The sequence below is a fragment of the Gambusia affinis genome, linkage group LG19 (assembly GCF_019740435.1).
Source record: "Gambusia affinis linkage group LG19, SWU_Gaff_1.0, whole genome shotgun sequence".
In the NCBI taxonomy this organism is placed as follows: Eukaryota; Metazoa; Chordata; class Actinopteri; order Cyprinodontiformes; family Poeciliidae; genus Gambusia; species Gambusia affinis.
The window spans coordinates 8,387,280-8,601,859 of NC_057886.1; the positions used below are offsets into that span (position 1 = coordinate 8,387,280).

Below are 214,580 nucleotides of genomic sequence, written 5' to 3' on the forward strand. Positions count from 1 at the left end.
TAATGATCTTATTATTTCTAATTTCTAATTTTATTTATTTTCTGTGTGTTGTGCACCCAGAAAATTTCGCACTCCATGATTTGAGCAAGTTCCCAAGCAAAAATAAGAAACGGCAAAGATCTGTTTTTGTTCTGTTACATCATTGTTTTGTTTTTTTTTTTTTGTTTTTTTTTTACTCGTCGTTATTGCTTTCATTCAAGTTCCTTTTGAGCTCCTGTTTAAGGCTCACAGACATTGGCAAGGACATTCCCGCACACCTGCATTAGTCATCTTGCTTTGCCGCAGTAACAAGCATCATTTCTGATTTACTTTAGTCCTTCGAGGGTTCAAAATGAAATTAACACAGTGTGAGCCATGCAAAGACAAAAAGAAAGTTGCAATAAAAGCAGGCTTTAAAGTGGTTTTGTGGCACTTCACTCAACAGACGATGGTTTATTATGAGCTCGAAGAACTGCAGAAATCCACAGCTCAGGTGGGAATCTGCCGACTGAACACTCCAAAAATCAGGCTTTACTGGAAGAGAAGCAAAAACAAATCTCTTGCTGCAGCAAAACACGGTATAAATCATGTTTGCGGTTTGCCACAAGTCAAGCAGCCATACAGGCGTAGGAAATCTCTAATTGTTGTTTTTTTTTAGTGTGTGTTTTTTTTTTTTTAAACTTCATATACAGATTTGTTTGCAGTGAATATGACTGGGACGATGTGAGTTTACATAACCCATCCGTCTGTGCTCTAAAGGTTTACTTCAGAGTTTTGAAGAATCCAAGGGAGCAGAGAGACTCAGACCTCTTTATCTCAAGCTTCTCTGATTTCAGATGGGAGGTTCAGTCTCAGTGGGTCCTACATTAACCTGATTTGTTTAAATTATTTCAAATGTCCCATCAACAAAAGCACATTTGTGGGAAGTGAGAAGTTAACTAAATATCTAGATCTCTACTGCAGCCAGAATTAGTCAATCTCCCTGGCAAAACAACAACTAATCAGCAGCACTGCTGATTAATTAACAGGTTGTAAAATAACTGCGTATCACTTTTTAATAGAACCTTACTACAAAATGTGAATTGTCCTGAAAATACAGAAACCTGGATTTCAATAAAAAGATAATATGTCCATATGCATACGCACACTAAATTATTATAGATAAACGTTTAAGAAGTACTGAATCTGCACTCAACAGATGTTCAGGCAGGATAACATGGACGTCCTACAAAGATGATTCACTACACTAATAATAAATCAAATTGATTTCTAACTGAGTTGAAAAGACAATAGAGACAAATGTTCAACAGTCCTCCAGACCTTTAGAAAATCAATTCTCAGTTTGGGGTATAAAGGTCTTTCTGGTCTTTTCCCACTCTAAAGGAAGATCAGTAAAGCAGACTCAGCATGACATTATGGTTTTAGAATTTAGGCTGGAATTAGCCTAAATTAGCAATTTGGTTGCAGGGCTGGATTTTGAGAGAAGTGATGAGGAATATCAGGAAGGCTTTTCACAAATGCAAAAGTGCGCAAACATTTCTAAGAGAGCAAAAGAGTGGGTGAGAAACAAAGGAACAGAAACAAAGAGATGGGGAGATGGGAGCTTGGCAGTTTGATTTCCAATGACTTAATTATTGGAAACGCTTTGTTATTGCCACCTCTGAAAAACAGCCGACCTGATAAGCTGCAATATCATTATGTCTACTGTGCACATCTGCGTGCATGCTTGTGAGAGCACGCCGGCAGCAGGTGCACAAATTGAAATGCTTGATTTAGCTCCCTAAACTTGCAGCAACAAAGCGGTAACAATTTCATACAATGGCATCTAACTGTGTTCGTTTCAGTGCCTTTTATTTACTCCCAAATGGTTTTCAATTATCTTTCTTCTTCACTTGCGTAAATTCTGATGATTTTAACAACATACAGCAAACTGATGGGAGAGCATCTGGCAGAAAGACAAAGTGTTTAGGAGGAGTGAAAATTGAGAAATGCCGATATTGATACTGTTGTTATGCAGCATGATAATAAAGAAAAAGCACAAAACAATAGTCAAAAACCACCGATGAGTATCATGATGTACGTAGTTTTAATAAGTTTATCAATATAGAACATATGTTTTTAAAAGTTATTATATTTATTATGTAACTGAATTCAAAAGGGAATGTGTATGAATATGTATTTGTGATTTATTTGTGCTTCATGATCAGCCAGTAAGAATCTTAAATTCTGTTTCTTAGAAACAACAAGTACACAAAGTTGGGACAGATCTGACAGTTGCCCAGTCACAAAAAGGTCTCTAATGCAGAAGCTGACTGTAAAGAGTGAGTCAAGAATATTTAGTGAAAGGTTGAGTGGAAGGAAAAGCTTAAAAGTAGCTAGATATGAGAGGATTTCAAAGCGTGGAAATTCACAAAGTATGAGCTGTGCTTTGCATTGGTGCTTCAAGAACAAAAACAGTGACGTATTTTGGACATCCACTAGATTTTATTAAGTCGAAAGTCAGTGCAGCTGTCTACCAGCAAATGTCAGAGGAAGACAGCAGGTCAAGCAGTGGGGGAGCGTGAGAGGGATAAGATTTTATTTTCTCTAAAGGTTATACATTTATACTTAATGTTTGTTGGATGTGAGAGCTTGAAACTTAAGGCAAAGGCTTTGTTAAATCCAATTCCAATTCTCCAAGGCAACCCCAACCAAGTATTGTGTGCAAAATCTATAGAGCACATGGAGATACATTTCAGTGTGTCAACATTTCTTAAATTTTTGTTGTTGTTTGTCTATCATCGTATTCCCATTGTCTGAGAACCTGAATTTTGTGTCTTCATCAGCTTAAAACCAACATTATTGAAATGAACAGAAATCAGTGCTTGAAATATATCATCATGTGGTCAATGAATCTATCTATGTTTAAAGTTTGGATTCACAAAATCTAGTTAACTTTTTAATGATATCCTTATTTCTTATGCGTAATTATTAAAGTCAGGCAAATTTACATGCCTAGATGACTTGATGTCTGACATTGAGCATCATGCGTTTTTGGAACATCACCGCAATATGAACCAAATAGCTTCATTCAGGGGCAAAGCAAATGTGAGATAAACATCTAAGCAGGATGATATGTTAGTGCTCTGACAAGCTGCGTCGCATGTATTTGCATGCATTAGCGTGCGAGTGAATGCACAGTCTTTCAGTAGCTGTATGTGTAGCTTACACAGAATGGTGCCCATGCAGTGAGATCTGTCACATCAGCTCCATACCATACAGGATTGCACATCAGGATTCTGCCAGGTTCACACTGCTTACTATGTCATTAGTGATTACATCAAACATGCCCATGAGAAACAACATAACATGAAGGGAAAGTCTCTGGACATAAATGTAAGCAAAACTTAAGATCACACTCTTCTCTTTATTATTCAAGCAATTTCAAAAGTTAAGAAAGTAGTTAATATCACTGTGAGGAGGATAGTTTTGACAGTCAAATCTTTATCCTATTTTAGAGACAGACCTTTTTCTCTCTTTATTGCTTTATTTTGATGTTTTATTAAGGATGATATATCAGTTTACTTTATTGTAGAAATTCTGCATAGCACATTTCCCTTGGAGCAAAAGTGCCAATCTGGTGTAAAGTGCAAACCAGGAGACTAGCTCTACTGGTTGGATCTCCTGAGTTATTCACCTATATGACAACACGAAGTTAGTTAATGGGTTAAACAAAAAAACATGTAACAATTCTGAATTTATCAAAGAGAAGCAGCAGCAGCAATGAATAAAAACCAACACACACATGAATTATAAGGGCAGTTGGGTGCCTATGCTACAGTTGCTAAAGGAGCATTAAAGTTCTTCTTCTCCCACTGAATATTTTATGTGGAGATCAAACATTTTTTTAATCCAAACATCTTCATGCAGAAAAAAAAAAAGGCCTAGAATTCGAACACACTAAAAGACGCATCATTTGGAGAACTCACTTTAGTGCCTGCTCAGATCATTCTTTCCAGGTCAGTGTCTCCATCAGGCGCTGATGGAGCCTCGTCAGTGAGCATGTGCACTTGCATCCATAATGTGAAAAACCCACGTGGGGATATGTGTGCACAAGCATTGAGCTGTCGACACTTTTGTAAAAAACACAAAACAAAACAAAAACAAAATGTAAGTACTATTTGTTTGCCAAATTCTTTAGTATTTTCTTCTTCTTCAAAACTCTCCATTCAGTGCTTTTTTTCCCCTCATGCTTTCATGATTCATCTAAGCCCATCCATTCCTACCTCCAATTTTTTCATCACCAGGCATCAAGAACAATTTGTCATCTAAGTAACTGTAGCTGTTTAGCGGATGAGGCGAGAGGGGAAGAGAGGCAGGGAGGTAGAGAGCATTGACCTTCCTAAAGACAAAGGCCTTCTGCATCTTAAAGAGCAAGTGTTTTTTAAAGGCCAGAGCTTGCAGATGGTGCTTATACAAAAACCCATTATTATCTTCGACCTCACTGACAGCGCTGTCTCTGCTCATCACAAAGACAAATATATGCACCCAACTGCTAAAACTGAATCTAGCCAGCAGAGAAGCTTGTTTTTGTAGGAAATACACGGTCGCAGTTAGAAGCTTGCTTGCAGTCATCACTGGCGTTTATTTGGATTTTTTGAATGAACAAAACTTTTCAAATGTATTCATTTAAGTCTCTCCTTTAGTAATTGCAGATAAATCTCATGTGTTATGTAGCCATCAGCACGCTTCTGTTGCAATCCAGGCCTAACATTTTTTTCTCTTTTCCTATAGAAATAGTGAAGTGTATTTAAAGTATGTGGTTTTCTGGCACACACAGGGTTTTAAGTGACAGCTATACATTTTTAATAGGGTTCAGATCAGCTTGATATTATTAATAACCATTCCAAACTCAGCATTAGTTTCTACTATGAGAACAAACATCTTTCTACAATCTAAATATTGATTTGAGCTGAAGGTGAAGAATTTGTGGTTTATCCTCCTTCTTGTTTTTCTACACTCTTTTGGGGATGGAATGTTCCATTAAATGCAAAGCTGACCCTTATTTTCATGCTTTAAACATTATGCCTGAAAGTTGAAACAAATTCTAATGAAACAGTATTAAGGTGAAAAATTAAGGGTACTGCTCATCCAGTGGTAGCTATGTTCTTGCTACATGAGGCTATGCCCATTCTGACACCACCTACCAATCTGATTAATTATAGTATAATTATTACTGAGCAGCTGGCGCTGAAAGTAAAGTTGTTGTTTTTTTCCAATTTAGTGGGGGATATTTAGCCAAATTTAACCCTGTGGATTATCTGAATTCATTTGTTGTACAATCACAGAACAAATGAATATGACAATCTTTCTGTTCAAAAGTGTATGTAATTCTCTGAGCAGCCCTTAACATTTAACCTAACTCTATATCTTGGGTTTTTTATGTGTTAAAGCATTGGGCCCAATAATAATATTTTTTTATTGTGTAGGTTTACCAAGATTCTGTTGTACTTTGAAGAAACTGGTAACCTTTCCATTCAGGTGTTGTTAGTGTAAATAGCCTAAGCATGTAGCAGTACCTTGTTTGTATACTGATGCAGTCAGACGCACAAATATAAATGTCTAACGTTACTAATATTGTGCGAAACCTAAACCCTCTGACTTTCTTGAAGTTCTCCAGACTCATACTGAGTAAAATTATATTGATTGTAAAGAAAAACATACACATTTAAGTTTCCAAAGAAATCAAACATGATTAGTGAAGAAATTACAGAATTATTTTCACATGCTAACATTCATAGCCTCGTCGACTGCAGAATATCTGTAGCCTAATCCTGAACAGACTGTGGCACATCTGCTGCCCCATTAAATTTAAACAGCTCCCTTTCTAATGAACTTTCCAGAATGACTGTTATAGTGCAATGACAGACTGCTGCTAGTTATCTGAATGGACTGTGAAAAGTAAGGTAAAAATAATGGAACCGTACAGTTAACATTACTATAACTAATTAATTTTAATACATTTTGGAGCGTTATAGATGGCTGCGGCATTTCTGTATTTAAAGAAAGGCAACTGGGTCACATTACTACTGTAACTTGAAAAAACACAATTTACAACACCATTGTGTCAGTATTCCCAGCCTGTGTCTTTGTTACAAGCCAGGATGAATAAATGCTTTCATTCATCTGATGCTACTTTCTGAATGCTGCAGCTCAGATCAGGCAGGATATATAGTATTGTAAGCTTATGGATTGGAATTATACTCTCAAGTGTCCTTTTCAAAGCAGGGAACATAAGCTCTAATCTAATTTAAAATCTGTGTCAATACATTAAAACCAATCTTTGACAGAACTTGAGCTATGTCGCTAAGAGTCAAAGGCAAAAATCACAGATGCTCATTTAGCAAATATGGAAAGGACATATTTCCAGAACCAGCAACCCTCCCGACCCCATTAGGGACAAGAAAATGGATGGATGGATGGATGGATGGATGGATGGATGGATGGATGGATGGATGGATGGATGGATGGATGGATGGATGGATGGATGGATGGATGGATGGATGGATGGATGGACATATTCCCAGAAAACCTGCAGCTGCAATAAGAGAACAAAAGATTCATTTACAAAGCACTGACTCATTGGGGCAGTTTAAAAATGTATGCCTCACTTTCAGATTTATACTGGTGAAACAAATTGTAAATAATTAATTCATTTCCTCCCCCTACAAAAATTATGCAATACCTTGTGTTCAGTAAAAAGAAAGAACATTGTAGATGCAAATATAGCTGAATATATATATATATATATATATATATATATATATATATATATATATATATATATATATATATATATATATATATATATATATATATATATATATATATATACATATCGGTGAGACCAATTTGCCCCTCTGAATGGTTGCTATGGGAGATTCAAGGATTTCTCAAACATGAAAGAATCAAAGCAACATTCCAGGTATTTTATTTTATTTATATTTTTGATGAGGGAATAACACAACATGATTAATTTTACATAATACAGCCCCTTGAGTAGCCTTTTACATTCCTAATCTTCTATTGCATTTATGCTATAAACATCTAATGTAAATGGCAAGTTGAATGTACTTACAATGTCCTAAATGTCCACACCTAAGGCAGAGTTTTAGTGCAAAAGTTGAATGGTGGAGATGTGAGTTAATTGTATTTTACATCATCAGGTTGTTTGTTTTACAGATATAATGGGACCTTAATTGTAATGTGAAAAAATGTGGAAAGTGAAAAAGGATATTTACATGAAGGCGAGGCCTTCATGTAACTGAGAACTGCTGTAAAACAACTGCAGTTCTAAAAAAAAAATACAACATATCAACACAAAAGTTAAATCATTTAATATCAGCAAGCATATGTTTTCTGACATGCTGTAATGGAGTCAGTGTGGCTGGAAGATTTTTAGTAAGTTTTTTTTGGGAGCTCATGTAAGATGTACATTCGACACAGGAGAGCTTTACCGTACTATCTTAAATTTTTAGCACACTCTTACAAAACACCAACTTTAGATTTAAGTTTTCCCATAACCGCACTGGGTGTCAAAGATTTAGGTGTTTTGGAGAAAGAGAGACGGAGAGAGGGGAAAAAAAATATCTTGTCAGGTGCATGCAAGACTGAATATCCTGCATGCTGAACATTAGCAAAAAGTGTGAGCAAAGCGTTTTCAGGTTCCAGAGGAAATTTGTTTCTGATAAAAAATTCAGCACAGGAGCAAAGCATTGGCTAAGTGACAAGGAAAAGAAATCCAGCAGGAGCAAGTATCCCTCAAGTGTTACAAAAGACCTGCGTAAGCTCTTCCAGGGGCAGAGAGTGGGGAGGATGGGGAAGCTAAAGAGGAGAAGGCCAGGTGAAACAAGGTCAGTGCTCAACTTCCACTGAACCTTATGAGAGTTGATGATCTCCAAACCCCTCACCCACACACAGCACCCTCCCTGCATGAATGTTTGCCAGTGCATGTATGTTTCTTTCCTCCTGTTTGTTGGTATTAATCCTGACATCCTGAAGCTTCTGGCTATTTACTTACCATGTCCTCTTTTCTTTAGTTAAGGCAGATCACAGACACTCCTAACAGCCCCTCTCATGCATATCCAACATTAAACATATCTGTCCCGTGAGCGTGGTTCCGGGCAAAATATCACTGGAAACAAGCGCATTTCACATATAAACTGTGTTTACTGTGAACATGTGTAGCCTTCTGCTGTCTACCACATCCAGGTACATTGCTGTATATAAAATGTGACCATATCTGTTTGCTTATACTTTATTAGTCAATGCTGTACACATAATGAGAACTATGCTAATGAGGTGAATAACCTATGAATTTCCAAAATTAAAACAAAAGCTGATTTCCTGAGCGTTTTACAAATACATTTCAGGTTTCGTGCAAGGCTACCCAAATATGGCAAACGCCTAAACAGCATATTCAAAACTGTGACTCATTAATGATAAGACGAACTCTTAATTTGTTTTGACATTGTGACATTTTTATCTGCAGCTGTTTATTGAAGCATATGTAAAAGGAAGGGGAGCAGATTCAAAACAAGCAACCGTGCGACCATGAGTTTCCAATTAAGTTACTCTGATTTTAATTTTGATAGTTCTCCCTCAAAGTTCCAGTGTAGTAATTTAATTTCTTTGCACCTGAGTGGGTTTCAAGGCTGTCTTTTCAATCCACAAAAAAAAAAAAAAGTCATTCGACATGTGTTCTTGTTTTTATTTGTTGTTATGCCCATAAAACCTGTGGTGTGTAACAGTTCATTTTAATGGTTCTTGAAATTCAATTTATGAGAACTTTGGGCAATCACAGTTTTACACATTTTTCAAGAGTTAAAATGGCAAAATTACCCCCTGAAGTTGAAATGTTTCCAGAGCTGCTTGAGAAAGCTGCAGAAATAGTCACATTACGATACGACGGCATCTGTTTTACTTTTCTTACAGTGGAGGAACAATCATTATTTCTTTAAATTTCACCACAAAACAAAACTAAAAACACCAACAAATATTTAATGATAATAATTATAATAATATTATATCCAGCAATAATCGTAATCTTCAAATTTTGATCACAAACAATGGCCAGTCACACTCCTTTTAGCTTTTCTGTTGAAGAACAGATTTGATGGTTCTGGCCTTTGTGTTCTCTTTGGCCTACAGCGGTCCATTTCCTGGCGTTGAATCATAAGTACTGATTTCACCTCAGGCAACTGAGCCCAGCAGTGCGTTAGATGTTGTTTTGGGTTCTTATGTGATCTCCTAACCCAGCAGTCGATTCACCCACTGCTGGGAAGATTCACAGCTGTTCTGTGTTTACTTCATGAGGTTTGTGTTTCACTTGAGTCCTAAAAAGGCTTTCTGAAAAGTTCCCAGATTCACAAATGTCTTGCATTTCTTTCGAGTTCTCAGAAAGATTTCAAGTTGGAAATCAGGGGCAAGTTATCTGGTTGTAATTAACCCAAGTTGTGGATGGTGAAATGAAATTCAGCAATGACAAAACGAAATGTGTGCCATAAAAGGTGATTCCTCCTTATATGAAAGCAGTAGTGTTGCTTTTTGAGATTGGACCAATAAATATAGACCTTCTTTTTAAACTTTTTCAGGTAAAAATGAAGAAGATGAGGAAAAAAGAATTAATAAAGGGATAGTTATTAACACAAATTCTGTATTTAATTTCTATTTAAATCAATTATGGCTAAAATGCACAGTGATGTTTGTGTCTAATATGTAAGGCCTAAAGTTTTTTTTTTTTTTTTTTTTTTTTATGCTTTAAAATTCCCTTCCCTTCACTTCTACCAGAGTGTCTTTTCATGAGAAGGTTGATGCTTTCAAATTGGTAGCAGTGAACTGAAACTTAAAAAAAAAAAGTGGTCAGATTTTAGGTTATCACTAGGGCCCAAGAAACATCTTAAAGCTTGCACTGCTGAAAACGTTTACTTCTCAGTTGCAATGACAACAAGAGAAGTACTTGGTCGGACTGTCCCAGCTGATAAGAGCCGTCAACTCTAAGTACTCTGCTTCTTTTCTTCAATGCATTGCTCCCATATGGAGGTGCAGAGGGGACTTTTCTTTGTCTGAATGCCTTCATCGGAGTGGGAGGACAGGGACAGAAAAAGGATGAGCTAAAGTGGAACAGTCCAGCAGAGGAAGCTGAGCGTTCATAAAAGAGGGTCCCAAGTGACTCCACTTACTCAGTCGGTCAAAAAAAATCCTTCAGCAGACCTTGAATATCATACTTTTTGAGTATAAGAGGAGACAATTTGCAACACAAACTCATTCATTTCTTCATAATTCTTTTTTTTTTTTTTAGCTTTCTGAAGGAGTGTTAGCAGCATATCTCACTTCCCATAGGACAAAAGGTGGAGTCCAACCTGGACTGTCACGTGCAAATTATAAGTCCATGTCAGAATCACTTATAGACGAGCATGTTTTTTCGAGTGTGGAAGTTCACTGCAGCAAACCAAGACAGGCTCACGGAAAACGTGTAAACTTCACATGAAAGAATTGCACAACAACAATGTGAACAACAGAGAAATGTGACAAATTAACAGTGTCAGCAGCTGCACAATACCGTTTGTAGGCTCATGGCAAAAATAAAAAAAGAAAAGAGGTAAGAAACTTTGTTATTAGGTGTCATTAAGCAAAATATGTTCCAGTAAACAGCATTTGATGACAGGAAGACTAACCATCCATCTCCACATTGTTTAATTAATGAAGACATTTAGTGCAAAATAACAACCATCTCACAAAGGGACTTTTGGCACATTTCTACTTCATTCTTGCATAACTTCTTTGCTGTAAATTGGCATAACATCCAATTTTCTTTAGGAAATGAACATTTGTAGAGTTAGAATATTTTTTGTTTATTACCATGGATTGATCCTAAATTCTGAAATGAAAGTAAAACATTAGTCTACGAATTTCGTGCTAACCGAATAACTGACAAAACATTGTTGGATTTGAGTTGAAGGCAAGCCTATAACCTTACATTTTTCTTGTAAAAGACAAACAATATATATACACACACGCCCACACGCGTGTGTGTATATATGAGACATAGATCATCATCATCCGAGGTTAATATCACTTTAAGGCAGGCCTGACTTCAGGCAGTGTGGCGGTGTTATATAACACGGCTGGCCAAGCTCTGCTAAGCATTTTTATCTGGGCCAGCAACAGCTTCGTGAGGAGGGCTGTGTTTGTTTGTGTGTTTTGGAGAAACAGCAGAACAAAATTAAAAACAAACTACACAAAATAAAAATTAAAAGTTGTACTGATGGAAAAGGAATAGGTTAGAAAAAAAATGATACTCAGAGACAAAAAAAAACTCACAACCAAGCCAAAAGATTTGGCCAAATGTAAGCAGAGTATGGTGTTGCTCTGTGATGGACCTGTTTTCTTTTGAGGAACATTTGGTTATGAAATGAAGCAGCTGGAGGTGATGTCATTTAAAATTTAACATAGTGTTGGTGTATTTTACATATATCTTAAAAACATATGAGACGAGTTATACATTTGTATACATGTACTCAATTAAAATTTTCATTTAAATTCATTGACCAAATGTAATTTTAACACAGAAATCCAAAATTGCAACACCTTCTAATCCATGTGACAGTGGAGCCCATTTCTCTTAAAAATCTAATAAAAATATGTGTGTCCGCGCAAACTACACCCACATGAATGCCTTCTAAAGAAAAAAATTAATTGTTTTGTTTAAAAAAATAAATAAATAAAAAAACTAAATCAACATATTTACAAAACACGTCTGAAAGTTTGGTGCATGGGGGAAAGAATAGTTTTGATAAAAGAAACAAATGTGATTTTACCAACAAATTGCTGTGTTCCTGTTTGACATTAAAGAGAAATTAAACAGAGTAGAAGGTGTACAGGTTATAAAAAAGTGAGTGGAATTAAGTGTTTCTGTTTGTGTTCATGTAAGCCAGCAGCCAAGACATCTGAGTGGCTGTCCTAGATACCCAAATAAGTCTCATCACATAATTCTAAGCTACAATCGTCTAAGTTAGCTGGGAAGAAAATCACATGCACTGTTTCCTTTAGCCTCTTCGTCTGCCGCTCAGATCATGTCTAACCTTTGGATCACTGGTTGTACTTGGACAGAAAGAGCTGAGCTATGAAATCAATCCGTCACAAGCACACACTTCTGTACACACAAAAATAAATTCCCACAAATTCAGATTGAATAAACTCAAAAATCCTAAAATAAACTTGTAATTTTCATTATATCTCCTTTATTGTTTGTGCTTTCTATTTTTTTTGTTTGGTTTTTTTTGTACAAATTACAGGCTGTTAAGGCAGACTGATCCACAGCAGGGCTTCCTAAGCTGTATTTGAAAGCTGTGCCTCTCCAAGGGGGAACATTTTACAGACGAGCTCATGCACCCACATCTATAGCCATTCAACACCTTCGTCTCCCCGTGGTATTCTGCAATCAAGCGTTGTATCTTTAATCAAACTAGAGTGCCCGCGCAGATTTGCACCTGTGTTTTGCCCATTCATATTACATCCACTCTGTTGCAGCAACTAGAAATTAAATGAGGAAGCTTTGGCAATAAATAATTACCCCTTGTTTGTGATTACTCTGCGAGACAATTACCCTCCGGAACTAGCATGGTTGTTTATTGTTTTCCAAGGGGCCAATGTGATTGTATAGGACCACAAGAGTATACATTATAACTGGATAATTCATGCAAGAACACCTGCCTTTGCTTAACCCAATTTAAAATTTCAGCTCTAGAAATCGCATGATTAGAATGCCCAGTAGGACTTCATCTGTTTATCGATGCAAAGCTAAGATCATAATCTTGCTATGAGGAATTACAGTTTCAGTGAGAAATTTGCCTTCACTCGTCATTGCATGAATGCCATTCATTTTTAGCTTTAATTATCTGTTTTATGAATGTTAAAGGTTTGAACATATGCAGGGCTTTTTGTTATCACGCTTCTATTCAAAGAGCTTGTATGCAACAGTTTTACGTTTTACACTCTGTTCGGCATCTTGTAAAAGGGACACTTGTGAACTCACAATCTCCGTATTACCAAGCAATTATTCTTTCCACTGATTTACACTAAAAGATCCAAAACTGTGCATTCAAGGTCAAATACTGACATAGTCTGCCATAGAGTAAGCTTGGGGCAATTCCAAATGCTTAATGGAAGCCTGTGCTTTCATTCCAAAACCAGTTGTGATCTGTATCTTGGGATAATTTTGTTGTCTCCATTCCTATTATCCAGCTGTTCATGCTGGGCAAAAATGAAGAACTTACAAACAAACTTTCAACAAAATGTACGTCCATTTTTCTTTTTAAGATGACATATTTCTTTTCTTTTTTTCCGTATATCCCGCTGCAGCAGCAAAGCTTGAACGTGTCGCTCCAGGAGCCTGGACTTTCTTTTTGCTCTGTAACCTCCAGGTAAAAGGCAAGGAAATAACTTATTTTATTGTGATCTGGAATGTTGTGGAACTTTCCTGGAACGTGTTTGGGATTTCCCCAGAGGAGCTCAAATCGTGATTCGAAAATAAAAAGGTTGTTTGACTTGAAAAGGGCTGTTCATAATTGATCCCCATGCAACCTGACAGGGCTAGCTCAGTTTTGCAAGGAAAAATGGCATAAAACTGCAGAAAGCCAGAGGGAGATCTATCCACTGTGTACCATTACATCTCGCTGAATTGAAGCGGTTGAATATTTATGTAATCATGCGTTTGGTTAAACATATTTGTCATTATTTTATTGTAGAAATCAGTTTTGTGCCTTTACATGTAAGGATTTACTTTTGGAATTTTATTTGTGGAAAAAAAAGCTACATTTTGTTAATCATGATTGATTTGCAAAATCAGTGAGAGAGTAAAAAGCTGGTCTGTCATTTTCTTGGTGTCCATGGAGTCAGTCATTCTACCTGGTAAGTGTGACTTCCAGAGTTTCTTTCCGCAAAACAATAAAAAAACAACCACATTTATTTAGTTAACAAACAGATAAGTCTGATTTGACAACAAATTTAAAAAATGAGTCTTCATAACTGGAATTTAACGATGTAAGAAAATAAAAGCCATTGAAATCACGAGTGAAACAGAAAGCCACCAAAAGAAGCCTGCTCGTGTGCATATTTCCTGGCCCACCCCTGAGCTCTCAGCTCAGATTGGCTCCAACTCCCCAGCAATTAATTACCTGCCGGCATGTTTGAGACACCTGCAATGATTTATGGGGCCCTTTATTGAGATTCACAACACTGAAAGGTCAATTTCAGGACACAAAAGCACAAAAATCTGTGCTCCAGCAACGTAAACAAATGAGTCGAAGGCATCCCTGCACCCAGACATGATAAGAGAGGAACTCTAATTTAATGTGCATTAGGCACAGCTGCAGCTTAGCCTCTTAAAGTTTGTTGTTTAAGTCTATATACACACACAGATGCTTGCCTAGATTGGACGGTTGCTGCATGTTTTGTTGTTTTGCCCACAGGCTCTTTTTTTCATCCCTTCCTGAAAAGAGGGAGGGGAAAAAACCCCCAACAATGTTTCTTCAATGTTTTTATGTTGAGTGGAACTTCACTCTATGTACTTTTTTCTGTGTGAAAGATTCTACCTACCAGAGAATGGGCAAAAGTGTTCCAGTGATTTTAAAAAGCCTGCTCTCTCTCAAGCTTCTAAAAGTTTAGCCGTCTGGCTGAGATTCTTACCCACAGAAAACTGGAGCAGGCATCACCGCTTTGCTTTGTAGCTCAAGGACACAAAAAAAGCAGGACACGTGGCTGTAGGTGGGAACAGATGCTACTGGGGGACACAGTTGTTCGTGTCAGTGAGGACAGGCTTCCTCAGGCTAATATCACACTGCCAAAGTGTCCTGAGAGAGAATGGTTCATATGCAAAAAAAAGAAAAAAAAAAAAAAAGATTCATATGACAATCTCTGATATCATTTGGATGACAACGTAACAGCTTGCATATCAGTTTGACAATGAAATCTGTTACTTACCCAAGTGAGATTAGAACTACTGTGTTTAGCGAAACACGTACTCAAGTTTCCCATCCCTGTGTTCGTTCCGGTCTACATTCTGTAAATGATATTGTGCTTTAGCAATTGTTTTATAATTATAGAGGAATCAAAAAATACAATAAGTTTCACAGGAGGTCATGAAAGTCTTATTCTAACAAGAAGGCATAAAAGTCAGTGTATGACAAAGATTGAGGCATTAAGGTGAAATAAAACCTATCAACATACCGTCCATCCACTGCATTTCAGTCCACTGTCCCGGGGCGCCTACACTACGTTGTACTTTTGTTCTGCTCATAAACTGCACATCAAAAACACACATTCCCTCTTAAAACCTTTTACAATTACTGAACATGACATTTAGATTATAATGCATTTGGAATTGGGCTTTTACGCCCCATCTGCCTCCCCGGGATACTCAGGAAGAAGCCAGTTTCCAAATGAGTAATTTCTTTGGTCATGTGTTTTTTTTTTGTTGTTGTTGTTTTTTAGTAGTAAAGGAAAGAAAACAATGTTTATACATGTTTGATTTAAAGACGGGAAAGTGCCGTTTATTGCGGCCACATAAAATCTGAGCATTAAGTCATAATTAAATTTTGTAAATCTATAATCCATGTCTTCAAATCTGTGAGGAAAATAAGATGAAGAATGTTATAAGGCCTGTTGTTGAATACTTAAATCAAGAGTTCTGTTTTAATAAGATGTGTAACATCCTATTCAATAAAAAAGTGTTTATCAATAAACTTTGAAAATAAATCTACAGCTCAGATGTGCTTTGAAAGCTATAAAAGCCACAAACCAGAAGGATTTTGGGGCCTCATTTGCATATTAGCAATTCATTTTGGGATTATTTTTGCACCATTTTCTCACTGAAACCGGACTGCAGTCGTTGCCAACTGACAAAGCGCATTTGCAATTACTTTGCGGTATCTCATTTTAATACACTTAATTCGCCTTTATTTCCCTCTTTCTTACAGGCTGTGGGAATGATTGAGGCCACTCGATCTAATCATGAGCACAACGATGTGACAAATTTTGAAAAGACGATTAAAAAAAAAAGTCATTTTCTGTGGGCGTAGTCGGTTGCCTCCCAACAAAAAGGTCTACAGTTTAAATGTCAGAAAGTCATGTTCTTCATAATGTGTGTCACAACTCATAAACATATAATTTCATTATATAATTACAGACTGCCAACAGAAGGACGGCTGTGCATTAATGGGCATCCATCGATACAGCATGTACCTTACCTCTTACCTTGCAACAGCTCTGTCTCCTGAAAGCTTAAAAATGTTTTGCGGTTACTTTTTGATGTGAATTATATTAAGAATATGTTTCAATATTCAGAATTAAATGCCAACTGCACATTGAAAAATACAGCTAAAGAGTAAAGGTAGGAAAAAACAGATATTTATGTAATATTTAATAGCAATGCAAGTGAATGATATTTTTGTTTAGGATTCTAAGTCTTTAGGATGTTGCTGCTTGACAGGCTGCGGTATGTTCAGCATTTCCGAGTGAAGTAAACAATAAAGATTTACTTGGAAGCCCTGACGTTTCGTCTTTCAACATACAGTTCAATGCCACCCAATAAATCAGAACTTGATAGTCACTGTCTGCTCACTTAATCTTTGCTTCTCACAAAAATATAACCTGCATGAGTTCACATGTGAAGGCACCCTATGGCCCCCTTGTGAGCAGGTGATGTATGAAGTATGAATCTCGTACTTCATCTCAAATGAAGTATGAAGTGCAATATTTCGTGATACAGTTTTTTTTTGTTCTCAGCCATTTTGGTGCATTTCTTAGAGCAGAATTGAATTTCTCTAACGTAGTTGTTCAATCTTGAAATCATCATATGATCAAAAAATGAATTTATATTTTTTGTGAATAAATTGCAAATGGTTTTGTATGAGAAATGCACCAAGAAAATCTGTAATAAACTAAAAATGCATTGTAAGATGTAAAAGTGTAAATAAGGCTATAATTTAGTCTTACTAGAGTGTTGCTGACATCAAAGTCCTGCGTTTTTTTTTGTAAGTCTTGTAAATAATAGGTTATAGAGCAGGTATTGAAGAAGATTGTACCCTTTCTTACATCTTCTAACTGTCAGTACTTAACATTGTTAGAATTTTGTTTGCATATGATGAAGAAAAATGTCTGTAAGGAGCCCTGCTGGACTCATAAAAAATATACTAAGAAAAAGGTTTGCTTGAAGCTGCTGCAGCCGATTGTCTAAATAAATTTAAATTGAAGGTGATTTTCTGGTATCCAAAAGGGAAAATAGAAAATGACAAAATAAATGAGTGCTCTTTTTTGTTTCTTCCATCTCTCTGCATGAAGAAAATGATCTGCCACAGTCCTTTTGTTTAGTCGACTGACAGGTAACACACACGCTTATTCCCTCTCTCACAAACTAACAAATGTGCGCTGCACCTCACAGTTTGTGCCACCTCTATGAAACCTGATGAATGACATCCCAATTTCAATTACTGCCCCTCTCTGTGCCTCTGGTTTGTGTAGCGTTGCCTCTTATGTCTTTCACCAACCTCTTAAACCAAATCTGCTGAGATATCTGCTCTGATCACAGAGTGGTCGTAATCACAAGAAAAGTATTAGAAAATATAAAAAGCCACTTATAAGTGAGCTTGTGGGGAATATATATGTGTGCAATGAGTATCTTGCCTGCAGACTGTAGAGGCAAAACAGAATTTATTCTAGAGAATCTGGCAAATGTTCCTAGTCAGGAGTCGAGGTGAATGCTACTCAGAACAGGGTTGAATTTCATTCATCTGAAGCAAATTTTTCTATCAGTCTGCTGCCAGATCAATGGCTAATGTTCTGGCTAATGAACACTAGCAGAACAGAAATGTGATCAAATTTAAAAATTTTAATTTTATTTCCTTTATGCATCCACTTTCAACCAAAGACTTAAGTCAGTGTCTTCTAGGTCCTAAGTAGATGGATGAATTTCTACACAAGTCAACTTCTAAAGGAACTGAACTGCTGCTTAGAAAGATCCACATAATGAAAACCAATTGTGTGACTGAGAAATGAGCAATGACGTAAATTGGTCGATTCAACAATGATGACATTCAAAATTCAGTTTAAATCATGCTGGTAAGATGTTTGAAATCACCAGCATGATAAAGTGGTTTACTTTTTCCTTTCTTGAGAACCTCTCTCTGTTTCTTCAAAGTAAGAGAGCAGTTCTTCAATGCTTCTACATACTCACCAAAATCCCTATTTAAAAAAAATCAAACACACAAACAAACAAAAAAACACAATTAGATCAAGATCAAAATGGAAGAAGAAATTAATGGGTATATATATATATATATATATATATATATATATATATATATATATATAGTTAATAGGACAGGAGAAGAGAACTGGATAGCATTTTATGTGTTATCCCATGTGAAAGTAGAAAGACAAAGAAAATGCATAATGTGAATTTCAGCATGGCTACATTATTAAGCAGCTAATCATGTGTTGCTAATGATAGACCTTGCTTGTTCCAGCTCTCACGAGCCAGCCTCTGCAAGTTGACAGGATTGGTTCCGGCTTGTTATGTATGAAGCGTGTTTTTAACCATCCTTTTTAAGGATTTCAGTTTCAAGGTGGATGTTCTCGGCAGCACATTACACTGTGTCATAAAGCTAAGCCAAAATGGAAAAGCAGAATGGAAACGCTAAAAACCTTCCTAATGATTTTGTAACAATCAAAACAGGGACCAGCAGCTGGGTGGTGCAAATACATAATTGGTTATTTGAATACATAAAATTCAGGAACATCTAAAAGAACATTTTTATTTGAAGTTTAATTATTTTGTCTCTCATTTCAGAGAGTGAAAGTCATATATTAACTAGCTACACAGTTAGACAATAGCCTTTTCATGATCCCATGCCACAATTTCCACATTAGAATGTAAATGTGAAGGTTTTAATTCACTTCTGATGATTACTAGTTGCAACTTTATCAAACTTTTTTTTCATCAATGTAAATACTTACATAAGAGGAACCATGTGCTAATGCAATACTGGAAAATATCTTAGCTTCAATAAATAAGATCAGTGTTGCAGATAGAGTTTTTTAAGAGACTTTTTTGCAGGTTTTCAAGTTTTGGTTCATAAAGTGCTGTACTCAATAGAGACAAATATACATTTAATGATTTCCCACAATTATGCCCATTTCACCAGGAATTAAATAATTACCACTACAACACTCTTTTGAGGCCTTAATCTTTTATGGCTAAATGAAGTGTTTAACCTCTCCAGGTTCTGAACTTAACATGGTTGTGCTAAAATGAAATCACTGTGCATTTCCTTGCATTTATGAATTCAAACTCAATAATGAAAAGGATAACTGACAAAAAACCATCTTGAAATATTGACTGCTTTCCAGATGTTCCTGGTTTGGGTTGTTTGGTTGAAAATAGGATGTAATTTTTTTGTTGTTTTTACAAGCATGATATACCACAGAAGTGTGATGCGCTTAATGAGTTGTCACTGATAGACTACATTAAAAACAACTGACGCATCGTCTCTAAATTAGGATGAAGCCTCTGTGTTAGGTTTTATATGGCTATATGACTCCAGGTAGATGACATTGATTGCGTCACAAAAAACAGGGAGAACAAAACAAAGCTCAGAGATGCAAAATCTACTAGCAGACAAGATAAATTGTGATTCAGATGTTACAGATCGACCAGGAATCATGAGTCTATATAAGTGGACTTTTATTGGAAACAAACAAAAGCACTGCTCAAAAAAACCTCAGATTTCCAAATTAATGCTTTCTTAGTAGAGATCTACGGTGCCTTGCAAAAAGTGTTCTTGCCCTTGAATTTTTTGAATATTAAAATCATTTAGTTTTCTGTCTTTTTATGGTATATACCAACAAAATAAAGCATAACTGTGATGTGGATTACAGATGGTTTGTATACTGCCTCCACTAGTCGGTAACTCATAGAACGACCTTTCAGTGCCAAAGATTTTCAATTGGATTTGGATCTGGATTTGACTAAACCATGGTTTGCTCTAAAACCGGGGGTGGCTGATTCCAGTTCTCAACATTAATTGTCCTGCTCATTTCAGATGTTTACCTAGATTAACATACCTGGATCAAATGACTGTCACTCATGTGGGACCATCCCTAAAAGGTGCAGAAATTAGCTCTCTAGTACAAAACTTGACCAGCCCTGACCGAAATCTTTCCAGTTAAGCTTCGACTGTCTCAGTATTGTGTTGGCTCTAGTAGGCTATGTTCCAGAATTGCTCTGTAGCTTGTGCAACCCATCTTTGATGAACTTTGACCAGTTTTTCTTTTCCCTGCTCAAAAAGCATTCCTCACTGCACCATGATGTTGCTAACCCCCATGTTCTGGGAGGTGGGTAATGATTTGAGTGAAGCTCCAGTTCTACATTTCTGCCACGAATAGAATTGTGCATGTCGGCTCAGAAAGGTTAATGGCATAATCTGAGGAGAGCACCTTCTTCCACATGTTTGCTGTATCCCCTTCATGACTTGTAGCAGGCTTTAAATAGCACTTTTGGTTTTCTTTTCATGACTCCACCATGAAGGTCGGACTTCTTGGTGGCAACCTGTCAACAGTTGGTTGCCCAGTCAACAGATTTCTCATCTGTTCTCTGGATCTCCGTAGCTACCATAGAGCTACTAGAAGAAAGTGTATACATCTAAAGCTTGGAATACTGTTTTATATATAACCCTGCTCAAAATTTCTCCAGAACCTCATCTCTGACCTGACTAGTATGATCCTTGGTCTTCATGATGCAGTCTGTTCTTTGCTATTCTTTAACAAACATCTAAGACCTTTGCAGAATAGCTGTGTTCTTATTTAAAGGTTAAAATAAAGCCAGGTGGATTTATTTTATAATTGTATTTAAAAGATGGTTGATTGGTTTGGATTCCATTCAAGGGTTTGCATGCAGAATTAAGCCATTTTAATTGTGTTATTTTCCTTTTACCTCTCAGTTATGCACTACTGTGTGTTGGTCTACCACAAAATCCTACAAAAATACATTTGAGCTCGTCTTTTGAATGTGAGAAAATGCTTTAAAGGGTTTGAGGATAGTTTTGCAAGATACTGTAAGACTCCTAATCACACGTTTAGTCTAAAAAAAATCAAGTGAGAAAAGAATCAAACACCTTCTCTCGTTTCCACCTAAATAGTCACTTAACTTAAGCTGAAGAAATTGTTTATACATAAAGCAAGGAAAACCTGTTGTCACAGGAGATCCCGACAAGACGGCAAGCCTTGTGAATGGTGAAATTTTATTCTAGTTGCTCTATAGAGAGAGAAAGAGAAAAGGAGAGATAGAAAGAGAGATAAACAGTGCCACTGTACAGAAGAGCTCTTGTGAAATCCACACAAAAAAATATTGTTTTTACTCTTTATAATTCTCCATGATGATGTATTTCAGTATGAATTTACAAGCGATTTTTACAAGTGTAATTTCTAAATATATTCAAAATAGTTCCTTAAAAGTCTTTGAGGAAGTATCAGTTTTTTCTCTCCTTTTTTATTTTATTTTATTTTTTTTTAGAAAAAAAAGCTCTATTCTTACAGCAAACAATAAAGAAACAGGTCTTATATCTTTGGAGGGATAGCAGACTCAAAGTTGAGGGTTGCTTTTTTTCTTCTTCTTCTTCTTCTTCAGAGTTGAAGTCCTGACACACATGAAGGAGACGTAAGAGAGAAGCAGAGCTGGTGATACAGTATTTCTCACCCGCCTTCAGAGAAAGAGCAAGGATGTCCCACCATCCCAAGCCAAGCCTGAACCCTCAACCTCCTGCCCCTCCCCCACCCATCAACCTGTTACATCACTGGACAAAACATGGCCTGATAACAACCAGTCCGCCAGTATGGGGGAGGGTTGCAGCGAGGGGTCAGTTCCTCGCCTTCTTCCTCAAAACAGCAGCATCTTCATTGTGTTAAACACAGATATATATATATATATATATATATATATTTCTTTTTTTTTTCTCTCAAATATGTATATACTCACATCTGGTTACAACGCATTAGTGATCATAACATCATAACCAAAATAAACAAACAGAATGAACAAAAAAGAGAAACGTAAAAACATAAACTTATTACATCTTGGGGTTGCATGCCATCACCTCATTAGTTATCATTAAATGTAATTAAAATACATTTTTTGTCATTTAAAAAAAGCAGGGTTGTCATCACAAGGGCGGGGGGTTTGGGTGTGTGTTCCAACATAAGACGGCATCAACTTACATGATGGTTCTGCAAAAGTTGAACAAACTGAACAAAATGTTATGAGTCCATGAAACAAAATGGTGCATTGCTGATATTTTCCATGTGCATATTGTTCACTTGACAGCTCACACAGGCAGCATGTGGAGATAAATATGATAATAACCATAATAAATATGCAGATAAATGCAAAAAAAGGGACAAAGGGGGGGTGGAGGGGGAAGTCAACATCAGGGATTCGCTGTTTGGGGAGCAAGGAGAGGTTCACTGTAGTATCTCAAAAACAGTGATAGGACAGAGGTTGTTAAAAATAGCAAAGATGGAGCTTCAGCTGAAACACAGTGGCTAATGCAGTCAAGTAGAGAGAGGAGGGACAATTCCATTATTCCATATGAGGATAGCTTTTCAGAATTCATACTGTGAAGGGTGCTCAGTTTAGCAAAACAAAAAAAAAAAAAAGTAGAGCTGAGAACATCTAAGCTCCCATCCCACCTTCCCTTTCTTCCCCTCCTCTTCCTCCTTTTCTCTCTCAGGTTGCATGAGCTCCAACACAGAGCTAAACTGGAAGACCTTGGACTGGTATAGTAAACAGGAGAAAAGTTTCATTCTGCGTTGTGGCCACCGTAAATTGTAGCATGTTTATGTTTTTTTTTTCTTTTTAAATAATATATTTTATATATTTTCTACAAAAACCTGTGTCACATTTTGTTCTGTTGCTACTGCTCCTCCAAAATGCACAGAATCATCCTGAGGTATTTTTATTTGATACAATTTGGCTTAGTGGATCCAATCAATTAAACAAATCAGTTAACAAAGGTGATTTCATGAGTTGTCTTTTTTCGAAAGTGTGCAATTTGTACAGCTTTATGCTACAAAAAGTTTGGCACGAGTGAACATGGAAATATATACACGTATGTCTCTGTATGCAAATATCAAAACATGTAAATAAACAATCAGATTAATCCCACCCCAGCTCAAAAAAAAAAATAATGTTTTGGTTATCATTTCAAGCTTGCCCAAGATCTGCCATGCACAGATTACACTAAATCCCAACAGATGGATATGTGCTGGATGAGTATAAAACAGTGGAGCCTCCTTGGATGCAGTAGCCCCAACCCACAACCCACCCAAACAATGGTGTAAAGGAAAACAAGGGATCCATTTATAAAAATTCTTCTTCCTCAAGAGATCTGGATTTCTCACAATGTGAGAACAATCTCCTTTAAGACTACAGTGTTTAAAGGGCAAATATAATCATATTTGTGAGCCATAAAATCTAGAATAGCCTATGAAATCTAAAGTATAATCATAAATTTAAAAGGACATTTTAATCACCAAAATGTCTTTTCAGTCGTGCCTCGGGTGGCATTTGTATACCACTAGTGCCTTTTGATGCATATTCAACACATAACATGGGAGTGACCTTCCCATGGTACAGCTGGTAGCACTGTTGCCTAGCAGGACCAGCATGTTCTCCTGGATACTCAGACCTTTTCCCACAGTCCAAAAACACAAATTCTAGGTTAACTAGTCTCTAAAATAAGCTCAGGTTTGGAAATGTGTGCATGCATTATGGTTTTTCTTGTATTGGCCTGTGATTGACTGGCTACCTGGTGTATCATGCTTCTTGCCCAATAATTGCTGACCCGCCCCTTGCAACCACGCAAGGACAAACAGATAAAGACAATGGATGGATATGGGAAGTACATTCCCACCATTTAGTGGTCTCAGCTATGCCCAGTAATGCTTAGTTTGGCTAATTTACAAAATTGACAGTACCTAATTGAGAATGTGTTTGACAGCAAAAAGAAGTACCATATGATAATGTATCAACAGGATAAACTGTGTCCAAAGAACAGCTGCTATCCATAAACTCCACTCTGGTTACTTATCAAAACATGTCAAATAGTGTGTTTGAACGCATTGGCAACACAGAATAATGACGGCGTGAGCATTTTCGCCATTAATTTCATGTTGTAAACATTTTTGCCTGAAGTTTATGAAACAATTAAAATCTCCATTCAAGGGAAGGCACACCCCAAACCTGAGACAAGCGAAGATATTTAAATGCTAGAGTTAGGAAATAAATCAGTCAAACCACAAAGGCAGCCGTAGCTCTTCTTAATGAGTATAAAGCTTTTTATGCAAGAACATGCTTTCTTTTACAGTGGTTTTTGCTTTTTTTCATCTGTACTCTGTTAAATCAATAAACACCCTTCCCCGTCTTGCTTTCATATTCAACTCGTTATATTTTTTGTTTTTTTTTTTTCTACCAGACTGAGCCAAATGAACGCGGGAGCATTTGACTGTAGTTCTAATCTAAAAGTATATCAGTATATTTACCTCCCTCTAATCCACCTACCTACACAACATTAGCGTCAAACGACATTTAAGGCTAAACTACAACTTGATAACTTCAAGAGTTTGAGTGGTCTAACAGACGGTATGTTTGGAGTAACTTCCTGACTTTTATCTTACTGTTGTGTATTGAAAACATTCATGGGAAACCATTGACTGTTTACATGGAGAAATCATCTGAACCCTGCCAGAGTATTATTATTTTTTTTTTATTAGATCTATTGCGACTCTCGACTTTTTTTTCTCCCTATGTTGAATTACAAGTAGAATGGATTTGCAAAGTACTTTTATACCCCCCCATTTGTTAGCTTTATGATCTAGTTCTCTCAGAAAATATTTTCCTGACTTCCTTCATAGTCAGGAAAAAAACTCAAACCAACATTTCAGCTGTAAACTTTGGTATCAATGCTTCCGAGTTCAGAATTCCAAACGTATCTTCATTACTCTTTAGCAACTTTTGACCAACATTTTGTCTTTCACAATATTTTTGCATATTGCTCTATTTGTCATGGAAATGAATGGAATTATCATGACATGCACGGCTGAAAACGGATAACAATGAATCCTTTTAAAAGTGATGATATATGCCCTTTAAATACTAATAGACTGTCAACTGAGCCAACGGAGAAAAAACTTGACTTCAATCTAAAAAAATAAATGTGAATTATTGTAGATCACACTATTTATGACATGTAAATGAAGGAAAGGAAGAAGGAAGGGATCATCAGAGCTTCTTCTTTTTTTTTTTCAGCTAAATACCCTGTTTTTCAGTGGCAGAGTTGTCAAAATACAAAATTATGCCTGTGCTCACCACAGAAGAGGTGATGGCGGACACAGATGCGATCTTTCCCCTCTTTGTCATATAATCTTTATTCTCTTCCACAATTATCTTAACAGGTTTATTATGTTTAAAGATCAGAGATCAAAGTTTGTGTTGTACTACATCCATCCAGCACCTCTAACTTTGCCCTTTTCAGAAACATGATAAATATGTGTCTGACTGAGTATTTGTGTGCATTTTATCGTGTCTTGAAGGGAAAAAAAATTAACACATGCAAAATAACCTACTACTCCTGATGATTTTTTTTTTCAGTAAGCTATGCCTTTTTTTTTCAAATGCAAATGTGGGAGAGAGTTTCTTTTTAAACTAATTGCTATTGTGCTACCAAATAAGCAAACACTAAAATTCTACATAGATTTTTAATTTTTATAGCTGACTAGAATAAAAAAGTAAGACTTTGCAATCATTTTATATGTGCAGTGCCAAGAATGAAATGCCCCTCTGCTGTTTGGAGTTTCCATTCTTGTCTTTTCTCTATACAAATCATTTTCTCAGTCTGCCTTCTTTCAGTTTGTAAACATTATCCCTACATTGTTCCTATTGTGTTGCTGACATGGTTTTTAAAAGTAGAAAACCACACTCTTAGTTTTCAACCCGTAACTGACAAAAACAACCAGTTGATTACCGGTACACTGATTTGCTCACTTTTTTATCCTCTTTGTGTTCTTCACTCTCAGGTGTACAGGTACATCTGTTAGCGCAACAAGTAGCAGACCATTGGACTAACTCACTATTCCACTTTCCCTTCCCAGAGTGCCTATAAGTCTAGTTCACCCATCTGGTTTCCCTGTCAGGCCCATTCTCGTAGTGAGCTTGTCAGTGAAGGTGGAAAAGAAAAATGGTAAGAAGGAGGTCATTATAAGCATTAACTCCTTTTCCACTGTTTCTTAATCCTCCTTAAAAAAATAAATAAATAAAAAATTCACTACCACCATCAACGCCTGCACATTACTGGCACATAATGCACTCTTCTTCTAATACCAAAGTAGGAATTCTTCGATAAAGAAACCTAATACACCAATCCCAGAAATTGCACTATTATGTTCTCTTCCTCCACTTTAAAACCGTACAGCAGAGTGCTGATCAAATATTTAACTGATTGGTACATGGGAGACAATGGGCAAATATGGTGATATCATCTGCAAAGAGAGTAAGAGCAATACAATTAGTCCCAAGTGGGCCAGAAGTTCTTTTTTGAGCACAATGTCAAAGAGAAGAAAAATGGTCAGGTGGCTATGGCATCCCTTAGTGGATAACATAGTTGATAAATTATAATACAAACCCAGAGAGGAGTTAGAGGGAGAGAAAACATTTCTTATATTAACTAAACATCTGACTCCAGACTGGGAATTTTCTTATACACCCGTCTATTGCTGAACTGGGCTGAGTTTAGGACACCCCTTGAGGCTGGGTATGCACTAGTCTTATTGGCTGAGTAAGGCATCACATGCTCTTTATTATACATGTCATTAGCTATCCGCCCATCCCTTGAGCAGTATGAAGAGGTGGATTTAACAGAAGAGCGAAGATTGTTCGCATCATTGCGTGTTTTGATGGGAGCTGCTCCTAGGGCCAATGAAGGAGAACCTACTGCCAGCTGTTTGTAAATGTCAGAGGAGCTACGCCCATGGACCAGTCTGCTGCTGGTATCATCCCTCAATGAGTGACTGAGGAAAGGGTTTTCCGAGCCATGAGTTGGGTACAGGGACTTGCTCCTCTTGCTTTCCTCAAGGTTATTGTTAAACAGCACTGATTTAGACCCGGTGCCAAAGAGTCTGCCAGAGTAAGGGCGCATCCCAAAGAGATTGGCATAGTGGGAGTCAGATGCTGAGTCCAAGAAGCGATCCTTCTCCTTGAGGCTGACGCTACGTGCTGGTCGGCCCTGGTCTACATCCTTGGGCTTTTCGAGCATGATGTTGTCAAAGGAGTGCTGACGACTTAGCCTCAAACGGTTTCTTTTCTGGACATGTGGCCCATCTGTCTGTGGCCAGTATAGACCAAACATTTCGTCTGGCTGCTGCTCCTCTTGGTGATGCATGGTGGGGCTAACCAAGGGATCACCAAAAAGCTGGTCCTCACTAATGTCATACAAATTGGCTGTGTGAAGGCATGCATCACATCGATTGTATGGAGATCGCGTCCCAGATGCTGTGGCAGATCCTGTAGAGACGTAAGGCCCTCCTTGTTGGTAGCTAGAGGGTACTTTGGACAGGCAGGATCGGCAGTGTGTCTGTTTGTACCGGTCAATGGATTCATGAGGGGACAGGGAGATATTTTTTTCTTTTAGGCTGTAGTGCTTAGAGTAAGCTGAGTCTGGCAGAAGATCTGAGTCCGTGTGATGCATAGGTGAGGAGTTCAGATGAATGATTGGCTGCTCACACTTTCTATAGTTATCACTGTGGTCAGAGTAAATTTCAGGGTAATCCAAATCATCTGTTCCAAGACCATGACTCTCCCGGTAGTGAACAGGATCTGAATGGAGGCTCATCTCCCTGTCTGAATCAATTGTGTAGATTTTCTCTCCTCCTCCTCCTCCTCTCCCACTTTGGTTGGTTCCACCGCTGACCTGCTTAGTTTTTAAGTAGGACAGCTCCACCTCACTGCAATCCCTAGGGTATTTTGACGTCATGGATCTTTTTTTTAAGTTGTCCTTGGGTTTCAGGTGCTTGTTGTTTTCTGGGTCCTTGTAGGTGGCTCCCCTGCTGGAACAGTCAGAGATGTCGGAGTGGGCTGTGTCTTCTGGGAGGTAGCGCTGTGTCTTCATGGATATTCGTGGATCTGGCATTAGCATGTCAGGCATTGGAGAAGGCCCCGGTGGCACAGAACGCAATGTGTCGGTTGACTTTTTCCACAAGGTTCGCTGAGACTTTGCATTTGTTTGGACTGTGTCAGCACTCACTGCTACCTCAACGGTATTTGGATTGGAATCATTCAGGGTCAGGGGATGCTGCCCGCCTTGAAAAATATAGTTGTTGAGGTGGTCTTTGTGGCGATTTGCAAGATAAGACTGAAGGTCACCGGTGTCCCCATAGATCATATCTTTGGGAGCGTAGCTTCTGTTGTCAGCATAAATGAAGTTGCCTTTCTCTGCCATCATGTCCATGATCATGGGACCAGCTGAGTGCATGAATTCTCGTTTAGGCGAGTTCATGCGGGAGCCACTGAGGTTAGACATATTGGTCATCTGTTTCGCAGACTTAATGAGCTTAAGCATTTTGTCCTGGGGGCTGAAGTCAAGGTCTGTCTTTTTCTTCATGTCAATGTGTACACCATGGATACAGCTCCAGATTCCCTGCATAATACACATTAATAAAGAAAAGATGAAGAAAATGAGCAAACAGAAAAGGGATAGGAGAAAATTAGGTTAACACACACACACACACATATATATATATATATATATATATATATATATATATATATATATATATATATATATATATATATATATATATTATACCAGTCCTTGCTGCTATATAGTTGGTTAGAATACCAATTGTACCAGTATTGCACACACTCAGATGTATCACAGTTTATAAAACCGGCAGCGGAACACTATTGCTCTATTAAATGCGACCATTTTTTGCTCTTCTTGAAAAAATAGGCAATTTGTCTATGTACATGGTTGATGGAAATAGGTTACATTGAAAATAAGACTAACCAAGAGATTTTCAAAGCATACCCTCATTTTGATCTTAAAAAATATTTTCTACCTGTGTTGTTTAGCTGGACATTCTAGATTTTACTACAAATTACATTTCTACTGCACAATGAAAAAAATAATACACTGTGTAATACACAAAACTGCAGGGGTGCCCAGATAGCCACATCACAAATAATTTGTTTTTCTCTTAGAAATATATTTATATTCCCATATCTCCAATGACTTAGTCCACAGATACTGTTGGAGTCCATTTTTGTAAGCCCAGCTTTTACAAAATGATGTTTCAGACTGAAAAAGAAAAAGAAAAAAGAATCTCTCTCATAGTCAATGAAGTAGGTTACCCTTCTTTATAGTGTATCGGCTGCATAATCTAGGAAGCCTGTTCAAAGGGGAAGGTGCAGTTAATATACATTTGAGACCAAAATTATTTATAGCTGTGGCAGATTCAGATTTAAGGTTATCTTGTAATTTTACCAGCATGATTCATCTGAATGTTTTGTTGCGACCTATTCAGTGTCCTGACTTAAATGTAAAAGAGAATATCTGGAGGGACAAAAATACATTTTCAAAATATCTGTGGGAACATGTAAAATGATGGGCATCAGTAACAAGATGGGTTTGATTTCTACTCTATATTTTACATAACTTTCTCAAAATGTATCATTAGTTGTTTTTGGTCAATTCTCGATTTAAAGTTATTAAAAAATTAATAGCTTAATTGGAAATTAATCTAAAATTCTGGGATCTATGTACCTCTGGTTAAAGACAGACTTAAACACTCTGGTCTTACTATAGCTAACCAACATGTCAGCTTCAATATACTGTCTCTGGACCAATGATACCTGGAATAGAAAGTTTGAGTAGTTATGACCCTATGAGTCAAAAGATTTTTGACTCATAGGGTCTTTGAAAGCTTCCAAACTATGTGACTGGTTAGTTTTTCAAATGGGGAGAATTGAACAGTTACTTTATTAGAAGGTTGTATCAGCGAATGAGTCACATAACACCAACTTGCTAAGAGATCACTGTTGATAGATGTGTCCAAGGGAATGCAAACAATCACCCAGCAGTTTACTGGCAGTTGTCACTGTTTTACTTAATATGTTATTTTGTGCCACCAAAACTGCCCATAATACAAAAAAAAAAAAAAAAAAAAAAACTCTCCATAAAGGTGCTGTAAAACATCCACAGTGATGCAATGCATGAGATTTGAAGGTGTAAATATGCTTTCTTTGTACATTTGTAAAGAATGTCTGCATAATACAAGCAACAAACTGACATTTAAATGTGAATTCTCATAAGTGGTAAGAAAAAGCGTCTCCCTTAAAAAGTTTTTCCATTTAAGGTTTTACCACCTCCTCACTACTTGCCGATGCTAATGTTTCCATACAGAGTAACACTGCTGCAAATAAAGTGCAAAGACACTGCAGTGCTTTTAGGCATGCACGTCCATGTCTTTTGTTCTCACACACAATGAGGAAAAATGCTGACCTTTCAGCAGAATGAGAGAGAATAAATTGATTAAGTGTGGGTTGCTGTGGTTTCATCCAAAAAACAGGCCGCAATTAGGGTCTATTTTTGTCGATAGTCAGGTCTGCCTCGTGATTCCCCCTCCCACCTCCATCCCCATCCTTGCATCTTATCCTATTTTGCGAAACCCTCCCTTCCCTCCTCTTTTAAAGTTAGTGCCTTAGTTTTGCACCAAGTATTTTGTCTGTGTGGAAAAAAATAACCAAACCAGGCCCGTTTGACCCTATATGTGCAACATTAGCCATTATTATGACTGAAGTAGTTCATTGTACCTTCTTCCTTGATCATTGACATATTACTACCTCCATATATTCACGTTTACAGAATGAACTCCCTGTTCCTGTGAACATTTGCCACATGCAATAACAGATCATGTTGATAGAATACTTACCCTGCTGATGGAGAAAAGAAGGCCTGGCCTGCCAGAACACACTCCGGTAAAACAGTATCTCAGCCTCCAGTAGAAGAGATGCTCCGAGACAAAGGTGATGAGGGAGAGTCCCATCGCTGTGGCCAGCATGTAGAAGACCCCCGCCATGTTGTCCACATCCAGCTGACTTGACATGACTTCGTTCTTTTCATTGTGACAGATTCCTGTCAGCCACTGGGCCTCCAGTTCTTCCATTTCACCTAAAAAACAAATGCAATGGAGTAAGACCATTCTATGGCCTCCAGGAATTTCCTAGATCGTTCAAACACCACAAGACTGAGGCAAATTTAAACAACCTTATTCCAGCACTATTGCACTCTTAGTATTTGATAAATAAGTTTTCCATTGCTATTTTCGCCACCATCTTACCACAAAAATACCAGCACTGGTATCACATATCTGCACAAGGATTTTTGCTTACAATCTGCAGGATTTCCCTACAGGCTTCTGCGCCTACATCATCAGTTTCAGCCTTCCTGTGGAGGAGCAAACAGCATCAGGACTTTAATCAGCTTATCAGCAACACAAGGGGACTTTCTGTACAGAGATCTAAGCATCACCAGGTTGGATAGTCCAGTGTAATACTTCAGAGCTCTCCACATATGTTTCGGTCACTATAGCCAGAAGGATTCAGGATACAAAATGCTAAATTTGATCACAGTAAACTGATAACCTTGAGGTCATGAAACAAGAAGTTTTTTTGTTTTGCTGCACTAAAATATTTATCTAATTGTGTTATAAAATCTTATTGTGCTGGTGTTTTGTTGGACTCTTCCACCAGCTCGCCCTCCTTATTTTCCACCATCATAACTGAGTACATTTATATAGTTTTTCTTAGGCAGCATCAGGAATACATTTACCATTTATACTAGAATATGAAGCATGCAACTTCTCTCATTTAAGCAACCAGACTACATGGGCAGTTTTTAGGTGCGTGCGCTAATTTCTTTGTGGAATCTTTATTTTATGATACGTTTAACCTATTCTGATCTCTGTGAAAATGGCTTCAGAATTGAGTGTTTTGAGTCGATGGGAAGTTTGAGGAAATGCGGATTTTTTCAACTATGAGCATGTGGTGGAAATTAAAAAAGATTATTTGATCATAAATGGATGTTCTCTGGATATTTACTGATCTTTATTTACAATAGTAAAAAAAAAAACAAGCAGCAGTTGCTGTTACATAATCCCTGTTTCAAATACTGAAAACATTTTTAGATAATCCATACATAGATATGACATCTATACATACATAGATATGATATCTATGTATGTATGAAAAAACAGTGTTATTTCTTAACACATTGTTTTACTAAGTAATTTTTGTCAAATTCAAAAACTGAACTTATCACATTTTTATTTGTCCAACATTATTCCATTTCATTAAAAGTTTTTTAAGCCTTTTTACACATTTTTGCGAACTTCCTCCACCTGTATTCAAAAGTTAATTACTTGATTTTTCTATGATTGCAAAAAGTAATAACTCAATGAAAAAAAAAAAAGAAAACCAGCTACTTATCTTAAATTTTGTTTCTTGTTCTGAGCATTTTGGCAAAGTTTTGCACCTTTTATCAAAGCAATCTTCTTTTAAAGAATAGCTTGAGTATCACCAATCCCAAGGCCTCCACACACCTGGTCCAATAGTCCAAACAAAGTGTTTCTTTAGAGTTAAAAAAAGAAAGTTAAAAAAGCGACAAAGACCTTATCTTTTCTCCTTTCTCACTCTGTGTACTATTTCTTCTGTCTCCCCTCCCACTCTGACTTCCTCTGTGACATTTGGCGCGTGGCTAATCCAATCTGTGTCATTCAGGGCCGGGTAACTAAGGCTGCTAGTGGGGAAAGACAAATATCATGGTGGTTCTCAGCTACATGTGTCTGAGTGCAGACCTACTAACACGTCATTACCCCTCAACTTCAACGGGAGATCTTTTATCGCTCTTAACATTTAACAACACACCAAAAGATCTAGCGAAGGGACACAGTTTCAGTCATATAACGCTCAGTAGTGAGATCAATCTTGATGTAATAAAAAGAACCTGGCAGGTACGTCTGGACTAAGACCGAAATTTAACCCAGACATTTTTGGCTCAGATGAAAAACAATTAACAAAACAGTTAAGAAAATCTTTATGAAATGAAAATTCTATTTTTTACAATGACGGCATGAAAAGTACATGTTTCATATATGCATACAGGAAAACTTGTCAATGATATGAAAAATTTATCATTTGTATTAATTTTAGCAAAGAGTATTCAGTATGTTCATTGTATTTCTCGGTGCTACAAATTACATGGGTTTAAAGATGACTGGACTGTTTATAAATACTAATGCCTATTACTTCATAGAGAAATAACTGTAAGCATGTTTACCTTTTATATAAGTGATGATTAAGTATTGTTACCCTTATGGAAGAGCATTAAAAGGTAAAGCTGCAGTGATAAGGAAATGTAGAGTACAGTACTGGTGGAAAGGGGGGAACAAAAATAAATCTCCATATAGTAGCAAACACAAACGTAACCAAAAGTTACCAAAATTATCAATATGAGAAGAACAACGTGAATCTATGTCTAGGAAATAAATTGTAAGACTGAATTCTCTTTTTTTTTCTTCCAAATGAGATTTGAATTGATATCCAAATGAGTAAAGGCACATTTCAGCAAAGGTTTCCTGGAAGTTTTTCTCTCCACGTCTTCACTTCCCAGATGCTTTGTTATCAACCTAGCTTGTTTTTTTGTGTGCGTCTCGACTAGGTGAGTTACATCCCCTGATGCTGCGCTGGTTCTCCTCCAGAATGAGTACCACTGCCATGGGATCTCAGTCCAGTACAACAGCACAGTCCAGAATGTGATTGAAAACTTTGATATCATAGTTTTTATGCCATCAAAACTTTGATATCATAGTTTTCGTGATATAAGAATGCAATTTTTTTTTTTTATTTCACATGTAACCATCATATAGTTTTTATATCATGAAACAGATATATTGTTTCTGAAACTGCTAGAAACATAATTCTAGCTGTTTCAATCTAGCTATGAAACAGCTAGATTGCTTCATAGCTGTCATGGTTTAAAAGCCAAGGTCTGCAACTCCAAACTGTCTGAAAATATGTAGATAGATTGGATGTTACATTAACTAAGTCAATCCTGACTGACAAAAATCCCCAGTTGGGTGTAAAGACATAATTTCTAACATGTGAACAGAGGAACTTCTCCTTCCACCAAACATTCCATTATTCTAGAGCTTTGAGAACAGCCGGCTTTCTTTGCAGTTACCCTTTGTGGCAATCTACTTTATCTTTATCAATAGAAATAACAGAAATAAATGATTCAGATCTCTGTGTATGTAATGGCTTTTTAAATAAAAACTACTTTCACTTTTTGAATTCAATTACTGACACAAAAAGTTTTCAGGGATAAATATAATTCACTTAGATGAACTTTCATATTTTGTCTGTATCATTATTGCTTTGAGAACAGGGTGTTCCTCAACATTACTGAGTGACATTTAACATGTTCATATTATAAACTCCTGACAATATGCAGGAGTATTACTTTATCTTCCTTTGTTCAGAATCTTGCTGAACAAATAGCAGGAGAACAAATTTGTTACAAGATCAGATAATTGCTTAAGAAGAGAGAAAACATGAAATGGCTGTTTTCTTTTTTAATTTAAGCTTTTGGATCCTTTCAAATAATTAATAATCTTCCTGTCTTTGGAACGTCGCGTGTTCTCCACCGGTATTGTGTTTATCTGATCAAGCAGCATCTGCCAAGATACAGAGTCCCCTTCATCGATCACAGACCTGGCCTCCCCTCCCTCTTCTTGTCCTTTTCTCGCCACGTTCTTTTCGTGCCCTATCTCTGACCGTCACACGCGCGCACTGTCACTTTCCTGATGGTGTCATCACTTTTTCACCCCGTCTGTTTACCCTCTTAATCTCTTTTCACCTTAACTCTATAATTTATCCCTTTTCTCCCACTCGCTCTCACTTTCTTTGTTGTTCACCTTTATCCTTACCTTTGTCACTGGCACAGACACACAACAAATGGAGAAACACTGAAATTATCAGTGTGACACAGACTTGAAGTAGTCTCAGTTAAAATCTGCAATGGATGGCTGCTTGAAAATTAAAAAGAGACAGTGTGACATTGATACAGAGAAGAAGCAAACTAGGCAAAACAGAAACAGTGGGACCTATTTTTGTTAAAATGATCTCTCGAGTGTAACAAATGCTCCGAAGCTCCGACAGGATTCACTTACAGGGTAAGCAACTGAAATGCACTCCAAGTTAGTGTTTGATAATATTCAAACCTACAAACCGCCTTTCTTATAAATTGTCAAATTGATCTTCATATAAAATTAATCCATATTTCATTTTAGTAGCATCGTCTCACATTACATTGAGTACATTTTTTCAGTGAGTGGGAGATCCTAATGTATTAGGGTCATTGCAGATACAGCAAAAGAAAAAACAATGTGAAGGAGGAATATGATTGCTACAAAAATACATTTTGAGATTTTTAGATCACATATTTTCAAGAAAAAAGTAAATCTCTGACAGAAAAATTTTTTAATTTTCCATTATTAAAGGCATAAACATTTGAACTGATATAGTCATATATCAATTGAAATGTATATCTTCTATTCCATATCATCCATGGTAAAGGAGAAAGAAAAGTGCTTCCAAAGTGCTTGCTTGAGGAAAACAAGATACTTTACAAGGAGTTTTTGGCACCACTGAAGAAATGTATTTAAGTCATAGGTTGGATATTTCTACATTTTGTAGTGTGAGATAATGTTACGACAAAATATTTTTGCTTTAATTTTTTTATACATCTTAGCCAGTGTTGAGGATGATGTACACAAACACACAAACATAAGATACATATTTTTGTATACTGAACATACAAAGATTTTGAGTGTTATTTAATTTTATTTTTTAGAAAGACAATGCGTCATTTTTCTCCTTGTTGTCTCAAAAATACTCTGCTAGTCATTTTTAAGCATGTGCAATTCAGGTAAAGCATATCGTTCGACTTAGTTTTTGTAATGTGAATAGTATTTATCCATTTGGAAATTAAGGAATGTTGTGTGCGTGGGTGTGTGTGTGTGTGTGTGTGAGAGAGAGTTTCTCACCATCTCCGATGATAGCCAAGATAGCCAGATCCACCTGTCGCTTCCAGAAGGAGCCTTTCTGCAGAGCAATGCCATAACCAGTGGTAGCAAATATGTACCTGAATACACAATCACATAACCACAGAAACCTACAAGTCAAAATATGTGATTTCTCCAGAGTGTCACCTTATTAAAAGATGTTTAAGGGACAAAGCAAAAATAATGGGACATAAATGTAAAATGAATAAAAGTTAAAGATAAACAGAACCTTAAACTAAATGCACATTAGTATAATGTACTTATATGAGCCCAAGCATTTCCACTTAAATCAGTAAGTACTAACAGTGGATTGAATTTAGGTAATAGACCAAAACAAATTTGTTCTTAATTGTGGAGTGAAAGTTAATGGATTAATTCTTTTACATTTCATAAAAAAAAGAAAAAAAATCTGTTTAATTTGTATGAAGGTTATATAAACAGGTGGGTTCTATTTACAAATCAGGGGATCTGTGAATTTGAACTGAGTCTTATTTTGCGGTATCAAGTTCAGAGGACTAAAAACAACTGAACCTCAGGCTGTCCTCGAGAGCTACAATCCTGCAGCTTCTAGAGACACCCTTTTAAAACACACCTGAATCAAATAGATGGCTCATCACCAGGCCTCTGAAGAGCTGAATGACATGCCGATGACTGAATTCAGGTGTGCTGGTGCAGGGATGCATCCAAAAGCTGCAGGACAGTAGCTCTGGAGGATGGCCTGAGGTTCACCCCTGATGTAGCTTGTGTAATCAGCATAGTGTGCAGTGTCAGTCTTTCCAGCAAATATAAATTAATATCAACAATAAATTGTACCAAATTGCAAATTTGAATAGATTGCTAATTTTGTTGTGTTGTTTTTGGAAATAGAAATATCCTGTGGATTTAACGTCTGATCAGGTATAGATTAGCGAAACCACAGTAAAAGGGAATCCCTTTCTATTCAAACAGATTTTAGACACGTTCCCAAAATGTCAGCTTCTTTTACCGTCACCGCATGACTCACAGTCCCAAAAATAAGCTGCACCGGATCCGCTGTGCCCGAGCTGGGCAAAGCCACAGAGCCTTTTCTCTACCAATGTTTTGGGTAAATGGCTATCTGTTACTTAAGAACTGTAGCTTTATTTACCCGCTGCCGATGGTCACAAGCTTACACCCTTCATCTCTCCCAGCCATGTAGTTCAACACTGCAGCGTCATAAATGAAGGCATCCAGTTTGCTGTATAGGGACAACAGAACAGAGAACAATGAAAGAAAAAAGATTTTGAAAAAGGAGGTCTTTCACATTTTTTTTTTTATAAAGAATGTGTGGCTGCCATCAGCAGCAATTTATACAGTTTGGGTTAATTTCATGATTCTAAGTTGGTGTAGATAAGTTAAAGTGATGTAGAATATTTATATTTATTATAAAGTGTGCAAATGGTTCCGAAGCGGAACCAATGTTTACTGTGTTGTTTCGTTCCGGTATATATTTAGTGACGTGCGGTACTCTGTGTAAGGCAGCATGCTTCTCTTTGTTGCTAGTTCATGGAGAGGTTTCGGTGAGGTACTAAGGCTCGTGTAGCTGGATTATAAGAAGACGTTACACAGAGTTTTGTATTAACCCTTTCAGGTAGAAGCAGCCAATGAGGTACGCATTTCGTATTTAATTTGTGTGTAATAGTTGTTTATTCTCTATGTAAATGTGTTTCTGTAAAAATTTATTTTGTGTTTGTACAGTTCTCACGGCATAGTTATTAAATGCCAGTAACAACGAAGAACGCCTTGTGTCCGTTTTCTGCTTGGAGGGAGTTACAGTGAGAACTCAGTCTGCTCGACATGAGGTGATGAGACGAGGAACTGTGCATTTCAGTCGCTGAGCAGTGGGGAGGATTCGTCGCACTCTAGCATCACACAGATAAGATTGTGCAACACCAGAAACTGAAGCAGCAAGCGCTTTCAAATTTTACATTGATGTTCCAACAAGTGATACATTTAAAATAAGTTAAATGTTAGGAAGTGGATCAACTTTGTATTAAGGAGACACTGCAAGTGTTAAATTTAATTAATCTGGTGCTCTACACGATTCTGTTTAAGTTCAAGGTTTTATCTAAGTTTTTTGTAAATCATTTTACATATTTCTGTCATTTAGATGCTAAAAGTGTTGGATAATTCAGTGCTTAGCTTTGAATTGGCTATTGTTAAGTCATTAGTTCTGTAAAGCTATAGCTATAAGTTACCAAGTAATAAGTAAACATTGCATAATGGAGCAAATGATTGACAATAAAACTAAGAAGGGGCGACTTATTTAAAGACAGTAATAGCGCAACTCTACAGCAGTCATCTGAAACGGAAGAGGAGCCAAGAAGAAGCCAAAGGACTAGAAAGCTTACTGAAAGGGCTCAAGAACTGCATGATACTAAATCAAAAAAATAGCAAGATCGTTTTGCCAATACTTACGATAAATGAAAAGTGACGGCAAAGCAAGCTAAAAGGATGATAAATGGAACTCCTTCTTTTGATGTTGTGGAGGAATTGATGAGTAAGATAAGTTGTGCATCTGCAGATGTGAAGCACAGTTATGAAGAACTGTGATGCGGTATCTGAAATAATCTTAAAAAATGCATCCACTTATCTTCCCAACAAGGAAGATCATGATGATCAGACAAAGGATGTTGTCTGGCCTGAGTCTGGCTCTGTGTTTTCATCTTCAGTCTCTAACACTACAAGTAAAGGTTCTCAAAGATTAAATTCTGCTAGCAGTTCAAGTATTAAGTCCCAACAGTCGAGCCTTTAGAAGACAGGAGGCTGCAGCAGAGCTAGCTGCTACACAGGCTGCTTTAAAGGTTCTGCAAGAAATGGAAAGTGAACAGCAAGAACTTGAAAACCTTGAAGAAGAAGATAGAAGGAGGATGGCATTACAAGAGGAAGAAAATGTGGCAAGAAAGAAAGCACTGGAAGAAAAACGCAGACAAATAGAACGTCTACAGACTGTTAAGAAGTTAAGTGCGGCAAAGGCACGGCTGCAAGTTTATGAACAAGAAGCAAGTTCAGATGAAGAAGTTGCAGAGTTACTTCATAACCAGGCAGTTGAACGACGTCGATCTTCTGGAGCTAAAAGAAGTTCCTATGAACATCCACCCCAAGCAGCCAGTGCCACAGCTCTTGCTGAAGCAATAGCAGAGTCTATTAATGTGAGTCGTCTCCCATTACCTGAACCTTCTGTTTTTACTGGAGACCCACTAAGATACAAGGACTGGAAGATGTCATTTCAAACACTAATAGGTAGGAAAAACATCCCAGTAAATGAAAGAGTTTATTACCTTCGTAAATACGTTGGTGGATCTGTAAGAAAGGCCATTGAAAGTTATTTCTTATTAGGAACCAATGCAGCTTATGATTCAGCATGGGTTATCCTGGAAGAAAGATTTGGAAGCTCCTTTGTGGTAGCTAAAGCTTTCAAAGATAAGCTTGCATCGTGGCCCAAAATAGGACCCAGAGACAGTGTTGAACTGAGGGATTTTTCAGACTTTCTTAGGGGTTGCGAGGCTGCAATGTCCCAAATTAAGTCTAGAAGTACTGAACACCTGTGATGAAAATCAAAAACTTCTCACAAAGCTTCCTGATTGGTTAGTTGCTAGTTGGAACAGAAAGGTGATTGAGATCGAAGAAATTTGCAATAATTTTCCTACATTCAGTCAGTTTGTGGAGTTCATCACAAGGGAAGAAAAATTGCTTGCAATCCAGTAACTTCTCTTCATGCCTTGAAATCTGGTGATGTTGAAAAAATAAAGACAACAAAGACACGAAATGTTGGGGGAAAGGTGTTTGTGAGCAACTCTGAAGAGAGTCCGGAACATAAAGGCTGCATCTTCTGTGAGAAACAAAATCATGGCATTCAGGAATGCTGGAAATTCAACGAAAACCCAGTTCAGGAACATCTTAAGTTTGTCCAAACAAAAAAAAATGTGTTTTGGATGTTTGCAACCAGGACACCACAATAAGAACTGCAAAAGAAGAAGTCTTTGTGAAACATGTAAAGGAAAACATCCAACGTGTCTGCACGAAGATCGTGAAAGAGCAAATAGGAAAGAGAAAAGCAATGATGAGCATGCGGAGAATGTAAAAATGTCTAAAAACACAAAATCAAAGGAAAAAGCAGAACACAATCATAATATTGAACTCTCAGATGAAGCTACATCAAACAGAGTAGTGCAAGGCATGGACAACATGTACTCTTCTACTGTTGTTCCTGTGTGGTTATCTACGTCAAGTAACCCAGAGAATGAAATTCTCGTTTATGCTCTACTTGATAACCAAAGCGATACGACTTTTATCATGCAAGATAAGGCAGATGTTCTGGAAACAAAAGGAGAACCTGTGCAGTTAAAACTCTCCACACTTTCATCCAGAAATACAATTATCCCAAGTCAGTGATTAGTTGGACTGCAGGTGAGAGGTTTTTATTAATCAAAGAAGATTTCTCTACCTGTAACCTATTCCAGAGAGTTCATTCCTGCTAATCTAAGTCACATACCAACCCCAAAAACTGCGAGAGCATGGCCACATCTAGAGCATCTTGCAGAGGAGATTGCTCCATTGATCGAGTGTGATGTAGGACTACTCATAGGTTACAACTGTCCACAGGCTTTGTTACCTAGAGAAGTGGTGCCGGGTAAAGATGGCGAACCATTTGCTCAAAAAACAGATCTTGGATGGAGCATAGTCGGTTGTGTTAGCCCATGTGTTGATTATGGTGATGCTATTGGAAGCAGCCATAAGATCATCATGAAGTCTGTGAAACCCCAGCCTCAGACATCTAAGAATCTCACAACTGAAGTGAAATACATTTGTAGGACTCAAGTTAAGGAGTTCATTTCTCCACCAGATGTGTTGAGGATGCTTGAGTCTGACTTCAGTGAGAGAAGAGTTGAAGATGCAAATTTATCTCAGGAAGATTTGCGGTTCCTATCCATAATGGAAGAAGGAGTCAAAATTAAAGCAGATGGTTATTGTGAAATACCACTTCCTTTCAAGAAGGATCGACCAAATCTCCCAGATAATAATGTGTGTGCAGTTCACAGACTCCGATGATTGAAAAGAAGATTTGAAAGAGATCAAAAATACCAAAATGACTACACAAACTTTATGAGTCAAATCATAGCAAATGGTGATGCAGAAAGAGTTCCAGAAGAAGAAATTGACAAAGGTTCTGTGTGGTACATTCCTCATCACGGAGTCTATCACCCACACAAGCCAGGAAAGATACGAGTCGTATTTGACTGCTCTGCAAAGTTTGAAGGTGTGTCATTAAATGATTACTTGCTCAGTGGGCCAGAATTAACAAACAGTCTGATTGGTGTTCTCTGCCGTTTTCGTAAAGGAAATGTTGGCATAATGTGCGACATTGAGCGCATGTTCCATCAATTTCATGTTAAAACAGAAGATCAAAACTACTTGAGATTTCTCTGGTGGGATGATGGAAACATTCAGGCTCAACCATCCATCTATTGTATGCGAGTTCATCTATTTGGAGCCGTATCATCGCCAGGCTGTGCAAATTTTGGGTTGAAACATGTTGCAGCCCAAGGTCAAGGTCAATACAGTGAAACAACCATTCAGTTCATTGAACGAAATTTTTACGTGGATGATGGACTGACAAGTGTTGCAACCAAAGAAGAAGCTATAAAGTTGGTAAAGGAAGCAAGACTGCTTTGTAGTTCTGGCAAGCTACGACTTCACAAGTTTGTCTCCAACAACCAAGAAGTACTTGCATCCATTCCAGAAAATGACTGTGCAGATTCAGTAAGAAATTGTGACATGACTCTTGGAGAGTCACACATAGAGAGAGCTCTGGGAATTAAATGGTGTGTTGTTTCGGACCAGTTCCATTTCAGAGTGATTGTGGATGAGCGCCCACTTTATAGAAGAGGTGTTTTATCAACAGTGGCATCCATCTATGACCCTCTTGGGTTTGTAGCACCATTTATTCTGGTTGGGAAGCAAATACTTCAAGAGATGTGTCGAGATAAGATTGGATGGGACGAGCCATTATCTGAAAATCTCCGATCACGATGGGAATTTTGGCTGTTGGACTTAAAGAATCTATCCGACATCAAAATTCAAAGGTGTTATCTCCCACAGGATTTCAAGGAAGTCGAAAGATATGAGTTGCATCATTTCTCAGATGCAAGTGTTAAAGGATACGGTGAATGTTCTTACTTGAGAGCAATCAGTATATCGAACCAAGTCTACTGCTCTTTAGTTATGGGTAAGGCCAGGGTGACCCCTACAAAGGTCACCACAGTACCCAGACTTGAGCTGTCAGCAGCTGTTATTGCTGTTCGAACAAGCAACCTGCTTAAAAAGGAGTTGGATGTTCAAGCCCAAGAATTCTTCTGGACTGATTCAAGGGTTGTTCTTGGATACAATAACAACGATGCTAGACGATTTCACATATTTGTGGCAAATCGTATTCAGCGCATACAAGTAGGTTCCAATCCGGATCAATGGAGATATGTGACCTCTGAAGATAACCCCGCGGATCATTCATCACGAGGTCTAACAGTTAAAGGACCGATCACTTCCAATTGGTTCACTGGTCCAGATTTTCTCTGGCATAACAAACTTCCTGCTAATAATGTTAAGGTGGGAGAGTTGGAAGCTGAAAATCCAGAACTACGAAAAACTTTTGTGCACAAGACACTAACGACAGAAGAGTCTCTGCTCAGTCGTTTCGTAAAGTTCTCAAACTGGACAAGACTAGTTAAGGCTATTGCACGACTCATACGATGTGTCAAAGAGGTCAAGGGTTCACTCTCCAGAACCAACAAAGTCACCAGTCTTGAGGAGAGGAAAGAGGCAGAGTTTTTCATCATAGCTACAGTCCAAAGGGAAGTATTTTCGGAAGAAATCCAATGCCTAAGCTCCAAAGGAGAGATAACAAAGAACAGTGCAAACAGGCTGCATAAACTGAATCCTTTCTTAGATGAAAAGGGTGTGCTAAGAGTAGGAGGTCGGCTGGAACGTTCTTCTTTACACACATACATTAAACATCCAGCAATCTTGCCAAGCAAAACCCATATATCACAGTTGCTCATTGACCACTTGTATCAAAGGGTTCATCACCAGGGTCGTGGGATGACCATGAACGAGCTCCGATCAAACGGCATCTGGATATTGGGATGCAGTCACACAGTGTCTTCTTACATTTACAAGTGTGTGAAATGTAGAAAGTTCAGAAGAAATACTGAAGTACAAAGAATGGCAGATTTACCGTGTGAAAGAGTGGAAGCATCACCTCCCTTTACCTATTGCAGAATGGATTGCTTCAGCCCATTTTACATTAAAGAGGGAAGAAAAGAACTTAAACGCTACGGTCTGCTATTCACATGCCTGTGCTCCCGTGCTGTGCACATAGAGCTACTTGATGACATGACATCTGACGCTTTTATTAATAGTCTTCGAACATTGATTGCCATACGTGGAAATGTTCGGCAGCTTTGGTCAGATCAAGGAACCAACTTTGTTGGAGCAAGATGAGAGTTCTTGGAATCTGTAAAGGAAATGGACCAAGAAAACCTAAAACAATTAGGTTGTGAATTTGTCATGAACCCAGCATCTGCTAGCCATATGGGTGGAGCCTGGGAAAGGCAGATTAGGACAATAAGAAGTGTATTGACATCCATTTTGGATCATTCATCCAAAAGACTTGACATTTCATCTTTACGTACATACCTTTATGAGGTTATGGCGATCATAAATAGTAGGCCCTTAACAACTCACCTGCTCAGTGATCCCACTTCTCCACAGCCTCTTACACCAAATCATATCCTGACCATGAAGTCTTCAGTGGTTTTACCACCACCTGGTGAGTTTGTGACAGAAGACCTATATCTTCGCAAAAGATGGCGTAAGGTACAATACTTGGCCAATGAATTTTGGACCAGATGGAAAGGGAATACTTGCTGAATCTTCAGCAAAGAAACAAATGGTACAAGACAGAGAAATGCCAAGATCAATGATATTGTGATTCTGATGGACAATAGTCTACCCAGAAATGAGTGGAGACTGGCCAAGGTCACTAAAGTGTTCCCTAGTGAAGATGGAGTCGTTAGGAAACTCGAATTGTTGATGAGTGATGCAACACTTGATGACCAAGGAAAAAGAGTTAACAAGCCAGTATATCTTGAGAGACCCATCCACAAAACAGTTACTTTAGTCGAAGCTGAGTAGCTCAGTACTGTGATCCATGACTTGTTGGATTACAGATATTTGTTGTTTTTCCTTTGTATTCAGGTTTAGTAGGAAATCATCTGTGATTTGGTGGGAGTGTGGCTGCCATCAGCAGCAATTTATACAGTTTGGGTTAATTTCATGATTCTAAGTTGGTGTAGATAAGTTAAAGTGATGTAGAATATTTATATTTATTATAAAGTGTGCAAATGGTTCCGAAGCGGAACCAATGTTTACTGTGTTGTTTCGTTCCGGTATATATTTAGTGACGCGCGGTACTCTGTGTAAGGCAGCATGCTTCTTTTTGTTGCTAGTTCATGGAGAGGTTTCGGTGAGGTATTAAGGCTCGTGTAGCTGGATTACAAGAAGACGTTACACAGAGTTTTGGATTAACCCTTTCAGGTAGAAGCGGCCAATGAGGTACGCATTTTGTATTTAATGTGTGTGTAATAGTTGTTTATTCTCTATGTGAATGTGTTTCTGTAAAAATGTATTTTGTGTTTGTACAGTTCTCACAGCATAGTTATTAAATGCCAGTAACAACGAAGAACGCCTTGTGTCCGTTTTCTGCTTGGAGGGAGTTACAGAATGAGTAAGAAGTGCACAGGAGGAGACAGAAGGCAAAGCACTGCCTTATTTTTCAAAGCGTGTGGGTTGCAGATCAATTGTGAAGTGTTAAATCATCTCCAATAGGCCTGCAATCCAAGCGTATCCAAACACAAAGGACACAGAGGGAATTGACGGTTCAATACGAAACGCTTCATTGATGATAGGCCCTTGGAGGCACATAGGCATTCTAAACAAACTTCAGACCCTCACAAACATTTACACTGTCCTGCCTTGGACCACAAAGAGACTAGTAAACAAGTTAAAGAGGAAAAAAAAAAGATCCAAGCCCCTGACTGACATTTCTAATGTAACTGATACTGTCACTGGCCACTGCTCTCTTGTTATCTTGGCGCACGCACAAACACCAGACTCAGACACTCAGAACCCCACTAATAGTCTGGTGACTGGCTGGCATTTTCTAGAATGTCAGACCCAGCCCTTTCAAAGACGCTCACAGCTGATAGGTTAGCTGTGTAATTAACTTAACCCACCACTGTCAACAAGGAATACGTGTGTCCCAACATGGAGAACAGAGACTGCACATCAGTAGGCTTGTATGACTACCTAAATTAGAGTGTGCACCACTGCCTTTCTAAAAGCATGTGCATCTCTTTTAGAAAATAGGAAGCTCAAACATTTATCACATCCTTACATTAGGGAGAAAGGGTCGCACTAGATTATGAAGTACTTCAATGAAACCTTTTAAATGTCAGGTTAAACGCTGCAAAAATTTCTCCTTAACTTCAAATGGATAGTTCAGACCTTTCAGAGTTAGATTCTAATAATTAATAATCAATGAATAACCTGCAAGAAGATCTTAGTTTTTGAGCTTGCAGTCAGAGCTAAGTCACAAAAAAAGTAGACGTTAGCGGCAAACAACAGCATCCTAAGCGAAACCAACAAGAGAGATTAACTGATGGAAAATTAAAGCCAAGTAAAAACGGAATAATACAGCCTTTTACCTGAAACGCTGCTGCTTTACTTTTGTAACAAATTGACTACTGATTTATATGCCAAAACCGTTGTATATTTGAATTAATGTTTATATGGGAAGGTTATTTTTTCATACTTGTATAGTATTCATAGTAAATACCTACATAAGTCAATTTAATGTATGATTACAAATGCAACCACTTAGAGATTTTCTTCTGTTTTAGGGTTTGTGTCACACTTCAATCTTTTAGAACCAGAATAAATACAAACTGTAGATTTTAAATGATTTACTTTAATAAGGGCAAAAGCTTTCCAAAGAAAACTGGCCCGGACAGCATGAAGTAGGGCAAAAGAGCTTAAAAAGCAATATATTATGACCCCATCTAAAGAAGTTCAGGAACAGATGAGAAATGGAGTCATTGACATCCATCAACTTGGAAAAAGTTACAAAGCCATTTCTAAAGGTCAGGGGAGTCTGGCAAATTATCCACAAATGGAGTAAACACAGAAGACTGGTGACTCCTTCCAGGACTGGCCAGTCCACTAAAAATACTTCAAGAGTGTTTTGAAACTCCATGCAGGAGTTTACAGAAGAACCCAGCACAATATCTTCACTTCAAGCCTCACTTGTCTCAGTAAAGGTCAGAGTTCATGATTGACGCGTTAGAAAGAGTCCAGCAGTGAAAATAATTGTTGACCAAACAAACCCAAAGGCCCTTCTCACATACGAAAGTAAACATTTTGTTCTTCCCTAAGATGTCAAGCAAAAAACTCTGTGCCCTGGCACGACAGAAGTGGAACCTTTCGGAAGAGTGCGTGTCTTGTTACATCTGGAGTAAAACTAACACAGAACGACATAAAAAGATTGACAAGTCGAACAAGATGGTGGTAGTGTGATGGTCTTGGGTTGGTTTGCTTTTCAGGACCTGGACAACTTGTTATAATTGATGGAACCATGAATTCGGCTCCCTACAAGAGAAACATGAAAGAAAATACACAGCCATTAATTAGTTCATGACCTTGGACTCAAGCACACACTGCACGAAAAGCAATTGCAGCAGGTCAACGATCTGAAGAGCATGAGCAAATCCAATGTCTGGATGGAGAAAAAGAAACAAACTGAAGACTTTTAAATCTGTAAGTTCAAATCTGCGAGTGGTCAAACACTTCTTCATATTAGTGTAAATAATCATCTAATACCAAAGTGAAGTGGGTTAAGGTTTCACACTAAAGCACAATTTAGCCATTTCACTATGGCAAATGTCTGCTCTACTTGTGAACCTGAGCTAGCCACTATCTGAAACACTAATGCATTTTCCCAAAAAAAAAAAAAGAACTGAAAATGCTAAGAGAATTAAGTACTGCCTATAACGTCTTAAAAGAGCCATGATAATCAAATTCCTAACTGTCACTTTAAGTCCAAGTCTAGTTTTAAAAGTACTGAAGGATAGAGGAATTCCTAGAGATGACTAATCCAATTTCAAGAATCAGACCATTTAAAAGACTGACACTGGAGTCTTTCATTGAGCTCAGTTTCCAGCAGCTGTTGATGATGCACTAAGATTGCAAAACTTACACACGTTTCACAGTTTCCTGTGAAAAAACATAGGAGATGACTAACCTTCTATGGTAATATTTTTTTCTCAGTGTGTTATGACTTATGTCATGTGACCAGCTCTGCACACTGTGTCTTGACAGCCACTGATAAATGGGGGCAGATCTGTTCACAAAACAGCTGAAACACAAGCCAATTAATTTTATAGAATTCGAAAGAAAAGTATAAAGCAAAAAAAACAATTTTTCAGGGTTTGCTATGTTTCTGGTCTTTTTCGGTGAAAAAATAATATTTTAACTTTATTATGTCCAAGAAATTAAAACAGTAACGAATCGATTGGAGATTTTGTTAGATTTTATTTAATTTTTTCTCAAAAATAAGTGCCAGGCAATGCCTTGACAGATGGCTTATTCAATCACATGTGCATGCCAAACTAAAAGACCTGTACATTGAAGCAGGCTGCGTAGATCATTTTAAGTTCAAATATACTGCGGCTATACCCCTTAGCACTGAAGCAAACTGTTTACAAAAAACTATTAAAATTGTTGAACTATGCAGTAAATCAGAGGCCTTTGGAAAAAGATTAATGTTCTGCAGAATTTCCTCTTGGGAACAAAGGTTGGTCGATCTCCAAAAAGAAAAACAAAAGTATTGAACTAGGACTCTGTATAGACATATTTAATTGAGGAAGTTAAATTGTCAATTAGGCAGGCATGCAATTATCCACAATGTAGGTAAATCAGAAAAAAATACTTACTTGAACTTGCATTATGAGGTCAGTCTTATGGTTTGCACATCACCATCAGCACCCCTGTACTACAAACGTGCATCATTTTTTTGTGGCAGATATTGATTATTGAACCAAAAATATCAGAGTAATAATCCGGACCTATGTAAAAAGTAAATGGTAGGTCCTGTATCGCAATAGACAAGTGATCAATAGCAATAGAAATTGCATCCGATTGATTGTTCAATAATTTCACTGAAGAACAATCCAGAACTGCACGGCATTTTGGGGGATACAAGCAGAGCAAAGGCTTTGTTGCTGCTCAATTTTACTCAGCCAGTGAACCAAGGTTGAAGACATCAGCATCTCCCTCAAGGATAAGGTAGCAACAACCTGTTGAGTAACATGCGCAGCAGTTTCAGGTCTTGCCACTGTGCCTCATAACTGCTTACAGGGGTCCCCAAAGTGGGTCCTCGAGGGCCGGCGTCCTGCATGTTTTAGTTCTCTCCCTGGTGGTACCAACAACCTTTTCAGCATGTCAGTGTTCTTCTTAGGCCTTCTAATGAGCCATCATTTGATCCTGGTGCGTTAAACCAGGGAGAGAACTAAAACATGCAGGATGCCGGCCCTCGAGGACCCACCTTGGGGATCCCTGGAACAACAATGTGGAGTGAAATCTGTGGATAACAGAGGAAAGGTCATCCCACCAGTTTGGAAGTATTTCAGATGTTTCAAACAAACAAACAAACAAACAAAAACTAATCAATAATTATTGATATCTACTGATAGGAAATGCTTTTGTCAAGATACATTTTTCAGTCATATCATCCAGCCCTAGATCCTCATTTACATTGTGTTTTATTTATTTAAAGTAATCCTGCAGTGTTATTATACTCTGTAAACTTATTCTATGATTGAGTTGTGGAAATGCTCTTTCAGAGTTCCATCATGTACAGCTCTTTGACTCTTAAATCCAAAACCCCTTAAGGAATATTAGAAAGCGTACGCCTTCCTAATATTGTTTACAACTTTTGAAGTTATTAAACTTCAATTCAGATATAAAAAATTCCCAAATCAATGTCTTATGAAATTCTTGACATTTTTCCCCCCTCAAATCAAAATTAAAATGTAAATAATCTTACATTAGATTAGCAATTTAAACATCCTCAAGTTACTAAGTAAAACTAGAACAGATAATTACAGAGTGTGCATCAGATCAAGAAGGTGTATGAATACAATATTTGATGGTATTAAAAAGTCAAGAGTTAAAGCTTGGGTGTTATTCACATTTAGATTCAAATCAATTTGAACAGATTCTAGTCGTGTGACTCTAACAGATTTTATTTGTAAATCTTGTCAGCATTATGTATTATGAGACCTAATCCTGCTATCAAGCTTGCTGCAGTGTTGCTTATCCACTAATGCTGTCAAATAGAAATATTATCCAGAGTATAAATGAATGCACACAATATTCAGCTGGCTTGCTGTGCAGACATACATGACTAACATGAGAATATCTTTTTATTATCTACTGTCATTTCTGATGCATGGAACATAGATGCAATATCAAACTTCTAGATATATATTATAACTTCAAATATTAAAAACTAGCATTCCAGACATATATATATATATATATATATTTAGGTGCACACAATTATAGCTCACAGAAAATATCACACTTATGTTATAGTCTATTCTAGCTTTTCCATAGATCTAACCTCTGCTCCAGTTATGACCTGCATTAAATTTCCTGCCAATAACTGTGTAACTTACTTTATAGTAGGAAGCTATGCCGTATTTATTCAAGTCCCAATTTTCATACTCCGTGAAGGTTCAACTAGACTACAGTAAGTTAAAAAAAATTCAAAACGTGTAAACTTTGTACTCATTCTCATACAGGAAGCTAAGATGTATGAAATTCATTTCATAAATTCACACTGCCAGCCTTAATGCTCATTTCCAATTTTTAGATATTTTTTTTGCGTTGGCCATTCACATTTGCAAATATATGCGGCTTGCATGTGAGCTCTGTGTGAACTGCATACAACCTAAGCATGTGCAGTAGACAGCCATGTAACTGCGCACTTGTTTGGGGAAGTAAATGTGGATACTAAAGTGGATACTAGTGTTGCATTTTGTTGTCCCTTGTGTCTTTTCTTTATTTCCTCCAATGGGTATCTTACATCACCCACTTCACCCTTTTCCCCACACAGCAGTGTTGTTTGCTCTTCTCAAACCTTCTCAAAGTTATCCAACTCTTGAATTTGCCCTTGGTTAACGTGTGATAACCCCCATCACCTTTCATTTGTTCGCAGGAATACAGATACGCAGACAGCCACACAACATCAGTCCTACAAATGGAACCAATGCTAAAAATATCTCTGCTATTCTTTTTAATGAAGCCCAGTCTAAGAGGATCTGTCAAACACATACACAAGCCCACACATTTGAATAATAATACCCATATGTACAAAATATCAAAACTTCATATTAATCTAAATTTGAATTTGTGTAAACGGTGTTAAGAGTCACTTCCAAGATGGAAACAAAAGAAAACATGCATTTTTACCCTGATTTGAGGCTGACAAGTGCGTCCACAACACCAGTTTGATGGTACTTCACCATGTACTGGTGCATGTCTGGGTAGTTCTTCCTGATGTTCCTTTCCGTGGATCCATTCGGGACTGTCCCAAAGCGGAACGGAGGAGAGTACGCATATGGATTCTGAAACTGCGGTGGGACAAACAAACAAGAGTGGGATAGAATAATAAAAAAATACTGCTAAGCTTACACTATAAAATGGAGGAAAAAGAGGTGGAAAAAATTGTAACAGATCTTTTGTAAAGAAGGTAAGTTAAAACAGGCCCAACAGTTTTTTTTTCATATGCTGCCAATTTCCAAAAGTATCGCCTCAATGCATTAAAGCACAAAAGTAATAAAATCCAATCATACAGACGGATTCAGAGTCAATTACGTTTTTATTCTGATTTGTTCCTAGTCATTTTACTTTATCTCGAGCTACCATTTCCTGCAAGGTACAGTACGTCATTGTAAATGTCAAGAAATTCTAGAAGCCATTTTGCCACAACCTTCCCTTCATGTCAGAAACCTATGTGTATTATCCCTTTCAGCTTTTTTAATTTGGATATTGGAAGTTTCCTGCTGATGTGCTGGAAACTTCAGCAAACTGCTGAACTCTATTCAATTTGTAAAACAATGCTTTATAAATATTACAGAGTTCCAGAGTTCCAATTGCAATTTATTTAAATATTTGTAGCTGAGCAGGATTACTATCGCAACAACACATTATCAGTAGGGTAAAACTAATCTGTCTTACGACGGTCTAAACCCAGCTCACGTTCCCTCACGTTGACTAAACTAAAAAGCAGCATATCACACATTTTATTTGCATTTCATTTGTTCTAACACGGAATCTATAACTTACAGAGGCTAAGTTATAGCCTCTATAACTTAGTCTCTAAGTTATAGCCTCTAAGTTATAGAGGCTATAACTGAGAGCCTCGTCTGATCCTGATCGTCTGGATCAGGATCAAGAAAGTAATTTAAAATGTAAATATTATGGATGTGCATCTCAAGAAAAAAGTGCTTTTGCAGTTCACAGGTCACTATGTAAATTCTATTCTGAATACTTGACTCCATGCCTACAAATTTGCAAGATATGTACTATGATGCATCTTTATTTTTACCTTTGTCTAATTGTGTTTAATAATTAGGGATTTTCTTATCTAGACACCTTTTCATTTATTTTATGACATTAGACAACAAAATTCAGTTACCTAATTTACACTTTTATTTCATAAAAAAATAATTATATAGGATTTGATGTATCCAACAAATTACAAGATGGCCTGATGATATTTAAAGGGGAAACCAAGTCACCGCTCCACTGATACATTCCTGTATCTATTTCTGATACATTGAAATGTATCAGAAATGGATACATTTCTATTTTCCATTCATGCAAAATTTGTATCTGCAATTTCAGGGCTCAACCAAAGAAACAATAGTTCAGACTCTGTTGGGAAGGATCGCGTTTTGTTTTCGTCCAGTCATGCACACTGTTATTTTCATAACCTTAGATGTGCAACAGATGACACACTGGAGCCCTTTTAATTGTAAGATCTGGTTGTTGAAATATGTTGCATAAGCTTTAAGAACTGCTGACAGTAACTTATAAAGTCAAACTATCTTGTTCATTAGAAAAGTGCTTACTTTACACTCTTCCTCTCTCACTTCTCTTATTGAATGTAGAGCATCTGTGGTGTTTACAGAAAAGCCAACACTGTTCATGTTTATATCAGAAGTGGTCAAATGGTCTCCAACTGTGCAAGTGTACTACATTACAAATGGGTTTTGCTAAAGATAAAATGCAAATGAACTATTTTGAACTACTCAAACCAATTTCCCTTGGACATCTATCTCCATGCTAAGCACTTGTTATTATAACCCTCTTTTTTTTTCATGGCATGTGACTCTTCTGAGGTTGAGATGTAAGATCGGAAGAGGACAATATTTCAAAAGTATGATGAGACATTTTTAGCCCACTGGGGAAATTCAGATTGGCAAAGCACTTTGTCTGAATAGACAGTGGTCAGAACTGCATCTTGTATAAGAATCTTACTGCAAAGACCATGACAACATAGCAACAGAATAGTTAAGATCCATATCAGTGTTAGAGTTATTTATTCAAATATCTTTTGTACGAATGCTAGAGGCAGTCAAATAGTAATATATAAACAGACGCCACAGCATTCTATCAAACTAGTCCAGCCTAAGATTCCGCATATTGGCTCAGTACACTCCATGTAAATTATTGAAATAAGAAACTTACTAGCATGCAATAACGAAAATGCAAAGATTACAGTTTTTGCTGTGCATTTGTAGTCAAAAAGTGTCTGAAATAAATTATCTCATAGTAAATTTACAACAAATACAATACACAAACATTTGAACTCAAAACTTATAAATAAATCACAATGGGAATTAAAGGCTTTTGAGTGTTACTTAAATGGGGTGTTATTTAATGTAAATTCCAGACATATAGTACCATTGAGTAACTGTGTTACCTTCAGCTGTTATGAAAATACTGTACATATCAAACATCATTTAAAAGAAAATTGGGAGAAGGGGTTGCATTGGGCTGAAGAGCTCAGAAGACTCTTAGTTCCATCAGGTTTTTACTAATTGCTGCTGCCACTAGTCTGGAGGAGCTAAGTGGGGTGTGGGGTGCTCTGTGATTCAGAAGGTAGTCAGGGGACTGCAGCTCCAAAGAGGAGCTTTGTGGAAATAGATGGTGCATTGTATGAGCAAGCTGAGCTTTAATATTGCGTTAATGGGTCAATATTCAGTCTCTTTCAGTGCGGCTAGTCATTCTTCATTTTAGTCTGGCCCATTCATTCCTCCCTCATCTTTCTTGGTATGTTGCTTCCCACACAACCACATTATTCCGTTCTCTAACTAAACTGTCAGCCTGGCCCATATCTGTCCGCCTGTTTGTCATGTACCATCTTGTAAGTCTTGGCGTTTCATTAGTCCTCAGTTGCGCCCTTTCCCGTGCCAGTTGATGTACCCCTTATTCTCTATGTTCCTCCCTCCTTCTCTCTCAGAGTCTGCCTGGTGTCAAAGCTCGTGACATCACACTTTCCCTTGTAGCACCAAGTCATACATCTGAAACTATGTCCGTAGGAAATCTCTACCCTTTACACTTATTTTTTTATTTGTTTCACTACATCTTGTTCGACCTTTGCATCCTGCGTTTAAAATTTTCTTCCTCATAGCATGACCAAGTTTCTCTCTTTTTTTTCTTACCACAAAAATGTAATATGGATGTTTAGAAATAGCAAGTATCGCCACATAGGATGTAAATTTGATCATTTCATTTTATAATTTTAACTTTAAAAAATGGCAATTAAACAAACATTTTTATGATGTGACCCTTTTAAACTAGTTTGTATTCAGCTTTTTCAGGCTGACCTATTGCTTAACAACCCTAAGCAACCGACAACTACTTAGCTGGCGTCAAATTGGTATCAGGTGGAGCGGGAAATTGGACAGCTTTACAGCTATGTACATTTTGAAAGTTGAGTACCCTTTAGGATTTCACCATGTTGTCAGAATAATCTCTTGTCACCAGTCTTTCTTTCTCACTATTGACTATACTGGGCATGGGATATAATGGTTACAGTAGGAATGCAAGAAATCGGATGGTGATCTGCAGCAAACAAACCATCCTTCGACTTGGAAGTCATCCCCGCGTGAAGATTCCTACTTGTAGCATTTGTGAGATGTTTAAAAATAATGTAAATCTCATAGTTAAATCAGTGAGGAATGAACTGAGCAATGACTTCTCAGTTGATTAGTAATGCTAATTATGTGAAATGCTGATCTAAGACAATAGTCCAAGTAAAATTTTAGTCAATTAAATCCTTTTCCCTTTAAATATTAAATTTAACACAGGTGTCATTTTAAACAGTCTTTAATTGAACAAACAGAAAGAAAGAGGTAAAGTATTTTTTTTTTATCTGTCCTGTACAAGCCTGAATGTCATACATATTTCCTAGTATAGGAAGCATATTTGCAGCATGTTATATTCAACTATCCAGTCATTGGCTCAGCTTCTTACTGACATTCTAAATTATTGCAAAGCAACATTTACAAAGCCCTTTCTCATTTTTTTTGCCCTTACCTTGTTGTCTGACAGCCCAGTGACTTGGTCAACAAACTCCTCCTGAATCATGAAGGCAGCCAAGTTAGCAGTGTAGGAGGCCAGGAAGATGACAGCAAAGAAGGCCCACACCGACACTATGAACTTGCTGGTGGTTCCTTTAGGGTTTTGCACTGGCACAGAGTTGTTAAAGACCAGACCCCACAGCAGCCAAACGGCCTTGCCCATGGTAAAAGAAGGACCGTGGGGATCTGAGAGACACAACAAGAGGAAGGGACAGATGTTAAAGTAAATGTAAGTTGCACTACTAGACATTATATGAAACGTCAGTTTTTCAATGTTACTAACTTATTGATGAGGGCATAGAGGGTTCACTGCAAACATACGGTTCATCCTAGTGTTTTTGTACATATCTTAGTCAAAACCGGACACAGTTGTGGAAGTAGTAGTCATGGCGCTACATCTAACCAGGGACTTGCATAGATTTCTTAGGAAAGCACAAGAGACATGAGAAGTGCTACCCTTCTTCAAATTGTGGTTTGATCTCCTACATCTACGACAAGACACTATTTTATCCATTTCCTTCAAACAACAAAAACACTGCATTGTTTCATTATATATTTTAACATATTTCAAATAACAAACACAATGTATCTCAATCACAGCAAAGGGTGCTCTAAGATGCCAGTTTATTTTTTTTCTTAGGGCTCCAAATATATAACCTTTTCTGAGTGATACAATGAGCCTGGAGTGTAAGAAGGTCTCATATCCTGAGACATTGCATATTTAAATTGCATTGTATTTCTCGTCATTGTGATGATTTTTTTCTTTGCATTTAGTGCAATGTAATTGATATCAGTGTGATTATATATCTGCATAAAATAAGTCTAAGCTAAGGTAAAAACTTTAGGGTTGGTATAGTGTTTGTCTTCTTAAAGTATGTCTTATTTTTACAAAACTAAGCAATTTAGTTGTTGCCACTAGCACTCAAGATGCTTACACCACTCTTTAGCTATTTGTGGAGCACCACTTTTTGGTTCTCAGTAGAAAACTGAATGCAACATGATATGCAAACAAATTTGCATATCATGTTCAATACTTTGCATGTATTGTGGCTGTTGTTGTTGCTGTTGGGTGACAAAAAAGCAAAGAAAGTTCGAATCTCTCACCCTGTAATTTGAAAGCAATTTGACAAATGTAACAATGTAGCATTGTTTTGGCTCAAAGCTGAACTTTAAATTCCTAAATTTATTAGACTATTTAAAAACAAAAGTTGTAATTTTCTTTAAATAAAAATAATAATATCGAGGGCTTTTTTTCCCCCTAAAAAGTGCTTGAAATCAACCCCTCTGGTTTATCCCATTTGCTGGTTGTATCATTACACCTTAGAATACATAATTTTTGAACTGCAATCTTCTGAATCAGGTGTCTTAAATCAAAGAAACATCTAAATATGCAAAGCTGTGTGCCTTGAAGACCGGGGTTGGGAAACTGCTTCACAGCTGCATCAGGAGAGGATCTCCTCTTGCACATAGGAACAAGGCACACAGTATCAATCTGATAAGTTAATTTATTTTGTTAATAAACTCTTATATGTTGAAGTTCTCTGTGTTTACTCCATAGAACACTTTGGGGCTCCTCTGAAGCCATGATCGTCGCTATCAGACAGAAACCAATTCTTCTTTCGGAAAGACTTTTCTTGTCTTGATTTCTGGCTATGCTTTATAGCCAGAAACGTATCTGCTATTCATAAAACATGAGTCCTGGATTTAGGCCTTCATTGATTATTGTAAAACCCAAGCCTTATTGGGGTATTTATAAACAAGAACTGAGACTAGTATATTATTTTCTTGATAATCAAATGGTGTCCAACTCAGTAATTTTGATGTAAATTACTAGTTTTATGCATTATTGCCCTAAGCAGACATTTACAGTTATCTGTAGCCACAACTAAACTCTTATTGCTGCACACCATGCAATTTCATACACTTCCAAAACCTGTTATTTTGGAAGATTTTTTTTTGTGCAAAATCTAAAGCTACTGTGCTTTAATACTTAATGTACTATTAATACTTTAATAATGTTAGCAATTGCTTTGGACCATTAGAGTATTTCACTTACAGTGCCCTCTGGAAATTCAGCTAAAGGCAGTTGAGGATTGTAAATGTCACTTTAAAAATGCAGATTTCTCCAGATTTCCTGCATAGTTTAAGTACATTTTTATCATATTGAGTGACCCCCATTTCAACTTGCTTAGGGCGGTGTATGCAAAAATGCAAGTATATTAACAGACTGAAATCTCAAATACATAGTTTGTAAACACCAATCTTTCTAAAGCTTGATCTGTACCGATATAAATGTATAAATAAGAAGTTTATGTTGAGCTCACCTTTTCCTTGTGCCAGATTTCTGTTAAAGCCAAGAGGACTGATGTACTCAAACATGAAGACAGCCATTGCAGTCACCAGTAGGAGCATCACAAACATCATCACCCACACTGATGCACTGAATGGCTCTGTGAAAGACAACATTTAAGGTACAGATATTAATATTAACACTGGTTAAATCAAAATTTCTCACACATTTTCATTTAGCTTCTCCTCGGTCTGTTTTGCAGTGAACTGAAGGAATTAGATCAATTTTGTGCACATGGAGGAACCAAGAAAGTGGATTGCAAGTGGTGCCCTGTGCATTTAGAGCACTTACAGAAAACCTCATATACTTGCATTTGATTATGCGTGGCACAGAATAGTGTAGGAAGCCCTGGTGTCAGCACTCCTGTCCTCCCTCTGAGCTCACAACTCTGCTGCAAAGATTAAACTCTCCTTTTATGTATGGAAGAGGGGGGTAGGGAGGGACTGTTGGCATAGTGCAGAGCACTGAGTGGGGGTTGTGCAAAAAAAGTGTGTGTCTGCTGGCAAGCAGCCATTTAAGGGTTTTCCTGGTAAGCCCCCATAATAGCCACTTTCACAGCACTAACTGCGTGCAACATCCATGTCAGCGTGTGAACCTGGGTGTGAGTCTGTGCCTGTGTACAGCATACTGGTATTGGCCTGTGTGTTTCAGGTTGCAAGAGTTTTTGCTCAATTCCGTTTGCAAGTTGGTGGACTTTTGGAAATGTCTTGTGCGCAGGAACTTGCTGAGAAACTCCGCAGCAAACTGAGCCGATGCAGCGGGAGTTTTCATCGCCCTTTGGTTAACTTCTGAAGTGTTGTGAGAAAGGAATTGAGCTGATTCCTCCAGATCAAAGTATACACACTCACACTAAAACAATTGATAAAACTGACAGCAGTTACCGAGAAAAGCTGATGGCGAGACAGTTCCATTACTACGTGAGACCATGACGCTGATCCCAGTTTCTACGAACGGGACGGAGAAATCGATGACCTCAGAACGCTCCTCATTGATCGTCAGAGATCCGACGGCCATGACGGCTTTCTTATAGACCACCTTTTTGAGAAGTGGTGAAGAGGGAGGAGTGCAAAGATTGAGTAGGAATGGGGTAATGTGATTTTTTTTTTAAATATGGAAGAAAAATAGCAAGGAGCAGGGGATAAAGAACATTAAAGAGACATTATTTAAATTTGTTCACAATGAACTCAGTACTTTCCTCATTAAATGTTTCTTTATATACATCAGTGAACATTTAGACGCCCAAACTGTGAAACATGCAGTTTTATCCTTACATATCCAAAATGTCATTGAATAGATCATTTCTATCTGTAATTTGGTTGAAAAAGTCAAACTCACAGGATTCTTACACACAAAGTGATATGTTTTGTATGTTAGATTTTTTAGTTTGTTAAAATTTTCTATGGCGCTGTAAGTGGAGGCCAGGAAATAAATACAAATAGGTTTTATTCAGAATTTGCTAAGATTTCTTTATTTTTTGGAGCATGTAATATCAAATATTGTTTTCTTTTCTGATAGCATATACTTTTTGATGTGATCTTTTTTGCACAGAGACTTACCTCTCCCACCATCCCATTCCAGACATTGTTGATTTTCTTGCCATGCTTGCCATTGGTTACCAGGTACAAGTCATACGTAAATTTGACGTACTTGGCAATCTTCTTCAGAATGTCAATGCAGAAGCCTTTGCAGCACTTTTTGATATATGTTCCACCAGCCTCAGTTGTGTTGCTACAGAAACACAAAAATAAAGATCCCAATTAAAACTCAATTAAGCAATGCTTTGCTTGGTAACATATGCTAAAAAGAAGACATGCTTAGAGAGAATATTTAACTGAGAGAAAATGCTGATTGAGTCAACCATCTTTCCTTTCCCCAGTTAATCACACACTGATGGCTCTAATTCTGGTAACTTCATCAATTCTTTGCAAGTTATAAGTTTCGATGATTCTGCCTTGGAATGACAGAGAACATTAAAACCAAGTTCTTTCTCTCCTTCCCCCTCTGCGTCTCCCGTCAAGGAGGACTTGACGGCATTGCATCTGCAGCGTTTGCCATCTGTGTGTGTGAATCTGAGAGCAGAAGAGTTCAGAAACTTCTGACTCACACACACACACACGCCCGCAAACACCAACCCACGCCCACGCACAGAGTGCATTCATGTTCAAGAGTTCCCTTCAACTCTCAGCCACCTGGGAGTCTCATTTAACTTTAAAATGTGTGGTAATTAGAGGACACCGACCTCGTCCTTTGATTTAACATCCAAATTTGACAAAGAGTGAGAGAGAAAAAAAACAAAACAAAACAAAAAAACTTGCCGGCTGTGACTCTGCAGTTTTCATTCTGTTCTGTTTCACCAAAGTGCACCTGGGAGTTCACGGCCACTGCTCCAAAGTCTAAATGCCAACAATCACGGAAAATTGTATCAAAGTGGTTTTGCTTACTTTTTTCTGCTGCTTTGATTGAACAGTTGCCTCACTAAAACTGGACGTTTGGTAATCATGTTACCCGGGGCGCCGGGGGGGCTCTTTGCAAAATAGTTAAGATTGGTATTGAAAACAAGGATAGATACTTCATCAGAAAAGTATCTATAGGGTACTCTCTTTTATATTTTCATAGAAGCTACCATGACTCAGTGCTTCAGTGTTCAGCTCGTCCCTAAACAGAGAAGCTGCCAAAGCTATTTATGATGTAAGTTTGTATTGCGTAATTATGTTTTAATCTCTCTTTCCTTGAAAAAGCTCCTGATTAAGATTTTTTTGCTGAGTTCAACTGTGCACTCTTTGTTTTTCCTTAATCTCCTTTCTGTTCTACTAATTCCTAGACATCATGACTTTCCTGTTAAAATCAGTAGTGCACTTCCTGCATCACTACATCATTGATCTGGAAATTTTGTTGCAAAGTCAGTGACTTGATACAATGGGCTTCCTCAGATGTGTGTTTTTTTTTCAATTAGCATCAGAGGACCAATGAATGTAGCCTAGGACTTATACATTTGACTAAAATGTATGAACATAACTGGATCTAGCTCTGACCATATAATTGGATTGTATTGAAATTATATAGATTGGTTCTTTTGTATAAATTGTGACTATTTAGACCTATTTCTCATTTAAAGTGCCATGAAATAACATTGGTTTTAAATTGAATATAAATAAAATTGAACTGAGTAGATATGGAAATGCATGCAGTAATGAAATTCGGAATAACAAAGTGAAATCAAAGGTGATGTTAGTTTATTTTAAAACAGCTTCTCCCAGGCACAACCAAGAAGATAGAACAAGAAAAGAAGAAAACCTTTTATTTGAGAGATTTCGGACACATTCACAGATACTGTGGTTTAAGTAACTTATGAATTACTAATAAGAATAGCATTTTTATGCAGGGGAAGCACACGACTAAGGGAATAAAAGAAAACTACATTTGGTTCTGGCTTGTTCCGTTTCATACAAGAGAATGAACTTTTAAAGCAGCCTTCATGAACTCATTGTAGTTCAGGGAGTAAGAGCCTTTGATATAACAGAGGCTGTTTGTGAAGTTGTCAGGCCAACTTCACAAAGTAACACTATTGGGCTGGGAGGAGGCAAGGGGTCTCCAGAGAGGGCATTGAAGGCCTGCGTGTGATTGTGTGTTTCAGTTAGTATGGCTTTTTCTCAGGGAAAGCCTGGATGAGTGAATTTACATTTTTGCATGCATGGATACCCTTCAAACCCCAATCCAACTCTTCTGCTGCCACTCCCCATTTACTGCTCCTTTCATCCCTTCCATCTAGCCCTCTTTCTCCATCCAAATGGACACCACGGATGCTTGAGTGGGAATTGCTCTGTGGGAGGAAGGATCAGGGCTGAATGCACTGGTCTGTGAGTGGACATGTGGCAACAGGGAGCGCTTCTGAACTTGTGAATGTGTGTTTGTGTTTGTCCTTGGAGATGCTTTATCCTCCACCCTACTTCACAGTGATTCTGGATGATAATCTCTTTCAGCCTCTTCCCTTAGTCCCCCATTACTGTTTAATCATCTCTCTCACTCCGTGTAGCTCTGCATGTGTGGTCATGGTGGAAACCTGAGACACAAATGCAGTGTTTTGTGTTGATTTGTAAAATGTGGAATTTTAGACTTCTTTTAAATCCACCAAGAACACATTTCTTGAGCCATCTGAGAGAGACAGTTTATGTGGTTGACACCTTTTATAGAAATTTCTGGTCAGAACTGTATATGTAAGCAGAAAGTGAATGTCGCTACAACTAAAGGTCTGAAAGTCTTGCTTCATTTCATCAAATTTTTCTCCTTGGAGAAAAGACATATTAGCAAATTATCTAAATACCCGATTACAAGCGTTGGTCCAGCTTCAGCCAAGTCGTTTAGTGACATGGACTCACAATGTGTTTGCCTTGAAATCAGCTAAAAGCAAGAGTTTGTCTGGAGAAAATTTGTTAGAAAAGGAAGTAAACTGCTTAGTTCAGCAGTCGCCTCTATTTTCAGTGGGAGGAAAGAAGCTGCTGCATAGGTCGAATACTGCACCTCTGTCACTGCTCATGACAGGGGGAAAAGAGCAACACAGCAACAGACCTAACGTTGTTAGAAAATTAATCATGCACTTTCAACACCTTAAATTGTTTTGGCATTTTATGACTAAAATGTCTTGCAAAAGTCTGCATACCCTGTCATACAATTCATACAATATGTTGAGGTAAGGATACTGTTGTACTTTTATTGATACGCCACAACATTTCTGATCCATGTGAAAAAGTTTGATGCACAATCTGTGCCTAGGGTATTTACAACAAACCTAAACGACTTGTAGAAAAGGCAGCATCAGACTTACTCTTTGATATGCTTCCTGCAGGGCACAGAGTTCCTCATACAGGTACCAGTGAGTCTTTCAACATCCTCCACAATAACAAAGGGTTTCTCCTCCAAGGTGACAATGGACAGGTGGTTGTCGTCAAGCTCGGCATCGCCAAAGGAGTTGAACCGTGGCCACACTGGGTATTTAAGTGTCAGGCTGCGATTGTCAAGTTTGCCCATCTGTTGACAGGGGGAGGAAAATGCAGCATGAAAACAAACAGATCACATGCAAAAGCAGCCTCATCAGCAAATGTGCATTGAAGAAATGACTGAATTCAGTGAATTTACAAATCTAAGTTAGGTGTGCTTCCATTCCTGTGGCTGCTGTTTGGTGTGGATCTTTGAACCACTGGGCTCAATTGTAAGCAGCTACAGGCACGTGATTGCATAATCAAGCTGTCAAGGATAAATAGTATTGTGTCTAAGACTAGATGCTTAAATTCTTATAATTTTACCTTTTTTTTTAGATCATCCACTGATAACCCTAACCCTCAACATTTTATAGGTAACAGAAAATGTGTGCAAGAAGAGGCTAAATTTGAAGAAACAACAGAGAGATACCAAAATGACAGATGCACAGAGAGTAGGTGGAAAACATCACATTAGGGTTTTGCTATAACTGCAAATCTATTCTGTATGTCCAAAAAAGAAACAGGGGGAAGTGTTCCACTGCAGAAGCTGTGAGACTGGTTATATTTCAGAAAGTTTCCGGAGCTGTGATGTCACCGATTCCCCTATGGAAGACCTTTACCCATTCACATCTCTCTGTAAATACCTATGTGTGGGGGGCCTGCGAGTCTATGCCTTACTGTCAGATAGAGAAGGCAAAGAGGAAGAGAAAAACAGCAACAGACGCAATATTAGTATATTAATAATACAGTAGAGTAAAGAAAAGACAAAAAAATTCCCTCTATTGCAGAAATCTTGTCTCCATCTCCTCTTCCTCACTGTCCCCTGGCTTCATATACAGTAAGCCTGAATGCAGAGTCATCTCATAGTGTTTCTATTGTAGATTTGTTTAACCTCATCATAGGAATTTGCAGAGAAACCACACACTTTTTGTTATCACAACACACTTGTGGCATAATTCTTCTAATTAATAAAGGTAGAGCATTTTTTGATCAGTCTGTTGGTGTAGATACCACATTTAAACATACTTTTCACAGTTCTAAAATAGTTTAGATGTCAAGAAGTCTAGAATCTTAAGTCGTTCCTTCTTTATCCAATTTTAAATCTGTTCTGATGTCTGTCAGAGATCCCTATCCTATTGGAGACAAAACTGTCAAGATGTTGATTTGAGAATAAGCTGAAGAGTTTGAGGCTAGTTTTTCCATCTGCATTTTTCCATTCAATGTTTTCAATTCACTAATACCACTTGCAGTGAAATAGACCTACAAGATGATGCTACAACCACCATATATTTATTTAATATTCTTAAGTTTGAAAGCCTCACCTGGACACTTCCAAACAAATATTTTCTCATTGTAGCAAAGAAGTCCAACCTTTGCTTTATCTGATGAGAAGACCTTTCCTCCAGAAGACATTTTGTTTGTCTGTGTGACAAACTCTCATTTTTTCATGAATATTGGTGTAATAAGTCTATATTCTCTGGATGCTGAATATTGCCTGATTACTTTACCACATGCTGGAATGGTGGAGTTGTTTAGTTTGGATAGGTGCCTAATATGACAGTATTAGAGATGATTCACTTACATATTCAGGAACAGATACCTTTAAAGACAAAAATTAAAAAGCTTAGTCAACATTTCCTCAATGAAGTAAATTTGGGATTCATCTTTTTTGTAGTCCATTTGTTGAAAAAATTCTAGCCAACCTACCAGCTGTTGGTCGGCAATTATATCTCAAATTAGTAGTTGTGTTTTTTTCCCTTCTTTTTTCAAAGTACCCACTTGGCACTTTTACACACATGATTCACGGATCAGTTTTAATCTGGCCTCCCCTTTGACCCTGCAGTCATATAATGGTGCTTTTACCTATGAACACATAAACACTCACACGCTGCCGGTTCTGAGCCCACATGCTTGGCTAAGTCATTAACAGGCAAGCAGAGAGGAGGAAATGAAATTAGCATTTTAATTGTTTTGCTTTGAGTGGTTTTCTACCCTTTGACAGGGATTAGAGTCTCTTCTCCACTGTTAGCCTCCAAGACTGTCAACAGCTCACTCTGCTGTCAGCTGCAGCCCTAAGAGTGCGCGTGGGCGGGCGTGTGTGTGTGTGTAGAAAATTGTGTCAAAGAGAGAGAGAGAAGCAAGACAGTATGTCGAGGTGCGGTTCTCTGGTGTGTCACCTTCAGTCTCTGGAGATTGTCCGCTTTTGGCTATCTGTCTTAGCCCAGCTGTTTTGCATTTCACATGTGAGTGACTGCGTCTACAGACACACATGCTTGTGTCAGTAGGAAAAGGGACTAGTGATGAAGGAAATAGCAGGGAGGTTTAGGGTGAATAAGAAAGACAAAAGCACTGGCACGTCACTGTGCGTCACAACTACAATAATGATAATAAATGTGTGTCGTCATTTTTCACAACATTAAATTACATTACGCAGGTGCCTTACAAAAGTCTCAACTCACTGTGATTTATTTCTTGTTTGTTTATGCATAACTTAAGGCTTTTGGAATTATGTAAATGACTTTAGAAACTTGCCAAAAAGGCTAGATCAGCAAAACTGCAGAATAGGAAAGGAGGTCATCTACCAACCAGGTAGCAAAGAGACCAAATGTGACCCTGAACTAGATGCGCTGATTCAAAGTGGAAACACTAGCTGAATTAATCTGTGCCTCAAGAATGGCTCCAAAGAAATGCATCTCAGACTTCGAAAACTCAGGAAGAGTAATCCAACAATTTTGCAGCTAAGTTGCATCTACTTGTATAAACTAAACACCTCTTATGTTACCCAAGATCTTCCCCGTCACATTTGAAGGTTTGGATACAAAGGTTGTTTTTTATTGACAGTGACCAAAAGCTGCTTGTCTCTTTATCAGTAATTGATAAATTAGTCAAACTCAATACATTGATGCCAACTATAAAAATGCCGTTACTTCCTGTGCTTCACCTTAAATCATGCTTATTTAATACTGTGGTAAAATATGATCTATTATTGCTCATTGCCTATATAATAACTGGCTCACTGTAACATGTGCTGATGCCAATCAGGATGCTAATATGTTGCACATTGTTCATTTTATGAGTTCACTAACAATCCAATGGATAAGGACACATTTATCTGCAAGGTTGATTCTAATGCTACATATTATTTTTCATGAGGTGCAGATTAGAACAGCACTCAACTTCCTTTTGAACACAATTTAAAGGTATACTATGTGAAGAAGGGACAGATGAGCAGAACAGGGCTGCATCTGGATTGGACCAAGCTGGACTATAATACAGTAAAGTCCAGCAGTTCAGTTACACAATCAGCAAAAGAGATGAAGGAGACAGAAACTGCAATGCCTGCTCAGACCACCTCTCTCTAATCTGTCGCTTCTTTCGACGCCTTTTCCGCAGAATGTACATTATCAAGATTTCCATTAGTGAGTTCACCATTTTCTTCCAAAATTAACCCAGAACTGCCGTCAAGTGGCCAGATTGCTTTACAATCACGTCAACTTAATGAAAGTACTGAAAGCATCAAGGCAGCGACGCATGACAGTGTTAGAAACGGCCAAACTCGTTTTGTGAATAAATGAGTCTGAAGACTGAAATGAAGGTGAGAAAATGGTTTTCACAAGATGGTGTGAATTCCAGCCTGTATCGTGCACTATCAGGGAGATCATCAGGTGTATTCAGTGGTCATAATGTTGTGCCTGTTTGGTGCACTCATGAAGTACTCTCATGCACATTTATAACAAGTGTGATGGGCACAATTGAATAATCTTTGATCAGTTCAGTCAATAGTATAATCTAGTAACAAAGCGAGTCAAATATTCTTGGAAGACGCTTTGCAAAATGAGAGGATGATGAGGAAGAAGAAAGAACAAAGAAGCTGACTTCAGCATTCCCCCTCTCTGTCCTGCTGCTCTCATCATCCCTCCTGCCTTCCCCAGTGTCTTCTTCTCTCTAATTAAAGAAAGAAGGTTTATAAATTAATGCCCAGAAAGGAGGAGGGCTTGAGTTTATCGACCATCAGAGAGAGAGAGATAGAACGCTGAATCTGCTTGGACATAATACCACATATTACATGCACACAATGCTAAGACTGTTGCAAAAAATGTATGGATGTGATCTGACAGTCAGGGCAGTGGGAGGTTAAAGTGATAGGGCTGGAGGGATTACTGCATTGTAGGAAGCAAAGAGATTAAGAGCCATGATAGGTCGATTTTTTTCTGGACAATTTTATTCTAATCTTCAGTGCACTGTATTTTGATTTCAAGCTAAGTGTGACATTTGTATGAAAACAAAGAATAGATATGAATAAAGTATATTCTCTTCTATGTATCAATTCTAAAATATGTATTTTCGTCACTTCAGCTTTCAACAGTGCTGCATTTGACTGTCAAATGCTGTAATACACCAAAACCAGTCTAATCAAGGCAGAAAATATAAAATCAATCAAAACATAAACAAAAACTATGTTCAAGGCTCCTTCTCTATGCCAGTCTCACGGGGAGAGTTATCACTGTGGCAAGATGCATTATGGGAGCATGAGTTCCTAATAGCGTGGAGAAACCCATTCAGTCATAAAACAGTATCTGTCACTCCTGTCAGACAAAATTACGTCGGTAAAATGGATTCTGCTTCTCCCGCTCCAGCCCTTGCTTTGAGTGTTCCTCTGTGAACGCGTGCGCGGGGGACTGCATGTGTGCTGCGTCCGCCGGCTTGCGTCACGGTGCGCGTGAGAGCCAGCGTCTGTGAGTGCAAAACGAGGGCACAGAGAAAGAGGAAGAGTGAGAGAAGACTCTAATCACTGATTTATACTGTTTTTCCCTTTCAAGTGCAGTTCTTTTATTGAGATTCAAAGAACAGTGACGGCTGCATGTAAAAAAGCCTTCCTGTGATTATGTGTCGACCTGGAAATGTGGGTGTGTGCGCATGGGTTCCGTGTGTGTCTGTGCTCCATATTGTGATTCTTCAAGCACAAATCCCTTGTTGTCTGTAATAATTATTTTGTGAACTGGATGCAAACTCTGTGGCAGTTTCAGAAGCAATTTGCATTCTCCATCCACTGTGCTGGAACAAAAGTTGCTCTATAAGCTAAGTACAGTCTTCTCATTTAATTAGTAAAGTTATATACAAAACACAAACTTTTTTTGAAGGTGTGGTTATTATTTATAACATTTTTAGCCATAATAAAGCAACGTGCACTGTTTTCAATATGGAAATTTGTACATACATACTTTGTTTATGTACTGCATATAGACTGTCTGGTTAAAAAGGCAACTGCCAACAAAAAGAAAAACAAAAAACAGGTCCCACACTCTTTGGACCACCTTTAACTTTGACTATTCTCAATGGCGTTAAGGTAAGAACTCTGTGAAGGTTCGTCCATGTGGGAAAACGGTGTCTCATGGTCCCAGAAACACTCTTTCACAATTTCTGCCCGATAAATCCTGGCATTGTCATCTTGAAATTTCCCTGTAAAAAAAAACAATCCATTGATGAAAAAGCTCCGTCATTCTCCATCTTCAGGTAGTCACCCGAACCTGGACTTAACCAGCTACAGTTACAGGCATTTTTCTAACTTGGGTAACTGGGTAGTTGTCATTGCGGCCCTAAACATATGTTTGTGTATTTAAGAAATTGCTGAAGTAGAGGAATTTTAATGCACAACCATTCCATTAGAATGGCTCAAATAAGAGAAAGTATTCAGTGAGCAGCAACTTTTTGGAAGAAAATATATTACGGGTTAGCAATGTGAGAAAGGCCGCAACAGCTCAAACCCAATAGAACACAACAAGTGCATCTCCTGTCAGCTAAGAACAGGAGAATTACACAGTTTCACCAAAATTAGACAATAAAATCCTGGGAAAGCAATGCATGTATCTGTCTGACTTTATGTTGATGAGGGTGGTAGTGTAAGTGCTGTAAGTTTTTGGGCAGACTTTATGTATGGTTTCAAATCCACCACTGAGCATGTCTTAAAGGACAAAGCCCCTACCCAAATACACCCAAGTCACCAGATTTCAAGCTAATAGGGTGCCTGTGAGATGGCGGAACGGAAGAATTCGCAAACCTGCATGGGGTTACCGAAACGGTCCAAAATTTCTCAGGAATGTTCCTGATAGATTTTTTGACTCTACTCTTTGAATAACTATGCAGTATATAAAGGAGTTCAACACAGTCCTCAGCAAGGTGTCCCCATTAAAGTGGCTTAAGAGGATCAAATACCTTTTCATTATTTTAATGTGTGGGGATTATGCTAGATGTCCCTGAACTTATTAAGTTCAAACCACAGCAGTAGTTTAATAATGTTACAGGGAGAAGCACATGTGGATGTTTCAAACATGTGAGTGCTAAACATTTGCAGGTGTTGAAATAAACACAAAGCTTTCACTTCCTTTTTTATTAACGTGCCTCATGTTTCACTATTTTTGATGCATTGCCGATGTCATTCTCGCACTCATTTCCTCTCACTACCTAACCCAAACTCTTTATCTCTGTTCCCTTCCCGATCATTTGGTATTGCACTCTTTTCCCTCCACATACATCTTGCACCCCAAAAGAACACATTCAATATTTTTTGTGCATATCTATATTTTAGTGAATATACATAATTATTCCCCCTCTTGATCATCATCATGCAATTCACTTGTTTTGCCACTGATTTTGAAAAGCTCCCAATTATGTTTCCACTTTAGGTGCTGGTGTGTCTCTTTGGGTTTCAGAGTAATTTTCTGCACCACAGAGAAGTGGCACGGATCAATTTCATAGACTCTCTGTTCAAGACACACTACTTGTCCTCAACACACTTACAAAGGTTTGTGTGTATGTTGGCGTGAAATATGACAAAGCTGCTCCAAAAAGTTGTTGAACACTGTGCAAGTTGCTCCAAACAGAGGACACACAAGAAGATATAACTTAAGGTATATCAGACTGATTGCAGCACAAATTTCACCAATAGTGTTTCTGTTGATTACCAGTGCTAAGCCGCAAAAAATACGCCCATGCACACACAAGAGAGCGGTGACCCTTTGCCAACCTGATAACAGACATCTCAGGTTTTGATTAACTCTGCTCTGAGGTGCTATAAGAGAGCCCAGCATCAGAGTGCGCGGATTATTGGGCTTAGAGACGGATAGTGAAGGAGGACAGGAAGGAGGAGGAGGGTGGAAAAATATGGAACTATAGAGTAAAAAGTTAAGACTCAGAAAAGAAAGTGAGTGCAGCGGATTTTTAAAAAAATGCCAAAAAGTTGGATAATCTGACAGAGGGGATGAAAACAAACAGGATAAAACTAATTTACAATCAATCTTTCCTTTCTTGCTATTAAGCTCTTCTCTGTATCTACACCTCTTTTACTTATACTCTGAAACTTGTCCCTTCTCCCATTCCACAGCGTGAATTATTGGGGTATTAACTATAAGATATTTGAGCAAGAGTGAGGAAGCCCAATGTAGGTATAAAGATGCATGACTGCCATTTAAAGTCCATTACAACATCTAGAATGGCGTTTACAGTGGCCATTTATCAAACCGCCTTCCACACACTAGTCCTTTAAGGAAATCCATAGCCCTATTTTTAAAAGAGGTCACTGATCAACAGCGTATTTTTTTAAATAAAGTTTCAAATACAATGTTATTTTTTTATTTTTTATTTTTCCTAAGATAACTTGCCAGTTTAAATTTTAGCATGCGGTAAACACAGATTTTATGTGTTGGTTTTTGGATGAAACAAAGTGAAAACAATATACTGTTCCATCCAGTTTATAAAAGTAGTAGGCACAGGGTCGGAGACACGAAGTCCATAATTTAGCACACTAAAGTGTAATGCTATTGTTGGCCAGTAGAAGTGACCTTCCTACCACCAGACACACTGACTAACAGAACAACAACTGACTAAAGATTTCCATTTATATGATTTAAGCTTGATTAGCCAAATAAATTCTTCACGCAGTAGTTTAATGGTAACCTTCAATAATTTGTGTTCTTAAAAAAGAATTAATGCCCTCGTGGGGCATTAATCTCTTTCATCTATTTTTTTTATTCACTGCAACAATTTCAAATTCAAGGTATGACAAGAATATAAGTTGCTCTCACACTCCTGCCATGCATGTTGACATATTTAGAATTTACAAATATTTTCATATTTACAAAGTTTTTTTTTCCAAAGATTAAAAAAAAAAAAAAAGTTGCGTATTTTGAGAAACACTAAATTTCTGTCACGTGTATTAGGTAAGTGTACCATTTATAGGCCCCGGTGTGTATATTGCATGTCCACATCCAGTCATTTGGTAAGATGAGATTAATAATTCTTCATCTGCACAGACAGGGCTTCTGCATGATAAAAGTATGAATCTAAATTACATCAATTTAGAGTCTTGCCGATGACATTTGTGAAATACTTGCATAAATTACCAATGTGCCACATGTTGTCTATGATGTATTGAAACTGCCCTATTTAATTTACATTTTTGATAAGAAAATAATCTGTAACAGTGTGGCTTATCTGGAAAAGAGTTAGACACACTACGGCATAAGACGCTTCAAATGCAATGCTGAACTGGTATTTTGGATATTTAAGGAAATTTGCATCTTGTACTAAATGTAGTCTGTTGGCTTGTAGCACTTTAATGTTAGTTTTTTTTTTTTTGGTGGAAATAAAAATAATACTTATATGTTCACTAAATTTATGTAAAACAGGTTTATATCATATAAATAACAGCTTTAACAGCACTAATCCAGTGGACTTGGAGTTTGACGTTGCTTGATGAAGGGTATATGACATGCAACAGGAAATCCAGCTTTCTCCAAGGCACAGGCAAAATGGTCAAATCCCCTATTATTCAAATATTCAAACAAACTCCAGCAATGTGCGTGTGAATGAAAAATGGCACAAAGATTGGTGTTTTGCATAACATTAGGTGGGAACTGCAGTATGCAAGCAATACAAGGCCGAGCTAAGATACATGCGGGTCTTACCTTTTCCCACTCTCTCTCTTTATTGAGAACAATGACGACAAGCTTTGGGTATTCTTGGTAGCCATCCTCTGTGAATGACAAGTCCCTGCCATCCCATGTCACGTTCATCATGTACCTGAGAGCAAAAGGCGCGGATAATTAAGAAGATTAGGGGGAGAGGATGAGAAGGGCAAGAGAGGAGGGGGAAATTAAATAAGGACAAATTATCATCAGAAACATAAATTTACTGTCTACAAGTTATGCATTTTGCTTGGACTATAACTTTCATTCAAAATTAAAGTAATTAAACAGCTAAAAAATATGAAAATAATAAAAAGCCATTTTCAAATAATTATTTAATTAAAGAAAAAAAAGTAATCCAAATTATTATGGCTGTGTGTGAAACATACATAAATGTCCTTGTTAAATTACGAATTAAGTGTGGCTTTATTTTATTTATTTATTTTTTTTAACTTTAACTTTATTAAGCAAATCCAGGCCTCATTGCAGTCTGGTCTATATAATCAAGACAAAACTTTAGCAGAACCTGTCTGGCTGCATGAAGATCACAAAAAGAAACAAACCTAAATCTAAAGAAATTCAAAAACAAATTACAAGTGAACTTGTTGACATCTAAAATCCAGGAAAGTGTTATGAAAACTTTTCTAAGGTCAGAGGGAACAGCTGTGAAGCTTTTTGCAGAAGGGTCCAACCAACAAAAATTACTCCAAGAACGTAAAAGAATTTAAGATTTCAAAATGCACAAATATGATCTAAACCACAGTAAGCCACATAAACCTGGGTCAAGGTCAGTGCTCACAATTCATCAACCAAAAAAGAGACTGAGCCAAAAGATATTCTTTGGAAAGGTCTAAAGCTAAAATCACTGCTGACCAAAAACTCACTATAATCAGCCAAAAATATTTTCATGATCCTTCACAAAATATTATTTAGATGGACAGGAGAAAATCAAAACATTTTAGACAGCGTATGTGTTGCTAAAACTGGTGTGAACAGAATTTCAAATAGGTAACATATTGACAGTCAAACATGGTGGTGGTGTTGTAGCGATCTAATGCTTCTTTGCCTCTTCTGGAATCTGAATGACTTAAAGTCATTATTGGAACCATAAAATTTGGTCTTAATAAGAAAATACTGAAGCACAATCTCTTGCCATTGTGTTATATCTTAAAAAGCAATACTATTAGTATTACACAGAATGAATATGATCTGAATAATAAATAAGTACAAACAATGAGGCATAAAAACCAAAGTTTCTGGTTCTGGAGGGGCCTAATCAAAGTCTAAACTTAAATCAATTTGGGATGCTAAAATATGACCTTGAACAGATGTTTCTTGATTTAAAAGTCCAAACTGGCTAAATTAAAACAAGAAAAGTGGGCCAAAACTCATTGCCAGTCATCACAAATGTTTAACTTTCAAATGTCGCTGCCAAGGGTAACACAGCCAGCCAGCTAGACTTACAGGGCAATTACTTTTTCACATAGAGCCAAGCTGGTTTGGATAGCAATTTTGTAGCTTAAATACATTTCAATCAAAACTTGAAATTGCTTTTTGTATTCACTCAGGTCATCTTTGACAGTTATCACAATTTTATTTTGCGATGTGAACAAAATTGAATAAATCTGTTTTAGGGCAAATAATTTTTCATCTACTGTTTTCTAAAAGTTGGGTTTTTTGGCCTTTTGATGCAAAGCAATAAAAAAAAAGTGGATGTCTTCATCTGAATGAGAGCGAGGATTCCATGGGACTGATGTAGTCCTAATCTGACAGCATGTACTCGAGAATGACATCTGCACTATGGCGGCTTACAGATAGGAAGATTATTGATCGAACTGAAGAAATATGATTTATTATTTAATTTTTCTAAAGTGTAAAGCACAATTTATGTTTTATCCATGGTGATAAAGGTGGGCCTGTTGTTAATTAAGGAATTTTATTATCTTATCAATCTGAGTGCAGATTGTCTAACATGTAGTTTTTCTTGTTAATTTGCCCAAAAAGGTTTTTCTTTTTTTTTTTTTCATTTATTTTTCCTTTGGTTAAATCTCCGGAAGTCTGTTTGTAAATTTGGGAAAATAATCAACTGGTCAACTTATTTCACAGAATCACTTGACTTTGATCCACATATTATACTTTACCTATAGCCACCGTTAGTCGTAAGACATAACGCACATACACAGATTGTAATGGTTGACCCATATGGCAGGTCACATTAGCTAAGATGGAGGGCAGTAGGGAGATATTCTTGGGTCCACACAGGCTCCACATTAATTATAACTGTCCTTCGCTACTCCATCTCCTTTACTCCCTCTGTCAGCGCTCCTGTACGACACAGAGGAGTTTGCTCTGATTTTCCTTCCTCCTCTGATACGTCTTGAGAACAGGCGACAGGGCGGACTTCTAAATGGAGCATGTGCCCCAGTGTGATGGTACAAAGCCACAGAGGAATGCAGCAGGTGAGGTGTTTCATTTAGGACATTGTGGAAAGGACCTTTTTGCAGTGTCAAGCTGGCGAGAGTCACAAAAAATGTTTTTAAGTTGAATGGGGGAAAAAAAAGTAGAAATCTATCATAAAATGCTTGCACGGCAGCTTGAAGTGTCTTTGCTCAGTGTGTTGACATGCTTTTGGTCTTAAAATCTTAGAGCATGAGATTCATAATCTTCAGTTTGTGAGAGAGCAGTTAAGAAATATTTTTTATATAAATTGCCCCAAAAAGACTCTGTGCCATAACACACATTCTAATTTAAAACTACCTTCCATTCTGCTTAGTTTATCCAGAAGCTGTTTTAGACAGACTACCTCTGGCACCATAGCTCATTAAAAAAAAAATACTATATTGATAGTGCATGGGGCGCAGACTATTGACAGAGTGTTTGGTGCTAAATGATGCCCACGTGTTCATTCAATTTGAGAATGAATTCATTTTATAAGTACAATTATTTGTTTTGTAAGGAAGAATACAGTGCTGAGCAAAAGTATTTGATTTTAAGGTGCTTATTTTGTCTGTTTAGAAATAACCTAGAAACGTAGCATCCTGCGAGTGCAAAAGTTTTTGTTTGAGCAACTTAGTCAATAATGGTAAAATCTCCCTGTTAAAAAATAGTAAGAGAAAAAAATCAAACCATCAAATTAATAGTCTGTCATTAAAATAGATCAGGCTTTGAATTTCTAGAAATATAAAAAAAGAAATGAATTAATTTACACCGAAAGTCCTTTAAATTTAAGCTACTGTAACACTACTGTTGTATGCTTTTATTAAATATATAACAGAGTGCTTATGTAGGACTCCTTTTCTGGCAAAGGCCCACAGAACAGGTGGACCGACCGGGTGTTGCTAGGATACGGACACAGACTTAAGTGTGTTTGTTTCAAACTGACCCCCATCCAACCTGGATGAATATTTCTGCTCACACATAAACACAGACAACCATGTTCCACACATCAACAGCACTCCATGTTGCCCCATTAGTTCTGCCACCTACACTAAAGTGATTGTCCAGTCTTTTTTTTATTTTTTATTGTCCAACCATCTCGGTATCTGTAGCCTCCTTATTCTTCAGGGGGAAGGAAGAGGTTGCAGACGTGGGGAGACAGCAAAGATGGAGCACCCACAGGAATGAGAATGGGTTGGAAGATGAATGAGGCCGAATGAAAGAGATGGAAAGAATGCATGGCAGGAAAGGAAGAGGACTATCCTTCAACAAGGTTGGGGTAAAAATATCCGCAGAGTTATTTCTTGCTCCTTTCTTCCAATTTTGGCGTATAAGTGATTGTAAAAAGTGAAGTGGAAGATGAGTGGGTGGGGCTAATCAGCTAAAGTAAGCTTAGCATGAGACAGTAGACAGAAGAAAGCCTAAAAAAAAATTGTCATTTGTGGGGTTTTTTTCTCCCCAAACAGTGATAACGTTTGCACATTCTCTTCTTGTAAAAACACTGCAAGTGACAAACAATAATAACTTTATTAGGTGGACATGTTTTTCCTATTTAAATATTTTACTTGTTAGCAACACTTTTTTCTACATTTCAATCAATTTCATCTCAACACTATCTTGATTTCAAATCAGTACAAACTAAACTGACTTCCTTTAGACTGTACTTACTTAACTGCATGGTTACATTGAGTTGTATCCTGTAAAGTGCCTTGATATTATTTTCACGATGTCAGTTTATGAATTGAACTGACAATAAAAAACCCATTTCAGTTTGTGGTTTACATTATGATAAGAGCTTTGCATTTCATTTGAGGCAGCGCTCCTGAAGCGGGGGTTCTCTCTACAAGGATGATAAGATGATCTGCGCAAGGCAGCCTGCGTCAGAGATGGAGACATTTATCCTTGTTAAGACAAGAGATAGTCAGAGCAATGATGTACACTGTCAGAGCACTTGAGATCTATGACGCCGACAAATGCACATGCTATGCCTGTGAGAGAGAAACAAGAGAATCTATTCAAACATAAGAAAATTCTCCATGTTTACAACACCAATCGGCTGTGTAATCATAGGCTGATGTCTATTCAAAAATGTATTAAAAGCATGCTTTTAAGAGGAGTTTAATGACAAATCCAGCTCACAAGATAAACAAAAAAGTACGCAATTTTGGTTCATTTAAAATGCTTTTGAGAAACCTTATGTTTTCGTTTGCAAAAACAGAGAAGGTTTCACAAACTGCATTAGCGATTACAATTAGTATCACTTTCATGCTGTTCTTTTCAAATTCTACTGATTTCACACAGAAAGAGGCAGAAATACTAAAGTTTTTTGGGGGGCTTTTCTGGCTTTTTCCAGTCGGAGCAATACATAATTGTGTCTTTGCCATATCTGTTTCTGTGCACTGCTGATCAGATGGCTGGAAGAAGGTTATCACACTCATCCCTCCCTTAACAAGAAAGACAAACTTGTCTGGAAAAGTTCTGGATGCCAAAAAATCTTCAGTCATGTCGTGGAAACTAATTGAGTCCCATATATCATTCCTATTATTGTGAACTAATGCTGTCTTAAACATTAGCTTTCGAGCTGTGTACCTCTCCCTGATGAAGTATCAAGCTAATTGCAGCTGTTTACAAATCTACTGTTTCTCCATAAACAGCAGAAAGGAGAGCATGCACGAAATTGTACGCAATTTATAAAAGTACTATGAAAAGCAGTACGCAATATGCTTTATTTGAACTAAATTTATTGTATTTTATTGTTGTAGTGAGAATTGCCGTATATTAGTTTATTTGCGTTTCTTAAAAGTAATCACATCATGTTTTTTTTTTTTTTTTTTGATTCGTACTTCCTCCTGCCAGCTACAATGTTTCACAAGGGACTGCCGAGAGACAACAACCCCAGTCTTCAAGGTGAGAAAGTGTAAAAAATAAACAGCAGTGTCAGAGCAGAGAGATATTCTCATACTTCTGACAAAGGTTAGTAGAGTCACCACCAGGAAGGTTTCTGTACCTGCTGTGTGTGTTATAAGAATTCAACAGAGGACCCTTTATTACAATGAATAAAAATCGGCAGGTGTTGTTCTGTATTTCCCCTGTGAGCCTGCTCAGCAGAAAATTTGGCATAAAAAGTAAACAAATGCTTTTTTCCCCCTCTTTTGTGATGCTGTTGTTTTTTTTGTTTTTTTTTTGGATGAAACATTCGCTTCATTTTATTTACATTATTATTCTCAATCATATTTACAGATGAAAAGGTAGATGTTGCCAATGTAACAATATAAAACCACATCTGTCTCAAGGTAGCTATTGTTTTCATTTTATAAAAGTATCACAATACATTTTATGACTGCAAACAGATCCTGTTTACAAAAACGGATTGTTTCATTTCCTTTTTAAAAGTTTAGGGCCGTCTCAAGTGACAGCAACAGCTTTTGCATGGAGTGTGTGTGCGTGGGTGTTTGTGCTCGCTCAGTTCTAACCATCATACATCACAGCAAGAGACTGAAATTACCTGTCAGAACAAAGTACTACCACCGCACCTTTTCCACGCACACACTCACACACTGGTAAATAAGTGCTAAAGCCTTTTAAGGCACACTGTTCAAAACGGCAAGGTGAACAGAACACTGTAAATCTGCCACGAACAAACACTCTCTTAACAGGGGATATTTCTCTTGTTTCCAAAAATGCACACACACACACGCACGCCCGCACACCTAGAGAGACTCACATACACATTTTATCTACAGCACAAGCTGTCACTTGTTGTGATTGGGTCACTGGCCGGCTCTCTTAGTTGGTCATTTATCATTGGTCTCATTTTTTTTTAAATTAATTTTACTTTTTTATTACTCTGCAAAACATATTCATCTTAGCTGTGTCACTGTGGATTTATCATCTCAGCTGCCACAGTGAAAAGAGAGTGAGGTCAAACTTGACTAAAAGCACAGGATGCTGACGGCCTAACAAGCCAATGAGACAACTAATTTCTCTGTCATTTCAAATCCATATTCTCAATCAAACTGAGTTAAAAAATAGTTAAGGTTAATGTCATTGTTAATTTTTTCTTTGAAGCACATAGGACATTAAATCCAAAATAGTATACAAGCAGATTTAAAGAAACAGGCCCTCTGTGTACCTTTTTGTGTGTAAGAGCGTGTGCTTAGCTACGTCTCCCTAATTCCCCTGACAGAAACTGGCAGGTCTAACAACCCACACTGGCCCATTGCCTCGACCTAGCATTGACCAATCATGTTTCTCATGTCCTGCCCCCAAAGCCCTATTGGCTGAGCCCTCTCACCCACAACATAACCATCTGTAGGCACTCATCACCTGGCTAACAACCTAAGGCAACAGAGAATGTGAAACACAGAACCAACTGACTGAATATTTGGCATTCCCCATCAGTGTATGTGGGTTTCCTGAGAAAACCACTTCTCTGTTATCTTGGGTCTGATGATTATGGACCTATTGGAGTATCCATTATTTAACATATTTTGTGTATTTATTATTAGCTCTATACAATGATTTAGCATAAGATGTAAGATGAACATTTACATATTTAATATTTAAATATGAGATTTGCCACAACTAAAAAGTTGAATTATGAAGACAATGACAAGTCCCCCTCTGAATGACTCCAAAATATGAGTCAGTCTGATTAGCCTAGTCGAAGTCAGAACTCAAATCCAAAGGAGACGATGTGACATAAACTTAAACAGACCTCCAATGTGGCAGAATAGGATTTCTTCAAAAAAGCACGGGCAAAAGTATATTGACAATGATGTTAAAGGCTGACAGACAGTTACTGCAAGTTCCTGACAGAACTTATTAGATTTGGGAGACAAATACATTTTGATACAGTTTGTTTCCTTGATTAATTTATTGGTTATTTATGATAATTTTAACACTTCTTTTGCATTAACTTGAATAAATGATGTCTATAATCAAAATTTGTTTCGTAACCTGTAATATTTAAGCATAAAATAAAAAAGGAATAAATAGATAAATGGGCAATAATTAGTAGAGCAATAATTTTTGAATATGTGCAACAGAAACGTAATCGAAAGGCCTTTTTCACTGACGTAAAACAGATGCTAGAAAAACTTTCACTTTCCTTGCTTGGTAAAAGGATGAAAGTCCATTTGTCTTTATGTGCAACTTTGACTCCTCAGCATAATTTCCTTTGGTTTCAAATGTAAGATCCATTCCCGTGTACAAAGAGAACCTTCCTGGTTTCGTTTTAGTTTAAAAAAAAAAAACACACAAAAAAAAAACACTCAAACTTGCTTATTTATATGCATTAGTATTCATTTTTTACACATGACTGGGATGTAAACACAGGTTGTGTCTCTTCCCCCGCTGCCAGATGGAAAACCAGACAGAGCTGGCAAAACCTGCAACATCTCCCACTGGCTGTTGGGGGTTGAGCACAAGGAGAGGGTAGCACAGAGGAGGAAATGAGATATGCAGGAATTAATGAGAAGAAGAGCAGAAGGACTCATCAAGGAGCTCTTCAGATTGAGAGCACACTCATTTGTAGTGGCTTCCCACTGTTATCCCATCTCAGTTGCTCCTCTGCCTCACTCTTCACTAGCTAAATCACAAACTGCCCCTTCAAACTCCATTCACGTCTTTTTTATTATTCCCTCTTATATTTAGATCCATTGGACATATGCCCAACAGTGATTGCAAATTTTCAGAAATGGCTCATTTATGTAAGACTGACAAATGGACATATTTTAAAAAACAGCCCATGGAGCACAACAAACAAATTAAGGCTATATTCAATGTGATTTTTCTCATTTTAACTTAAGCAATTTTTCACCGAAGCATTTTGCATTAAGTAGCTCGGTTTGTTTTCTTCTAAAAGGAAAATCATTAGCATTTTATTGGTAGAAGATCTGGAATAATTTGCCATTTTCAGTTCCCATCTCTCCAAATCCTACTTCCATTTCATATTCATCTACATATACAGTATACATACATATATATATGTACATAGAGTAATATTTCTTGCAGTTAACTATTTTAGTGAAAGTTGTACATAAATAAACATGAAATGCTCACATCTCATGCACTGCCCATTCATTGTTTTCTACATCAGTTGCATTAATAGCAGTTCTGATTAAGTGGCTAGATCATATTCATCTCATTTACATGACTGCACAGATTTTCAACTGTTTTATATCTGAGAATAAATTATTGAAGTGAATGTATATATAAAGGAAAGGTAGTACACATTAATATGATAAGAAACATAAACTAAATGCTCTTCATATACAAATTTAGAATTAATAGTAAATCAGCAATCTGCTTTCTTTAGACAAACCTTGTGAATTCTACAATATTTCACACTGTTTTTCCAGACATATTTGAAAAAAAAAATGAAAAAAAAAAAATCTTATGGATTTTTCAGTACAATTTAAAAAAGACCAGCAAAATTTATGGTGAGAAATAAATAGGATAACCTCTCCTTTGTCTTTACTTCATGCGGCTAAAATTACACATAAGCTTTGAAAATGAGGGGCTCAAGAAGTGTAGATTTTTCCTAAAATTGGTGGGTTGCTGGTTCTGACCCCCCACTCCATCTATCTATCTCAGTCACAATGTCATAGTGTCACTGGGCAAGACACTTCACCTGCTTTGTCTGCTGGTGGAGGTCAGAGGTCAGAGGGCTGGTGGCACCAAATGAATGACAGCCTGCCCCAGGGCATCTGTGGCCACAATGTAGCTTATTACCATCAGTGTGTGAATGTGTCTATAAATGGGTGAACGACAGAAGGAGTGCAAAGCGCTGTGGAGTTCTCAGACTTTACACAGCATTACATAAGTGAAGGCCATTTACCATTTACCAATGTCAAGTTTGAAGAGACTAAAACAGCAAAAGGAGGAAACGGAGCTGCTAAGATCTATTATTATCAACCCACAGTCTAATCTTTCAGATATTTTTTGTTGGGACTTGTTGCTCCACAAAGACTAAATTAAATTGAGTCTACGCAATATGTATTTACATTGTGAATGCCAAGAAAGGTCCATAATAAATACTTACTTGTGTAGAGCACTAGGCGGGAGCTTTGATGTCTTTTCCATCGGGCCATAACAGGATGTCTTGGCTTCTGGGATGTCACCGTACTCCACCAACATGGCTGCCGCGGCAGACGTTATGATCCCCAGTCCGTCACGAACGCGCGCCTCCAACGGGTAGTCCCAGTCGTCGTACGACACTGAAATCATCCCCGATGGAAATGCCTCCGGTGTTATCTCGGGGTTCCCCGTTGTGAGCGACGGTACAATCCAGATGTAACCGAATCCAGTCAGGCCCAGAGAGCGAGCCTCCTCCAAAATGTACACCGCTTCATCTTTAGAGCAGTAAAGCAGGACCACTGGAGACTGGACCTTCTTGAGCATGATCTGAGACCGGCTGTCTTCCTCCACGGCATCCAGAGTGATGATATTCTGCAAGTCCCAGCCCACAAAACTAAGGCAATAAAGGGGACAAGAGCAAAAATGTTAATATTTAGCTAATAGATGATTCACTTTGCTCAAGTGTTGGCTGGGGCAGCCATAATTACCCATTATAGTTGATATCACTGGTCATTGTGGCAAGAATCTTAAGAGGTGCAAGGTGCTTATTGTCAGGGGAAATATATTAAGGCTAAATGGAATGTCAATATTAAAGTCTCTCCTTTAAAATGATTCTGAGGAAGATTTAGCCCATAGAGTAAAAGCAGTAGCTGAACAAACTCATTATGCAACTCTGAAAGGGTTGAAATAGTTATCGCTGTGTCAATTACAGACTAGTAGCCTGCTGATTTAATCCAACATTAAAAAACAATTATTGGCAAAAACTTAGACATCATTTATCTCAGTTGTTTAAAAAACAAGTCGCCAAGAGAGGTATTATTAAAAAAAACCTTTTGCACAGCATTAAAACAAAACAATTTAATATGCTATAAATGTTTTATTTAAATGAGACAATAAATAATTGTTCCAACTCCTAAAAATGTGCCAGATGTATTAATAAAGATGTCACCTTTAGCATGCCTTTATTGTAATTTGGATGTTTATACATAGAAATAAGTAGATGGTTAACAGTTTGTTCTACTCTGTTCAACAACTAATTTTTACTCACTTATTAGAGAGTCTAATACCTGTGATTTGTGCAAAAAATTTCTAAACAGCCCAATTTGTTTTGGCTCTTTTTTTCTTTCCGTTGGATTACAGTGGTGGCTCTCTTTCAGCCAGCTAATTGGCAGTGTGCAGAAACAGATGGGCTAAGGGGATAGCTCTAAACTGTGGACATTCCTCTAGAATCTTATTAAAAATTCTTCAAGCTGAAGAAAAATGCAACCAATTATTTAAGTGGGCTTGCAAACATAGCTTCTGGAAACTCTACATTTGACTAGAGTTTAGCCAAACCACTTAATTTTGTCACTGAAACTTTCACAAAATATATTCCCATTTTATGATTGTCTAATATCATGCAGCCCTACAAATGACCAGAAACAGTTAAAGTCCCCAAAATTATTTTTAATCTTATTGATTCCAATACAAATATATATATATATATATATATATATATATATATATATATATATATATATATATATATATGCATACCTAGCACCTCATTGTTTTCTTATATATATATATATATATATATATATATATATTATTATTATTATTATTATTTTTTTAAAAAAAGAGGAAACACCAAACAGTGGCACTTACTTCCAGACTGGAAAATTATGACATCAAGTATCCCAGCACTGAATTTATTCCCAAAATGTTGCACATATTGATCATGTTGGAATGGTTTAGATATGTTTCAAAAAAGTTCAGCATTTTGGTGACAAAGTAAATATAAATTTAATGAACTTACCTGTTGTCCACTGTAGTTTTTAGGATGTTGATGAACTCCTGGTATCCAGGAAACTTTGACGTGACAATTGAGAACACATGCCAGTCATACTCTTCCATGATGTTCAGCATTAACAGGGCCTCCTGCTGGATGGAAGCACCAAACTGGAAAAATGTCGACTTCACATCCTGTCAATATGAGGGATGGTGAGGAAGAGAAAGGCGGGACAAAGAAGAGGGGGGTGGTTGATTAGTTTGAGTAATCAGTTGCATTTTGGTTTCATCTCCCAAATTAATCCACTAGGTTCATATTGCATCACAGAAACATCAATCAAACACAGAACATTTAAAAGTTGGCACAAAATGGGTACACACACTCTCCAGCTCCCCCAGCCATGCACATAAAAACACAAGCAGAGATTGAAAGTAATAAGCTTCCTGTGAAGGAAATATATGGACGAGGGGCTCCGAACAATTCAATTAAGACAAAATTGGATTGGTGCGGTACAGACGGGCTGCAGAACTCCAGGCCTTGTTCTGGGGAATGAGAGTTGTACTCACTAATATCCACTCCATTAAATCTGACTGAGAATCATTTGCCACTTAATTCACCCAAACTCAGACATGAACTTGGACAGTGCAGAGAAACACTATCACATGTGGGCAAATTGTTTCTGTTCATTTATGTAGCATTTACAATTATGTCATTATAATGTAAAAGTAATTAAATTGAGTGGAATTTAGTAAAACATGCTAAGGGGGAAAGAAGGACTGACACCAGGACAAACAGACGTGAGTTTAATGAACGTTTTCCATTTTGATACTTATACCACAACTAAGGCCATATGTGCAACTGTAGCATAGCTCACAACATGGTTTTACACTAATTCTTACACATTGCTGTTCAAACTGTAATAAAGTTGAATTGTGTGTTGAAATACCAAGTCCTTAATGGTGCAAAAGTCAAGTCATGAGGTGTCCATTGAGCAAACCCAACACAAACTGTGCTATGAACAAGTGAAATACTGCTGTTTGTGAATTATGTTTTGTAATTGCATGCTTTTATTAGAATGATATTTGGGAGTTATGGCTATTTGCACATTTAAAATCACAGTGAGCTCAAATATCTCACTGTGAACAACACCCCCTCCCCCCAAAAAAAACCATAATCCACAGTTCATGTTTGAAACGTGTTAACAATTCTTTATGACTTATTTTTATCTGTATTATCAACTGTATTATCTATATCTAATATATTAACAAATATTTATTCAACTCACTCAGACACATAATATGTAAACATGCTTCACAAAACTTCGATTAATGATTTTTTTTTTAACCATCCATGCAGTGAAAAGACATAATTTTTAAATAGAAATATACAATATACTGTGGAAACATTGATATATTTGCCTTGCACGTAAACTCTCCTGTGTGCTTATGGGAATATTTCTGCATCTTTCCAGATCAGGCACTGATTTCAGATGGAATTCCCTTTCTCACAAACACTCTGTATTTTATTGCAAATGTAATGATTCAAGTGTGAGTCTGGGCTCTGAAGAAGTGCCTGCACACAAAGATTCTTCACCTTTCCTGACTTTGCTTTGTGTAAAGGTCTGGAGTCAGGCTGGAACTGGAAAGGGCCATCTCCAACGTTCCCATATTGCCAGGAGCTTGATATTGTCTGTAGTTTGAAATGTTAAAAATCTGTTTGCATGGTTCAGCTTTAAAAGTTCATTTTACTGAGCTCTAAGAAGAGCCTAGTCGAACCGTTCAAAAACAACATAATTCTACACATGGCTCATTTTACACTTGACTCAACACAGTTGGGAAAGTGCTGTTCTGTTGGCAACCAAAACTAGTCCATCAGGTTGACAGCAGTAGAAGCTGTCTTTATGCTTTAAATTCCAATAGCATCATACCTTACTGCATTTGATGAAGATGTACTGTAGGGTTTGGATGCTGCTGGTATGCCATGTAATCCCACTGGAAGAAGCAATGTATGTATTGATCTTGAGATAATCTGAAGAGGACAGAGCAATTGAAGGTGTTGATGCCAGGGTTGCAGCTCCTCCTTCTGGTGGCTTTTGGCTATAGCAGTTTCACTCAGCATTAACTTAAGTTTATTTATTTATTTATTTCGAACATAATAAATAGTAAAAAAAATAAATAAATAAAGTGCAAGTTTTTTTAAAATTTCCTCCTGACTACATAGACACTATCCTGAATAGCCCACCTCAGCAAGTTGTTACAGTAAGTTAGTTATTGTATAATATCAAACCTTCTGAGTTGTTGATGACTTTGTTAATATTGCATATTAGTGGCTTTCAGGGCTCTGTGATGAATGAGCAACCTGTCTGGGGTTCACCTGGCATTTTACTCATTGATTGTTGGAGGAAGAACCCAGATCATTAAAATAGCAAATGGTCTATACTTGAACAGCGTTTTATCAAATCCAGGACAGTAGGCAAGGTGGGTGAAGAGTCTTGGCCAATAGGACTCAACATCTACAGGGCAAACAAGTCTAAAAATGGGAACATATAAAAAGGCATGTTCAGCTGGTCAGAATGCGGGATCGAGTTATATGTGTGATGCAAGATAGAAAGAGGATGAGCATGACCACTGCCCCATCTGGGAAAATTGTGTTCAAATGGGTGTGTTGAACTGCCATGACAGCACAAGCAGTAATCCATTCTACTCTTAAGATTTTAGGGTCTTAAAAGTTGTCAATAAAACTTTATTACAGTCTCTAAATTTCAAAAGTAAGACTTTGCACTGCTTATGATAAACATCTGCAGGATTTAAAGCAGTTTCAATATTGCATTGACATTTTTAGAAGTTTAAGTCTTGGATACACCACAAAAACCAGACAATTTCTGCGCATTAATGTGTTGTAAGGTTCACTTTATTAAAACCAAATGCTTAACCTCTACTTTCAGCAGAAAGTCATTCATTTTCGAAGTAGTCTTGGAACATAATATAATAAAAAAGAAGAAAATTTATGTCTCAGCTGGTTCATATAGCAACACTTAAGAGATAGTATTTGCATTTTACAGCAGCATTAATTCACATTAATTTCATATATGTGGTTCCACTGGGACAAATGACTCAAAAAGTTACATCTGGAAGGACCATTTGGTGAATGGTTATTAATGTATCTAATTCCTACTGATATTTTAAAACAGAATATGCATATGTGTACAAGAGGTGAAGTATATTTTTCTAAATGTGCATGTCTTTGTTTGCTAAATTGCTGTATTTAGTCATTCTTTGCTACATTTATGAGCTGGCATTTTCTTTCCCCCGCTTGATAGCTTCTTGGTGTGATGGGTTTCCGTCGTTGCCTGCATTTGTCACCGGGAGAAAATAAGCAAACGGATTCCAGTTTCATTCCTTCTACTGCAGATAAAGATCCTTGAGTGTTCTTTAATGACATTGTATCTTTTATGTGAGATTTCCTCAGTCTCCGCTCAGGCTCAAATGCTCTTTGGAGAATTTGTCGCTCTGTTGCTTTTGTGCATTTGTTTGTTTGCGTGTGAGTGTGTGTGGTAGAAGCTGAAACAAGCGATGGCTGAGCATGGTGGAAAAGGAGGGAGGTCATGGTGTAAAACTTGTCAGTCCCTGTGTTCATCATTGCAGCAGAAGAAACTCCCACACTGAGCTGCAATATATAGAGAGTTGTCCACATGGCCGGTCACGGAATATACAGAAGGAGGTCAAAGTTTTCTGCCTTACTATCTATTGAATTACATGTGTTTGATTGTCTCATTATATTTTATGCTTTTTGACACATATTGAACAGTTTGATTCTACTTTTTATGCAATGTTGATTTAATAATTTTCCAATACAGATTGTGAATAAAAAGAAGATTTTAAAGCACACACATATATACAGCATAAAAAGGTGACACAGAGGTACACTGTAATGCGAAGGCAGTGTAAACACTCTCATATACACTATAATAGGTGCGTAATTACTGCAGTAATGAGCAGAGCGGAGATGCAAGCAATGTAAATTGGGGGCTAGAAATTTATATGTGGTAAGGATGACTTCCTGAAGTTAAAACAGAAAAGAAAGGTGTGAATGTGTTGTGGTTGGTCTAAGTGTTTTAGAAACTGCTGATTTACTGAACGTTTTGTGCACAGCCATCTTTCAGGTTTACAAAGTATGGCACTAAAAGGCAAAACACCCAGTCAGAGGCAGTTGTGTGGATGACAAGATCTAATTTATGTCAAGGGCCAGAAAATAAAGAGCAGACTATTTCAAGATAATGGAAGTTGATGAAATATGCAGAATAATTTATCTAAAAGCTCAACGTATCAAAAGGTTGTAGTTTGCTGGCTACAGTAGCAGAAGAACACACCAGGGACCACTCCAGTCGGCTAAGTCAAGGAAATTAAGAGTACAATTCACCATGGCTTACCAGAAATGGACAATAATGGCTCGGAAAAACATCGCCTGATCCTAGGAGTCTAAATTTTAATTGCAAGATTTAAACGGTAGGGTTAGAATTTATCGTGGAACAAAAGGAAAGCATGGATCCATCCCGGCTTGGATCAACACTTCAGACCGGTGGTGGCAGTGGTGCCATCATGTGGCGGGTATTTCCGTAGCCCATTTAGTACCACTTGAGGATACTTTCCAGAAAGATAATCCACCATGTTACAATACATACAGTACAGACCAAAAGTTTGGACACACCTTCTCTTTGAATTCAATTAGAAAATGTGTCCAAACTTTTGGTCTGTACTGTACATTATGTCAAACTAGTTTAAGCATTGTCACATTTCATCAAATGGTGTCCAGCGGGATGTGGACTCTAGCTGGAGATTTGGTGATCATGAGATTTGCTTCATGGATGTGCAGGTGCAAAATCTGCAACAACTGCATGATGATATCACATAAATATAGACTAAAGTATTTGAGAAATGCTTGGAATTGCATATGTTACACAAAAATTTAAATACTTCTGAAGGATAAGGAGACAGGGGAATGTAATCTGGGACCAGTGAGGAGTGCTTAGAGTGTCAGGTGTGTTTAAAATAAAGAGAAATGATTAAAGAGAACATGCACGTGCAAGTGAAATATTCACAGACATGCAAATAAGCACACAGGCAGAAGATAGTTTAGTAAAGGAAGTGGAAAAAAAGACCGAAGGAGCGACTGGAATGTTTTATTGTTCCTAATTGGGATCGCTCACAATCCGTGACATCGGAAAACAGTCAATCATTGCCTCTCATTTTACCCTTGTCAAGTGTGACATGTCTGCTTTCCACTCACTTTTAGCAACCGGGATTCACACACACAAACTCACACGCAGACACGCCGTCACTTACACCCTGTCTAACACATTCTCCATTCTGTTTTCCCACTTTTAAACTTCACACACTGTTGCAGAATCTCAGGCACACCCAGAGCGACTCCCATACAAACGCACACCTACCCCACAAGGCAGGACACAAAGTCACCGAGATTGAGACGAGTTAAAAATAGCAGTCCTCATATCCTCTGCTGCTGATAGCATCATGCTCTGTCTGGTCTGTTCACACGCACATATACTCAAAACACACACCCGGTCTAATCACAGAAGCAAACACACAGATGAGGATGTGAAGAATTGAACATTGAGTTTGGGTCGGGGAAAAAAAATATAGCTATTACGAATGGCTAAATATTTGCTCCATCAACATCCTTCTATCGCTTCTACATGTCGCAGATAGTCTTTAATTTGCTGGCTCTAGCGGCTCTGTTGTGTTAAAATATAGAGAAAGTCTGGGGAAAAAAATAAAGAAAAATCTTCAGTGGCCAATTGCTAAATATAAACAGACAGGCCTAAAAATAGCCAGAGCAAAAAAAAAAAAAAAAAGACTAGGGCATATCTGTAGAAACCAACTGAAATGCCAAGTCTCCAGCACTCCTTATTCAATCCATGAAAGCTACAGCCAAGCTAGTGTTACATAATGTTGGGATCACAATACACATTTCAAATCTTGTTTTGATTTAAAGCAGATCGTTTCTTTGTTTTGATAGACATGTCAAAAATATTTAATATATCACATTACGACATTGTTTATGCAAACATGTCACAATCTAAAAAAACCCCTGAAGATTGTGTTGCTGTACGTAATTATTTACTTACCGTACATAAAATGCATTATGTATGTTAACAGCTTCTCATGATACATCATAAATTAGCAATTACATTGTCACTCCAGCTAAATCATTTCATGCTTTTTTTCATGCACTTAATAAGGGAATTGTGTGAACAGATACTCAGATACATCAGGTTGACGTCATCAAAATAGTATCTGCTTTCCAACATCAGCTATTGGTACATGAGCCCATTATTGCACAATCAATGCCATCTTAAGGTCCTTTACAAAACAAGTACATCCAAGTTACTTACAAAAATGCAATTGAATTTAATCCAAGCATTTTCGGAAAGAGATTCAAAGTCAGTTTTACATAGTCTCAGTTATAAGCCAATGTAGTCAAGTTTAGCTAATTAAAAGTTATTTATCTAAGGAAACCCAGTCGATCACTCTTCTTCTTGGAACAGTATGTAGTGAGAGCGGATAATTAACTTACTTTCAATTCAAAGAAAATGAAGTTATTGTTAGAAATAATGGCAGCAGTAGCCCTTAGTCGCTTCATTTAGGAGAAAATAAATCTAAACTGTAGGAACCAGGGTTTGGTTTTCCCACATAGTCATACTGTTTTATGGCAAAGCCTACTGAAAAGCTGAGGTGTACTCTGATAGGAGCAAATGGGTCAAGTTAAAATAACACAAGGGTTTGCAAACTTCACATAATCCTCATGATGGTCGGATACACAATGTGTATTTTCTTACTTTCCTTACAGATAGCGCCAGATGGTTATTATAGAGACTTGGAGAAAGGTTGCCCCCCATTTTGCAGTTTTTAAGCAGTGAATTTTTACTTCCCACACCCTCCTCCTCACTCCATGTGGTGGCATGATAAATATGGATCCCCATCCAGTCTAGTAGCAAAGACAATGGGGTCATAATGGTACCCAAAGAAAATAGAAAGTCACACATTACTATTTTCGTAGATCTTACAATCTGTCATCTCTGCTTTTCGCTGCTTTCTACAAAATAGAAATAAATAAAACAATACATAAATAAAATAAAATAATAATTGCATAAATATTCACCCCCTTCCAATCAGCGTTTAGATCCTCTTTCCAGCTAAAGCTATTTATGTGTAGATTTACCTGGATGCTTCAGATTGTTGTCTTGCTGAAAAAAAAAAAAAAATTCTGCAAAGGTGTGTATGAAAACACTTGAGACACACTCACTGCTAGCACCACTTGGCTTGACCTCCGTCGAGTTAGGTCAGTCACTTTAAAGGGGGTGAATATTCACGCAATCACTTATTTCATGTTATATATTTTTTTATTTAATTATTATTTTGTAGGAATCATTTTTCATTTTGACATTAAATGGTTTTGTGGTGTTTTCTAAATCAAAATTAACATTTTGTTCATGATTATTTATGGCAGCAATCAAAAGGATAAAACACCCGAAGAGGTGAATACGTTTTATAGGCACTGAATGTTGATAACGTGTGTTTTTTTAATTATGCTGAACTGAAAAGCCATTGTTGTAAAATGAAACTATGATGATAGTATTGTGAAGACCGGAGCAGTTTTATTAAAGGGGCTGGATAAACCACCACAAAAATTAAGCATATTGGTATTTTTTATGTGGTGGAAAATGAAAAAATAAAAAAATAAAAAAAAACAACAAAACAAAACATTACACTAACCACATTGGTGAAATCACGTATTTTACTTACTCTGAATTTCTTCAGCGAATGTCTTATGAGCCTTCTAAATCGTACTTAGCTTTTTTCTAAATTACAGAGTATGAGAGCAATAAGCAGATCTCACATCTTCACTGTAATAAAGAATAAGTACTTTAAAAGCTTGTTTTTATGTAAAGCACGGCATATATCATCTGTTTGTGTTGGATAATAATTGCAGAGAGCAAAAGCCCTGAGCTACAGAGAGGCAAACACACAGTGACACTCAAAGAGATAATTAAGCAAGGCTCTATTTGACGTCACAGATGGAATATTTTTGCCGTGGAAGCAGTCCATTATAGCAGATAACAGACATGGGGAGAGAAAGACACTTCTTCAAAGTTTATCATGCAGGGGCAATGAATGTGTGCATGTGTATAGAGTGTGTGTTTGTTATTGCTGTCGTTTCATTGACAGAACTTTTTAACAAGCAGTCAAGTCCCCACGGGAAAAGTCAAAAAAAGTCATCTCTAGCTATTTCTCTTCCTTTTTCTATCTTTGTCTCTCTGCACTTGCCTTCTTTTCTCAGTTACTCTATTCTCTAATAAGTCCAATGGTTTACACTCTGTATGTACCTGTAGTTTGATTGACTCCCTTTCCAGGGTCTATTCTTCCCAACTTGCGTCAACCAACCCACTGTCTACATTTCTAATGGAGGTTGAGACAAGTTGAACTCTACAAGTTGTTTACTCTGCACGCTGTCCGCCAGGATCACACTGACCCCCTGAGCACTAATACAAGTTTGTGTGTGTCTGTGTGTGTGTGTGTGTGTGTAGTTTTGGAAACTGAAGCCACGGACAGCTTCTCCGCTGTCGGACCGTGATATTTGCCACGCTCCTCCTGAGCGTTGCGTTAAGAACACAGGAGTGTTCTTGCAATTTGTTTTGCAATATAAAAATCAAATTGACTCTCTTGTCTCAATTATACATATTTTTGCTTTCTAACATCCAAGGCAGGAAAACTTATGTGACTGAAGGGAGCTTTGTTGAAATTTGGTCATGTGGAAATGCATTTTATCCCATAAAAAAGAGGAAGAGAGCTCCATTTATTAGGAATAATACATGCGATACATGTAAAATGTTAAAATACTTTCCTTTCCTGAGGGATATAAATAAATGTCATGTCTTAAGAATAGTTTAGGTAGTGAATTATGAAAATAAGCTGAATTAAGAAACATTTTTTGTTGGGAGGAGTAGCTAGGACTATGCTGAAGTCTACCATACTATGTAGCCTGTTGCTACACCTTCTTTGACATTGCATTGTATTTTACTTCACACATTTTGTTAGAAAGTTGAAGATTACACAATTTTGCTAAAGAATTACTGTGTAAGTTGCTAATATACATGCAACCAAAACCGCAAACCAAATAAAACAAATGCACACAAATGACAAACACACCGATGCACATTTGCTTAAATGTGCATTAATGTGTAAAGATTGTGGTCTCACAGTATTGACTGTGAGAGCATCCACACAACGTTTCTAGCTACAGAAGGTAAGGGCTCACTTAAGGGAAGTTCTGTGTTTGTGTGTGAGAGTCTGAAAGTGTTCTGTGTGTCTGAGCCAGAGGGCTGTGGATCATCATCATGATCCACATCATGGATCATCATTCCAAAATTGAATGGAAAATGGAATTGTGTCCATTCCAAAGACACAAACAACATAACATAAACCGCAGCACAAAAAGAATTGAGGACCACTCACTAAACAGGACATGAGACAAGAAAACAAAATGTCTTGAATTGTACACTTACCTTAGTATAGCACAGGGACGTCCACTTATCCTAAATACCCATGTGGATTTTAGATGAATAAAATTCCATTTTTAGTTATCAGTAAAATTTTAGATGATTTTTAGGAATAACCATGGATGCCTTACAAAGCTCATGGTAAATAGAATTAGTAATTTAGAAATGAGCCGATGCACAATGCGGCAATTTTTAGGGCGGGGGAAAGTTTTTTAACCTCAAGAAAGTGAAAGTTGAAATCAAATTAAGACAGGATCTAGCATCAAAGTAAACAGTCCACATTGATGTAGTTGTAACGTGTGTGTGATCTCCAACCACTTGGATAAGTTGTTTTATGGGTCTTGGTGAATGTGTGTGTGCGTCTCTGTGTGTTTTGTGGGTAGGTGAGCATTTACCAAAATGTTAAACTGTGTTTTAATTCATCTCTGTTCAATCCGGTTCCAGTTCCATCCGTCTTGAGTTTGAGATTTTGAATTTTGGGTAAAAACAGGATGTTGCAAATGCGATATCAACTTTGGAAATGTGAGTAGCTAACGGCTAATCGTCTCCTTACATTATTGATAACTTGTTTCTTTTAAAAGTAAGGTAGGCTTATTTAATGTATTTGCAGCTAGATCTTGTTAGCCAGCCAGGATTATAATTTTAAAGGGCAGCAAAAGACACACACAAAAATTACTCCCTACTCCTGCTTTTTAGCTTTTGATTGGTAGCTGAAGCTTAAATGCTTGGCAACCATGGGACAGCTGTAGAACCCGTTCTGTTTAGAAACATAAATGATTCTGACAAAACTCTGGTATGCTGTTCTGTCTCAGGGCCCCTTAGCACACTGCATCTGATGTGGGTTAAAGGTGCCAAATGATGCTCATAAATTAAAGGGACAAGCCAGTGTTTCCTTTTAAAGTTGCCTTGGTGAGAAAAATTGTGATCCCTAATTTTCAGCTAAAAATACTCAGATACTTTTTCGCTGGGACTACATGGAGTTTTCTATTTTGGTAAAAAGACAGAGGTTTTTCTTTAATGCGACTTACTCACTCAATAATAGAAAGTTAGATGGTGAGACATAAAACCGTACCAAGGACATGTCATCCCCCGTCATAAAAAGCCGTTCTTCTGGCCTGACACACACCAATTTGGGGGTAAATCAATGCAACATAATGTGCTGATAGTTTCCCCCTCGGAGATGAATCAGGCAGCTGTGATGGTAATCGCTAACCGTGCCGGCAATATGAGTGATTCATCACTGCTGCCACTGAGAGACACTGACACCGGGAGACCTACTTTGAAGAGGACAAAAAAGAGCTGGGAGGGCAGAAGGAATGGGTGGAATGAGTGGCAGGAAGATAAATGAGCAGAGGGCAGAGACGAGGTGAGGATAGAAGAGAAAAATAGGTGACGCAGTGTGGGAAGATATATGCTGAATATTGTGGAAATGACTATTATTATAGGTGGAGGTTTTTCTTGGTCAGATCAAAAACCTCTATTGGTCTTATAGTTTTCTTTTATTTACCCAGCAGGAGACAACTGCTGTTTAGCCTGCGAGAAAAGAAGGCAAGAAATAGCTATTACATCCAACAGTGATAATAGTAAGTAATGTTGCCACCGATGAACAAGTGGCATATCAATTTTCGTCTCTCATACATAAAGAAATACAGTGATCAAAAAAACAAAAATGATTCCACAATGACAATGACATCATCCTTCAGATTGCCTAAAAGTATACGTCGAGTATAAAGGCATGGGTGATGCTTTTTCTATTCTTGTAATTGTACGGTGACCACTGTGGATTTTCTACATTATTGGGGTGTACCAACATTCTTCGTTTGAAAGGTGGAACATTTCAAAAGACTTTTGTGAAAAGTAAGAATTAAGAATGAGTTTTCTGTTTCAAATATCCTACAAGTTTTACAAACAGTGTTTGATCACAGATTACAGATGCAATTTAGTGCCTCTGTAGTCTGTGCAAATATGGATTAGTCCCAATATTTGGGTTTTAGTGCCCATCCTATTGAACTGAGTCATTTGATTCAGGTTTGTAGGAACAGGAAAGTAGGTAACTGTCTTATTCTGCATGAGAACTTGCAAAGACATAGTTTTCCACCTCCCTAACACTCTGTAATGTGATCCTGCTGCACATCCTATATGTCAGTATACATTTCCATAAAGATTTTATCACATAGTGAAACTTGCTCAACTCTCTTAGACCGAACCACGATGCAGCAATAGTCCAGAAGAGTATACGGACAAGCTACCACAGCGTTAGTGATGAAATTTTTCATGATTGAGTTTGGGCCCTTCATGATGGATATGATGCCACAAGCTTCACCCAGAACTTCAATGAGCTGCCAACCACAAAAGTAAACACTGAAGAACTCACCACAAGCTTTCTGTTAGAGCTCAAACTGTTCAGAAACATAATTATTCATATTAAGAAGTCACAATTTACCCAGCTACAATCATCCACACTCTGGCTGACTTTATATGTTGATGACTGGTCTTCATGGTCCGGTGTGAAAAAGCTAATCATTCCCTCAAGCTATCTACGCATCTACTCTGACCAGCAGGGGGAAAAAACACATATTTTTTGCTTTTTTATTGTAGAAATTTGCTTAATAATTTTAATTCCCTCACATCTTGTAAACATTTCAACATCAAAGATGCAAGATAGAAGAGAAAGACTGAATAGACTTCCTCTCATCTAAATTCATTGTTTCAAGGATTCTTTTACATTCAACGAGTTGAGATTAAGTCCAATGCCCCAAACCCTATTTTCATCTATAAGTGTCCCCATTCCCATTTGATTGGCTGCCAGCAGGGCCTGCAGCATAATTGGCTGGATTTCATTGACCCAGCAGACGGCTTGGACCCCTGGGAGGAGTCCATCAGATGATATCTCCTACATTTTTTTTTTTTTTTTTTTTTCACACACACACTAATTTAACACCCACACGTCCACGTCTACCCACAAAGAGCCACAGGGAAATTCCCTGATGCCTAATGTACCTGTTGCTATCACAGATGGGTTGCTTTGTTTCACACAAGAGCAGTAAAGAGAGGCAAATGAATGGAAAAAAGGGGAGACTGGCAGCTATTGCAGAAAACTGAACCGTGAGAAAGGCAATACACTGGAAAGGATGAGGTGAAGAAACGAGGAGGGAAAAGGTGAGAAACGTGGTTGGGTTAAATAATTAATGAACACCAGGAGTAAACTTACATTAAGTTTGTTAGGTATCAGAGGCACATAAAGGGTTTTACACAGAATGGTTTTCAAACTAATCTTTTCCCACTCTCTTTGCAAATTAGCATTAAGGATGTAATGATATGAGCATTTTGTTCCACTATTACTGTGAGCAATACCATTGCAGTAACCAAAATAACTGCAGCTCTGTTTGTATTTATATAGAGTGCTGTAAAAAAGTTATTTTCTATTCTTTGTGGGTTTGTCACCTTCTTACATTCAATATGTTTAATTTTCAGCATATTCAGTAATATTCAATAAATTAAATTAACTTTACAAAAATATTCTATTTCAGTAACTCCTCAACTAAATGCACACACACACACACACATTTAGGATGTAAGAAAACATAAAAGCTTAGTGAAAATACTTGCCTAAAGGTTATTTTCAAAAAGTACTTTAATTCTGACAAAAAAGTCTTATGCATTTTCAGGTTCATCGGATATAACTTTAAAATTGAACTCTGGGAGGCTTACTGCGAAAAAAAAACAAACAAAAAAAAAAAAACAGGCAAAGTTTGTTTATGGTGTGCCTTTTGCACTCCAAAAGCGTGCAAAAGGCACCTATATTCACTAACAATCTAACAACTATGGTGTTGGTCACATTATTATGGTGTGGAAAAATTGGCAGAGATGAAACAAAGGATTGATTAATGTCCCATGCAATGCTAAATGAGGCTTTTGTTTAGCCGTTGTTTTAGGAGAAAAACAAACATTTTGTTAATCTAATTTAATCCATCTTAATATTAAAATCAAATGTAACATGTCTTGGCAATTCTAAGCGCGTTTATCTGAGCTGCTCCATGACCGAAACTCATGATGGCAATAAATAACTGGAGGAAAAAGGTTTGGATTAAATTCATACTCTGATGAAAAATTGTGTACATCATATTAAACATATATGAATAGTCGTGTAATGGATACTTTAAAATATTTATAGAGGCTTGTAGAAGAAACGACAACAAAAAAAAGTTTAAAAAGGTAATTAAACCATCATTTTTGTGATGTCCAGAATGAAAGGGCAAACTATCATGTGGCGTTGTCAACAACAAGTATGATGTAAAACAAGAATGAGTCATCACTGAAGCCAGTTAGAAAATAAACGTCTTCCAGAATCAGGGTCAGCCTCGTACAGCCTTCATGGGGTCTCTTGTATGAGCTCCAAGGTCAGTTACACTGTCTGACTTGATTTGTGAGCAGAGAGGAGCATCTGTGGATCACTGCTCACACAAGAGAGGGGCGAAGACTTAACTAGGTCAGAAACATATTTGTACATGGAGGTCTGAGAACCACGTCAAGACGCTGGTGCGCCTTGTAAATCCGGTTACATGGATTTGGAAACTTTCTCCTCAGGTTTTATTCTGGAGTGTATGGCGAAGTGGCTGAAACGGCACTTTGACCACTGAAGATATCCCGGACATTACAGCTGAAAGTCAAATTTCTCTCACTGGGAATTAGGCAGGAGAGGAAAAAAGAAGACGATAGGAAAAGAGGCAAAGTTGCTAACCCACTTTGTTGCCACCAGAGTTTCAAATCTGCTTTGAAGACTGGGGGAGTTGAGCCCGAGAGCTTGCAGACGAACAGAGACGAGTCGATGTAGCTTTGCATCTACAGTCATTCATGACGCGCGTAGAGATGGCCATGTTTTCAGGTCCTGACCCCAAATTCGATCAATAAGTAAGTTTTTCTTTATATTTTCAGTTCAGTTGCTTTGCCTTTTATAAAAATTCATAGTTTAACTTTTTTTTTTTACGCCACAACCACAAATCTGATATAATTGAAAGAGTGACAAGAGTTAAATAAATATTTTAACAAAGATAAACTGTGGGACAATCCACGCCAGGGACAGAACATATGCTAACATGCAATTTTTATTCTACAAGTAAACTAAAACAGCGTTAGCAGCATTATTTACCTGGATACGCTTTTCAGATTATAGATTGAAGAAAAGCTGTTACATCAGTCAGTGGCATCCAAAAATTTTACAATTTGGAACATAATTCTCTAGTTCAATTCAAACTTGAATTGTTTTGCAAATTATGGGCCTATTTGGACTTGCAATCGAACGTCGGTCTGCAAAGTGTTGATTCAGATTTTTATTTGCAAACGCCGATCGCCTTTGATGTTCATTTAACTTTTCAACTCTGCACTTCTCTGGGTTGGTCTATCACATACAATCCCAGTAAAATACATTGAAGCCTATGATTGTGGCATAACAAACTGTAAAAACGTTCAAGAGGTTTATATATAAAAATAGAAAAATAGGCTCTGCACGTCAACTTATAAGGCCAGCAGTGAATTACACCAACACACACCAATGCACACTTCTCTCAGTGCTCGATACGGTTTGTTAGTTTTCTCATTTGACTTGGTCTATTTTAGTCCTGCAAAAACCCTCTCTCTCATTCATCCTCTCTCTGATCCCCCCTCCATTGTTTGTCTTTTTGTATCCTTCCTTTCTTATCATCTGTGTTCTCTTTCCTTCCCTTCATACCTTTGTATGCTGCCCCGAGCATTTTATTGACGTCGGTGATAAGATCTGCAAGCGATTGGCGAGGCCAGATAAAAGACGAGAGTAATGTCTGTCTAGGGTGCTTTTCTTCTCTCGTGGATCCCCTGCAGACTGGAGTCTAATTAATGAACTAGAGTTCATGCGCATGCAGATAAACATGCACATTTTCACCCAGAAATTTAGAGGGAAGGATAGAGTTTATGGATAATCACAGAGCAAGAGAGAGTGGAAGAAAAAACACCAGAAAGGAAGAGAGAGAGAGAGGAGTACAGTGGTGGGAAAAAACAGTTGCCCTAATTTGCAAATCATTATGAGTCACATATTTATAGCTAAATCAGCCTGAGGGGGAAATACTTCTCTCTTCATCTTTCCTTTTATCCCTTCACTTTCATTCCCCCCATTTCATGACTTTTTCATCTCACTAGTTTGCAAAATATTCCTCTTCAAATGAGGTAAAGTTGCATCTTGCTGTGCTCTAACACGTATTAATTTCATCCCATCCTCCGAAAACTCATTTCCTCCCCTGGAACACCTGCTTTCAAACTCGGGTAGAGTGATGAAAACATTTGATAAGAGTTAATTTAAGCTGTTTGCATCTCTACGTTCTATTACTCTTTTCATGTGAAACACTCAGTTACTACAGTGATGTATTGTGTTCTTTCTCACACACCCGATTTTACCTTTAATGTAGATTAGGTTTAAAACCAAAGTAATTCTAATACATTGTAAGGCATACACTATAATCACAAAGGACATCATAACCAATGTGCTATTCCTGACTGGTCTGCATTAATGCACCCTCATATGCAATATATTGTGGCATACTGTGTATTTTACCTTTTTTTTTGTTAGTTTTTTTTTTTACTTTTGCAAATCTAAGGTGCTAATTGATGCCTTTTACCTCCTGTACTATTTAACACCTCCTGGTCAATTTGACTCTAAAATCAGACTATGTGAAGGCTTGTTATTACTGAGTCTTTAGTAAACAATTCATAGAAGAAAGTTTAACTGCATGTTTCTGTAAAGTGCCTTTCAAAAATATCCAAAGCCTCTTGAACGTTTTCCACGTTATGTTACAACCACAATCTTCATTATATTTTCTGGGATTTTCTGAGATAGAACAACATAAAATAGTGCATGCAGTGCGGAACCCTGCCTGTTTGCAGATTGTTCTGTGGAATGTAATCACAAATTAATAAAATAAATAATTCTTGCCAACTTGCCAATATTTTTTATTGTTCATATTGAAAACATTTAAAACAAGATGCAGCTCGGGAAGCTCAATAATTCAACACAATGCCACTTGACATGCTTTTGGCTGGCATTTGAATAATTTTTTCTTGACGTTGATTGGCTGCACTCCCAAAAGCAGAAATAAGGAACAACATTTATGTTAGCTTTGGTGGTACTGCTAAGACATTTTTGTTATGCAATGTTGTTAATAATGCACATTAAGGTACTTTGGGGGTATGAGTTAATAAAATGGGGAGTTGTGAGCACTTTTAGAAGGGTCTCAGGTATTCGCAGATTTTATCTACTGGTAGAAAACTGTGGTCCCTAACCACCGTGAATACCAAAGCTCCACTGTAATTTTGAAATGGCAAAAAAAACAAGGCTCTTTTTACCATAAATATAAATTTGAAAAGTTTCAAAGGATTCATCAAGTTTCATAAAAACACAGTTTTATTTTTGTTTGAGCCTTCTCTACACTTTTTTAAAATAAATTAGATGGTTAACTAAAAAAAAAATCTACATAATCAGCAGTCTAATTAATATAAAAAAAGAGCTGAACAATATGGATACAAAATATTAATTCTAACTTTTGTTTATTTTGATCATCAGTCACCAGTTTGACTTAACCTGTCACAATATACTTAAAAAAGCGATTCTTCATGCCATAGGGAATACAGCATATGCAAACAGTGAGAGGAACTGAATCTGTTTTGCCTTTTCACATGTTATAGCAAGATTAAATCTCTTTTATTGACTGTAAAGGGGGGGAAAAATACCCTAGAAAACTTTTAATTGTGTACCCCAATTCAGATGGGGTTTTCAGGCAGGTGGTTTGTGTCCGCTGCAGGAACACCTTGACACTAGGTATAGAAATAGCCAGGAGGTATTTTCAAAGTTAAACCGAATGTAAGGCTTATAAATGGGGAGATTGTCAAGGTTACAGAAAGAAAAAGGTCAAACCCATGTTACCTACCTAACAACTGACAGTCTCAGCTTGCTGAGGTATAAAGCTTCCACAGGCTTCAAGGTGCATAGGGACTATATTATTAGTTAATATTGTGGATGTTGCTTCCTGAGATATTAGCTTTTAGGTGCTGTGCTCTTATGTAAACACATAAAAGTCAAACAAACTTACGGTATCCAACTCCTTTAATCAGATAAGATATTTTTCTATGAATAATGGAGTCAAACTCCCATGAATGTCTCAGTATGTGTTTACATATTTTATGTGTGTACAAACCTTTTTGATAAAAAAAAGAGATATATTAATATAATTTTTTTTAAATGAATCTGACATGATGGAAAAAATGTTCATTCGCTCATTTGCATGCAAGTACAGAAAAAAGTGAGGTCAAAAAGTAAGTGAAACAGACACAGGATGTTTTCTTAAGGGATTTGTTTTTATGTGAGCAAAGTGATGATGTGTAGGAACAAATACACATTATTCAGAAATGTGTATAGTTTTGCTACTAAATATACTGCTCCCTCAGTTTGAATGGTTCTCTTGGACAATTATTGAGATTAGGTAACAGATATATTATTTTGAATAAATTACATCTTTTATTGTTTTTTATTTTGGTACAATTCTACTTTTCAGAAGAATTGAAGTATTGAAATATATAATCTTTTGTGCCAGAAGTCTGTATATTTTTGATGATTCATATTCAATAGAGATGGAGCTCTGTTACTGGTTAACACACAGTGGATGATAACTTGTTGATTGCATTGGGAATGACCATAACCATACCATTTGCCTGACTCCCTTACCAGTAAATTAGAGGGCTGTAAGAAATCACAGTTTGAAAACAGATAACAATAAACAAAACTTTTTATTTTTTTTAGTTTTCTGATATCAACAATATAAAAGACAAATTCTGCAAGCAAAGCATGTCCCAGAATGAAGTGGCTTACAACCATCTGAGCTGAGCAATTTATAACCACATTGAGCACCGGCTTGTTTAATTAGTTAATGTCATGGTCTGCTGGATATTATTCGATGTCCCTCAGCACTGCACACACAGCCACACATCTTAGTGGCTAATAGAATCAAATTTTACACAGCTTTTCTGTACATTCAACTTTTCAGGGGGCATTGTTTAATCTCATCAGTGGAACTGCTCAATTGTTCCTTGATATTTTCCTCCCTTTTTATGAAGTTTTCTAATTAAAAACAAACCATTTCTTTTATATTAGATGTTAGGTTTGTCACTACGGGCACATTAAGACCATAAAAAGAAGCATCACGGATATCATCCAAGCCACATTAACATCTTAATGGCCATGAAAACAAAACCATTGATTAGGTTTATCATGGGAACATTTAATAATCTCCCTTAGCATTTATTAGGTTAAAGATTAAATCATTTAAAATTTCATTTATTTGCCTTCACGTTTTAACAAGGAGGATTGATATCTATCAAAAATAAAATACATTTTGTCCACACATGTTGACATTGGTAGTAATAACAGTAAACTCTATAAATTATATGGACATATAGCACTAATGTTTTCTAAACACTCAGATATTGCAGCTGTTGTCTTGGCTTTCTCTTTTTGCAGAGGTCTTTTATTGCACATAACTTATGGACTATTTTTTTTTCTATTATTGTTTCTTTGTATGTGTGGACTGCTTGGGCTGTTACAGGCATCCGGTGTGTCTTTCATGTCAATTGAAAATTGTTTACTGAGAGGAAACACAGACATATTCAGTAGTTTTTTTTTTTTTTTACCGGCAGTATGATTAAATGAGTGGTCCTTAATTGTCCCAGCTTCAAGTTGTGATGCACTGATGCAGCATTCACAATTTCTGTTTCTGTTTTGGCAAGTGAGTGTGGAAATGGAGACGTTAGAAGGACAGTAGGTTGGTTGAGGGGTGGCAGCATAGCAGACAGTATTGATCTGCTCCAAGGCTGGTATTTTAACACCCTGAAGTGACAGACTGGCAGTTTGGGCAACTTCTAAAATGCCCCAGAGGAAGAGCTGTAACGACTGGTGCTACATCTTAATATAGTGGTGGCTGTATAGAAATCCTCGGAGAATTCACCAGGCAACAGTGAAACATGAGTTTTTGCATGCAGCTTGTTGCATGTTGCCATCTTAGCATCCATCGGCGCTGTTTGCTCAACAAGTTAAAGAGGGTCATTTCAGAAACAGAATTTCTTTTTGTATCTTGATCTTTGTTGCTGGCCAAGCACTTGAAATTTGTTGCAGATTCTCTTTTATAAGATCACAATCTACAAATTCTAAAGGCTTGGGGGTGCAAACCAATCATTTATCACACATGCCTTTTTCAACTTGCTTTCAGAGCACATAACTAATTCCTGACAATGTGTGTTTGACCCTTTTGTTTCTCTTAATCCTGTTCCTTTTTCTCCCCTTCCCAGAACAGTCTTTACTCTATTAAAGCTCAGTTGCTTCTGCAGAGCAGTTTTGGTTTTAGACACTATGAAAAGTAGCAGGATATATTACTTAGCACCATTTTCCTCCCACTTTCTCTGCTTCTCTCTGAATATCTCCTCTTTTATTCCCCCCTCCCCCCCCCCATTTTCAACAATGAATACATTGTTTTTCATCACATTTTTATGCTCTCTTTCAATTCAGCTCGTCTCGCTTTGGCTTGCTCCAATTTCCCTCCCTTTCTCAGACTTTTATGCACTTTTGCGTCTCCATTTTTGTTCTGGAACCTCCACCTGTCTGCTAATGACATATGAGCTGCTCCTTTCAACTACATTTTGTTGTTTTTATGCTGCTAACTGCTAATAAGTCAATCTGACAGTTTCATTCACACATCTGTTTTTCACAAACATGCAATTTTGCAAGAAGACTCAAGTTTTATAATAATTAAGGACCTCAGATCCATGAAGAATACATGCTGTAATAATTGTGCATGGAGCAAAGCCCTCAACGCTTAAGTCTGCTCTTTACCATCTCTTTATATCTCAAAAAGACGAGTTAGTCTCAACTAGAAATTCATTAAATCTAGTTCTAGTTCTGGGTGCCAGTGCAAACCTCAAGTCAGGTTTGTTCTTATTGCATCTTTCAGCTAAAACGCAGTCCAGATGTGACAATTAACAAACGTGATTAAAACATCAAGCAACAAACATTACATTTTCTCAAATGTCATAATCAAATAACATGATCATACAATACAAGAATGAAAAACTAATCAATGCTCCAGTTACTAATGAAAGAAAAATCTAAACTTTTATGGAAGTTTGTAAAAACTGAAAACTGCCAGTAGTTTTTCTATCACCAAACAACAGTGAAGCAGAGCCCATGAATAATTATTTCATTTGATATGGTTCTGCTCTTCAAATAAGTTCATGGTAACTCTGGAAGAGCTGCACAGATCCTTACCACAGGTGCTAAAATGTGAATATCCAGAAGAGCAAAAACAATTCATCCCCATACCAAAGGTAACCTACATTTAGGCTGAAACATGATGGTGGCAGCATAGTACTACATGAATGCTTTTGACTCATTGGAGAAGGTTGGAGCAAAATACAGAGCATTTCTTAAAGAAATTCTGCCCAAAGCTGCAAAAGACTGAGATAAGACGGCACAAGTTCAGCTTGAGCAGAACAGAATGACTTAATTCAAAGTATGAGGCAAAATGTCCTAGTCAAAGTCCAGACAAAGATGTACAAGGATGACAGGATTTGTACACAGTCCAAAAATGATCTACAAAGAATATTTAAACTTTTGAAGAACAAAGTTGACCAATGTTTTCTTATTCTGGGTGATTCCCAGTTTCAGCACACTCGATTCAAAAGTGTGCTGAAAAAACCCCCCAAAAATAAAAAAACCTTGGTGGTACTTTAAGAATGTATTTGATTAATTTAAAAGTAAAATGTGGGACCCCATGAGCAGAACTGGAGACCATTGCCAAAAATGCATTTCATTGTAATAGGGTAGTGTTTAATTTATTTCATTAAATCAAAACATAAGAAAGAAGGAATCAGGAATCAAATGGTACATTTTCTACCAAATCCATAAATAGAGGTAAGCACTATAAGTGTAATTCTGTTGTTTTTCTAATCAAATTTATTTTAAAGTTAAAAGGAGCAGTGAAGCTGGACATTTACGTCGTTTGAGTATTGTTAGTGTCTCCTTTGTGTATTTAAGCAGAGGGCTGGAGAATTCTCAGCTGAAGGGAAGAAGTTTGAATACCACTGGGGTTTTGTCTGACAAGCACCACACCGGACCCAAATGCGGATTGGACTGCTCCCAAAGAGAGATTGCTGATCTCTATCTATCGCTCCTGAATCCAATTAGAGGATCACATTCCATCACACCTTGCATTCAAGGGATAAAAACAGCCATTAGTGAGCTTCATTCTCTCTTGTCAACTTGTTGTCACGCTAACCCTTCAATCTATTTTCTTCCTATGCTTCTAACTTCACCAGTAATTCTCTCTTTTTTTTTTTTTTACTCTTCTGAATATCACTCCACTCCTGCAAATCATCCCAGTTTGCTTGGTTTTCAAATATATAAACATGGATATGGTCAGTTTGCAAAACTGTATCCCAATAAGTAGTCAAAGATGATTGTAGAAGTCCCTAATTTCAAATATTTTTCTGTTTATTAAAGTATACATTGCTAGCTCCTCTGTCAACATACTCTGCAGTTTTGTTGTTGACATAATACAAAAATAAAAACTAGAAAAAAAAAAAATCCCCAGTTCACTGGTTAATGTCTTTACAAGATATAATGTCTGCATTCTGTGCAATATACTATACAATATTACAATCTAGTATGTTTTCAACTTATGTAACAAAATATTTTGTGGTATGAAAAACAGAGAATACTTTTAAGACATTTTCAAATGAAAACATTTTATTTTATTAATATATAGTATTCAAACAATTTTGTTTAAGCTCAACAAACACGGGTTGGGTGTGGGTCAAATGTATCTTTCAGGAATTAATGAAATATTCCCTACTTTTACTTGCTGAAGCAAATTTAACTCACAGATGCACAAAGACATAAGCTGTTGACCAGAGTTAGGCAATTTTTGCTTTCAAATTAATGTAATAAACCAATCGAATATCAACTACACAAACAAATTCTTCATAAATAATGAGCAAACCGCATTGCTTCTGTAAAAGAACAGCATCCTTACAGCATTCCTTATTTAGTCTTTCCCCCTTTTTTTTTTTGGCTACAGAACTGCTGAGAAAGCACTAGATCCTATTTCTGAAGCTCCGGCAGAGGCCCATCAAATAAGTGATACCCAAAACACAGCTCCACAGCAATGAGAGAAGGTGTGCAGGGAGAGAGCCTGACGGAAGACTTGCCAATGCCCGTAACAGCTTGCCAAGAATCGATGAGTGATAGGCTGATGCCTGTACAACAGCGCTGCTGGTACAAGCAAGTGCAAACCACCGAGGACAGTCTAGGTTTACAGAAGAGTGAGATATTAATCGCTGTTTTCTGTTAAGTAGATTCAGAAAAGGGACAAGAAGAAATAAGGGACTGATATTATGTGTTCTCTGTTTCTTTCTACCTATAAGGCATCCCTTTATCCCTCCCACTACGTTCTTTCATTTATCTTTCTGGGTTGTAAGAGGGAAAAGAAAGAGAAGGAGGTCCTTCTGGTCTGCATCTTCAAGTGTTTGAATTTCTACACATGACTATCTACACAGCAGCCAGATTGACACCATTATGTCTTTTCTCCCTCCCTCCACCCCATAAGCCAATTTACCCTCATCACTCTGCTATTAAGCAGCTTTGCATGGGCACAGCGATGACTGTAAGAAAAATATATATTTTTTTAAAATAGCGTATGTTTAAGTGCAGAAAGAAAAAGTGGGGGACCGGAGGATTCCCACAAAGCTGTGTTAGCAATAAGCATTACCTCATTCTCAAGAAGCAAATGTGCTTTTCTATGGTTTCACTTCCACAACCAACACTGCAACTTTCAGTGGCAAATTCAGGAGACACACTCTAAAACTTCTGCCTTTAGTGAGCTGGGTAAATAAATAACTGTATCCAATTGACAGTTATTTATCAATAACTGTCCATAGATCATTATTTTGGGCAATAAAACTACCCAAAATAAAGATCTACGTTAGTGATTTTTATTTTTATAAATCTTGCATATCAATTTTTTGGAGAGATGTCTTACAGAAAGAGTAAAATAAATCCGTTTTGGTTGCTGCTTTTATGGGACTTTCTTTAATTCCAGGTAAAAATTAAAAATTAGCAGCAAACTCTAAATGCAATCATTGACACCCTAATTGAACTATTGCTTAGGATCTTTGCACATATGAATCTTATTCTTCATTACCTCAGAGTATTCTGCAGTACTTTCCACTGTTTCTTTACTGCAGTGAGGTCTGCACACAGCACTCTGTGAAAGTGCTAGAGAGAGTGTGTTAGAGAGAGAGGGTTCTGTCAGGTTAACTCCGGGCTCAGTGGCAATCAATAAGTATTTGGGCAACAGCTCAATATCATTATAGAGGGATAGGAAGAATCACTCTGGACAATGTATGAGCGTGTGTTTAAAAGTAGCTTCAAACTGTAGTTATAGACCATATATGGTCACTGTCTCCACTCTCCCTTTGTCTGCAGGCAGGTGCAAGAGGTAACTTTTCCAGAAGAGAATACAGACATACTTGTCCAGCTGATTTGTAACAATGAAAAAAACAACAAAAAAAACACATTGGATAGAAACTTCAAAGTTTGACTTCCTCATCTGCAATCAACTGTAAGTCATACACTAGCACATGTAAAGAAAATGCTTATCACATAAATGTTGCCAGTCATCTCTGAAGATGAAACTCAGCATATAGAAACATCTAATTAACTCAAAACACCTGCAAAGGTTTCCTGAGCCTTTAGTCAGTCTCTCACTCTGGGTCAGTAGGCTACACAACCATGGGGAAGGTTGCTCATTTGAAAAGCGTCCATAAGTATTAGAGGATTGTCAAGTGAAATCAGTCGCTGAAGAGCCACCACACACAGATGAATACTGATATTGGCCTACTGTGAAGCTGTCAGCCCACCTCTGTGTGTCAGAACTGTAAAAACAAAGTCCAACATTAAAGCAAAGCAGAATCACATTGGGTCGACCGTGCTCAGTTGTCCATCTGAGATCAAATTTAATATTGGTATTTTAAGCGCTAATTAAACATGAACCATCTGCAAAGCTTGACATCAAGTGTGATCAATAACTATTAGGATTAGTTATTGCACACAGCAGCATTTTGGGTGACTTAGGATTCAAAAGCAAACAAACATAAATTCACATATAAATGAATTATGTGTTTTGCTCAATTATTCTGGGCTTGCAGGAGGCTTACACTTTCATTAGACTTAACCGTGACAGATGTCTATGCACCCTCTGCAAGTCACACAAGAACAAATGCATCACTGTTACTCTATGGAGTTTCTGCAGGAGAACTTGGGTTGCGCCACAAATTTGAGTTGACAGTGATGTCTGTCAACATTACAACTTTCCGCTAACTTTCACTAGGACGCTTTCCAGTCAGTCATAAAGATACCCGACAGCAAATCCACATGGCTACATATGTTAAGGAAAGCAGAGTGAGGGTAAGAATACAGTCAGCAAATCTTTCCACAGAGGCACCCCTCTGCGATAAAATGGTGTAATCAGACACTTAAAAAAAAGTGTCTGATTACACTTCTATGCTTCTATGATTTTTAAATCATAGAAGCAGTAGTATTTATTTGGGGGTAAAACATTAAAAAGGGCATATACTAATCAATGGTAATATCTTTGTTGGCATTTTAGCAATCAAACCTTTCTCTTAATTCTCAACCCTCTTTTTCTGCATGTCTCTACAGGTATTTTGATGATGCTCTCCAATTCTTTAAAGCTGAACAGCATCCTTTCCATCGCTCTAATCCTTAGCTCCTTCCAAACAACTAAATATTTTTTAAAAAATAACAAAACTGCTGAAGTGTCCAGCTTGACAGAATCACACAAGATACATTTATTAAATTATTCTCTCCTTACCAATAGACCCAAAAGAGTTTGATTTTATCAAATTGCTCGCTGCAGTGATAGTTTTGCACTGATCAAGATTCGCTCACCTCAATGTGCCAGATGCTTGAAACTGAATGCAAAACAGAGTTTTTCTCTGATAAAATGTACAAAAAATTATTTGACCATTATCTGGGAGCATTTGTAGATTTGCAATTCTATTTCCAAATGGTCAGTTGCTCCCTAAACATAAAACCATAAATAAAAAAAGGTGAATCCAGGACAAAAGGAATGTATCCAACCTTGAGCCAAATGTACCTGCTCCATCCAGAATGGGAGAACAAGAAAAGAGACACACGTCAGCAAAGTATGTTTCAGTTCTTCTAGTTAACATGGAAGATAAGATTCAAAACTTAGTATGCAAGATAAAAGCAGCGTGACAGCAACTTAAGTGTGATCGTTAAAATTCAAGTTGTCACCGCTAAGACTTTGTTTTCAATAAACCGAGCACACGTCTTCATCTTGTGCAAATTATTATGTGTCCACTGGACCACAGACTGCACACAATGACATGCTGCACACAACAATATCAGTGTGCTGAAATAAATACTGAATTTCAGAAATTACAGACACGTCCTTCAAAATAAATGCACTTTTTTTTCAAATTAAAAGCAGACTGAGTGCAGAATCCAAACTTTCTACATGTTTCATTACCAATTATTCATGCAGGCCAGTTAAAGATATCTTAGAGGCTGGATGAAGCTTCTCACATAGCTTACATGTAAAGCCTGACTGGTTATCTTCCTGCTCTATAGAGTTATTATTGCATAAGCACTAAAGGTCAGTTAAATCAAAGAATGTCTCAGCGCTACTGTAATGCAAAGGGTAAAAAATAAGCAGTTTTTTATTTTATATATATAAAAACTAAATGTTACCATTTTTATTTCTTCATTAAAATTAGGCACTTGATGATGGGGGAGAGCTGCTTCAGTTGTGCTCTTTTTATTAACATTCAAAGCTCTCCAGTGCAATGATTTTGCCATGAACATTTAAGTTCATACTTATGCTAATACGTTCAAACCCTTCAATCAGAGTGAAAGGAAGCAAATCAGGTAGCGTACCTGCCAAGTCGTAATCAGTCTAATATAAAGCTTATCGCCCCACATAAATCCACGGTAGGCAAAAAAAAAAAAAAAAACTACTGCAAAAGGAAAGACCATGTGTAAGTAAGTCATTTTTTTGGTTGTTTTTGTTTTAGTCGAGTTACATCTGTATTTGACAAACAAGCCCCTAAGGCACACAGTGGCAGTGATGTGATTGCTGTACATCACAGACATGATGATGTTTTCTGAGGATGTGGAAGTGTTTCAGATAGAGCATTTAAGTCAAATGGCTGGCTTAAGGCTTCTCTTTTTTTATTATCAAGAAAGCAAGTGTGCTGCCTGTGAATTTTACACTGATAAAAGCCTTGAGGTGAGTGCAGAGGGACTGAAGAGTGAGATAGATGGATGAAAACACGCGCAAACATGGCCTGACACACACACTCTTCCACAGTTAACATGCTTTGTAACATAATTAAGTAGGAAGAATTATGACTGATTCCCACAGCGCTGAGACAGCCTGCAGGTCTGTTGGTGTGCAAGCACAAGCACACACACACACACACACACAGAGACCCTTAAATCATGACGGATGATGAAGATGCTTTCATCTTATTTGTCCATTTGTGTGTTTACTTGTGTGCGTAACGGCGTGCGTGTGTGGATGTTTGGTAGAAGCGGAGGAAATCACATCATTCTGCTTGCAAAGTCCCATGGGATGACAGTTGCATGGCATTTCAAGAAGTTTCAAGAAGCAGACTCGCCAGGCGACAAACATGTGTGCCAGAAATACAAGGTTATTTTGAAAAAATAAAAAAAAATAAAAATAAAAAACAACAAAGACTGCAAACTAAGTACATCTTTGGACTTTTGTAAAAGTAATCGGTCCCACAGCTTTACTGCATCTGATTCCAGGACATTGCATAATGTGTTTCTAAGCATAAAGACAAGAGATTAAGTAAACAACACTGTTTGAAGCTGGAACAAAACAATGTCGTGCACAAAATTAGAATCATGAAGTACTGTACGTGACAGAATGCAAACTATTAACAAGTAGTTAATAGTTGCAAACTATTGTGGGGTATTGCAGATACCCCACATTTGGAGGTAAAGCATTAAAGGTGGTAACCAACATACATTTAATTTATTAAAGGTATTGAGTTCCTTCAGTAAAGGAAAGGTTTACGATTTCAGAAGTGTTGAGGTTTCATCTGTATATATCTCTGATTCTAAATATAAACCAGGATTAAGGTCTGCATGACTCTCCCCAGTGAAGAACATAAGTGACATGTCTCTCCTCTCCAAAATGCTTCACTTTCCCCTCTGTCTCTCTTACCCCTCCACCCCCCTTTAAATCCAGCCTTATCTCTTCCTGTCCTTCCCTCTAGCTTCTTCTCATCATTTTACTTAAACTCTTCTACTAATGAGTTCTTCCTCCTCCTCTCCATCTTCTTCCCTCGCTTTCATGCACCAAATGTCTTTGCCTGTTATATCAGTCATGTCTTCTTCTGGGAAAGACAACAGAAAAGGCGCAGGGAAAGAGAAGGGGACATGTACGACAGCAGGGATATACAAAATGTGTTCTGTTGCATTTTAAACCTTTGTTTTCCTCTGAATTTTGCTCACTGAATGACACGCTTTCTGTGGGAGGTGATAAGAAGCAAAAAACTTTTTTTTTTCTTTTTTTTTTAGTAAAAACACTCATGCACACAAACTGCAGAGCAACACACTAATGAGGTGGGATGTTTATGGGGGAAAACATTGTCAACTGCTAAAAATGAACTCAATGCACCTACAATCCAGAAAAACACCTTAAAAACAACCAAAGTCAAATAAAGCAAGCTGGCCGGTCTTTGTTATATAAGAAATCACACAGTCAATAGCAGGTTTTATTGGAATTTGTGATCATTCATCACAAAAAGAAAATATGCCTTGCAATATAACACATGAAATCCACACTTATATGTGTCTGATGAAGCAATAATGTTCCTGTTACCTGTACTTGTAAAATAATGCAAAAGATTTCCCAATGTGCTGTTCTTACTAACAGGAACAACGTGTTAGAGTTCACTCTGCACCCTGGCCCAGGAGATACAATTCCAGCTTTGCATCAGGCTTTATTTTCACATCTGAGTCTGTGAACATGATTTATAACATTTAGGTAAATGTTATGAAACCTGAGCCTGATTATAAGTAATCTAATCACAGCTCACAGCTGCAGCTAGGTTGTAGTAATATTACTCTGAACACTTCACTCAAAGGGACAGAGAAAGAGAGAGAGAGAGAGAGAAAGAGAGAGAGCTGCTCACATTCCACAACTACGTTAAAGCCAGCAGGTTTCCTGCAAGGCTGGCTCAGCTGCAGAAAAATGCAAAGAAGTTCTGAGTAGTAACCATCTTACCAGCAGTGCTTATGGTGAGGTCAAGACAAAAGAGAATTTGAAGTTTGAAAATGCTGATTTAAAAGTCTTAAACATTTTTTTTTGTCTTTTTGTAATACCTAGAAAGCAATGCTGCTAATTATTGTCATTGCACAATCAAAAAATATCAGTTACAAAGAAAACTTAAAAAAAAAAATATATATATATATATATATATATATATATATATATATATATATATATATATATATATATATATATATATATATATATAAATAAGTTCAACTCACTGCTGGTTAGACTGCGTCATGTATAATATTTATTGTGCACACTTTTTGTAAAACTATGCAGTGTTTAAGTATAAAGTGAAAAACGCAGAATAGTTGTAGAACAGTAAAATGTTCTATTACATGAATTGGGCCAATTTCAGTCTTTGTTTTGAATGAAATGGCTCGCAACTTTTGAATAAATACTTTGCTCAAACTTAGGAAAGAAAATCTATTATTTTAGTAAGTTACGTTTTAAATGCTTTGTGAGTGGGAGGAGCTTCAGGAGGCATTTTATACCCCCTTGAATGGAATTAGGCCAGAGAGGAGCATTTAATACCAACTTGTATTAAATGCAGTGGAACACATTCCTCTCCTCTGTTCTTTCAGCCTGTTCTTTTTCGACATTTCACTCTCTCCATTGGCACTGCAGAAGGCTAATTAACAAGCAGCCACCATGCCTGTGTGTGTGCGTGCGTGTGTGTGTCCTAAGGATAATAGCCATTCAGCAAACCTCCTTTCTGACACTTGACCCATAGGGAGTTAACTCACAGCTCTTGGCCATGCCATATACATCAAGATCTCAACATCTCACTAACAGCAGATCGTCTTCTTTTCTTATGTTTTTTTATTTTTAATTTTTATTTTTTTATCATTTGCTTCCAATCAGCACTATAAAAGGTTTTTTTTTCCTCTTGCTACCTAAAAATGCATATAAGCTGCCGGGAAGGTGAAAGATACGTGCATATATATATAATAATAATAATAATTATTATTATTATTAAATTTTTTTCCTAAAGAACAGCAGTGACAAATATTGGCACCTTGAGTAAAAATGTATATGTATTAGCAATGGACAAATTTACGCAAATACCTGTTTTCTTCTCGCAAGAGAACAGGTACTTGTGATTCATGGAGGGCAACCTACGTCAGCCTCATGATAATATGATAAGTTTAAAAAGAAATTGGATTCATTTTAAACTCCTTGTCATGCATATCATTAATTGTGATAACCGTTGATTCTCTTAAACCGGTTCATGATTTTTGTCTTTACCGAATTCAAACTCAACGTTGAGTTTCCCAACATTTTCAACAAAGCAATCAAATTCAGTGCTTCTTTGGTACATTAGTCTCATGTAGCAAAATACATTTGTAGTATTAAAATGATGGAAAAGGTACTCATAACTAGCAACAACAAAATTGCTTCCATAAAAATACAGCAAAGAGCCCATAACAACCCATCTCCTCTTTGTGGTTCTACATCTCCCTTTTTTTTATGTTTCACTGAGGCTACGGCGCAACTGGGGCTGATCGGCTGGATGGCCAAATCTTATTTCATGCTTGTTACACACACGCACACAGACTCTTATGCTCCCACACTCGCGCGCACACGCACCCAGTCATCCTTTCATTAGCTGCAACAGGCTAATTGGGCTTAGGGAGCCTAGAGCGGGAGAAGGAAAGATAGCAGGCTGAGGAGGTGCAGAGGTGAGCAGAAAGAAGAGGCTGTCCTCATGAACACTGCGGATGGAGGAGATAAAGGTTTGCGTTATTGAATCCTGATGCCCCACTGCATCTGCTCTTGGGTGATGAAAGAGGGAAGGTGGGAAGCAGAGATAGGATGGGATAGAAACAGAGAGAAAAAAAAACTAATGGAAGGAATGATGCAAGGAAAGACATATAAACTATGTGAATGTGTGACTTTTCCATGGGTTAACTGTGTGCATCTGCTCCTCATAACCAAGGTCATAGTGCCTTTAGGCACTTTATCTCAGTTGGCTCCACTAAACCTAGTTACTCAGAGACTCTCCCTCCATTCCTCCATCATGTCACACCCCTCTATTCCTTTCTCCTTTTGCTTTATTTCCCTTTCTGGGACCACAGATATAAATCTTATTTTCTTTTGCTCACACACTCTCCTTCCTCCTTGTCTTGTCAGACTCTCTGTTTCTACTGGAGAAAAAGGGCTCTCTATGAAAACAGTCATCTCCCCATGGCAGTAAATCAGGTTTTTGACAAAAGCTTTTCTGCCTCCAAGATTTTCTTCCATATCTTGTGATAACGGTCTACTTCAGATCCCTCGTGTTGTATTTCTGATTCTTCATCAGCCTCGATCCACACTACAGTGCTTCTGCAACCGGGGGTGAAACGCCTTTATTTCCAAAGATCCACGTTAACAACATTATTATTTTGAAAATATACAGCACTATTCAAGGTTAGGATAAGGATAGTAGGACACAAGATATGAAAACAAAACAAGAAACAAAAGCACAAGGAGGGAAAGAAATAAATACAAGACAAAGAAAGGAAAGACAGGAGGAAGAGCCAAAAGACAGAATAAGAAGGGAAGATGGAAGGACTGATAGACAACAATCATACATATGATTGGCATTAAATACTGTAAATACTGATGTATTTCTCCACATTTCTTTCTTTTACCACACTCAAAAACGTTCCAATCAGGAAAAATGCTCTCATTCTGTCCTTTCACTGACCTTAAAACATGTGAAATTATATAGACAACATAAAATTATCAATAAAATTTCCACCCATACAGATGATTTCAATTTTCTGGTTCATTCCCTCTGTCAGATATGGCAACAATTTTTTTGTCTTATGTGCACCAACCATACACAGATGTTCAAGGTGGAATATTAAGTGAGAGGGAATACTGTGTGGCTGAATGACTGAAAGTAGTGTGAAATGCTTTCGGGTTCTCTGGACTTGATAAAGCGTCATGTAAATACAGGCCATTTGATGTTTTACTGAGCAATGCTTTTTTCTACTATACAAACTTTAAATGAACACAACTTTAAATTAATCAGCACTCTGTTTGGGGGCGAACTCTCTAGAAACTATGAATTGTTCAGCACACACTTTTGCTTTTTTTTTTTTTTTTTTCTGACCAAACCAATTGTGACAGTTCCCAAAGAAGATTGTTGTAAATATGAAAGCTTCTGTCTCAACGATTAAACGACATTTGTTGCACAAGATAGTGTCACTACCGCAACAGAGCCTGTTGCAGACAGGGAATAAATCCGGGGTGAGGTTCCCAGGTACCGAAGAGACAGACGAAGGAATGAGGCTTTCGACTAATTCATCGTAGCTGAAATACTGGCATAGAGGTCTTTAATTTAGGATTTTTTTAAATAGCTGACCAACAACCTTGTCCTGGTAAAGAAAAAAAAAAACATAAAAAGAACAAGGCCCACTCTTAAGAACATAGAGTTGAGGGAGAAACTTTCTGTCAAAAACAGATTCAGTTTGCTTTTGGAGAACTGAAGCAGTTCTCCAAAATTCAATGCAGGAATTGCATTGAATTTAACCAAATACAAGACAGGTGAGCAAAGAGAACAAGACACAACTAGACGATTTTAAATTGGCTGGTAAAGTGTAAGTGCACAGGATACACAATGGTATTCAGCATGCTAAAGGGTGAATCACAACATGATCCTCATGTTTTATGTATTTAATTTTTATAGAAAAATATGAATGGAGGAATGAATAAGCACTAATGGTTTCACATTCAACCGGTTTGATCCGAGCTCAGAACTCGCAATTGTCAAGGGAGAAATTGTGCAACACTGCAATTGCCAAGATGGGAATTGGGTGACAATAACTACTACACTTGCCAATTCTACTTTTTAGTCACTCTACACTATGAAAACAGGTGCCATGTCACAAACACACACTGATCTTAGTTTGGAAAAATTAATCTCAATGCAGAAAATTGAATAAACTGAAATATGCCTTTTAATGCTCAAAAGAGCACCCAGTTCCTCGAAAGTTTTCACACAAAAAAGACACTTGAGGAGTAGTGTGTAGAAACATTTTGGAGACCAAACCAACAATACAGAATGGCGATTATCTGGCCGATGTAAGACTCCTGGTAAATATTTGAAAAGCTGAAGTTTTTACACAACAGCAACAAACTGTGAGCGACACAGTTAAGAAGAACAATGTCTAGTTTACAACTTTGGCTTTGTTTGTCTGTCCACTAATTGACCCAGTTAACTGATTTGCTTATCTCCGTGCACTTCGAGCAAAATGCTTAAGCATCATACTATATCTAGGTTTAAAAAAGGTATGGATTCAATAAATAAAACACCTCCTTTCTTGCATTAAAATCACTGAAAGCTCATTAGTTGTGAATTTGACTATTTTAAGAGTTTATTTCCTGGGATAGAAGAATATTGGTGCTGTTGACCAGAACCTGCTGTTTCCTCTCTTGTGATCTGCTTTTGCCTAAGCAGTCGGTTAATAATTGTCATCCTTCCTGTGCTATAGGTTACAAATTTTCAGGGTTATTGCTTTAAACTCAAACTCTTCAGTCACACTCTTCCCAATTTCTTGTCTGTTGGTAACCAATTAAAAATAATCCACTGATTGCAGGAGTAATCCATTTCAGTTGAAGCCACAGATCTGGTTAAAGGTACAGCCACAAACAACAAGTAGGCATATTCAGGATATAAAATGTCATGGCTTAAAAAGGACATGTCCATAGACGTGTGATTACTGTAACATAAAATAAAACAAGAAATTTAGCTAAAATTCAAATTAGTTACATTAAAAAAAAATCCCACTTCGCTCAATATCAAAACAAAAGTTGCTAACATTGAACCAGAAGTGGCTAAAATATTCAGTCCTTCAGTTACACCACTACAGGTGTATGATGGATAAGTGACTTTGAAAATGGCTTTTAAAATGTTAATTATGTCATATTTATCATTTTATTTTAGTATTTGTGAATTTGTATGTGAATATTATCATGCTGTTGTATTTTTATTATAGAATATCACACCATGAGGATCTTCGACCAGGAAAGGCCTAAATACTAACTTTAGCTAGAAAAATTTTCAAGCCACAAAAGATTTTTTAGCTTATTGCATGTGCGATAAGTTTTATTTTTTGTCCAACTCAACACAAAAACTTTAAACAGCAGAACGATTCTCTGCAAAACGCGTTGCAATACTGACAGCACCAAAACCCAGAGTTTGAATGAAAAGCACTTGTCCACACAAACATGGGCAAACTATGATCCACATTAACAGACACTCTGAGATATGAAAGACAAAAGAGGCAGGCTTTGTTGTCCAAATAATTAACTTACACGCCACACTCACTCAACAAGCAACCACAACTCACTGTGGAACCACCTCAACAAACAGCCGTAGCGTGGATTACACATCTTTTTCTGGTCAATAACCAACACCGTCATGCATTTTATGTCATGAGAGGACAACACAATGAGCAGGAAGGAACCCTAGTGTGAGCATGCTTCTGGGTAAGCTGTTGATGTCTCTCCATTTAGTTTTATCTTCAGGTGTAATTTTAACATACTTTCAGGACTTGTACACTTAGGGTCTTACATAATGCGATAATCGAGGAGTGCGTGTAATGCAGCCTCGAGGCGAGGAATGCTAAAGTGATGCTGCATGAAATACAACACAGTTTTCTATTGCTCTGTGACTAGTACCACATACGCACCTTTTAATGTTGTGATAAAAAGAACTATATATATAAAAAAGAACTATTTATGACTTGTAGTTTTAATAATTAGAATTCATTACTCTGGAACAATGGGAAACGTTGGATTGCCTATTTTAAGTTGGGAGTAAGTGACAGCTCTATAAAGGAGCTTGTGTGTCACAAAAGGACAAAAGTCAATCTGATGCATTTTGACAACTAAGAGGATCCATGGCAAAATCTTTGCATGCACCTGATGCTCCCCAGTCTGTCAAGAAGAGGATAATCACTGTGTGGCGAGTGATCGGCTGAAATCAAGTCTGTGAAACTTTATTTGATTTATATTTTTATTATGCAGTTAAGTGAAAATGTAGCAAAGTTGCATTAATATCGCAACTTTGTAGCGGATTAAGATTTTGTTGTCTGTTTTTAATTGCTTAAAACATAGGTCTAAATTTACATTTTCTTTTCAAATTCCAACATAACACACTCTTACAAGAAGCGTCACCATCCCCTACATGTATTAACAATGTTGACACATACATATAGTGGTATAGGTAGTTTTTATATAAATATATATATATTATTTTTATTCATTTTTAAACATATAAATACATACAATCAAACATGAGGGCTAGGGCAGGTAGCAGGCAGTCATACTAATGAATATTGCCATTTTACAGACATTTCACTGTATGCAGTCACAAAATGTAAACAAAGAAGAAAACTCCCAGGTGTCTCTCTGAGTGATGTGGAGTCACAAAAATTAACTGTTACACACCTTTGGCAATAAAACGCCTCCAAATCTGCATCCAGGCCTCAGGTGAAATGATTACATTTGTTTCCTTTTCCCATCGTTGTCTGATTTAATCAGTTGATTTCTTATTCATAGATGCTAAGTTTCTGTAATATTTGCCGATGATGCCTTTTGTATTTTTGCCAGCATATGAATCCATAAATATTTGCACTATTCCTGACTCTGCATCCAAGTCAGGGATTTTGATTTCCTTCCTAAAGAAACTTCAGACCTTTAAATAACGGCAGAAATCTTTTCTGCCCATCTCATAAGTCTGGCACAAATCCTCAAATTTTACTAACTCCCCATTTTTTATTATATTACAGAATGCAGTGATTCCCTGTTTATAGGTAAACAGGTTTGATCTTGCCTAAGTAAATTTCAACATGAGAGAGCTGGAATGGGACTCAATTTTCTGATTTCCTAAAAACAACTGTTCACAACTACCAGACATCGTTCACAACTACCAAGGCCTAAAACTTTTGTAGAAAAAAGAGCAATAAAGATCAAGCATTAACAGATCAGCAAAGAAAAGTAAGCAACTACAAGAAAAGTTGACTGTTGACCTAAACTAAATAATGTACTACTCACTAAACTCACCAGTAGATTACTGAATGAAACCTTTAAACTAAGATAAACACAAGAGCTCTCCCTCATAAACCTAAAGTAGCACAAATATTTCACTGTGAGCTCAGTGGCATTTAGGAATAGGCAGGTTTTTAGAACAAAGGTGTCAAAAGATGTTCAAAAAAGGTTACGGTTTTGTAATCTTTTGGAAACATTTACACTAAACTAAAAACGAAAGCAGTCAACGTGTCAAAGCCAAATAAAAACTGCTAAACTACAAAAGAAAAATCTTAGCGCTTTCACATGACATGGTGATTATATTCTCTTTTTCGCGACCTGCTTTGCGTGGCTCCGCAGCCACCTATCGGCACAATGACAGAACTCTGGAACAATGGGAAACATAGAACATCACCTTTTACTGAATTAGGGAACATATCAGACAGTTTGAACAATACACTTGAGTGATAAAAAACTGCCCCCCTCTCTTAAAATAGTCATCTTTTAAGCTAAGAATGGGCTACAAGTTAACGGCTATTCATGTCTTCATTTTGCACAGGTCAGTCGTTGACTTTAACACACATTAGATTTCTTATGCTGAAATGCACCTTGGATAGTTTTATTAGAAGCACTGATGTTTGTGAATTGAGTTTCTTCTAAAGGGATAAATAATCTTTGCACACTGGAAAATTGACTGTCAACCAGCTGAAGCCAGCAAATGACGTCTAATTGAATATGAAGGGATGCATTTTTTGATACGAGTCCAAGACCACCAATGGGCGTCACTAACCTTCAACTAGAAGCAGGTAACCTAATAACCTACTAATATTGACAGGAAACTAAAAACTACCTCTGAATATCTGTATTCTAGTTTAAGTCTTTTAAGGAAATTCTAAATATTAAATGTTGTGGAACACATAATTAAAAATATCATTTTATAAAACAAGGGAAAAATTCCTACATGTTTGCTCTAAATAAAATAGATTATGGTAAACATTTTTGTCAAAATGCATATATTTGTGGTATTTTAAATTCAAGAATATATGGAATATATGGACTTTGGGTATACTCATGTGGGTGAAACTGAGACAAATAAAAACGAAAGAAATCTTAAACCAGAGGGAAAGTAAACTCCTGCTGCTGCACCAACCTGGGAGGCATTGATCAATGGAAATCCTCATGAAAAAGCTAAATTCCACCAACCTTGTGGAAAATGCCTGTTAAAGTACTCTCAAATCTTGGCAGCGGGCCTTATGAGTGGATTTTGTTGTAACAGTCTTATTCATCTCTGATCCTATTATACCCCTGCCTGTCAGCCTGGCATGTGTTCTGCAGCACTGACTGATCACATAAAACACTGCATGTTCTTTTCAATCATAGGCTCATTATGCTGTATTACAAATTCATTATTACATATCCAAAGCTACATTGGACTAGAAGCAGATGTTCGTTGACAACATTTCAGTGCAAACTCCAGCCATAGCACGGCAAAAAGAAGAAGAGAAAAACTTCATTAAGCGTGCTCTTTTCTGTATTTACATCATGGGATGAATGTGGTCAGATTCCATTATCATGGATCCTGCTCGGCTCAGTAGAGGGACAGATGCTGCCAACACACAGACAGCTTTGCAGCGCTAGCCTCCGCTTTCTGGCATGGACATATGTGGGTTGCCGGGGGCTGCGGCTGTCATAGGCTATAGCTCTTCTCGCAGCTAGTTGATGTGAGCGGATGGGGTTGATGTGATTGGTTGATAAGTACAGAGCTGTTTGCGTGTGTGTGTCTGTCTATGTGCAAATTTGGGAGTCAACAGGCTTGTTCATAGGCCTGTATACTTTCTTGCCACATCAACATCTGTGAACAGATGGGGGGGGAACCAACACACCTACGAACATGTGAACACACACGCAATAATGCAGACTGAAAGCAGCCATAAAGAGAAGAGGCAGATGACAGGAGAAATAAAGATGATGGGACTGCATGGCTGAAGAGAGCAGACAGAAGAATGAACGTTCCGGGGAGGAGGCAAAAGAGAGAGGAGAGTGATACGGCAAAGGAGGGAAATGCTAAACTACAAGGGGAAAGGCAACAACTCGAGAGTGGAGAAAGGAGAAGAAGGAAGGCGAGGAGGCAGGGAGGGAGGAAAGTGAGGTTAGCTGGATAAGTGGGGCAGTGCTGCAGCGTGACACATCAGCATTCTGAGCACAGCGGCAGAGAGCAGCGCAACAAACACAGTCGCATCCACAATCCTTCTATCTCCCACGCTCACAGTGGACACGGACACGTATAAGACAGCTTGAAACATGCGCAGCACAGCAAGAAGAGGCACCAAACATGTCATCTCATCCAACGCGAAGCTTTGAACATTCCGATTAACGCAGAAACTAGTTGGCTCGCAATCTCCCCCCAGAACACACAGGAGGGCGGACGTCGAGTGCAAATGCATTCAACACGACGGAGAACTGCTGAAGCACATTTTTAAAAGTGAGCACTGCAGAGATGCAGATCCTCCACCCCCCACCAAAAAAAGAAACTTCTCAGACTGCGCCGACAGGATATTGATGTGATCGCAGCAGTCCGTGTCGGGCTTTTTACACGCTCCGAAATGAACCGCTTAGGATTCATTATCTGGATGCTTGATTGGCATTGATTGGCTGACAGAAACGCAGCAGGTATTAAGGAGGTTTTCACTTTTTTTTCCTGTCTGATGAGGATAAAGCTACATAAATATAGGAAGCGGTGGGAACTGAAAAATAATAACCATATGGTGAAGAGTCATAAAGTGAAAATAGGTCTCCAAAGGACATAAAATGTCCTGTAATAAATAGGAGTATGTTTTAAAGCAGTTATTTTATTTTTTTACTTTCTTCTGTGGGGGCCTTGGTTAGGAGGGTCAAACAATCATTAGCATTACAATTAGATTTGTAGAAAAACCGTAACAAAGATTCATGTTAAATGCACAGGCAAAACCTCATACAGATTACATTCCAAAAATCCAGTTTCATTTCGAAGTGGGGAAAAAACTCCACTGTGGTGCATGACTGCAATTAAAATATTGCACTGGTAACAACTCTTATAATAAATGTACAGTGAACAGTATTTGCAGATTCATTCACAGATTTTTCTGTGTAGCATGACTCCAACTATTTGTGGATTTATTTATTTATTTATTGTAGAAAGAATTTGCAATTTGGGAAGTTGAAATATCTGGGTGCAATGTTACTTGACATGATTTTGGCTGGCGTTTGTAAAGCAGCTAATCCAGGAGCACCATTTATTCCCTAACTTCTGTTGCCTGAATCGTCAAGAGGATATGGAAAAATTTAGACATTAGTTTTTGTGGTGGTAATAAGACAGTTTCCACTGTATGGCTTAATGTGTGTTTTGTAGATTTAGTGTTCAAACTATTAAAAAGAAAATTCTAAGTATATTTAGAGAACATTTCAAGTATTTGCGGATTTTAAGTATCCATGTGTGACTGTGTTGGGCTGCAAATACCAGTAGTCCAGCTAATATTAGTTCAAACTTAGTGAATCAGTTTGAACTATTAAATTATCATTTTTAGTTCATCAGAATGTGTACTAATCTACGGCGTTCTCTTTAAATGTGTTATTTATATGTGACACCAAGTCAACATGTTCACCACTGTTCAACACACAGATGTGAGAACATGCCTTTTAAGTAAAGAAATGCAAAATATACTGTTTCAAATAATCTTATTACAAATCTAGCCATGATTAGAAATTGTAAAACATTAACTTACACTTCTCAATGCGGATATTGGAATAATGGTAAAACTAAACATTTGTGTAAAGGTTAAAACTGATTAATTTTAGCACTTCAGACTAACGATACTCACTGAAACATTTGGGTTTCAAAGAGTTTGATGATACAGAGAATAAGCAATGCCTTGTCTCTGATTTAATTCTCGCTGTTGAAGCAAAGTGCTTGGCATCAAGAAATAATCTACAAATTCACTTACGTTACAAAATCTGAAGAGAATATTGACTAGCAGCTCTTGGAAAATGACAGCCTTTTCTACATCTACAGAGAATAATTAGAAGTGTATGATCAGCCATTAACTAACAAGTGGCACCCATAATCTTTTTTGAGGTCTACTTTAAATGAAAATATTGTCTTCAGTGGCTTTGAAGATAACATGCAACCAGACCACAACTGTAGTATAGGGAAGGATGTTTAAATCATTTGCTGAGAGGGTTGATATGCTTCTTTATCTTTTGCCAACAGCTTACCCAAGAGTAATAGGCTTTTGAGTCTCTTTTCCAGAAAAGAAAGACACAAAAGCCTAATTTATTAGTGTCTGTAATGTAAGACTGAGATAAATACTGTTTGGAGCATAAGTATTTACAAAAATGCAAAGTTAAGGTTGAGTATGAAACCATGAAGCATAAAATCATCCCCACAAACTGACATCATTGGAAAATTAATGTAGACCAGCAATGTGGTTCAAACAGTGAAACTCATATTTACAGATCATTCCTGGAGGGCCGGTGTCATGCAGTTTTTATATGCATCCCTGGGTGCATATAAAACATGAACAAAAAGCTTACTTGTCTCCTTAGTATTAAGTCAAATCATGCTGATGGCCAGGTGTGTTCAAGCAGCTGCCATATTAATTACTAACAATGATAACGCACAATATTTCCACAGGTCACAATCATTTACATACAGATCTAACAGTTGAAGGACAGCATTGAGGACTGGAGTTTGACATCTGTGCTTCAGAGTAATCTCAAAGCTACGTTTATCCCTGCTTGGAACACATTTTTCTGCCTTACTGTTTTCCTTCCACTCAACCTTCCAAATATGAATAATTGGATACAGCACACTCCGGAAAAGAAAAATGTCTTTAGAAATAACATTTTGGTCTTACTGTCCTTATGATGAATGTCAATTATTGTTTGAGTCATAACATGATGATGGAATATCATATCTGTATAAAATATAATTTTTTTATTCATCCTTTATAATCATTTGAGAGCTATTTTTTTCCAGTTAGCTGTAAACCTTACCTATCCGAAATAAAAACATTAAACATTACTATTGCCTGTAGTAGAATTATTTAACTAGAGTTTTACGTTTTTATTTTAAACAATTAATTTTATTGTTTTTTTTATGATATTCTAGTTTACTGGCACAGATCTATATATTGTCCATGCACTGCATCCACTTATTTGTTTGCATAAATTTGAATTTGCCTTCATCGTGTCATTATGACTCGAATGTGCAACTCAGACATGCTAAAAATGACACATCAACATAGATATACAGTGCAGCTGAGCGGACTGGAACACACATTCACTTCTCAACTTCCCCCTGCATGTGCGGAAAGGATTGTGCAGCAATTCATATGTGAGTGATAGAGAGCCTCTTGTGGTCAGACGCTGTAACTGCAATTCTCATTGAGAATTCCTATGTGTAATAATTCATCATTTATTGATTTTTATGCATCTAAATTAATCATCACGGTAACTATGTTTACAAAACTTTTACTTTGACTGCACACACCACTTTCCTTTTGCACATATGTGGATTTTTCATTTTTAGTTTTTAACGTACAGACATTCACAGAATCAACCCCCATTAGAACCTATTTGATCTAATCAGTTTGCAGGGAGAAAAACATGGCGCATGACGACAGATGTATGCATGTTTATAGAGAGCAGCATCTGTTCTGCTGAGGAGTCCTGTGATGATTCTCAGCAATCTGCAGACTGCTGACCTGCCCACGACTTCATGACTTCTGGAAGACACTGTTGAAGTCAGCAGTATTTTCAAGAATCAATACTGACATTGCAATCAAGAAAGTCAATTAAAAAAACCAAAAAAAAACAAAAACTGGTGCATATTGCATATTATGAATCTGGTTATCAGATGTTAGAAACTACTGGTTAAAAACGCTACACATTTAAAGATGGGTCTGAATTCAGGGTCTGCATCCTACTAAAGACGGATTTGTAGGCCGATTAGGTCATAGCGTGGCGACAAGGCCTGTCCGAATTCGAAAACTCTTTCAAATGCGTCCTTCTTTTTCCCAAATTTGAAGGCTGGGTCCAGTGTATCCTTCACGGCCCACCATATCCCATAATTCATTGGGGGTCCCAACCAGGAGTTCAGGCAGAGCTTCATTGGCAGTTGTAAAATGTTTGGTTTACTAAAGTATTTCAAAGCAGAGCAAATCGGTTTGATTGATTAAAGTTAAGCCTTCAAACATATTAGGTTTATTTAACTGTAATATCCTATCTGAGAACTGGAGAATTTTATATTTGTAAATGAATAATTTGCTTCTATACATATTCCTTGTAGAAAAGTACAATACACGTTTGCAAATTTTAGAATCAAACTAAGAGATTTCCTTTTTTACTATGGAACATCCTTTATTATAAAAGGTGAAGAATAAAATAGAAATCAGTCATACATGACTGAAAAACAAACTTTGGCTTTGTTAGTTTTTTTTTTTTCTTCTCCGCTCTCTGCTTCACGCCTTCACGGTTGCTAGGCAACATGAGTTACACTGACGTGGGGGCGGGGACAGTGGGTGAAGTCTAGGCCTGTCTGAATTCACAGCTTTTCCCTTCCGGTCGACGTTTATTCGCAGTCTGTGAAGGACCCATCCTATGTAGACGGGTTCTTCGAAGGATATGGACCCTCAATTTGGACACAGCTTAAGTCTCTCACATTTGCAGTGATGTAAAGTGATTTTTACTGGGCATGATAAGTTTTAAAATTACACAACTGAGTGTATTTTGAAAACTTACAAGGGAACACTAAAAATGGCATATGCAAGCAAAGCTTCAATGAATTTTGTTTAGAAAGTGACACTTTGCAAAGTGTTTAAATTCCAAATTTAATTGACATCATCAGTATCATTTACTCCTCTTCGATTTGGCATTTGTCCCTCAAGAGCTTTAACAAGAGCTTGGGCATATATCCAGTACAATACCAGGTTACTCTGCCTCATTTTCTTGGTTTCTCTTCTGCTTCATACCTAGTCCCATTCACTCTGATTCTTAAAGCTGAAGTTTTTGGAGGAAAAAGGGGCTTATTGGGTGTGCTTGCTTTGTGTTCCCCTTAAGTGCTTCGGTTCCCTGGACACACTCAACCTTGGCAGCTGCCCAACAAGTCTCTTAATATAAGTCAGGAGTCATCTAGGAGGTAATGGGGAGGTGACAGACGCTTACATTTCCTATGCAGATTTTCTGCCGGGGTCATAATGTCCAACTGGCGACATTCCCAGAAACAAGGCTATTCTGCCCACTTCGCTGCTGCTGGCACTCATGGAAAGAGCGTTTTTACATTAACAATAACGTAGAGGAGATGTAGAGGGTCCACTTACTTTTCCCAGTTTACTAGAAGAAAGCACTGAGGAGAATCTAGAGAAATAAGATTAGAACTCAACCTGCCGTACTAAAGTTACATATTCGGTTTCATAAAACAGTGACAAATGATTGGTTGATTTATTATGTTTTCAGTTTCTTTACAACTTTAACAACAACCGTATTTGAGAGCTTAATTAACAACATAATAAATGAATGTGTATAAACACACAGTCTTCTAGAATATGCTTGCATGTAATTAAAGTACAACAACGGAGCCTGAAGGTCTTCATGCAATCAGAGGCAAGATAGAGCATCAACACAGATAAAAGTCACGTTTGGTTCTAGATCCGAACTTTAAATTATGCATATCAGCTTAAAAATCATATGTATGTTTATTTAGGCATGATTGATGCTACAATATTGCACCATATGATGAGATTATCTAAGATTTGATGACACACTACAATAGATATAATCCAATACAATAAATCATAATACATCCCAATAATATAAATCAGGAGATGTACTACCATACAGCACAATAACATATGATGCCAAATGAAGTAGCGTGACATAATACAACAACAATAAAGTATGATGTAATACATCACACGAGCAATCACAAAGGTGTAACGCATCAGTTTATGTGGGTGTTTGTCTGACCTTTTAATATGTAAAGAGAAAATATAGCAATCAGAGAGAGAAAATAATAAAACTAAAAGACAGAAGACATTCCTGAGAAAGAACCAGTGTATTAAATTAAAAATATACTGTAGCTCCTTTCAAGATACATGTTTAAGTGGCAATAATGCTATGAAAGCAAGACCATTATCAGCAGAGGCTTTTACATAGTCATCTCTCTTCCTTTGTTTTTAGGAATGAATCTTTTTTTCTTTATTTGAAAGGGAAAAAAAGTGCATGCATTTAGGATGTCATACACTACAGCACTTGCAGCCATATGCAAATTTGCAGTGCCCATTCCTAGAAGCACCCATATATGAAGAATAATTAAAACACATAATTAAATCAATCATGTGAACTCAACTTTGCTGTTCAACTTAACAGAAATAATCTGAGTTACTAACTGATAAAACAAGATATTTATACAAGTCACAATCATTTACATAAAAATCATTAAACTTCTATCAATTTTCTTAGCATTATTTTATTTTTAGTCAGATATATTGCGCTTGAATCATTTTGTATCTATTGTTAGAAGGGTTTTACAATTTTGCTAAATTTGTGGTTGCAGAATGTAACATCTTCTTTATTTAAATTTTATTTGTGTGCTGACATGAGTGAAAGATTGGTAATGTTTGCCAAGGGGGATGTCAGATCATATCAACTTATTTGTCACCAACTGTTACCAGAACTCCAAATTCAAAGTCTACTGAAGCTTTAAACCTAATCTAGACAAAAGCATTTCTTTCAAGCCCATTTGACCCCATTCTGCCAAACACTCGCCACATTAATTCTGCATGCGCATTAATAACCAACAGAATGAATGATCATCTGTACATTTCTATCATTCAAAGTAAAGCATGTCATGTGAGAAAGGAAGCATAAACCTTCAACAAAATTATCCTGGCTCACTTCCCTGACATGTTGTATGACGAGAGCTTAATCAATAAAGACATGCCGAGAGCTACATTTCCCTCCACCTTTGTGAAACACTAAGGTGGAGGGAAATCTTCGTCATTATTCAATTTCCCTTTTGATGTTAAATTATTCCCAAATTCTTCCCTCTCCTCCAGCCCCCAAGAGGGAGAAGCAGATGGCAGTTTGGTTGATGGAAGGTAAGTAGAGGGCAAGGGAAAGGTTGCTGCAGGGGGCTTGTAGTGGGGGTTGGGCAAGTAAGGAAACAGGGGTCACAAACACTGAGCAAGTTTGATTATGAAAAAGTGAGAATGAGCAAAAGAGTTGTTGAACTCAGAATATCTATAATCAGACGATGAGTTGAAAAGTAGTGCAAGATGAAAATGAAAGGGGATGTCATTACAAGAGTCGCTATTCGAAGTTCCCTCCTTCCGAGTGAATCCTCGTCTCGTCCCATGTTCAGAGGGTCAGCTGAGGACGACCTTTCTGTCTGGTTTGTCAATAAAGCACACTATTGAATACCCTCTCATTGATTTCCACATCATTGGGAATTGCTCAGTGATGTGCTTGACAATACAACACGGCTTCTACATCTGTCATTCGCTGATCTTTCAACTCAGCCTGTCCTACCTGACGGTCCGCGGTCTCCCGACGGAGTTTAATCACTGGCAAAAACAAATACACAAATCCATACATGCAGTTAACAGAAAAATCTGACGCAAACAATCACTTCGGAAGGAGGTGTTAGAAGATGAGAGGCAAAAATAGATCAGAAAACACACTCGGCATAAGGGTGTAGAACCTTAATCCTAAGACCTCTTTGTTTAAGACATGCATACTGCACCATCTACAATCCATTGCCTCACAATCAGTAAAAGAAAGACCCCTACATGGAACTTCTTGGTATTTTTACAAAACAAGTTCAAGTTGCCATTATTACAACAAAACTGCAGAAGATTAAAAAAAAAAGAAAATTAAATCTATAAAAAAATTAAAAAACAGCCAAAACATTGCAGGTGAAGCAGCCTTGCTACGCCGTGCCGTGCTGTGGTTCAGTACTGTTAAGGTGTGCCCAGAATGAAACATGGAGTAATGCTGTGGCCAGCCAGGAGTTAAAAGCTCATTTGGAGAAAGAGACAAAATGGCCTGCAAGCCAGCGCAGAAATCGATGGAGCTAATGTGATTTAATAAGGGGCTCCCTTTGCTCGTGCAACACCGGTGAGCCTTGATAGATATCTTACGCAGCTGCTGCTTCTGCAATTTCATTTGGAACACATTCAGGGCCCTGCAGTGGCTTCAGCAACAAGTTACAGAGACAGGGTGCGAGTGAGAGACCTCTGGGAATGGAAAGTAGAGACGAGCAAGTAGGTACTGATGTGCAAATTAAATAAAGCCCTCTTACTGCTGTTTGTGTTGTTAAAAACTGATATTTTTGTCAGGAAACCAATCAGTTTATGTAAACAATATCAACTCTGCCAAGAAGAGCAGTCAAAAATCCAGGAAGATTTTGCCAAAAACACATTAGTGGTTTTAAAAACCATGTGATTAAACATTGCTTGTGTTATTATCCCCAATACCAGTTGGGTCTAGGTAAAGATTTGAGCCTGTACACAAATGTGAAGATGTTGAGATCAGAGAAAATGCATTAAAAATTGAAAATGGCTTACCTAATTATGTTGTTTTTTAAATCATAATACATATGCAAACTTTTCTACTGGACTCTACTAGTCAGTCTGGTATGGACAAAGTTGAAAAGACAATCATCATACAGCGATATTTTAGACACCTTATCCACCCTTCTTGAATGCAATTTCCGCAGTGAACTATTTGCATCATACCTCGTTGTGTGCTCCATCTAGGTGACAATCCAGAATAATTCAAGTAATGAGAAGCTATTCCCCCACTGACAAGTTCCTGCTGTCTAGCATATGTGTTAATGGGCCACTGCAGACCTGAATATCTGGGAATTGTCTGAAGTTCATGCGTGGGGAGAAAAGAAAACGCCTTACAGGAGTTTAAATAGTGCTGAGACAAGAAAATTGTTACATTTAGACAGAGGGAGAATTGCTAGTTTTGACATTTTGTGTCTTTGTGTGAAAGTAGCCCAACTAGAAGCTGTTACATATTTAGCATCTTAGTGTGATGGGCACTAGAGGGAAGGAAAATGTTATCACAATTGTGCTGTGTGGATAAAAAAAAAAAAAAAGTCTTAAAAAACTGCCAGACTTCAATTTTCCAGTTCAAAAATTAAAATCACCACAGCATACAATTAGAGCTCCGTAGATGCAAATAAGCAAGCTCCGTGGAGTAATTAACCCACACTAATGACAAACGAGGGATGGGGGGATAGAAAGATAGATGCACTTACAGACTGTTTAACTGCCTTGCTTTTTCACCAGGATTTTGAGCATTGCAGTTTGTCACACGCATGCGAGTATTTACAAATTAAAACACAGGGCGAGCTCATGTGGGCATGTGTCAGTAGACGGATATACACTTTGCAGTGACGTGCGGTGAGGTTCATAGCTGGTGAGGCACTGACGTCATCAGAATCAGATTTGCAAATAGATGCATAGCTTGACAGCAGTTTACAGGTTATGTTTCACTTCTGCATCCTTACACATACAAACTGTAGCTCACAAAACACACATTTCCTTAAAAAACAAAACAAAATAAATGTTATTACTTAATAATTAATAATAACTTATTATCTCCTGCTTCGATTGAAAGTCCACTTGAGAAAACTTTTTTAGTGTTGTAATGTAGTCATCCATGTCGAAAGTCGGGATAAGCGAGAGGAAAAAAATCACTATCTCTATTATAATCTATCGCTGCACTTGACTTGCTTCCCGAATCGTTTAGCCTAGCTCGCTGTCACTTACTCGGCAGTTGAGGAGTGAACAAGACGAACGTCTGGGATCTTGAGCGCCCCCTGCCATGAGGCAAGAGAACTGCCTGCCTCACCTCGAACCTGTTCTCTGCCGTTTATAATCGCTCATTACACGAAACACGTTACACAAACACAGTTGGTGACAAAAAGCACTGTACATTATATACATAAGCTAAATTATTGGAAATAAGTTCACATATTAAATTTGTTTAAACCATTTTATTGACGCCGTACAGCAACATGCTCTCTCCGCTTAGCAGCCAGCGCAGAGCCAGGGGTTGCGCAATCCAAGGTGAGGCAGAGCTCGCTGCTGCCTCACCGGCATCGCTTCCAAGCATTTGAATGGGAAAATAAGAAAATTCAGCGATTTTGAACAAATAAAAATCGAAATTGGTGAAGCTACATGAAAAATAAATATTTTTTAGTACAAACCACCGGATGAATATAACAATTTAAATTACTTTATGATTATATATTTTCTTTCTTTCCATGATGGCTGGTGAGGCACTGCCTCACCTGCCTCCCCTGACCGCACGTCACTGACACTTTGTATGCGTATGAGTTCACGCCACTCTCTAGAGGGGATTATTCAACAATAGAGATATTGTAAAAGTGGCAAAGTCAGCACAAAACCACAGGGACTCTGTCTGCCAAGGCCCGAGTGTGAGTGTGTGTATGTGCGTCAGTTTCTATGAGCATGCAATTTACAGGGGAGATGACTGCTGGAAGAAATATTGGAGGATTGGAAGGAGTCTGGCAAAGGGTTGTTATGGATATGAAAACAATATTGCAGGAACAGGTAGAGTCAGAATAAAACAAGTGGCCGCATATAAACAGCACAAAGGGCAGCAAATGTTTGTGACATTTCAGAGCTAGTGGAAAGAGTCTAGCATATTATAGTGTGGTTTCTGTAACCTAAATAAGGAAGAAATTAATGAAGACTGAAAAAAAACCCTACTGAATCTTTCTCATTTGTGTTCCTGCGACTCAAGTTGAACCAATCACCATCTCAACAGAGGCTTAAATAGCCTTTATTAGTCGTTATTGCTCCTGTGATTACACATCCATTGTTTTAAATTGCACACATTAGTAGACAAAAAGGTATAAATGGTCCAGTCCATAAAGATAATCAAACATATTACAGAGGTAACATACATCAGTCTGCTTTCTACAGCCACTTAATGCTTTCATGGGAACAGGGCAATGAGGGTGCTGATGTAGTGTGTGGGTGAAGTGGACAGATTGACAGACAATGAAGGAGTGAAATTTCAAGTATATAGTATTAGTTAACAAATTAAAACAGCCAATTAATAAGTTGAAGTCATAAGTGTGGTCCCTGTGGAAGCGATGTACAGAACAGTTGCTAAAAAGAAAACATGTCACTGAAGCTATTTACCATGAACAGAGGCTGAACTTAATGTACCACAGTCAGAAGTGGAAAACACCTTTCCTTCATGCCTGTTGTGCACGTGTTGGGGGGGTCTCTCCAACACGTGCTCTCCAGCTGTTATATTGAAGAGACCAGTTTTATTACAAGATTAGTAGCTCAATTCTCTAACCCCCCAAAAATGGACCACAGAGAGGGTGTTCATCAGATGAATAAGTGTAGTTTTTTTGCAGATAAGATTTGTAGAAGAATGGATTATTGTCGAACAATAAAGTACCCTATTTGCATCAAACTATGCCCTCCGGAATTTTAAATTTTTTTTTTCACGTCTTCTGCGGACTAGTGAGTTTGTTTCCTGCAAGAGTTCAGTAAATCTTTGAAGATCCATCGATCATTTTTTCCCTATTTATCCTTTCAGGGTGAGTGGCATGCTGATGCCTATCTCCAGCATTCAATGAATGAGAGACAGGAATGGTCATCAGTTCACCAGAGTGCAACACAGGACAAACAACACATGCTGATGTAAATACAGTTCAGAGAGGCTGAAGAACCTAATTATTATTATGCCTGTTTATGGGCTGTGGGAAGAGACTGGAGTTCAGAAAGGCCTGGGGCCAGCAGTTAAAACCCGGACCTTCTCCCTTCAAAGCAATACCGAAAGTTGAAATACAGGCAATCTAACCTTTACGTTATTTAAAGTCAAAACATTAATAATCTTAAGCATTTCTGTCTAATTTTAAAATCCATCAACACACCCATTTTTTTACCTGCTAATATTTATCTTTTATTGTTTGTGTACAATCTGCACTGTTTTATTGCGAGCTGTCAGCTGTTAAAATGTAATTAGCAAACACTTAGAAATTTTATGTGTAGAATATGGAGTTTGCATATGGAGTATTAACAAACTTCATAGTTTTAGATGTTTTACAGTACTATGTTTATCTAAATAATCTAATGTTGTGTTTGTTATATATATATATATATATATATATATATATATAGCTAAATCTATATATATACACATACATACATACATATATGTGTGTGTGCTAATTAGAAAGTTGATTTTATAAATCCTGATTAATCTCTAATCCAACTGGCATACACATTATCAGGTGATTTTTCAAAATTGTACATAGTCACGTAAGCTGAACAAACCCTAAATAGCAATATATTATTTTTTTCATCAGCTTCCAGTCTGAAAAGGCATAAAAGCAAATGGGTGCAAAATCAATGCTGCAGTAGTGCTGCAAGCAGTTAGGGCAATGTGAAAATCCTGCTATGGCTGTGCAGAGAGAGGGAGACCAGGAAATTAGGCCAGAGAAGTGGTAGGGGAGGGGGTCTTATAAAAAAGAGATGCAGAAAAAAAAGTAAACAGTGACATAAACCGACAAACAAAGAGGAGGAGAACAAGACTGATATTGCAAGTGAAAGGGAGAAAATAGATGCAGAGACAGAAGGCGAGAAGCAGAGAGCCAAATATGGGCTGAAAATATGTATCAAGCTGTTCCATCATCAGACAGAGGAGACATTAACAATTAAAACCAAGAGATGCACACAAGTGCTGCATGCTTTCATTATGTGTCAAACAAGTATAATTTATCCTTTTGTTTCCCTTTATTGTTGAGTGTTTGTTTTAAGCCAACACTTTTTCTTTCACACCTCTGAAGCACAAATCCTTTGCATTAGAAAGAAGGTAGGGAGAGCAACACAAGCATGCAGAGGTGTCTCTCCAGCTGTGGTTTTAATGATGTGTGAGTGGAGCAGATGGAGTCGTTAGCTCTGTGGGCCATCAGCCCAATCTTTCTCTCCCAAACATACGCTGACGAAGGTCCAAACTCACCTCAGCATTACCTCTGGAATTACCTCGCCTAACACCGATACATGACTCATACCCTCCACTTGCTGACAGCTTATTCTGAGCACAGACTTGGTCCCTGTTATGGGCAACAATAATTATCAGGGCAAAAAAACAAAAAAAACCTACTCTTTGCACCGCACAGTAAGGAAACATACGACTGCATTATAATACATAAATGATCGCAGTTCTCTGCATATTAAGGTAATGTAATGTAGCAGCGTTTTATAGAAAAGGGGGAAAAATTTTGAATTTTGTAACATTTAATTTTAAAGTTTATACATTGTTTTTGAACAGTGCATATCCCCACAGAAAAAAGGCTGACAATGTCGTATGCACAGAATACCCTATGTATATGAAGTATGTGAAATTGTAATGTGCATTCGTTAACTCGGAGACAAGGTCTAACTTAATTATCAATTAGCTTTTTTGCACCCACCATATGGTATAATATAAAGTTCAGGGTAAAATTTTCTTTGCAACGTCAAAGTGGTTTATTATTATGGTTCAATTGTTATGGAGGCATGCTAGTTGAGGTCCAAATGCACCAACACGGCATGGTCAACAAGACTGGCCAAGTTGATCAGTCTACTTCCCCTCTAAGAACATACAGCAATCTTAGTAAGATGTTGCATTGTTGTTGGTGGTCCTGCAGCTATGCACATAAAATTTCACCAAGCAACTCAGCCCCTCTAGGAGTCACCAAATACTGATTCATACCCAGATATTCTTATTCTGTTTTTTTAACCTTTCGAACAGAAAATAAGACACCAGTACCTATTACAGGAGAAAAATAGTCGGTGCAGATGAGGTTCTGCACAGAAAACCTCATCACCTGCATTTTCTTTTCCTGCTGATATCGTTACTATAGCAGCAGATGCCTTGATTATTAAATGATGACTAGTGAGGAATGAAAATGTTTTTTTTTTTTGTCAAGACCAAAACTAACGGTGGAGAGCAGAAACCTCCCATCTGTCAATGATCATCTGCAGTCTTTAAAAATACAATGGAAACAAACTGTGCTACCTTTGGTGCTCCATGCAAAACTGGTGTAATCTTCATACATGCAGTTGCATGCTAGATGTTTATTAAATCTACGGCATTATCACACTACACCCAACCATGTTATTGTACGCAATCATGGAAATTTGCTGTTTACTTACAGAACATGAAAAAGATCTCAGAAAGGCTAGCTAGCAAGGGGAAAAAACTAATCAAGAGCTTTGATTAGATTTTAGTTTGATTGCCTTCAAACTAAAGAGAATTTTTCCATTTTGGTGCAATGCAGATATATTCTTGGGTTGGTACTGAGTTGGGTAATTCACCAGATGCATTCTGCTTTTACTGGTTTCTGTTGTCCAAACATAAATACAGTAACTTATTAAAACACCATATAATTATAGCAGTTTCCTTTATAACTACTTTGCTCAGTTTATGGCTAATTGGTTTATTTGCTATTTTAGTTTACTGAGCTATTTGGGGGATGCCGGACAACTACAAGATATAGTGAAAGTATAAAACTCATACTGTTGTAGCACATTTCAATATCTACACTACTTTAGATGATGTCTAAATTGCCCATACATTTTATATATCTGAGCTACAAATTGCTAACTTGGCTTATAATTCATCCCTTGAGGCAAAAACAGTAAAACAAGTATCAATGAGAATATTCAAGTCTGTGTAAAATGATATGTGACGCTGGTTAATGCTAAATCTAATTATATGTCTTCATAGACGTTCTTGGACTCTTGTTTTCCAATATTCTTTTGTGTTTCAGTGTTTAAATACCATAAATATGGATTGGAATTTTCATCACTGTAAAGTCCGCGTTTATATCACTTTAATTGGCTATCTGTTACATGTTACATGTTAAATGTAAACACTTCAGTGACCCTAAGTCTTTAAAGTCATCTTACTTAAACTGCCATTACTCACTAGCATTACACAATGTATGACCAAATGCCAGTGAGTTGCAAGTTGCGCAAAAGCCCGAGTTGCATTGCTGACTCTGGCCTTTGGTAGTCAGCAAATGTGTGCTTGTTTATTGGATTCCACTGTGTAAAAAAGAGGTACTAACTTTAATCAAGAAATTAAATGAATGCATTAGCAATTCCATCTAGTCCAGTTTAATGGGTCCAAAACCACTGACGGAGGACAGATATTAGCTTTAGCGCAAAACAGCAACAGCAGATAACTGGAAAAAAAGAAGGCAAAAACGAATCAAAAGATGCGTAAATGTAGCTGAAGAAATAAAGACAGAGGAGGGAGCAAGAAGGAGGGAGGGGAGAAGGAGGAGGGAAAAAATGAGCAGGAGAGAGAGAGGTGACTAAAGCTCCTTTGTTTCCCTGAGAAGCCCATGAGGGAGGTATTTGAAAAAGAGAGAGGGAGACAGAGAGAGTGACTGCACTTTACACTGCACTGCGCCATGCTCTTTTCTCACATTAGAAGTCGTTCTCCAGCCTCTTTCAAGTCGCTTTTTCACATAAGTGTATGCACACAGAATCTCAAAAGCACTCACACACACACCGAAACATACAAAAAAAGTGAGCCACGGAGACAGCCAGCACCCTCTCGCCCCCTCAACCATCTCTCTTCATTGGGTCTACTAGAATCAATTATGGATAGATTTCAAAAGGGAAGAGTGCATATGTCTATGAATTATGGAGTCATAGCCACGTACTGCGTACCTCAAATCAAAGCACATGTTTGAATAGGCCAGTGCAGTACAGCCTAAAAAGAAACAACATGGTACACTATATCACAAGATGCACACTGCTGTTGTGTAAAACAATAAAGGCTCACTTGAGGAAGTGATTCCTCTCTTAGTGCGCTGTTGCATGATTGCAGCACCAGAAGCCAGTGAAAAATCCCGCAGTACTGGCGCAGTTTTGTGAGTTAGGTCCACCTCTTGATTCATTGCCGTGCACAGGGGGAAAGTTTCTGCAGTGGCAGCAACTGGTTGATTCATGTCCTTAACGCTCAACCACAGAGAGTGTGTCGATGGGGCAACGCCACCAGAAGGAAACCTGCCGGAGTAGACACAGTTTTGCTTTGCATACTGTTTTTTTTCTCTCTCTCTGATGTAAGAAACGATGAATCCTAGCTAGAAAATTTTCTGAGGACTGCGATCTAAAGATGGCCCTTTGCAACCAACTTTCTGGCAGGCAGACAGAAGCCCTCTTTCTTACGCAGACAAAATGGGCACAGCCAACTTGTTCTGCTCAACATTAAAGCTGAATAAATAAAAAGGAGGGCTCATCCCCTCCTCTTCTTCAAATTGGCTGCAACTGCAATGTAGCACATCATCTCATCACAAATCGGTCTCAGCCAAATAAATCCGACGCTGGTGCAGCGGTACAGGAGTAAACGATATGATTGTAAATTATACATTAGGTGGTTTCACCCAAGAAATCCAATTGGTCAAAGTGAAGTACCAAGTATATTAAAGATTCTCATAAAGAAAACAGTATTCACGTTACAGATTAAATGTTAGGTCAGTACAACTCATTTACTACAAGTTGCAGTTACTGCTACAAGTTAGAATTTCAACAAGTCATAGACATATCTCAGGTCGATCACTTTTATAGTGCTGAGATTGCTACTTTCAATATCAGTAACCTCTTTGCCACTTCTTAAAATGTAAAACTACAGTGCCTTGTTGAAGACCTAAACAGGTCCTAACAGCACCTAGATTTGCTGCAACGATAACATCAGCATGCAGCTTAAGCTATTACACCTTGAAATCTGGGTGTAATGATGAATTCAGAACTGGAACTTCACAGACATATAAAGAGAATTACAAAGTCAGCCTTCACCACCAGGATTTTAATCCTAGAAACAACATTTCTAGGATTAAAGGACTAATGTTCCAACAAGAACTTTAGAAACTCAATGTTGCAATTGACACTAGCTGAACTGATTACTGCAGCAGTGTCTTCACAAATCTCCCAAAATAGTAAATCAGACAGCTGCAGATGATCAAGTTGTAAGAATAGAGCACATCTGAACAATTTCAAACTCTGTATAGTGGCTTCCTGTAGCTCAGAGAATAGACTTGAAAATTCTTTAGTTTAAAGATTACAGAACGGCACAGCACCAAAGTACATTAGATGTTTGTTGTCATGGCAACCTACCAGGCCATTCAGGTCTTCTGGTTCAAGTCCACTCTGCATCCCAAGAATGACACCTGGAGAAACGGCTTTCAGTTTCTGTGCTCCTGTAATCTGAAACAAACTTCCAGGAAACGGCAAACACGCTGAAACACCAGCACAAAGGAGTCCGTCAATGTGAAATGATTCCATGGTTTCTTTTTTCTTTTTAGTCTTTTTATTAATAAAAATGAAAAGCAAATGTAGCATTTATTTATACATGCTACATTTTTTATAATATATTGATAAAAATATTGTAACTTTTCAATGTGATTGCAGCTGCAGATTTTTTGGGGTATATCCTTACTGACTCTTACACATCTAGATCCTGTAATGTGTGCCTATTCTTCTCTGCAAAATGGACCAAAATGAACCAGGAATAGTGCAGACAGATGGAATATGTAACCATCAATTTTTCTGTCTTGCCACAGACTGGGAAAATTAAGTCTGAACTTTGACTGGGCCATTCTAACATATGAATAAAACATTCCAACGTGGCTGTGGCTGTATGTTTCGGGTTGTTATCCTGGTATAAGATGAACCTCTGCCTATATGTTTCTCTTCTAATGGACACAACATCTTACTCTTTCAAAATTGTTATGTGTTTAACTTCATCCATTTTCACATCAGCTCAGACCAGTTTTCACAGGATGATGCTGCAGAGATCAATACAAAGTAGTGCATAACTGCACTACGGAAACGAGAATGAAAAGAAAACTTTAAAAAGTGTAGCATGCATCAAATCAGGGACAAAAAGATCAAGTCAGCAATAAATTGCCTCCTTTTCCTTCTACGGATAAGGACACAATTTGATTTCTTGGGCCCACAGGATGAAATTGAAGACAACATAAAACTGAATAAAATACATTAAGGTTTGTGGTTGTAACATGACAAAATACAAGGGTTAATAATGCTTTCTATAAGATGCTTTAAGTAGCAAATTAGGCATACTTGTGTAGTGAATTGTAGAAGATGAAGCTAAAACAAGCAGCAGATTAAACAACTGGGTAAATTTATCCAGATTGTCTTAGAATGCTGCACAAATATCTCAAAGGCTTAGAGGATGAAGATTCATGGGGACATTACAAGGCGAACTATAGAATGAAGAGATCTGGGGGTTGACTGGCTGTTTAATGTATTGCTTTAAGGGTGGACATGTTAATGCTCTAAATGTAGTAAATGGTGATTCAAGGCTGAGGAGGAGAGGGAAAAGGAGGGATTTCTGAAATAAAGATTGAAAAGAAAATCAATTTGGTGTTGTTTGCAAGTTTCTCTTCTTTTATGGTCTTCACTTCATCAGTGTTTAATATTACACCTTTGAAGTGGACATACAATGAAGCCATATTATGAATGTATGCGTATGCTTCATCACTTGTTATTAGGCCTTCCAACATATCTCAGTTTGCTTTGTATTTGCATTGTCGTCACCTTTCATGAGTTATTGGGCCCTGTCTTGTTAACACTACTATAGGATCAAGGATGTTGGAGTGCCAATGTATTTTTACCAAGGATACTCAGAAAGGCTCTTTGTGTTTGTGCACACAAGTGCACCAAACTTGTGCTGACTTTTGTTGAACCTTTACATACAGTACAGACCAAAGGTTTGGACACACCTTCTCATTGAATTCAATTAGAAAGTGTGTCCAAACTTTTGGTCTGTACTGTATGCAGAGTAGATATCAGCAGACGTGAAATGCAACATTCTGCATCTTGTCTAACTTTTACAAGGTTACCCAATCAGCAACACAGCATTAGAACAACTTTGTAGATACTTCTACTAATTAGGGGGGAAATTATCTCAACGTCCAAACAGCATTCTGTAACAAACCAAATGCTCAGTTTCTATGTCCTAACTGAACACAGAGAAGGATTTTGTTAATTTTTTGATTGGCCCAATTCTGTTACCAATTGGTTCCGAATACACTCATGAGATGTAACCCTGTCATGCAGGAATTATAATCCTGTAAGTCAAGAATTTTTTCCAAAGTGTTTTTGATTTTCTGAAGACATAAAAAACGGTGGGAAAAAAAATGTTAGTAATTTTTTTCTAGAACTTTTTTCTAGGTGATCACTTGTAATTTTCTCCGAACACAAAGTTGTTATTTGGAAAATACATCAGTAGTATTAGTTTTTAGGGTTTACTTGATGTCACAATATTTTTTTTAAACTGCAAGAGTCCTTTTCAGTAGAAGGAGGAACTAGGTATTCTGGAGTTGGTCAGCATGCTTTTCCGTCTGTCATCCATATTGGATTTACGTTATCTTGCACTTGGCCAGTAGTTGATAGTGTATTGTATGATGAACTAGTGTCCACTTCAGTGGTGTGTGTGTATTTACAATATAAAAATCACCAAGAAAATGGCTTTTAGATAGCTGTCCACTGCAGTGACCGATATGCATGAAGGGAGTTATCTGGTATCTGTCAAATGTCCCCTTTCATTTTCTGATTTTTATGTTTTTGTTTTTTTTAATTATTTTTCTTAGGATAACCATGAACATTGTAACATTTCAATGAAAAGCATGTAACACTGTTGACTTACAGTGAATTACCATATATTATGTACAAAATGTATCATTAAGGCATGTGTTGTTTTTTTCATGTGGTGAGGGTTTGATTGGCTCCCACCTCCATTTTTAATTCAGTGCGACATCAAAGCAAGGCTAATTAAATATATATGGTATTCTCAAATTTAATTACCAAGCTCCAGTCTTTATCTGTGGCTGTCTTTACACAGAAAGGTGCAAATCAAAATACCAAACATGCCGCAACATGACATACAGTGCAACTGAATGCATATACACAAATGCTGAACAGGAAGAAAATTTGCCAAATATGGTTTTGTTGTCAAAATGAGAATACAGATAGTTTTTTTTTTACCCCTCCCTGGGGTCTTTTGTGGGCTCTAGTGTCCATTATATGAAAGTAGGCTTATAGGAAAGGGGAAGGAGAGGGGGGAAGATATGCAGCAAATATTGTTGGGTCCGGGAGGACTCAAGGCCTCCAAACATGGGTCGCGCTATCCCCTACGGCACCACAGCACGCCCCTACAGATTGTTTTTCAATGCACATATTTCCTGTCTCTGTATATTTGCTTTTCTGATCCTTTTTTTAATTTTTAATAGTGTCTATGGATAATGAGAAACCCACAAGCAAACAAGACTTTAACATTTATGTGAAAACAGTTATGAAAAAACAAATAAAACCTCCGCTACGCATATTGCAACGTTACTCAATCAAGGCTTCGATAGAAAATGTCACACTTTGTAAATTCCCAGCAGTCAGAATACCCATACAGACCAGAACCCAGGGCCCAGGGCCCACACAAACCCACGGAAGGCAGCTGTTAAGAAAATAGTTAAACAATTATCAAAACAATTCAATTAAAGACTTTTTACACGTCATTAACTGATGTAAAAAGAAGTATGGTCAGAATGATGTGGCTAATCTGCACGGTTGCACCAAATACCTCATACACAAACATACACATAATCTGATCTGTTCCAATGAGGCTCATTTGTCAGAATTAGAAAACTTTTAAAAAGTAGTAATATTTAAGCAAGTAGAATATATACTTTTCATCAAGTTCATAATGGTGCATAAACATATTTGTTATTGGTCTGAGGTGTAAAAGTCAATGAAATGTTCTTTCATTGACTTTAAGTCAAAAAGCTCCATAATTAACAAAAATAAAGGCTAGGAAACATTAGCCTGTGTGTAAATAATCCATATAACACATTTTACTTAGTGAATCAAGTTACTGAAATAAAGTTACTTTTCAGAAATAGTCAAATTTATTGAATTAAGCTGTATCGCTATAGCAGCTTCGGTTGCATATAATATAAAACAAACAGTGTGCAATGCAGTTTGTCAAATTCCAAGGATCAATAAATTCTTCTCTGCATGCAATTAGCATATTCTCCCTCCTGGAAGGAGACCCACTGCAGTAGTTGGAATCAGTCAATGCAGATAATGGTGACAAAGAACAGATAGAGAAGGAGCTGTAGTCCTTTTAAAGGCAGATGATTGAGAGTGGAGTAAGAAAATTAAGAATATATTATAATGTTTACTAATAATATTACTTCAGCTTAATTGGCCTATGTTATATGATAACCACTTCCACCCCCCAACCCCCCATCTAAAACGCCTCCTTGTTTATTCACTTAGATCCATTAAGCTACAACTATCTCTTTGCAGACAGTCACAGATCATTTATGACAATGATAAATGACTTCGATTCAAAGAATAAAACCTGTATACGTCACTTCATGAAGTCAAGAACCCTCATTAAAATACTTAAAGTTTAACTTTCAATATTTCTCCTGCTTCCTTCCAGCTCCATTAGGATTTAGGAAAACAACATTTCTTGCTCTGTGTACCTCTGTACCCATTATTCTCCCCATTAGTCTTCCACCTCTTGTCTCCTTTCTCTCTTTACATTTTTCACCTGTTTTTCTCTCTGCCTTCATTTCACTCTAAATTCATTTTTTTTCCTATTGAATCCCCCTCCACCCAGCCTTTATCTCTCTGAAAGTCAAGGCCGCCTTCTCCTTGATTTGTTCGCTATCAATTTCTTTGTCCATTTTCCATTTTCCATGAGTCCCGAGATGTCTGCTCTTCTCACTCCTGCTGATCTAAATTGGCAAATTTGCTCACATTGTTATTCCCCAGAATCTACAACATTTATAGCTTACAACAGTGACTCACACAAACACACGCACACCCACGCACACAGAGCTACAGTTGCCTTCACACCCCTGCTGACATCATGGCCAGCAGTGTTTTTCCCAGCGAATCCATTAGCACCATCAACAGCACGACTGTCAGACCCGCACACACACGTTCACACATGAACAATAAATACAGAGCACAAGCAGACGTTTTAACACACATGGCAACCTATGGACAGCTCTAACATTTAACAGTCTGTGTCCAAACACTCGCCTACAGCAAGGGTGAGCCTTTGAATCTTGCACCTATTTTAAGAACAAGATGTAATTAAATGAACAAAGTATGTGAGGTGGCATAAGAATTAGGTTATTTTGTCATTCCCTGTTCTTTTCCTATTAGGGCAGCAACTTGGAGTCAAAGTCCAGACCTAAATGATATTGATAGTACAAGGGAATCCTTCAAATGTTTGGAGATGACAGCCATTCTATCTAATGAAACTTGCATGGATAAAACAATCCATATATGAGCAAACCAAGATGGTGTTGCAGCTACTAATGCAGAAAAATGTGGTTTCTACAAACTGTTGACTCAGGAGACCGAAGTCAACAGTTCAGTCTCCTGTGTTCCATGCCACACTTTTCAGATTCTTATTTGAAAAGACAAATTTAGGAAGCATGCACGTTCTGCTAGTCTATGAAACCAAACTCCAACAAAGTGCATTGATGGTTGCAGTTGTAACGTGACAAAATGTGAACACGTTTCACACCCATTCAGGTCTGCCTGTTCTCATAAAACCTGTTTGAGCTGATCCCAGGACAGCCCCATAGCCTTCACTATTCCAGACTGTGATGATTAGCCATTGTGCTCCTGCGCCATGACTTGTCTTTGCTGCAGCCTCCCTTCCAGTGTTCTAATTTAAAATAAAGTAGCTGGAAAAGAGGAGCAAGTAGATCCAAAGGCAGAAAGGATTAAAAAAAAAGAAACAAAAACAGGTCTTAGCAAGGAGAGGACACACTTTCCTATCCTGTCTTTCAAAGACCCCTTCAAAGGCCTCAAGAGTTTTATCCTCCCATGTGTGGCTAAAGATGGACAGACAGATAGACAGAAACAAACACATCGTCCTTCATCCGTGTGGGGTTTAGACGGCTTCTTAAAGCGCTGTTGATATAGCATTAACAGCTCTAATTTGGGGGCGCCTGGAGGGGAGGAGTGCTGACTCTGATACACCTTAAATCCAGCATATGCCAATAGATAGGGTGACACCTGGACCTCTAGGTGGGACGCTCTGATGAATTAATTAAGGAGCCCTCATCTCTGCGATCGATCTTGATAAACCTGCGCATGGTAGTGAGGCGGTGTTTGCAGCACAAATCAGTGAAGTGTGGGGCAAAGGGCTGATTGGAAATGTTAAAAATTAAAGATATTTCATTAGGGGAAGATGAGAGATCTTGATGCGCGTGTCATGCAGATAGGTGTTCCTATCCAATGTCAGTCCACTGCAATGTCAAGTTGTAAGGTTAGAAGGTTTTGATCTAAGTATTACCACTGTGGTAGTTTATTTAAAGCTACAGCACAGCATGACATAGGCATGAACAGGACTAGAGTGCTGGGGAAAAGTATTTACCCAGCACTCTAAAACATCTCTTTTGGCACACTTAGACTTTTCAGATCCTCTAAAAAAAAACGTCAAACAAAAATAACCTGGCTGTATATGAAAGAAAGATTAAAAATTATAACCAAACCAATAAGAAAAAAATAAGTGTCCATACTGTTGAACCCACACTATGGTCAATTAAGTATCCTCTGGTCTAATTCCTTTTCTGGTCTGGAAGAAAAGGAGACTAAAAAGTAGTTTTTAGGGTAGTTTTTCTGGGTTCCAAGTTCTCATTCCTGTTCTGAAGGTCTAAAGTAAATAAACTGAAGGTTTGGGATGGCTGAGTCAAAGTCCAGACTCAATTATGCATTATCCAGACACCATTTTAATTAAAATTTAAGTGAATATTAATGGGAGTTGTTATAAAAATGCTGCATAATATCAAAAACAACTTAGAATAAATTTTACTTCACATCATAGCCGCGTCTGACGTCTTGAAATTGGCCTCTGCCTCTTTAAGAACCATAATCACAGCAATGGTTGTCCATGCCACTTACAACCAACTCTTACCGTTTGCTCTTACACCATCTTGCGCGGTGATGTAAAACACTCATTACCAGTTATCAAAAACAGCATTGTTGCAGACAAGGTTGACACAACCACTTATTTAGTTTGAAACAATTAGTTTTTCGGTTTAACTTGAAAACCTTGTTTTGTACATTCCCAAGTTAACTTTGAAAGAAGTTAAAATGTGTTTGATGATTAAAACTGTGAGAAAAAGCGAGAACAGAAGAACTCTGTAAAAGGGCAAGTACCTTTTTACAGAACTTGGCTTAAAATCCCATATTGGCTTTTCCAGCTAAAATGATACAAAACCGTGACGTGACATTTTCATTTTAGTTTTAATTGAATCGAAATTTAGCAAACTGGCAAACTGAAAAATTAGCGATCAAGTTAAGATAAGCTCAAATCAATATAGTGGAAAACTGGATTGCTACTGCAATACAACTTTTTTTTTTCTCCAAGTATGAGCCAAGCTGCAAAAATGCTGCATCGTGCATTTTCTATAATGCAACTGAGCAGCAATTTGTACATCCTCCCTCTCTGATAAATGGAACCATCTATCAAACTCTACTGCCCCATTCTATAATGCAGGTCTCCACTTTTAATCTGTTCTGTCTCTTCAAAATGCTCCCTCTGGAGTCAAAGAAGACATTACACAAATGGTACTGCAGTAAAACATTATGTAATAAAGCTGAGTTCTCCTTATGCACAAAAACACAGAATGGGGAAAGTCTTTAGATGAGAACCCAGGTGTTAAGAGGGATAGGAGAGTAGACATGTACCTATGAGAGGTTGTATTCAACCAGCTAAAGCCTGTTAAGTCGATGTTAAGACAGTGGCTCTAGACCAAAAGCAAAAAAAATAAACTCATCAAAAAGAAATGCTTTTAAAAGTTTTTTTGTTTTGTTTTTTATCAGAAGTTTTTGTCAGCTGCCAATCAGATCCTGCAACCGGAATGGAGGGTACAATTTCACTTTTCAGAAGTCAACGAGTAGACCTGCAAGATCCTGTTGGAAGTCAGCTTCACAAGACAGGAAGGGAAAGTTGCACGAGCAACTTTATCACAACTTTTCCAAGGTGTGATAAAGCCACTGGTGATAGTTGGACAGCCTTCAGAAATACCAAAGATTTTTGGTCTCAACTATTTACAAGGCTGATACAAAGGAATCTGACTATTCCATGATGAAAAGCTGATAAGCACAGAGACATGGGGTGTCAATTTGCTTTTGCAGTAATTGAAAACTACTCAGAAGAGAAGTGCAGAGTATTTCAAGACCTCCAATTTGAAACGGATATCCTGGAAATGAAGTGACAACAGATTTGGACAACTAGGGGCTAATATTTTTATAATTAATTTTCAGCAACACACAACTTTTTTGCTCAGTTTTGTTCCATTTGCACTTACACAAAGCACACAGGATTTGGAATTCATTGCCAGTCCGTACTAGACAGGCCTCGCCATTGTGCATTTTCAAATATTCACTGAAAACTCTTCTTTTTGTTATTTTCTTTTTTAATAATTATTTTGCGCAAACACGTGGGAGGTCAGATGACTTGCTCAAATTATTGGCAAATAGTCCAGTAAACTCTGTTTCCATATCAAGTCTGCTCAAGACATGAACTGATAAATGTGCAAATGTACTGCTTATTACCACAGTTTCCACATTGTGTAAAAACACAGAAATCTTCATATTTTGCCAGAGTTGCTGCCGTCGGAATTACGACTTTGTTTACTTTTCCAATTTGGAAGTTGCTATGCATTCGACATGTTACGCTGAAAAAGACAAGGTTGACGACAGCCAGAGTTTTGCAAGTGAACAAAGCACAACACCCAAGCTAAAACCAGAATTGGAAATTACCCACATAAAAAAAGTGAACTAATTTAAGCTGCAGACCTTTCTTTTGCTCTCGTCTATTCAAAATCATAATCCTCTGCCTTTTGTCTGACTCTACCAGAGCATGAGATATAATTTTAAATCCAGCGACTGTATGTTTCTTGGCAAAATGTACCTCTTGTGTTGTGGTTCAGAGGGAAAATGATTTATGGAGCTTTTTAACAGTCCTAATAATGATGAAAGCCTCCGTAAACTAATTCCTCTAACACTTGGTAGCTGCTTTAATAAAAGCCCTTATTTTGTTCTAGCTTAGATAAGATAAATCAGACATTTTCTATTACATACAAAAAGTATACAAGAAAAGGCAGCAGTAGGTGCTCTGTGCACCAACCTCTGCCGGCAGATTTAAAACTGCTTGTGAACTCTAGCAGAACTGTCAGACAGATGTTAAAGCTCTGACCTCTGGACTGAATGTGAAAGGGAGGCTTGGGAAGGTAACACATTTAAAAATGTCATCTGTCACCTCTAGTCCCCCGAGGGCTTTGTCACAGAGCAGCGGTTTGTTGGCCTGAAAAAAAAAAAAAGAAAGAAAAATCCCCCAAAATGCTGGGGTCCAATGTGTTGAGGCAGACAGCTTCGCGTCCGGCTGTAATGGGTTTTGCACAGCAGATATTGGAGTCAAGTTCAGCATCCTCTTCACTGCATTTAATTCACTTTTCATGTCAGCACAATGAGCCTAATACAAGCCGTAAAAATAGAAACTGCATCCAAAGCCACCTAAGTCGCACAATTCCTGCCGCTGTGTAAGAGAAGAAGTCAGATGCATGAAACCGTAAGAGAGGATGACACAACTGCACACCCATTGCTTCCAGTTGCCCTGTACATAGCTTCTTCCCTGAATCTGTAATTCGTGGCCCTCAGTCACTTCGATTCCATGCCGTTCTGTTTACGTGAACTAAAACATGTGCGTCTGTGTGTGCTTAAGGAAAGCGAACCATGTGATTGGCTCTTGAAAAAGTTGAAAGTTGCAGACGAGTGCAAAGATCAAACCAAACGCCGCGAGCCTGCGTGAATCTGCATGTGATGATGTAAGACAACCTCCATTTATTTCCCCTTCCCATGTTAATCTGCAAGCGAGTCTTTTACAGCCTCCAAGTGACATTACTCAGCGTGTCATTATGATGACTCAAATGGATATACAGTGCTTGTTTATGAACAGTGCTTGTTTACGTACAGTATGTCTATGGACATGTCCTAAAGTGAGTCTGCAGGCCAGTGTTGTCCTGCTCTGCTGGATGATCCACATGTCACTGGAAGTATTTATCCATGTGCGACGCAATAAAGTGCAGCTTTCCCCTCTTTCAAATCAGCCATTTTTCTTCTTGCTGCTTTATTTTACAGATAAAAATCAGATTTTGAAGATAGTTATCATTTATATAGTTCTGCTTATTTGCCTACTGTCCACATAAAAAAAAAAAAACAACAACAAATAACCATTTGAGATATTACTCTGACTTTATGTGTCTTCTGAAACTTTACAGTGGTACAGTAACATCTGATGTTAAGATGTAAAATTCCTGACAGCATACTGTAGAAAATTTGTAGCAGTAATACAAACTCCTCCGAACTGTACAGTAAAATCAGTGGAGTTAATGTATTAATAAGGAGCTTTGCAACTGCTTATATATAAACCAGTGGGATGGAGATGCTATTTTGCTGAAGCGGCACCATGTGTTTCATTCAGAACTTAAACTTGAAAGAATTGAAAAGAAAAAAAAACAAACATATTAACCCTCTAAATGTTTTTCCTTTCAGCTGATTAAAGTCGCCTCTTACAACGCAGAAGACTGCTTTGAAAAAAAGAATATCATATCCTTCTGTGCCTGACTTTCCTTTAATCTCCAACCATTACTGTGGTCTGTGTTTTGCCTTTTTTAAATCTTTTTCTTTATTTCACTAACTAGATGAATCTCAATTTCTCTTTAGCCTGGCTTCCAAAATGAGCCACAGTAACGAGGAGAACTGTTGCATGACGTCACACTCAAGCTTAGTAAGAAAACTAAAAAAATAAAAAATACAATAAAAATAACACATCCACACACACACAATGCCAGTCAGATTAGGAACTCCAGCTATTCATCAGACGCCTTCCTCTTCCATTTGCCCATTTACTCACTGACACACTCTGCACTCAAGAAATTCGGTTTAGAAAAACGAGTCAGCAGAATAGTCTAAGCTGTCACGCAGGGGTATGCAGAGGCTGACGCACGCTTACGTACACACTCGCAGGCTATAGTACTGCGTCGTCTTTCGGCAGCTTGTTACAATGACCAACTCCTCTTTCCACCGCTGTATCTCTCATAACAGACAGAGAGCGATGTGGTCATCCAGAGTCCCTTCTGTCTCCAGAGAGCCCTGAGAAAATAATAATTTATGTGCAAAAATCCCTTTTTTAAGGGACAAATTGTGATGAGAAAAAGAAAGAATACCCAGTTGTCCTAAAAATGAATGTGTTTTGGAGATAAAATGCCTTATTAAAACCAATTTTACACCTCTACCAAGAAAAAACAAAACAAAGCAAACTTAATTAATGTCAGTGTTCTCTCATTCATAATTCTGTTTTTTTATTATTATTTAGTCTTCTCCTCACTTTTCCCTGTGCTGTCAAAGAAATGTTGCACAAGACATTGTATTTAGATTTCTACCATTCTGATTGCCAAAGTGGATTTAAAAACAAATTGAAAAAGTCATACAGCACAACTGCATTAGTTTGAAGTACCGGGGGGATACAAATGATAAACAGAAGAACGGAAGCAAAAGCCATCATTTTGGAATGAAGAATAAACAATGATGCATAACAATCTTATTTTTTTTGTTTTTTGTTTTTTAAAAGTGGAGTTGTTTTTTTATTATTTTTTGGTAGGAACAAGCAGGTAGAGCATTATTGATGACCATGAAAACATTTTACTACTAATTTGAGTTGGAAAATCATTAATAGGAGGAAAGCAAAAAATTTTAGTTAAATATTAAATTAAATACTAAATTAAAAATTGAGACGGTTTTTAGACTCTTTCATTTGCCCTCTGTATTTTGAAAAAAGCAGAAGGCAAAATTGTATAAGTTCACATGATTTTTTTTGTTCATACATATAAAAACTAAACCACTATCAAGAAAAAATAAGTACAAGTAAATAAGTTCAAATTTTTTTAACACTGTTATCATTTATTAATCCTTATTAATGTTAAATTTTGCCTTCTTTTGTGTTCACAGAAGGAAAACTTTCTTAAGTTTTTCTTTTTGTTGGAAAAGAAACAGTCTTATAACGGACAATATTTAACGGACAAATACCTACCTGTAGGTATTTGGTTATATTTTGAAGAAATTAATAAGTTCTGATAGTGACCCATTTTCGTCTCGACTTTCAGGCCAATTTGGAAACTGACATTTAAAAGGCAATTAAAATCTCTCTCTCGGAAAGAACTGCAAAGTGACAGCACTTGAAATTGTTAAATGACTAGACTAATCAGCACTATAAATGGGTTCAGGTCCTCAAACAACCTCTTCAGAACTGAGATAGACAGTTGAGTTATTAAGATGAACGACAACCAGGAATGGACGGACGGACACACACACACACGCGCGTGCACACACGCCTGTACATCTACCTACATTACGCACACACTCTAGGAGATGAGTGGGGGGAGAGAAAACAATGAGAGGGTAAGAGGGTTAATAACCATCTCCATCACAAGGTTGCACTTGTTTATGCATGTACACACAGGGACGAGAGCGCACGCAGGAGGATGCACTCTTAGGTCAGCCTGATGAAATTGCACATGATAGATTGATGAGGCAACTGACAGGACACATCTTGTCGTGTTGCTGTCTCTTTATGTCATACATGCATGTGTGTGTCACAATGGGACCGAGACGAAGAAACGTAGTGACAGAGAGTCTCAGAGGACGGGGCGTTGGAGATTAAGGTGAGAGGAAAAAGACGACGGGGGTAAGAGAAAGAGAGAGGAAGCAGATATGGAGAGAATGATACTGTTTTAGCCAGAAGGGCAGCTCTTTGTCTTCCTAATGGAGCCATTACCTAAGGGTGTTTAACCCCTGAGGGTCACCCTTGTGCGCACTAACAGACACTGATTATTTTATGAGTCGAAGTGCCAAGAGCTGACAGACATTTACAATGCCGTGTAACTTTTATTCTGTTAGCAGGATTGTTGCTTAATAATATCAGTCTTTTCATTTTCACATCATTTCTGTGTAATTCTTTCAACCATTCTCTTGTTTTTTTGAGGGAAAAAGACTCATAAGGCATAAAGATAAACCATATGAGTTTCCTATTTATTTACTTACTCTCCAATAAAAATCCTACATCAACTCATTTGTTGTCATCGCTCTTCTGTCTCACCTTCATCATTTCCCATTTGATTTGTCACACATCCCTTCTCCTTGCAGTCCCCGCTGCTTAATTTAAATTGAAAGTGACCTTTTTGTGAGAAGAGGATGCAGATGCGTTGACAAAGTGTGATGAAACCGACACTGGTTTCAGAAAGTCCAGTTTCACTTTTATGCAATACTTTGTGCGCATATCTGTCTGTCGCTACAGGGCACAAAACGCAATATTATATTATTGTATTATTATTTTCATTTGCTTTTTGTCCATTGGGAGCAAATTACCCATAATGCAAAATATAACATAAACTCACTGACCACAGAAATAACAGCAGTAACAATTTCATCTGAACATTAAAATGAAAAGTAGGACATTGGACATAAAATTGTTCAATTTTAATATTGCTGCTGGCTCCTCATACACTTCTATGCAAAAACAAATACCACTGAAAAACTTAACGACCCCTCTTTTGGGTATATTGAAGTCCAACTGAAAAGCTTTGGCAATACTTTAAAATTTATATTTAAGTGCACAGAGAAAGCAATTTTACAAGACACTATTGGGTAAAACTCATAATAAACGGGTGAATCCATTCTAAATTCACAAAATGAAAAGTATATACACTTATATTAATTTCTGTAAATATGTGTTCTCCAGGGTAAATCCAAATACTACAAATTAAGATACAATTTTAAAATCGAGCATTTGACTTTAAGGATTTAACCATCTTTGGCCTTACATTCAAGAGTTTCTTGAACGTAGTTTCTGATTGTGGAAATGCAGACCTGTTACCACAGCTTGCAGAAAATGTTCTTATTTATACTGCTAAATAAGAACAAGCAGATCTAATGAGAACTTTTCATCCGTCTTTAAGTGCACTAACGAATGGTGAGAAAGCTGCGAGTCTTTTTAAAAATATGTCTCTCATTGTCGGCATCCTGACAGGGCCTAATGGAAGAAAACAAAAAACTCAGACAGGGAGGATAAACTAGTTTGTGTACATGATCAGAATGGTGTTTTCATACTACAATAATAAAGTGTTGGCTAGAGTGCTGTAGCCAACACTACAGAGCAAAGCAGAGAAGAAGATGAATGGTGACATAAGAGGACACCTAAAGAACAAAGGCGAGTGAAGGAAGAGACGGATTATGCTTGAGAGTATCATTCACCAATTTACCTCAGTGGATTGGGAATGTGTGTGTTAAGAGTCAATCTTCTGGTCTGCCAGAATAACTGCATGTCACACAGCAGGTTTTGAGTGTCCTGACAAACTGAGCTGAATTAGATTGTAAATTGGACGGGTGGGATGGCACATGTTGCTGACAGACTTTATCATCTGGCTTTATCATTTCTCACAGCCTCCGCTCTCAGAAAGCAGCAGTGACAACCCCAACGTCATCGCGTCCGAGTCCTTCGATGTAGAACAAAGCAGGAATAGAAAGATACAAAAGGACTAGGGACAGTGGCAGACACAGAACTTTATAGAACTTTTCTGATGAGGAATAGAAGATGAGAAGGTGAAGCCTCAAGGCACCGGCTGACTTCGATAGCTTTTTCTCCCATTCTCAGCCCATTGCTGCCACTCAATTAAATTCTGATCAATGGAAAAGCCTCATTATCCCTACTGCCTGCAATGCTGTGGAATTGATCTTTCTCCCAGTGGACCAGCAATACAATGTGTTATTATAAAGCTCTGGTCAGGATGACCGGTCTTCCCCAGTGGAGGTCGTGTACCATATGAAAGAGCACAACTTCAGTTCCGCAAAGAAATAAAGGTCTTCACTGCAGACAAAAATATTCTTACGGAATTGTTTAATTAAAGGCTACTTATTATGCAGAATTGTCTTTTTGCATGTGTTTTATATGTCCATTGTGGTCTTTCTTTCTTCTAGAAGCAGTCCGAGCACTAAAACAAAACAAAAAAAATATACCCAGCAGTTTTTTGGCGACACCTAAATGGTTTGTTGGTGTCTATTTTCAAAAGTCCCCCAGTTGTTAAGTCACAATTGGCAGGCACCTACAATCCCACAAATTTGAACACTTTAAGCTGAATCCTTTTGGTACCCCTGAGCCATAGCTCTAGTTGAAGCTCTTCCAGAATCACCAAGCTCCTCTCTCTATGGCGCAGAATCTCATTTCAACATCTCTTAACCAGTTTTTTCCCCAACCACAAAATAGCGGTCCACCTCTTTTTGGTTGGACATATTTAGTTCAACATTTTCCCAGCGGTTAGAAAACTGATATTGTATTTAGGACTGCTGTCAGTAGTCAAGTGTCCAACATTATTGTTCAAATAACCGAAGGTATGAACTTGCCATTTATCACCTCCAGTATGCAAAGTTAAGTCAGCTGGCAGAAACTGAAAAGAAGTTGAGTGCACGCCCACACACACACACACACACACACGCACGCACACACCCCTCCCCACATATTCACCCAATCATGCTGAAGTACAATAGATGTTAGTGAGGGCAAAGAAAGAAAAATATGGGTTCTCTTTGACAGATTCAAGGACAGAAGTGTCCAGGGGAAGGCTTGTTTAGAAACCACCTACTGTCGACCCCCAAGGAGGCCGACAGATGATAAGCCACAGGGACAGGAGTGCCTAGCAGCTTGATGAAACACACACAAAGCCACACTGCATTTTAAAGAATATGTGACTGCTAGCTGATGGGGGTTGGAGAGCATAAAATCTATCTACCTCCATTAATACAAACCCAAAAAGTTTTATGGGTGTGTCATTGTCTCTTAAATGCTCACACACATACAAAGATACAAGTGATTCTAAAATGCTGTAGCAAGCACAAACAGGAACAGTAAGCACACATAAGGGGGGGAAAGAACAGAAATGTCACCCAATCATATATGCACTTGTGCTATTTTTGAAAATGACAAAATTGAAGAGTGTGGAGGAGAATATCGGAGTTTAAAAAAGGGAAGGAAAAAGAAAAAAAAATAGTAAAAATGAAAAACAGAATTTAGCCATGACCCATAGTCCACAGCACAAAAATAACATGCAATAACCCCAGAGAGGTACAACATATTTAAAGTTCTTACAAATAACTAAAATATATATCTTATTTTAATAAAAACAAACTTACATTTTTGTCAGCACCTAGCAAGGATAATAGCAACAAACTAAAATATAATAAAATAAAACAACAATTGGTCCTTTGTTCATTTATTTGGTGTTGTACTTTCTCTTTGTAATCATTTTTATCAAAATTAATGTTTCTTGCTCAAATGGTAGACACTGAAGGTGAGCCAAAGATAGCTGTACCTCATTTCAGACAGAATACTCTTTCGTAAATCCAAGCAACCGTTTTCATGTTCTTTTTTTTTTAGATCACTTTTTAATTTTGGCATATTAAGTCATAAGACTGTTAGTAACTGTTAATACCCTAATTATGTAATAAATCCAATTATATAATGCACTGAAAAACAAGTTGATGAAGGCAGTACTTCTGCCTTTCTGAAGGGGGCATGTGTGAGCCCACGGACTGATGCCATGCTGAAGATGTTCTTCTACAACAAGAAGAGTAAAATGCAAAACAGGTGCTTCAGTTTAAAGTCAAAGTGAAGTGTCATTACTTAAAACATTTTAGACTTTGTGACAGAAAAAAAAAAATTCTATTCTTTTTCAATTTGTGATATCCTAAACTTGCTCAGTTTTTCTTCGCACTCAGGAACTAGTACTGAGTATCCTACTGTAATGCATGGAGCACACATTTTTCAATGTGGATATGTTTTTTATGGCTATTTTTTATCTAAAAATCTGGATGACATTTGGTTGTTCAGATGGAAAGCCAGGCTTAGTGTTAGAAAGCTTGCCATTTTCAAATTCACACGGAGAAAGGCTCGCAGCTCTATGGCCCTACCCTTAAAAACACAGTGACATAATTGCACAGTGTCAGTATGTAAGCGCGGACATATCTTTCTGGTAGATTACCTCCCAAATACATCTTCCTCATACCATTGCATCCTATTGCTGAAGCAAACTCTGACACTGACATTCCGTACCTCACCACAAATGAACCTCGTCGCCCACCTGTCCACCGTAGTGCCACAGGGGACCCGAATGAAGCATGGTCAGGGATAGCATTACCCACTCAGCTAGGATAGGCTGTTTCTCCTAAAACCTCCCATGGGACGGTCGACGGAGAAGAACTAGCTGTCACTTCTAAATTATTCACTCACACTGGTGAATTGTAGTTTTTCTTTCCTATTACCATTGCTCATTTTTCCTTATCTAGCAAAATGATCACAAAAATGTCTATCTCATCAAAAAATGCTTACTACACAATTTGTCTTCATTTTCATGTAGTGAATGAAGCTGGAAAATAAAGATTCAGAAGGCTGCAACTGCATTAACTTTTTGTAAATGACTGATTCTGTTCGTGACAACATATTACAGAACCAGAATAAACTAGAATACATGCGTAGAGGATCCAAATTTGCCTGAGGAGGTGACAGGAGAAGGTAAGTGAATGTGACAGCCACTACTGTCTCCTCAACTAACTATATTTACTAAGACTCTAACAAGATCATGAGAGGAGGTCATGTGGCATTCAAACAACATGATACTTTTTATCAAACTGAGGTCTGTTTCACAAAGTACAGTCTAGTTGGAGTAAGAGCCCAACCTAATATGATGAACACTGGAAAATATGGTTCTTCACTTCCAACATCATAAATGCATAGAGACTCTTATTGTGAAGTAAGAACCGAATCGACAGAGCTTTATTTTCTGGTATCATTTTGAATACCCAGTAGAGAACAAAAAAAAGTAAACGTTAGTGTTGTCTTCATATCCAGGACCCACTTAAGCGATATGCTCATAGTGAAGGAACTGGAAAGTGCTTCACAACAGGCACCTTATTTTGACAAAAAAAAATAAAAAAAAAATAAATAAATAAAAAATGTATGCCATTATTGCTAGTTGTTACAAAGTGTTCAGAGTGTTTACTGTTCACTGCGTGCAGGTTTCCAAATAAACCTGCATCTTTCTTGAAACTTTGGAAAAACGGTAATAAACTCAGTCGAACGTCTCTTCAAAAGCTACTGAATGCTGTATTTAACAACAAATTCTATTGATTTCAATGATTACTTGCCTTGTTTATGCCGTCAAGATGAAGAGAAGCTATTTATTCTAAGTGTAAGGCAAGGACAAGGCAAACATCCATCAAACCATCCAACTCGCTTCATCTTAGTATAATCTTTCTCCTGAACAGCCTCTGCAGTACTCCACCAGTGATGTCAAGCATATCCATAGGAGACACTTCAGCTTCTGCGGCAGCCAATGAATTTGAAGATAAGACGGGGACGATGAAATACTGAGCAAGATTTGATTTGAGACCTGGTCTGTCTTGTGAAATGTTGCAGCTCTGAGTGTTGATGACCAAGTTAGCGGGCTGTAATGAACTGTGCAAGAGGCCACTCTCAGCATCTATGTTGTCATTTGTTTAATTTTTACTTGAGTTCTGCATCAAAGGGAGACAAACTTACAGTTATCACATGCTATAAAATGTGGTTTTATTTCAGTTTATACTTTACTGTTATAAAATAACATCAGCCTTTACATTTTTTTTATCAGATTGAAAGTTTGAATAATGGTTGTAATTCAATGTCCTCTTCTTTGTTCTGTATGATTTTTTTTTCTAAGCTATTAAAGATACATTGACGTGAGGGAAATATTGCACACACACACACACGCCCACACACACACACACACATAATTACAAAACACAGTCGCTCTGAACAGAATGCTAAATGGCCTGGCAGAGCACTGACAGCACTGCAAAGCCATCATTTATATATATATGTGTGTGTATTTGGAAACGGTAATAAATTACAGCCTGCATATTTCGGCAAAAACACATTTAGATTCTGGAGTTTTAAATCTTTTATCAAAAGCTTAAAAAGACTTAGCACTATGTTCCTGAATACAAGTTTTATGGATGAAGGTAAACAGAATCCACTTGTTATGTCATTTTGACGACATAATATTACGTAGAATGACACGTTTTATAATGAAACTAATTTTAAAGTTGACGTCAATAATTGTCCACCAAAAAAAACAAAATACTTTGCTAATTAGGCATCTAATAATAAAGCTCTATCATATCCCAGACATTTGACATGTATTTCACCGCATCCCAAAGCAGAGCAAGTATCCTTCCCGAGTTTTTTTCCCCTGCAGGTCTGTGAAGCTCTCCTGTGCACTGTCATCTGCTTTCTGCATGTTTAGTATTAGGGAGAGGGGAAGAGACAGTGATTATATAATACACATATTAATCTACTTAGCGGAGTTTGAACAAATTGAAACTGCAAATGCCTTCTGATGTTTGTCGTATTGCATCGAACTGAATTGTAGTTTGGCTGAATCTTAGCTGAACTGCAATAAACTGAAATTAACTGGGCTGATTTTAGTTGTCATTTCAGGGGAATGACTTTTGTAGATATAGTGCACGTTTACGACGGTTTTTATTTGGTGTTCTATGGAAAAAAAACATTCAAGCTTAATGTAAAAGAACAAATAAAAAAAAAAAAAAACGTGCCAATGAGAAAAACATTACCAATAAACCTGGAAGCTATGTTGTGTCTCTCCAAGAACCAAAAACGTCAATGTTTGCTTCCAATTTGGAGTCAATCTTTCTACAATGAGAGCGTATTTGTAATTTTGTTGTCCTTACGCTGATGTAATCTTCACAACAGTGCTAATGGAACTAAATAACCAGTTGTGACCTTTAATGTCTAAAAACCATGGCAGCCATTACTCATGTTTGTAACTATGCATTTACAAACACTAGTGCTACCTCTAGTAGCATTTGAACTACTAGAGGTAAGGACCAACGTCGTAACATCCAAGAAAAGAGAGGAATATGATTCACTGTAATGGAAAGCATACCAACTCTTCACATTAGTGTTCACTAGGGCCAAGAAATGGATAATTGGTTTCAGGTTTTACATCAGTGCAACGAGACGTGGCCTTCTCAAAACCATCAGCCTCTTTCACGAAATACTTGATTAACATACTGTAACGTTTGGGTTACGTTTGAGGGAGGAGAGGAGGCGGCAGTCATCAGATTGATCAAAACAAACTCGCAACCACACTGGTACTAGAATTCCACAGTGTTATCTTTAATAAACGCACTCTTCAACAACCTTGCAATGCCCGGTTGAACGGCTGCTGTAGTATCAAAACATAAATAAAATGAACAGAGTCCAAACAACATGTCCGTCTAGCACGTTTCTCCCTCGCTCTCCACAGAGAAGCTACGGCGCATACGTGTGACGTCATCAGCTAGACTAGAGCATCTTAAAGAGACACCACAAATACGGCTGTTACAATACCAACAAAAAGAAAACACCCTTACAACTGCCTCGGGTCACTCATAAATCGCCTATACTAGTTAGGCTCTATACTACTAAGTTGTAATGTTTTACTCAATCTGGATCTCTGAATCAACAAGGTCTTAATGGGGAAAATTGGAGAATGTCAAACCTTGCCTTTTCCCAATGTCCTCCCTCTTGAACTTGTGGTTTTATAAGTCATCCAACATCACTATGACACACCTTTAGGTCGTAAAGCTGGCTAACCCAAATCATGCAACAATGTCCTAAAGCATCTTACGCTCCAGTTTAAAAGATCTGAGACCTAATAAATTGAATAAATGCCAATAAAATCTGGATGTCTTCTAAGGAAAAGTGAGAGAAAATGTTTTGGAGGGATTTTGAGGCATGACAACAGGTGACTTCAGGTCACTACTGCTACAAGTTAATTGATCTTGGAGTCTAGCTGCTGTTTTACAAGCTATTGTCTTTGGGGTTGGTTTTGTGACATAAATAACAGTTTAACATGTAGCAGTTCTGATTTTCTGACAAATTTTTAGGACCTAATGTAGACCAGAGAGCTGCCTAATTGATTTTCGCTGCAAAGGAGATAGAATTTCTAAAAGTTTGTTCTACCTTTTGTGGGGGGTTTTTGTGTGCCAAGAGCCATATTGTATTCAGTGAAATAGATTAATATATTTCTCTTGTGATTGTGCATATTCTGTCAAGGTACATTTCTCGGTGGGTGTGCACCAGCAGTGCCCTCTCTTCCTTGTCAAGGTTGAACTGGACCAGCATCTCAAACATGCACAGATCGCGCACTTATAAGCCAACAAAAAAACCTTCTTTATCCATTTACACCCACACGCTTGAGCCGATGCACAAAAACTATGCAGGCAAACACGCGAAAACTCACCTCATCATGACTCCTTATCAAACCACTGAATGGAGCCATTGAAAAGTCAGTGATTTCGATTTATTAAAACCATTTAATAACAAGCCTTGGTCTCTTTCTGTCCTCAGAGGAGCTTCGGCATTCAAACGCAGAACGACAGGGAGGATGAGGGCTTACTGTGCAGAGCTGCACAAAGGATCATTTCTTTCAAGGACATGATTACCGGAACTATCAGGAAGTGGTGTCTTACCTGGATGGCAGGAGGTTCATTCTAGGGACAAAAAGTTGGAGCTCTTAGAAATGTTTCTGGCTAAATAAAGAAATAGAGGAACACATTTTAGTGCCAAAAGAAAATACTCACATACTCACAACGTTTAAAGTTTTTAAACTAGGTGAAACAATGACTAAAATGACTGCCTTGGGACAAGTCAGCAGTTGCGTTTTTTTTTTTTTTTGTTTGTTTGTTTTTTTGTTTTTCTAAAAACAATATTGCGTTATGTTCTGATTCAGACTAAATGAATCAAAATTATGAACAGATTCTGAATTGGTTCTATGAGTTTGCTTGAGTTGTTCTTTAGTCCCAAAAAATCCTTTAAATCTGACTTACAACTGCATCCTAAAGATTCCAGAGTGTAGATTATTTGTGTTGATATTTAATTTTGTCAATCATTGTGTTGACATTATTATGCCACTCTCACCTGCTGGATACAGTTACTATGTAAAGGAATTTTTAAGACTTACTCATTTACTGAACACTACCTCACACTGAAATAGACTTTGATGAAGTCGGAAAGGTTATATTCATATTGCCCCAGATATGTGGCCTGCAGCTCCCTCATTGCCCCACATCCAATCCCAAACTACTTTCTGCCCTACTGTAAAAACAAAATATGTTGAGCTTTGCAAATGTGCATTATAATACTGCGTGCGTGAGCGCTAACACCATGGTGTACTACTATATCGTGAACACATGGAGCTCTTTCAAATAGAGCAGGTGGTTGCAGGGTGGTCTAATAAATCACACTACAGATCCTTGTGTGACAGTTTACTGCTACTAGCTGCAGCCTCTTTTTGAAAATGTGAATGTAACCCCGTCTGTCTATAAATAACAGGAGCGTGAGGCTAATATCCCATCCTCGCCAGAAATACTTTGGACTCACTTCCTCCCCGTCTCTCTTTTTTGTTCCATCCCCTTGCATTTTCTCTCTCTCTGGTGTTTCAGCAGGTAAAAAGCCTTTTTCCCTGCTCCCCTAAGGGACTGCTGACCTAACTGTCGGTGCTCCCCGGAGCTCCAGCTAACTCTGCAGACCCATTTGTCAACGTTGACCCTGAAATCGTCCCTCTTCCCGTCCGTTTCTGTTCATATTCCAGCCCTACCTATTTTCTTTCTTCTGGTTATTTTTAAACCGTTCCCAAGTGTCTTGCTATATGCCTTTCCTTCCACAAAAATGAGAAAGTACCAAAGGCTTCAAAGGACCAGATGAAAGGAAAAGGACAGGACAGAAAAAAAGAAAAGAGAGGGGAAAAAAGACAGGTAACCTTCTCAAAGATATTGTCCTAAACCAGAATAAATTACATTTTAAAATAGGAACTTCTTGCTATGCTCATCAGCATTTTCATTTAACTTTGACTTGCCATATAATGTTAAAGATGTCATTCACAACAATGAAGCTAAGGCAAATTATCTCCTGACTCTGCAGTTCCCTTCAGCTCAATGGAGCATTTTAGCATCCCTCAGCAGCTTTCTTTTTTTTTTTTCTTTTTTTTTCAGAATCACAGGCCAAATTGCCATTGCGTCAGTTTAGTCTCAACTCTCACAAACCTAATTTCCAGCTGCAGCTGCCAGATGTACTCAACTAAAAAGCTTTAAACCCACTGTAGAGTGTTTGGCCAGCAACAAGCTACGGATTTATGAATTTATTGGGCGATTATGAAAATCTAAGGAGACGTTTATGAAATGAAGACATTTTCCTAGGGAGGATAAACCAAATTGCAATGTAATAAGTTGTCAGTTTTTGTCAATAATGTCGGTAAATATGAAACTTCAATAAGGAAAAGTAAAAAAAAAAATAAAAAAAGAGATTTTTTTTTTTTCAGTTCAGTGTACCTAAAAATGTCCTTTTGAAATCATGGTGGTTAATTGAATGGTCTGTACATATCTGGTTAGAGGCTGTCTGGAAGAGGCCTGGTATGGGAAATGATGACATATGCCAAACATCAACCTGTATGCAACCTGAATGTAATTTTATTATAACACTGTTGGCACTGCAGTTGCTATATCACTTAGAAATTAAAACAAGAAAGAAATGCCAAAAAGCAACAAAAAAATAATGAGCATGCATCTCCAAATTGCACATATAACTTCCCCTAGTCTTTCAGGGTTGATGCTGAAAGTCTAGAGGAAGTTGTGAGTTTAAAACGCTGCATTGGAAATATAATGCAACATTACAATAATAGCATGATTTAAAAGAAATATTAGTTCGTCTTAAAGAGTCTGTGATCAGTATAGAACGCTAAGGAAAAGTTTCATGTGTGAAAGTTTTGTAAGACTCTCTTCCAGATTCAATTTGGTAGAGTGGTGCACTCTTCTTCTTGTGCTGCTGATGAGGAAGAGAGCTTTGCAGTAAGGCTGAAATTGATTGTAAAGGCACAGAAACTGTCTATACATGCATAGGGAAATTTTCCAATTTGACAAACTATCCTAGTACAGATGTGGCAACTATGAGAGCAGCATTATGAGAGGATGATCAAGAACGCAGAAAAGAAACACCTGTGGGCTGATTCCTGGAAGTGCATCAGGGTTGTTCTTACGTAAACTCTGAAATAAGATGAGAATGTTCCACAATACAGCAAAATTCTAATTGTACTGTAAAGCCAGTGTGAATGCTGCTCAACAAATTGATTTAGGGTCACAAAGTTCTGTTTTCACCAGAGCGGCCATACAGTAACAGTAGGATGCAACTGAGGGACTTAAAATGACTCGCACTGGCTTTTCCCAGCAAGTTCTCTATCGTACTATTCACTTAATTAAAGAATGCTTTTAAAAATAAAATAAAATGCCCATCAGCCTGGCCCAGGTTTTTACTCAGGGCTCTTTTATTCTCATTCTCATCCATGTTCCTTTCATCCCTGCTCTTCTGTTGCTCACTCTGAAGGAGGAGAAAGCTGTTGAGTCACTCCTTCGTTGTCCCCATTCTCTTCCCACTATCATCGAAGTCAGCTTAATCCAACAACAGCACAATGCAGAGAAGGAAGAGCTTGCCGCACTATGTTAGTTACATGATGAGACATGACACTTTAAGGACTACATATTAGGGACTCCGCAGTTAAAAAGAAGCGAGAGTGCTGAGATAAGTTGCAAAGTGACCTGAAAACCCAAAATAGTTCAGCCTAAAAGAAAAGGGAAAAAAGAAAATCAACATGTGCAGCAAGATTTAAAGAAGGGAAATCCTGAGGGTGTGTTTGCTGCCACCATAAGTCATTAAAACCTTTTTGATAAATCATGTTGCTTTAACTTTGACAGCATGCTGTAGTCTTTGCAACAGAGGGTGTATCTAGCTACCTACATAAAAATACCACTGCAAATTTCTGTGTAAACAAGATGAAAGTGTATAAATACTCCACAACATTTAGTTGCAGGGGGTTGAAAGTATGTCACATAGTAATAAAAAGAAAAGAAAGAAAAAAGACAATCCAGTTTCTTTTCAGGGTTGACTAAACCTCTTACGTTGTCTTTCATGTTAATGGACAAAATGCTGCATTTGTCTTTTTTCCCCTTTTCTGATGGAATGCTGTAAGAGCAAAGTGCTAGAGGTACATCAAGCAGAGAGAGACGGATAAACCATGAGTGCCAATAAAACATGAATAACGCCATTTTCCCAGAGAGCACCCCTCCCCCCATAATGCTTGCAGCTTGTTCTTTGCACTTGTTGTGTGATTCATCCTTTTTTTTCTATTCTCCCCACCCGTCCATTCATCTATCCATCCGCGCGCCTGCCCGTTGAGACCGCTGCTTCGGAACAATTAAGGTTGACTTCATGCACCACGGGGCTTTCCATCGTAATGGAAAGGCGAGTGGAACAAGAGAGAGGCTCATCGAAGGGATATTTAATTCATGTCACTCTTACTGCCTGCATTTCTACGTTGCCTGTCTTTTAGCACAGCTCACTGCCCCAAACATGGTGCAGTGCCGGCTAAGACTGCACTATTTGAAAACTAAAGGGGGAGACCGGTCCGTTTTAATGGAAATTGTGTTGCTGCAGCGGAGGAGCTCTACTGTACTGCACGCAGGATGAGAATTGACGAGAGCCCAGCCAGCCCAAATCGAACACTATCGCTCGCTGCAGAAACTGCAGAGGAACGCCGCATTTCTGCATGACTGTGACTTGCATTAAAAGCCTGAATATTTCTGTGTGTGAGGTGTGCCTGTACTTTTTAAGTGTGAAGCAAATGAAGCAAAGGGGTTGGGGGCGGGCACAGAGAGAATACATAGGCTTAAAGGGAGGTACGGCTGGATCAAACAACCGACACGTCAGTGGCTGTTTAAAGTGTGCAGCAGATTTGTGCAAAAAGTGTGCAGACAGAGGGAAAATGAGTGCGGTTGTTGCCAACCCCTTTCGACACAGCTTCGATAAGGGCAGAAATCTCTCACTACGATCTCCAACCGCTTAATAGCAGAGGCGATGAAAAGCGAAGGAGAGCGCGGAGATCAGAGAGATTTCAAGATTAGATGCAGATGAGAGGAAGAAGTGGGGATAGAGAAGGGAGGCAAGAAGACCTACTTTGGTGGAACAAACTCGAAGGATTCTCAATAGTTGTAGCCTGCATGATTCCTCTTTTGTTTCTTTCCATTTTTGTTCTCAGGGCGTGATGGATGGGTTTATGTTTTTGGAGAAAATACATCACCTGTTTTTTTCTTATCCCTGAGGATTTGGAGGTCTACTTTGGCATTGCTCTTTTAATTTAATCAAACTTTGAGTAAATGCCTGTTGTCTGACCTCAGAGCTTGAAGGATCGTGGTTCAAATCCCAAATCCCAAACTGGAAATATCAGAGTGGCTCCACAGAAAAAAAGCCAGCAGACTGCACCAAAAAAGGCTTTGGCGTAAAAAACTATGCAGCATCAGAAGAGGTTGAAATGCTTCAACATGAGTGCAGATGCGTGCTTATCTTCCCAATGTGCTTGCTGTACCATTTCCTGCATGCTCCAAGATTTCCAGTCAGATGAAACCACATTAGCATTCTGACAAATTAACATCTAAGCACTAAAGAAGATTACCCTTCATGTTCCAGGTATTTATCCAGAAACAAAATGCCACATGCCTGTATGTGGACCTGGACAATGTTTGAATGAACTTAATATATATTAAATCAAATGTAGGAATCTGATCGTATTGAATTGGAATGACCAGAATTGATTTTATCAAGGTGTCGACTGAAACAAATTCTACATAGTAGGGTAATATAATTGGATAGATTTTGATCTGGCTAAGAACCTTCGCCAAACTAGAATATGATTTTTTTTTTTTTTTTTTTTTAGTTTATGTGTATAAGTCACACACATGGCAGATAGATGAGATTCTATGAATTGTTTTCGACAACTAAGATTTTACTTGTGCATCCTGCCCTGACCATAAGAGGAGGATCGGTCGCAGGCAGCCCCTTATCTTCCATTAGATGTTCTGTTAGATGATTGACAGCAGTGATATTTGTCCATAACTTGTATAAAATCTATTGACATCTGCCAAATAATACCAGCAGGGCTGGGCATAAAATGGTGTAAACTTTAAACCTAAAGAATCATTAAAAATTTCTTTCTACTTCTCTACAAGCTATCATGTACCCCCTCCTATCTGATTGTTGTGGTGGATAAAATCCTCAGATTTATGCGTTATGTGTTGCAAACACATTTTTGTGTCAACAAATATGCTATTATGTCAGCGCCCCTGAGGGAACGGTGTTTAAATTCATGTGTGTGACTCAGGAGCCTGAGTGACAGCAGATGGTAGTCTGGAAAAAAAATTAATAAAAATACTTGGTGACATGTTTTAGTGATTAATGTAGTCATTACATTAATGACTACATTACATTAATGTAGTCACTAATGTAGTCATTAAAACTACAAATTAAAACTGACAAATTTAAATTTGTCAGCTTAAATTTAAAATATGCAGTTTAAATATCCTGAAAATTTGATTATCAAATGTATTTTTCTTTAATAGAAATGTGAATATTCATAACACACAGAGGGAAAGTGAAATTAGGGCCCATGCCAGGGACAGCCTGAGGCATAAGCAAACTTTGTGATTGCTCACAGCCTTCTGTTGGTAGGAAAACACAAGGTGCATCTGGATTTACATTCAAGTCCCATTTTAATGGTAACTTAATGATTTCTGCTGTTGTGTTTCAGCTGGTGTCCATTTGAATGCACACTGTAACTGTACATAAGCAGAACAAGAAAGGAACATAATCACCATGTTTCAACATCAGAATTACACTGGGATTTCTGGCCATTGCATATTTAATAAATGTGTTATACTGTTATACGTTATTTTCTTATTTTAAGTTCTGGCATTGGATTACATTCGCATGGAAATCAGGCAGTCTAGTTAATTTAGTGGTGAAATGTATCCATTATAACAGTAAGTGCAAGGTAACAACACCAAAACAAAAAGATTGAGACATAATCCAATCTTAGCCAGCATTCTGAGGGTTTATCCTCATAATAACACATCAGAGCGACAAAAAACTAATGAGGAAACAATGATTTCAGCCTCAAACAAGATGTCTGCTTACAAGAGACAGACAGAAAGACAGATAAATAGATAGATTGATGCAGCCATAACAATCTGTGCCCAGGGTAATTAAAATCATTGCAGCAATAACTGGGGAAAAAAATGAAAGTAGAGAGATTTAGTTTGGCTTAAAAGGCTGGGGAAGCAAGTCGCTGCTCAAGGATGAAATGCAAGATGAAGTGAGTAAGGAGATTAAAGACAAAAGCCAATGTCAACAGAACAGGAGTATTTTAACAAAATGAATTCAACTTTCCGTCATTTTATAATACAAGATGTTGGACTTTTTCCACTTGGATTTGTAAGTTTAATACCGAGAAAAGTGCCTTGGTATACAATCATCATTAGATCCTATTGTACATCATCTAAAGTTTTCATACAGTGATTTTCAGAATATTGGAAAATGAGTTCAGATGAGTCTTGATTGTCCGATTAAATGTACATTTTGAAAACAGGGTTTCGGCATTAAACATACTTATTTTTTATTGGTCTTGTGTAATATTCTTAAATGTGTTTCCATTCCCATGACCCTTGAAAATCTTGAAAAGTCACATCCGTGTGCAACTAATCTGTAGCTGATTTATCTTAATGATGACGATACTATAATAAATGAACTGCGCAGTGTTGTGCATGAACACCAAAATGTTTGGAAGCCCTAGACAGACCTGCTGTGCTCCATACCTAATTTTACTGTTTTCTTTTACAGGGAGAGATACAATCAACATTGCCTCTTAAAAATAAATAGATGCTTTGTATGCATGTTCCTAGCAATAGCTAATTTGCAACTCCTGCCGCTGGGTACACTTCCAGGATTAAAACAAATTTAAAAAGAACAGAGGTATCAAACATTGCAACCAGTAAAGTAAAACATCAAAATGTTTTCAGATTACTACATGAGTTGTAGCAATCTGCAAACAGCACTTGTTATGGCTTTCTTTCGACAGTGGCTTTTCTTAGGTCTTTTTTTTTAGAGGTGTCAATAAACAGGGCAGAAAAAAAATGATATTTCAGTTTCTCTGATTCATTTGTTAAAACAAAATTAAAACCATGCAGTCTTTTCCTTCATGTAATAAGTATGCATCTCTTTGCATTGGTCTATACTATGCAGAGAAATACACATTTTTTGTAAAAGAATGTGAAAAATGGTCAAGAGGTGTAGAAACTTTAACAAGTTATGAGAGTGTTTGTTGTATTCCTTGGTGCATATGTGTTGTTGCAATCGCTAACTGAGAAATCCAAACAATGGAGTTATGTAAAAGGGGGAAAAAAAAAAAAGAGTGGGAATAACACTCATACTCTCAGCTAACTGCTCTATTTCCTCTACTTGCACATATTCATCCAAATCGATTCCCCGTTGAGAAGTGAGGGGCCATTTCTCATCCTCTAGACAGCTGAATCCAGCTATTGGAAACATACACACATGCAACTTGGATGCACACCCGCTGTAGTGGCTACTTGTTCTTTTCTATAAAGCCACTATATTGATAAATTAGCTTCAGTTTTCTTTGTTAGTATCGGTTAGCTTATCTCTTCTTAGTTGACGCGTTTCTGTTCATTGATATGTCTTGTGCATTAAATAATAAACAATACTTACGGTTCCACACAAAGTATGAACTTTACTTTCTTTGGCGTAACATGAAAATTATTTTGTCTTGCACAGCATCCTTAAAAGTAACGGTCAAAAACTGTGTAGAGGTTAAGCGACCACACTACATCCAACTTTCTTTCTTTTCTCTTGTAAGTGACACCGCACTTTCTCTATATATACAATTGTGTCCTTTAGGTGGCGCTTTTTTACAAAAAACATAGTAAAATAAAACATTACTGTAAAGACAATATCTAAATATGCAAAAGGCATACAGAAAATAAACAATGTTAAAACTAACATTTTTGGCTCTTACATTTCCGGCCCCATAATTGCATATGGAGAAAACATATCAATTATATAACATAACTTTAGCAAGAGCAAAAATATGGAATATATTCAAAAAAGAAGTGATGTAACTGTCTCTATACAATGTCCTTCTTATGAATCAAGCATAACTTGTCAATGGGTCTTTCCAATGTGTTGGTCATTGTTTTCACCAGAACCCTGCGAACTAGACCCTTCTTATCTGGCAAAGTTTTTAGGACTCTTCCCATGACCCATGCATTCCTGGGAGCAGTTTCATCCATGATTAGGACAACATCATCAGTTCTGAGGTTTTCTTTAATTTGAAACCACTTTTGACGTTCTTGAAGAATGGGAAGATACTCTTTCGTCCACCGTTTCCAAAATAGGTCAGCAATATACTGAGACTGCCTCCATCTTCGGCGAGCATAGAGATCTGCCTGTTGAAACAGTCCAGATGGTAACAGAGGTTGCTTTTTCAGTAACAGCAAATGGTTTGGAGTCAACGGTTCAATGTCATTAGGATCATCCGAAACACTTGTTATAGGTCTTGCATTAATGATGGCTTCAACCTCACAGAGCACCGTTTGGAGACCTTCATCATCAAGCATCTGCTGTTTCAGCACAGAGCTCAGCACTCTTTTCACAGTTCGAACCTGCCTCTCCCAAACTCCACCATGATGAGAGCCGCTTGGTGGATTAAATATCCACTGAATTCCATTTTGTCTCAGTGTATCCTCAATCTTTGATTGGTTCCACTGCTCAATAGACTCGCGCAATTGTCTTCGGCACCAACAAAGTTAGTGCCATTGTCTGAGCGAAGCACCATAACTTGTCCTCTTCGACACATAAATCTCCGTATTGCATTTATACAAGAGTCTGTGTCCAGTGAATGAGCCACTTCTATATGCACAGCTCTGATTGCAAGGCATGTAAATAGGACACCATATCTTTTAACATTACTCCGTCCTCTCTTTATTTCGATTGGTCCAAAAAAGTCGACACCTGTATTAGTGAAGGGTGGTGAATCAGGCAAAACTCGATCTTGTGGTAAGTCAGACATTTTTTGTTCTCCTGGTTTTCCATGAAGCTTTCGACAAACAGCACAGTTTGAAAGCAACTTCCTTACTGCTGAATGTGCTTTAGGAATCCAATATTTCTGTCGTAGTTGAGAAAGCACATAGTTTCTTCCACTGTGTCCTGATTGCTCATGAATATTCCTGAGAATGAGTCTTGATATGTGCATGTCTTTTGAGAGAATAGCGGGATGTACAGCCTCTTCAGGCATGGCTGAATTACAAAGTCTACCACCAACTCTCAGTGTGTTATCAATAAGGAGAGGATCTAATTTATAGATCTCACTGTTCCTTTTCACGCAAACGCCTTTTTGCAAAGATGAGATTTCTTCTGGAAACCGTTGGCATTGACTATACTGAACAACTGCCCTTTCTGCATCTTGTAGGTCTTGTACTGATAGTGGATTCATTTTCATTTTAGTCTTGTACTCATTCATCCTCTTGACCGTATCTGCGTTACTGGTTGTCTTTTGGATGAGTTGTCTTTGCTGGCTAAGTTGTAATAAGATTTCTTTGAGCCTTAGCATCCATGCTATAGCCTTTTTTAACTTGTACCAACTGGAATAGTACTCAATCAGTTGGTTAATAGGGCATGGAGCACTTGTTGTCAATGTTAAGTTTACTTTTAGTTTCTTCTTCAACTCAACATCATCTTGGTCCACAGGTTTACTTTCATGACCTTCAGGCCATGACTCTTCCAGACTTTGAAGAAATGCTGGGCCATTTATCCATTTCTCATTTTTCATAAAATCTTCAGCTGTCAACCCACGTGATGCACAGTCTGCTGGATTGAGAGAAGTATTAACATATCTCCACTGAGATGGTTTTGTGTTGTCCCTTATAATTGCAACTCTATTTGCAACAAAAGTTTTGAATCTGTGTGTTTCAGATGAGATGTAAGATAACACTGTAGTGCTGTCAGTCCAAAACTGTGAGTCTTGTAAGTCGAGTTGCATTTCTTTCCTCAACATTTTGTCCATTTTTACAGCAACGACAGCAGCTGCAAGTTCCATTCTTGGTATTGTAGTCTGCTTTATCGGTGCAACACGGGCCTTTCCTATGATGAAAGCAGAATGGAATTTTCCTTCTTCATTCTTTAAGCTGAGATATGTGACAGTTCCGTATCCCAACTCACTTGCATCAGAGAAATGATGCAGTTTAGCTGCAATGACAGACTTGAACTCAGGTGGTTTTATGCATCTGTTAATGTTGAAGCTTGAAAGCAAGTCAAGCTCATCTAGCCACTTTTTCCATTTTCTTGCAAATTCTTCAGGTATTTCTTCATCCCATCCAAGTTTGTTCTTGCACATCTGTTGGAGAAGAGTTTTTGGGAAAAGAGTGACGGGTGCTAGAAAACCCAGTGGATCATAAATCGAACTCACCACCGAGAGAAGTCCTCTTCTTGTCATCGGTCTGGTTTTCACATTGATAGTAAATGTGAAAGCATCACTTTCAGTGCACCATTGAACTCCTAGCGTTCTTTCCTTAGGTAATGTATCATTACTTAGGTCCAGATCTTTGAACTCCTTTGCTCTCTCTTCTTCGGGGATGGTAGCCAACAGTTCACGGCTGTTGCTTGCCCATTTAGTTAGATGAAACCCTCCTGTGGCACACAATGCAGTTAATTCTTCAACCATAACAATGGCTTTAGCAGTGGTATCCACAGCCTTAAGGCAGTCATCAACATAGAAGTTATTTAGTACAGTTTCCAGTGTTTCTGATGATGATTTGCTTTGATTATCCTCAGCTGTTCTCCTTAGTGCAAACATAGCACAACTAGGTGAAGATGTGGCACCAAATGGATGGACAATCATCTTAAACTCTTCTAGAGTTCTTGTGAAGTCACCTTCAGGCCACCACAAGAACCTCAAAAGGTCTGTGTCTTCATTTGCAACCTTTACTTGATGATACATTGCTTGAATATCTGCTGTCATTGCAATAGGACCCTGCCTGAACCGGGTGAGGACTCCAATGAGGGAGTTAGCAAGGTCAGGTCCCTGTAGCAGTATGTCATTTAGGGATGTTCCTTGAAATGAAGCAGCACAATCAAAAACCACACGCAGCTTCTTTTTACGAGGGTGGTACACACCATGATGTGGTATGTACCAAATCCTTCCATCCGGTCTGTTGAGTTGTTGATTCGGTACTTGTACTGCGTAGCCCATCTCCAACATGTTTGAAATAAATGTTTTGTATTCATCATGGAACAATGGGTTTCTTTGAAATTTCCTTTTCAGATTAATTGCACGTTGTTCAGCCAATTTTTTGTTGCATGGCATTGTGACAGACTCATGTTTGACAGGAAGCTTCATACAGTAATGACCATTGATAGAACTTAGTGAGCTAGTTACTTTTTCCATGAAAAGGTTGTCTTCATGAGACATCTCCAACTTGTCATCACAGTTTCTTTCAGGGAAGTCATGGTTGTATTGTTGCCTTGTGAGTTCTTCTATTGTTTCCAAACTGACTCTATTAACAGTAACCTGTTGTTGCTTTTCCATTTCTGAGCAGGCTCCATTGGGATCTCTGAGGGGTCCATTTATTATCCAACCGAGTGGCGTTCTCACTGCATATGGTCCACTGTCCTGGCTGTTTATCACTTTCCAGGGTTCCATGGCCTTGTACGCATTGTTTCCAATCAAAAGACTCACATCAGCATCTATGCATGGCAATTTGACATCCTTCAGATATGGCCACTGATCCAGTTCTCCCTGCAGAGGGATGTTTGCTTTGCTCACTGGTATCTCCTTTTGTGTGAATACTTTTGGCAGGTCAATAAACATACATCCTTCCATACCACTCACTTCCAGGTCAGTCAACATGTAGCTATCAGTGCTGGACTGTTTATTCATAGTAGTAAGAAAAATCTTTGTTTTTCTGCCTGTGAGATTGAGCTGTCTTGCTAAATCTTCAGTACAAAAAGTACCAGAACTTCCTGGGTCAATAAAGGCATAAGTTTCAACCATTTTTGGACTTTTCTTTGATTTGATTCTTACAGGCACTATTGCAAGAATACTATCTTTATCCCCAGTCAAATCATTTTCCTTAAGCACTGATGCAAGTGCACTTGATGAGACCTGTGGTTCATTTTTATCACTGGTTGATTCAGGTTTATTTTCTTCAAGTCTTAAAACATGAAGCAGACTTGGATGTTTTTGAGCACAAAACTGACATGACATCTTTCGTTTGCAATCTTTACTAAGATGTCCTCTGACCAAACAGCTGAAACAAAGTCCTGATTTCTTCAAAAATTCAACCTTATCTTTATGAGGTTTGTCTCTGAAAGCGTCACACATTTCAAATGTGTGATTCATTTTGCAAAATAGACATGGCGTTGAAAAAGCAGTGCTGTTTGTAGCTCTTTCTGATTGAGTTTTAGTAGCTTTAATTGTGGTTTCTTCTTTACAGGTAATGTCTGTTGCAAAGCTACTTTTCTTGAGGCCATCTCCTTTTACACTTTTGATCTGTGTCTTTCTTTTTTCTCCTTTTTCTGCTGGTTGAGAAGGGTTTATATTTCCAAACAATGGATCTGTCATCAGCCGAGCTTGTTTGTCAATAAAACTCACCAAATCTGTGAATTTAGCTCTATTTTTGGATTTTTCTTGTAGTTCAAATGCATGAGCTCTCCATTTTTCTCTCATCTTATATGGTAGTTTGGATGTCAAAATCCTTATGTTGACAGGATTGTCCATCTCATCCAAGTAGTCAATGTCTTCCATCGCATTACAACAACTTGTAAGGAAAAGAGAAAAAGAACTCAATGACTTTCCATCTTCAGGCTTAATTTGAGGCCACTGTAATGCTTTGTCCATATAAGCGGAAGCAATCTGAATCTCATTTCCATATTGGATTTGTAGCAATTTCATTGCTTCCTGAAAACCTCTGTGTGGTTGCATGTGTTGACAGCTCCTAACAAGATCTCTGACTTCACCTCTTGTATACTGTTCTAAATAGTACAGTTTATCAGCAGGGTTCTCAGTCCTTGTTTCAATAGCGTGATTGAAGGCTCTCATGAAGGAACGGAAATGCAATGGATCACCGTAAAAAATAGGAACATCAACTGGTGGCATTTTAGAAAGTTGTTGTTGTTTAACAAGAAGTTCTGTGATGTCATTCTGTTTTTGCATTACTTTGCAAAGTTCCTCCATATTATTACTCTGCTGTGTGTTTCCATGTAACAGTTCAGATGAGTGAACATCAGTGACGTGTTGGGTTGACTGAATAACAGCATCATATGAAGTTGGTTGTTGCTGCAAATCTCTTGGCAAGCGGGGATGATGCACATTTTCACCTTCCTTTTTTTGTGTAAAGGTTTTGCTTTCAAATGTTCCATCTCTGATAACTGGAGCTTCATAGTCTTCATAAACCTTTATCTTGGCAGTTGCTTCTGCTATGGCAGTTTCAACATCCAACTGTTCTTTCTTAGCTTTTAGTTGAGCTTCTTCTAATTCCAACAACTGCTTCTTTTTAAGAGTAGCAGCCTTTGCAAGAAGTGCAGCTCTTTTCGCTTCCTCCTTCAAGCGAGCTGAGGATGCAGATGATGTGGATGAAGAAGCACATGAACTACTACTAACTGATTTTGCTTTAGATCCAGTCCCTTTTGATCTTTTCTTTGACACAGAAGCAATGGATACACTATCCATAGGACTCACTTCTACATCTAACTGATGGTCATCTATGGTTTTCCTTTTCTTTTCTTTAATCCATGTTTCTGTTTTTTCCAAAATAGACTTGAAAAAATCATATTTTGGCTGAAACCAATATTCTTGGTCAACATGTTGTTCATCTTCATGAAGAATTTCCAAAACTGTATCATTGGATTTACTAAACTCTTCAAGAAGTGTCTGAAATAATGGTAAATGCTCTTCTTCAATCTGAATCAAACTTCCATCATTTTGCATTAAGCTATCAATCTCCTTAGATTTAGCTGTCAACTGTCCAAGTTTGTATCTTCTTACGTTGATCAGTTTATGGAGTTTAGAATCCAGAGCCTTTTCTGTGAGCTTTGGCGCCCTCTTTTGGTCATCTTCGTTTACTACAGCGTTTAATGAGTTGTCCGCCATTATGACCTTCTTTATGCTTTAAAAATCGTTATTACGTTGTCCTACGGCTTCAATAGACACACGAAGTCATCCTTCTTTTCAAACGATGTTAACAGTTTTTGACTTATGTAGTGGCTACTTGTTCTTTTCTATAAAGCCACTATATTGATAAATTAGCTTCAGTTTTCTTTGTTAGTATCGGTTAGCTTATCTCTTCTTAGTTGACGCGTTTCTGTTCATTGATATGTCTTGTGCATTAAATAATAAACAATACTTACGGTTCCACACAAAGTATGAACTTTACTTTCTTTGGCGTAACATGAAAATTATTTTGTCTTGCACAGCATCCTTAAAAGTAACGGTCAAAAACTGTGTAGAGGTTAAGCGACCACACTACATCCAACTTTCTTTCTTTTCTCTTGTAAGTGACACCGCACTTTCTCTATATATACAATTGTGTCCTTTAGGTGGCGCTTTTTTACAAAAAACATAGTAAAATAAAACATTACTGTAAAGACAATATCTAAATATGCAAAAGGCATACAGAAAATAAACAATGTTAAAACTAACATTTTTGGCTCTTACACCCGCGCACACACACGCAAGTGTTCCTGCGCTTACAGCCCCATATTTACACAAACCCTATACTTGAAGAATACAAAGTAAAAAGAGCTAACAAGTAAAGTGCCACCATGGGATTCTCACTGCGGACAGTGTTACTGATGTAATAGAGGATCTGACAACACCCCGGTGATGCTATTATCGTACTCTTCTCCCCTCCACAGCCAATTACAGAGAAAAGAAAACAAATCATCTTGGTAACCAAAACATTGATACAGTATGTGCACTTAAATATAAATGCACAGTGTGAATCTGCAGTGTGGTATTCTTCTAATAGAGAAGTGACTGCTGACATGATTTAAAGCAAAGGAAAAAAAAAAAATGTCTTCACAAATTAATTGGACAAATTATTCTACAGAATATGCAACACGAGCGTCCTTTCTTGTTGTTTGATTTGCTGTTTGACGCCACCAAGCAGCAACAAAACATCACGAAGCATGTTGGTGTGCGTGTGCGAGTGTGTATGTGTGTAATAAGACCCCCAGCCCCTGAGGGGCGACAACAGAGATGGATGAATAATGTCCTTTGATCACAGTAACACCACACTGCCACAAATCTACTCCATTAAAGCTGACAGTTACATCAGGTATGTGGGGCTAACTGATAAAAGAGTTCAAAATTTTACATAAAAAACTTTTTTTCCAACCAAAAAGCCTGCAGCCTTTTGCGATGGCAACCTTTACTGGAACATGGCATAAATTCGGATAGTCGGGGATGCAGTATTCATAACCCCTGGATTGATTGTCAAATAGAAACCAGCTCTATGAATCTATAAATTACATAAACAAAGCCACAGTGTGGGTACACTGTGTGTCACTGTTTAATTAGTGGAATGGAAACATTGAGAAAGAGTCAGTGATGGAGGGATTCCCTTTACAACGATGTAGTCAGTCTTAATGGAAAAAAAAAAAAGAAAAAAAGACCTGGAGCAGAAGGGTGGTAGAGGATCTGTCAAGTGACAGCTTGTTCGTGGGTTTTAAGAAGACCGAAAAGTCACAGTGTGGGCTAAGAATTTCAGTGACGCAAAAAATAAATAAATAAATAAACAGCAAATATATATGTATATTGATATGATTCACTCGGCAGAATGGTGGGATGCTGGCTGTATATCAAATATGCACTAGAAAACATTTCCAGGAAATGTAAAAAAAAAAAAAAAAAAAAAAAAAAAGCTAACATAAAATATTCACAGAATATGGTATGTGGTAAATTTACCACTTCACCAACGCACATAAATATTTTATACCAAAGCATTGTTATTTTGTCCCCTGCTAGCTCCATTTCATATCGGTAAACAAACCATTTTGCATCCATGTACTTAAACCGTTGTGTATAGGCTTACTTGTCACGGTAGTAAAGCAATTTTAGAATTATCTGGAGAGATTGTCATAAACAGGCTTGTGGCTCAATTGATTGTATATTATTATCTATAAACTTTTCATTACATCCTGTTTGGTTCCAATCCCCTTTTGGGCCATTTTAGGATCCCCGATCAAACCAAAATTAAATTAAAACGATCAGTTTTCACAGTAGGTGTTAAGCGTTCCTGTGGTGGATGTAATTGACACGTTCACAGTACAAGATGTCCTGCAGAGGATGGCACATTTGGACGTTGCAGAAAGACAAGCACAAAATCATGACACCACCCCATAAACAGGTTTTTAAATAATCACATAACATTTGAGCAGTGACTACAAAAGAGTTTTGAAAACTGCTAATTTTCTCGTCTTGTTTTTTGTTTTTCCCTGCAGCTGCCAGTAGCGCTGCAGTGATACACTTTGCTTATAAATAGACTCGAACAGCAAGAAGATTCACTTGGCTGGATATTGTAAACCATTATGCTTCAAATGGATGGTTTATTTCTTTGTCTTCTTTTTTTAACAACACATTAGGAGCAGGGTGATTCCTTTGTTGTTGTTTTTTCTCTTTCTTCCCCAAAATCCAATTCGTCTTGTAATTTACCAAATCAGCTTCTTATTGTCTCAAAATAACATAACGCAATAAAGGTTTGTAACCCATTTATGATGGTAGATAAAAAGTAAGAGTTGCACAGTGTGGGAGCTCGTACATCAAAGCTCTTAGTGGATGCAATACAAACATCAGTTACCCAAAAAGTTTTTTTTTTGTCTTTTTATTGCTGCTTTTGATTTTACATCTTTCAATATTTATTGTATAAATACATCTTAGTTATAATAATTTGTTATTTATGACAAGGATCTTTAGACAAGATGTGACTTTGGAACGGAACCACAAAGTTAATTTCCTGCTGGCCAGAAAATGCAGACATAGAAAATTGTTATATTTAGTGTAATTTTTCGACTTACACAATGTTTGTTACTCTACATATGCAGTTGTTTTTTTAATTTTTAATTCTTCAACTCACTCTTAAGTAATGAACAATGCCAAATAACATCTGCCTGCATTTAAGAATTTAAGGAATTACACAAAACTGTCAAGCCTGCCATACGGCGTTTTGCAAAGAAAGCAACTCTCAATACTGACTTCTTTCTCGAGGACAAAATAATTCCACAATTTCGTAAAGAACAAAACCAATAACACAAACACGCCTATATTCCCATGAACAAAGACAACCCTGGGGGATGGGAGGAAGTGACACAAGGTCTTTTATTGTGTTTCGCTTGCAGAGTGCATGAACTCAAAGTGAGAAGCAAACTATAAGGGGAACTTTGTGCAACCAGTTCGCAGGTGCTGCTGCTGCTTGTTTGTGTTTGAAACTATCTGACAACACTGGAAGCTGAGAGAGAGGTTTGTTTGTTTTTAGAGGCGAGGGACCTTCCTGTCACAGAGCACTGGCGACAGTTTGTTTCCTCTACAACAGCTGCTGCGAAGGTATGATAAAGAAGTTGCATCTGGCAGTAGCCAGGAATCTGTTAGGAGTGCAATGAATAAGTTTTTACTGTTTTAATCTGTAGCCAGTTTTGGTGAAGCCACTGCATAAACAGGCTACTTTATAAGTACGGGCGAGATTACCCATATCAACATTTCAAAGAGTTACAATTGTAAATGACAGATTTTCTTTGACTATGTGGTGCATAGAGTAGTGCTGCGATTCCCCCTCCCCACCACTTGCTGCACACTTCTGATCAACTGGCTTGTTCCCAAGCAGCTGACTGAACGCTAATTAACGGAGCAGTTAGCATGAAGAATTAACCCACAAATATCAGCTTCTTAAAGGTCAACTTATTTGCAGATTTTTCTGTGAGACACTATTACAAATTGCTCACGGAAAACCCAACTATTCACAGATTGTTTTTTCCTTCATACAGCAATATCCCAAAAATGTATGTTACTGACTACAGATGAACAGATATACAATAGATTTACTACACTGTATACAGAAATACTGGGTAATAATAATACTTTGCTTTATTGCCTCGTGCTTTTCCACACATACGAATAAATACAGAAAATAAAAAGTGCAGATAACATGGGATAACTGCAATAAAAAAATAAAAAAATGTAGTATTTTAGCAGCATTGAGAATAACTGTTGCTTTATATGAATTAAGTACAAACAAACCCATAATTGTATGGAATATTTGTTTCAAACGTTAGGGAAAGTACCACGGCTTGGAGACGTGATATTTTTCCTCAAGGTTGTCATAATCTCGTGAAAGGGTCGAGCCTGTTTTTCCGCGCTATACATTTTATCTGGTTTACTGGCCTAAAGCTGCTGGAGAGCAGAAAGCTGCTTAATCAAAACACAGAAACAAACAACTCACCCTTGAGTACATGTCAACGCTCCACAGTGCACCACATACAATATTAATTCATTTGTTTTCATTTTGTGCAGCTAATTGATAGCACATGCATAATGAAGTGCCAATTTTAGCTTGCTCTGGGGTTGAATGTTAAGGTGAGATCACTTTGTGCCACGTGTGCGCGAAAAACAGCAACACAAAACCACTTGAACCACCAGCACTTACATTTCATGAATCCCAGAGCATTTTTTTTCTTTTTTTTTCTTTTTTTATTGCTTTACCCAGAGGTGAATTCATGTCTCTTTTAGGGCAAAATCAAAATGGGTACCACTCTAGTGCATTTGTGGTACAGAGGAACATTAGATGGATGAGAAGTGCTACTCAAAAGAGAAAAGAAAACATGAGCGCCAGAAGAAGATGGTAGATAAAACTATCAACGAGTCAAAAACTATTTAACGCAAGAATTAAATGCCAGTCAACAAACCACCCTCACCATTACACCTGCGGAATAAATGAGAAAGCAACCCATTACAGGGCTCTGAAGATGTACGAGAGAAAAAGAAACATGAACAAAAGAAAGCAAAGCGAGGAGATTATGAAACAGGGTTTTTTTTTTGTTTGTTTTTTTGTTTTTTCTTTCTTTTAAACTCATGAGCTATTAAGCAGGTTGTTGGGGTGGTGCATTCCAACAAGACTGCTTAGACTGCAAAAGGGAAGGATAATTCTTCCCCTAATCAATAATGTATTAATTTCAATACAGGCAGCCGTGCATTATTCAACAAAGCCTTAGAGATGCATGGGAGGGACAAACACAAGGAGATACAGCAACATTTATCTAATTAACAAGCATGGATGCAGGAGAAGTAAAGAAAGAAAAGAAAAATGATCCAAAGATTAATTTTCCTTTAAAAGGGCTCTCTGATCCTATTCTCATTAGGTTGACGAGAAAAAAGATTTGAACATGGAGTCGTCATCACCTGGAGGTTTTGGCCGTAAGTGATTTATAAAGAAAAATGTTTAAAGGATAGTGAGTCGTACTCATCCAAAGGCACAAATAAAGTACACAAACGCTGCAAGATTTGACACAACTGTGTGCATGTGTAATCCGTAATAGACAAATACGCTGAGGGTCTTACAAGGCAGAATAATTGAGGGTGAGTCTCTCTTCATAATTCACATGAGGATTAGGGAAAATGAGCACCAACAAGACATAAGAAGCCTCCGTTGCCTCGATGGGTAGCTGTATAAACATTAACCCACAGGCGGAAGTTGATAAAAATGTCAGGGAGAGTAAAACATAAATCCATATCCTTGGGTGAAAATGTTTTCATTTTTGTGAACATATGTGAAATACTTAATGCTTTGATCTGTTTTTTTTTTTTTTTTATACGATTAAGGATATTAGATCAAAAATCATGTTTTAGTAACTTGTTTCCACAAAATAAAATTAAGTACACCCTTAAAGCTTGCTGAAAACAACCTTTTTTTTTTGATAGCACAGGAAAAATATGGTCCAATCTGAATTGAATGAGTTTGATCCGTCATACCGAGTTAGATTCTCAATGCAAAGATATGTTAAACCAGGGGTCTCAGACTCGCGGCCCGCGGGCCAACTGCGGCCCTCGGGACGATAGTTTGTGGCCCCCACCTTAATATGAAAGTTTAATGTTAGTGTGGCCCGCGAGCAGTGATGTCAGTAACGCGTTAATTTGTAATGCGTTACTGACGTCGGACCACTTTTTTCCGTAATGAGTAATCTAACGCGTTGCTATTTCAAATCCAGTAGTCAGACTACAGTTACTTATCAAAATCATTTTTGCGTTACTATCTTCTTTTGTTATTTAATCGTATTTCCTCTACGCGTCTTGTCGAGTGACCGACGTCTCTATGCGACAGAAATGTAAACAATGGAGGGAGATGCGCATTTTGTTGGTGGAAAAACTGGAACTATTTTGAGATTCTGCCGCCAAGTCCGATTATTATAAGCGGCTTTGGGCTTCATTTTTTAAAGTCGCTTGCCGATTTAATGAATGGCGGGTTGCGCTTTTTGGGCTCGTTTTTGAACGTGAAGTTGCTCATTTGGGGTTGGGAATAAGCAGAGACTCATAATAAATCCCAGAATTTGTCCGTCATTAAGGTAGTTTTAGTCAGTCTCTCCTGTCCATCATTTCTCAGATGATCGTCCCGCTGTGTCTTTGTTAATGTCAAGTTAATGTATTACCTCTGAATGACGTCGAGCTTCGCGTTGCGCTCCAGAAAACTACAAATATCGAGACTAATTTAAACAGCGCAATAAGCAGCCACGAATGAACGTGTCCGTAGTTTCCAATAATTATAATGGCAACTTAATTCTAATTATTAATACTAAGATAAGTGTCGCAAATCTGTGCAGCCATCTGAGCTGTGAGCTGCAGGAGGAGCTCTGTGCGCAGTGACACCAAACGCAGGGCCGTAACACAGAACCTGGAGGCTAGGGGGAGGGGAGGGGGGGGGGGGGCTTTAAAATCCTTCTTAGAGTTTTACAGACAACAGTGGACAACACAAACTACTCACGTTTTTTATTTTTCTACAATCTCCTCTTCAGTTCAACCTTATTAGTGGAGACACATTGTTGATGTTACCATTATAAAATAGCTTACAAAAAAGTATTGGCAAAGCTCAATGTGATTTTCACAGGAGGCGGAGCGTTGTTGTTAGCAGCTGCTGAAAGTAACTAAAAAGTTACTTTTAGTGTAACTGAGTTACTTTCCAAATCAAGTAGTCAGTAATCTAACTAAGTTACTTTTTCAAGGAGTAATCAGTAGTCCGATTAAAGTTACTTTTTCAAAGTAACTATACCAACACTGCCCGCGAGTTTGATATGATTGGCACTTTTCAGTGTTGTGTGCGGAGCTGAACTAACTTACCAATCACAGTGCTTCAAATGGAGCTCATTGACCCGCAGTGCCACTCTGAACTCAAAGCCAAGTTCAGGGAGGTGAGTGGAAAAGCAGACAAGCTTGGGCAATTTTTGAGAGAATTGCCACCCAGCTTCCCTGAGCTTTCCCGAATGTTCAAGCGGACCATGTGTCTTTTTGGGAGCACATACTTGTGCAAAAAGCTCTTCTCTACCTTGAACTTCAATAAGTCCAAGTACAGGTCCAGACTTACTGACGAGCATCTTCAAGCTCTACTTAGGGTCTCAACTGCCTCCTCCCTTAAGCCAAATGTGGCTCGGCTATGCGAGAGGAAGCGCTGCCAGACCTCTCGATGTATGAAGTAGGCAGAAGAAACAGTTTATAAACTGTTATATTCATAACAGTTTATGTTCAATGTTCCATTCATGTTCAGAAAGTTAAAGGTTAAAGAACTGTTAATACAGCCATTTGAATCTGAATTATAATAATTACATTTATCTAGTCTTCTATAGCTGCTGTGTTATTATTATATTTTATTTATTTATTACTGATTAATTTTTTTTCTTATGAATTGTTTATTTATTTTTTCATCTTATTTTGTGTTTAAAAAATAAAAATAAAGACATTTGATAACATTGGAATGTTTTTGTAAGAGCTTTTCTTGTGGAAAACCCGATGCGGCCCAGCCTCACCCAGACTCTACCTCCATCGGCCCCCAGGGAAATTGAGTTTGAGACCCCTGTGTTAAAGTGACCAATGGTGGACTAATGGTGATGCTTCAAAACTATGGTTTGAAACCAGTCACTCATTATGTAGAGGACTAAAACAAATAATATTTGTAATATATATATTTTTTTATTCAGTATTGAAAATGATTTTATTACAAAATATCATAGTTAAAATAATCAGCTTTCAATTTAGAAAAAAAAACATACCAGATATACTCCTATTTATATTAATGTTGAACATAACTAAGTCTAGTTTGCATTAACTGGTTTAGTTAACTGAACAAAGTCTAGTGGGATCTAAAAAAAAAAAATCAGGTGTAGCAAAAATTGTTCAAATTTGAAGAAATACAATTCAATATACATATTTTTTCCATTAAGTAAAGGTGATGCATCGAAACACTAAAAGCTACATTTTGTTTTATACCCAAGTTGGAATTGAAAAGTCTATTTGCCATGGGATGTTGATTCACACCCAGCTTGAGAATGGTTTGTCAAGTTGGAGCTAATTGACCCAGATATGAAGTCAATGGTAACGACTAGAACAACAAGCTATTTGCATACCCAGGCACTGATATCCCTACCAGCAGCAAAGGTTTATAAGCCTCAAGTGCAAGAGATGAACAATAATGGAGAATAATATAAATGCTTATGCTTCCCTTTGGGTCGGGCACTAAATGTGCAGGTCTGTGGCCCAGTGGGAGGGGACCAAGGCACTGAGACTATTGTTTCCAATTAGTAGTAGTAATTACAGTAATAGTGCTAACTGTTAACATTGGATGCTAAGGAGAACTTAAAATGTAAACATCCTCATTTTGTCTTTGTACTAGATCAGTACAGCTGTGTTTCACAGCAACAGCTCTCTCACTCACAGACTGTTTTGTCACCTCTGCTTCTGAAATGAATAATTAATGACCACTTATTGTCAGATCATGCCAAAGAAATACTTTGAAAGCTGTTGGTAACACCTCTTAAAGAGAAATTGGATTCTGTCAAAATTGTTTGGTCAATGATATTACAACCCCCCCCCCCAAAAAAAAAAAAACAGGAATTGGAAATTCTCCACAAATCTGTAGGTGCATGTCTAGCTAAAACTATCTTCAGCTCAACGTAACACCAGTTTAAACAATTTAAATCCAGCATTTGTGTTAAAAACATGTTAAAAGGTGTGTGTTTTTTTCTGCATACGAGGCCTGATGAATTTCAAATCTCACTAAACCTACATTTTCTGCCTTGACCAAGTCACCATCCTGTACAGACTAATTAAAGTTGAATTTAAAGAAAAGAAATCCAAACAGGCTTTTAATAGATTTTTATAACTCAATGCTGGCTTATTTTATGTAATGTTGATTATTTTTGATCAAATATGGCCAAGGGAATGACTGCTGGCACTTTTTTATGAACAAAATGTAAATGCACACAGCCAAAAATCATCCTTTTAATTTTTGACTGTGTAAAAATGCAAAAAAAAAAAAAAAAAGAAAGAAAGAAAGAAAGAAATGAACAAATGAAGCAAGTCCATGCCTTGTCCTCAGAAGTAATAGAAAAAGGGACTGCATGTGTGCTCCTGAGGTACTTGGAGTAAAGCAGGTGCCATTCAGTACATTCAGTAATCCCTTTTCCACTCAACATCACCCCTGGTCACAATACGGGATTATCCCTCGCCCCTTCGTCTCTCTGTTTCCCCTCTCCACCTCCTTTATTTTACACCACCTCTTTCTTCCTCCTCTGCCACCCCTTCAAACTTATCTCCTTCTCTCCTTAATGCTCCCTACCTCTCACAGACAGATGCCACATGTGCTATTACGGGATCAATAAACCATTACCGTGGAATCTTTAAAGAACATTTGTATTTACTTTAAACAAATGAAGAAATGTCCACACTAGCCTCTAGAAAGGGAAGCATGGTTTTGGAATTTCTGTGATAGCTTCAGAGTCACTGCATACATTTTGAAGGAGGTTGCTCTTAATGTGAGTGCAGCTTCACAATTATGACATTCTTCAATATGGGGATATTGAGTGAGAAGGAATGTAAATTAAAAGAGATCTTCAGAAGAACAGTACTTATGATAAAACCCCTGGAGCAGAGAGTGAGATTTGGAGGAACTATAATGCAACGAAACATGAGTCAACACCCAAACATGTCAATTTAGGGGATTTTGTTGTCAGTAAGTACACAACCGCCATTTTTACTGTTAAATTAACAATAACATTTCGGTTAGTTACAGCTTACTGAAATGTTGATTTTTTTTTTTATTTTTATTTTTTTTTACAATTTAGAGCATAATTATGCCATAATTAATAATAAAAAAAAACAAACAAAAAAAAAAAAAATAATAATAATAATAAAAATGTTACAGTAGCTAAAACGACTGTGGTCAGCAGCTGGTAGCGTCTGTGTTCCTGCTTGCAAACAGAAAGCATGCAGACACGTGTCACTTGCAGACAGTCCCAGTTGTGACAGGTCGTACATGTTCCAACTCTGTCCAAACAAACAATATGTTCACTGGCAAAGTACCAAGAGGAGAGGAGGTGGGGGGTGCTGTCAAGCCCAGCTAAGGCTAGTTGTTTGTGAATTGCTCTATGCACTACAGTGCACGCTCAGTAGACAAAGGTCCTTTTAATGAGAATGCTGAGAGTGTGCCATTGATCAGCTGCTCAGAGCATAAAGTGCTCCGTACCTGTTGCTGCATACTGCTGCTCAGCTGGCTAAAATATCTCGCATCAAAATGGATAAATTTAGTTGTTTAGAAGTATTACCCGATGTGCCAGGGGGTGTTTCGTGTGTCATTTTGCACTCGACAAGGATACGTCTCATATCCACTTTGACGACAGATGATTTAAAATAATATTCCAACGTTCTTGTCAAACTCTCCTATAATAAAATCTGTCCTTATTTTTTTTAATGAGCAATATCTAACTGTAAAATATTTGTGATTTTGGTTTGATTGGGGATCACTTTGTGTCATATTGCAAAACAATCAATTGTTCCAAAGAGGGTTAAGATCCAAAGTAAATAGAAAATGGTTGTGATGCAAAGAGTATTGAGAAACTAACATCAAATTATTAAATAAGATATGCATTTGAGCCTTTCTGTGATTATGTATCTATACAATCTATACAATTAAAATAATTAAAATAACAATAAAGTGACATACAAAGGTTTCACACATTAAGCTATCATTTTTTTTTTGTTATTCTTAAATTGAAAAAAAAAATTACTCATTTTTCATGGTGTCTTCCAGTTTACTCAAATCCAGTCTAGCTGCCCTACTTTTACTTTTTTATTTATTTTTTTTATTTTATTTATTTATTTTCATATTGAAAACATAACAAGCGTAATGTTAACACTTTAAGGTGAATTCTGGTAGAAACCTCATTTCACATTCTGGAAAAAATATATTTCAAGTTCAGGTTCATTCTAAATGTGGCAGTGATGAATTAAACAATCTCATCACTGCTACATGAATCCACACAATCACAGGCTGCTCATTCTTTTCCCTTTTTAGGTTCAACTTGATTGGCAGGCCAGCAAGCATTGCTTATTCAAATGAGGGGACCAATCAAGCTTCTTTCACTTCTACCGAGGAGATTTTTGCATGGAGGAAGGGGATTTGCGATATTAGATCTCATTGAACTATGTAGTTGATGTATGCCACAGGCAACAACCTCTATTTTTACAATTTTTCTTAGGGACCACTTTTCTTTTTTGAGCCTGTACACCAATTGTTGTCAAATTCTTCACCACTCCGAAATGTTTCCTCTGAATCTTTTACTTATCCTCATCTATCCTGTTTCCATTGCTCACATCATTTCATCTGTCACAATCTGATTTGTTCCTTTCTCTGTCTTCTCTCCCTAGATACAGAGTGCACTTGTATTTTCTCGAGTTACAGCTAACCGAAAATGGGCTCTCTTCAGGACGTAAGAGATTTCCTGCTCCCCAGAGAACTGACATTCAAATATGAAAAGCAAGACATTTTACCAAGTCACTCACAAACGAGCAACACAAATTCACCCATGCCATGTAAGGACTCAACATTCACTCATTGCCACATCTCTAAATCCAGTCAGTGCCACATACCTTGTCAGCCATGATCATGGACGAGCCTCCATGGATGCCCAAAATGGGTATGAGTGTCTGCGAGGAAATAAAATCCAAAATCTGGGCAATGGCCTCTTGGTCAGTGCCATCCCCAAACACCACGCCGTGGATCTTGGTCCCTGACATCAGGTCACACACGTGGGTGATGATGCTTTTTGGGTCGGTCTTGTTGACCAGCAGAGTGACCACGTTGACGTCGATAGGGTCCTCTTTGCTCCACAGCGCCCGAATGTCCTGGTCTGAGATGTAGCGCGTGCAACCCAGGATCACAGCGATGTTCAGAACCGGCACTTTATCCGAACCGCCGCCCGTCCGCTGCTTCTGTGCTGCCACCGGGTCCACCATGGCCGTCACCGCCACCAGAAGGGCCAGGGAGAGCAGCGCACTTTCACCTCCACCGCGATGATTGGTGCCCCTTCTACTCCTCCTCTTACTCCTTGTGCTGCCGAGGGACATGGTGCTAAACCACTTCATCCCCTGCATGGAGAGGGGATAATGGGACCAGATGTAGACAGATCAAGGAGTGAGAAAACGTGTGACAAGATGGTGGTGAGAAAAAGCAGAAGAGATAAATTGTTAATGTGCAGCTCATTTAGCCCACACATTGAAGTAGCAACTTTTTTTTTTTTTTTTTTTCATACTCAGTTTCTTCTCTGTGAGTTTATTGAAAATCAAAACCTTGCGGGGAGGGAGATGGCCTTGGGAGGATGTTGAGGAGGGGTGAGAGGAAGAGAAGATGACTAACAAGTTTACACGTTATGGTCACGACTGCTGGGATCAGATGATTATGGTACAATCTGTGCTTGCTGAAAAAATAAAGAAGACTTTTAAAGAGCTCACGTTTTTGTCTTAATTTTGATACTTTACAAAATATTAAAACACAAGAAACTGATGAATTGGATGATGATTTCAAGCTTAATAGTTGAAATAACTATTAACTATATTTTCCCTGCAAAGTTTTGTTAGATTTAGGCTGAATGCATTAAATGTACGGTTTTTAATAAATTAGAATATTATTGAAAAGTTGGTTTATTTCAGTAAATTATATTTACACATTTTATGATTTCTATCCTATGATTTCTTGATTACAATTAATAAAAACAACAGCAAAAAGACATTTAACCCATTTAATACCACTGGCAACAATTGTTCCCAGACATTTTTTCTAACTTCTGGAAGCTCTAGAACAGTTGTTTTGACTTTTGCCAGCTAATTGAAGTTTTAAAATAAAATAACACCTTGTCAACTCTAATCAATATCAATTTCATGTATCTAGTGTGAAAGGTCACATGACCAGACCTCTTTACTTCCTGCCTGTAACGCTGGAAGTAAATGTCTGTCACAAACCTGAACAAGAGGAAGTCAGTAAAAAACTTTAATAAACAAATATAAATAAAATATTTTTAAGATGTGTTCTTTCAAGTGTTTTCTACTGATGTATAAAGAAAATTGTATCCCTTCATTCATCTTTTGATCATAAGAAGAGTGAATGTAAGCATGGCAACAATTGTTGCCTCTAGAATAATACATAGACAGCACTATGCTATGTGTCCATTGGTTTGCTGTTTATTTTGTATGCCTTGCTGTTCCCACACATCTTAAAATATCAGATATTTTAGATCTTCTAAGCCTGAAGGAACCTCGTAATGATGTTTTCTACATCACCGTTATTCCCACAGTTCCCCTAGTTCTCCCCCCACAAGGCGAGCCTTTCCACAGAATCTGGCCTATGCACTGAATGACGACTACAAGATGATGCCACGTCTGAAACTACTGTAGGTTATGCTTGTCATGATTGTTCCTATTTTTTATATGTATAAATAGGCCAGTTTTATGTAATTCAGACTATGCAGTTTCCCACCGGCAACAGTTGTTGCCGAGTATAAAATCTACATTTTCACCAACATAACCAACAAAAAATATAATAATTCATGAATATCATGTATTATGGAGGTTCTTGGATTGAAATGCATGCACTTATTTTGCAGGGGAAAAAATGGGATTAAACGGGTTAAGATTAGTGTGTATCAGCCCAAAAAAACAAACATAATTTTTATCATGCAACTGTGGGCTTCATGGAAACTATGTTTAATTTCTGCATAAAGGCTGATGTTTTCAAAACAATAAATGAACCTCGTCTGAATGCATATTCTAATTTATCAAATGTGACTGTAGTAAAGCTAAAATGAATTTCAAATAGTAATTAATCATGTATCAAATTTTTTATTTTCCCTTTCAAAGCATCAATGATTCCCCTAAGCTGCTCTTTTTGACACTTTCTCAGGAATTAAACTATGCAGGAAAGTTATGAATATCAAGAATTTCTGTTCTACTATCAAGTTAGTTTTGAATATGAGAAATGTTGTTTAACTGTAAAGGACCTCTAACCGTCTGTGGTCTCACACCAAAAAAAAACATCTACCGTATAAACAATTACAATAGAACAAACAAGTGGGCTCTGAGGCCTGCACCAATGTTTTTAGATGATAGTCACATCTAGATCTTAAAAAACATCAACTCATTAATGCTAAACCCCTACTATTTTCTAACACGGGCCTTTCAGATCATTAATAAAGCTATGTTTATGCACGGCACTAATTATTGCTGTGGCCAGTGTGCCATACCATCAGTTCAAAGGGACACCTCCTGAGCTGCAGCAGTGCTGCATGCCTGGAGAATGGGAGCTTGATGAAATTATACAATGTGTGATAAAGCTGTCAGACACACATACAGATTAGTTTATGTCAGAAGCACATTCTATTGGGGAGCATTGCATGAAAGAGAAATAGAGGCGAGTAGTAAATTTCAAATTCATATCACACGTTCTCGGTATTGTAACAAGTTTGCAAAGGTTGCCTGTTGCTCCACCAAAAGTAGGTTTAATTGAGCTCCTCAAGCTAAAACACCAGGGTACCAGTTTGGTTTTTGATGCAGACTGGGGTAACCTTTAGTGATATATGGAGGAAGCTGTGTAGCTAATTGCTGACGAGGTAACCAACTGACAAAGAAAACTAAGTGGGGAAGTTTTGGGGAGAAGAATCACAACCCAGGCCAACTCGATTTGTTACAGCCAGAAACATATTCAAAGTCAAGAGGCTGTGGTATTTCAGTGCATGCACCATAGCAATGTCTTTAATCCAACAGGACTTTTGAAAGGCTAAGAGCAGACATCATTTTTACAGCCATTCCAGACGAAAAAATGTTGAGTCTGTTGGGAGTCCTAATGCAACCTAACTAAAAAACCCAAGACAATATAGGCACATAAGTTGGTTACCATAGAAACCTTGGATGCAGGATGGAGAAACAGGTAAATACAATTTCACAGAAATCTCCTGGAAACATTTTCTAATTTATTTGAATTTGACAAATCACTTTTTACATGTTAAATTACACGGGAATCCTAATCTTGCTTCTCCGGTGCAGTACTTCGCTGCCTGTGTTGGCACATAGTGCATTGAGGCACTGGGATGGCGTTTCGCAGCTGTAAAGTTGTGACAGTCAAAAATTATAGATAAGGTAAAGTGGGTCTATCACTTGGAAATAAAATGCAAATTGACCTCACTTTCTCTACAACTTCTCTTCTCATACAGAAAGTACTCGCTAGCTTCACCCTGGCTCTCTGAGAGCATAAGAAATTATGAAATGTCACAAGACGAATGAGCAGGTGTGTTGACACGGGCAGCGTGAGCCAAATCCCAACGACATGGAACGTATGGTCACATAGTGAGGCCATGCATACAATTGATAATTTACAGACTTACTGACAGAAGTGTGTGTTTTTGGATCACTGAAGAGAATGCAGAGACTGATTTACAGGAGCTATCATTTCTCATGCCACTCTTTGAGGCAACACAGATTTAGGAGCCAAGATCAGCTCATGATCTCTCAGGTTTGGACTACACCAACTGTAAAGCTAGTTCTTACTATAATCAGTAATACATATAACTTCCTAATTATGTAGTAAAGCTTTGGGTTATTATTTTATTTTTTGTTTTGCATGAGTTTGACAAACTTCTGTATGTGTAGAACTTCAGTGAATGTTTTTAGGATGTGTCGGGTAAATTTGACAAGGTGGGACTAAATAGATTTCAACCAATTAAATTGGGAAACATGAAAAAAAGTGTAGACATAGTTATTGACACATGATGTAACAAAGTTATTTCAGGCTCAAAACACTAACTCATCATTTGTTTTCAAAATAGCAAAAGCATAAAGTAAATTCTGTGGAAAATCTGACTTTATATATATCATAATGCACCACATTTTAATGTTTAATTTTAAGGTAAGATTCAACAATACCTTATAAGGGAAAATGTAATAATCGCTGTCCTTGTAGTGCTTTTTTTTTTTTTTTTTTTTTTTTCCACACTCAGTGATTGTTTTAAGTAATCATGATTTCAATTACAATCAAAACCCACTTTTCACTCATTGCGCAGCCCGAGATAAACAGTTTGAGTATTACTCATCATGTCTAGTCTCAAGAGAAGACTTACAGATAGAGCTTTTTCCTCATGTTAGACTCAGCTAGTCAATTTCAGGTGTCATGATTCTTTGGCTGTCAACCTGGCACCTATTTGGCCTACTTATACAGAGGAGCAAGTGAATCCGGTGCTGACAAGATTCTTTTTTGCCGTCAGTTGTTTTTGCCTAAAATCTGGAAAACAAAATATCTCTTTTTACTTGTCTTAACTCTGCAGCACTGCAAAAAAAATTTAGGACAAAGAGTGGCCATGAAAGCCCTGTACTAGGGAAGAGCTATAAAGAGAAAAAGGGAAAAAAAAAGAGAGAACATGCCCCACAAAAGCACATTAAGCAGTTTGTTGTCACATCACAGCCATTGTTTCTTGGCACTACAATAGTGAATGATGTTTGGCAGACAAATCTGTGCTACTGGCAATTTGCTCTCCACACATTCATACAAGCTTACATTCCCATCCTAACAAGAGGTAGAACATGCAAACAATTTGCAAATAACTCCTAAGCACCAGTGGTTAGAATATGTTTCAGTAATTTATAAATTTCCATTTTTTTTTCTTAATCTACAAGTGGAAAATAACTCCACTCCTACCTACCAAATCTTTTTCGCAACAGCCAATCTTATCAGTTTTTGTGCAGGGCTGAGTTTCACATGCATCGGTAATTCATCTACATTATCTTTATGTGACAATTAGAACGACTGCATTCATGGTGTCCAGATTAGTTTTTCCTGCTCTCCTCCCAAATTGAATTAAGTATGGATTAATGTACAGTACACACTTAATGGATGCATTGTACAGAGTTGAGGTCTGAATGATGGATACTGCAGATATGTTTTACCAGACCACAGCCCAGAGGACATGACTATTTGTGTTTATTGTGCATACTAGAGCCTTGATATTGAATTGCTTTTCTGCCCACACTGCCTTCTCCATTACTCTACATTCATTCATCGCTGTGTCATCTATTCGCTTATCTGTCCATCACTTTTATTCTTCACGTTGCTTTTATAAATCAAACTTGCATCCAGAGTCAACCATTTTATAATGAAGCGCAGAAACTTGAGATAAAAATTTTCTTTTTTGTTTGTTTTGTCTATGTAGGGTTGCATCAATATAAACTTTTTTTTTTAATCATAATTATAGACAGCAAAATCAATCCCAGTTAGTAATATCACATTTTTGTAAGGATTTGTTAAAAACGTGAAACGTGTTATTGACACTGGAAGTTGCTGCAGTGGTGCACAGAGCATTACTTTAGTTTTCCAGCTGCATAAATTTTGATATCAGTAAAATTGTATAACACTGAAATGATTTGTCTTGCGTGTAAGACCCTTTGTCACAGAGACAAAGGGTTACAAAGTTGTCAAATCTAGCAACTAAATTACATCACAGAGTAATTACGGTCTGCAACTTGAAGACAATTTGGAACCAACATTCACACTGTTATATTTTCAGAAGCAGAGCGGATACTGTTAGCTGTTTTTAATTAACCTTAAGGTTGTTTGGAGCTCAAAGTGCAAAACATGTGCTTAAGCCTCTTATAGCAAATACTAGAAAGTTGCGTCTCAGCTAATCAGCAGTTTGCATTTCTTTAAAAAGTAGATGCTTCTCAATTTGTTTCAAGAAATAAAGTCCTGTTTTATCGTCTTTGGCTGTTCTGGCAAATACAAGGAGATACTGGATGACAGTGGTGGCAGTTCTATAAATGATCCAACCTGGAAATAAGTTAAATGGACAAGCTAGTCCACAAATTAGCCACTATCTGCTGGAGACCACGGATAAAAACATCTTTAAAAATATAAGTAAAAACAAAGACATTCTGATGCTGGTCCAAGTCCCAAATTAAGGACTTTTTAGCAGCTCATTTGATGGCTTCAGACATACAGAGTTATAATCAGTCTACTCACCGACCTCAGTTTTGATTTACTTTAGTCATGTAATTCAATGATTTCTTCACTTTATCTTAACAGTAATACTATGAAATGTGCACATAATAGCACTGTAGAGTTTTTAAATTATATTTTTTTATATTAGCTATGTTTCTCTTTTTTTGAGTTACCTGGTTTGGGGAACTGTTTCTTCCTGTCTAGGCAGGAGGCGTGGCCAAGTTTGAAAGCACAATGCCACCTCAGCAGGACCAACCATGTGCTTTTTAGCAAAGGGGATGTTTTAGGTTTAGTTAGCTTGTTTAGTCTTTAGGTAGTATTGGTGTTCAGTTCTGCTTCCCCTATTTTGTGTAAATGGTCTGGCTAATTTCTTATATAAGTTACCTTACTGTGTCTTTGTGTTAGGTCAAAGTTCTGAGGTATTTTCTATGATTGTTTTGTGTGGTAAAGTTTCTGTAAGTCACTTTCTTGAGTAGAACTATATTTAACTGACCTCTTATATTGACCCACTATATTTTGGACATTTCTTAACTTTCTTAAGACTAAATGAAAACCCACTTTGAAGACATTTTTTCCTGTGTCCTCTATGCCTTTACTGCCTACTCCTCACATCTGACAAACATACATTTAACTTTCTTTGTCATCAGCTTGCATTACCTAGTGTCAGAAATGTTGCATTTGGTGGACAAGTTAGAAACCTAAAGTTTACATTAGCATGGTAACTGGATATACAACAATGTCCACCATGTGAAACAATTTTATCTCCTATCACATTTAAACAAAAGTAATAAGTTTTCAACACCTGTTGCCAAAAGTTGATGCAGTGTGCTAATTACATTTTACTTCATTGTCAAGTGAAGATGTTAGAGCCCGCTCAATGAAGGGACTTTGCCAGGAGATACGAATGGAAACAATTCAACAATATGATGTGTAATATATCGTGTTTGCTCATCACAGTGCCAGCTGTTTCCCATTTGCACAGTATTTGCAACTGCTAAGTAGAGCTGATTTGCTAGTGACTGATTTGACAGAAATGAAACAAATAATAATTCTAAAAAAAAAATAAAAAATGGGTAATTTCTTTCTCTCTGTGTCCTCCTGCTTTATTTATATATTCTGACTAATGTGATTCCCAAAGTCCTGTGTCCTTCTTTGGGTTTCTTTCGCCAAAGTTTTGGTCTGAAATGAGATTCTCCATTTGATATATGCGATGTAAAATAAATTGCATGAATGCAAATATGATGCTGGAGTGGGTTCCATTTGCTTTTGCAAAACCAACAATGTGTGAAGATACTTTTTCACTTCTCTCTGCTGGACAATCTGTTTTGTAGATTCTTTGTACGTGGGCTTCCAACAATTTTCTTCCAGCTATTTACAACTGAAGCTGTGAAAACAGATAAAAAGTGTGCTATATTTGCATATTTAAGTATAATAAAAAAAAAACTCTAAATAATAAAAGTACAAACAATACTTTTAAATATAAATCCTGATAAACTGTGGCGTTGATGTCAAATTAACTTTTTTCTCTCCTCACCATTGAACTGTGTTAAAATTCAAATGAACAACTTAATTGAAATAAAAGGGTTAAAAGAGCAGCAACCTAGTCATTTAGGAAATAAATGTAGCTGCCTTTCAAACATCCAAAACATCAGCTAATATTACTCATCCAAGTCCTTCAAAACCAGATTAGGACCCTCAGAACATCATTAACTAAACGTGTATCTGATTATTGCTGTAAGGCATGTGTTTGTTCTGTGTGTGACAGGCTTTCACCACAGTGTGGTCTCATGATCAAAGTCCAAAAACAGGTACTATATATGTTCGGGTAACTGGAAGTACTTCTATGTTTGTTCATTTATTTCTCTGTCTTGTAACGGGCAGGTGAAATGTTCGGGGTCTACCCTTTATTGTGCTTGTTTCCTGATGGAATATACTCAGACTTGGTCAATCCTGATGCCTGTAAGTAAAACGTAGCACTTATTTCAGCTGGTTGTGTGTGTCCTGATTTTACAACCCACCTGCAACCTACCTACAAGCATTACATTAAGTAAAGAAAAACTTGCCACTAACTTGCAACTATGATGCTACATTTTTCATGAATATTCGTTCCGTCACTCTTTTAAGTCCCATTCTTGCTAGATAGTGATGTCTGTAGCAAGACTTGCAGTTCAGGAGGAAAACTCCAATGAATATACTGCAGCAGTGCATTCAGCTGCAACTGCTGTGTATCTCCTACACAGTCACAATTTACTTTTGGCGTGGCGTATCCGACTTATTTATTCTACCCTCAAGCCTGCACTTCACTCGTTGTCCATAGCTCGTCATGATGTTCCTGCCGAGTAAAAGAAGAAACATACCTCAGCGTTTCTTTCTCAAAAATTGAGCTACAGCTTCAGTAAAGTCGTGTTTAAATTCCCTCAAAATCCGCATTTAATTGACAAGTGAGATGGCGAATTAACTTCCTCTTATATCTGATAGTGTTCTTCTCTGTCTCCAAATTTCTCCAACCATATTCTCCAAGCCATTCCTCTGCTCAGCCCCTCTCTCTCAGGCCCAGGCCATCTGCTCCATGCGCCCTGACATGTGCATGAGCGCCCAGGAGAAGCCCAGTGGAAGTAATCGTCTGTTACCACTCAGGCTTCAACATGTTGTCTCCCCCAGTGCACCTACCCCTTTACCTTGCAACAAACCTTCAGTGTGTGTGCGTGCGTGTGGGTGCGCGTGTGCGGGCACGTGTGTGTGTGTATGTGTGTGAGAATGAGACAGAAAGGGAACAGGAGGGATTTAAAGTAAGGGAAGAAGTGAAATCACTCATTCTCCCTGATACAGAGTGGAAACAGAGTTGCACGGATTCTTTCTGCACCTGATGCCCAACGCATGCCTAGGCATACATGCAAGTGCCGTACATTATCAGTGACTTGCAGAGGTATTGCTTGAACCTATTCACATTTAGGACATTGTTGCATTTTATTTCTTAAATTGGCATCTTTAAAATGCTTTGGATTTTATGTAGAGGTATTAGGGCTAAAGACAAATGTAGAATAAGATATCTTGAAAACCACGCTAAATGATATTGCGACATATTGGAGGTTGTGTGTTTTGTGCCTTCTCTCATCTCTATCCTGCTGTAAAGTATGTATTTCATTAGTGACCAAATCACAAGAGATAAAAGTAATTTTAGGCCATATTTGACCAGGAATGATGTTGATAAATTTGAGTCAGAGAGAAATCTATTCTAAAGACTGAACACTTTCTGCCTTTGATTTTCTGAACACTAATTTGAATACTTTTAACATCTGTAATGTGTTTACTAAGGTTAGTAAAAAGTCTTAGTTACACCTGCACACCTTTTGTCTTACTTTAAAAAATCCTGTTCATCTCACAAATCCTTTCTTTCTCCAGTATCCATGAGAAAAAATGTCGGGTTCTTGTTGGGCCAGAAGGTATCAACCACACAAAATTGAAAGTCTATGTATTATTATTATTATTATTTTTTTTTTGCCAATTCTCACGAGCACAGACAATGAGGCTCTGAAGCCTGACCTTTACAAGTCGTGACGCAACCATTTTGAAATCAAAAACCCGGTTAGTAATGTCTTTTCCTTCCCCTTACTGACCTTCCCTCATCATCAGTACATCCAGCGCCAAGTCGTCTCTTTGAAAGCATGACAAATGAGTTTTGCATTTAAGCCTGAGAAAACCTCACCGCGTCACTGCAACCAGATCATAGGCCCAATTTGGAGGTGTTAGCGCTTCCTGCCAGATGAGAGCCTTTCTCCACTGGAAGCGCTGAAAATGTCAGTCTGTATCTGAGAGGAGCGTGGCACTTTTTCCACCTCAATGTTGGTTTAGTAGTGTGGATTGATCATTCCAGCTGTTTAGTTGAAATTCTTTGTGTTGCAGCTGGAGCAATGGCCAGACAAAATGTGCACTATGGCTGCTATACTGACAATCTTGCTAACGATTATTTTAGGTGGTTTGCTATGTATTAGGGTTGATGTGGCCAGCACTCTAAGGATTTTAAAATTACTAGTTTAGAAGAAAGGCGATACTTGGCTTTTATTGGCAAACATTTTAAAATTATTTTTTAAAAAAAGTAACAATTATTCTATACTGTGTGTTAGTCTATTACAAATAAGCCCCCAAACTATAATGAAGTTTGTGGTTGTAGCATGACAAAATGTGGAAAAGCTCAAGGATTACAAAGACTTTTGCTACAATTGTACTTTTTTTATTCATTTATTTATTTATGAGTTGCTTAATTTGACTGAGTACAGAAACCACATATTTGAGAACATTTGAGAAAGAGATTAGTAAGAACAACAAGCTCTTATCCAACTATGTTCTGTTACATAAGGCAGTCTTGGTTTAAAAGATACCTTCTCTCAGTACGGAGTTAATCTTTTTGCTGAAACCATCCATCAAGCCCACAGACAAAGGTAATTTCAGATTTTACTTGGCCATGAAAAAAATTGATTAATTTGAATCATATCCCTCCTCAGAACAGAAATCTCTCCCATTGCTTAGACTCATTCTGCACTTGGGTTTTTTAATGCGTTACTGTGATACTCTGCAAAAATCTCTCCAAGATCTGATTCTTTCTGATGCAGTTTTCATCTATATGTAAATAAAGGTAGAGCTAAAAAGTTATCAATCACAATTCCTGCATGGCTCCTATTTCTTTCCACACACCTTGCTTTTATCTGCATACATACTAGGCTACAAAACTGTATTTAAATACTGTTAGTCTACTTTTTATGCTTTCCCCTCCCCCCCTGCATAAACATAATACATTCTTGATGAACAGATGAACTAAAATCTGACAGTTTGAGGCGTTTCATTTTTATCCAAATTTTGATTATATATTTACAGTATATTGTCATTATCAGAGTGAGGCAAAAGCATAAACAAACTAACCAGGTTTACAAAAATATATTGTGTGATGTTACATAACCTAGATTTAAAATTGTATGCAGCACATAAAATGCAATCACATAAACTTAAGAAGTTTGTGAAAACTGCTTAAAACTGTGCTGACGGCAGGAAAGGAAAAAAAAAAAGAAAACATATTCCCCAAAATTATTTGGAGTACGTTTCTTTTTAAGAACGAGATGCAGTTCAAGGTGCATTCTGTTAAATAATTTCCCTTTTCTGCTCAGCAAGAATTAATTTTTGAGCCAGAAAGGCCCACAAGAGAATATCTGAACCAAGTAAGAGAGAGATACACATTTGCCCCAAGTATGCTATAAGTATGTGAATCATGTGAATCCAATTTAACTAATCAACAAATAATCTAATATAATGGTGGAGATTACTCTCTAGTTCCACAGCTGCATCTCAAATTAGAATGTCATTAAAAAGTTAATGTAGTAATTTAATTCAAAAATGAAAACTTATAAAATGTTCATTTACACAGACTTATATATATATATATATATATATATATATATATATATATATATATATATATACATATATATATATATACATATACATATATACATACATATACACACACACATATATATATATATATATATATATATATATATATATATATATATATATATGTATAAACTTATTTTGTTCATTTTAATGATTGAGGCTTAAAGCTAATAAAAACCCAGTTATCATTTTCTCAGACATTTGGAGTATTTCATAAAACCAATAAACACATTAGCTTTAATCCTATGTTATGGTGAGCAAAATCGTAGAGAAGACTCCTGAAGGGCATAAAATTATATTGTTGAAGAAGGTAATTGATTCCAAATTTCTGCATCCAAACTTGTTAGGGCAAAGTTGAGTGGAAGGAAAAAGTTTGGTAGAAAAAGCAAAAAGAATAAGTGTTGGACTGAGAAGATCCCTAAGCCAGATTCCAAGAATTTAAGAGTTTGGTGAAGATTCCTAAGTTAAAGGGAGTGCTTCCAGATCTATACCACAAAGATGAATCCAGGAAAATAAGCTATAAAAGTTGTATTCCTTGTGTTAACTCAGGGATGCTAGAAGTATCTTTCCTGGGCTAAGCTGCTGCTCACTGTTCAATGTCCAAAGAGTTACTGTCAAGAGGAACAAAAGAGACACTGGCATCCAACAATGAAGGGAACCTGAAGACATTTATTAATAGAACCTGTGTTTAGCAGTGCCACAAGCTGATTGTTTCTATACTCTGTTGCATTTGTTGCAGTGATATGTGCAGAAGTATGGCGTGCATAATAATGTGCATAATATGGACAATACTTTCTGACACCTCTGCGTTAAAAATTATTGTCTTTTATTGGTGCTATGTAATCCCTAATTATCAAAATTAACATAAAGACTTGAAACACATCACTGTGTGTACGGAAGATGTAAATTAATATAACTTTTTCATTTTAATACTGCCACAAACCAATGCACTATATTCAGGGGATATTAGTTGAGCCAGATTAATTGCCCCCAAATCATATTCTGTTTAGGTCCTCAAACACCTTGGGTTCTGTTCATTCTATTCTACTATAGGTTTGTTTTAAAGAAGCATGCAGCTAACAAATTTAGTTTATTATGAAATAGGGATAGTTTTTTTCATTTTTTATTTTGTGATGGCAGCAATGCGCTTCAACAACGTGACTGCATCTCGAGAGCAGGGGGGCTGGGGGGGGAGACTGGAGTTGAGAGGGTGGTTGCAAATTTATTTAGATCTTCCCATTTGATCCAACAAAGCCATCACAATGCAAGTGCGACCCCCAAAGGCACTGAGTGTAACTACAACTTTACCAAGGCGCACGCTGGGTAGATTTTTCTTCTTTTCCTTCTTTTTAAATGTTTATGTTCACTTTTTTTTCACTCCATCTTGCAGTGTACAACTACAACCTGTGCTAGAAATGGAATGCAATAGCCAATAAGCGGCGTATTATGGGATGATCTCTCCACTGTTAACGGTTCATCCGGAGACGGGATGGAGAGAAGTTGTGCCAACCAAAAAACCCTGCAATGTGTTATCCATCCTTTACAAAGAAAAATCCCTACAACGCGCAGTGTTCATTTATATATCCAATTTATCAAATCTGTTTCAGATCAGTTGTGTTTTTAAAGACAGAAAATCTAGATGTTCGATATTTTTTGGGGAGAGGTGGAAGGGGGGGGGGGATTCCGGTCTAACCGCGGACTTTTGTGGAATCAGCTGAGTGCGCACTGCAGCAACATTATGAATTAATATAGATTAACGCTCTCTTTTGTATTGTAAGCCAAATTGTCTTAATATCCAAGTTCTAATGCGGACAGCTGTGGTCGCTGCCTCTGTGCTGCTGCACTTTGGGCGAGGAACGCTTTAAAAGTCACACAGTGTCTGCCGATCAACAGCGAGAAGGGATCAGAAATGGAAGGAAATAAAGTACTTACAGTATCTCCCTTCCACAGAGCTCCAAAACAGCGGTGTTAGATGACATTGCAACAGTCCACTCTCTCCCTTGAATAACCATGCAGGGGAGGGGATCACAGAATCTCTGGCAATGAATAATTCCAAGCGAGCGTCAAAAAAAAAAAAAAAAAAAAAAAAAAAAAAAAAAAAAGGAAAGGAAAGGAAAGGAAAGAAAAAAAAGATGAATGAAATCCTGTTGTTTTAACACCTCACATTGAGGTGAATAAAATCACAGTTTTTCCCCTCTCTTTTTGTAATCCAATCTTCATCGCGTGTGTGAGCCTACACTGCTGATTCTCCACTGCAATCTCTGTTGGCCCCCGCGCATCGTTGGGGAGAGAAGGGGGGGGGGGGACTCAACTTGCCTCGGTGTGATTAGAGCGCCCTGTATCTCGTTATTCCTTGTCCCGGGAGGGGAGAGGAGACGCAGCAGGGGTGGAAGAGCTAGGCGAGCAGCCGCCGGACGCACGCGGAGATGCACAATGTACATGGGGCTATAGCTGCGTACAGCTTGGAGGGTCCTCCAGGCAGCGAACGGGATGCGAACCGCGCGCGGGACTCGCGGTTTCTTTCTCTCCTCTCGAGGGTGTGCGCGCGAGCCGAATGCGCGCGCGTGTGTGCGTGCGTTTGTGTGTGTGACCGCGCGCTTCTGCAGATGCAGGGGCAGCTGGATAGACGGACTGGTCGGTCTGTCTCTGCCCCGCTCTCTGCGCTAAAGCTCCATCAGCAAGTCGCTCACTTTAGGATAGGAATAAGAAGAGAAGACTTGAGAGGCAGCAGGGAGCGCGTGACATTTCACCGTCAGATTTAGCAACAATTCCCTCCTTTTTGACAACAAACGGCCCCCCCAGTCATGTCTTCTGGGACGCTTAAAGTCTCAACCCATGCGGAAAGCCAGAGCACAACAGAGCTGATAAGTGGCGCATAAAAATAAAATATTAAATGCAACATGAATGTCAGCTCTCCCCTTCTTCCAGCTGTGGGTGAATAACTTGACACGAGCACACATTTATGTGTGTGCACGATTTGTGACTTGAAAGAAAAGGACTTAGAGGGCCAATAAATAAACAAACAGATGACGTGCATTGTGTGAAATATTTATCGTGGTAAACCTTCAGTTCATATTTGGTGTAGCCTACTGTTTCTTACAAAACGCTTTCATATCTCTACTTTTGACTCTTTTCTATTTTTTGCTTTTAGTCATCTTACTATTGGTATTTTATCTCACAGACCCACTTAATGTACTACGGAATTTTGAAAATTATGGTTTTCAACTTTTTTTTTTTTTTTTACATAGGCTATAGAAATGTGAAAATTGTATGTATTCACCTCATTTTACTCCAGCACTCCTGTATAAAAACCATTGGAACCGGTACTTTCCAATGACACCCATTCAGTCCTGTGTATGATTTAGTCTCAGCATGAAGCCAACTGTTCTGTGAAGGCACTTAGAGATTTGTTAATGACAATTAGGGAACATACTGCATGAATCAAAGACCAAGAAATACACTTGACAGGTCCAGGATATTATTATGAGAGGTTTCACAGAAGAATTAGGTTATAAAATTTATGCTTTAAACATTGTACTAGGTACTGTTTAATCCATCATCTGAAAATAACGAGAGTATGCCATGACTGTCTACCTGTCAAGGTGTGACAGTCAACTGACAGTGGCAGGGTAAAGAGAGCATTAATCACAGAAGCAGTCAAGAGGCGCATGATGACTTTAGAGGTGGTGCTGGAGGTCCTCATCTCGGGTCAGAGAATATTAATAGGATAAACCACTTTGTGTTCATTTATCACCTAAAATTTAAGAAACAAAGCAATACAGAAGGATTTTAAAGACCACATTTGGTGGTTTTGGTTAAAAAATGTCAGACTTTTCATGTTTTGAAGGGGGACACGAACAGATTGGATGGGTTTCTGCAGATTTGAGTCGAATGAACATTACATGTGCCAGTCTCGGGAGGAATGAATCATTTTTGCCAACTAAGTTCAGCCTCTATGGGTCAGTTGGCAAAGTTTCTCAAGTTTAAATTACTTTACTAACAATCACTGTGCAAATACCAAAAACAATTTGTCACCATTTTGCTGTAAATGAGGAACATGTTATTGATTTAGCAGATGAATAATTATGAGTTACCAGCCAAATCACCCCAAATTACTGAGCTGATATGGGAAATTATGGCGAAAATGTTCTTAGGCTATTAGTAATGGATGATATATCCTCTCAATCTTAATTTAAGCTAGAGAAAATTAACTGAAAGAGATTAAAGAAGCCCACAGCTATGTTATGTTTTCAATTTCAGAAGTCTGTTATCTATCATAGGTTATAAAAAGGAAGAGCTGTAGTCACAATTTGTTGGGAAGTTTCTTTGTGACGATGCTCTGAATTTGTTTGTCATGTTGAAGAATATTAGGCAATAGTAAAAAGGACACAATGTAGATTTATAGAAGGCCTGCTTTCTTTGCTTTTAATTCTGCTTATTTGTCACAAAATTCCTTAACTTATCATTAGACACTGGTATCCTTATGATCCCATTGACTAAACGTGTAAGTATTTTTGGGGTAGTGAGAGGCAAGTGTTTTTTAAACCTGAAAACTGAAATATTTACAACTATCCTTATTCTCACTGTTAACTATGGTGGAGGATCTGTGATGCTGTGGGCTTGTTTATCTTCCAAAGGCCATACCCTTGCTGGAGCACAGTAAAAAAGAAAGAAAGAAAGAAAGAAAAAATCCTTCGGCTTCCACCAGGAAACAGGTAATCGATAATTTCTTGATTGTTCAGATGCTGATCTAAATGAAAGGCCACATTTACCCAAAAGTAGTTTAACAGACAGAGTTAACCTTTTCCTATGGCCATTACTGGTAGCAGTGATTTGTGGACTCATACAATTTTGTCTCCTGTCTGATCAAATGCAGTCAAATTAAGCTTAAATCCTTTTTAATATTTTCTCCATGCAATATAAGACTGATTCATTTTGAAGCCCTTACACATCTTTCATGTGGGGTGGAGGGGCCTGTAGCTATCCATCCGCCCGTCTGTCTCATTTCGCATTTTAGCATGGTCAGCATCCAAGAGTTTCTCTTCCGGCTCTCAAGATGAGTTTTTGGGTCCCTGTCGCACAGTGAAGTGAGCATGGAATACAAAGGAAGCATCTGGAAGAGAGGCAGAGGGAGGAGGAAGAGATAGAGTGGTGTAGTTGCATGCAGTAAGTCAGGCTTCACAAACAATTATATGGTCACAATTCACACCTGACTGGGGAAACGGCTGTAGAACTCCACTGTTGCAGAGCAGGACACTCACACGTATGATCCAACTTACCAATGGCTGATCTTTTGCAGGTTGTAATATAAATTCATGCTATCCCAACACCAGCGGCATTCAAAATGGTGTGAATACTGCTTTTTTATAATTATTATTGAGAAGTGACGTACAAAGCAGCAACTCTTATATGTGTAGAGCAAGGGTCTCAAACTCCAGTCTTGGAGGGCCGCAGTCCTGCAATTTTTAGATGTGCCTCTGCTGCACCACACCTGAATAGAATAATTAGGTCATTAGCAAGGCTCTGGAGAATGGATCTACACAAGGAGGAGGTAATTAAGCCGTTTCATTCCAGCGTTTTGTATCTGTGGCACATCTAAAAACTGCAGGACAGTGGCCCTCGAGGACTGGAGTTTGAGACCCCTGGTGTAGAGCAAACATGCAGATTCCCATGTATTCACATGATGACCCTTTTATCATAGAAGAAAAGGTCGAAGTGTAATTTCAAGCCCCATTAACTAACAAACACTGCGGGAAACCTGAAGCAAGACTGTAATAAAAATGTCCCAATGTGCCATTGTGACATTAAAAATGCTGGGACAGGTCTGCAGCCTATCTTTTTTTTTATTAAAAAGAAAAAATATATATATTGTTGTGACTGCCAGAATGCATATTTTGTTTCACAGCATAGTTGTTGACTACTTTGGCTGGAAGGTGTTTATTGTGTTCATCAGGAAGACTACCTGGGGCAAGAAACTGTCCCTGTGGCGGCTGGTTTTTTGCAAATAAAGCTCTGTAGCAACAACCTGAAGGTAAAAGTTTAGACAGTTTGTGATCAGGATGTTACACAAAGACCCATCACTAGTAGCTATTTGGATAAAGCCCCCTTAGCAAGTTGCAGGGAAATTCCACACTTCTTGAAGCCATAAACAAACCTTTGGAATAAGTATCAGTTGCTATTTGACCATTAGTCTTAGCACAAAAAGTAGAGTAAATTTGTTTTTTGTTTCACATGTCCAAGTGTTAAACGTGGTCAAAAGGTTAAGATCTCCCTGGAAGCTTGATGTTACCCTGCTTTATGCGTTCTGGATGGTTTGGTATCTTTGCGCTGTTGGAACATACACTGTGTCTAGTGGCACATAATAAAAATACAACATAATATCACCCTGTTGCATGAAGAGTTTATGATATAAGGGTGTTCAGAAGATTGGGTAGGATTGTAATTTCCCTTAGAAGAGCATGACCTAAATAAAATATAAATTTTCCCCCATACAAATATAATAACATAGTTTTAATGTGACAATACATAACATCTAGTGATTGCTTCCAAATGAACTATAGTATAAACTGTGGAGACTAGAGGCTAGAAAATCTACTGCATCCTCTCTAGATATTGATTTGACATAATATTTGTTCCAACTGTCTGCATCTGATCAGTGACCTGTTTGTTCCTTTCATTTATTTGCTTAAGGCAATGCAGAATGCAGACACAGCCTGTTCTTTCAGTGGTCGAGTGGTGGATGTAGCACATAGCATTTCACATATTCCTATTTTGCCATGATGTTTCATGACAAAAGGAGTGAACGTTTGAATTTGTGTCAGTTGTTTGAATGCTGCCATGGTACACAAGGTAATCCATTATATGGCTTTTTGATTGCAATCATGCTTCCATGTGCCTGTTGGAAGAAAAATTATCTCGACACCATGATGGCATGTTTTCACATGGGAATGGTGTTTTCAACGCAGAGGTTGCGCCAGACGGTTTTGTTGTTGTTGTTGTTGTTGTTCTTTTGCCTGACAAATCAGAAAGCTCTCCCATAGTATATTTTGACCTGCCAATTTTAAACAATGACAATTATGGTTCAATTGAATTGAAATTTTATTCAGTGTAATTAATATTCAATGAGCTGAACAGAAAATCTATATCATGCGATCACATATCCAGCAGATTAATAAATGTAACTTTTTCTCCACAGTGACAAAAACAACTGACTGTGGACCAGCAACCATACAAACAATGCATTAAATGATTGCATTATAAGTAAGTGCAGTCGTCCAGGTAATGAGACTCATTGAGTTCAGTGTCATGGTTATAGATTATACTTAAAAGGATTTTATTTTTCAAATTACCTTAGTTACCTTTGCTATTTACAATGTACATAAAGTTAAAAATGTCTGCAGTAATTGTAATCTGTCAAAAAGACAAACTTCCTTTAGATTGTTTCATCAACATTCAAAAAAACCTGTCAAAGACAGAAACTATTCAGTTAACTTGAGTCATGGTTCAAGGTGATATACAGTGTTAGGTCAGGATAGAAATAATAATAAAAAAAGCTAAAGTAAAATTTTGGTCCCATCTTCATCGGCTCTTTGAGGCTCAAGTCAAACTACAAGCAGGAACTGTTGTGGCTTTCTTTCATCAATGACTGTATTTTTTTTTTCTCTTCCAGGAAGCACAGAATGTTGAGAGCACCACTAGCAGTTGTCCTATTGACAGATTCTTGAATTTCAGCTTTGGAGATTTTCTACAAACCAGTGACTGCTAATGTTAAAACCGGTGCTCATTCTCCACTGAGCGCAGAAGGACACCGTGTCATGATGTCCCTTCATACTGGACACATTCCAGACAGCCTGGCTGCTCCTTTTTATGCATAGATACCAGCAGACTCAGAAGAGGAGGATGGTCGAATATTTCCAGTGGTAGCATAACTGTGTTTGGCTGAATGCCAGAGATGCTAAATTAGCTGCTATAATTTCTAAACAGGCTCTGAAACACAAGTTTGCAGAAACGCACTAAACTGAAATGAAAATTAGAAAATTTCTATTCGTGGAATACTGATGTAAAACTTGACCTACTTTAGAAACAACAGGACCTAGTTTGAGTTGTATTTCCTTAGTTTCTTTACAGCTCACTGATGACCTAGATTTCGGCATGGTTAGTATGAATGCTTTCTCTCCTACTGCGCAGTTTGGGAGACGTTAGAATGCAACCCCAAATAAAAGAGTGACACAGAGGCAGTCATTCCAGAGAATACTTACTAGAAACCCAGAACAGGGATTAGAACTTGGAATCCAGAAAAAAAACAACCTCGAATAGGAGTATCTAGTTTATTTACTTTGGATCAGCATTATTAGCTTTTTCTTCTTTTGCTCTTTATTTTGGTTTGTTATTTTGTTTGTATTTTCTTTTAAATACTGTAAAGCACTTTGTATTGCCTTGTTGCTGAAAGTGTGCTATATAAATAAAAAATACCTTTACCTTTTACCTGTATAATTTTCCTATCTAATGCAAGGAAAAAGTCATTATTTACTTCCGGTTTCCTTGGCAGTGTCTCTCAGCCAGTCTTCCCTATGGAAAAGAAAGATATATACAATTTAAAACAGTTTATGTGCATCTTTTAGTCTACATAAAAAAAACAATAACCATTTATTTACAACATGTGACCATATTTCCACCAAAAAAAAAAAAATGTTGCACAGGTTCCCAAATTGATGTTTTTTAAAGTACCTTACATGAAGATATTTGTAATTTACTTTTTAGGATATGAAGCCCTTTGATGTCTTTGAAGTACATGTATAATTTTTGATATACAGTATCTCTGTTTTGCATAGTGCTTGTGTGTGGGCTATCTTATGTCTGATGGGATGTCTCATTTTGCTGTTTTTGTTTCTTAAATGTGATGAGTTTGATGCTCTAAAGGTGCCCAAAAGGGGCTAAATTATTTGTAGCTACTTTAATAATTAAGTATGTTTGATTGCTAGAGGCAACCAGTCGGTTTTCAAGCATTTAATATGCAGTTGCAAGTAAATCTTCATCAGTAGATAGAACGTCTCTATTGTTGGAGAGCATGTGATAAAATAGATGTCATTCAGTATTTTTGGTGACATTTGAAGCATGACAGTTTCTCTCTTACACCTTGTTCCAAATTATTATGCAAGTGATATTTTCTCAGATTTTCGTAAATGGTCAATGCAAATGATGGTCAGTATAATTTTCAAGTCATGAACTATTACAATATAAATCAAATTTTACTGGACAAAGCTCCCCATGAGAAAAGTACTTAAAAAAAACAAAAAAAAAAAAAAAAACTCAAAATGCACTGTTCCAAGTTATTATGCACAGCAGAATTTCTAAACATTTTAAGGATGATAAAGAACTGAAAATGGTCATTCTTTGAATGTGCAACATTAAGTGGTCTAACTAACATCAAAAGCTATTTCAATCAAAAACATCTTAACAGACCTAGTTACATGTTAACATAGGATTCCTTCTTTGGTATCACCTGCACAATTCTTGCATCCATTGAACTTGTGAGTTTGTGGAAAGTTTCTGCTGGAATTTCTCTGCAGGATGTCAGAATATCTTCCCAGAGCTGCTGTTTTGATATGAACTGCATTCCACCCTCAGATCTTCTGCTTGAGGAAACTCCAAAGGTTCTCAATGGTGTTGAGGTCAAAGGTCAGAGGAGGATGGTGACCACACCATGAGTTTCTCCCCTTTTATGCCCATAGCACCCAATGACACAGTGGTATTCCTTGCAGCATGAGATGGTGCATTGTGATGCAGGAAGATGATTTTGCTACTGAAGGTACGGCTCTTCTTTTTGAACCATTAAAGAAAGTGATCAGTCAGAAAGTCCATTTACTTTGCTGAGGTTATTTTGACACCTTCAGGGTCTCTGAAGGAGCTGACCAATTATTCTCTCCCCATGATTTCGGCCCCAAAATTGACTCCACCACCTCCTTGCTGACGTCACAGCCGTGTTGGGACATGTTGGCCATCCACCACCAATCCACTACTGCGCCCGTCTGGACCATCCAGGGTTGCACAGCAGTCATCAGTGAACAAGTCTGTTTGAAAATGAATCTTTATGTACAGCTGGACCCACTGCAACCGTTTCTGCTTGTGAGCTCTGGTTAGCGGTGGCCCAATAGTAGGTTCATGTACCACAAGCCTCTGGAGGATCCTCCACCTTGTGGTTCCAGAGGCACCAGCAGCTTCAAATAACTGTTTGCTGCTTTATAGGGGCATTTTAACAGCTGCTTTCTTAATCCAATGAATTTTTCTAACAGAAACCTTCCTCATTATGCCTTTATCTGCACAAACCCATCTTTATTCTGAATCAGCCACAAATCTCTTCACAGTACAGTATGCTTCAGTTTTTGTTAAATTTCTAATGTTTTCATATCTTATCATATGGCACTACACTATCTAATGATTTTCATCACCAGCGATTTTTTTCTCTTTCCCAAATTGCTTGAAACCTGTGGCCTGCTTAATAATGTGGAACATCCTTCTTAAGTAGATTTTCTTTAATTGAGCTCACCAGACAAACTAATCAACCAGTTCTCTGAAATTAGTTATAGTGATTCAAAGAGCCCTGACACACAATACCATCTATAAATTTAATAGCACGACAAAAAAAAAATTATATTTATGGCACTTAAATCCAATTTTTATAATAAGTTGGAACACGGTGTAGATGGTCATGTTGCAGAATTTGGTGAGGTGAATCTGCTGGAGATTAAACTGTGTGTGCTGCAGTATCAGATGCGTGAAAACATAATCCTGTTGAGATGTTGACCAACAGCAGCCTGTTTTTATGCACCATTGAAAAGCACAGAAAGTTAGGAAGCAGTGTAATAAGTGTACTAAAAAGAAAAATATATCTCCAGAGCTCAGGGATACTGTCAAAGTTTTCAGTGAGAGGTTTCACCCACTGCTTTTTACTCATTTTTGCAGGAGTTGCCAATGAATATGGAGAGTGTACTTGTTGACATGCTGGAGATGTTCTGTACAGATTTGCTGTTGAAAAATAAATATTTGTGTCAAACTAATTTTGTGTTCAGGTGAAATGTGTACACAAAAATGCCTTAAACTAAAAACGTTCATGTTTTTTGCAATGAAACATATGCATATGATCTTTAAAGTAGAGACAATTTTGATGTATTTTTCTACTTTGCAATTTCCCAATATTTTAAATACTTTAAAACTGTACATTTGCGCAACATTTCTTTCACACAAGCCGTCCTTTTTCAAGGAAACTGATTCTTCTGACTTTGAATATGCTTTTATACCGTCAAGGTACCTGGCCTTGAAGTCCGATTTTATTGAGATTTGATCATCTAAAGTGTAAGCAAACCCCAGCAGAGTTATCGAGGTTGAGCTGCAAATCTACAGCCCGCAGTCGTGTTTGCTCTGGTGTCTTCATCTCTTCCAGCCCTCTTCACAACAAAGATTCATGAATCATACCAGACAGTCTGTTGCCTTCCTGGCTGCGTTCCTCAAAAATCCAAAACTCAAAAGCAATCGTGTGATGAAAACAAACAGTTGGATGACGATTTTAACAGAGTTGGACCATTAGAGTGGTGAGGGGGCTGGTTTGAAGGTGTCTGTGGAGTGTTCGAGTGCCTGTGTGAGAGAAAGAGATGGCTCAAGGATACTAGCACACATGCTGGGCTGGCATTCGTATGTGAGTATGTTTGCTGTGTGTGTGTGAGAGAGATAGAAAGAGAGAAAGAACATTTAAAAAATGAGAGAAGGGGGAGTTACCAGGTCACCAAACAGCTGTCTGAGAGAGAGAATGGCTGCAAGGGCTGTGCCACACACACATACAGATCTAACAACAAAAATACAACACAGAAAGACAAGAAGACAGTCCCTGCTGTATTTCCACACACACTCAAAAAAGCAGACCGTATGGAGATCAATTAGCCTCCCCTATAGTTCTTGATCTTTCCATTGCGGTTTTAATGCAGCACTTCCTCAGGTTTTCCAGCTGCAATAATCGGCCATAAAAATCAATTTCTCATTTCTCACCCTGTGTCTTCTTGGCTTACACACGCAAACACCTGCACAAGGACACTACACAACCACAACATGATCAAGAGTTTCCTCCGAGCAGACCAGCACAAATGAATGTACTCACACATAGGTGTGCTTCACATTAGGGGACACTCACTCCTAGTTTCTCTTAAGGCTCGACAGAGACTGAAAGCGGGAGGACAGGGATATAAATCAACAATGTTCATCAGAGGATAGGGAGATTAATGAGCGGAGATAGGGAAAACAAACGAATGAAGGTGTGCCTGCTTTGTAAAAGAGTGACGAAGATGAAAAAGAAAACTAATTAATTGGATGGAGAGCCACCCCTAGGTAACAAATTTAAGATGCAGTTTGTGTGTCACCGACTTCTCACTCCGTATAGGTGTTTTCAATGAGACGTCAGCAAACTTCGTGACTGTCGCTGTGGAGGTCACACAGAACAAAGCGAAAGCCAGACACTAACAGGGCAGTTAGATTTATGCCCTGTTCTAAACCATGGAAGTCGATGGACAAACAGATGTAATGAGCTTTTATTATTTAGCAGATAACAAAAGAACAATTAAGATAAAATATGTTTATAGGTGTTGTAGGCTTTAGTACAGCTATGAGGTATTTAGACTGTATGGTTTAATCTAAGTGCATACATTTGCTAATCAATGGCCTAGGAACACCTGGGGCTTTCCCTGAGGAACTGAAGGAACTGAAGGGCATAGCTGGACGTCTCTGCTGAGGCTGCTGCCCCTTCGAACCGGTTTCTGGACAAGCGAATGATGACAACAATGAAAAACTCTACAGTAAGGCACAAAAGGAGCAGGGCAAAGAAAGTGACAGGATACAACATAAGAAACCAGCACTTTATGGAAAAAAAAAGAAGCTTAAATACTAAGCAATGGGTGCGTAGAGGCACTGCAACCAAGTGAGCATAATCAGATGTATTTATAACAGCTGAAGAAATTAGAATGATGAAAAGAGACTAATTAATAGTGAGAACAGACTAAACCACAAGTGATATGCAATCCAAAGATGAGAAAAGCATACTTTGACATTAGTGTTAAAACGAAAAATGCACAAATATAAACACAAGAAAGAAGTAAGAAACTAAACAAAGATGGATTAAGAGCCTAACAACAATAAGACTATACAGATGACCAATGCAAAGATTAACATGAAACAAATGTTGTGAACAAATGTTCTACCTGTTTTGGTATTTTGCTATGTATGTTGATACATTGAAAAACACATCTAACGGGTCTAAATATGAGTGAAGTGAGCAGATTTTTTGGAACATCAAGTGTTTAACCATTAATAACCATTAGTTGTGATTTTTACTTTCAGTGATCATCTACCTAAACAAAATCTGTACAATTTGTCGCACTGATTGTAGTTTACGTTTTGATTCCAGAAGCTTAGGTTACTGGTGTAGTTAACTCTTAAATATGTTGTGTTAAATTGTTCATGTGCAAGCAATTAAGCTACGCGATGCTGTGATGGGTGGCTCCCAAAATCAAACTGTACTCAGGATCCCACTCAGTCATGGGCCGTCCCTGATCCGGACCTTGTCTTTCAGTTTTGTTTCAAAATGTGTGACCCTGAAGACCCAAATTATCATTGTTCATAATATATTATTTATTTAAACAAAGACCATTGCCATTTTCCAAAAGCAAACAGCTACCCTAATGAATGTCTGGTAGCACACTAAGCGATTATAAAGGTCAGGTGACACAATTCCCTCACAAGCCTCTGCCTTTTAGGACATCAAATTAACTTAATGTGTCTCTGAAATGAAATTCTGAACTTTAGAGCACAAACTGAAAAATGAACAAATTGGCTCAGTAGCAGCTACTCCAGTCTCATTTGGAATCTCATTGTAGGCTGCTTACTGAAGGGGAACAGCTGTTATTGTTGTTTTGCGTAGCATTTAGTTGTAGATATCAGGTATTCAGCAGCACCCACTCACACCGCTCCCTCTGCAATTCCCAACTTAGCTTCTTCAAGCCTCATTAACTGCTACTAGAATATGCTCAGATAAGAAATTCATCCACTTTTCTAAAATATATGACTATATTCTGGAGTGTTACTGTTCCATTTACTTTTTAAAATAGACTAAGTTAAGGTTTGTTTTTCTCGGATATTACCATCCCCTGACCCCTGCATTTGGGGTTTTGGGTTTTTGTGGCAGCATGGAGAGCCTGACTAAAAGTAGCTGGATGTCAGAAAAATTCTGGGGTTTATATCTGCTTATTTCCAAGCCCAAAAACCGCATCCTGCGACTCGTTAAATTTGCAAGCGACTTTAGTTTGCAAGTCCGATTGCTTACAATATTCAGACTTGGCGAGCGAAACTCAAAATAGTTCCTGTTTTTCCAGCAACAAAATGCGCATCTCCCTCTTCCCTCCATTGTTTATGTTTCTGTCGCTGCTGATACATTCGCATAGAAACAGCCGTCACTCCCCAAGACGCGTAGAGGAAATAAAATTAAATTACAAAAGAAAATAGTAATGCTCAGAAATGCAAAGTGGTTTGGATAAGTAACTGTAGTCTGACTACTGGATTTGAAATAGTAATGCGTTAGATTACTGAAAAAAGTGGCCTGATGTCCGTAATGCATTAATAAGTAACATGTTACTGACATAAATGCATGTCATGTGGTTTACAAAAACAGCTTCATACTGTTTATTCACTTTCCTAACAATACATGATATATAATCAAAGCAGAAACACAGCTTTGTAGTGCAACAAAAACACTTCTGGAGCAAAGAATCCAAAGGGAACCAAACTGAAATCAATGAAGATTGTTGACATAATCCTTCTGATCCAGGAGGAATGCTTTCTGTAAAGTCAGTGTCTCATTAAACTGAACTTGATTGCACTGTTTCATGTTATTGACTTTGAAATATGTTTGGATTCAATTGCTTATATGTTTCTGTATTTAAGCTGAAGCAACCAGAAATAAATTCTGATTCTTATCAGTTTTCTTAAAGATGTTGCTAAAACTTGCCTCATCCCCCATTGCCTCTCAGCTCATTACTTTGGGTGTGTTGTTACCTAACATCTAATCTGAAGAACACCAAGACTGATGACAAAGTAGACTGTATTATGTTAGATGCCACCAACTGTTCCCCTGAAGCAAAGTATACTTTGCAAACTGTTAGAAGACCCCTAGGAAATGTTCAACATCAACAACCTATCAGCAGGTCAAAAGGCAGCGTCTGTTTGGTAATGCTGCAGACAGACAATAAATCACCTACTAGCACTGTCATCATCATTTTCATGTTGTCCCCTCATGGGACATGGGTCAGAATAACCCCATCTTGCCGTTACCACATCTTGAGCAAAAACTCACAAGGGGAAAACAATTCAAGTCACACTATCACCAGCAGGATCCATGTGTCGCCACCTGGATCTGTAGATCAAAAATCTGCACAGCCTCTCAGTCAGCAGCTTCAGCAGACAACGTGTGTCATAGATTCAACACTTTGTCTGGAAAGGCAACCACTGGACCCTCAGAAAGAAAACAGCCTAATCATATTCTTGCTCCACATACAGCAGATGTTCTTGCTTTCCTTGCACTTTTATACCACCTACTTTTTACATAGTGCTGAATCATAATTTATTTATATTGTTTACTGAGCAAACTAGCTGAGCAAACAGCAACTTACATTCAATGTAGCGACAAAAAGTAATTAAAAAAAACATCCTCACACACTAAGAAGGAAACAAGGAAAGAAATATTTCATGAGGAAGTAGGATGCTAGAATTATACATAAATGTGCCTTTTTGATTTCTCTTTATTACTATATAAAAAAACATGGAGCAAAGTGATTAGTAGCATAGGACAGGAAACCTAAACCAGACAGCCTTTCTCTGTTGTCTCTTTTATATTTCCATCCATCCGTCCGTCCGTCCGTCCCTCCGTCCGTCCGTCCGTCCGTCCGTCCATCCATCCATCCATCCATCCATCCATCCATCCATCCATCCATCCATCCATCCATCCATCCATGCAATTCTGCTCAATTTTTATCTCTTCCCAGTGCTCCCACTAGAATTTCTCCCATTGAGGTGGATTTCACAAATTGTATTTCATCCAATTGGTGAACAGGAGGACAATTTGTGAACGATAGCATCAAGTCTCTGTGTTGTTTCTGATTTGTAGTCTGGCTATGGTTGCAGTTCGGCAGTGGCATTGGAGGAAGTGAACAAAGCCATTCAGTCCGTATTGACTGAATGTTGAGCAAATCATTTCCAGTAAGCTTCATAGCGTAGCTTCCTTCAAAGTCAATCTGGCTCATTACATACATCATGGCCAAATGTGAGTGATTGGGTAAAATCAGATCCAATCATTTAAAACTTGAACAGAGTCCATGCCTTTAGCAAGCAATCATTTCTCAATAGCTGAGGGTTCAGAACCTCTGTACAAATAAGGGGCTGGTTTCCACCGCGGTAGTTGAGGATGGGTCTTTCCACATAAAACTCCCACAGCTTCCACACCCAAAAAATTAAACAATGACAACACAGGGCTGACCAAAGAATGAACAGAGAGAACATTTTTGTTCTTCTGAGACATCCCGTACTTATTTTCTTTCTCCAACATTTCTAAGGGATGGCCATATTTGAGTTAGTAATAAAATACTTGAATTTAAAATTAGTACCAGTAAAATAGAAGAGCATC

At 37.6% G+C, this 214,580-nt stretch overlaps 2 protein-coding genes across 3 annotated transcripts; both read right to left on the minus strand.

Moving 5' to 3' along the window:
- Positions 1–19,754: 19,754 nt before the first annotated feature.
- On the minus strand, positions 19,755–203,228 carry grin2aa (glutamate receptor, ionotropic, N-methyl D-aspartate 2A, a). 2 transcript variants are annotated; one of them, XM_044100853.1, is made up of 16 exons: positions 203,076–203,228; positions 202,815–202,979; positions 186,037–186,534; positions 82,632–82,798; positions 80,799–81,227; positions 71,318–71,432; positions 62,201–62,403; positions 58,935–59,106; positions 58,260–58,413; positions 57,353–57,478; positions 54,985–55,214; positions 50,848–51,008; positions 37,367–37,456; positions 36,223–36,320; positions 31,051–31,289; positions 19,755–28,757 (listed from the first exon to the last, which is right to left on the minus strand). In XM_044100853.1, exons 2-16 carry the CDS (start codon positions 202,977–202,979, stop codon positions 26,790–26,792), a joined length of 4,815 nt encoding a protein of 1,604 aa, XP_043956788.1. In that variant the 5' UTR covers positions 203,076–203,228; the 3' UTR covers positions 19,755–26,789. The 2 variants fall into 2 exon arrangements, with proteins under 2 accessions (XP_043956788.1, XP_043956789.1); XM_044100854.1 differs by lacking the exons at positions 202,815–202,979; positions 203,076–203,228 and adding an exon at positions 199,799–200,326.
- Positions 167,763–174,447, minus strand: LOC122822295. The gene is made up of 2 exons (XM_044100852.1): positions 170,329–174,447; positions 167,763–170,256 (listed from the first exon to the last, which is right to left on the minus strand). The coding sequence occupies exons 1-2, from the start codon at positions 174,007–174,009 to the stop codon at positions 168,598–168,600; spliced, it is 5,340 nt and encodes a 1,779-aa protein (XP_043956787.1). The 5' UTR covers positions 174,010–174,447; the 3' UTR covers positions 167,763–168,597.
- Positions 203,229–214,580: the final 11,352 nt, after the last annotated feature.

Excerpts from the sequence above, each read along its gene's own strand:
- grin2aa (XM_044100853.1), bottom strand. The coding sequence starts at position 202,979 with ATGCTTCCTTTGTATTCCATGCTCACTTCACTGTGCGACAGGGACCCA. Across the intron at positions 81,228-82,631 it reads AAAACTACAGTGGACAACAG|TTTTGTGGGCTGGGACTTGC; the intron begins GTAAGTTCATTA and ends TTATTGCCTTAG. Across the intron at positions 57,479-58,259 it reads CTCGCCATCAGCTTTTCTCG|AGCCATTCAGTGCATCAGTG; the intron begins GTAACTGCTGTC and ends TGTCTTTCACAG.
- LOC122822295 (XM_044100852.1), bottom strand. The coding sequence starts at position 174,009 with ATGGCGGACAACTCATTAAACGCTGTAGTAAACGAAGATGACCAAAAG. Across the intron at positions 170,257-170,328 it reads GAAGAGGACTTCTCTCGGTG|ATGTGCAAGAACAAACTTGG; the intron begins GTGAGTTCGATT and ends CTTCTCCAACAG.